This window comes from Aulonocara sp. 'chitande type north' Nkhata Bay, linkage group LG9 (assembly GCF_057382095.1).
Source record: "Aulonocara sp. 'chitande type north' Nkhata Bay isolate Kocher_YH1m ecotype deep benthic linkage group LG9, A_spYH_male_GT1.1, whole genome shotgun sequence".
NCBI lineage: Eukaryota > Metazoa > Chordata > Actinopteri > Cichliformes > Cichlidae > Aulonocara > Aulonocara sp. 'chitande type north' Nkhata Bay.
Window position 1 is genome coordinate 17,346,548 of NC_141352.1, and position 288,358 is coordinate 17,634,905.

Below are 288,358 nucleotides of genomic sequence, written 5' to 3' on the forward strand. Positions count from 1 at the left end.
AATCTTTTAATTCTCTATATAACCCCTTTGTAAACCCTGTTCACCGAAGTCTATTTACGAACATACGTAAAGATATTACACATAAAAAATACACAGAAACACTGGAAATCACTTTTTGGCAGACAATCACTTTTTGGCACAACACCGGTTCTCTAAAAAGAGAAATCCCATCACTACCCACTGAGTTTTCTTTCTTTCTTTTTTTTGACCAGTGTATATTTGCTCATAAATTGTGTTTTTTCCCTATCCTTTAACAAAATGACATAAGAGTGCAAACTAATTCTCACTATCTACTTTATGAAGGTGTGGCTTGGTCCAGGTTATTTTTAGAGTAAATTAAGCAGCTGATATGATAGAAAATATTTTAAGGGAAGGCTTTCTCCAGCCACTAAACTCAGCTTACATCTTGTACTCCGAACCTCTAGGCAGCGACAGAGAGCCCCAGCTGTTACTCTCCTGTGCGTAAAGATGGCTCGTTGGTCAGGCGCACCAGCTCTATCCGTGGACCCTCCCACTAGTGGAAGAGTGACACGCCATTCAATTGCTGCCTGGCCCGCTGCATGTAGGAAACAGGAGGGAGCTTTGAGCACAAGGATATCTTACTATCAGGCAGGAGGAGGGAGAAAACCCGGCTACAGTGAAGCAAAAGTTGGACGAATCGCGTCGACATGGGGATCCGAAAAAAGACTAACAAGAATCCGCCGGTGCTGAGCCATGAGTTTGTCATCCAGAACCATGCAGATATTGTTTCCTGTGTTGCTATGGTGTTTCTCCTCGGCTTGATGTTTGAGGTGAGTCCACATGTTGAATGGCTTATTTTAAACTGTGGATCACTCGAGGGATGCTCGGCAGGAAAAGTGAGGGGGATTATCGCTAGAATGAATGCCGAATACTCCCAATCGGTTCTCATGAGAACTGACATGGCTGTCTGATCTATTCACACTACTTCCTCTCGTAATCGAAACTTTTCCCCATCACGATGGCCTCGCGTTTGCGTTTCATTCCAGAGCGTTCTAACCTCACTCAACTGCTCTCGGGTAATGTTATTTACAGTGACTAAATATGAGGGGTTTTTTAAAGCGTCGTGGGAACTATTTCACTCACATCTGGCTGCTTTCCCACCTAAAATTCGACAAGCTATTTAAGAAAAAAAAAATCATCGACACTAAGGCCCGCGGATCGAGTATGCACGCAAAAAGAAAATCAAAAACAAAAGTATTTTTTTGCGATATGTTTTGCAGAAATTTCCCATCAAGCGGCAAGTTTGCATTGCAGCACTTTATCGAGCTCAGTGGTTACGGTGTTTGGCAACACTCTGGACTTGGGTTAGTTTGTATGTGTTACGTGGCAATCGCGCAGCGGTTCACACAGCGCTGTCATCACCGAAACCCGCTTTCTCCGTCACTCAAAGTTGTCACCGGAGCTGGGAGAGCGCTTCAGACGTGACCGGACACAGCGAGCTGACACACGGGATCGTGTCACACAGCACGGCAGTGTCTTAACGCGCTTCAATCTGCTCTGCTTTGAAGCAAATGTGCGTTAATGTCAAAGCGCGTTTCATCCAAGGCGGAAAAAAAGCACCACCGCTGCTGGTGTCCAGCCGGCCATAATTAAAACCGCTTCCTGTTTGTACTTTCCAAAGTAAAACTCCTGGGAACTACGTGCTGTTGGCAGCGTGGATGTTGAAAAGCGTGATATTTGCAGGAATTGTTAGATTTATCTGTGCTACTTTAGCTTTAGCTCTTTTTTTCTTTGCTTTGAGATATTTATTTGTTGCAAGCCGGGTTGTCTTGCTGTGAAGGACTAATATGCAACTTCCAACTGATATCTCATTAGCTGCCTGCCTTGATTAAGTTATCTTTACTTTCAGTGAGGGTAAGGAGTTTGTTGCTCTACATAATTCACATTTAGTGTCATGCATTATCTCGTGTTCTTAAATTTTCTGACTAAAAATATTGTATACAAAAAAATACATAAGCAAAATGAAAGTAAAACAATTGGAAGGCATAGAAATGTCAAGTATTTGTACCTGTTGTTTTGCTTTCTGTTATAGTTTTCCCTCTTTAGGCCAGGAAAACAAATATCTCCACTATAAATATAACTATAACTGCACAAAATTAGTGGGACACAAAGGAAAAACTCTGACTTCTTGTATTAGTAAAAGCCTTTTTACTCATATGGACACGAGTATCTGGCCACCTACACACTGCACCTGCAGGAGCTTTTATGACATCCCATTCTAAGTACATAGGTATTACATAATATGGAGTTGGTCCCCACCCCCCCTTCCTTTGCAGCTACGACAGTGTTCGCTCTTCTAGGAAGGATTTCCACAAGAGTTTGGAGTGTGTCTGTGGAAATTTTTGCCCTTTTATCCAGAAGAGCGTTGTGCTGAACGAGAGGCCCTCGCTCAAAGTCTTTCTTTCAAAGAGGTTTTTGTTTTTGTTTTTTTAGATCAAGGTGGCACAGTCAAGTTCTTCCTAACCAAACGCATCCACCCGTTTTCCTTGCTTTATACACGGGGACACAGTTGTCCTGGAACAGAAAAACTCCTCCCCAAACTGTTCCCACAAACCTGGAAAAACCTAGAATTGTCCAAAATGGCTCGGTAAGATTTAAGATTCACTGGGGCTAAAGGGCCCAGGGGCCCCCAAAACAACCCCACAGCATTCAGTGATTAAAAGATAAGGGCCAGAATCTTTTGTCTATATGGTGTATAGCTTAATAAAAAGACTTTTACTAATATAAACTCTAAGTGTTTTTTTCCACTGTGTCTATTGTGCAGAAAAGTTGTGTTTATAGTGATGATATGTTTGCTTTCCTGGACCGAATAGGGAAAAGCATAACAGAGAAAGCAAACAGGTAAAAATACTGAATATCGGTAAGTTTGTGTTAAACATAACAGCATTAACGCAGGTGTGTTATATTACCACTATATTCATACACATCCTAAATGTATTATTTCAATTTTTAATAAGCATTTTGACTTGTATTTTGTACAATTGCTGTCTGACTGAGATTGACACGACTGCCTTTTGTCTGCAGGTCACCTCTAAGTTTGCAGTCTTCTTCATAACTGTCCAGTACAACGTCACCATATCAACAAATGGTAGGTTAACCAATGGTGTGTGGGGAGAACAGATGTTTCAGTGCAGTACTTTCTTTTACTTGCTGCATTCCTCTCATTTGGATTCTAAAGTGGCACTTACGCAGCCCTGCACAAACCCATTTCAGGGTTCTTCCCCCCCCCTGCTTCCGAGCTAAATTTAGTCTGCCTGATTTATAAAGTTCTCTTGTGGCAAGGTTGCGCCGGGCGAATATGGGCTAAGGTGTAATATAGGCCTCACAATCCGAGTCCTGCTCCTTTCAAGGTTAACAGAATCTCTGCCAGCTGACTTCAGATACCGACACTGCAGGACCTGTTCGTGCTGTGTGTGGTGTGCAGGCTTCCAGCTCGGTGATTCAGCTCTTATCTGCTGCACCTGACGACTTGCCGTATTCTGTAACTTATTTACAGCTCGAATCTCATGAGCCACATAGCATCCAGCGTCCTAATCTCTCTGCAGTGAGTGTTCTGAAACGATTTCAATGATGGCTGCTGTATTTTTGGATCGATTTCTTTGCGAGTTTCTGTAAATGATGACCAAAACCACTCAGTCCATCTAGAATACTTGCTGGGAACTGTGTTCACGTATCGGCTAGATCTGTTTTTATGGACACTGAGCTCAAGGGTGCATGGAAATAAATGTAACTTTAGAAAACTAGAAGAGATTCAGCGTGTATATTAGTTCAAATACAGTCTCTTGCGTTTTCAAAGCGGTGTAATTCTGCACAGCCGGGGCTCACTAATCCAAACATCTCACTCCAGGAAAGCGCACCTGACATTTTGGATGTGAATCAATCACAGATGGGTGTTGATTTTTCACTCTGCGTGACTTTTGTGTGCTGCAGAAGCACCAGAGGAGACTGCCGTGAACCACTTCCACCACGGGATCAAGGACTTGGCAACTATCTTCTTCTACATGCTGGTGGCTATCATAATGCATGCCATTATCCAGGAGTATGTGCTGGATGTAAGTGGGATAAAGACACGGAGTTAAGGTCATCTCTGTTAGAAACTGTTCTGTATTGTTCACTGCTGGTCATCTTTGCAGAAAATCAACAGGAAGAAGCACTTCTCCAAAACCAAACACAGCAAGTTCAATGAGTCCGGCCAGCTCAGCGCCTTCTACCTCTTCTCCTTTGGTTGGGGCACAAGCATCCTGCTCTCTGTACGTACAATAGCCAGCTGCCTTTGGTTTTTGTTTGCTTATGCCTGGCCCCATAAAACATACTTAAAAGCTTGCTTGTTCTTAGGAAAACTTCCTGTCCAATCCAGTCAGCCTGTGGGAGGGTTATCCGCATACACTGATGCCGTAAGTTGTGATGCTGATTGTGGAAATTCATCAATCATTTGGGACGTTTCTAAGCTTTTTGTAATGTCTCGCTTTCTTTCAGATTCCAGATGAAATTCTACTACATCTGTCAGCTGGGCTACTGGCTGCATGCTCTACCGGAGCTGTATTTCCAAAAGACAAAGAAGGTAAGAGGACGTGCGGAGCCAGTCGCTTTGGGATGGGACGATGCGACGCAGTTTCCTGTTTGACTTCCACGGCCGAGCCGCATTGTTTCAAAGTCTCATCATCCTCTCGCTTAAATCACCATGTGCAGAGCCGCACTGCTGTAAATATTTTGACCATGTTTGGCCTCCCACCCTTTGTGTTTACTGTTTAGGAGGATATTCCACGCCAGCTTGTGTACATCTCCCTGTACCTGGTGCACATCGCTGGCGCCTACATTCTAAAGTAAGAAGCGCCCACTGTAGAAAGCCTTTAATTAAGTGTGTGAGTTGGTGTGGCTTGTGTTTGTACACTGCCCTTTAGGAGAAAGTTTGTGGTGTCCTTGTGGGGTTTTTTTCCTGTCATTTGTAATGAAAAACTCTCTAAAGATGTTTCTTTGTGTGTTACAGCCTGAACCGCCTGGGTCTGGTCCTCCTTGTGTGTCATTACTTTGTCGAGCTTCTGTTCCACATTTCCCGTCTGATCTACTTCAGCAATGAGAACAGGCAACTGGGGTGAGTTCACTATTAGGAGGTTTTAGATCGAAAGAGGGCAAAGTCTTAAAACTTGTCCTATTGTTTTGCAGTTTCACCATTTGGGCGGTCTTGTTTGTCCTCGGACGGCTGCTCACCCTGTCCCTATCTGTCCTCACCGTGGGCTTTGGCCTCTCCACAGCTGAGAACCAAGGTTTCGATTGGGCCGCAGGAAACTTTAACGTCCTTTTTGTTCGGTAAGTGTTTCTGAGAGTAGAAACTGAAATATCTGAACTTGCAAACGGAGCTGAAATTAATTTCTTTTGCTCTGACAACCTTTTTTAAAATGTGTATTTCGTGGAGATTGAAGCTAAATTTCTTGATATTTTTTTTTAAAAATTCATGTGCGGCAAATGCAAATTTGTAAGAAGCGCTCATAGACTGCTCACAGTGGAGACGTGAGGCCTTCTTTGTAGACCTTTAAGAGCATGTTGTATAGAGCTAAAATAAACCTACAGCAAGAACATTGTCATACAACAGGAAGTGCACTCCTGCGTCCATAAATGAGCATGACGCGCAACCACAATGCATCTTGTGCTAAGCAGATTAAACACTTCCTACTTTGTTTTTGTGTGCCGTTCCTACCAGTGTCTTGTGCGTAAGATAAAGTGCGATGCTTTTATCCCTCTCTCTACTAGGGTAACTGTCCTGGCTGCCATCTGCCTCACACAGGCCTTTATGATGTGGAAATTTATCAACTTTCAGCTGCGCCGGTGGAGAGAGCATGCCCAAGCTCAGACCTTGAAAAAGAAACAAGCTCCTTCCAAGAGCAAATCAAAGAAAGACAAAGGTGAGAGCACGAGCATGAATTAGCTCCCTATTTGCAAAAACATGGCTGGAGGTTCCTCTCCCAGGATTAATTAAGCTTACAACTTTCCATATTTAAAGCATAATATCTAGCTGTTTTTTTTGTGTGTGTAAATAATCCTTTCATGCCCTAGACTGGCTTGAATGTAACTCTACACCTTTCTTTCTTGGAGTATGTTCGGCTTTGTGGTGCATATGCAAATTAGTCCTCATCTCCAACTCCACCTACCCTTCTACCACTCACTTCCAGTGCCATCATCATAGGTGCTTGCATTCAGCTCAGCTTGGACTATGAAACTGTTCTGTAGTAAAATAGCGTGGGCAGTGTTTATGTACGATAAAAGGAATTGTAGTGGAAAACTGCCCTGAGTGCTCAGAGTAGAAAAGCACTATTTGAACACAGCTCTCATTCACACAGTGGGATCACCACAGTTGTTCTTTAAAATACACGATTAAATGTCTTTTATTTTTCAGTTTTTCAAATGACAAAACAGTACATAACTTAAAGGCTTGTCTGCTCTTTCACATTTTTGATCTCTCCTTTTTTTTTTTTTTTTTTTAGCCAACGGAGTAAATGGAGTTAACTCTCACCAAGCTGATTCACCAAGAGCCAGAAAAGAGAAATCCTCATAAAACATTCCTCTCAGCCCTTTCCATCGCCTCCCCACCTCAGAGAACTCTCCTCTCACTCTCTGTCCCCTCCTCACGTCCGGCCCAGCAGATCCTCCGGCTCCTTGATCTACGACACGCATCTTCAGCTCCCACACACGACTGACCTCCCAGCTGGACTTCAAGGACCAGAATGCAGCTTCGCGTCTCATCCAGCACACCGTCATTTCTGAATCTTTGCCCTGCTGTGCTATTGTGAATGAAAAGAAAACCAATTAAGAAAATAAACTATGAAAAAAAAAAAAAAAAAAAAAAAAGACCTTTATTTAAGAAGTGCCTATTGATACGGAGCGTTTTTTGTACAGAGTGTAATTTTAAAATTTCAGGAATGATCACTGCAGTGTTTTAATGTTTCTCCCATTTTATCTTTTCATGCTTTTTCTAAATACTGTGTATTTCAACTCGTCTCTTCTTTTTTTTTTTTTTTTCGTCTCCTTTTATTTATAACCGCTCGCTCTGCTCCTTTTCTTTGCCACCGACTCCTGCCCCTCTGTGGGGGGATTTTGCAGACACTATATGTGAATTTCCCTGTAATGTCTCTTGTTTTCCCCTAAGTGAGGGATGCGAAAAGGAAACAAAATCTTATCTTTGTCTTTCAGATTAAGACTGGGGTCACAAATCGACTCAAACTCAGTGTTTTCTCCATTTCGTTCTTCAGCGGACACCTATAGATGGAACGTAAGGTAGAATATGGAGAATTTTAAAGTCCCCTTATGAATAAGAATAAAGGTGAGTGTGCAAAAAGCATTCGAGGAAAACAGGAGACATCTTTGTGTAATAATGTAAGTAGATTCACGGTTCAATATTGTGCAAAACTGCCAGCAAAGTAACCTGATGTAGCATTAAGTGTCAGAGTTCAGAACAGCTTTGTACTGAGATCATAAACTGTTGCGTTTGTATCTATAGTTCTAAGAAATAAACACGCCTTGTGTTTTAGCTTTGGATGAGATGACTTTCTAAGAGAGACGGAAAAGACTTAATCAGGCGATATGTCGGTTTAGTGAGTTTGAATCGCTGTCTTGTATGATCCTGCCTCATTTGCTGTTTAAGTGGAATTGTTTCCCTGTGTTTGTATGGCCTGCTTGAAAAATGTTCACATGAATGACTTGTTGTAAAAGCATGGACCGAGAATGAAACATAACTATGTTTTGTTTAGCTTTTAACACCCCCCTCCCCTCCCTTTACCCTACTATTCACTGTGCCATATGAGCCTGGTTGATATGCCTTTTATTTACATGCCATAAGATAAATTTGCAAAGCTACAGAGAGCAATCAAATACGTTTTCAAGTAGTTTCCCAGTTAACACCGGCCTGTTCCAAAAGATTAACCCGTTGGGTATGCAGTGGTTGCCTTTAAGCTGCATGTGGATTTCTGAACCTGTCCTGAGGGGTTATCTTGATAAAGGAATAAAATGTATTGAAAACAAATTCTCGGAGTTGTGACTTGTGTATTATTATCCGTGTACACATTTTAGTTTTTATTTGAAGAAAGAGGCACACAGTTGAGATAACTTAGATGAAGCCTGGTATTTAACGTTTGAATGCAATCACTTCTTACATAGACGCAACACCTGCTGGGAACCTGGAGTGAAAAATCAAGAATAGTTCATTTCACTGATATTTAATGCGAAGGGGGCAGTGTTACGACAAATTATGCCTCAACACTGTATGAAGCTTTTATTTTAGACGCCGAAATTAAGATCTCTAATTGTTTCACTATACAAGTTAAAAGGGGGCTTTGTGTTTGTCGTGATTTTCTGTCACGTAGGTATGTGCAGTTGTGGTAAGAAGATGACATCCACTCACTATGGGTGTGAATTTCATGGTAATTTGGGGATTTTAATGATTTCTTTTAAATGTTTTTGGTTTGTTTTCCCAGGATTGGACAATTCAACGACATAAGTGGCTTCAAAAAACAAAACAAAAAAAACACACAAGAACTGGGTGCACAAGTTAAAATTTATTTTGGATTTTCTATAATCCGCAATGTCAAAAGTATATTTACATACAGCCCCACTAATTTTTGGTTAAGTGTCTTTTAGCAAGTTGGACCACAACCATATACTTTTAGTAGCCATCACAAGCTTCTGGCATAATTCTGGCTGGATATTTGACCGCTCTTCTTGGCACAATTGGTAGCATTTATTTCAATTGGTTGGTTTCCTGGTACAGACCAGACTTTGAAGCATAGCCCACAAACTTTCAATAGGGTTGAGGTCAGGGTTTGGGAAGGTCGTTGTAGAAGTACAATGTTAGCCTGCTTTATTCGTTCCAGAACAACTTTTGATGTGTGCTGTTGGATCATTGTCCTGTTGGAATACCCAGCTGTGTCCATTTTTCAAACATCTAGCTTTTGACTTGAGGTAAATTAGAAGAATTGGGAGGTAGTCCCCCTTCTTCATTATTCCATCCACTTTGTTCGATGTACCACTACCACTTGTACCAAACCAGACCCAGAGCACGATGTTATCACCACTGTGCCTGACAGTTGGTACAGTGTTCTTAGGGTTTGAAAGCGTCACCTTTACTACTCCAAATGTACCTCTTGTCATTCTGGCAAAATAACTCAATCTTTATCTTGTATGGCCATAAAACATTTGGTAGACTTGCAAATTTAAGTCAAGCTTGAAGGTGCTGATTTTGGAGCACAGGCTTCTTTCTTGGTCAGCTCCCTTTTAGCCCATTTTAATGTAAAACTTGATTCACCAATGGATAGCGGCACTGGTATTCTAGCAGTTTCCAGTTCATGGCAGATTTGACCCTTGGTGGTTCATGGTGGTGATTGTTCCTGAACATCATGAACAATTTCCTCTTATCTGAGGGTGATAATTTGGGTCTTCCTACAGACCATGACATTGGTATGTCCAAATAACTTGTATTTATGTACAGTTGTTTGAGCCAAAAATAAAGCTACAATTTTCGTTCTTGGATGTTCACTGAGGCAACTGGACGTTCCTATTGTTCGGAGTATTGATCAATCCAACAACTTCTGTCAAACAAATTAATTTTTGTGCTGGCAAAGAGAATTAACCTGTTATAGTCAATCACGATCACTAACGGGAAGTTAATAGGTCTTGGCCTCAAAGAAATCATTAAAAGCCCATAACTACTATAATGTTCATGCCCATCACGAGTGGATGTCAGCTTCTGACAACAACTAGTTATATGACAGAAAATTATGGACAACATGAGACCCCTCAAAACCTATATAATAAAAAAAGGTGTAAATTAATCTACAACTGAATACAAGACAGGAATGACTTATTTTACCACTCAAACAGCCAGTTTCAAGCTATACATCCAATGCTCTTCATACAGTTAAAACCACATGCCAGCCTTTTTGGTTTGTAGTTTCATACACAGGTAACGAAAAGCAATGTGTTTATCCCTACTGTAACTGATGCAGTCTTTGATGCCTAAAATCTGGGATATGGTCACTTTATGATTTATATATAGGAAATAGCTTTGCCTTCTTTTAATAGTTTTTCTCAAAAAAAAAAAAAAAATTTAAAATAAATAAATATATATATATATATATATATATATATATATATATATATTTTTTTTTTTTTTTTTTTTTGTTATATATATATATATATATATATATATATATATATATATATATATATATATATATATATATGTAGGCCACACACACGAAGCTATTTGCAGCTCAGGTATTTTGTTTGATCTAATTCAGATTCTCACCCTTTATATCCTGGCCAGTCAATTTTAGATTGATTTTTTTTTAATGCAAAATTGATTCCAAAGAGATTGTAAGTAAAATCTGTATAAAGCTACACAGATTCACACACACTTTTGGGACGTCTTCTAAATTACGCGGATAAACAGTAAATCTATTTCTATTGATTTCACTGCTCAGGGTTGGTCTCATTAAATATCTCTGTTAGTGAGCATGATGTGAACATGATTGTTGTATCTTCTCTGTTGGCGAGAGTGTGCATTCTTTCGAGGTGGAAGGATTCTCTGCGCCCAACATCTGGCTAGTAGATTAGAGGGGTTATATGTTATATTCATCTAGAAAGAAAAGATCAGGTACACCATCAGAAGAGCTGCTGGGAAAGTCTAGGTTACCTGGCAACCATTCATATCCTTTGTTGAAAGCATTGCAGCTGTTGTTATTAACACGGCATGCCATCTCTCGCTTCTCTTGGTTCTGAAATATTTATGTTACCAGTTTTTAAGTTGTATTTTTTTCTGTATAGTTTTTATTTATTTATATATATTTTTTATCTTCAAATAGCTGCTTCATAAATAAAGTGATTATTATTATTATTATTATTATTATTATTATTATTATTATTATTATTATTATTAACATAATCAAACGGGTGGTAAAGGCCTGATTGTTTTTAAATAAAATATAATATTTAATAAATTGTAATAAGAAAAATCTAGGAAAAATAGTAAGGGCACCATAGTTATACCATAGTAATTACAATGTCTTTTGTTTTGTTTTATATATACATCACATGCCATATCTCTGAAGATGTTTAGCCAAAGTTTCTTTTTTGACATTATTACAGAGTTACAGCAGCTTCACCAAGTACCACAAAGCAGTTGTTTCGTACTCCAAAAAAAAAAAAAAAAAAAAAAAAATCGACTTCAGTGTGCTTTCTGTGTAACATTCACATTCCGATGAAAGCGAGTGGAGCAGCCAGGGTTCAAACCACCAACCTTGCAGTCAGTACATGATCTGCTCTAACCTCCTGAGCCACAACTGCCCTCTATATGTTAACTTCATTGAACTTGATTTGCAACATAAGAATGAAAAGGTTTGCAAGTCACACAAGGTAAAAATTCTAAGGTTGTAATTTTCAATTTCCATGTATTTCAAATAGGGTTAAAGGTCTCCGAGGGATTTCCATTCTAAGCCTAATTTTTCAGCTTTGCACCACTGGGAGGTGATGTTGTACAACTTTTAAATGTAAAGAAAACGCCTGCTTGCTCATTTGATCCACAGATAGTTGACCAGACAGTAAATCAAGGTAGCCAGATAAGCTGGAAACGCCTTGTCACATTTCCTAGGTTTTTAAAGCCCCTTTAGTATTTTTAAAGGTCCCTTTCGTTAAATAGCCACCAAAGTGGAATAGTGTGGTGAATAATCATGGCCTTGCTGTACATTTCCCTCATGCATTTACTGTATCTGACGAGTGTAATAGCGATTTTTAAACTAGGGTTAACCAGGACAGACCGAAATTGCACTTTTAGGGCTGTGGTTGAAGGGAAGCCCAACACTGCTTTCACCAGGCGTTTTATTCAAGGCACAGTGCTTACACACATCATTTATAGGCACACATAAATCTTTATGACCTTACATGTACACACATCTTGACGAGCCATTTCACCACAGCTCTGGGGATATTTTCTAAATATATACATAAAAATGCACTTGTTTCCTGTGTGAACCTGGAGTTGGGGAGTTGCTCGATCCGCGCATAAAAGTACAACACATTTTTGAAATATTATTGACACTGACGTGGCACAGTGGCGCGTCAAAGTAACTGCTTGTCAGATAAAATGTTGCCAAATCCGACGCCGATCAATCAAACTGCAAGTGGCCGGGTCATCGTGACAGGTAAATCGCCGTAGGACTGCTCACGAGTCCCCCGGTCGTAACCGAGCTCATAGCGCTGTGGAGCCCCAGTGATGTGGTGTGGCGTGTGTGTGGGGGGAGGATAGGATCGCTACCAGCCAGATAAACACTCGGCATTGGTTTGCAGAGCAGGAGTAACATGGCGGCACAGTTAGCCAGCAGAAATGTTGTTTCACTATCGCGAAGGTCAGAGCTGCTTCGGATAAGCGGAATTTAACAGCGAGGACACGGCCAAAAGTGTTAAATCGTAAGTAGCCACACGCTTTTGTGCTCCTTGTCGAGACGCGGCTTGGTGTTTTTGTTTTTGTTTTCTATGTTTTTTTTGTGTGTGAAATCCGCTGAGCAGGAGCGAGAGGCTCTTCAAATCTCGGTTGTGTCTTGTCTGTCTGGCACAGGCTCTCGCTTCGGCGTTAGCTTAAATTAGCAAGCGCTAGCTGCTTGGCTAAGCTCGCCGCCTGTATCGGTGGTGTTTTCTGCAGCAAACTTAATTAGACGACACGGGCAAAAAGCGAGCCTTGAAGCGGGGAGTTACTGCAGCGTACGCGCTCCGCTTTTTATTCGGCGGTGGCCGCATGTGAAATGGGCAAAAAGTGAAAATGCGAAGTGCACAACACTTTCATGTGTCATTGTGTGTGTGTGTGTCTGTTTTTTTTTTTTTTGTGCTGAGTGAGCTAGAGACCGTGCCTACAACACCGGACGAAGTTCGCCAGGGTAAGCAGGAGCCCAGTTAGCATGCTAACGATGTAGCCGCACAGGCTGGAGTCCCTTTTTTTTATGTTTTCCTTCTTTTTTTAACGTTGTTGTCAGAAAACGTGAGTCAGGACAGTTCCCATCACCATGTGCTTGAGCGGGCTGTTGTTGTTTGTTGTTGTACTATCCAAGCCTCATTACTACTTGACACATTAGGTAAGTTGGCGATTCCCCCCCCTTTCTCTAGGGAGCATAGACTACTTTTTTGTTTTGTTGTTGCTGGTTTTCATTTCTTTTTTTTCTTTTTTTTCTGAACTAATGTTTCTCCTGTGTTTGACGGTACTACTCGTGGACTTGGTTACAGCAGTCAGAATCAGCGCTTTGTAACTGTAACTTTGTAGCAGTTTAAGTCAGTGTCAAAGTTGCCCATGGACACATGGTCACATGACACGAGCACAGATTGGAGGGTTTTTTTTTTTTTTGTAGTGTATTTTGGCCTTGCTTTAAAAGGGTAAAATTGCCATGGATTCACACATGCACCAGTCGCATGTTGGTGGAGGAAGGAACTTAATCTGGAATACAGTTTTAGGCATTAATGCAGTGTCTGTGTGTGTGTGTGTGTGTGTGTGTGTGTGTGTGTGTGTGTGTGTGTGTGTGTGGTGGGTCTGCTTGTGTGTTGCATTGTTGTGCCTGTGTTGAAGGAGTGCAGCACTCTCCTTTTTAAGGGCCCCTCTTGCATGACTGATTCTGGACTATACAGACAACACAGCTTGTGCCATTTCAATGTCTGTCAACTGTTCTCTCAGTAATGCTGCAGGAGCGCATCCCGTGGAACCAGTTGAGCAGTTTCTGTTGCATCCCTCTCCCCACCTGATGGTGCACAGGGCTTGTCACATCACCAATACGAGATTTAACATGACATGCTGTCCAGCTGCAGGTTTGACTGTGGCTTCACTGCTTATATGGAAATGGGATGAGATGGGAGTCTGTCAGATCTCACAGTAGTCATATGCAAATTCTGGAGAAGATGTAACAGACAGAAAAGTGTATGTGTGCTGCTGTGCATGTATGTCTGCATGCATCTTGTAATCATACATCTGAAGTATGACCAGAGGAATATGCAAAAAGTGTATTTCTTTAACTTATTGTGGGGTTTTTTTCAACCCCCCCATCCATGTATGCATGTGTTGTGTGTAAACCGCTTTGAAAGTATCCCTCTTTGCAAGCCTGAACAGCATTTAATCTCCAAGGCATAGAAGTTGTTGACTTTGTAGTTTGCACAGAAAGAAAATTGTTCAGGTATTTCAGTGTGTGGTGGATCGAGGCAGATTAAACTGTTCGTCCTTGTGAGAAAGTAAAGATGTCCTCCTGAGCTGACCCGATTTAAATTTTCAGGCTGTATTAGATAAGGGGTGTGGATCTCTTGTATGACGTGTATGTGACAGCCCACTACTGGTTAAAGGAATGCAGTCCTATTCAGAGGCAAACCTGCTTTCCAGCGCTGTTGTTAGATGCCTGTATGCTTTTTGTCTAGTTTAAAAGAGGAGACATACTAGACTACTGAAGAAAGGGGGGGGGGGGGAAGAGAAAAAAGGAAAATATTTTTGTATAGCTTTCACTGAACAGAGTGAAAGAATGACTGCTGGGATTCACACAAGCATGTAAGCAAGTATGTGGATGTTTATACAAGGATAACTGGGTGGAAGTTTTCTCACACTCACTTGGCACTATTTGTGCGATGGGCGTTTCCTAAAAGGAGAACTCAGCCTGAGCGCATTGTAAACTGCAGCTCCAGCAACAGGTGTGTGGCACAGACGTGCTGGTCACGTCACATGATTCAGAATCAAGCCTTTCTCCTGCATACTTGCTTTCTTTTTGTTGTCTCACTTGGTGACAGACTTTTTGTATATTGCCCTTAAGGTCCTTGTGGCGTCCTACTGCCTGTTAACCGTGTGTTCATAATTTCCTAAATCAAGCCAATATGTTGCTGTGAACTTGGAGATAAGCCCCTCCTAATATACGTGCTGACTTTTGTCCTATTGTGAGTTGCTTTGTGTCACACGAAGTGATACTGTATTAGCTTGACCTTTGTTCTGCTGCATTTGTGTTGCCAATTCTTGGCTTTTTATTTTTTATTATTCCATTATCACAGCTGGACTAATATCTAGCCCCAGTAATGGGTCTATTTTGGATTTCAGTGCAATTATAGAATTGCATGCAACTTGTGTGTTTAGTGATTTGTACAGACTTTCATTCAAAATGTCATCTTTGGCTGTGAATGAATATAACTGAATTTTAGGGAATTTAATATTTGTCAGGCAAAGCAGGGCATATGAAGACAACTTTGACAGTGGTAAAGGAATGATCGATTTATTTATTTAGATACAGGGTGTATCAAAAAGTATAAAACAATTTCAAAGTGCTTTAAATCAGTGGGTGTTCACGGGTTAGCCTTTGAAACACGTACTGTTGAGAAAGAGGGGATTTGTGAGTTTCACGTGGTTGCTGGTAGGTAGCAGTGGCTGCAGTGATGCCAGATGTGCTTGGAAAACATGTGAAAATTGAAAGTTTTGTATGTAAAACTGTATATTTAGCCATATTTTTTACAACTTACTGCAAGCTTATGTGTCTGTTACTTTGAAAAATATAGTCTTTTGAAACCAGATTATTATTTTTTTGATACACATTGTTTTTATTGACCGATAAGTTGGCAAGCTAAGTTTTCCATTAACCTGTAAAGAAAATCCTCCCACAGCACTATAAACAGTTTTGTTAGACCTGGTGGGGGGAAAAAACTGTAATGATGTCTGTGGTCATGTTGCAATTTATAAATGCTGTTAAGACAGTAAAATAATATATAACAATAATAATAATATGTGATTCTGTTAAGTTTGAGTCCTGTCACAGGGTCTGCCTGCCATAACTCTTATCACTGTGGTCACCTGTGGTCTCAGCTCGTTTTCAGTTTTATTTTATTTTATCTTACTTTATTTGTACAGTGTGAATAACTATACCACATGCGCAGGTGAATTCCTAAATCATAAGCTTCCTGTAATCTTTGTCCATTGGTATTTGAAAGGAGAGGTAGCACTCAGATGCTGGCAAAATTACTGCTTCGCATTTTAGGGGATGGAAGATTGTAATTCAGTATGATCAATTAAGCTAAACAATCGCATAAATTCTTAACTAAACTTTGAGAGGCATGCAGCAAAGAGAAATGTGTCAACATGACGCTCGGATAATGTTGCCATGGGTAGTTTCACAGCTGACATCTGGCACCCTGACATGTGTTCAGACAAATGTGTTTTTAACAAGAGAGGGGAAAGACAGCACTAGCATCAACAGGTTCTGATTGACGCTGCATTGGACACACAGAAACTAGTTATTGGTACATTAACGTTTATCTTAGCAAATCTGTATATTTTAGACTTGTAACCAAAGTTCTATTCAAATAACAGTTAGTTTTAGTAAAATAAACAGTGACTGACGACTCGTGTCTAGGATTCGAAACCCAGTTGCAGTCGATGACTTATTGAGTTATTAATATGATCTGTTGACAGTAATCACTTGTATATGTTTTGGTAAGATTGTTAAGAGGTAGTTGTAAGCTGCTTTCTAGTTCGAGTTTACAGTTTTTAATTGTAGTTGGTTTCTTTAGTCTTCTTGGAGAGTTAACTGATGGTCACTGGGGTTGTTGGTTGCCTAAAAAGGAATTTCAAAAGGAAAATTATGCAGAACTTGGATCTCCCTCCAGGGAAAGCCTTGCTGGAGAAATCAGCCTTGTCATATGGCAGACCTTCCCAAAGTGTGGGGCCCGCCCCTAGGGGGGCGCAGAGCCATTGCAGGGGGGCGCGGTATGAAGGGGGGGCTTGGACACTGCTAGCACGGGGTTCCCACACAAACGTAAAGCAGGAGATGAAGCATCGCTGAATATGTTTCCAAACCAACCTCATTCTAAGCCACAGACTAGAAAATATGGTGAAGCATATCTGCCCTTTGATTTCACCGGCACAAGTGCCGAGGTAGGTCTCCCCTGCATAATTGGCTTTCCCTTCGTCGGGAGTAGCGCTGGGCTCTTCAAATCACGGACAAACAGTATCCCACATTCTTGATTTTTAGTTCACAAACACTTCTCATAATGACTAACTACTCCTGACATTTTGGAGATGTTAGCTCTTTATACAGTAAAAGTACAGCGGGATACATATAATATCAGGCTGATCCTGCCACAATTTGTTCCCCCGGTTCAAATCCCGGACAAACAGTATCCCACAGCTGTTTATGTGTTTAAACCCATTTTGCACAGAGAGACATTTTTGGAAAAATGTATTGATAGCAATGTTGAATATTATTACACAGGAAAAAAACAACTACACGTAAAATAATCACACCATGATGCCTCTGCCTTTCTAAATGGAGGGACAGTAACTGTGTGTGTATGTAAGCGTGTAAAAACTGAAGATAGTCAGATTAACAGTATTTCGTCTCTATCTGCCATTCTGCAATTCATCTCATGTAAACAATAACGTGGCGCACAGCGTGACGTGAAAAAAGGCACATACCTTTGACGTTGCATGACGAACTCTGTAGTCCTCGTCCACACCTAAACGCAAAAAAGGAGTTTTAAAAAAAAAAATGCAGTTTTCGGTGATTCGAAACGCCGTTTACGTGTGGACGAAACAGCTGCCTTTTCAAAAATACCCGTGTAGGTGCGGACGTAGCGTAACAGAGTTAGTAGTTTATTTTATTACTACCTGTAATTTATTGCAGATTACTTGTATTTGCTTAATTGTTTACTAAATGTTTGAGGTGTGAAATAAACCGCAATGGAGCAAAATAGGGGTGTGTGTGGTTGGAGGATGTGTTTGTGCGTGTGCGAACATTATTCTTGTAAAACAAAGGGGGACCTAGCAAAAAAAGTTTGAGAACCACTGTCATATGGTACCTCTGTGACCCATGAGCAATCTGGTGAACAATGATAATGCTGGGTTAATTTTAACACACAAGTATTTAAACAATGACATCAGAAGCCTTTTTAACCATGTCACATTTTAGCGGTGAACAAAACTACTCCTCTTGTTACTACACACAGTTGCTAACATTGTTAAGCTGACTCATTTGAACCAGGCTGGAAGATGACATCCATGTGTCTGCTGCTTAGCACAGTCCGCTCTGACCATCACCACAGACCTCTGACTTACTTGAGAGCTTTAATGTTTTAAAGACAACAGCTAACACTCACAGTTGTGCAGCTTCATATTTATGAGAATGTTGAAATGTATCGCTGGTCTGTTTTCAAGTGTGCACATTTAATTCAGTGTTTTTCTTTGCTTTTAACAGAGTTTACAGTGACCACTGGGGAATTATTACCTTAAAGTGGCTCTTGTTTGTAGGTAGGTTAGATGTACCAGATTTACCTATGCTGTGTTATCTATCCATCACATGCTGTGAGTGTTTTCTTGACATGGTGCACCCCTCCCCTTGGTATCTATATGCCTTGTCTTGCTGGGCATCTCACCCTGCTGTCTCTGCGTTTGTGTTGTCATGGAAACAGCAATGTGACAGGTCCTGGGTGGGCGTGAGGGATGAGCTGTGGGGTAATGGCCAGGTTTTTACAGCAGAGGGAGAGAAGAGGGTGTAACGGCAGAGGAGAGGTATCTGAAGCAAGGCCGAGATGATTGGTGAAAAAGCTGTGAGGGCTTTGACGCCAAGAGGAGAAGTGTGTGGAGGGGGGGAGAATTTATCCCCTCTGTGCTTCAAGACTGTTTTCATTGTGTTATTAAATGAACTCAAATCAATCATCTCATCTATTTGCGATGTGGAGTGGAAAGAGAAACCACATTGGATATGGTTTCTCTTTTTAGTTAAACTGCTTGTGGGCTTTCTAGAAAGTTCTGAAGATGCTTTCTCATCATATATTGTCAGATAAGTTGATATACAGGATTGGAACTGATCTATTGGACAATTATGTTAATTTTTTTTAATGCATATGTCCTTGTACTATGTCACGCGTCAGTACAATTTGGCTAGAAGGCTAGCTACATAGCGTTGAAAGAGCTAACAACAAAGGGTCTCCAGTATGGAGGCATTAAAGTTTCACTTTGCCAACAAGTTCTCTTTGTTTGTGCTAATTTGTGTCAAAATTTTGATTTAACAGCAAACTATGGGCAAGTCCTTTGACAATGTCGCTACTGTCAGTTTCGCTCTCATTTTTTCAGTTTCTGTGTGTCCTTCCTTCCCGTGACGAATACTGGATATTAATTTCAGTTCACTTTTATTTATGTAGAGCTCATTCACAACAGATGTCAAGGTGCTTCATGAGGGAGTGAAGGAAATTCTACAGTTTGAAAATCAGACTTGTCTTATTAGCAAGTAATTGGCAACTGTAGGAAGGAAGAACTCCCCTGTTTGTTTTGTTTGTTTGTTTTTTAACTAGAGCTGGGCGATATGAGATTTTTTCATATCACGATATGTTTTTTTCATTTCAGGCGATAACGATATCTATCACGATATAAGCCAAATAACTATATTTGTAAGATTTAAATGTGCCGTTGCTCACAAGTAAAATGTGAAATAATCAGCAGCTTGTTTTTATTTAAATATTTATTTCCCATAATAAGTTCAACAGGGTAGATGTACTTAAGGAACATGAGACTTTTTCAGATAAATAAAGGCAAATATTGCAAACTACACAAAAGGCAGCCACTAAAGCGTTTAAGTTTCAAAATAGAACAAACAAAACAGACTAAATTGTCAATTCCACTTAGAAACAAAATATTAATTCTAAAAATAAATCTTAGTTTGTTTTACAGAAGAACAGACAAAACTGACTAACTTTTGTCAATATCAAATAAACTGAGAACTAAAAGGAAATTCTCAATCTCTCCTTGTTGTATAGCTTAGCTTTTCAAACACTTTTAACAGTTACTTTAGTCTGACAAAAGCCGAATGACGAATTAGCGCTTCCAGTCAGAGACTGAGGCTACGTCCACGGGTACACGGGTATTTTTGAAAACGGAGATTTTCCGTTTTCGTTTTAAAAAATAATCCCGTCCACACATAAAGGCAGAAATGAAGGAAAACGCTGCTATGAACATGCCAAAGCAGCAGGTGGCGCTAGATTCCTAACCGTGCCGAAATGTTGGCCAATCAGAAGTCTAGAAGCCTCGGTGGGAAAAAGTAAACAAAGCTGCGGCATAGAAGCAGAACCGAGTCGTATGTGTGGAGGGACAGTAACTGTGTGTATATGTAAGCATTTAAACACTGCAGAGAGTAGAATTAACAGTAACAGTATTGTAGAAATTCATTTCACCAAAACAATAACGTGGCGCACAGTGTGACGCATGCACCAGTTTATTGTATTTCCAGACTTGCTTTCGGCACAATTTACAGTGCACGCTACTCTGTTTTTTGTCAGACTTGAAATAGCCGAAATACCTTCACACTACGGAACTTCTATGGCTCTTCCATTCGACAATCTCTCCGGCATTGGAACCATCATCTGTTTTCTCTTCGGTCACGCTCGGTTGATTTTTCTAGTCGGCACACTCATTTCCTCCATTACCCGCTGGCTGCTTCCCAAACAAACACACGTGCGGCTTGGCACTTGTGCTGTACGTAACAAGTCACGCGGACGTGACGCTGCGGCTGTGATTGGTTCGGCTCTGCGCTACTTAATTTGGATTGGCTGACCTTTTTTTTTTTTTTTTTTTTTTTTTTTTTTTTTGAGGACAAGAGCGGCGAGGTCTATCGCGATAGCTTAATTTCTCTATCGAGTAAAAGTTATATCGCGATACGTTATCGTTCTATCGCCCAGCTCTATTTTTAACCAAGAAATCTTTAGGCCAGCTTCAATGATTAGATTGGGACTGTATTATTCCGTAAACAGAGCAAAGGTAGCTGTGCTGATATCAGGACTCTAGAAGTTTAATTCTGAGGTTAGAGTTATAACTTGTGCCTTAAGCGTGCTCAGTATTTGGCATTCAAGGACACCAGTCTGTGCTAAATAATGAGTATGTCAGTTTAATGTAATATTTCAGAACATTTAAGCTCAGTAAGTAAATGTTATTAATCTTGCATTTAATCATAATAAGGGCGGGCTATTTCTCTGTGGCATTTAGCTTATGAAACACCTGCACTGTTAAGGGTGTACTCCTGGCTTAAGATGGGCCTTTGATGTAATTGTGATACATCAACTTGCAGTCTGTGTAGCCTTATTTGGACATCAGTGCATTTTCCTTTTATGACCTTTAGTGAAACTATTTAAACAGATGAAATCTCATTTAGCAGATCTGTTTAAAAAAAAATACTACAAATGCTGGTGATTTTCCTCTTCTGGGGGTGCTTCTGTGCAGGAGAAACCCTGCGAGATGTTTGAGAATGTTTTGACATTAAGGTTTTAAAAACATCAACACACAAAGATTGACTCATGCCCTACTCCCATGGAGACTCCACCAGGCCTCTCGGGATGGTGATGCTCACAGACAATCCAATGATTTCAACATTCTGCGCTCCTCCACTTATGTAGGTCAGCCACAGCAAAGTGCATATTGATCTCTTAAGCTAAATGATATTGTGATATCTACTGCTTATTGAGAAGAAGGTGCCCTTCGCCTGTTTGGCTTTACCAGAGGAGACAGCAGAGGTCACATGTCTGTGTGGCTGTTCTTCTGCTGCTGTTTGCCCTTTTGTTTGTTAACCTGGTATGGCTCAGCTGTACAATACTGTAGATCTAACAATGCGTAAGGTGCTCATTATTATTTTAGAGGAGCTCCTTCCACAGTCATCGCTAGTGTAATGGAAAGATTACTTAAATAAAACTAAATGTCTAAATAAATAGACATTCATGGAGAGCTTTATGATAAAGGGAGCTTGGCGTTTTCTAATTTGATGCATGACAGGATGTAGTGAGTTGTAGATAAGGGTCTTTGAGTATGCTGTCTTAATTTGTGTGAGTGGGTGAATTGCCTTTTTCCTCTGCCACAATGTGTTTGTGGCTCTGGGTGCTAGCATGTGGTTGGCATCTTTCCCACTGCCCAGGATGGAATCCTTGGCACTGAAGGAGGGAGAGAAAACTTGGATTGAGCAAGCTGCCTGCTGGAGTTGGGTGGGTGGTCCAAAAATATGCAGTGTGAATTGGTCTTGAGAAAGCCATGCATTCACTCTTGTTCTAGGACAGAGGTAAACGCCGCACTTCCACCGCCATCACAGGCCGAGCTAGGGTGGCAGGGAATGATGTGCAGAGCAGCAGCATTTCTCACCCGCTTGTCATAAAGCCAGAGGAATGCGGGGATTGAGTTTCAGGCTTTTCACTTCTGTGCACATTGTGAGAGTCAAACTCTGACCAGTGCGGTTTCTCCTAACCCTCCCATCTCTCTCATCTCTCTGTCGACCTCTTTCTGCTGACTCAGCAGCGTTTCGTCAGTGACCTATAATGTGGTTTTGCGTGCTTTGTCTTTACTGCTTTCCGTGGGCATTGGAATCTCCTTAGCCAACCTGTGTTTTCAATCTGGACTAGAGTTTAGGTATAAAGCAGAAGTACTGTAACCAAATAACAACAGCACTTCAGCTGTTGGGCTTTTATATAATTGAGGAAATAATTAACAAGAATTTGCTGAACTAATCTGCTTCGATTATGATAAGTGTAAAGTAAAAATTGAAAGATTTATTTTTTGTTGTTGTTGAATGTAGAAGAGAGCTTGTGATGAGACCAAACAGCAGATGGGTTTGAGCATAGTCAAAAAATTTGTCTGACTGCTCAAATTATTTCAGCTCTCAATCTAAATCTACTACATGCGGAAGGAGAGAGTAGTAAAAATAAAGCAACACGTATGTTGAGTTTTTCCTCTGTGATGTTTCACTTATGAGTGTTTTTTTGTTTTTGTTTTGTTTTTTACACAAAACCATCTTTTTTTTCTAGATGTTAAGTTTAACAGGCTCACATCATGCAAATACTGACAGCGAGGCTGACAGCCTTAGAGATGTAAACTTAAGTCTTTGTTCAGAGTACTGAAAGTATGCATGCATACCACCATGCAAAAGTGTGGCTCTGACATTTGATTTTGGTAAACAGTGGAGTTTTACCACCTAAGATACAGACGAGAACAATTTTAGGCTAAAGAGATGCAACTTGCTTGTAGGATAAATGCCTGGTTTGGGTTAGCTGTTTGGTAACCTTAACCCATCCAATTCCTACGTCAAAAAACCAAGGTGCAGTTAAAGCCCACACACATCCTTAAAGGCCAGCTCTTATAGTGGCCTTAAGCTGGAACCTGGTTTTGTTTTTGCGAATTTTATAACATTTAAGTGCCTGTTTTTCACAAAAATCTCTAGTCCGGATTTAAGCAAAAAAAAAAAATAGTAATTGAAATTCACATGTGCAAGCATTCAAATGCTTAATAACTTAATAAAATGTTTTCTTTCCTGTCAGAACTGTCAGATATTTGTCGCTCGTGTTTGTATGTGAGTGTGCATGTGTTTGTTTGCATGTTAACGTGCTACCATTCATGCCTGAACTCTAGAGATTTGTGGTTTTGGCACCTGAAGATGTGGGCTGTCAAAACAAAACTCCCTCCCATCTCATCTGGCAGTGGAGTTCAAAACAAAGGCCCTCGCTGGAGAGGAGATTACACAGGAGAGGCTGAGCACTGATGCTACGCCGTGGAAGCCAACTGACAGTATCTTAATTTAACAACTCTTCTAGTGGGGAGAGCTTTCTTTGGTATTAAAAGCAGTGCTGACAGGAAATAATTTCGTATCCTCATAAACTGAATATTTAAATAATATATCACTAATGTTTGGAAAGTTGCCTGGCACTTCAACTTCTTTTTTTCTCATTCCATTTTTTTAAATCAAAAATGTACTTACTTTTTCTTTGGTTATTTAAGAAATTAACCAACAGAGACAAAAAAGACAAATGCCTCCAACAGTTTCACTCATGGCAGTCCATAAAGTCTTTCCTCAGAGATAAAAAGGCAATTATAGTAAACAAAATTCTAAAAGAAATAAAAATCAATTAAAGAAGAACTACATAACCCATGACAAACAGCTACTCTTGCTGTTCTCGGCTTGATTTAAACTATCCTAAACATTTGGAGTCTACAAAAATTTCCAAATGCTTTTATCTGTTAGTTTGTTATTCTTTCAGGTACAAGCTGGGCAACATTTATCTAGTGCACAATAGCCATGTGCACTAAAGGTATAAAACCATTATGCACTAGATAAATGCGCACTAATAAGGACTGAAAGGTATTGTTGGGTCTAGTTAAAATTCTTTTGAAGTCACAGAAAAAAACATTTTGGAATGAGGCCAAACGCAGTAAAACGCTACGTAGACATCGTCGACAAGACCTGCTGAAGTTCAAACTGGGCATCAGGATGGAGGAGGAGGGTGTTTTAAGTGACTTTGAACGTGGCATGGTTGTTGTTGCCAGATGGGCTGCGCTGAGTATTTCAGAAACTGCTGATCTACTGGTATTTTCCCCACACAACCATCTCTAGGGTTTACAACGAATGGTCTAAAAAGAGAAAAAATCCAGTGAGTGGCAGTTCTCTGGGTTAAAATGCTGCTTTGATGCCAGAGGTCAGTGGTGAATGGTCAGACTGCTTCAAGCTGATAGCAAGGCAGCAGTAACTCAACAACCACTGGTTACATGCAACCAAGATTTGCAGAAGAGCACCTCTGAACACACAAGTTGAACTGCAGGGGCAGAAAATCGCACCTACTAAAACTTCTAAGCTATTTTCATTTATAATCTTTTCAATTTAGATTTAATTTGTGCTTCAGTTCTTCAGAAAACATGACACCAGAGTTTAAGTGATCCAGATCTTCAGTCTTTTCAAGCCGTTTAGAGCCTAACATCCAATGTGTGCCCAATAAGGAATATGTAACCCCCCAGCAATCACAAGGCAAGTTTAAGGAACTTAAGCCCTGGCTTTTCTATTTGTCCATCTCTAAGCATCTCTATGTTTTGAAAAGTATGAATTACTGTTGTGTTAGATGATTGTGTGTGGGGGTTTTTTTTTCTTTCTTTTTTTTTTTTTGGCAAATTATGAAACCAGGAAGTGAAACTGTTGAGATCAAGAATCTTTTGTGTGGGTTTTTCCCCGCCACCTGGACACTAAGTTAGTGCATGACATTTACACAAGTTTGAGGATAACCATGCTTGCATTTGAAACCAGGACCTTCTTGCTGTGAGGCAGTGGTGCTACCAACTCAGCTACTACTGACTGCTTCCTGTTAGTAATTTCCACTGAGATAGTCAGTGTGTGCTTTGCCAAGTGTAGGTCAAATAGGTTAGGGTCTACTTGACCTGGCATATACAAGTGTTTCAGTGGGATACAGTGTAAATGGAAGGAATGGTGAGAGAGGAAGAGAAGGGTGCTTTGCGTAGGTCTTTAGTCTGTCTTGTCCAATTACATGTTCCACTATCAGAGCAGCAGCAGTTGTCTTAATCAGGTAATGCTGAGGTTTAAAGTCATCCCCCTAAACATGCTTCACAGATGATTACCGGGCTCATGCTTACAGTGTAGCGTGAAGCAGAAGACAGCATTTGGAACCGTTTCCCTATCCTTGCTACTGTCATAGAACTAAAAACTGAAGCACGTTTATTTAAGCCTTTTGCAGATTCATCAGTCTTTGTGTGTGTTTGCAGTGACTGTTAGCCTGTCACATTGTCTCAGTCTTTGGCTGAGAAAGTGACATAGTTGTGTCAGCTGATCTGCCCTCCCCTCCCCCCCCCCCCGCTAACATGGAGCCTTATCCTGATTCTGCTTCCACTGTACAGCTTCAGGCGCCATGGGAACTAATTCCTTACAAACTGTGACAACCAATAAAAGATGGCAGACCCACCCCCACGCACACACACACAGATATGCAGTCGATATATAGAGAAGTCACAAGACAAGTTCCAGATCATCCTAAAATTTGATACAATTGGCCACAGATTATTCTTTCTGTTCACACCCTTTCTCAACCTCGTGTTCCCGTGGCTCTTTTAGCTACACACACACATGTATCCATGTGCTTCCTCTTGTCACTGTGACTCACCTTTCACATCACACGTTATTAATGTCATTACGGTCGTTATACATTTGCGTTTACTCCCAGTGAGGTCACAGTTGAAGGTGCTAGCTGTTGCTATTTGAGCAACATATGTAAGTGCACCAAACACCGGGCTTCATCTGCACCAGTCTTTTGAATTATTAATGAGCGTATCTCTGTATATGCTGATCTCACTGATCACTGGATTAAAAATCACTGAATTTTTAGTCAAATAGTTTAGATAGCAGGCTCTTTCCTTCTCTCCCCTTTTGTGCTTGCTGCTTGTATTCTTTGTAGCAGTAAATGAAAATCTGTACAAGTTGTTCAGAATGATTATCGTCATCCTACGATGACACATTTATTTCCTGATAAGAATGGTATCCAATGGTGACAATGTCCCACTTCATAAGATATGAGGGGGGGACTCGGTGTTTAAATAAGTATGTGAATGCTCTTTGCGTTTGCGTTTGCGGTCACTAGATCTCAACCCAACACCTCAGGCTGATTCTGTTTAGCTAGCACTCGCCATCAGCATCATCATCATCATCACAACTATTCAAGATCGTAGGAAATCTCAGTTTGGCAAAATGCTGTACACCTTGCAGTTTCTCCTTTGCCTTTCTTTTTACCACAGCGTCTTGACCATATCTTGACATCACAATGGCTTAAAGGACTTAACGGCCAGGTATTTCCATGAGGATAGGCATCAACCTTTTTTGTTTATTTTTATTTTTATTTTTTAATTAAATTGATGGCCATTAGTGCCCTATTCAGAAGGCACATAGCTATAGCTCCATTGGTGCTTAACCCTTGTGTGACCTGGCTCTTATGGTCATGAACTATCTACCCTTTGTCCAATGAAAACCTGATTGGCTGGCTTTGTAGCATTGTTTAGCCCAGCCTCAATGACAAAGTCTTTGACTCAAAATGAACAGTAAGCAGTAAGGGATTGCAACTACTAAGTTTTGGCTTTAGATAACGGCATCAACCAGAGCAAAAATGTTACCAATCAAAATTGCTTTGGTGTGGGGTACCCAGTTTTGGCTTTAGAAATTTCTGCCCTCTGAGTATAATGGAACTTGATGGCACTTGCCTTGTGGTACTCAATGTGCCAAAAAAATACATTTGTCACTTAACAGCAATGTCTTTCCAGGAATCATGACCCGGTTCCTACAAACTAAGGCTATGAACTAAGGCTTGTCTGAGGTCTGATATATCTCTGAGTACAATAGTTTTCAAACTGTGCAATGTTCAATAGTCTGTCTTGCTGTTAAGGTTCAACAATACAATATTATCATGATACTGCTGAAAAAAAGCAACATGGACACTAAAACCTGTTATAAATGTTACCGTAAGACAGAGTCAGACTGCTGTCAGTCTGCGATTAAATGGGATCAAGTTGGCAATTACATGCAATCTGTTTCTGATAGTACAGAAACTGTGACAAGTTGTCGATAATCATATATCTGTTGCTGTGTGCATAGACAGCAGATTATTTACGGATGAGAAGTAAAAAAGAGCCGCCAGGTGCTAAAAAAATAAACCTTAGACTCAAACGTTAGAATAGGCTTTTCCCCGCAGCACGCCATGTAATAAATACTCAAAAAGAAAACGGCGGCCGTTACAACTTATGTCTAAAAATGTATAGTTTCATGCATCGGTTAAAACACTCGACTCCAGGTACACGATGCGCAGCTGGAAACACTTCCCGCAAGTCGAGCTGCCCGAGATTACAGAAAATGTTACATTTTTGTGATTTATATTGTTGTCGGGACGATAGAATTGTTATATCGGGATATGAGATTTTGTTCATATCGCACAGCCCTAAGTGGGCACCAAAAATCAAGGAACACACTAACAATAACAATATCTATTTATTTTATTCCTGTACTCTTCATTTTTCTGCCGTAATGATTTCCCAACCCCAGGACTAATAAAGGGAATTTTATCTCGTCTTATCTTATCTTGTCAATTAGCACCGCACTTATCTACATGGATAATGAGCACTACAAGCCAAATGTAAAGTACACCATAACTGGCTCCTTAGAAATGCTGATTAGGTCTTGAATAGCATATCTGAAGAGCCTGTGGCAGAGTATGCATCACAGCAGAGCAAACTAATGTCAGGATATAACACAGCGGTAACATGCTGCCTCTCTAGTAAGCCCCTCTTCCAGTGTGGTCGACTCCCAACTTCACTAACTAAAAATGTAGTGGGTGATTGTAGTCCCTGATTTAGTGAGATCCACATAGCAGCATCAGCTCTCCATCTGATGTGTCATATCAGAGAGTGGAGTGCAAGTCTCACGCACACATTTGATTCCACCTTATAGCTGTGTAAACCTGGAAGTAAACGCTATTGATAAAATAGTAGTTCATAGTTCCCTCATAGTTTGTAGCTTCTCTTTCATTCAGCTGGGATTTTTGCTGCGTATAATGAAACTGTCTTTTATCAGTTAACTGTTTAATTGGCTGAAGTCTGTTTAAGGGGAACCTGAACTTCTGACCTCATGATCTTTGACCTCTTTCTAAATGCCAACAGATGGTTGGACTGAGGCCATACAGAGCGCAGTGACAGGTTTTGAGGTTTGTGTGACCAGCACTGTTAGTGAGTCTGCAACTTTGTGACTTCTAGTACTGAGGTTTTGTGGCCTTTTTAGTAGCAAGCGTCTTTTGTGTGTCTGTGTCTTACTGGATAAATGTTAGTACATAACTCAGTTAATGTTGCGGCTTAAGCACAGTGGTAGCTTGGCTTGACAGTGTTGTGTGTGTGTGTGTGTGTGTTTGGTTTTTTGTTGTTGTTGTTTTTGCAATCACAACATGAAGGTTCCATGGATCTAAAGGGACGCCGCCTTTTTCTTAGGGGCAGCTCTGCTCAGTTTTAATTACATAATTTGTATGCTTGTGTCTTGCATATTTCTGCTATGACTCTTGATCCTAGTCTGCGATGACACCGGTAATGTCACCACCGGGTTCCCTGTGTCACAGGAACTATTGATATTGTTAGATGAGATTGGAGAGATGCTACCTGCCAGTTAAAGTGATGTAATGGGAAGGATGCTTCAGCATTACTCGTAACCCACCCTTTTCCCCCCTGTGGTGCATCATAGCAATAACTCCTCATGATCCAAACAACAGATCCGTGAGATCCATTTTATTTTTGATTATAGCTTCTGACATGTATTGATCCAGTTGAGCATGTACAGAATATTAATGTTAAAGCAACTCTATAGTGTTTTCGCGCTCAGCCCACAGATTAAGGGTTTTTTGTGAGTTCGCATGTGATCGCATTAGTGAAAATTCCTCCAGAGGATGAAAACTAAGAGCCACTAGAAAGAGGAAATGAAAGGTGGAGCTGATAAATACAGTAATACTGACATTTTTCTTTAAATGAAATTGACTGTAGCAGTTTTTCCAGACATGTGAGCTAATTCGTGCAGATTGACAGTAATTGTTAATTTATTTTTGTCTTTAAAGTATTTGGTAACCCTTCCCTGACTCCTCTTAGATGCCAGGTATTGAAGTGTGTCGTGTGCAGCAGTTGAGAATGCCAAATATCACCTTTCCACATGGCTTCTAGCCGTGCAGTTGTGTAGCGTTCACGAGAGGAATCAGTTTACTCTTATGTCAGCACATGACATCACATGAGTGAATTCCTTCGGCTGACTCACTTGGCACCTTCATGCAGAAGGACGACTGCGTGAGGCTACTGAAGCCTTTCATTTACTCCCCACCCCCCCACCCCCCAGTGTAGCCAAATAACTTGGCAGAGTCCTTTTTAAAGTTACCATTGCATTTTATAATTACCCAAGTGGGAATATCATTTAAAATTGAAACCTTTTTTTCTGGATCTAATTAATTGTATGCCATGATTAAAAAGGTGCTCACTGTCTTCCACGATGTAATAGGCTTCACAATCCCCAAGGATATTATAAGACTGCAGACGACTAACTTGCAGTTTCACACTAACTTAATGTAAACTGTTAATGCTACAGTTGCAAGAAAATAAGGCCAGGCTTTCTGCTTCGTGATATGTCTTCACTTTACAACATGCAGATGTTGCATTATTGACTTAGAACATGTTCTAATATACCACAGTTACAGATTTAATTTATTTTTGTCCTGAGTTGTGCTGATTCACACTGTGGACTGTGGACCCCAATTCTGCTGTTATTTCTTTCATCAGGGAGAAGTGGATGATGCATAAAGGTTTCCTAGCATTAACGTCTTGCAGCAATGGCCTGAGGGACTCTCTGGACTGAAGCCAAGGTGAGAAGCAAAGCCAAAGCCAATTCTTGTTTAACGCAACTCTGCTGTGCAACATGGCAAATAAGCACTCCTCTCCAAACACAGAGAGACCAGATGTACTGATGATGCAAGGCTCAAACCTTCTTTTTTTTTCTTCAATCCTTAATAAGTTATGGGGGGGGGAGTTTAGATTTGTCTTCAAGCTTGTCTGAAAACAATCTTGCATGTCTTCTTCAGCACCTTGTTCATGTGTTCTATTATCTCCAGCTTCTTAGATCAGTTTTGTAGTTTTAAGAGAGGAGCAGCTACACAGTGAAGATTTTCGTTACAGGTTAGAGCTCCCTTTGGAGGGATCAGTCTGCCTGATGCAGATATTACTGGGAGATCGAGGCCTTCTTAACCGTCTCTCCTGATCTACCACAGCTCTTGCCTGGCCCCTTTCTTTGTGTTTAACCCTTTAAGACCTAGCATAGAACCAAGTCCGCCAGAGCTTACTTTATATTTTTACATGCTGTAGTGCCATTTTTTGGGAGCATTTCAAGTTGCTATACATCAATACAACCATTATAGCCCAATTTTAATTATATGTATGCATTAAGTCCATAGTAACTACATAAATTGCAAAAAAGTGCAATAAACTATAAAAAAATTGAAAATCGTTTTTGTTTTTTTACATATACTTCTACTTGGAGAAATTTAATGGGTTTATCCCTCAAAACTTTAAATACAAAAAAGTTGCAAAAAATAGTTTACAACAACAGGAAATTTATTTTGAGTGTCTTCATAGTTTTATTTTTGAGATACACCAATTATTAAATACTGCAGAAAAAACAAACCTATGATGCAAATTTGCAAAAAAACAGCATGTGCATCAAAATAAACTATTTAAAGCAGTGCAATTTGAGTTCTAAGCATCCCAGAAACTATTCAGAAAAGCATAAAGTCAAACATAACTTTTAAAAACATCAGTATGGGCTTTTAAGGCCTACAAGTAAAAAAAACCACATTTTCCGTGAAAATGACGTCACTTCCAGTTTCGGGCAGGTCATGTCGGACATGCGATCGTTCGCGCTGACGTCTATTTCAATGTAGGAAGTTTTACGAACAGCTGATCGGATCGGCAAAGCGTGTTTCTGGAATATTATGTTTTTGTTCCTGCAAGCACTTTTTATGCAATTTTTGCAAAGCTATATGTGGAAGGAAACCGTGACCTAGGACAAGCTGATGGCATAAGATGTAAGTACAACTCCTCCGGTTTCATATGCAAAAAAAACTATTGCACTAGCTTACATGGTTCCGGTTCTATGTGGGATTTAAAAATAGTTCTGCAAAACGGAGCGTGCCCGCTCCGACCGGCTTTAAAGGCTTAACAGTGTCCAGATTCAGCTGTTCTTGCAAGTGAGAGACCTTTTCAACCATTTTGTGTGTGAGGGGAGAGAATGTTGATGTTGATGAGGTCCGCCCCGAGTTCCTGAAGGCTCTGGACGTTGTAGGGCTGTCCTGGTTGACACGCCTCTGCAATGTTGCGTGGAGATCAGGGGCAGTACCTGTGGACTGGCAGACCGGGGTGGTGGTCCCCATCTTTAAGAAGTGGGACCGGAGGGTGTGTTCCAACTACAGGGGGATCACACTCCTCAGCCTCCCTGGGAAAGTCTATGCCAGGGTGCTGGAAAGGAGAGTTCGTCCATTAGTCGAACCTCGGATACAGGAGGAACAATGCGGTTTTCGTCCTGGTCGCGGAACACTGGACCAGCTCTTTATCCTCTCCAGGATACTTGAGGGTGCATGGGAGTTTGCCCAACCAGTCTACATGTGTTTTGTGGACTTGGAGAAGGCATTCGCCTGTGTCCCTCGGGGTGTCCTGTGGGAGGTGTTGCGGGAATATGGAGTGTCTGGCCCATTGCTACGGGCCATTCGATCCCTATACAACCGTTGCAAGAGCTTGGTTCGCATTGCCGGCAATAAGTCGGACTCGTTCCCGGTGGGTGATGGGCTCCGCCAGGGCTGCCCTTTGTCTCCGGTTCTGTTCATAATTTTTATGGACAGAATTTCTAGGCGCAGCCAAGTGGCGGAGGGCTTTCGCTTTGGTGGCCTCAGAATCTCATCTCTGATTTTTGCAGATGATGTGGTTCTGTTGGCTTCATCGGGTGAGGGCCTCCAGCTCGCACTGGAACGGTTCGCAGCCGAGTGTGAAGCAGCGGGAATGAGGATCAGCACCTCCAAATCTGAGGCCATGATTCTCAGCCGGAAAAGGGTGGAGTGCCCACTCCGGGTCGGGGATGTGTTCCTGCCCCAAGTGGAGGAGTTCAAGTATCTCGGGGTCTTGTTCGCGAGTGATGGGAGAAGGGAGCCGGAGATCGACAGACGGATTGGGGCTGCAGCTGCAGTAATGCGGACACTGCACCGGTCCGTCGTGGTGAAGAGGGAGCTGAGTGTAAAAGCGAAGCTCTCAATTTACCGGTCTGTCTACGTCCCTACCCTCACCTATGGCCACGAGCTGTGGGTAGTGACCGAAAGAACGAGATCGCAGATACAAGCGGCAGAAATGAGCTTCCTCCGAAGGGTGGCTGGCCTCTCCCTTAGAGATGGGGTGAGAAGTTCGGCCATCCGGGAGGGGCTCAGAGTAGAGCAGCTGCTGCTCCACATCGAAAGGAGCCAGCTGAGGTGGTTCGGGCATCTGACAAGGATGCCCCCTGGGCGCCTCCTGGGTGAGGTGTTCCAGGCATGTCCCACCGGGAGGAGGCCCCGGGGCAGACCCAGGACACGCTGGAGAGATTATATCTCTCGGCTGGCCTGGGAACGCCCTGGTATTCCCCCGGATAAGCTGGAGGAGGTGGCTGGGGAGAGGGAGGTCTGGGCCTCTTTGCTTAGGCTGCTGCCCCCGCGACCCGGCCCCGGATAAAGCGGATGAAGATGGATGGATGGATGGATGGATGGGAAAGAATGTTTTACTCTTGGAACCAGTACTACTACTACTAAGTTTCTGTTATTTTAAAGGTTACATTTCAGTTGGGGCCTGGGATTATTGTATTGCTCACTGTTCTTACACCATTTTCTGAGGGGATTCATCATCATAATAGTTTGCATAAGATGGCATGGTTTTGGTTGCTGTTGCTAAAACTGGATTTTCTTCTTCATGTTCTGAGTTTTGTTGTATTTTTGATGCAGCCTGCACTTGTTTAACGTAGCTACACTCTAAGTGTGTCTGTGTGGCTTGAATGCGCTGCCACGTGCTGATCCACAGTGGCACAGTGAATATTTAAAAAAAAAAAAAAAAGATGGTATGCAGTTCTCAGCACCGCACAGTACAGTTGCAAAATAAAGTTTGAGCTGTTGGAGTGCTCTGTTTTGTTCTCATCTACATCCAAGTCATAGTTTTAGACACACAATCAGACTAAACTATTAACATGAAACTCTAACTTTAGTAACTCCTTTCCTGCAGATACTTATTGCACAATTATTAGGAGGAATTTTAGACTGTTCCTGTTCCTTTTATACTTGAGTATTTGAGTGTTTTGTTTTGGGGTTGTTGTTTTTTTTGTTTGTTTGTGTGTTTTTTTTTATTTTTATTGAATAGACCTTTCTGTCTTGCCAAAGCATCTTAGTTCAGTTAAGGTCAGTACTCTTCAATTCGGCCTTTCAAAAACCTGAATTTTATCCTTTTTAAACTTGTTCCACTCCTATGACAATGATGACTACATGACTTGTAGACATTCTTGGTGTCTTTTTTACTTCATGAATGCCAAAGTAATTAGAAATGCTTTTCTAACCTTTCTTAAATTTTATGCCACTTCCTCTGAGATCATTTGAAAATTCTGAGCGGTTGGTGGGAATTGTGCCTCAATCTTAAGACATGACATAAAAAATGGCTTAATCTAGAGGGAGGGGAACCTTCTGCAAGTCACACTTTCAGTAGCATCTCCTTGATTGGAACACCTGACTCTAGGGGGATTCATTAAAACAGAGATTTACGCACTTTCAGTACTTTCATCAGTGCATTTCTACAGTTGTGGTTTAGATGAAGATCAGGCTACATTTTATTGACCTTTGTAGAAACCGTGGTAATTCCTTTAGTACTGCCATATACAGCTGCAAGTAAATAATCAAGCAACTGATACTTCAAAGATCAGCTCATAGTTTCCCTACTTCCAGCTTCTTCCGTAATCGGATTTGTGCAGTGATATCTGAATCTCCTTTCTGGCATTGCTGTCAGCCACAGATGAATTGTTGACTGGATTGTTGTGGGGAGTCGCTTACTTATACCAGTTAATCAATTTCACCATCCCTCGATAGCTGACACTTCACTTCACCTATCTGACCAATCTTGTGTGTTTCTCGGACAGCCAGAAGCCAGCACTCTGTGCTTATTATACCGACAGACCTCTGCTTCGCATCCTGCGACATCCTGAAGTGACTGCCAGCGTTAAAAGATTGATGAGCGTGATCAGCTTTCAGTAAATGGGGACTGGGCTCTTGGTTGCACTCGGGCACTTTAGAGCCATTACCTTGCAGTGATTCTAGAGCGGACAAATGCTTGAGTGGGACTTGGTAGCAGGCAAATATCCTACCTCTCTGTTGATTTAATCAGCAGTGGTCTGTTTGTGTGTTTGTGTCTAATTTTTTGGACACATGTAATTTGAATAAAGAATTTACTTTGTTTACTGGCTAACCCTCATAACAATGGTTGTTTAAATGTCATGGTAAGCGTATAGGTGGGTAAGTGATTATGTTTTTGAGGAGAGAACTGAAAGTTAACCTTTGTTGCAGATTTGAACCACTCATTTGAACCACTAAACACAAGCCATTACACTCTGCAAACCTTCTCTTAAATGGGGAAAAAACAAAACAAAAGCCAAGACAAAACAAAACGTGCTGTGTTGCTGTCCCCTCTGTTCATTTACTGACTCTGAATTATTGTAATCACAGTTCACCATTGATTCCTCTACATCAGGGGTGCTCACACTTTTTCCGCATGTGAGCTACTTATAAAATGACCAAGTCAACATGATCTACCCACTACAAAAATCCAAAACATATACTTATTTATAAATATATTGAGGATTCTTTATATCTACAATGTATATACATGCATAACCGCAATATCCAATATTTCACAACACAATTAACAATGTAAATTTTTTGTCATTACCTGAGTTTACTCTGATGACTTGCACTGAATTGAATCAGCCAGGGATGCATAGTCCGGAGAGTAGCTGCTGACGGCCAGCCTCAAACACACTTCCAAATGTTCATCAGTCATGGTGGAACGGTACTTGGACTTAATGATGTTCATGTGGGAAAATGATGACTCACATAAATAAGTGGAGCCGAATAATGCAGTCAAAGAGGCAGCACATTTCCTCATGTTGGGGTACTTTACTTCTGTGAGTAAGTTCCAGAACTGTCCATGATCTCTGGACTTCAGCTCAATGTCGGCTTGTAGTGTCAAAATCTCATCTTCCACTGCAGAAGAGTTCAGGTGAAATAGTTTTGCAATTTTTGATGCGAGTGAATCGACATCAGCATCTTCCCGAAAAGGATAGCACATGAAGGTAGCGACTGGCTCGAGCAAAGAAAAGTCTTGAAAGCGTTTGTCAAACTCTGACAGACAATTGTCAATCTGCTCTGTGTAGCGTGCACTGTCAAGTTGCAAACAGGCCATCCCTTGCATCTCCAGCTCTGACGCCAGGTTTTGAAAGTTTATCAAATCATGGCGCTGCAGCTTTAAAGAGAGATGTTGCATCTTTCGTTTGAAAGCATTAACTGAGCTGATCATGTTGATCACTGTTTTGTCTTTTCCTTGCAGCTGTAGATTAAGGTCATTCAACATGTTTGTCAGATCGGTTAAAAATGCCAAGTCTAACAGCCACTGACCGTCATTAAGTTGCATGTATTCTGCTTGTCCAGCTACACGGAAAAACTCCTTAATCTCCGGACAGAGCTCTCGAAATCTTTGCAGGAATTTCCCTCGACTAAGCCACCTCACGTCAGTGTGTAGCAACAACTCAGAGTGGTCGCAGTCAGCCTTCTCCAGATGTGCACGAAATAACCGTCTTTGAAGAGATCTGGCGCGAATAGAACAGGCGATCTTTGTTGCAACATTCATGATCTCCTTCATGTTGAGCATTTTAGCTCATAACGCTTGTTGGTGGATTATGCAATGGTAATTTAGGAAGTCCGGGAAAGCATCGTCCTGCCTGCACTTGGCAATAAATCCATTCAAGCGGCCAACCATTGCGGGTGCTCCATCTGTGGTAATAGACACCAATTTGTACACTGGGAGCTGGGTTTTCTCGATAAAGTTTTTGAACGACTGAAATATGTCCTCTCCTCGCGTCTGTTCTTTCATGGGCAGGACTGTTAATAGCTCTTCTTTTGCAGTGATATCAGTAAACACCATACGAATGAAAATGCACACCTGGGCTGTGTCACTCACGTCCGTAGATTCGTCCAACTGCAGTGAGAAACACTGGCAATCTCCGATGTCCTTCCAAAGTTGCTGGGTTAAATCCTCCGCCATGGCTTCACAGCGCCGTGTAACTGTACTTCTTGACAGCTGGAGAGCTTTGATCGAAGATGTTATTTCTGCCTTATTTTTAAAGTCTCGGAACAATGAGTCAGCTGCTTCAACGAATGCCTCTTTTACCATCTCTCCATCTTGAAAAGACTTCTTGTTTTTAACGATGATGTGACTCACCCGGAACGATGCTTCGGTGGCGGCTTTCGCTTTTGAAGTTTGTTGTGTGAAAAATGACTGCTGTCCGGACAACTGGGATTTTAGTTCCTTCACCTTTTTCTTTCTTAGCTCGCTTTTCGGCGGGAATGTAGTGTCGTATTTTCCGTGAACAGTTCGAAAATGCCGCTCCACATTTCCCTTCTTTGGCATTGCGATGGCAGCCTGGCAGATGAGGCAAACGCACTTCGAAAATGACATCGTGAAAAAAAAGTCTTCCTCCCATTCCGTATGAAAGTGATACGTTTTTGTCTTCTTACTTGGTCCAGCTCCCTCACTCATTTTTAACCCTTTCTTAGGTTTAGAAAAAACCGAGAGCTAAAAACTCGCTGACTAGCTTGTCAGTTTTACTACACTTCGCGCCGCTGTTTGCACATGCGCAGCGACCTAAGCGTCAGAAAAAAATCCGATGTCATCTGACTGGCTTCCCTGTATCAATCAAGTGACGGGATGGATGATAGGCTGGCATCTATTTTTTTTAATGCCATGCGATCTACCAATACTACCTTTGCGATCGACTGGTCGATCGCGATCGACGTATTGAGCACCCCTGCTCTACATGGAATATATCTACAGGGAAATACCCATCACTCAAGCGCCATTGTCATATTGCTCCAAAACACTAAATCCATCACCACATACATCCCTCCATCTCTTTTTGCCTCTTTCTCAGCCCAAGCCTAATATCACATCTGGTTTAAGGTAATAGCAGCTGTCAGCAGTTCACTGCAGACCCCACCCCACTGGGTATTTTGCTGATATTTATATTGTTTTTAAGACAAACGCATTTGTCTTTAATACCATCTTACATGATCCCGTCATGTTTCTTTGTGTTTTGGCACTCTCTGCACATCTTTTCACCCATCGCAAATATCGAGAGCATAAAATGAGAAGCCACGAGTCCTCTGTGCCCCTCCCCTTTCACTATTTCCCCTTCAGTTTGTGGGAAATAAATGGACCATGTTGCAGCGCTCCAGAAGCAGTCTTTATTGGTGCACTCTTGCTCTCCGTTTCTCTCTCAGGGGGCCTGTTGAACCAAGGAGCCAACTGAGGAGAGATTACACACCAGCGAGACAATGTTCAGTGCCCCACAGAGGCTTTGCACTTTCTGGAAGGGCTCTCATTATTATAGTGCAGGAGACTTCAAACGATTCCCCAGTAGCTTTTGATGCAGTTTGATGCATAGTCATGCCCAGCTCTCTGAGCTCCAGAATCACTGGGTGTGTCTCTATAATCAAAGCCCTGCTAACCCACATGATTACAGGAATGGCACACTGGCACATACCCTCTCCTCTTGGCAATCAGACACAGTCCCCCCCCCCCCCCCCCCCCCCCCCCCCCCCCGCGTTGCATCCCTTTCCCCCATCATTATAGTATGACTAGAATGGGTGATTCAGTGTTTTTTAAAGGCCCCCTTTGGTGGCACACATTAAACCTGGTTCACCTTTTGTGGGTATATGAGCTGTATACTGTTAAGAGTATTACAAACCCATTTAAGGTAGCAGAAACCGTTGCATTGTTAACGGTTTGGAAATACAGCTAAAAACATCAGGGTAGGGCTGGGCGATATGGCCCAAAATTCATATCTGGATATTCTTTAGTTGGATGGCGATATACGATATATATCGCGATTATTATATATATTTTTTTAAAGCCATAAAGTAAGAGCAAAAAGAGTTCTTAGTCATGCTGTGTCCCAGATCTCACACGGGCACTTTTATTATCATAGAGCGTAGATGTACATAAAAAAATTACTCAAATAAATTATCAGCATTTATTAAACAATAATGCTCCATAAATAAAATAAAACAATGTTGGTTTTGTGCATAACAAAAAGCTCGCAATTGTGCAGTCAAAATGTAAACTAAAAGACGCTGAGCATAATAACAAAGACAGATTTTGCAGCTGCTCTGTTCCCAAGTTCTACTGAGTGACTGACACCCTGACAGCAGTTATGGCGTTAACGTCATTTTAACGAGATTAACGCTGACAGCACTAAAATCGTAATCTCCAAATGTTTTCTTTTTACCGACCAGCTCCTCTTTGATAGCTGCCGTGTCCATCTTGTCGTTGCCTGCAGGGGAAGCGATGGGGGAGGGGAAGTTGTGTTCAGTGAAGGAGAAAGGCGAGGCAGAGTAACATTATATAAACGATATTGTCACATAAAAATATATTGATATATTTATGTCTGTGAAGGTTCTCAGTCATCCAGGTCATCGTAGTCTAAGGAGCTTTGAAAGAAAAGCGTCTGGACTTCTTTGAGTTGCTTGAAGACGTTTCACCTCTCATCCGAGAAGCTTCTTCAGTTCTAAGGTCAAATGGTGGGGAGTCCCAGATTTAAACCCAGTGGGAGTATCCCCCCCCCCCAAATCTTTGGGGGGGAACTCCCAAGTGAAACGTCTTCAAGCAACTCAAATAAGTCCAGACGCTTTTCTTTCCAAGCTCCTTAGACATTGATATATTTAAAAACGCAATATATCGCCCAGCCCTACTTCAGGGTGTTGTAAATGTTTATAAAGTCCTATCTGAATTAAAATGCTCTTTCCCAGCCTCTCTGTGTGCATGAATGAAAGTTCAATTATTAAAATTGCTCAAAAGATTTCTCACATATTACCCCATAAAGGTGGAGATACTGCACATTAATCTATTCATCTTACTGTTTCCCAGCTGAGTCGCTGCAGAGCAAATTCCTCTGCTTCTGTGTATTCTTTAAGTGAAGTGTTTTGTATTGTGCCATTCTCTCCTCACAGATGCAGATAAATTCTGTTTTGTGCTGTGGATGTGCTCATTGCCATCTAATAGTGTATGTCATGTAAAGGTTGAAGCAGCTGAGTTTGATCAGAGGAAAGATGGTTGCCTCAAGCAGCAGAGGCAACCTTAGCAGCAGCCCCTCGTTGTCTCTTCAGTCCATCCTCGCCAGACTGGTTGGCTCCAGGTCCGTTGTGGAGAGTCTGCACTTAGGTGACACCTAAGATATAAGCAATGACACTCACCTATGAGCACCTCCCTCAAGTGCACAGAGTACTTTCAAAGTCAATTGATTTCTCCAGCTTTTTGCTTGCATTTGTTTTTTGGTTTATTTTTATTTACACTTTGGTGTTTTAATACGCTGGGAAGCATTACATATTTGCATTTCTGTCTAAGTTCTGACAAAATCAATAATTCTGATTAAAACTGATCGGATACTTTTATTGGAAAGTCATCAATGTTGTGTTGCTATGCTAGTGGGTGTGGCTGTTACAGAGGTTTAATTACCTGACCTTTAATTCAGCCTTGTGAATCAGCCACACAGATGCGCTAAAGATGTAAAACTGTAATGAAGTGTCAATTTGGGGCAGTGGGTAAGTGTTTACTGCACTTACATGAGCTGAGACCTAACAGCTTTCAAGTTGTGGAAAATCTGCATGGAAACGTGTGTTAGAGGACCTCAGTGACCACAGGATAATTTCCAAGTGCATTATTATGCAGGCATTATAGTTTCCACGGCCAGTGTGTGATGGCCGGCTTGTGTACGAGTGACGTTCTGTAATCAGATGGTACATGCAAGGCTGTCTGCAGGCGACCACATGCCAGAGGGTTTGTGAAAGACACTAGACCACAACACGTGCAGCAACTACTGCATGTGCCCTTGAGGAGAATTTCTCAAAGTGGATTTGAAAAGTATAGAACAGGAATGGCTGCATTTTCATGTTATATGGAATTGTACTTTCCCATTGATTTTTTTTTCCCCCTCCTCTCTCTCTCCTCCCAGCCCGCTGCAGCCAGCTGTAAAGTATGTAAAAGACATCCCCCTTTTAAACAAATTGATTCCAGATAGTCTCTTACAGTCTACAGGCTAATGTTTGTCATGGTTGCATGGTCTTCCTCATGATATAAAAAAACAAACAAACAAAACTGACTTGCTTACTACCATAGTTACTACTACACTCCCCATGATGCGGTATTGTTTGGCTTGTTTGAAAACTGATATAGTTAATCACAATGAGAAAAGTGAAAGACATTATACATGAAGTGGCAACCGTGGCGCTGGGGGTTGGGAAGCGCATCTGTAACCGGCAGGTCGCCGGTTCGATCCCTGGGCTCTCTGTCCTGGTCAAGACACTTTACCCTACCGCCTACTGGTGTTGGCCAGAGGGGCCGATGGCACAATATTGACATTTATTTTTTTACTATGTACTTTTTTTTTTTTTTTTTTTTTCTGTCAGTCTGCCCCAGGGCAGCTGTGGCTACAGCTTGCCTCCACCAGTCTGTGAATGTGAGAGTGAATGAATAATGGAATTGTGAAGCGCTTTGGGTGCCTTGAAAAGCGCTATATAAATCCAATCCATTATTATGAAGTGTATAATGAAAAATTGGTATAAAAGGTTGTGTTAATCCAGTTGACTGACATGTTAAAGAGGATTTCATGATCTAATTTTGATTATGATCCATGCCTTATAGTTGACAAATGTCAAGAGCAACAACAAAAAAAAAGCATAAAATGACATTGTATAGCAAAGCAATTTTTTTTTTTAATGAGATTTAGATTATGTCTTATTGTTATGAACCATTATGAAGTGCTATAGGTACATAAACTACAAATAGATGGTTTTAACCCATTGGTAGGAGGCCGCTAGGCAACATAATGACATCATAATTAGATGTGGGAATCACCAGAATGTTAATGTAACATGGAGTTGGTCTGCCATCAGTCTGCAACTGAATGGGGTCAAGTTGGCAATTACATGCAACTTGGAAATGTATCTGATAATATAATAATTAGCTGTGATAACCCATCAAAAACGCATATCTGTTGCTGTCTACATACATAGGAATTCACATTTAATTATTACATTTGTGCTCATCAGCCTTCCCGTTCTATAGGAATATGACCAGAATACAGCCAGCAACCAGTTGTCTACATTTATAAATCAGTATTATTTGCAAACCTGTGGCCATCTCTCTGAGTGCAGTGGCAGTCAGTCCAAGTCATGCCGCGACTCTTTGCAGAAAGATTGCACAGGTTGCCTGGTAGGAGTCAATCGTTGCAACGCGAATACACATTTAGTCAACACAGCTCGTAGTCATTGGCAAAATGTGGGGGGAAAAAAAATCAGTACACTGACCAGGCAGCCATGAATTTTTGTTTGGTGGATGCAAGGAAATTGCTGATGAATTTTTACTCATTAACTTGCTCTGAATTAGGAGGTGTCTTTTTTGGTTTTGTGGGGTTGATTTTAATGTCAAGCCCTCTTGTTGCTACTATTCCCTGACTATTTTCATTTATTTAATGAAATACCAATATTTGGTGTCTGTGTATTGTTACAGTATCGCTATGTAAAATTCCACAACACTATTTTGTTTTTTATTTGTTGATTCTCATACATGTGTGCTAATTTGATTGTGCAACTCCTAATTGCGTAGGAAGAGTTCATGGAGAGGCCCAAATTTTGTGTATGGGCACACTTCTCTTTTCAATTTCACTTTCTTACTCCAGTGGACATGTGGTATGACCAGCTGAGGTACTATCCGTCAGTTCTGTAGCTCTTTTGGCTTGTGAAGAATATTTGTTTAGAAGTGGCCCGGCTCTCTTTTATTGTGACTGTGCGAATCTTGGCAAAACCTGCTTGGTCTTACACAGATGTCACACTGTGTATGACTAACATAAGGTAGCTTGTAATGAGTGATGGACCATATGTCTCAACTTACAGCACTAATGAACTAAATGAGCTGACAGCTTGATGAACTGAACATTTGATAGATGCCTTCCAGAATATGCCAATCACTCCCCTACATAATGAGGTTACTCTCTTATGCGGTCATTAATCTGTGTTGAGTCTCATCAGCCCTGTTATTGCAGAGTTTAACATAGCCTGCATTAAAATATCATTTAGTCCAATTAAATTGTTTTGAATTGCACTTCTCCCCTCGTGCTACTACCTAGTCTGCTACAAGCAAAATGCAAGTATGGTGGTAAATTATTTATTTATGTATTTATTTATTTTTTTAATTGAATAAAGCATATGCATATGGGAAGTCGGTAAGGATCACGGCAGAGTCGTTAGGCATAGCCATCCCTGCATTTGGAACTATAACTGTGATGTTCTGTGTTACCTCTGAGATCTCTGTCATCATAATTGTGTACATCACTTCAGGTCTGGGGGATGGGGATAAGAATTTATCATGCCAGAGACACACTTGGGGAGCATGCCACTATTCTCTTCCTTCATACCTACTGTGTCCAAGAGCATTTAAGCTTTGAGGAGCTCTTCCCGAGGGGGTGATGTTGATAATTAAGTCAAATCTTAGCTCCCGTATAGTAAGTACGAACACCAGTGCCCAGCTGTTTATAGCTGCCCTGGGAACCAGCGCATTTTCCAGGATTAGAAATCCTTTCCTAGTTTGCCCATGTGAAGATCAGAGCCCTCCCCCAGCAACAAAAATGGCCTACCAGCCTGCTTGCCAGGGTGTCTGGCTGTCTGTATTGGTGTCATTGAGACGTGCCTTCTACATCCAGTCTCTCTTATTTGTCTCAACGTACAATGACCCATCATTACTGCCATGTCAAGGAGACGGAAGCAACCAATCATATCTGGCCTCGCGGGGCTGGTGGAGCCAATCAGGTCTAGAATTCCCATGGTAACTTGTGCCTGAAAGCCAGGGCACAGCCAATCGGAGCAGAGAGTGCCACTTAGCTATTAGGGTTTAATTGCCTGTTTCCGTTGTCATTAATAAAAGTTGTAACCTCTCTTTTTAGAGACTGTTATACATTCAGTGAACAGCACAGTGCCTCGGCATGAAAGCAGCCTAATGGCATTTGAAAGAGCGTAACACAAGGGCACATGCACAGTGACGTTTGTGTATCATGCTCTGTTCATTCACTGTACAGGCCAACAACAGTGCTCAAGTCGCTTGTCAACCGAATGTCTTTTACCCTTCAGATTCTCCTCTGTCTCTCTGGCCAATCATGACTGCTTCATCCATTTGTGCACAGACCCTACCATTAGCTTAAAGTAGGTCATTTCAGGCCAGGAGGGAGCCAGACTCAAGTTTGCATGGTCACTTTCTCTCCTTTTAGTTTAGCCTGCTTCTGACGAGCTTTTCCTTTCCACTCTGCTCTACATTGTGTTGTTTTCTGCTCTGTTCTTCCTTATGTAATGGCTGAGCAGTAAAGCGGCGTGTGTGTGTATGTCATAGCCGTTTCCATGGTTAGAGTGGCTGAGAGCGTAGAACAACACAGCATGCCCCAATCTTGGGCACTGTAGTGAGGAAAGACTTTTCCATTTTCTTTCTCCAGGTTTGCCTGTTTCTTAGTCTTAATTGCCTTTAACCTTCCCTCCTTTGCTCTGTCAAACTCCGAAAGCAGAAAAAGGTGTAGTTAATCATGTTGCATGAGCCAACGCAATGTTGTTTTTTTTTAATGCATTTTTTTTATAAAGAAGGATATCCTTTTATGTTGAAACCCAAGTCCATTAGGCACCATCAGATGTTCAGATCAGGTGGTAATTAATAAGACATTACTCTGATCAATAATTGATTGTCTTTCATTTAGTGGCAGCCTATGGTTGCTTTCAGGGTTGGAGTAAAAGCAGCATTCAAAACGTGTTGGCATGTAGGGTTTGAGACAAATTCAGCAAAGTCTCAGCTTCCTTGTCAGTTCTGATAACACAAAACGGTCACAACATGATTTCTTACTCACTGAAAATCTTACAGTCTGTTCCATAAGTTCAGAGAGAACAGACAAGATATGATTCCTGCATTTACATTTTAAGCGACTCTTACAAACCAATGTGAAGCATTCTCAGAGGCACTTAAACAAAGAACACATGTTGTCATTGTAAACCCACTCTGCTCTTAATGTGCGCCAGCTTTGCTTTGGTTTTGTGTAACAAATGGGTTTTTCTTGGTACATGGTTGAGCGTGCAGTCTGGTGCTGTGGGCAAGGTGCTGTGTTCTCATTTCAGTCTCTCTAGGGAGAGCTCCACCATCAGAGAGAAATGATTGAATTTCTTTCTCTGCTCCATTTTCACTCATTTCTCCTGGAGTGGATCTGCCTGTGCCCCCAGCACATTGTAGAGTGTGCGTGTGTTGTATGCAGATTCCGATGTTGGCATGTATACAGGCCAGCATGGGTGTTCTTCACATTATATAGCTGCCTATGCTTGTAGTGCTGAAGCATTTCTTTCAAATGTAAAACTCTTCTTTTGTGCCTCTTTGTGTTCATTTTCCAGACGCTGATATGCATTGAGGATGAGTGGAGTCGGCGAAAACTCATCTGACCCTGGCAGGGCAGAGTCACGGAAACGCAAAGAATGTTCTGCTGAACTTCTTGGACCCAGGTATTTGGTCCCTTTAGGAGTTATGTTTTTGACATTTCTGCGAGTTTTTGCTGTGTACAGTTAAATGTAATGTGGGGCAAAGTAGTTATCATGCACTAAAGGTCAGATCCAGTTTTAGTCGGTCCACACAAATGAGTAACGACTTTGCAAAGTTGTCCGGTTCACAATCTCCTGCACACATTTTTCTTTAACCTATTGTAACATAAATGGAGTAGACCTGATTTATTAGCAGGCTGATAATATCGACCTATATTAGCTATTTGCCAATCTATCGGTATCTGCATTTATAACTGTTAATGAAGGAAAAGACGAGAGAAACACCCTTCAGCTGACTGACGCTGAATAGTTTGTAGACCAGAGGGCACCCTTCAGTTTCCCAATCACAAACACAGCCACCTGCTGACTGAGCAGAGTCTGGCAAATCAGAACGTAAATAAATAACTATATAGATCCAATGTGGGGGAAATGTTTGTTTCATGTGTACGAAAGAGAAAAATATTGGCTGACATATTGAAATAAAGAGTTTTTAAGTCGGCAAGAATGTTAAAAATCCTATATTTAATCGGGCTCTAAGTGTAATATTGGTTTACCCTTGTGCCATGTTAGCAGCGTGAAAGCTCCTAGAAGGATGAATTGACACTAGTGTTGACTCTCCTCGATGCCTCAGTAGATATATTGCACTGTCAGTGTGCTGTCATTTGGCAGCTTTCAAAATGAGAGGCCTCTTCAGCCCTACTCAGGAAAAATGTGTGGACACTGGAACCCTGGTGTAGTTTTATAGATGGATGGACTTTGCTACCCTGGAGCTGTTTGATGCACTTCCACTCTCTTGAACCTTTAGCCATCAATCTGTATCGCCCGTGTTGTGTTACTGCTGTCCTCAGTGCAGTTTCTCACCCTTCTGTTTTTGTCTCTGCAGTCCCAAACGGAGCAACGAGAAGCGTAACCGCGAGCACGAGAACAAATACATCGAAGAGCTCGCCGAGCTGATCTTCGCCAACTTCAACGACATCGACAACTTCAATGTCAAACCTGACAAATGTGCAATCCTGAAGGAAACTGTGAAACAAATCAGGCAAATAAAGGAGCAAGGTACAAATGGCAGCCTCTAATATTTTTGAAACGTGATACTTTGTTGCAGAAACAATCAAGATCCCTACAGTGCAACAGCGAAAGGAATACGGAGTTATTTGAGCTGTTTATTTTATTTTTTTATTTCTTTATTCCCATGAAGTTCTGTAATTTTCCCCTTTCAGCTTTTTTTTTATGTCATAAAGCCCAGTTTTATACCATGGCTAACCTTAGTGAAAACACGTCAGTGGCTTTGACACAGCTGCAAATCAAATTCGTTGCTGTGTTCTTAGTTGTGCCTTTAAAGTTCGACACAGCTTCCACGGGTGGCTTTGTGTTGACAGAAACCTCAGATCTGATAGCATAAATATTATGATTTAGGATCTGTTTCATACACAGTAACTGGTGTTCTTATTAAAGAGCAGCACAATTGATTTAATGTTCCCTCCAACACTCCATCATACAATGTGGATGAGCCAGAGCAGTTTTTTTATTTCTTTTTTTTGTTGGCTGCCAGTCTTTCCCAGGAACGCTCTGAGCCAGAACATCAGGCAAATCGATCAGCATGTTTGGTTGTACTCGCTGCTGCCTCTTTGTGTGTGTGTGTGTGTGTGTGTGTGTGTGTGTGTGTGTGTGTGTGTGTGTGTGGGGAAGTAGGGGTCTTTAGTAAGTGGTAGAACACTTAAAGCTTTTAAAAAAACAGGGCTTCTTCTCTTGCTTCAATTTGAAGGAACGTGCTGATCTTAATGTTTTACCGTCGCACAGCCGAAAAAACAGCCGAGTGGCTGGTAGACAAAGAGTGGCCCACTCGAGGTGTGTATGAATCAGACCAGCTGATGATGTCATCATGTTTTGTGACTCACAGAGCCAACTGTTATGTAATGGTGATGCAAAAATCACAATCAAATTCTTGCTAGCGTCTGTTGCTCCCACCCCCTTTTTTTGATGTCTTATTCTGTGCTGCCTTCTTTTCTACCTCCAACACTTCCTCTCTGCATTATCATCTTTTTTCTTTCTTTTTTTTAACCCTTTGCTATAATGACATCCTCTGCCTGACTCTCAAGGCAAAACATTTTAGTACAGAAGGAACCCCTGAGGGAAGGACTAAATTTTCCTATTCTGCTTTGTCCTCCATACGTCAGCGGCCATGTAGATTAACCTTTTTGTGTGTGTGTGTGTGTGTGTGTGTGTGTGTGTGTGTGTGTGTGTGTGTGTAGTTAAAGCAGGAAGCTACTGCATCTCATCCTGCACAAGTGAAGCGGGGATGCTGTGAGCTTATGTTATGTCCTACTGTTATTTGCTTTTCATTGCACCTCATGTGTTTAATGTGATCTGAAACAGAGGTGTAGTTATTTTTTAGTAGTATATTTTTTTTTTTCTGTTGTCCACATTTAGTTTACTTTCTGCTTATAGCGACAATATTACATGTATTCAAATACACTTATGTGACTTAATATCTCTCTCTGATTGGTGACTTCCTGTAGAGATGTGCCATGTGGTGAAGATGGCCTTTGGAAAAAGGAATGAGAAAAAAAAAAAGCAATGAATTCATCCCTGTTTGTTCCTCTCACACTGTCTGCATACATTTTCCACCCTGATTTGGAAACTGGTTGCAATTTTCTGCGTGTCTTTTCTCTTTCCAGCTTGTTGCACCTTCACAGACAATATGTGGAGAAATATGCTTATAGAGCCTTTAGAATAATGGCATAGCCAAGAGTTTTACAGCTTTTTTTTTTTCTTTCTTTAACACTCCGTGTTGGCAGGAGCACCCAGTTAAGACTCATAAAAACTGTGGACGGGGGTCTGTGTAGCTGCTAAGCTGAGCCTAGTACATTATTTATTCCAATATTCAAAATATAAAAATAAACTGAGCAAATTGTTAAATATCTGAAAGAAGGAACAGTATATAGCAAATGTCTTGTTAGTTGTGTGTTAAGCAGCAATTGTTACCCAACTGGTCAGTCCCTCTCTGTGTCTGGCACAGTTCCACAGTTCTCCAGACAGAAAGGCAGGGAGGGCCACACTGACACTGAGTGATGGGTCTGCACCCAGGGCAGCTGTGCTGGTCTACAGGGCCCCGCTGGGCCCAGAGAGGCCCTGCTGATGCGCACATCATTAATGCTGAAAGAGATGAATTTGTGTCTGTGCGATGGTGCACAAACCCACAAAGCCAAGGGAACCCTGCATTTGCTTTCACCCTTCCAAAAAGAAAATACAAGGGACGGGATAATTTTGTTTGATTCTTACCACAATATTTATTCACCATATGGTCAGCCTGCTTCTTGGCATCGTGCGAAAGCAACATGCCCCCCCCAAAAAAAGAAGCCAGAAACGACAACAACAACAAAAAACCCAATGATATTCTGCCTCACATCATCATCTCTAAAAGTAGGGCAGCCTACGCTTTGAACATAAGGCTTCTCTGCATGGTTATTAACCCACTCAAACGGACACATGCATCGCATTATAGCACAGGTACAGGAGCTTACAGGATATTTATATTTATTTATGTTTGTTTTGTTGGTTTTTTAAGTGGATTTTGATTGGACATAAGATGAAAACAGTAGTAAATTATAAGCCATACGCATCTATGTGCTCAGTAATTCATACTCTCCATATCCATTAATAGAAAATCAACAGGAGTATTGACTGCTACAACTTGTTTTCCAATTTGGAACAACATTGCTTGGACACCATCAATGCTTAATTGTTTCCATATTGGCCTTTTTTGTTTGTTTGTTTGTCAGGGCTTTGGCATAACAGAGTAATCTAAACAGTGACTGCCCCCCACAAGGCAGCTGTGTGCTCTAACACACCTTTCGCACTGTGCTGCTGCTCTGTGCTTCGGTGTGAGCCATGGCCACATGGTTTCACAAAGGGGACCGATGTGTTTGCTTTGCAGCAGCATGGATACCTGTTAAAAGACTCGTCAGTGGGTGACCTCTTTTATAGTATGTGGGTTAGTTTCAGAGGAAAAGTAAAGTTGTTTGTTTCAGCCTTTTCTTTTTCCATGTTTGACAGTACAGTACGTTACAGTTTTCTTTTTTTTAGTAACTTCCTCATTGTGAAACAGTAAGGAGCCCTGACACAGTCTCTTAAATTTTTACTAACTTCGCTTTTAACAGAAAAAGCTGCAGCAGCAAACGAGGAGGAGGTGCAGAAGGCTGACGTCTCATCAACAGGCCAAAGTGTGATCGACAAAGACGCCTTGGGACCAATGATGCTGGAGGTGGGTGCACGGCCTTTTCCTCCTTACTCATAGCGCCATATGTGAAGAAAATATTATGAAATGCCAGACTCGTGCTGAAGTACCCCACACTCCACTCATTTGCTACCACTCACACAAGAGATGCTCTCCTCTTTAAATCATGATTGCTATATAAAGTGTCGCATCTACAGAGAACAGTTAAAAACGAGCCAACCGTGGTTGTGTGTGAGCGTTGCGGAGTTAACGCTGCCAGCATCTTGTATCCGCCCCTGATTGGCTATAAATCACAAGCGGGCCAATGGGGCCCCGTTGTACCACGAAGGACCACTGGAGTGCTTACATATAATAGGAAAGAAAGCAACAGCCTGGCGGATGAATCAGTCCATTGAGCCTGTCCTCTCACTCACTTCCTCCCTCCCTTTCTCTCTCCTGCTTGTTCAGTTCTCTTTCCTCTGTCTCTCCCTCCCCATCTTCTCTTCCTTCGCCTCTAGATCTGTCCTGTCATGGAATATTTATAGCTCTCCTGGTCCAGCGTCACTGAATCGACATACTAACTCGCAGCTAAATATAGACCAGTGCAGCCTGCAAGCTTTCCCATCTGTCAGCAGCCCCAAAACACAGCGATCGGCCATTCACACCCGCTCCGCTCTAGCCATGTCCCCGTCCGCCAGCCCAGGCTAATTACAGTGTGCTCTGCGGAGTATGGCTGTCGGCAGGAAATGCACCCACGCGCCCCATGACCCTCCTTCAAGGCCTTCTGCTGCCCACTCTCATGCCAACTCAAAGACGGACAAGGCTGTGAAGAAACATTAGTGTGCTGTTGTTTTAACCTTCTGGGAGCAGTCTTCTTCTGTCACATGATTTATTGTGGCATGTAGTTTGCATCCTTGCTAGCCCACGCGGTACAGAGGCTGTTGTGTGTTTCATGCATATTTTTGCCTCTACCAACAAAGTGTTAAGCATCACTGTCATACAGTACTAGAGGCATGTTTGAATTGCTTTAAGACAGAAATGTAGAAAATGGCTAATATTAAGCGAGAATTTATGAGAAGAGAGAACTCTGGTTGCAAAGCACTGCTCAGATTTAAATAATCCAGAGAAATTCCCAGATTCCTACCCTGCTGCAATTCATTACCTGCTGTGTAGCAATATTTAATCATATGTGAAAACAATAGGTTCTATGATATCACTCACAATGTATTTATTCAGGCTTTATTAATTTGTAGTTGCTGTAGAAATGTCTCTAGTGTTTATATTTAGTATTTAGGGAGGGTGTTGCAAATTAAGGTATTGGCTAAGAACATTATGTAAGAGTGTCTGGAGGAAGGCAGGCGTTGGCACTAGAGTGTTTGCTCTGTTTTTGTTTGCCCTACTTGTGCAGTTCATGGCCTTTCTTCATGCAGACTGGACTTACACAACCGTGTTTTTGGAACAGCTCTGCTTCATGCAGTGATAGATGAGATCTCCTTAATCTATTTTCAGATCGTGCTGTGTTAAGGCGTGCAAAGGAAAACTTTCTTCTCAACATGATCATGTGTTCCCGGGATATGGGTTTGCTACATCCAGACTTGTCTGTTCACTGTAGATTTGTTAGGAAGTGTAGTTTGAGACATATACACTATAGTTATAGATGAGCAAGGATGCCAAAAACCCAACACGATACAAAATAAACATTTACGTTATAAATCCTCTTGCTACCCATTGAACAATTCATGTGACCCCACACGCTGACAAGTGTGTGTGTAGTGTAGATAATGTTTATTTAAGCTGAGGTGAGACACCTTGAGAAGAGTCTCTTGCGTCTTATCTTGACATCAACTTTACAGCATTACAAGCAGCAGAATTCCCTTTTTAAGAGCTCCCGGTGATTTGATGGCCTAATTGACACCATCTTGTGTGTAATGGCTGACCTGGGGCTGTATTCTTTCAATTAAGTACTGCTCCTCCTTCACATCCGCCCGTCTCTGCAGGCACATGCTTTTATCCTGCTTTTTATCAGCCACAGCGATGGTGAGCGTCTGTGGGAGTGATCCATGTACCCGGCACATGGCGTACTAATCGTTCCTCTTCAGACACAACTAGTACATGTGTCGGCTGTCATGGGGATGTTAGCATCAGCAGTCGTTGGAGTTTTTAGATAAACTGTGCCTTCACTGAGTTGCCTGGCATTATCTGTGAGATCATAGAGGTAACAGTGCATTAGATGATGTTGCGGAAAATAACCAGACGTGGCGAGATTTCCTTTTTTGTTAGGGAGTTGTGGAAGTATTGCGTATTGTAGAATTTGCCATGATTTGTGCCAACATTTTTGTGCTGTATAAGCATTCTTGCTGGAGCACACTAATCACATCTCAGGCACAGTAGGCGCAAATAGAACATCCCTAATGATAATGAGCTAACGAGCTAATTGGTAATTAAGTTACAATAAGACAAACAAACAATAGAATTCAGTAGAATATACATCTTTCTCTGCATCTGTTTGTGGAGTTTATATGCTTAAAACTGGATATCCTGACCATTAACCAGTGAAAGAAAAATGACCCAGTCCATAGTGAACAAACTTCTGAACTGTCTTTTTTTTTAATCCTCCAGGCTCTGGATGGCTTCTTCTTTGTGGTGAACATGGAGGGTAACATTGTGTTCGTGTCAGAGAACGTGACCCAGTACCTGCGCTACAACCAGGAGGAGCTGATGAACACCAGTGTCTACAGCGTGCTGCATGTCGGGGATCATGCTGAGTTCATCAAGAACCTGCTGCCTAAATCCCTCGGTTGGTTCAGAGATTGTTTTTCCCCTTTTTTTTCTTCTTGCTGTCAGTTTCTGTCTCACTGTGTCTCTTTTAGTCCATGTCCCTCGCTTTTCCTGACTTTGCATGTATGTCCTTTGTGCTGTGCTTCCGCTGCCTCTTAACACCCTCGCCTCTCTCGTTCTCCTTATTCAAACAGGTATGTTGTAGGTGGCTGTTGTTGCAGTGATGTCAGATTAATTAAAACATTTAAACGGTCACGGTCAGAAAGCATTTGATTCAGCTGTTTAACAGAGACTTTTAGGATGCTGCAAAAACCTATAGGTTCTTCATTTGTCCCTTTTGCTGACGCTCAGCCCAAACATTTGCTCGCACTCTTCCTCCCTCCCTTTTCAGCTAATTAACTTCCTTTTTTTGGCTTCTCTCCCCTGTCAGCAGCATCGTGCGCCTCCTATATTTCCATTTCATGTCCTTCCTTCTCCTTCTCTTCACTTATTTGTGTCATTCTCTCTTTCTCTGCCACGAACGCTCACCAAGTTCCTATTTTCATGTTCTCACTTTCCCATTTTTTTAGCCCACACACGGAAAACATTGCGTTTATCCTCACCTTACTCCATTTATTCTGTCACGTAAGATAGAATTTACTTTCATAGCCGCGGCCATTTAACATCCTGCCTCTGCATGACTTCCGCACGAGAGGTGATTTTTGATCTGTGCCGTTGGAGCTCATCAGGAGCTCGAAGTTCTCCTCTCCTTCTCTCGTGGCGCTTCGGATTGAGGTCTGAGTACCCAGCCCATCTGGGTGGGAGAGCAGCGCAGAGCGAAGCACCCTGGAAACGATCAGTGGGCTGTGTCCCAGATACTGGGAGATTATCAATGCACTGAATGAGATCACAAACCAGATGGAGTGTGATGGGAGTTTGTTAGAGTGAACAGAGTGGCGTGTGTGACTATACGTTTCTTTCTTTGTGTGCACGTACGCGCACGGCCGCTTACACATGTGTGTGCCCTTTCTGGTGTGTTTGCTCGCGCCTGTGTAAGTGTTGGAGAGAAGAAGAAAGATTGGCAATGATGTTTTACAGGACATGCATATGGAGGCCTGGCTGTGATGCATAGCTGTGGATAGATGGCGCAGGGCTCAGGGTTCCAACTGCTCATTATGACTGATCTCTACCCAGCAACAACCCTCTCTTTTTTACACTTTTTCTGCCTTCATTCTCTCTGTCTTGCTCTCATTATGTCTTTCACTTGCAGCGTGGTAGCCTCTCTTGGCTCGCTCGTTGCAGCTCCCATTCTCCGCGTCCTGTTGTTCAGTTTTTGCTGCAGTACAATTTGCTTAAAAAAAAAAATCTCCTGTTCCCTTTCCTCCCCCTCGATTTAGTAAATGGTGTCCCGTGGTCCAGCGAGGGTCCAAGAAGGAACAGTCACACTTTCAACTGCCGAATGCTGGTCAATCCACACGGCGAGAGCCAGGAAGAGCCACACGAGCACGAGCCGCAGCAGCAGAAGTATGAGACCATGCAGTGTTTTGCCGTTTCGGAGCCCAAGTCCATCAAGGAGGAAGGAGACGGTATGCAAGGAGGGAAAAACGGAGACTAAAGCGGCACCCTATGAAACACACTTAAGCATTTCCTACTAGGCACAATTGCGTTGAATGTTATAGTTTGCTTTGATTAAGTCTAAACCATTTGCAGTAACCTTGTTAAATAGTTTTATAGTATGATTAGGTTCCAAGAGCAAGAAAATAATATAGCCTGAAGTACAAAGGTGTTTGAATCATCGGGGGAAGCATTTTAACATTCAGCAACCTGACCCTTTTAGAAATTGCACACACTTATTTCAGCACGTTAAAACACTTGACAGAGGACTGAAAGACCTCTTCAGAAAGTAATTCAATTAAAACTGACAGTTTGCTTTGGAGCGTTCAATTAAAAAGCAAACAAAAGCAAGGATTTGTCTACTCGTATAACATTAGACTGAATTCTGCCCTCTTCAGTGGAGAGCTGAGTCGAGGTGAGCGGGATCAGACTTTTTTTTTTTTTTTTTTTTTTTAAGTAGTGTAAAGATATACACACACCATCGACAAAACCTGGAGAAGGAAAGTAAGAAAGCTTGCTTGTCTTTAAGAAACGCTGGTTGCCACCCAATGTAAAATCATTTAAAGTAATAATCAGCTGCTAGTCATTCATAGGGCGTTGATTGTTGACCATTATCTGTCTTATAACTGGATTTGTATAGCCAAATGATGAAGAGCAGTGCTGCTGCCACTCAACTTACACCCATGAAAAGTTAAGTGACACAAGGGAGACGGGAGGTTGGGCAGCTGTCATTAAAGCTCATCTATAATTCATGTACATCCCTTCCAAACCTGGGCTTATGACTCCAAGGGAACCATGTGCTTTAACCATGTAATGCAACAGCAAAAGCAGTCATTCAGTACTTTTCACAACAGCTTGAACACAACAACAGAATACAAACAAACTCGACACATTTGGGAGCATTTGTGTGTAAAGAAAGAAGAGGAATTTGTGTTAGCTTCTTGTATAAACATCTGCTCTCCTTTCCAGGGAAGCGATTTTAAATTGTACGTTGTTTCTGCTCTGCTTTCGGAGTTCAGTCACTGAGAGGTCACAGGGCTATTCCAGTGGTATTCAAGGCTTTAGATGGGAGCATGAGATGCTGAAGAGTGTAAAATTCCATTACAAACGACCTTTAGCCAGAATATTTCAGGACTTGTGATTGTACAGCAGCCTAAATCCCTTTTGTTCAAAGGCTATATTGCCAATCTTTAACTCAGCGGCAAATTAAAACAATAAGCAAATGTTTTACTCCAAATCTAGTTAGAGCCTTTTCCCCTACTCTCTGGCTTGCTTTTTGTGCACCAGCTGTTTGCCAGCCATACTTTGGCAAGTAGGCCAAATAGGACTCGGGCCAGAGGTGTGCCAGTGTTTGTGTGTACTGAAGTGGCAAAGCAAGATGAGTGGTTACCAGTGCAGGAATCTGTCCAGCTATAGACAGAAACAGGGGGAATGGAGGCGATGGAAAGCAAGAAATTAATGTAGATTCACAGATTTGAGGGTCGGACCACCCAAGAGGCTTTTTAATAGGACTGTGTGCGAGTGTGCGTGTGTGTTAGTTCTGGCATGCATTCATTTACAAGAAACGTGTATGGGAGTGTGGGTATTACTGGCACCGAAAAGTTAGATGGCAGACTTTTTGGGGTCACCCCAGTCCTGGACTTGGCAGTGTCATATTTGCCATCAGTCAGTCAGCGCTTCACACACACACAGACTTTAATGTTGAGCCAGGAGAGGTGTCATCAGTGTTAGATGTTCCTGCAGGTGAGAGTAGCCAGAGATGGGCATTCAAGCTCTCTTACACACACGTGCACACACACACACACACACACACACACACGCGCCTTCAAAGGTCACACTTCATCATTTCCCTTGCCAGCGATAGCTGCTCCTCCTCATGAAAGGAGCGGAGCCCTGATCCCTATGCTCATTAATAACTGTATTAATTATGCTGCCTGGGAATAACATGCATTTCATTTTCTTTCCCTCCCTCTGTCTCTATCATTTACACCCCATCCCTCCCCTCTCTCCCATCCCTTCCCCCTTTCACCTCTTCTGTTTATCTCTCTGTTTTTGTTTTTTTTGTTATATACTCCATCTCCTATTTTCTTTCCTGTGCTATTCTGTTTTCTCTTTCTGAGTTTTTAATTATTTTTGCTTTATTTTTTTTATTTTTTATTTTTAGACTTTCAGTCGTGCCTGATTTGTGTAGCTCGCAGAGTGCCAACGAAGGAAAGACCCATGCTTCCCACGCACGAGAGCTTCACTACACGTCAGGACCTACAAGGTACACGAACATGTCAGCCGGCAGTGAACTACAAACCGCTGTTCACAGAAAACTTTGCTCTTGATTTTTTTTATTGCATCTTTGTTTTAGCATAGCATCTTTCCATATGTGGCTTTTCAAATAAAACTTGGCCCTGCATCAAAAGAATGGTGTAACGATTCTAGTAAGGCAAAGTTCCAGCAGTACCTTATTTGATGTCAACAGCTTGTAAATCACTTTGCACTACAGTTAGGGATTCAAAGAATATTATATCCTCTGTAAAGATCCTTAGGATTGAACAACTTAGTAGACCCAGCTTCCTACCACAGGTTGCTCTCTGGGAGGTAAAGTACCTGCCTGAACGCTGACACACAGACACAGACAGCTGTTTGTGTTTCACCTGGTCTTTGATGTACCCGTACCACTTGTGTGGCACAGACACACACACACTTAGTCACTCATGTATAGTAATTTACTGTGGTTTCCCACACAGACCTCAGTAGCCATGCATCTAGGCAGGGCTATTATTTATTTGCCTCTTTATTTGGACTGCACAATTTTAAATAATTGCCGTGATTTGTTTTATTCTAGATTGACAGCATTATTTTTCTCTCATATTTTGCTGAAAGTACTGCCTCTACATTCTTGTTATGCCTACAAGAGCTTCTTGGACATGGTGCGGAGCTGTGAATAGTTCTATTATGGATGCTAGTTTGACAAGTCTTTAGTCAGTCCCTATGGCTGTCATTCAAGCAGCAGTGTGCTTGTCACCCTTTCAAATGCATCATACTTTCATTTAAATTGTATTCCAGTGAGGGACAACTGTTACACTGCTGTGACTGTGTTTACACACGCAGCATGAGAGTACTTGTTGGGCTCTAAAGATAGTTGAGGCTGAGCTGCCCTGAACTCATTACCTGCTGTAATGAGTGTCTAAATGGTGGTCTTTTTAAATTTATACTGACAGCACTTATAATTGTATTTCCATGTCTAATCCTATATAGTCAGGACCTTCTATTCTGTTTACTAACACAGAAGCCATTTCTAACGTTGGGTAAGCTGTAATTAGAATGTAAACAAAGATTTATAATGTATTCTTTAAGTAATATTAAACCACTGAGATCCTGGCCGAGTCAACAGAAGAGACATTTATTTTTAATGTCGACATTAAATCTTTACATTTGTGTATGTCAACCGAAATGCTTTCCTTTATGACTAAGGTCTCTCTAATCCCGTACTGTGTGCTTAGGTAAGATAACATCCCTAGATACCAGTCTGCTACGAGCATCCATGAAGCCGGGCTGGGAAGATCTTGTGAGGCGCTGCATCCAAAGGTTCCACCTACAGAATGATGGAGAGATGTCTTTTGCAAAGAGACACCAGCAGGAAGGTAATTCCATTAACTATGAGGACAATCGTGTTTAATTTTTTGCTCTGGATATTAGAGTCATTGGGGATGGCTGCATTAGCATGAAACGGTTGTTTAAAGAGGGGCTGCAGCCACATTAAGGAAATGGTCAAATGAAAAGTGTTATTTTGCCATCAATGTGTGTACATGTGTGCCTAGTGCTCCGACACGGCCAGGCGTTCAGCCCCATCTATCGGTTCTCCCTCTCTGACGGAACCATCGTCTCAGCCCACACCAAGAGCAAACTGGTACGCTCGTCTGCCACCAACGAACCTCAGCTCTACATGTCCCTGCACATCCTACAGAGGTATGTCCTACCTGCTCCACGTGAGTCAAAAAGACTGACATAAACCCGAGGCATCAACTTGCTAGCATGTTTTGTCCTGCGAGTTCCCTGCAGCACTGCCTGTTGGCTTCATGGAAATTGTGAGGATGGCACGGTTTTCAAAATATGTGCTTCCAAGTGTTCTTGGTCAAAATCAGACAGCGATATGTTACACCCCCCCAAAGAGAAACAAAACCAGAAAAAAAACCAAAACAAACATATTTTCTCACTTCCTCCTCATGGTAAATTCATGTAGTTGTATTCATACTTTGTCTCATTGTTGGCAAACAGAAGAGTTTTATTACATGTCATATCCCATCCTTGGCATGCACATTGACATTTTTCTTGCAGTATAGTTTATACTGTATAGATTATTTACCCTTTACCCTATTGATTTTCTGCGCATCTCATTGTGCATGCATTCATATGATAGTAAAAAGCGTATTTGAAGAAATGCAGAAATGTTCCTTTTCAGTTTAAAGCAGCCAGTTTTCTAAGATTTCTAACTCCCATGTACAACTTTTGGTATTGTTTTTTTCTAATGTGTGTGTTTGTGTTTTAAAATCCAGGGAGCAGACAGTATGTGGAATGGGTCAGGACATGGGCCCTGGCAATCAGGCCACAGGGATGGCTCCCAAACCAATGAACTCTTCCACTCCCTCCATGACTCCTCCAACCCCAGGCAGCTTGCCAGGTTCAGGGCCTCAGGGCCAGGACACTACCATCAGCAGCAACAGCACGCCTTTCTCCCCCCCAGGTCCTGCTGGTCCCAGAGAACCAACGGCTATGGGGGGGCATATGCAGGTCTACCGCTTTGGCTGTCCTCAGCCACACAACCACAATGGGAGCATGCAACCACCACAGCAGGGCCCCAACTGGAGGATGAATAGCCCCTCTCGTGCCAGCCCAAGCCCAGCCGGAGGACCCCATCCACCTCCGCAGAACTCTATGCTATCACCCAGGCACCGAGGGAGTCCTGGGGGTGCAAGCAGCCCTCGTGTAGCAGGGGGTCTGCATTCACCCTCACCAGTGGGGATGTGCAGTGGAGGGCCTGGAGGTGCAGGAAGTAGCACGGCTAGCACCCATGCTAACAGCTATACTAGCAGCTCTCTGTCAGCTCTGCAGGCCCTTAGTGAGTGCCATGGTGTAGGACACGGGCATGGACCCCCTCATACACATACACTAGGGTCTCCAGACCGGAAAATGGGCTCCCCAGCTGGGGTCACACCAGGGTCAGCGGTAAACGCTCATCTGATGTCAAAACTTGGAGGATCCACCAGTGCTATTGGTGGTTCAGGAGACTCATTTGGACCTCATTCAGAGATGAGTCAGGGACACACCCAGGCCCAAACAGAGGGGAACTTAGTGGAGCCCAAGGAGGAGAGGGATGGACCCCTCGAGGGCCATGATGCTCACAGCCGTGGACATGACAACAAGGGCCACACCAAGTTACTGCAACTGCTCACCACCAAGCCAGAACCCCTGGAGACTCCTCTTTCCCCTGGTGCAGGAGTTGAGGGCAAGGACCAGGCTGGGACAGGGGTCCGGGGTGGCAACACTCACGCCACGTCCCTTAAAGAAAAACATAAAATCCTCCACCAACTGCTTCAGAACAGTACATCCCCCGTGGATCTTGCTAAGCTCACCGCAGAGGCTACAGGCAAAGAGATGGGCCAAGACCAACCCCAGGGTTCCGGTAGTGCTGCTTCTGCGGCAGACATTACTCCTAAGCAGGAGCCATTGAGCCCCAAGAAGAAGGACAATGCCCTGCTACGCTACCTACTGGATAAGGATGACACTGTAATGAAGGACAAGGTCCCTAAGCTAGAGCCTGGGGAAGTGAAAGTCGAAGGGGGCAAACACCCGCAGGTCAAGGCGGAGAAACAAGATGCAGGATACGACCGCGCTGAACAGGTCAGTTTAACGGAGTTAATCTTGTTTCCTGTCTTTTTCTTCTTTGAAATGAGTAAAGGACTAGAGTTACCCCAAAACTAACTGTAACCTCTTTAGCCTGTTGCAAAAAGCAAAAGTTTTCTGCCCTCTATTGCTCCACTTGCCTCTTCTCTCTGTTTTGCATGAATCTGGGTTAGGTAGCAGATGCCACGTCCATGCAGGATGTTGCAGCTAAATGTACAAACAGTCAGGGAATGCAGAAGGCAAACAATATTTGTTGCGCATATATACATTCCGAATGACCAGCATATACACTGAACTCATTGTGTATGCTCTTTATTAATGTATATAAACACATCAGGTCCTTTCACTGCCTGTGTGTTGGCAGCTGAGGGAATCTATCCGCCAGCTTCAAACAACTGTGACATTTGGAAGGAGCCCCTGTGGTTCTTCAGCCATTTGATCCTGGTTGCTTTTGGCCAGATTCCTCAGGTTTGGCACCGTGCTCAGGTCAAGACTGGCGCTGAAAGAGAGAAAGGAGAGAAAGGAGTCAAAGGAAGTGAGCGGGCAGAGTGTTGCTGGTGAAACTCAAAATTTCTTTGTAGCTGATGTTCTAGCAAGGCAGAGTGTTTAGAACAACCTGCTGATGCCCTAATGCAGGAAAGAAACCCGGCATCACAGACACTCACAAGCTTTCATACAGGAAACCTGCACATGACACGCTCTACTAAACACCTATGCAAGCCTGCAAGTGTCATTCTATCACATACTCTTCACTGCTAAACCGCAGAATTACAACAAATGACATATAATTACATAAATGCCCTTCCTTTTCTTTTCTGTCTCTGTATCATTAGCTTCCTCTTCTTCGACCAGTCACGTAGTCTGGGTTGCATGCATGCCATTTAAATGTCAGTAACACTGAACAGAGGTCACATTTTTTTGTCAAAGTGCATGTTCATTTTTTTTATAAAAAGGTAATCCGTGTGCAAACTGTGCTTACTGTGGATCAGGGTGCAGATAACCTGGTTTGATTGTCCAATTTGAAATGTCCGCCTACAAAAGAATAACCTGCGTCAGAGTGGGTTTTAAGGGAATTTATAAAAATCAATCTTTTTTTATTATTATTATTTATTTTTTAATATATTTTAGGCTTTGTTTGTTTTTTTTCTCCATTCACAGAGAGACAGCGGCACCGACTGTCACGCAGCTATGCACGCTCGCAGTGTATGTACAGTATGTGCTCGTGTGCTGGGGTACATAATGTGAAGAAGAGGGAAAGGTGATTGGTTGGATAATACAGTAAGAGCCGCTGTTAAACTGAACAAAGAACGGGAGAGGAGAGAGGTGTAGATACCCCCAGGAGAGGCCAGCCTCGGCAGGCAGAGTGAAAATGATGAGCCATATGCTCCTGCATGTCCTCTCTGCTACCATGGAGATAGAGGGGAGAGGGAGTGGTGTGTTTGCAGAACGTGCAAGAAACAATAAAGAGAATTAGAAATTGAGAGAAATCCAGGTTTTAATGTGTAATGCCAAAGGGTTTTATTTTGTGGAAGTGGCCAGTATACAAGGGAACACAGTTAGACTGTATTTTAAAAGGATTTCGTTTGCCCTACATTTAAAGTGCAGCTGAAATGAGGGAATTCTGGGTTTTTGCCTTTAGTACGTTAACACACTCACGACTTAATGTGGTGACACATTCCAGTTTAACAGATCTCATTAACTAGAACAAGAGCATTTTGTTAGACGTGCACTAAGCTGAGGCTTCATTAGAGCCTTTACATGTGTGTGAGTGGGCTTCTGTTCCTTACTGGTGACTTGCTGCTTGGCCATGTGTGAGAGCTGACTGTACTAGTTTGAGTCCACTCATCCTCCTCTCCACTAACCTCACCCACTATTTTCTCGCTGACGCTCCTTCCCTTCCTCTGCCTTTCTCGTCCTCATGATTGTTGAGGGCTGAATTATTGATGGCTGGAGCAGAGCTAAATGAGAAATCAGAGCAGAGCTCTGATGGAGTTATGAGTATGGCTGAAAACAGGGGTGGTTCAGACTTGTACCAAACTGCCGATCAGATCGACTATTAGCGATTGACGAGGCAGTTAACAGATATTTTCCCTGACAATGATAATCTTTGATATTAAATCCGTAAAAGTGACTCTGCTCTTTAATCCCTAATTTAAGGAAGTCAGTTTGTTATTCCTTCATCCGATCTTTAACTTCATTTTTCATGTGCTTGCTCATGACCAAAGCATCTGGCTTTGTCACATGTTCGCTGTGTCACATCTGCCAAATAAGATTAGAAGTTTAGGTGACAATGAGGTAATAGGCTGTATCTGACTCACTCTCTTACCTGCTTCACTATCTTTACATTTTCTGTTTTCTTAAGACTATCTCTGAAGCTAAAATTGACTTCTTATTGTACCATATATACACCAATAGACCACACCGTCAAAACCACCTACATTGTTGTGGTGCACCGTGTTCCCCGTTGAGACATGGTACTCACATTATGTCTGAGTGTGTGCTTTTAGGTTCAGTTTCAGGCACCAAGAAGTTTAAAGTCGATCTATTTCTTCAAGTTGTTAGGTTCTTCTTTCCAGCATGTTCCACAGATGCTCAGTGTGATTGAGATCTGTGAAATTTGGAGGCCAAGTGAAAACTTTGAACTCACCACTATCGTTCTTAAATCATTCTTGAGGAATTTTTATGATGCAAACATTATCCAGCCGAAAGAGGTCACTCCCATCATGGATTAAGGTGTTTCTGTGGTCTGTAATATTTAGCTAGGTGATATATTTTAAAATATATCACATCAATCCGTGAATCTAAAGTTTCTCAGTTGAATATTCCCAGAGTATTAACGTACCTTCACCAGCTTGCCTTCTGCCTTCTCTTCCCAGGGTTAAAAGCCCACAGGTGGTCAGACTAGGCCACATTCCCCAGTAGTGGTGCTTTCAGTAGTGGACATGGGGCAGCATGCAGGTTTCACCAGTTTTTACAGTAACTCTCAGACTAGTCTTCACTTCCTTTGGTGGCTTCTTTGAGCTATCACATTTTGGCTCTTCACAAAGTGAGTCCAAGTTTTTTTCCGTTGCCTATTTTTCCTGCGTCCACCAATGTAACTTCAAGAACTAGCTGATCAATCCACACCTAATTTTGGATCTAACTGGGGGGAAAAAAGAAAATTGGTTTAAATTCTGCTTCTAAAAAGCTAGAATTAAGCTAGTCTCAAAAAACTGATTTACTCAAAAAAGTAAATCAGAATGACTGAAATAACTTTTCTGCACCAAATGCAGAAGCAGAAAATCTTCACTTGTACTCCCAGTTAAATGTCAGATGTCTGTGCAAGTGTTGCAATTAATGTTGGAGCCATGTGTTGTCCTGACTTTTATTTTATTTAACACTTGTTTACATTTAGGTAACAAAAGAGCAGCATGACTCTGGGGTGACTTTTTCCTTTTTCCTTACTTGACAGTGCCACTTCTGCTTTTCTTGGCCTTTCTCACTTCCCTTTCCTATAAAATTTCATGCGCTATATCATGGCTTCTGGAGGGCTCCTGTGTCCTTTTGAAGTCCACATCACCATTAGGGCACTGGACGTTTAATGGAAGAGTTGGAGATTACTCGCATGTCACACTCGCAGTGAAAGCGTGCTTTGAAATTGTATGTTAACTAATGTTTCGAATACAACTATTGCAACAGATAACAGAGTTTTTAAGTAGTGCTTTTTGTAGTTGCCATTTGGATTTTTTTTTCTGCTGGACCTTTTAAAGACTCAGTAAAGAAGTTGTTAGGTCAAACATCACGATCTTACTACACTCCCTGAAAATTGCAGTGCTCCTTTCATACAGGAGCGCTGGAATAGTTTACTTGCAGTTTACTTTGATGCCTTTTATGATACAAGTGCTGTTTATAACTCACATGTGGCTTCAACTTACAACTAGCCATGTGTCCCACTACATATATATATTGTGTATTTGTCCTACAAAGGCTGCTGGAAATGTAAATCAGCTCTGCAGTGAAAAATGATCCTTTTTATGGTTTTAAAATCTTTGATTTCTTTCATTATTTTGTTTTAAATGAAATACAGTAAAATGGTGAGAGATGCAGAAAAGGAGGGCTCACATTGCATTACATGCACCGACATGCATTTGAAAGTGGAGTGTAACATGAATTGATAGAAATGGGACCCATTAAGGGTAAAAGCAACTGGAGAAGTGGAGAGAATAGAAAATGGGAGGAGAGAGAATTGAAGAGGAGGAGGAGGAGGAGAGCAAACTGAGAGTGTACAGAAGCATTACATCATTCCTGACCTCATTAGGGCTTTTCTCTCTCCCACCACCACCGCCACCCCTCACTCTGTTACTCTCTCTAGCTTTCCTACATATCCTGTCTGCTTCTAGCTGTGATCAGCTATGTGCGGCTGTCTATATTCGGCTGTACTGAGATACTATTTAAATAAAATCTTCCAAGATGTAAAATAAATAAATAAATAAGAAGTGCATTTGGGCATAACCGAGACGAGGCTGCAGTCCTTGAGCCGTCTAGATAATTTGTTCTATCAGGCATATTTGGCAGCCTTCTATCTGTAGCAGCAGTTACATGCCCAACAAATACATGTCATTGTCAAGTACAACATTGAAACAGTGCTGGTGTGCTGCTTTCCTGCTGTACAGTATGTCATGATCAGGGGATTCAGTGATTCTGTATGTGCTGCACTCTGGTGGACAGTTGCAGCTAGTGCAACTTATTTACTCAAAGTCCCTCAAGCCTCGCTAGAAAGTGCCCGGATCACTTTTGTGAAATTGTAGTTTCTTTTTGGTTGTTGCTTATTAATGCTTTGACAGTTGTTGTTTTTTTTTTTAAAGGGTGTGGGTTGCCGAGATGTTTTACTGAGCTGCATTATTCAAGAGTTCCTGTTATTGTGTCCTCCGCATCTGTGACAGAAAGATAAATACACGCCATGCCAGTGTTGTGAAACGGACACTAAGAAGTTTATTCTTTTGTGGTTCTTCCAGTTCTTTTGTTCAAGATCAGGTCCACAGCATGCCCTTGTGTTTGAGTGTGTGTGGAGAAATGAAACAGAAATTGTATAGAGAGTCCAGCTGTGTATGAATGCAGCTTCAGGCTGCAAAGAGTTGGCTCAGTACAGCTGTTTACAGTAAGGAGGCAGAGAGGAGTTCAAACAGTTGGCATTAGCCCGACTGCTGCTTATATCTGCTCTACTGTTTTATTTTGGCAGGACAAAGTTTAAGTAGCCACATGTTTTCTGTATTTGTTTTCTTAGTTCAGTGGGAGTAAAATTTTGGATTTAAAAGTAGAGAAGTTGTAATAAACCTCCTGAAAGAACCAATCAGCAAGCGCAAAGTAGAATGAGAATCTGGGAAGCTAAGTCAAAGTGAAGTCTGGCCTAGATTTGATGTAAAGTGCTCCATTTTTTTTTTTCTTCTAGTTATCCTGTTTTATAAACAAGGCCAATCCCACTGAAAGACACCTCGTGGAAGTTTGCTTTCGGTAGATGTGCTTAATAATAATTTAGATTTGTGCATTTACAGGTGAATGAGTGAAGGGTTTCTTAATGGGAGCCTTAACAGCAAATTTAATTCACTTTTTTCCCCCCACTTGTCTATCTGTCCTCTAGTCATCGGAGCTGGATGACATCCTGAATGACCTGCAGAACGCTCAGCCACAGCTCTTCTGTGAGCCGCGGCCTGTTTCGTTGCCCAGTCCCATGGACAAACAGAACATCATCAATGACATCCTGCAGATGTCCGAGAGCAGTCCTGTCATGGCTGCACAGCCGCAACACCGGGGCCTTGGGCCCGGCATGGGACCCACTAGTGAGTCCCTTTCTTTGTTTGAAAAACAGAAAAAAGTGCACTAACCACATTGTATATTCATAAAATACTCCAATGAGCATGCAGGAATAAGCTGCATTTATTCCTGTCTTCAGACTTTGGCGGTGTTCGACCAGGCCAGCCAGGAAGGGGTTTGTCTGTTAGAAGTGTGTCTCTGGACGTGAATATGTCCCCCCAGCAGCCATCATTACAGTACCCCATAAGGACCACAAGCCCATACACTGTTATGCAGCAACAGCAAGGCATGGTGGGGAACCATGGCATGATGGGTAACCAGGCTGCTATGGTCAATGCAGGTAGGTGTGATGGTTATGATTTGCAGAAGCTTGTATTTGTCTGAATGTGTGTGATACTGCCTTCACACCTCACTATATCCTAAAAAAATGAATTAAATCCATGTTTAAATGCTTGTTTATGTTCAGATTGCTGGATGAAAATATTCAGTCTGTAAGAGTGGCTTATCTTGTTACTGTGCAGGTATTTAGCTACCAGAAGCTTTGTTTTAGTTTTGTAGTCTAATGATAAATCACATTTGAGCAGGCTTTAGCTGCATGAAGGAAACCCTGAAACATTGGCCGTCTTGCTCGGAGGCTAAATCTTGAGATCATTGTTTCTCAGATTACATAGCGCTGAATGTGTTTCCTGAGTTTAGATTGACTGTCTGTAATGAATCTCTTTTCAGTTTTTGACAGGTTTTTGTGAAGTGTGATTTCCACCTTTCAATCTCACAACAGCCAAACAAGTAGAGACAGAAATGTATTTTTCTTCTCCTAGATAACTGTGGTAACACTTAGAGCTGCTCCTGAGTTCTGAGGAAGGACTTCGTTCCTCGTGTGTGTCGCTCACCCTTTAACGTATCATGCCATGGCACTGTGACTCACTTCCTGTGACAGGAAACAATCACCCACACTGGCACAAAGTTCTCTGACTGCTACTCCCACATATTAGTCTTTCCTCCTTATGTAGCATCATGGGGGCAGCGGGCATCTACTGAAATCTGTCCTGAGATTTTTCTCATTGGTTCTTATCTTCGTGTGTGTGTGTTCCCCCAGCACTGATGGCTCCAAGTGGTCCACGGCCAGGCATGCAGCAGCAGGAGGGCTGGGTAGGCCCAGCTTCTGCACCTCCTATAGGAGCGCCGGGCCCTGGCCATCAAAATGCCATACAGGGCAGGACGGGACCCAGTGGTACTCCCATGAGGCCCAACAGCCAACCAGGGCCCCGACAGATGATGCAGTCTCCAATTATGCCTAATAGTAAGAGCGCTGTGTACCAAAAAAATACATATTACAATGTTTTAAATGCAGAAAGAACCACACTGCTGGTTTTCAGACTGAGCAATGCAATAAAGCTATTTCCCAGCCCCTAAGAGAGTACCAGATTCTCCAGCATGTCAGTATAGAAACCCAGAACAAAATTACTTGTACTTTGTGGAAATTAGATCTGAGTTGTCAGGTGTGATCCATCTAAAACTCCTTAGCAGATATCTACTTGTCATACTTGTAAAAGCTGCCATCTAGTGGTTAACCACAGTGCAGCACATGGCGTTAACTCAGATCTGCTACCCTGCACGTTCCTTTATTTTAAAGAGTATTCACTCTTGATTCATCATGACCCATAAGTACTTCACTGTCTAATATTTAGCCAATCTTTTTTTTTTCTTCTCTATTTAGCCCAACCAGATATAGACATTGGAATGGTTGGTGACCATTTCTCACAACAACAGGCTCCACCCAACCAGACGGCCCCCTGGCCAGACAGCATGATGCCAATTGATCAGACAGCTTTTGTAAACCAGAGCAGGTAAGCTCATTACCAGCGTAGCTCAGTGGCATAATTTTACACAGTTAACATTTTTATTCTCATCAGACTTCTATATTTTTTAATAGTTTAACTGTTGGTCTAAATGTTTGCTGTGGCATATACAAGACAATGTTTTTAAAATATTTGTTTGTCTCCTCTTCGCTCAGGGCTCCACCCCAGGATGATCTGCTGTGCAATACAGGGCTCAGCTCAAGTGATGGCAGTGCAGTGGACGAGGGGGCTCTGATGTCTCAGCTGTACACCGCACTAAAAGACTTTGATGGCCTGGAGGAGCTCGATCGTGCTCTGGGGATCCCTGCTATGGTAGAACAGGTGGGATTTCCATCCTGCCAAACCTACATTATAACATTCTTGGTTTTTAAGTGATGTTTTATTATTTTTGTTTGTGGTGCTGCATTTTTTTTAATAATATATGGCTGCCTGTTTCAGAGCCAATCACTGGAGCCAGACCAGTTCCCCCAGGAACCCTCGGTGATGTTGGATCAGAAGCCCCCCATGTACACCCAGCAGTTCGGTCCCCCAGCATCACACATGGCACCGAGAGGCTACCCTGGTGGCCCCATGCAAGAGCCAGGTTTCCACCCGATGCCTGGCCAGATGGGTCCACGGCCAGGTTTCCAAATGATGCGAATGCCGGCCCGGCCAGGACTCAGGCCTACTGGAGTCGTCCCCAACCAGCCCAACACACTACGACTGCAACTCCAGCACCGGCTTCAGTCACAGCAGGTGCACATGAATCTAGACTGTCCTGACACTGCTGGAAGTACTCTTGCTCACTGATTCTTGACTCTACTATAACCTCTCTCTTTAGGATCGAGAACACACGGACAGGAATTGTGTTTTTATCCTTGAGGGTGACATTTTAGCAGCTTCGATGACAACATAGGAACTTTTAAATCTACCTGCCACGCATTAGGCTTCCAGTGGACTTTAGCCTAATTCTAATGTAAAACTATAGATTATGTTATTTTCAAATCCTGATTAACAGTGTCTTCATAAAAATTAGATTATTTAACCCTCCAGGGTCATGGATATAATTGGCCATTTTTTCCTACTTTTAATTTACTTTATACTTTTAAAATTAAGTATAAAGTTGAAATTATTTTTTTAAACTATGAAAACCACAAATATGTTTAATGCATCATATTCATAACTTGAAATGCAAATATAAATTGTTGTTTGCTAAATTTGTACACAGGCATGAAACCTTCGAGGTGTGTGACTCCTGTTGTCCACCTGCAGATAGCGTGTACATTTCAATCTGCCTTTGGTGGCTTTTTGGCCATTTCTGATATTCAGTAGTGGCTTCATTGACACACAACGAGCGGCCTCATTGTTTTGACACACACAAACAAAAACATGACTACACTACACACTAACTGTAGAATCCAAACATGCTAAATGTCTCGAAACTTGCTATTTATATCGCTCTCTTTTGCCATTACTTTCATTTTTTTCTCCTTTTCCTTAGCAACCAAATACCACATGTTGCCATAGAAGTGTGTGATTGGTTGATGTGATGTATTTTTCCACCAATAGGAAAGGTGTCTTGTTTTTGTTTTGTTTTGTGTTAGTGCTTTGAGGGCTTTCCTTGAAAATCCTGTTTGTTTGTTTGTTTGTTTGTTTGTTTTTGTTTTTTTAGACACACAGCATCTCCGTCAGCTACAGAGGGTTAAAAAGTGTATATTTCTCTCTGTAACAACCATTTTCCTCTGTTTTTTCTTCCAGCAGAATCGCCAACCAATGATGACTCAGATGAGCGGTGTGTCAAATGTGAACCTACCTCTTAGAACTAATGCTCCAAACCAGGTATATGCCCACTATCATTACATGAGCCGCCTGCACACACATGTTGTGACTGTAGGTAGGGTTCATCTCTTTAATAGCTTGCAGTAAATTAAAGGCTATGATGTCAGTGTTGTGTAGACTTGCTTTTTGTAGATGCTGTTAGTGGGGGTTTTTGTTTTGTTTTTTATATTCAAACCACCTCTCTTACTTGAAGGGAACCATCAATGCTCAGATGTTGGCACAACGTCAGCGGGAGCTGCTGAGTAATCACCTGAGACAGAGGCAGCAGCAGCAGCAGCAGGTGCAACAGGCCCAGCAGGTCCAGCAGCAAAGGAGCATGGCCATGAGGGCTCAGGGCCTCAACCTGCCTCCCAACATGGCCGCCGGAGGCATGAGTAACCCTCGGAATCCCCAGGCCAACCCCCAGCAGCTCCCCTACCCGCCCAGCTACGGTACCAGTACAGGCCTGGCTTCGTCACCTCCCCCTACCAGCTCCTTCCCCTCTCCTCTCTCCCCCAGCCTGCCCTCTCTTACCCCCAACCTCCACCTGCATGGCACTTCCTCCTCTTCCTCCACTCCCTCCTCCTCCTCACAGATGATGATGGGAAACACAAACATGATGGGCGGACAGTACGGGGCCGTACTCAGCCCCCAAATGCAGCACAGTGCCTTTCAGTTTCCCAACTCAGGTACTGCTCCACCACCCCAGCCAACCACACACCTCACCCTACTACCTGTGTTCGTGTTCGTATGTGTGTGTTGATGTGACCACCTGAGCTGCTTCATGTGCTTTTTGGTAGCTGCTATCATGCGATTTGTAACTTTATATACTGATGACTAGAATAATCAGCTTCCATTGCATCATGCAAATCATACTTAATATTCTCCCCTTTAAAACGGAATAACTTGTGAGTAGTTGTCTGTAAGTGTGGCCATATGTCTTTATTATTTTGTGCGCTGTCCAAAAAGGGTGACCTGGCTATTCACTCTTGCTCCACCAGGGGACACTAGAAGCACAATAAAGCATTATTTCATGCTCCACACTGATGCCAAACTCTAAATATTGTGATCAGTAAGGACATGAATCATCTCTGGTACCTGTCAGTCTAACAGCTTGACATGCAGCCTGGGTATGATCTATATAATTTGGTAATCTGGTTTGTTAGAGAACTTTTTATTTATGGCTTGTGGGTGCCTGCAGAGCAATAGTTTCATCTCTCTCTCCCCTTTCTCCCTCCTGACCTATCTCCCAATCCATTTTCTTTCTAGTTCTCTGCCTTCTATTTGTCACATGCATGACGGAAATATAAATTTTGGCTAATAATTCTGGAATGGGCTATTATCGCGTGAGGTGCTCGTCAAAGTATTTTGTCTTTATGTGGCATGTTTGTGTCATTTGCATGGAGTCGACTACACTTCCTTACTCATTGCATTGGTTTATTAACAAGTCTCCGTGGGTTGAGTCGGGCTGACCTCTTTTGATCCACAGGTATGAGCCAACAGGCAGATGGAACATTTGGAGGTCCCGGCACACCACAGAGCCCTCTGCTTTCACCCCGCATGGCCCACACACAGTCCCCAATGATGCAGCAGGGCCAGCAGAGTGCTGCTTTCCAGGGTTCCCCTGACATGAATGGATGGCCGCAGGGTAATATGGGAGTCAACAGGTAAGGATGGCTGATGCACCTCATTACAGCATCAGTTCATGTTGTCAACTCGAGTTCTATGAATATATGCGTAGCTATTTTTAGGAAGGGCTCGTGAGGAGATTCATGATTATCAACAACATTGTTGATATCCATAGAGAGTATTGACATCCATTATCCATAGAGTTGTTTGTACCACTTGTTAAAGATGAAAAACTTGCCAGATTTCTCTGGCTGACCGAGCAGGTCACACCCCAAAGTGAGTGTTGTCACGTACTTTTCTTTCTGCATTCATATTATTGATTTTGTGTTTACTTACACAACTTCTCTCTCCTCCGCAGTATGTTCTCGCAGCAGCAGGCATCGCCGCAGTTCAGCCAGCCGAATAACAGCAACATGTACAACGGCAATGGCATAAACCTCAACAACGCGTCACTGGCCTCCAACATGGCAACCAGCAGCATGGGCCAGATGGCCGGACAAATGAGTGTCACGTCCATGGCCTCGGGTCCCTCACCTGGCTTGCCCTCCATGGGGCAAGAACAGGTAAATACTTTCAGGCCAGTCCAGATACATTGGTCCTTTAAATGAGACAACATTAGGAAGCTTTTTTATTTTTTTTTCTAATTGTTAGAGCAAAAATGGTGAAACTTGAGTGGTTTAGGAAATACCCACTGGTGTTTCTCATCCTTTCACAGTCGGGCATCATCGGGCTTGGCCTGACCGAATTAGAGGTGTTCAGGGGCTCCTGTAATATCCTCAGGGTATCTCTTTACAGTCGTACTCTGTAGAAATCAGTTCCAGGTTAACTGAATGGACCCCACAAAGTTTTACACAGTAATCAGGGGACCAAGAAATACTAAAAGGCTTTTCTCTCCACTCCTGGCTTCTACTATCAGTGTTTGTCTTATCATACGACCCCGAGTGTTTGGGTACACTTACTGAACCAGCAGGCTAGTGAATAATTTAGTTGTTTACGTAACTCTTCTTGCTGTAGTTCTGCTGCATAACTTGAACTTAGAGGTCAGTGATGTAATTAGCAATGTGCACTTCCAAGCCGGAGCGTTGAGACTGTAGACGGCTAAAGACGGGTATGCCGATCAAAGACCAGCCTCTGTCAGCTGTGGACTCACGAGCTGGTTGGCTTAACATGGAGAGCTTGACTCCTTAAGGCCTCAGATCTGTCAAATCGCCACAGCCTTTACACACATTCAGGAGAGTGACCCTACGTCATTAGGAGAGGTGAAGTCATACTTGCATGTAGATAAGCTACTTCTCCCACTCACTAAATGTGAAAATGTTTTCACTTTGGCAGCACTTAGTTGCTGGTGTTTATCATTGTTTTAATGTTGTCCAAGTTAATCCTTCTTCCTTTGTCTCACTGGTATTGTTAGCTTGGTATATGGAAAGCACTGTTGTTGTCCGCGATGCTTTTAAGCCAATAAAGGGCCATGAATATTTAACCAAGGGGCTGCCATTCGATGTCTGCACTTGAGACTGTTGTAACACACCAGTATACGTGTCACTTGATTTATCTCCCTTGCAGGATTATAGAAAAATATTGGCACTTAGATTATTTCAATTATTTACTGTTTGCCCATTAGTGCAGGCATCTGTGATATATCGACTTGTTTTTGAGCCGACGATGCACTCCGCTCTGCAAACAAGTTTAGGTTCTGCAAGTTCAAGTTAACCAGTCAGATGTGCTGCTGTTGAATTGCGGATTCAGTAACTGCCTTTCTAGTTGGGACTTACAGTGTGCCGTTTCTCTGCAGAAATACTGTTGACCCCCATGGAGCTACTCACCTGGACCTCAGTGATCAACCTGGCTCAAGAAGCGCGTCGGCCCTTTAATTATTTAAAAAAGAAAAAGAGAGAGAGAAAGAAAGAAAACACGTAATCAACCGACTGCCCCTTGAACCAGCCAGGCCGTGCCCTGACCCCCGACCCCTCGCCCCTCCCCAGCTCAAGTTTGCCGTCTGTCCAGCTGGATCCCACTCAGACACTGGCTGGGGAAGGATCGCGGATATCTGTCCCAACAAGCCTAATCCTCCTGGAGGGAGAGCCTCGTGACGAGCCAGTCAATCTGCCTGTCCACCTGCATTCACCGTAGTGTGACTTACTGTAGGCCTCCTGGTGGGGTACACTGACTTAAGGGGGCGGCAGTGGGTGGATTTTGTTCAGATGAATGTATTCCTCTCAGTGGACAGCGGCCATTTACAATCTCATCTCGAAAGATCACATACACTGATTTCTTCTCTTCTCTACCCCCGGAGCCCCCTTTATTCTCCACCCCCTCCCCCAACCTCTGGATCGTTGGAGAAATTTCCACATAGTTCCGAATGGCAGCAAATACTCCCAAGTTATGTTCACACTTATGGATGGAGCTCAGACACTTAGCCGATTTTGCCTTTTTGCTGTTCTTTATTTTATTGTTTTTGTTATTATAATTATTATTATTGTTGTTGTTGTTGTTGTTTTTTTAGATTTTTCCTATTTGTTTGTTTCTGTTTGTATTTTTGTTGTTGTGAAAATTTAAGATGTAGAGTGAAAAATATGGTGTTTAGAAAAGAGAGTGAGAGAGAAACTGAACGTGGGGGGGAAGAAAACACTGCAGAAGACTGGTTTGAATGGTGAATTCTAAGATTAGATTAATTAAAGAGGTTTATATAGTGTATAAAATTAAGTTTTATTTTCTGTATAGATTCATTTTAATTATTGTAGATTATTCTTTATCTTAGTAGCAAGAAGAAGAATATTTCTAAAATTGTGAAAGAGGCACTTCTTTTTATAATTTTAACAGCAATGGTTGTATTCTTTCTGAGAAGATTCTTCTATTAACCTGAATGGTGGATTTTGCTTTGGTCATGTAGTTTCAGAAGATGTCAAAATCAAATATAGTTTGAAATTAATTACAGAGTTTGTACATAACAATAAGTAAAATCGTTTTCTTTCCTATTTATTTTATTCCCTGGGGCTTAACGTCTCTCAGCCTGGTCCCCAACTGCCTCCTGAAGCAGAGCAGTGTTTTGGGGGGAGGGGTTGTGTGTGTGTGTGTGTGTTTTTTGAGGAAGTGGAGGGAGAACCTTCACCTTCTTAAAGTTCTGGTACAGTGCAGACAGGGGTGCGGGCGGGAGGTAGGGAGGGTTGTAAATGGGTGTGCTGTGTATACAGTGTACAGATTATCGCTTGCTTCTCTGCCTTTAGCATAGAACACAACAAAAATAAATAAAAGAAGGAAAAAAATCAATTCAACACAGCCATACACTAAAAAAAAAAAAAAAAAAAAAAAGATAAAGTGTGCTTTCTATGTTGTCTGGAGTGGAAAAATGCTTCATACAAGCTGCTAGGTGCAAACTGTTCTGTGTGTTGTAAACAAGCAATAACAATTACTTGAGAATCTTTTGGTTTGGTTTTTTTTGGTTTGGTTTTTTTTTGTAATTTTTGTACAGTTTCCTGGGAAAAAAGGACACGTTTTTCCTCTGCGTTTGGATGCAGTATTAAACACAGTTTTTTTATTGCAGTTTGTACCAAGAAAGTCTACATCCACAGACACACACACATACACAGCACACACACACAGCGTTCCTATTAGATTATGCAGCATAGGCTGAGATCTGGAGAGGGAGTTAGTTTGTGGTCCCCATATTGACACATGCCCTCTCTGCCTCCAGCCGTTCTTCTATAGCAGAGGTCAGAGTTAAGACTGCACGCTTCACAAGAGCTGCTCTGACAGACACTTAGCCATATTTTATGACCTCAGGCAGTTAGTTCACCTATAAAGTGTTCAGTAATGACCTGCTTGTTCTTGTGCCCCACCAGACGGGGGGGTTGGTTTGGCCTTCACAAGATCTAAAGCGAGTCATCTTCTCTAACCTCAGAAGATTTTCCTCAAAAAAAAAAATAAACTTTTTATATTGACTATTTTAACCCAGGACAGACTTTGAGCAAGCCAAATAATCTTCACATTTCAATTGGATTTCTGAATTCTACTCATTTTCTTTTTATTTATTTATTTTTTCTAAGTAACCATTTGATGGTTACCATGGTTTGGCCCACAGGAAAAACAAGAAATTTATGATGATGTCACTCAACAGGGTCTGATGTAAATGTTACATCATAAAACAGGAAGAGAATCACTCTGAATGTATTGTCCATAAAGGCCTAAGGATGTGACTGGTGGTGCATTGAGGTGTGGACAACATGTGCGGTTACACCGTGCTCTTCTCGGTGTTTCTGACGTTATCCATCGTTGCTTCTTTTTCCTTGTTTTTTCCACTTTTAATTTCTGTATGAAATTTGAAGCTGTAGCAATTCAACTGTGGAACAAAGGAAGCCTGCATTAACGCTTTGGTTGTTCTGCAGGTGCTTTTTTTGTTGTTCTAGTTGTTGTCGTAGACCTACAGGAGATCCCACCTTTTTGATAGATGCTGTTTTGATTGTACAAGGGAAAAAAAAAAAAAAAGATGCGGCCGTGCAGAATCAGCCTTTTGAGCCATTTTTAAAAAAGGAATCACAGCCCTTTGCAAAATTTCCAAAGATTGTTAAGATTTTAAAAAGACTTAAAGCCATGTTGGTAGCAGTGCATTTTTTTTTCTTTTTAGCACTTATAATGAGGACAGGAGCAAATAAATGATTTTTGCCCCTCACAGATATCCAGGCTTTGGACCCATGAATCAAAAATATTTTTTTCCTCTGTAACTTATGGTTTTGAAGAACTTTAAATGCCCTTTTGTATTGTCTGCCAATTTCTTAGAGCTAAGATGCAACCTTGAAATGCTAAAAACCCTAGCATAATGCCTTAGATTTTGTCCGTTCTTGTACATTACACCGCTGTCTGTATAAATTTGTATAATGACTTGTGTACAATATTGAATGGGTGCATCATTGTTCAACTCTTCTCAGCTGCTGGGAACTTGGTCACGGTTCTCCTTTGCTCTCTGTTCCGTGTTGGGTCATCTCCTCGCCCTCCGCTCACTGTTTGTATGGACAAAGGTGATGATACATAGGGATACCGAAGCAATATGTAATATACTCTATGGACTTTCTGAAGAAAGCTTACTGTTGTGTTTTACCCCCCTCCTCCCGAGATATTTTTTCTGCATTGTTCACGAGTCACACTGTATACCCGCATCGATCATTGTACCCCTAGTGTGTGAGCGTTTTATGCAAAGTTAGATATACAAGAGAAGTTAAAACCACAGTTATGCAAGTTGTGAACTAATATGGCTTCGCTGATGCTATTTGCCTTGTAAATAAAGAATTCTGTTATTGCATTATTTAATCGAGCGACTCTTATTTCATTTCCCAGCGCACGAAGATTAGTGTTCAGGTTTTGTTTTTCTAACTGAAACATAAAAAAGTTATTAGCTGGCTACTTAGTGACATCTTTATTTAGTTTTTCATAAACATAACAAAGTTGAACAAATATATTTCAGTATATGATAAGCTATTGTAAATGTTATATAATTGGTAGACTTTTTTTTATTAATATAAAAGATCGCAAGTCATCGAATCGCCAAAAGTTTCGAATGAAATATTTCATTCGCCAGTAAAAACTGAGCTTTTTAAATGGTTTTATGAAGCTGTAGGCCTCTTATGTTTGTTTTTATTTTTCCAAAAAAACACAAGAAGCTCCGCTGATCTAGAGCACAAGAAAATTGCCTGTTTAAAATTAGCAATAAAAACCTTTTATAAAAAAGCAAACAACTTTACATTTGCACTTTACTGAAGTATTGATGGGGATTGGGTTAAGTTTTTTTTCTGTATACAATAAAGGTCGGAGCAGTGATCTAATAAATGCCTGGTCATTTCCCCGCTATTTTTTTTAATCTCTTCTTTATTTCTAGCGTCTAAGTGTGAAGCACGATAATCCACTCCACGCCTCGTGAGCAAATTGAAATCTTAGGCTCGTTCTCATAATCGGCCTCACTGTGGCAAAGAGAGCCGACTCCGAAGTGCAAAGAACACGGGGGTGGGTTGGCCCTGAGAAAATCTATTCCTATGGGGTGGGTGGCATTGAAATGCATGAGGTTGAGCTGACTCCTGGCCAATAGGAGTAAGGAGATAGCTGTATACAGCATAGGTGCCCTCAGATGACCACAGAGCAGCACATCCTCTCTTAAGTTTCGGCTGCTCCCGGCAGAATCTGAACGTTTGTCTGCAGTGTTTGATTTTACAGCACGGGAGGTTGATCAAACTCTGGCCTGTGGGCATGACGGACACATCGCCCGCGTGAAGCTCCTCTAATTGTTTTCAGAAGGTAAGCTTCTTTATTAAAGTTCACAAAATGTTTGTAGCGGTCCGCTTTAATTTCAGTCATCATTTCACATGATTCATATTTGTTTGTACCTTTAAAAAAGTAATTTTAAAGCCCCCCCCAGCGGGCATTACGCACTCCTATCGCGACCCTATTTCCCTTCATACAGCGGGCTGATTGTAAAAGTCATTAAAAGCTTCATTAATGTTGACCTCTGCTCTGGCCAGCGGTTCTTTAATTAGTGTCATGACCCTGATTTGTCTCTCTATTTACTGGCTGACTGGTAAACTGTTCCTAAAAAGCACACCATCATGCAGTGGGGTCATCTGAAAAGCCTCTGATGAACATTTGATGTGTGGCTTGTGTGTGACCCTTCAGCTGGAAATAATGCAAAATCGGCTGTCCGAGTTCACTGCGGATTGCTTTCCCCCTTTATGTGCGCAGTATTTTCATCTGTCGCCGACAGTTTCATTGCTTTTCATTTTAAAAGAAAAACACTGCGAACCTGTTGTAGATTTCAATTTCTTAGCCATAATCATCTGCAGTTTGTATCAGTTCCACATTTAACCAGAGGGTTGCCAAGCTTCTTAACACCTTTGGAAAAATCTTAAAATATTTGGAAGAAATGCTCATAACTGGAGAGCGAAGTAAAGTCTTACGTTCATTAAAATAATCAGTTCTGGTGGGTTCGGCCTCTTTTGATGTCCTGTTTCCTTTTTTAGATTTCTTACATTAAACTTTTATGACTACACCCCCTCCCCTCTACCCACGCTCCCACTTGCTTCTATCTCTCTTCCCCACAGAAGGCTACATCATCTTCTCCATTTGACCCTTTGCCTCACCTCCTGTGCTGTCATGTCGGTGTCCCTGTCCAGCATCCCTGTAATGCTGAAGGAGAAGAGCTATCCAGCCGGCATGCTGAAGGGCAGTCCTGCCCGCGGCTTCTACCCAGCTCCTCTCCCCGGCCCTCATCACTATGTGGACTTCTTCCCGCGTACGCACAACCTTCTCCACCCGCTCAAGTCCCTCGGTCGTCTGGTGTCGGACGCTCAGGCTTCCCTGCCGCTCAGCCTGCACGGCGGGGCCACTCCCTTTCTCGGCCAGGCCGGCCACAACGCCTCGGTCCTCCACGAACACATGTTGAGCGCCTCCAGCATCCCGTATCTGAGCCAGATGTTGCCCGGACACCCACTCTACTCCAAACCGGAGGAGCTGGCTGCTGTGGTGACCGAACACGCCGCCGGTCCGCTGTCTTCAGACTTCAGCAGCCCGTCCAGTGAACGGTCTTCTTCTGCTCCTACATCCGCCAACACACCGCCCAAGGAGAGCTTCCTTCGGCTCCGGAGCACGGACCATTCCACAGAGAAAAAGGGCGCATCGTACAACTTCAGTGAGGACGACTTGTTCACGGTGCTCTACGGATACTCCGGCAGCCAGGAGCGTAGCGTGGGTCACGCCATATCAGGAGTGGCCCTGCCGGAAAACTCAAGTGAGAATTCAGATTACGGACTATGGATTAAAATGACTGGCGTTTCATTTTGTTTGGTGTGCGATAATAAAAACTGCCCTTGATTTCACGCTATCCCCCAAACATAAATGTTTCCCTGTCACTACTATTATAGCCGAATATAACACATCGATCAGAATCTTTGTAATGCAGTTAAAGATGAAACACTACTCAAATACTCCCGCTCAAATAGTAACGATAAACCTTTTTTATCTCCCTATTTTGTTCACATTTGTTTGTTTTCTCTTTAGTTTCTGACTCACACATTTTCCCACTGGACAAAGAAACTCTTGAACTTCCAGAGGGTAAGAAGCCACCATTTTTATCTATTTATTTATTTGAATCACCTTTACGTGTGTCCTTGATTGCATGATAGAGTAATGAAATCTGAGACCGCTTTGGCTCTGTGCTGCAGGGTTAACCATTCTCCAGGCATCCTGGGGAAACGCTTCGAGCTGTGGTGTTTTTGCGGATAAACGCAGTATTCCTAAAGGCGCCCGTTTTGGACCTTTCCAAGGAAAACTAGTCAACACAAGCGAAATTAAAATATACGACGATAACACCTTGATGTGGGAGGTAGGGTGGTGAATTGTCTCCTCACAGTACTGGTCTTTATCTAGATTTTTTTTGTCGATACTTCTAATACTTCTAACACACCCTGCAGGTGTTTGAGAACGGCCGCCTCAGTCACTTTGTGGACGGAAGAGGGGGATCTGGTAACTGGATGTCTCTGGTGAAGTGCGCTCGCTTTCCCGAGGAGCAGAACCTGGTTGCCGTGCAGGTCCAGGGCCAGATATTTTACGAGGCCTGCAAGGAGATCACGCCAGGCCAGGAGCTTTTGGTGTGGTACGGAGACTGCTACATCCAGTTCCTCGGGATCCCCCTCACACTGAAAGACCCTAGAGAGGACAGCAACGCGGTGCCTCCCTCTGAAGGTCAGGATTTAATCTTCTTCAGTTTTTTAATCATCATACATATATTTAGTGTTTTTGTAAAAAAAAAAAAGTTTTTCCCCAGATTCAAGCGAAGGCTTCAAGTGTGACAGATGTGGGAAGGTTTTTGCGTACAAATACTACAGAGACAAACACCTGAAATACACCCGCTGCGTGGATCAGGGGGACAGGAAGTTTCCGTGTCACCTCTGCAACAGATCTTTCGAGAAGAGGGACAGATTACGGATCCACATCCTCCACGTCCACGAGAAACACAGACCTCACAAGGTACAACATCCCTGCATCCGTCTTGCTTTTGTGAGGGATTTCCACACAAACCTCCCTTTACATGGTTGTGGTCTGTGAAAAGTTTTAGATGGTGCTGAAAGAACAGCTCCTACACTGCGTCACAGGGACCTTCAGATTTTTATTGGACGTAAAAAAATAAAAAAAATAATAACATTTATATGAGACTTGCATTTTGTTTTGTTTCTGAAAAGCGAAAACAACTCCGAAATGTATTTAAACCCATTCACAAAATGAGGTTAGGTTCTTTTTAGCTTTATTTTGAGCTTAATGCATTCGAGTGACACTTTGTGTATGTGAATTTGCTGCAGTGCTCGGTTTGTGGGAAAAGCTTCTCCCAGTCCTCCAGTCTCAACAAACACATGCGCGTGCACTCGGGTGAACGTCCGTACAAGTGTGTCTACTGCAATAAGGTAAGAAGCTTTTTTTGTATTCTTTCTAAAGATGCGTTTGGCTTGACAAAGACGAGACCGTTTGACAATTGGCTCGATGCTGAAGAAAAATAGGAATAAATCCTGGAATTCGACTTAATTGCTGGTGCCAGAATAGTTTGAATACGCCATGGGTGTGCTGCCAAAAATAAATATATACAAAAAAAATAAAATGAAAATCTTAGAAACATAAATTGTTTTACCAGCAATAACGACACTGTCCTCTGAGAGGTTTTTCCCAACCTGCTTCTATTAGACCTGCAGGCTTTCTACTCGTTCCTCTTTAAACCATTTCGGGTTTCCTCCTGTTACGGTGCATTTGGCACGCGCCTCTCCTTATTGTTCCTCGCGGAGGGCACGCTCTGCATAGACACTTACATGCTAATTATCGCCAGATGTACACCCACCCCTTTGTCTGCCAAGATTATACTTTTATTTTATGGCCCTGGAATGAGCAGAAGTTTTTTTTGTTCTCGATATCCTTCCCTTTTTATGCGGACTGTGGACGTTTTGTTCAAGCTGTTCCCCTTTCTCCTTTATTTCGACTATTTTAGCAATGTGGCACGAGCCCAAAGGTTTTTGCCGCCTTTGAGCACTAGGCTGCCCCTAAAAATGCCACAAAAACAGGGGGAAAAAATCCTTTAACAAAAGTGTTCACGAAATGTTAAGGAGCATTAAAAAAAATCAAAAATCAAAACTTTTTCTGAAAAATATTTTTTGGCTCCTTGTAAAAAAAATAAACAACGTTTATCTTGCCTTTAACTTGACAACTGAAATTGCGCTTATTTACCCAGTGTTTTAAACTCCACTCTCCCAGGCCTTCACTGCCTCCAGCATTCTGCGCACACACATCCGACAGCACTCCGGTGAGAGGCCCTTCAAGTGCAAGCACTGCGGGAAGGCCTTCGCCTCCCACGCCGCCCACGACAGCCACGTCCGTCGGACGCACGCCAGAGACAAGCCGTATCCATGCGAGCTGTGCGGAGTGTCTTTCCAAGAAGAGCAGGAGCTTAAATACCACATGAAAAGCCACAAAAGTAAGCGCTCGATTTAAAATACCCGCATGGGAAGTGTTTTAGGCTAACAGCATGGCATCAGGTGTTTATTTTATGGGTTCAGACGTTTTTATGGGTGCTGTCTAAAGCTTCATTACAGTAGAGCAATTGAAGCAATCGAATATTAAGAGGAATAGAAGTTCAGTACTATTATTATTATTATTATTATTATTATTATTATTATTATTAATAATAATAATAATAATAATAATATTCCATAATAAAATTAACCTAAGACAGTTGAAATATTAATTAGCTTTGCTACAGACTGCTGTCATTGGCAATGCCCTTAAAAAAAAACTACTGCAAACTGCCAAACTAAAATGTTGCATACTTTTTTTTTAAACTACATATTTTCTGGTATTTTTCTTCCCCGCAGAAAGGCAAATCTTGGACAGCACCATTCTCCCGTCTTCTCCGGGGAGAGGATTGCAGGAGGAGTCCCTGTTTCCGCTGAAGGACCATCAGAAGAATAGCGGACAAAACTTTCCTTACAGCGGCTTAACAGTTTTAAATCCAGAATATCGGCCCTGGAACTAGACTCCACTTTCTTCTGTAAACATGACTGATCCTGTGATATATTCTAGATGATTTGAGACAGCACAAACACAGCGAAGAATCTTTACGCAGTGTTTGTGGTGAGACTGTGAAACATGAAGGTAAATTTGTTGTACAGGCCTATTTAAATAGGTAGATAATAACTGGATAATTTGAGCTGCTGGGCAACTGTGTCCGCGTCTGTTTATATATGAACATGTTGTGTATTGTCATATGGCTTAAAGCTTCTCTACTATTGTTGTGCGGGACAGTTTTGATGCATTGTAATGCCTATTATTGTTATTATTATTATTATTATTTCCTTGCGTCATCTACCGCTTCAAAAGCAAACCTATTTTATCGCTGTAGATTTGAGTCGATTTGTGTATAAATGTACCCCCCCCCCCCCTCCTAATTTATAATGTATGATAATGTTTTTTACTGTAATGTTAAGCTGCCAGAAAGCAACTACAAGAGTCGTCGTTTGTTCACTTTGAGCGTCCACTTTTTCATGGTTAACCTAAAAAACAAAAATCAGCGCATGCAACAAGAGTGTTTTTGCTCTTGTTTATTTCCGAATGTAGAAAATGTATTTCTAAAACGAATAAAATAAATTAACATTGCCCACACTGTGCACTCTGGCTTGTTAATAGTCTTAAAGGGTTTTTTTTGTTTTTGTTTTTTATGTTTTCATGATGAATAAAACCTTTAAACAGTTGTTATTTACCATTACAACCAAGAAGCAAGAGTTTTATTTTATGTAAATTAACATAACTGCATCTCAACATGCCTAATGCAATCTCCATTCCCAATTCCAGACATGCATCCATCCAGTCAGGCACATGTCACTCCATATGCATTTACAGTCTGCCGAGCTTTTTTTTTTTTAAGCCACGTGATGAATTGGATGCGTCATGCTCACAGTAAAAATGAACAAACCCCACAGGACCAAATGAATGACAATGAAATGAAGCAGTAAGGGTCATTTCTCCACACACAAAGGCAGTCGCCATGACTGACATCTGCCCTCATGCTGGCACAAACTGTCCCACATGTGTTCCCCTGAGATCGGATAGATAGAGAAAAGTGTGTGTGTGTGTGTGTGTGTGTGTGTGTGTGTGTGTGTGTGTGTGTCTTAGGGTTAATTTAAGGAAAGCCCCAATTGGTAGTGTGGTGGTGGCAACAGCATGAGGTCTGACAGATGACACAGTGTCCAGTCTTTGTCTCTGTGCTCTGTTATGTCACCTTTAACCTCTTGGCTGCCATCCTTCAAACTGTTTGGAGGAGTAATATCAATCACACTGCAAAGGTAGGTTCAAGTAGAACGTAGAAGAGGAAAACTATGAAGCAAGACACTGAAGAAAGTGAGCGAAAACACATCACGAAGCACAACATTTTACAAGTGCCAGTAAAACAAATTAGACATTCAAAGTTGCCATCAGCTCAGAGCAATTAAAGACTGAAAATTAGACTTCCTCCTGGGTTGTCTGCAGAGATAAGAGCAGTAAAGAGATTAGCAATCACTCCAGCCTCTCTGTTTATTTTCTATAATGGATGGACAGCAGTCGTCAGGGTCAGGGGTCACCTCCTTACTCAGTGTTTAACAGCCTCCCTCTCTCTTCAAATAGCCAAAATATGGATGCTTGAGCAAGTCTAGATCAACCTTCAATGGACTAGCCCCTCCCACGTATACAACCCCTCAAGCCACCATGAATGGGCCCACTGTGAAAAGACAAGATACTCCCCTTTGTGGTCTTCCAGGAGCAAAAGGGGTGGAGGAGAAGGACGGGACAAGAAACAAAGACAAAAAGAAAGACAGAAGGAGAAAAGCGAGAATGAGCTGCCAGAGCTGAAATACTGAGATTGTTAGCATGCTGTGCTAAAAGACTGGTTTTACTAGCGCCTCTGTGATTGGCTGATTTAGAACTCAGCGCTAAAGCATGGAAGAATTTTTATTTAGGTTGTTTATGTGGATTGATTTCACACTTAACCACCTGGCAAGCTAACAGGGCCCTCTAAAGGGCAATTCATCAGCTTCATCTCTGTATTAATGTGATATTAATGATTGGAGGAGTGGAGTTTTTATGGCAGTTAATTCCCTCTGAGGTTGAAGCAATAGAGCATAACATTCCACAAAGCAGTTTCAATACTTTGATACTCTGTAACACTCAAATGCGACCCGTAAGAGTGCAACATTCAGTGGTATGATTCAAATATTGAGCTAATCATGCATTTACACTCATGATTAGCTCTTCTCTTCTCTTCTCTTCTCTCATACAGAGCTGAGTAGTCAAATGCTCTGATGTATTAGCTTCTATCGATTGCCTAATAGCTGTCAGTGTGTATGTGTGTTTGTGTGTGCTGTAGTCTGATGTCGAGGCTAGCCGTTGCTCCAGACAGGCCTCAGATCTTCAGCTGAGTGGACTCTTAAAATACAACCACAGCAGCTCTGCGTCCATCTGTGCCTGAGCCTGCGTCAAACCACACAGCAACTCACTGATGAAAAAGATACATGAGAACTTTAAAACATGTTTCTTCTTGTTCTTTACAAATGGTCAAAGTTTAGTTTTGATTGCTACTGCCCCCTTCATCCAGCGTTTACCTGATTGTCTTTTGCATTTCAGTCAAAATATGCAATTTATGCACAAAATATACACAAAAGAAAAAGCTGACAAGGGTGACTTCCTGTACCACCTCTTGCCTGAACTCTCTTAGCCAATATACAGTTCAGTTTTATTTCTATAGAGCTAAATCACATGTCACAGGTTCAAGGGGCTTTATATTGTAAGGTAAAGACACTGCAATAATACAGAGAAAACCCCAACATTCTGACGACCCCCTCATGAGCAAGCACTTGGTGAGAGTGGGAAGGAAAAACTCCCTTTTAACAGAAAGAAACATCTACACCAGTCAGGGAGGGGCAGCCATCTGCCAGATTATTAATCAAGATAAATAATTGAATGTAACCTCTGACGACTAGTATTTCACGAGTGAGATGTGATCCATTGTTCATCATGGTTCTCACTTTAGACAGAGTTCTCCTCTTTGTCACCGTAGCAGCTCTGTGGTGTAGCGTTTTGACCATTTGATTAACTAACAAAAGATCCCTGGTTCAGTCCTGGGAGAAAGCTCAAACCCAGAGGGATTCGTGTCAGGGAGGGTGTCTGGTGTAAAAACTCAGCCAAACCAAGCATGTACAGCTTCCTGCTGTGGAGACCCCTGTGAATAAGGGAGCAGCTGAAAGTAGGTTCTTTATCACCATGTCCAGAGAGTCCGAAGAAGAATCAGAGGAAAGATTCTGGTCCTCTCTCAGTGATTTGTTTATTTCTCAATCATCTGTTGTTTCACTTGTACTTCGAATGACTGTAATGCATCTTTCATTTAATTTAATTTTAATTAATTTTATTAGTTTCATGTTGTTCAATTGCATGTAGGCACTGACTCTGCAGTTGTTTTTGATTTTTGCATGTGTTAATTCAGTCTTTTAAATCTACTTTGTTGCATTTTTAATCCCAGCTTTCTGACATTTAGTTCATCCTTTCAGAGAAGGTATTCTCTGTGTGACCCTTTCTTTCAAAGAAATATTAGACTTAAGTCATTTTAGTTTGAAAAGACCTACTGAGCTATGCCACCCCCTCCTGTTCCCTCAGCTGAGAGATGAAGCTGATCAGCTTGTGTCCTGCCATTCATGCCTCGGGTTGAAGATGTTTTCTTCGGCCAGTGATTTCCACTGGGACAGTGGACAGTAGAGGAGTAAGACATACAGAGAGGATCAGCATCCTGCATGCTGCTGGCTGGATGAAAGCAGATCAAACACTGTCTGCAAAGCCCCTCCATATTGCTCCTGAGAGTGTGTATCCTCTAGGTGGGATTGGTGTGTAGGGTGGGCAGATGGCCTTATCCTTCCCTGTGGGGGCTGGTGTGAGGTTCCACTGTGGTCCCATGGGGCAACATATTTGCTGACACACACTCTTACAAACACACACCTCACATAACCCCCAGCAACTCACAAAGCAACCTATGAGAATCTACTGTATACATTATATCTGAGTCTTCTGGTACCTATCTATCAATCCATCTATTTATATCCACCCATCCTGTTTGAACTATTTAACCCCTGATGGATTGCAGGGCTTCTCTTTCGAGTCAATTCATATGCAACTAAGCCGAAAGCAGTGATTCTTCTTGTAGGCTGACATGTGGCATTGTCATTCGGGATGTTAGAAAGTGTTATAGAGTTCTCCTCCCCATGCGTTGCGCTTTACAAAAGTTTTTCTCTGTGTGCTATCTGAGTGTCTTTAGCCGCAAGGCTTTTGTCCGTGCCCAACTGTTATTCCTGCGGGTGATGAAGTTGGTGGTAGGTTAGTGAGGAGAGGACTTAGTGTTACTGTACTGCCCTTGCTCCCTCCCTCTTTCTTTTGCTTCTGTTTCTACAGTACATCATCCCACCTTTTCTTGTGACGCCTCTGATGTGCATGCATTGAAATACTTCTTCAGAACCTTTTTAAGGTTATTTGATCCAATGAGAACTGGTGTAAATACTGTATATGTTTTTTTGTTTTTGTTTGTTTTTTCCGCTGACACACGCTGACCATGTAATTCCTTTGGAAGAGCTTCCTCATGTTGTTAGACCCCCAGTTGTGCATGAGTCTTTTCTGGGGTGAGTATTTTCTTCATTCTGGTGCATACATGCATTAAGGCACTTCAGGCATCCTTAATGTTTTGTTTTTTTGTGTGTTCCTGAGGGAAGGATTTACAACATATGGACACTGTACTCCTGAAACATGCGCATCCATGCACAGACAAGGTGACCTCTCTGCCTCTAAAGATGTTTGCCGTTAGTCCAGCTAATCCTGACTAAGCTGTCCACTTAGATAAACACTTGGAGGGTGTCGCTCCCGTATGGTATACAAAGAGTAAGTGCCAGAGTTCAGTTCACGTTCTCACTTTTACTGTCACATCTTGGGGAATGGATCCTTCCTTGGGGGAGGAAAGAGAGATAAAGATTTAGAGACAGTCTTACACATAGCTTATTGTACCAGTGTCACTTTTCTACAAATACTGAAGAGCACAGAAGATGTGAACATGGAGGAAGTGGGAGATTTCATTCCTCTTGGGGTGGATTAGCTAATAAGCACCCTTGTCTTTTCCTCATCTTCCTTGTTTCCTTCATCAGTTTTTCCCTGAGAATGCACAGTCACCAGCCACACAGGACAGCCAGTGATTGATTTTCCCACTGACTATCACGAGAGCATAGGAGTGAGCTGTGCAATCTACTATAACCAGTGAGTGTACACTGGACGGCCACAAAATTAAAACCACTGACAGGTGAATTGAATAAGATTGATCATCTCATTACAGTAATGTGCACTGTAACGTCATCCACACACAGCCCACTATAGTAATGGCACTCACTGATGGCAGCGGCCTCCCTTTGGAGGACAGTGCGCCGCACCAAACTGCAATAATTGCTCAGAACAGCTTGGGGAACACAGCAAAAGGGTGTAAAAATGAGTTTTTCCTTCCCACTGTCGCCAGGTGCATATTTGTGATAGGGTCATCTGAAGCTAGTACAGTCTCTGTAAATATCATGCTCTTCCCTTGCCTTTAAAAATGTTGTAATTCTAACTATGCTTCTATTGTTTGTGAAACAATTTACTGTGACCCCAGTCAGCTCCCGCTGGTCTGTGAGGTCAAAGGATAGAAGAAACTAAAAGGCCCCAGGGTGTGGATGTTTAGCAGCTACCTCAAGACTGACATGACTGTTTAAGCACCTGATGGTTCGCACTGGTGCCAAACATCGGCAAATCCGAGGCCAAACGGTCGTAAACCTGCTCATCCAGGAGACCAGAGGTAATGATTCAACAGAGCGCGAGCTGACAGTGATGGAGATGAAAGGACGAGGCGGTTGCTGAGTGCACTACCACAGCTAAAAGTACATGTGCTTCTGCTTTGCGGGTCACGCCGTGCATGCGTGTTCCTAAGTGTATTGTCTATCAAATGTTTGTGACTGTGCCCTGCCACAGGAAAATAAAGTGTCTTGGCCCTGGAGCCGCAGTCGTCCATCCCCACCCCCAATACTGAGTCATGATGGCTTTTTGACAGTAGAGCTTGGAAGGCAAATGCCCCCGTCCTGCTGAAACATTCATGTAGCCTTATGATCCTCTCCTCCAACTAATGTACCCTAACAGGCCTTTATGGCCTCACTCTAGCCTAGCGTCACCTTAGTGCTGCTTCCCGGCATCTAAGTCCTTAACACCCTGCTGGTCTTTTAAGCCCTTTCAGCAGTTTTACTGGAGAGGCCTTGCCTTAGGAAGTTTTCCTTAGCAGACAAAGGAAGGCTGCGTAGTCATTACTGCAAGAGACGCTCTAAATAAAGCTGCATATATGCACATGTGTGTCCTCCATGTCTTTGGGGATGGCTAAGGCAGGCTCTGTCATTTGCTTCCAGGTTCATGTTGTTTCCCTTCTTGTTTCTTTCATCCTTCACATGTGGTCATTGACAGTTTTTGCAACCTGACTCCTAAGCACTGCATTGATCTGTTAAGATTGTCACTTTTAAAAAAAGCCCCATTAGGGTTTAAGGTTTGACAGTTGATATCAGCATCCGTTAGTGCTGCGTAGTGACCCGGAGAGCAGACAGGAAGGCGTTGAAGAGCAGGAAGGGACCACTGTGTGTAGTTACATAGTTTGCTTTTTTTAAAAAAAAAAAACAAAAAAACAAGAAAAAAGTCAGAAGATAAAACTTAAGAAAAAGTCAAAGTGCTGTAAAGCTTTCTGCACTGAGCAAAATGACCTCAGTGTGTCATTGGACCGTGTCCTCTGTGTGTGTCCACCCTGTGTGGGTCCACAGGGAGATCTGGCCTGAGCAGTGTGTTTTACTATTCTCTCGGCCTCCCCACTGTGTTTACCTCTCCGTGGTAAAAATGCCATATGCTAAATGGGCTAGTGTTACGGCTCTGGTTTCCAGGCGGCCCATCGGCCCCACACACACTCCAACATCAGTCAGAATGGATATCTAAGCTATATCTAAGCCTATAAAGTAGAACATCATTGATCTGTTTATGCTTTTTTTTTTAACAATCTCCAACACATGAGATTCATCTCGGTCACAGACAATCTTCTGATGCTCATTGATTCATTTGGTAACACCAGACCAATTAATTAGCGGTAGCAATCATTGCCGTCCTTTGTTTTCAGTCCTCATTGAAGCATGATCTATTACCTCACAGTGTTTACAATTCAGGAAGTCAACTGAATAATTGTTGCTTGGTTTGTTTTATTTTTAATTAAGCATTCAGCAACACATATAGGCTCACGCCACACAACTTTACACCCCAGACTACATTATTGACAATGTTCTTATTGACTGAGATAATAGTCATAGAAAATGCCTCAGGATACGGTAAGGACCAGTCCATATCTCTCTTAATGTACATTCATCAGAAGAAAACTGCACACGTCTGCAAGAATTTTCTTCACTTCTGGAGTGAAGTGAAGAAATGGTGCATAGTGTCTACATACCAGATATAAAACTGTGTCCAAACATCTTTATTGTATCTGTTTTACTAAACAGTTTACTAAATTTAAATTATCCTAATTACAAGTTGTAAATCACTTCAACTGAGGGCTGAAAAGCACAACACAATACAAGCAGGCAAAAAGTGAGCTTTTACTTACGAGCTGCTACACAAAAATCTATGCTAAGCTGACATTAAATTAAAATTTTAAATAATGCCCAAAATTAAATCATTTCAATTCAGGCTCAAGGAAGATGGGCTACAAAAGGAGGCAGGATGCACATATGAACTGATAAATAAAGGGCAAAGAGGAAGTTTTTCCAGATGTCCAGAAATTCCAGAAATATTCAGTGTCACGAACAGAAAAGAAATGGACATAAATGTGTTATTTAAATTAAACAGATGACCAGTTTGAGGAAGACCATTTGAAATTTAAAAAGGCTGAATTTGAGTTTTAGCCTTTGTTACATTCCCTTAAAAGGTCCAGGGATGAGGGAAAGGGAAAAAAGGTGTCCGGGTTGAAAAAAAGGAGACATGGGGGCAAAATGGATAAATTAAAAGGTTTTATTAATGTTCCTATTACTAACTAAACTGAAAGAGACAGACAAGCCGCTTTCAACTTTTAAAGAAGGAAAACAAACCCAGGCATTGGCCAATAAACTGAAAAGTAAGTAAAAAAAAAAAAGGGTTAGTTACTAAAACACTCATTTCCACAGAGCAGGAGCAATCAACCACCATGCACACAGCTCACTAGCTGCAAAACCACCAAAGCTCTCTGGCATTAGGGCTCACCTTTCTCTGGCCCTAAGCACTCTTAATTGCGGATGGGAGTCAGCTGTACAAAAAAAGGTGGCACCAAAGGCAGGGGAGATGGCATAATCCTGAAAACACACATCACAGACTGGAAACAATGCCAGTGTGATACTAGGTGTCATCAGATAATTGAGTTATCACACACACTATGGGAATTGTGGCTTTACTAATCTGTGGTACCGACAAGAAAATAAGTATACAATAATTATCATGCATTGAGCAGTGCTAGGAAGAGAAAAGACAAGAGGAGGGAAGTAATGAAGTACAAGTATATTTTTTACTGTACTTAAATAGCGTTTTCAGGTATCTGTACTTTGGTATTTCTGACAACTTTTTACTCCCTACATTTAAACACAAATATCTGTACTTTGTACTCCTTACATTTACCAGGCTTATTACTTTAGGTTCTACTGTATAATTTATGGCTTTATAGGAGTTAAAGTGGACCAGAGCAAGTTGTGGTACTTTAGCATTAAGCTAGCGCTACAGACGAGGGGCTAGCATAAAGGGAGCAACGTTATTTCAAATGTAAAACAAACTGTTTGCGAGCAGTCTGTCGCACAGTGTGTTGGTAGCTGAAGGTCCACCTGCTGTATTTCACAGGGAGAGATAAGGGCGAGAACGGTTTTAGTCGGAGGTGGAGAAAGATGTAAGAAAGAGGGAAAGGGATGGAAGAAGAGGGGATATATTTAAAGGTAAGATCTGATCAGTGACACTTGATATACTGCAGATTTAAAGAATACATGTAATTTTACCATTTATAATCTATATATGATGTGTTTTCATAAATTATGTATTTTCATATTGTGAAACATCCAACCTTGTGTTATTCAAATGTTGCATGAAAGGACTTTTTGTGCAGGATAAACAGGTTGCCTTGGAGTACTGTGGTGAATTTACAGTAAAGCACTGTGTTGGACTGTTGCACAGTGGCTGTGGTGCTCGTGGTCAGATTTAGGTTGAATTCAGTTGTATAAATCCACAAGAGCAGCAGGTCAGCTGATCAAAGTCTGTACACAAACAAAATCTGTTGGAGCTCACGTTTGAATTTTTTTTAAAAGTTGTAGTGTTTTCCCTGCGCTGAGCAACTGCAACAGATCTTAGGGTTCCCCCATCTGCTGAAGCTCATGACTTTTTCTAGTGTATTTTTTTAACACATATATCTGTACTTTGTACTCCTTACATTTACCAGGCTTATTACTTTAGGTTCTACTGTATAATTTATGGCTTTATAGGAGTTAAAGTGGACCAGAGCAAGTTGTGGTACTTTAGCATTAAGCTAGCGCTACAGACGAGGGGCTAGCATAAAGGGAGCAACGTTATTTCAAATGTAAAACAAACTGTTTGCGAGCAGTCTGTCGCACAGTGTGTTGGTAGCTGAAGGTCCACCTGCTGTATTTCACACCCATACGGTAAAAAAATACATTTTTCCTGGCCAAAATATATTTCAAATATATGGTAAATATATTTTGTATTTGTGATGCTCCAAAAAAATATATTTTTGAAATTGAAAATATATTTCTTTCAAACCAAAATACATTTCAAAACATATTTTAGGGTGAAGAAAATACATTTCCAACCTTACAGTAGAATGTATATCAAAGTATCCTTTATTTAAAATATATTTAGTGCAATAATGATGATAATGATAACAATACTAAAAGTAACATGTTTTATGCACATCTGCAAAAAACAGTTGGATTCAAACAAAACAGAGTCAAAGGTCTATCACGAATTAGGTTGTTTATTCATTTGCTTACAGTATTTCACATTACACAATATCTCACTATAATGTAGCGTTCATTGACTTTGAAATTATCTGTCAGTGATACAGTAAACAAGATACAACAACTGCTATGTACACTTTAGTTTTTGACAATATATACAATTTAGTACTTAAAGGAACACACTCCACTGTTATGGAAATAGGCTCATTCTCCACCTCCCTCAGAGTTAAAAATGCAGCGTCTTCTTTCTAGAGCCGTACGTTAATAGGGCTCTGGAGCGTGATCTTACGGGATGGGGCGTAGCCAGGATTTTTGGTCAAGGCGCCATATTAGCAGGCCAAACAAATGCTTGCTGTGTGGTCGGTTGTAATGTTAGATTGCACTACCGACAAAGGAATAAGCTTGAAAACAGGCTCTCTTTTCATTGTTTCCTCACCTGGAAACATCATGAGGGAGCTTATGTGTTGGATGTTACCAAAAGAAGGCGTCTAGCCTGGATAGCAGCTGCGAGACGAGCTGATATTCAGTTCTCTACCAGCCACAGATATCTGTTGGTGTGCTCCAGTATTTTCATTCAGGTAAGTTCTAAATAAGTTCATATTATTATTTATAGCCTGTTAATTTTATTTTCAATAGCACAAACTTAGAACAAACATGCAGAACTACCTTCTATTTATAGAGTTGCTAATTATTTGGCATTATTGCAACAAACCAGCCTATGAAATGAATGAAACAAATCCTGACTGGGTTCCAACACTACACATGGGGCACTACGAAATCCCTGCTTCAAACTACATGCTACATACCACCATGCCAATCAGATTACTTCTTCCATGTGAGGGTAAAAAGGTGACCTTCCTGGATAAGATGGCAAAGGTTTGCTGCGTTTTGGTGAACATGTGCCCCAGTGTGGTAGTAAAACCAGGGAAAAATGCTCTTGTTAAATACTTTTAAGTCTTGTGCTGTTTATGTAGTGATAAGTTTTCAAAAGAGACAGTAAATTACAGAATGCTAGTAGTGGGTGATATTATACAAATGCTGTCATGATTTTATGTGAACATTTTGTCATTTGTAAACTATACATAACATTTTTTCTACATTGTAACTGATGTGATGTTCGACAAAGTGCTTTTAATTAAAAATAGGCAAACATTTCTTTGTTTCTTTATTCAACTTTTGAACAGTGGTACATATTCAGTAAATGCAAAGTATTTACATGGCCCCCTAAATTAAAACATTATGGGTTATTCAGAACAGAACTATGCTTGGAAAAATATTGTCCCATCAGTTGATCCAACTCCTCCACAGTAGCAGGTGGAACCTTTCTTTTTTGAGGATGGCTTCTTTTACCTGTCACAACGAATGGTCTGTTTATGTTTTGATCAAGAACCTTTTTTTTGGGCAGCTGAAGAGGAGAAGTCTATCTTATGGCCAACCTCTGGCTGTATCTTGGTCATATTACCCAGCAAAACCCAGTATGCAGGTTCATCTGTAACAGTCCTTGTGCCACAGATCCTCACTGTTGCTTCTACATTAAACAGAAGAGCAGTGACATGGCTGCAAGTCTCCACGACTCTAGCCATACAGCTGCAGTGGGCGGCTTCAACCTTCCCTGTGATGCTCACAATGACCTGTGGCTGCAATGCTGCAATTCAGTCTTTAAGAGTGCAGGACCTAAAACACACACAGACAAAGTTCATTTAAAGACAAGAACTTTAATAAGCCAAGTCCGACACAAATGTGTTTTATTGTGTGGATGCTTTAAGCATCCACACTATTGAGTTCCTGTTTCTCTTTATTCTTTATACTTTATTCTAGTTGCTTCCGTACACTTTTTGGCACTTAACTACTTCCACAATTTTCAGCCGATTTTCACCGTTCAAATTTTAAACTATTCTGCTTCTTCTGCTAATGTGCGCTATGACTTTTGGTATTTTTAACTATTATACTTTTTAAAATATTAAGCTTTTTTCCTTTAATTTGTCCCATTGAAATGAATGGGAAACTTCTGCAATTCTGCTAAAATTTGCTTGTTTTTGAAACTTAACTACTTCCTCATATTTTCACCTAGAACAATCATTTAAATTTTAAAATGTTCACGAATTATTGGGCTATTCAGGTATGATTCAGCTTTTTCAAATCTTCTACTGTTTTACTTTTATGCCTCTTAAAGTTTTGAGTTGCAAAATTGTGATTTTTCACAAAATACATGCGTTGTTATGGTTGCTATGCTCTTGGCTTCCAGTGTGTCACTGAAGGTTTTGCAGTCTTCTCTTCATGTCCGAACAACTGTTTGCTACTTGCTCAATTTTCACTCAACTTCCACAAATTATACATCAAAACGTAGGTATTTTTGCTGGCTTTCAGGAAATGTCACTATCATTGTTGTGGGATTTATAGAATTTTCGCAAATCTCCTCAGACCAACACAATGTCAGAAAACTCTCCATATAAAGTGAATGGAGAGCTTGTTCAAAATCACCGCTGGATTTCTGTAATGAGAGGCATATTCGAATCGTCATATCTCCTTAACGAAGCAAAGTTAAGACATGAGGCTTGTCCCCGAATATCTTCAGACACCCCTGACGCTCACAATTCAAGAATTTCTTTCTCACCTATTACCGTTCTGAAATGAGTTGGACTTGTTTGAGGGTAGGAAATTCGTCCTTCGCTCAGATTTCTTCAGATTTCAAACTGTGGAAATGAACCACTTTTTTCTCTCGTCATAACTTTTTGTTGGATTTCCACAGAGACCTGAAAATTTCCATGATTGTTCACCAAAGCCTGCTGTCTCTTACGGTGAAAGAATGATATCGATACTCCAAATAGATTTCAAGTCACAAAGCGTTGTTTGAGGGCAAGTCAAGGCAGTTTTTGCTTCGCTCTACTCAGTTATGGTGCATTAGAAGTCAAATATCTTTAATAATTCATATTTTAATGATAAATTGTAAACACTGGAAGATTCCCCCATCTCTTCTGAACAAAACGGTGTAAGAATGACCGCTCTAGCCCCTACGGTTTGGAAATTATGGTCATTTGTTTGAGGGGAGTCCTCACTATGAGAAATAGGCTGCAATAATCCTGTGCCTCTCTGTGCTGCGTGTGTAAAAAGAGGCACATGTTTTGGCGGGAAAAAGTACACAGGCTCTCTGATTGGTGGATTCAAATTCAGCAGCTCCCAGGCTGACCTAGAAACTTACTTCTCTCTCCCTGTGCATTTTTTTTGCTGATTTTTTCATTTAACAAGTATATTTGAGGGACCCTCAGCATGTTCAGCATTTTTTCAGCTGTCCATTTTGCTTTTCCAATTTTTCTGTTTAACTTATTACTATTGTGCTAAATAATACTATTTCTGCTATTTTATAAGATTTGTGCGTAATATAGTATTTCTGCTAAATTACAATATTTCTGCTTTTTATACTATTTGTGCTAAAACATAGTATTTCTACTAAATGTAGTATTTATGCTTAATCATACTATTTCTGCTTTTTATGGGATTTGTGCCTAATATAGTATTTCTGCTTTTTATAGGATTTTTGCTCAAACATAGTATTTCTACTAAATGTAGTGTTTATGCTTAATCATCCTATTTCTGCTTTTTATAGGATTTCTGCTTAATATAGTATTTCTGCTAAATTATAGTATTTCTGCTTTTTATAGTATTTGTGCTAAAACATAGTATTTCTACTAAATGTAGTATTTATGCTTAATCATAGTATTTCTATATATTTCTGCCAGGTCCCCAGGCAGCCAATTCTCTGTGAGGACTGAGAAATTCAAATTTTCAAATCAGGGCCTGCACGGCTTCCCAGCCAATCATATATGTGTCCTGAGGCATTCAAATTTGCATATTGGGGCCTTCATGGCTTCTAAGCCAGCCAATCATATCTGAGGGCTGAGGAATTCAAATCCACAAATCAGGGCCTGCACAGCTTCCCAGCCAGCCAATCATGTATGTGGGCTCCAGGTATTCAAATTTGCATATTGGGGAATTCGTGGCTTCTAAGACAACAAGTCATCCATGTCATATATCTCTAAAAATTCATATTTTAATGATAAATTGTCAACACTTGAAGATTCCCCCATCTCTTCTGAACAAAACGGTGTAAGAATGACCGCTCTAGCCCCTATGGTTAGGAAATTATGGTCATTTGTTTGAGGGGAATCCTCACTATGTGAAATAAACTGAAAGAAGCAGGTCTATGTCTCTGTGCTGCGTGTGTAAAAAGATGCACCTGTTTTGGCGGGAAAACGTAAACAGCCTCTCTGATTGGTGGATTCAAATTCAGCAGCTCCCAGGCTGACCTAGAAACTTAGTCCTCTCTCCCTGTGTGTGTGTGTGTGTGTGTGTGTGTGTGTGTGTGTGTGTGTGTGTGTGTGTGTGTGTGTGTGTGTGTGTGTGTGTGTTTAGTGGGAGAGAGAGGACCCTGCCCTTATTTGACAGCATGTCATTGTAGGATTTAAATTGAACATAGTTAGACTGGTTGACTGGATTAGAGCCTGTGTTTGTGTGTCCCTCTGTGCATTTGTGTTTCAATAAGTTATTACTATTCTGCTAAATCATAGTATTTCTGGTACTTTTCGGTACTTGTGCTAAATACAGTATTTCTGCTAAATCATACTATTTCTGCTTTTCATAGGATTTATGCCTAATATAGTATTTCTGCTAAATTATAGTATTTCTGCTTTTTATAGGATTTGTGCCTAACATAGTATTTCTGCTAAATTATAGTATTTCTGCTTTTTATAGGATTTGTGCCTAACATAGTATTTCTGCTAAATTATAGTATTTCTGCTTTTTATACTATTTGTTCTAAATTATAGTATTTCTGCTTTTTATAGGATTTGTGCTTAATATAGTATTTCTGCTAAATTATAGTTTTTCTTCTTTTTATAATATTTGTGCTAAAACATAGTATTTCTACTGAATGTAGTATTTATGCTTAATAATAGTATTTCTATATATTTCTGCCAGGTCCCCAGGCAGCCAATCCTCTGTGAGGACTGAGACATTCAAATTTTCAAATCAGGGCCTGCACAGTTTCCCAGCCAATCAAATAAGTGTCCTGAGGCATTCAAATTTGCATATTGGGGCCTTCGTGGCTTCTAAGCCAGCCAATCATATCTGAGGGCTGAGGAATTCAAATCCACAAATCAGGGCCTGCACGGCTTCCCAGCCAGCCAATCACATATGTGGTCTCAGGCATTCAAATTTGCATATTGGGGAATTCGTGGCTTCTAAGTCAACAAGTCATCCATGTCATATATCTCTAAAAATTCATATTTTAATATTAAATTGTCAACACTTGAAGATTCCCCCATCTCTTCTGAACAAAACGGTGTAAGAATGACCGTTCTAGCCCCTACGGTTAGGAAATTATGGTCATTTGTTTGAGGGGAGTCGTCACTATGAGAAATAGACTGCAAAAATCCTGTGTCTCTCTGTGCTGCTGCGTGTGTAAACAGATGCACCTGTTTTGGTGGGGAAAAGTGCACAGCCTCTCTGATTGGTGGATTCAAATTCACCAGCTCCCAGGCTGACCTAGAAACTTACTTCTCTCTCCCTGTGTGTGTGTGTGTGTGTGTGTGTGTGTGTGTGTGTGTGTGTGTGTGTGTGTGTGTGTGTGTGTGTGTGTGTGTGACAGAGAGAGAGAGAGAGAGAGAGAGAAAGAGAAAGGCTTTTAATGGGATGATCTCATTCTAAGATTTAAATTCAATATATTTAGACTGGTTGACTGAATTGGATCTTGTGTGTGGGTCTCTCTGTGCATGTGTGTTTCCTCATGTGTACATATTTGTGATTGTGTGGCTATAATAAATTTTTTTGCAGATTTTTGTCATTTAACAAGTATATTTGAGGGACCCTCAGCATGTTCAGCATTTTTTCAGCAGTCCATTTTGCTTTTCCAATTTTTTGTTTAACTTATTACTATTGTGCTAAATCATACTATTTCTGCTATTTTATAAGATTTGTGCTTATATACTATTTCTGCTTTTATAGGATTTGTGCTTAATATAGTATTTCTGCTAAATGTAGTATTTATGCTTAATCATACTATTTCTGCTTTTCATAGGATTTGTGCTTAATATAGTATTTCTGCTAAATTTAGTATTTCTGATTAATTATAGTTTTTCTACTAAATCATAGTACAGTATTTCTGCTTTTTATGGGATTTGTGCTAAAACAAAGTATTTCTACTAAATGTAGTATTTGTGCTTAATCATACCATTTCTGCTTTTTATAGGATTTGTGCTTAATATAGTATTTCTGCTAAATTATAGTATTTCTGCCTAATTATAATATTTGTGCTAAAACATAGTCTCAATTTAAAATTACAATATTCATAGTTCATCACAGTGTCTCTGGTAAATCACAATATTTCTGCTCTGTTGTACTATTTTTCTAAATCATAGTGTTTCTGTAATGTTTAAGTATTTTTGGCTAAATATATTCTTTCTGTTATCTTATACTATTTCTCCTAAATTCTTGTATTTTTGAGAAGTTATCATGTTTCTGGTAAGTTACAATATTTCTGCTAAATTCTGCTATGCTATTGTATTTCTGCCAAGTATTATGTTTCCTCTAAGATATTGCAGTTCTGCTAAGTTATTCCATTTTAGCAAACTTCTTTTGCTTCTGCAAAGTTTTTACAATTTCTGCAACTTTTCAGCTTTTTCAGCTACTTTTTGCATACAGCTTCAGCTTTAAGCATCCACACTGCATTTTCGCAGGAAATGCAAATTTTTCTAGTTTACTTTCAAATCCATTTATCATAAATGTAACAAATAAAGTGTTTTTATGTATCCATCTATAGAACGCTGCATGTTATATTCTAAATCTGCATGTTTCTTTTTAGAAACCTATCAGCAAAAAATGAATCTAAAGTATGTAATGCAAGGATGTAATCACTTTCAAGAGGGAGAAAACATAAAGTTCGACTTTAAGTGACAACTATGGACACCTAATATGACAAGCAGATTCTGCAGGTCATTAATCAATGTATAAAACTAAAACAGAATGTATTTTTAGTGACACAGGACACAAACAAGGAAGCAAGATGTGTAATTAGGATTATTTATAATAAATATGAATTAATTAGGGCAATTTCTTTAACCATAAAGAATAACTAAATCCTTCAGGACAATGTCACATCAATGCACTGAACTCACTATGTTATCCCTCTAACAGAGCCTCTACATGTTCTCACTGTAATTTCCCCCTCACGAATGAATTTTTGCTAGCACTAATTTGAATGCTGGGGGGAATCAAACGCATTTTACTCGCAGTACTCAAGCTGACTTACCTTTGCTTGAATGACGGCGTACTCACAACGTGGAGGCTTAAAAATAGCCAAATCTTGTACCCAGTCCTTGGTGAATTGGATGTGCGCCTCCAGAGATTTATAATTGCGAAATTGGTGCGCCGTGTATGCTCTGACTCCACAGACAAGGTATGAGAGTAGATCATGCTAAGTCAATAGCGGTTTGGTCTTCAGGGTTTCTACTTCACGGCTATATTTCATACGGGTCCACATTTCAACAATCAAGTACCGTCTCTTTGCATCTGGACAGAATCTGTCTCTATACCGTCATTTTCTTTTGAGCTACGTTTCAGAATGGTTCGTAGCAATCTTGTTTTGATTCGTGACCTGCCAAGATGGTGCTGCGCTCCCACAATGCATTGCGACATTACGTCAACTCCAAAGCCCTTTGCGTGCAGGAGTGTATGCGCATGCGCATTGCCACGGTGGTTTAAAAAATAAAGATATAATGAAAAGTAATTAATAAAAATTAAATATTTAAACATTCCCACAAATGTGCAATGAACGTGCAAAAACTCTCTTTAGTAGTTGTTGCTGTTTCTTTCTTTCTTTCTTTCTTCTTTTTTTTTTTTGAAAAATAACGACGTCTCTGAGGCGCGAAATCTGACAGCGAGAGGAACGGCCGGATACAGGAGACGGGAAGAAACAAGCCGATTATGTTCGCGTTAATTAAGTGGTTGGAAGATGTAAAATTCTCAATTCTGCCAACTGAACATATACGAGATTTTAATGAGGATGAATAATTAGCCGGCATGGAGGAAACGGACCTTTATTTCGTGGAGTGGCGACAAGAAGCCAAGGCGGGTGGCCAGTCTAAGAAGCCTCCATCATCAAGCTAGCAGGTGCCTTTTCCCATATAATATTACTTTATTCTCGTGTATTTGGAACGGAAGCGTAGAGCTGCCACCCAGGCAAAAGAGAAATATAAGTATATCACGTTATAACGTGAAAAGTTTATCGTTCTAACAATATACTATCATGTTTGAACAACATGTTTGAACAACATTGTACGAAAAATGTACATAATTATCACGTCCGTACAATATTGTGCGAACGTGACAATTATGTATATTATAATAACGTGATATTATATTATACAAACATGAAAAGCATAATGTTAGAACAATAAACATTTCACGTCATAACGTGATACAGCTCTATTTTTCTTTTGCCTGGGTGGCAGCTCCACGCTTCCATAATTTGGTAATCAAAATATGTAACTTAATTAATTATATTGTGACGTACTTTTGCCTTTTCTTATTATTCTGCCTTCTCAATAACTATCAAAGCCTATTCACATTTAATTTGGCTTTCACAGAAATCCTACCTCTCCTTCTGGCTACAGAGTACTTACCAAGGTTAGAAACAAAGAACAGTTATGCTTTATTAATGTTCGCTAATTACAATGTTCCACATTTCCTTGCTTTTTAAGTCATTTTTAGGCTTTTTAGAGTTTTTGTTTTTTATTTTTTTAGCAGTAATGTTTCTGCCTATTTATTTCAGCCCATGAAATCGAATGCAGATCTTCCTAATGTGAGATTTACATAAATGTAAGTAATTTTGTTTGTCATTGTCATTAATGTTGTTGCTGTTGTTGTTTTTGTGCAGTTTGCAATCATATAAACCTAGCAAGCATCAGTCAGCACAGTGACTAACCTAAACAGATTCTTGCTTTATTCACATATATTATATGTAATTATATATACCTGCACATTGTACCTAGGGTTGCAGCCACTTGGCCCCACCCCATTGTTGTGACAGCCCTGATTGTACTTATACACTGCATCTGAACAGGGAACAGTCTGCCACATTAATGTATTTTTAAGTGACTTGTTTGTAATACATGAATTTGTTTTTTACAGATGTCAAAGTCTCAACCTCATGCTGCCCTCCCCCATCCTCCTAAAGTAAGTATTTGTTGTTGTAGTTTTTTATGCGGTGTCTTTGTCACATGCTAATCATAATTATTGAAATAACTGTTTTCTAACAGATTTTCCAAAACACTAGTTATGTTTGTTGTCATTCAGACCAATACTACTGCTTAGACATTGTTTAGTGGTCATGCATGTTTGACAAGCTCGTTATGATACCAAAACAGTAGGCCTATCACAATAATCGATATATCGACTTAACACACAATACATGTACATGACCTCAATAATTGTTGATGATGTAATTTATCCGCCATTATATTTACAAAAATAAAATATAATGATAACATAACAATAACATTAAATAACATTGTTTTCTATTTGTTAGAAAATTTACTATTTATTCAAGTTTTTAAGGTATCTAATATTTTGATTCCTAATTTCAATGATCTAAATACTTTAAGAATTAGATGTTGGTTTGTCAATTGAAAGTGTGTAGATCTTGCATTATTATGGTGTTATATTATGATTATACATTCAAAGACATAAAATGGTCTTAAAATGACAATGACATAACTTGTCGCAATTGTTTATGGGGCAATATACCGACCAACAAAAAGTCGCTATCGTAACAGGCCTTCAAAACAGACGGTTTTATGATTGATAAATTCAAAAAATAAATACATTTAATTTCTCTGAGATTCTCTAATATTCAGTTACAGTTCACAACACAGTTACCCGTACATGCAGTATTATACTGTAAATATAAATCTCTGCATTTAGCATCCCACTAGAAGCGTCACAGTTACTGCCTCTTTTTTTTTTTTTTTTTTACAAATACCTGTACTATCACTAACACATTTACTGTTTTACTTTTAGCCTGTGGATACAAATGCAGATTTCCTTAATGTAAGTTGTGCATTTTAATTACATCATGTTATTTTTATTATTATTTATTTATTTATTTTATTTTACATTCAAATATTTCAAGCTTCTTGGTTAAAGAAGCTTGATTGCTAGTAGGTAAAGAATAGTTCACCTATAATTCATATTCCCAATTAATTTCTCACCTCTGATTGAATGCCTTTGTTTGTTTTCCTTTTGACTATAACAAAACATTTTTGCTGGATATATATGGTGAATTTATATGCATAGATACAGTCGTAGTGCTTGACACATGCAAACAGCAGTAGATGTAGTAAAAAGGAAATAATTACAATCATGATGTTGATTGCTGATGTCAGTATATATATTTTAGAGGAATGTTTTGTTTTTCACCCAAAATGAACTATATTGCTTCAGAAGAGATTTATTACCCTATATAAACAGTATCTATATATTGTTCTGTTTTTTGTTTGTTTTTGTTATTTTCAGGTTCAATGGTGCGTGTTCTTCTAATGGCCGCCTTCCCACTGGAGGTTTTGATCCACAGCAATTTAAAAGGTAATCAGCTTTGAAAGTCAGTTCAAATGGTTAGCTAATAGTACTTTAAAAAGCCTACTTCTCTGTCACCAGTTTCTTTACCAAAAAGCATAATATTGTAGTTCAAATGTTTAGATGAACAAAGATCAGATTTTTGGAAATTTAACTAGCCAGACACTCAAATGTTAATGCTTTTTATAGGAGGACACAGCAAAACAGACATCGGCGCAGAGCGAAGAACTGCCCTTGATAAAGAAACCATGACAGCCATATATAGTAAGTGAAGACTGTGTATCTAAAATTGCATACTGCACAAGTAACTCACTTTGCAACAATAAAAATTGCACAGATAGGTGATGAAGCATTGAAGTGGTTGGACTCAGACAAAGAAGGTCAACAGATTGAATGATGGAGAGTAAGGATAGATGACCAAAAGGGGTGTTAGTATTACTGTAATGTGAACTGGATAGACTTTCCATCGAGGGGGAAAAAAAAGGTAAAATTATGTGGAAAATATATCTGTATCTCTATAAACGGAAATATCTGTTTGCTAAATGAAGCTAGCTAATTTAAATCATGTTTTTATTTTAACTCTGATAAAAGTACTAGAACTGTGACTTTTGTTTGTTACAGTGGCGGTAAGGAAGAGGTTCCCCAATGTATCCAGAGGGGCTTTGGGGATTGCAGTCAATTCAAAGCTGGGGGAACTCAGACTGTTGGAAAAGAAAAAAAAAGTTACATTTTAAATATGTTTTATGTTCGTACACACCCACATATATATATCTATATATATATATATGTGTGTGTGTGTATTCCTCTGCTTGTTATTGATCAGTAAACATCTTTGAGTGATCACATTTTTATTGTGTTAATAGCAGTTCACATCAAATTCACAGTATCGTTACTTATAAGTGTTTGTTGCAGTTGCATTTTGTATAGTAAAATGTATGTATATATATGTGTGTGTGTGTGTGTGTGTGTGTGTGTGTGTGTGTGTGTGTGTGTGTGTGTATATATATATATATATATATATATATATATATATATATATATATATATATATATATATATATATAAAATTTTTATTTTTTAAAAATTTTACAATTTTTAAGAATGTTATGAAAATAAAGTTGTATAATGTATGTTCCTAGCTTGATTTATATGCTGTGTTTGTTTTAGATATCAAATAAAGATTTTCAGTTGTTACATGTGAATGTGTTTTCTTCGACTGAAATATATGAAGGGTAAAATATATTTTTGAAAGATTTTTAATTAATTTTCAATTATATTTTGAAATATATTTCAAAATATACAAAAATTGGCCAAAAAATATATGCGCTAAAATACATTTCAAAATATATTTATATATTTTGAAATGTATTTCAAAAAATATATTTTGAAATACATTTCAAAATATACAAAAATTGGCCAAAAAATATATGCGCTAAAATACATTTCAAAATATATAAATATATTTTGAAATGTATTTTAGCGCATATATTTTTTGGCCAATTTTTGTATATTTTGAAATATATTTCAAAATATATTTTTTTACCGTATGGGCAGGGAGAGATAAGGGCGAGAACGGTTTTAGTCGGAGGTGGAGAAAGATGTAAGAAAGAGGGAAAGGGATGGAAGAAGAGGGGATATATTTAAAGGTAAGATCTGATCAGTGACACTTGATATACTGCAGATTTAAAGAATACATGTAATTTTACCATTTATAATCTATATATGATGTGTTTTCATAAATTATGTATTTTCATATTGTGAAACATCCAACCTTGTGTTATTCAAATGTTGCATGAAAGGACTTTTTGTGCAGGATAAACAGGTTGCCTTGGAGTACTGTGGTGAATTTACAGTAAAGCACTGTGTTGGACTGTTGCACAGTGGCTGTGGTGCTCGTGGTCAGATTTAGGTTGAATTTAGGTTGAATTCAGTTGTATAAATCCACAAGAGCAGCAGGTCAGCTGATCAAAGTCTGTACACAAACAAAATCTGTTGGAGCTCACGTTTGAATTTTTTTAAAAAGTTGTAGTGTTTTCCCTGCGCTGAGCAACTGTTCCCCCATCTGCTGAAGCTCATGACTTTTTCTAGTGTATTTTTTTTAACACATATATGTGTACTTCTACTTAAGTCAAAAATGTCTGTAGTTTTTCCACCTCTAGAAAGACTTCATATTTACATATGAGGCTGATAGGAAGTTAAGCCACATCTCAAACTGAAAGGAGAGGAGCAGACAACTGCAACATACATAAACTCATGAAGTGATCTTAAGACGTTTTTAATGTACTCAAATAAAGGACTCAGCATGTTTCTGCAGAAGTTTTCTTTAACATTGATTTATTCTCTACTCTGAGACTACCAGACCCTCACTAAGCTACCTTTCAGACACTGTTAAAATGCCATTTCAGAGGACCAATAAAAAAACTAAAAGTTTCAAGACCTTTTAAATATATCTGCAAATTTTGTTTTATTTAAGAAATAACTATACAGACATTTTGTTCTTTCCAGAAAGTGTGAGGAGAGTTAATTTGTTTGGATTTTTTGGGATACACCGATGACAGGTCTGAGCAAAGATAAGCATGTGGCATTAGTAGCCCTCATTGCATGATTTTATATCCACTCTGGGTCCGTCTCTCAGGCTCCACCTCAGCTCTCGCCCAGCGAGCTCCAGGAGCAGATCAATGTGTCTGAAATGGAGCCGACCCGCAGTCGGCAATAATGGTGCTCGTATCATCTTAAAGGGCTCTTCCCAGAAGACCTTCCTCCTCACACTCTGATACATGCGTCAAACACAGTAGCCAGCAGAGGGGAGACAGAGGTCAGTCCAGTGTTTAGCTTAGCGAGGCCTGCTAACAGTCAGAAGCTTACATTACAAGGTCCTGTTCATTAAGGACCCCAACAAAACCAGCGGTAGTTCTCAGACTTGGTGGCGTATCGCAGGGAGGGTGGAGTGGGTGGCTATCATATGATCTGCATGTTCTCTGCAACAGGAAGCATCTGTTTTCTTGACATGAAAAATAAATCAAGCACCTTTCAGCCTTCTTGTCTCTCTCTCTCGCTGTGTGTGTGTGTGTGTGTTTTCTTTTTTTCTCACCGACCGCAAAACATCAATTATGGCACCTCCTACCATAAAAAGATCGATTCACGGGCACCAAAACATTCTGAATATGATTTTTTTTTTTTTTTTTTTGCAGACAGGGACAGGGATATGACCAGTGGATAACAACTGGAGATGTCACCTTCACCACTGAAAAGTAGTGACTGCTTATTGGAAGCCAAATTAGCTTCACTGATGAGCCACTCATCTCTAAAGGTCCTGGTGGACCTGAAAGGCCTCCTCAGGGGAGAAGGGTTTAGATGTGACCCTTCCTTCCTCTGCTTTCTACTGTGGGAAGGCCTCCTGAGGACAAGCAAGCAGAGGGACATGGTAATGCATGAGATGACAATTTTTATGGAATTTTTTTCTTTTTGTGGTGGTCCAAAACATATTGGTACCATATTTATGAGTCCACCTTTTCTCGCAAATAAGGTCACTTGTCTTTTAAAAAAAAAGAAAAGAAAACACTGAACTCAAGGCTTGAAAACAGCCTAGAAACCAATGGATGACGTAAAAGTACTAGATCTATCTTTTATATGAAGTCTATGGATCTTCAGATGGATTAACCACATTGTTGTGAATCAAGACAAAAAATAAAGTGTTGATTTAAAAAGATAGAGTAGAGCAGGTTTCATTTCAACCTTGCATTCAGGCTCCCTCCAGGTCAAGGTCTTCTTTAAGTTTATGCCTCATTTAAATGGTTTTATAGTGACTTATAATCAAGAGAAATGAATAATTCTGTACTTTTGAAGAAACTCAGAGGAAGAAAGCTCTGAAGCCTCCTCAACTAAGAGTAGTCCAGGAAATAAATCCACCTGTACTCTGTACTATCTCCCCAGAGCATCCAGATTGGTTACACATGCTAATCATGTGTGTTGATTTGATTTAATCTCAGCTGCCAGTGAAGAGGGTCAGTGGCACAAGAGTTTCCCTTCTGTCCTTGCGGTGTTCAGGCCCAGCGCCTTATTGATCAGAATGAGTAAGTTAATAAGCTTTAGACTCATTCATCAGCAGGGTAGAGACTGGAACTGTGCACGGCAGGCTTAATCAAGTCATCAGTGCCCGTCAAGCATGAACACAGTAATTAAAGGAAGAGGGAACATAGCGATGGGGAGAGAAGCAGAGCAGAGGTCTATAGGGCTTGCCTTGAAGAGAGATAGAGAGCTTAAGTGCTTCATTTATAAAGCACCGATTTATAAAGACAGTGGCTGAGCAATGACAGAGTTACAGTCATCACTGTTTGTTTTGCCAGAAATAGCTTTCACATTAATCCGACCTTAGTTAATCAACAGCTGAAATACAATCAACCAAGCGATCCAAACAGTAACCCGAGGACAGACAATTCATCCCGCCTTGAGCAGACCCTCCTAAGTGTAAAAACACGTGTGCATAAACAAGACAAAGGACAACACACCCCTCCTCTTCCTAAAGATACACACAGCCGAGGAAATCGCCAATAATCACCCATATCATCATCGTCCTCCTCCTCCTTGACATTTCACCGCTGCAACAGAAGCGCCACGTGAAAGAAAAAGGATGATCTCATTCGGTTTTCTTGCCGGATTGCTGAGGCCCGCCAGATTTACAGCAGCAGCTGTGAGTGATGATTTTTAAAAGCCGTCGCTGCTGTCTGGAGCAGGGGAAGAGAAAGGCTGGAAGAAACTCTAATGGGCTCCATGCACTGATTTAGAATCACAGCCCATCTGAATCTATGGATTCTCGCTGTTGCTACAGATGTGCGTGTCAGGTCATTCGAACAGGCCTCCTGCTGGTTATTTTAAAAGGGAGGTTATGAACTTTGTCACACAAATATCCTTCATTTGTTTTGCTTTGAAAGAAACATGCTTGACTTTGCTAATTTGGACGGCTGAACATTAGCTTCAACGTACAAGGAGACATACTGTTTACTGTGCATAAGATATTATTATATTTAAGTTATTTAAATTTCTAATTAAACTTTAAAGGGTTGGTTCTTCCATTCATATCATTTGTGCTTATAGGATCATGCTTATGAGTGTAACATGTGAGCAATGGGCTTCACTCAGGTGCTCCTATCCCCCTGTGCCCCATTATTTTTAAACCTGACCATTACACTGTCCCTTCAACTCCTGTGACAAACACACACATAATGAAGGCAGCTCCCAGACCGAGCATCCATTAACTGTGACTGTTGTTGTCCTGTAACATGTCTCTGCCTTGAGACGAGTCTCTGAGCTGAGAGGCGGTTTTGATGTGTGTGGTGAGGAAGCTGACAGGTATTCAGAGGTGGACAGGGAAGCACAGGTGCACGCACATGCACAAGTGGGATGCACATGCCCAGACACATAAACTTGTTTAATTTAATTAGCATCCCTTCTAAGTTTTGGCAGCTTTTTTTTAGTCTTTATTGCATTAGAACAGAGAAACCATGAGAAGACACACAGTAAATAGCCTGAGGACAGATTTAAGCCCAGGCCTCTGCATCCAGCCTTCCAGCACATGTGTCTCCATGATTTTTAAGATCTTTCAAATGCAACGAAATGACCAAAGCGAAGTGAAGTGACCTATGTGCTTGCTATTTCTGTTCTTTGCATTAATTGGTTTAACATCTCAATCCACACGTCTCAATCCCCTCCCCCCCGGTCTTTCTAATCACACAGTGCAATGGACAGGATGAATACTGATCCCCCTCTGGGACGAAAACCAACAACCACAATCACAATCTGCTTTACAACTGATAATTAGCACGGGGAAAACATCTCCCATTTGGGCTGAGAGTTTGAAAAACACATGCAAAAAAAAAAAGCAACACTGTGTGTCTAAATGATGATGATAATCCTACATGGAGCATACCTGGGGCGTATACAAATGTGCCTGCAAACCAGAGCACAGGCACACTCCCACAGCAACTCAATTACAGCGCGAGTCCTTCATAGATCTGTTAGTTTATCTGATAGCCAGATCACCTGATCGATAGAGAACAACCACTGAGGGTTTATTTAAGCCTGCCGATCATTAATGTGGGGCCTGCAGTGCAGAGACGGAGCAGGGATGGAAACCTGTTGGAAGAGCTCAGCAGCACAAACAAGGCCAGCACCAGATGTGTGTGTGTGTGAGGCTGTTGTCGGAGTTTCTGTAAGCAAGATCGAGAGTTGCGAGCTTGATTTCTCACTCTGGTTGATGGAGCGAGGGCCGGGAGCTCATCTCATCTTAAGCAGCAGTCGCCCTCGCTGTATTGATCCCCATATAATCATTGACGGAGCAATCTCTAAATGACTGGCATGGGATTCAATTAAAGGCTCAGCCCACTGATGATTTCTTTTTCTCATCCACCTTGCATGACACCACCTCCCTCAGTGCCTCAATAGAAACACCGTACCTCCTCAATTAATGGGTAACTAATAAATGAAATAAATGACCACTTGTTTCTCAGTGACAAAAGACCTGTGATGAGAGTGGCCGGCCTCTAAACACAGAGGCACGGGGCAGCACACTCCAGTGTTTGCATTAAGATGTCGTATAAAAGTTTGGCCCATTGTGGGCCATGCTTCCTGGCCCATGGCGGGGCTTACTGTCACAGGGCTAATTGTGCCTCTGCTTAGTCCCTTTGTGGCAAAGCACACTTCTCTTGTGTGTGGGGCGAAAGAAAGACAGCCTTTTGGAGCTTTTGGAGGGGTCTAGGGGGGTGGCGGTTCAGGGCATGAGGAGGAGGGTGAGCACCGGCAGTAATGAAGGAGCAGGCACGTATGGCCAACAATGAGATCCATGGGATTATGGTACAGACAAAGACAGTGTTGCGGCAATTACAGTGCAAACACCGCTGTATTGTGTTTATGTGTGTATGTGTGCGTGCATGTGGGTCCACAGAAGTGAGGGCATTGCTCTGTTAGCAGCTGTGTCTCAAGAACCTGATCGCTGTAAGAAGAAGAGGTGTGTGTGTGTGTGTGGCCTGCAGAATGATTAAAATCAGAGAGGAAATAAAGGGAAAGAAACCTGCAGCTTGTGTATTTTTGTTTGTTTAGGGTTTTTTGCACCAATAATGAATAAATATATAAAAAAATGGCAGTGATGTCATACATTTCAGTCTTCATCAGCAAATCTCTCAAAAAGACAGAAATTAACAGTGTGCAAATTTATTTCTCACGAGTGAAAAATACCTAAAATTCTTAGTAAATACGTAGTAAATAAAAAAAACTGACTTTTCTTCTTTTACTGGACGAGGACAATGAGAAAAGAAGACTCATCGTTTAAAGTGTTTGTTTTAGTATTCCCAAACTACATTTACAGTTATATTATTTTAAATAAGTGCGTATTGTATTGTTTTAAAATCAGCTAAAAGTCTACACAGCACAATGAGAAAAACAAAAGACCTGTTTGAATTTAAAAATATCCCTTTGAATGTGCACACAAAACTACTCATTTGTCCTTTTTTTGTGATGATCTCATCTCATTCACTCATTTCCTTAACTGCTTATCCAAAGCCTCAGAATCACAAACTCTAAACTACTAAACTGACCTATTTTTATTACACTATCAGTGCTAAGTGTCTTTTTGTAGATGCATGCACAAAGCAGTGCTTACTGTTTTCTCACACTGTAACACGAAGCACACTTGCAATCTAAGATGTGCATTGATCTTAGCTCACCAAATGCATCTTGGGAACTGTTACCAAAACTTGTCAAACTAAGGCCTTTTGGTCCAGCCTGTCATTTTCATTGAAATACTACCATTTCCTTCATTAATGAAGCTCAGGCTTATTATCAGGAGTGGCCCATTTACAGTATGGCTAGAAGGTAATTAGTGGGATGAGCTGGGCAGAAGGATCCTCTTCAAGGGTTAAGAAGCCACACACTCAAGTACCCCTGGCTTCTGAAGACCAGTGGAGCTGGTGTGCTTCTGGGTGGCTTGATAACAAAAGGAAAGAGCTTCCCTTTTAGAAGCACCCGCGTTAGCACCAACTCAGTTCAGAGGCTTTGGTTTATTTCAGTCACAAAGTCATATTCAAAATATTTTATTTTCTTCAGGAATCATGCTTCCTATTCAAAATGAAAACATGCAAGAGAAATAACCAGTTTAGCATTTGTCTTGCTAACTTGCTAGCAGGCAGGTAGAGCCCACACATACACACCTTCCTTTCCACTGACAGATAAGACAGAACCTCTGTTTGAGTGGCTGATGGTGATTACCTGTGCCTGAGGGCCTGAAACACTCACACATACTACAGATAGCAGCTTAATCCTCAATTATTCCATTCATATGGAGGTAATTGTCTCCCATGAATATGAAATGTTTGGCAGTCTCTCCTTTAACACTGTGAGAGCTCTGTTGATGCTCCTGGTGGAGAACAAAGCCCTCAAGGTATGTCCCATTTCCATATGGGGGAATTGAGGAAAGCTTGAAACATCCCACTGTTTACAGTAAACTCCTGGTCCCTTCAGAGGATCTGGAAAAGCTGGCACTCATACCAGCAGCTTACTCTTTAACCTTCACCCGCCAGCTGCTCTTCATTTAACTCCCCGAGCTGAGATCATTTCTCCGCATGCACTGCGCAGAGTTATTTTAAATTTTGATATACGATAATCGACTATAACATTTCATTTGAGTTCCTGATGCATTCAGATTTATGATTAGAGATTTCATTTATTATTTACCAGCACTTGCTGTTAATGTAGGCTGTTAATGCAACAGCTTGACCTATGTGTAGCGCAGTCGTGTCTTTATTTTATTTATGCTTATTGAACTGTATGATGCTTTGTTTATATATTCTACATAATGATTTCAAGTTTCTGTTTTTAACTCTTACACTGTTACAGCAATCTATAATCACATTAGATTAGTTCTAAGCTCTGAGATGTTTTCCAATGCCGCCCTCAGCAGGAGATGGTTCTCGGCCATCACTGCGTAATTAACTTTGCTAATCAAACCTGTATTCTATCAGTGTTAAAGATCCCTACAGGGAAAGGAGCTGTTGTGCTCTTTTCTTAACAAGGCACATATTTGTTAATGTCCTCCTGATTTATTGGGAAAGGGACATTCAGTGAGCCTTTGTCATGGAGAGACCTCTATACAAGAGCTCTCATTGGGTGAGCAGGACTACCAATCAGGCTTTTGGCGGTCAGAGTTTTTTGGAGGATGGGCTGGGGAAAGCGGGGTGAGGACTTTAGCATAAGCATGGGCTCAATCTGCTAGGACTGCTCTGCACAGTAAGGGGCCCTCCACAGGCTTGTACCAGGGGTCTTTATTTCAGGGTTCTTGCACTTTTTCCCCCCTTTTTAAAAAAACCCCACAGCAACTACATCAACCTTCTGTCCTGACCTGCTTGACTCATTCATATGTATCAGTTGCTCTCTGGGCTGCGAAGTTTCCAGATGCAAGCCTGCGTGAATAGGTGAACTAATTTGGGAAGTAGTCCTAAGACACAGACAGGGGATCCTGTCCACAACACAAGAATGTAGACTTAGAAAAGCAGCACAAAGAGAAGAGCTAATTTACAAGGATGCCGTTCTTGCAAGCAGAAGATGGTGAAACAGTACCACAGAGGGTTATAGTTCAAGCACAGAGTTCTCCTAAATCTTGTGCTGCTGTAAAGCCATTAGCTGATGAAGCCATGCAACAGTCAGCAGAAACTGAATTATATCTTTTCAAACAGTGATGCAAAAACAGCAAAAGACCTAAAAAAGATGCATTGTTATTATAAAGATTAAGTAGTATTTCTTATAAAGAAAGTATCACATTTGCTCAGTGGTCCAGGAATTCATAGTAACACCCCTGACTTCCAGTTACAGATGCACACACCTCCGTGTCTACCATTATTAGATTTTTCCCGTATGCCACTCGGTGGACATGATGCTCAAGGCTGCACATACAGGAAAAAGTGTGGATTTGAATAGTGGGGGATGGGCATGTACAGTATATATATATATGTGTGTGTATATATATGCATGCACAAACATGCCAGTGTGTGTGCCGTTCCCTGTAACAGGCAGACACTGTGAGCTAAGAAACAGACAGCGCTTCATTAGTGATTCCTGTAATGTCAATAAAGTTGGGATGGTTAACAGGAAGAGTGTGGGATGGGGCAGGGGGAGACCGACCCAAGGCCATGGGATGTGTTGGACCAGGCTGATGACGGTGGTGAGCCCATCACTCATCAGCTGACAGAGAGAGATCTCACTGTCACAGTAAATATGCAGGAAGCACTCTGAGTATTGTAAAGACTGTGTACAATCGACCAGTGGACAACGAAAAGCTTAAATCCCCCAAATCAAAGGCCTACTGAGTATTTGTTTTTAATGTGATGTTTGAGAGAACACATTTTCCCTTCTTAACATCCAGATGTTGGTAATTACTATACAATATTTTCTGAAACATTTCACACTTTAATTCAACCCTATCAGAGCAAAGTTCTTTTGGTAATTCTCAGCATCCCAGTTTAGCTGTCCATTGCACATATTATAATTATTATAAGAAAATGTGTAAATGTAATATTTCCAGGTTCAGTACGAACAATTAAACACATAATGAAGTCATACTGTATTTATTTAATTAGAAAAATAGTAGAAATATCCTAACTTTGAGGGCACATGAGACAACATATCTCTTTAAGGACTAAGGATCTCAGAGATTTTGGTCCATGTTGACACGGTAGTGTCACACAATATCACACAGTTGCTGTGGATTTGTTGACTGCACAGCCTTGATGTGACTTTCCCGTTTCATCACATCCCAAAGATGCTCTGTTGGATGTATATCTAGTGCCCGTAGAGGCCATGTTTAAGAAACCAGCCTGAGATCATTTGAACTTTGTGACATGGCATGCTATCCTGCTGGAAGTAGCAAATAGAATATGACTACACTGTGTTCACAAAGGGCTTTATGTTGTCAGCAGCAATGCTCCGGTAGACTGTGGTGTTTAAAGAATGATCAGTCGGTACTGAGGGGCCAAAGTGTGTCAAGAAAATATCCAACCCATACCATCTGGATGTTGCATCAGGAATTGAGAGTCATCAAATCAGGGAATGTTTTCCAGTCTTCAGTTGGAATGATTCGTGTGAACTGTGGCCTCAGGTTCCTGTTCTTGGCTGACAGGAGTAACACCTGATGTAGCTACTCTTCTGCTGCTGTAGCCCATCTGCCTCAAGGTTCGACGTGTTGTCTATTCCTGTGCAAACGTTGCTTGTAAAATGTTATTATTTGAATTACTGTAGACATCCAGTCAGCTTAAACATCCTCTGACCTCTGGTATCATCACACTTATTTTCACCTTAGTGGTGGTCGTCCAGAATAATCCCAGTAGATAAGACGGTCAGATACTCAACCTGGTACCTGCCTGACACCAACAATGTCTCTGTTAACAAGCAGTCCAACAGGTGTACCTAATGAAGTGAGTGTACAGTTAGGTTTTTGTTCATCTGTTAGTTTGTTTTTTAGGAAATTCGCTGTTTTCAGGATTGTTATTGTAAAACAACTTCCACCATTCCCATTAATAACTGAATATATGCATTTAATAAAACCAATGAAATATTTTAGAAAATGTAAAACGCATTCAACCCTGCAACAGGATTGCAGCCCCATTATATCAGGAGTTCTGATGAGCCTGGAAATCTTTGCACTATTGACATTATTGACTCTAGCAGCTATCAGTACACCACATGGCATCATTCAGTTGAGACATTCGTGGGACATTTGTGAAAAACTAAGATTGCCAGAGTCCATATATAGATACAAATAACAGAAAATCACTGAAAATGAATCAGAAGCATATCTGCTGTTCACGTGATTTAGATGCTACCAGAAAGATCAAACCACTAATTTATGGTGGGGGTGGGAAGTGTTTGTATTGCAAGGTTGTGTAACACATGTGGGTAAATGTTTCAATTTCTCTGGAAATCATTGTGTACTTTTAGAGAACTTTGAAAAATGAATGAATGAATGAAAAAGTGCTGTGCTTATTCAGCATAACCAAAACGTTCTGAAGATATTTCCATAACTTCAGACATAAAAATACTCAAACTGTGAGTAATGGCATTATGTAAATACCGAATCTGAAGAATGAGGCTACTATTTAAAGGGGGACTATGAAGCTTATTTACCACTTATGATTTCTATTCTTGGGCTCTTTTAGAGTAGCTTTGCATGAGTCAAGTTCAAAATAATCCTTATTTATCTTATACTTCAGGTAGAACATTAGGAAAAACATTAACCTCCCAAGACCCGAGCTCTTCCATGGCATACATTTTTAATTTCTCTTTGATATTTGGGCATAGTGGGACCCAGTGAATGTAAAAACAAAGAATTACCAGATTGATTTTTTTTAATCTGATTTTTGTTTATAAGAAAAATGAGAGCCACATATGAGGATATTCGTATAAAATGTTGATAGATCAGTGGCAGTATAATGTCCTCATAAGTGGACATCAGGCCCTTGTAGAGCAAAATGTAGTGTTTTGGTCTAAATAACCCAAAATGTGATGTCCGCATATGTAGACGCCAGGTCCTAGGAGATTAAAAATTAAATAATGCACTTAATGGGTGAGAAAGCCATTTTCTGTTTTTCAGGATACACAATGAATCTTAAGGGGCACCTGTGCAATTTATTCTTAAATATCCACATCTGATATGGCTGATTTTCAGTTGTTAGTCAGATGTAACCAACATGTAAAGATGTGTCTTAGAAGGTTCTTGAAAGAGCTGGATCTAACCTACCTTACCTCATCATTTCAGGTGTTACTACTAATAATAATCTGAGAGCCTGAGATGAGAAGGGTTAGTTTTTCAGACATGCAGCAGATATGGCTAAGCAATGCTCTGCTTGATTAATGCATATCTTCATATTTAGTATCAGAAAAAAATTATTAGATAAACTATGCATTTAGTCTACAACCAGGAAAATCAGTGCTGTATGTCTTCCCAGAAGCATCCTCTGGTTGAAGCTGCTAATCTTGAGGTCAAAGCACCATCTACTGGTCATCATTAAAAAGCCAAAAGCGCTGCTTTTAATAGCTACTCTGCATGCATCCATGCACTAGATGGTAGTGTTGTACTTGTCTCATCCAAGGGACCAGCGCTTAGTTTGTGCCCCTACTTCATATTACAAATACAAATAAAAACTAAAGGTTTTGATGTTTATTTGCTGTATATTCCAGTTAATCCTTCTGTTTTTAAAAAAATCCACAGTGCCGGTCTCCCTCTTCAGTGCCAGTTCAGCAGAGAATGATCAGTTTCTTCATAAAACATCCCTTCTGTGTATTGGCCAACAATATTGAAATTTCCAGTAGTTTGATTTCTGACCCCATATGAGTAATAAACTATTCTGCAGTCATTATAATAAGTGGCTGTAAATTCTTACTGGTGGGAATATCTGAAATGCAATGCAGTGATAATAGCTGGCAGCGCTTGTGGGAACCATTTAGACGTGAAGGAAAGCTTTGTAGTGGCTCCACTGTTAAAATGCAGTCTTGTTCAGGCCCTTGTGGTACAAATTTGCTTGTTTATGTGGGAAAATTTCTGTTTGTCCTTTTGCACAAAAAAGGCATGTTTTGTTCTTCTGCTGGCATTTAAGAGAGATTCTTCTAAAGCAGGACTGAACTCCATAAAAACTATCCCTGAGAAAACGTGTTCGTGTTAACCTTTAGAAAAGGCTGCTCCTGTCATCTGTGAAGTCTCCATTCACTCTCCTTGTTCTCACAAAGGTCATGGGCTAACCAAATGTCCCCAGGATAAGGCTAAAATGTTGCTATCCTCTCTGAAAACAGCATTTGGCATTTCTGCCGTACACCATGAATATACAGTATGCGGAGTAGACAGATACTTCTTGAACATCTACAATTCATTCCACATGATTGGAACTAAATGGAGATATTGTGTTGGAGGTCCTGACCTCATAACTTTGCCAGGTGAATGGTGGCTCTACTGAACCCACATAATAACCAAATATTATAGGACATAATTAGATAATCACACTTTTCTACAATGGATAGAAATGTAAAGGCGTTATAGGCAGTGGTCAGCATTGCAGCCTCACAAAAAGAAAGTCCAGAGTTTGAATCCACTGACCTCTCTGTGTGGAGGTCACAGGAAACTTTCAATGTCAGAACATCACAACAACATCAAATGTTAAGCCTGGACATCGTGTCTCTGTAAAAGTTGTGCTCCTCCATGGAGGAGCTGAAAGACATCTGAATTAGAGGAGGAAAGGACTGATGTAGCTTGTAGACCAGGAAATTAATTAATGACCACCAGCATAGCGATCCATCTTTCTGACAGGCCAGCCTCTAGTCTCTAAAAAAGGAAAGCCTTCAGCCCAGATGTTTTACATTTAATATCTACATTTACAAGTGAAAAATGAACAAATGTATTTTACAATCTCATTTTTTATGAGTGGAAGTGGTGTTGCAGTCCTCTTGAGAAATATCAATATATGTCATGAGACATTTACGTTGTCCTCCTCAAAAGGCAAGTTTCATGATTTACATTAATGAATCTCTATTGTGTATTGTTTGTATTTCTTAATAAAAGGTTAAAACATTTTGTCCAAGGATGAGGATGTTATGTTATTTGCGGTGTTTACTGCAGCGCATCCCTGGAGGCCGTTTCATCATTGACAAGGTGGTAGGAGCTGTGGTCTCAAAGAAATGAAATGACTACGCTTGATGTTGCTTTAAATTTATGGCTTCAGAGAGTGTGGCAAGCTCAGAGGCCATTGTCAATCCCAGTCAATCACTGCTATGTCAGCAAGGGTCCCAGCTGTCCACATGACGTAGTGCACTAAACCAGTGACCATATGGACTGACAAGCATGCTGGTACATGGAGTCACAGTGTCAGTGCAATTTAAGTTAAGAGAAAGAAAATTAAATTTCGGAGAATTTACTTGAGTAGCAGATGTAGTTTATGCCTGAAAGTACCTTCGTTACTGAAGTCAATTATTTCTACGATAAAGCAAAGAAATGGACGTAGGTTGGGCTTACGGAAAGAAACTACAAATCCCAGTATGGCTGGTGTGGGAAAAACAATTCACCCCCACAATCTGGGGCGTTCAAATTGCTGTAGCCGCGTTGGATTTTTACCGTCACAGTTGGAAAACTGTGAAAAAGATAATCAGCCTTACGATTAATGTTCGTGGTGAAAAACCGCAGGACGCAGGCCGAGAACTGCAATATCCCAGAGCTCAAAAACAAAGCACTAATTTCACTTATGGCCTTTAAAAACATGTAAATCTTCAATTAAGTATACACTTCGAACAAGAAAATGCTTATAGTCATATCAAACATGCAGTTCTAGCGCGTTTTCCATTTTACGAGTTTTTGTTATGAAAAATTAAAAACATTTAATAGTTTTTTCCTGCACTGTTTCAGGCTCTAAACTCTGCGTTATATGATTTCCGACCGTATTTGAAAGCATCCCCAGCGGTAGCAGCCCCTCCGCATCACACACAGATTCATTCACTGTGTGGCTGCTCCGTGTAGAACAACAGGCTACCTCCCTCAGTCCTGTGTGAGTATTCCAGCCTCTGAGCCCTTCGTTAAAGTTAGAATAAATATTAAATTGTCGTTTAGCCTCGAGGTCAGATTTCTTTTAAGCTTCAGCACAGTAATATTTCTCTTGCGGTTGAATCGGGGGTTTTATTTCTTTTCAAAGTCATGACTGAGACGTTTGTGGACAGCATGGTCTTTTGTTCTCTAGCTATATTTCTCGTTTTGACAAAGGAGAGCTGGGTTTTTATTTTGCCTAACCGCCTCGGCAGCTCGACACCAGTGTTTGCTAGTGTGGGTTATTTTTTTAAATTTTTGTTATGAAATATTCTCCAGTCCTGTGTAGCAGTTAAGCTTTACAAGGCGACTGGTATAATCCTGTGTAGACATAAAACTGACATAAGAGGAAAGGGCTGTATTTTGTATTTAGGCCTGTATGAATGTATCCACTTTGGAAGTAGCTATACTTAATTATGTTTTTCTTAACCCCCCTTTTTTGTATTGTTTTTTTCTAGGATGCTGCACAGCAAGGGAACAAAGGAAACAACAGAAGCTTTGAACCAATTTTGCCATCTAACAAAGAGCCATAAAATCAAAATCAACATGGGATCCTAGATAAGAAAATCATTGTGACAGCATCTTTTTGTTGTTGATTACATTCTAGGAAATGTGTTGTCAACAGATAACTCTGTTGATGACTTCAGGTTTTTAGTTCAAGAAGGTGATGTTTTTCCGTGTGCAGTCGAGCTACCGCTATCAGGATTGTTTTGTGTCTTGTAAGCATATTAGGAGTCTGATGTTTTGCTTTGAGGGAGGCTGCTTGTGACAGAGCGGTGCTGCTGTGAGTGGGGATGTGGAATAAAACATGCACATAACTAGAGGAGTTCAGTCTGCCTCAGTATCACTGACAGGGCAGTCCTTTCTCCAGCACACAGCCCTGCAGCAGCTCTACACTTTCCTCATGTGGCACTAGTTACTGACTGGCAGACTTGTCAGCGCAGCCAGGGGCCGACTGAAGCTGAAACTCCAGCTGCGCCATGGCTTCATTGGACAATGATGAAACTGGGAGTGATATGTCTGAGTCTCTGGAGATCTGTGAGCTCCAGGACCAATACATGGAGCCAGAGAACTGCTTCAAGTCCAAAAGTCTACCAATCCTGAATGAACCTTGTCAACAGGGTGGCAAGGCTGCCGAGCCTCGGCTGGTCGGCACAGCCCACACTTGTGTGGCCCTAGAGGACAGTTGTGGGCTTCATCGTAAAACCCCAGACTCCAGCCAGGAAGAATCCCCCTCCTCCAGAACAGACTTCTCCCCCTCTATGTCCAGCATGGTGGGGCTCAGCAGCTCCCTGCCTGTGGAGGGCCACAGGGCCACAGGCTCCGGTGGCAGAAAATTTGGATTCTCCATCACCCGCCTTATCCGCATCCCAGCTAGAAGGTATGTGCAGGTCATCCTGAGCGACTCGCGCTGCTTCTTGTTCTGCATGTGCTACTTGACCTTCATCCAGTCCCTGATGGTCTCGGGCTACCTGAGCAGCGTCATCACCACCATTGAGAAGCGCTACAGCCTGCGCAGCTCCGAGTCCGGCCTGCTGGTCAGCTGCTTCGACATCGGCAGCTTGCTGGTGGTCGTCTTCATCTCGTACTTCGGCGGTAGAGGTCAGAGGCCACGCTGGCTGGCTGTGGGGGGTGTTGTTATCGCTGTAGGCGCAGCGCTGTTTTCCCTTCCCCACTTCATCTCACCACCTTACCAGATCCAAGAGATGAACTCCTCAGCGGGCCACGAAGGCCTTTGTCAGAGCAGCAACAACAGCGGCCGTGAACTGCTGGACGTGGCATCGTGCCCTCGCGACCAGGAGGGCAATGAGCACAACCTGTATGTGGCACTGTTCATCTGTGCCCAGATACTCGTGGGCATGGGGTCAACGCCAATCTACACCCTGGGACCCACCTACCTGGACGACAATGTGAAGAAAGAAAATGCATCTCTGTATTTGGGTAAGTAGCAGCAGAACAGGAGGCACTGCATTCAGAAGAGGATAAATCTGTTCCGTCCTCTAATCCACTTCTGTTTTCCTTGCTTATGACTGACATTTGCAAAAAGTCAAGGAATTATGTTTCAACACTAAAGCACTTAGTTGGTTTTGCTCAGCCCAGACTGGCTGAATTTATATAAATAAATCTGTAAAGCTTACAGACCGCTTTCTACGACTTGAGCAACTTCACAGTTAAACCGAGCAGCTCTGGTGTGTGGCTGGAAGAATGCCGAGACGCTGGGTTACACAGTCAGTGGTTTGTAACACAATTAGCATCGCTTACCCGAGCCTATTTCATTCCATTTGTTAATGGATTGGATGTTGGGAACGTCCGAGGCGGAAAGGTTATGAATTTCTAATTCGAGAGATTTAAAAGACTGCTTTTTAATTTGTTGGGTCATGTGATTTTTACAATGCATGCGTTTATACCTCAAGATTTTATCCCCCACTCTCATGCTCTGTTCTTCTGATTTAAACCTCTACGCCATGTGACCTCTGCACCACGCTGAGGTAAATACAGAGACTGCAAAGTCAACCTTGGGCCAGAGGCACACAAGAGATGAATCTGTACCAAGAAGCAGAACTAGGTTGCTTATGATTAATAGACCACAACTGGCTCTGTGTGTGCGTGTTTTCTCCAAGTTTTGTGTGTGCATGAAGAAGCCAGAAAAGACAAGGTTGTGTTCGAGGTGTTAGCAGACTGTTTTCTCTGTTCTTATGTGTACTTCTTCACAGGTTTCCTTTTATTTATCTGTGTCGAGGCTTTACCCGTCTCTTAATGTGTTTGCTCAGATTAATTGGATTTATGTAGATGTATCGCATACTTTAAATAGCTCATGGAGTAGCTTATGACTGTAGTAATCCTATATGTGCACTGTAGCTGGGTTACCGCGACATGGGGCACCCTTCAGTCTTGGAGACGGCCACTAAGGCTACGTTCACACTGCAGGTCTTAATGCTCAAATCCGATTTTTTGATCAAATCCGATTTTTTTATTTTTTTTTGTCTGCTCGTTCGCACTACAAATAAAATGTGACAGCAAACGCGCTCTAGTGTGAACCCTCAAAGCGGCCCGCATGCGCAAAAGAAGACGTCACACACAACGCGCTCTGTTTAGTCCCAGACCAACCAGTATTGTTTGACTGATGGCCCTTAATATAAAGACTTGTTTCGGACTTTACGTTTCCCAATTTTGCTTTAAGTTATAAAGTTATTTTGTTATTTACATATGGCCTAATAATTATCTTTATTGCTGTTTTAGAGAGGAGCGGTGCTTCAAAGGATAGTTGCAGATTTCTGTCAGAATCTGCAGATTATACAGTACAAATAAAATGTTCACGTTTCTCCAACGTTGTCTTCCCAGCTGTTTCACTAACATCTACACGGGATGGCCGGGAAGTGTTCGCAATGTCTTATCAGGCGCTTCTCTGGCGCTGATAATTGGCGTCTGTCTTGTGTCAGTGACATAGAAGACGGATTTAATGCGACATGACCGTTCAAACAGCAGTCGCTTTCTAAAACATCAGATATGTATCGGATTCAGTACCACATATGAAAGTGACTCCGATCGGATTTGAAAATATCGGATTTGTGCCGTTCACACTGTCATACCATGATCGGATATGGGTCGCATAGGGTCAAAAAAGTCGTTTCATTTTTGATTTTTTACACTAAAACCATCAGATAAAAGATAAAAACAAGCATTCAGAGATACAGAGAATATATGGTTGTTTTGTATAACTGTTCAAAACTCTTGAACCACTGACTGTTTTACTTGATTTGTCCACTTTTTGTCATCGAAATCGTTGATTAGATGTTCACCGGTGTGCATGAGCATCTGTTTCAGTGACAGCTGACTACTAGTACTTTTGAAATTAGTGCCTATTTTACCACTGAAATGAATTCACATCATTAGCCACGCTGCTGATGCTGGCCCAGTTATTTCAGCATTGCGCAGCCTACAGAGCATCGGTCTGCTCTGCTGCCTGCACTGTTGCCCTCGAGACCCAGTATTGATCAGATCCCTTCATCACAGCGACTCATTGCAGCATAGCTATCGAACCATCCACAAAAACAAGGCCCAAACGGTCTCAGACACCAACTTGCTTCGCCTTCATCCTGCTAAGGTATTTCCGCAGCAGATGCATTAGGGCTCAATATGCTCCCTGAGTCGTCCTGCTCAAGACGTCCCTTTGTGCAGATTTCCATCAAAAGCAGCGCTTGCTCTGATGACCTTGATGGCTATTTTGAGAGAGCTCACAAAGGGATAATCTGTTCACTCCAGTAAAGCATTGTTTGGAAAACCAGACATGTTCTGACATGTCAGAGGGAGCAGATAATCGGGGGAAAAATGTACGTTATTTGTATTGTAGATCCCCAGAGAACCATGGTAACGCAGTTTCAGTAGTATCCACTTTGAGAACTCTTATCTTTCAGAGTCTAGACAGCGATGGCTTATCATGCTTTCTTGTGAGTTTGAGTGTAAACATAACCTGAACAGAGGAAGGAGAAGAGACCTTACAGCAGGACTGCAGGTTTTCACCCAGAAAATCATTTTGTAAAAATATAGGCTAACCCACATCTAGAAGAAGCCTCCCCTTTTCTCCTCCCTTCAAACCCATTAATGTAAACCCTATCTCAATTTGCTCTGCCTCAGAGGGGAGGAGTTGCTCTTTTGTAGGACAACATGCTTTACGTTGAAGGGTACTTCTGGTGTCCTTGGAGAGAGAAAAGGCATGCACATGTGTAAGAGAGATGTATATTTGATGCGTGTCTTTGTGTCTGCATGAGTACACAGAGCCCATCACTCCATTTCTCAACTCCGGCCCACATCTCTGGGGTAATATAATAGGGACCGTGTCTGAACTTTACCTTTTTTGCTCTACTTTCAGAGCAAATGGTGACATCAGTGTAGCATTTATGGTGTGTTTTGCCGCTCTCGTCTGTTTTCTAAAGACATGACTTGGACGGACACAGGGGCTACTACCTTTCCTCTTGTCTTTCCTCTTCTTTCGCTCAGACAGATTTACAGCATATCGTTCTTGGTGTTACTATGGTGAACGTTTGTCTGGGAAGTCACTTCATTTGTGTGATGGTGGCTCGTTGCAGTGGGTACTGTTGTGTGGCAGAATAATCATTTGCAATAGATGAATGAAAGAAAGATGTATTTGAAACACTTTTGTTCTTGTTATTTCTGTTCAGTTTACTCAGCTATTGTTGTGACTTGTTCTCTATAAGTAAAACTACCTCAAAGCACCTTATAGTTAAAAGTAAAGACCCTACAAACCCTTAACAATCAGATGATCCCTATGAGCAAGCACTGGGCGAAAGTGGGAAGGAAAAACTCCCTTATAACAAGAAGGGAGGGGAGGAAGGACCAATTGTGGTTAAAGGGGAAGGAGACAGGAGAAAATTGTTGTTTTTGTTTGTTTGTTTTTTTAAATGAATGTCTCCAAAGAGATCCATAGAACTAATCAGTAATCGTGTTTGTCTTTGAATATTTCCTCCACACCAGCCTTTGGGCTGTGGCTTAACCTGTGCTTATTAGATGGGGTCTTTTTCCCCTCTCCACTGATGACCGCAGTGATTTACATGCTAATGATGCAGAGAAGGTGTAATTGACATGGAATAACTTGAGATGCTGGGTTTGATTTTACTGCCTTCTGCATTCCACAGTAACTTTCAAATGGCGTGCTTGAGCTAAATTTATAATAAAATAAACAGAAAACACTGATATTAAAACCTTTTGTTTATGCTCTGTTGTTCTTTAATAACCTTTCAGTGTCTAGACGTTGCTGTCTCTGGCGCTTGTAGCTAGCTACCTGCTTTACATACAGGATAAGGTTAATTGATTCCTCCTAGCTGTCATCCTCACGGCCTCTGCATTAAGTACTGTAGTTTGCAGTGCAGAGGTCTCTCTGAAACTTCCATCCCAGTTTCCATTATTGGTGTTTTTGAGTTATTAATTTTTTATTAGGTACTCATGGAAACCATGCATCAAGCCTCTGGAGGATGAATAGGAAATGAAGGAGGCGATGCCCAGTTTATGAAGAGAGGCCTAAACAGCAGTGCTGTCTGCACGCTGACACACAGACACATGCTCACATGGACACAAGGGGTGTGTTTTCTGACAGATTTAGAAAGAACAGTTGCTCTCAGACTTTTCTCCTGCAGTGCGTGCATGTACTGCAGCTTAGAGAGGCAACAGAGGAATGGACTGTTAAGTTTACAGTTTAAACCTCACTGTGTTTATGTATTTATTTTTTTTGATGTAGGATTATCACTCGTGGACCTGGTACGTCCCTTTTTCTGCTCACTCAGTCAGTTTCATTAAATTGTGTGTCCTGGTCTGCTTAGCAGCAGCCAAAGCAAATGCAGGTTGTGCACATAGTCAGGCAAACAGTGAAGTCCCCAGAGACCCCGCCTTCTCCCCGCTCCTCTCTGCCCCTCTGGGCTGACGGGCTCAGGTTTCAGGATCAGTTTAGGGTAGACATTGATCTGTCAGAAGCTGGCACACATATAGAAAGAAGACTGGTCTCGTTTCATTGCCGTCCTCATGGAGGGTTTAAATTATGCCACACTGGCCATGCAGGGTTACTCAGGAGCAGGCGACCTTTCTGTGGGACTACTACTGTTACTATGACACGCCTGTGAACGACTGACCTCTGCGTGGCTGTGCTACTGATGACAGTGTGTGCATCAAGAAGAGAAGTGATGTAAAAAAAAAAAAAAAGGTTCATGTGAGCATAATAATTTGTCTCCAGTGGTGGAAGTTTTTAACCGCAGCAATTGTAGTGTGTTGTATTTATTGCTTAACCTCATTGACCAGTGGCTGTTTTTCAGTGTGGTGGCCGGTTGTTTTGATAGTGTGGGAAGGTTCCTGGGGAAATGCCAGCAGAGTTTTTTGTGATATGAAGAATGCTAGAAGTCCTTTTGTTTTCAGCTATGCGGGAAAGAAATGCTTGCTTTGTTCTTGCAGCCTCTTTGGTGCATGTTGTTCCACCACATCCTCACTGATCCCTGACTTCTTTTTGGAAATCAAATTAAAAATAAATTCTCAGAAGACCTTTTGGTGTAGTTAAACTCTCAGAGCACAGAAACACTGTCGAGGATTGGGAACACTGGTGGTAGAAAACAAGACCGTGTTATGGGTATAACATAATTAATAGACACCTCAATAGAGTGATTATCTGTATCGCATTTGCTATTTAACTTGTTTAGGACTGGATCTAACTTATACCTAATTATTAATCTGCAGTAGGCAGTAAGCTTTTCCTTTGTCACCACTTCTTTGTAGGGGCTAAATTGAAAGCTGACTTAAACAGGATTGCAACCTTGCTATTTAATGATAGTTTATTCTGGAATATTTAGTTGCTAAAAACATTTTCACCGTTACAAGTTACCTATCATCCCTCACCCCAACTTCTTTAGCTTTTTATATGGATAGCTTTGCTCCACTCAGCTGTCAGATCCTTCTGAAAGTGTTTTATTGCTTAAAAACTGCAAGTAGCCACTTCCTTTTCATCGCTGCTGGATGAAAACCCTCAAAATAATTTCTGTGTATTTTCTGCTGTTAAGCTAATCATAACCGTGATGAGAAACATGGCCTTCCGTTGCCTGTTTTGTCCGGTCCGGAAATGAATTGGCGTCAATAATTGCCAGATGTTTGCTACCAGGGGTGCAGTATATCCTGCGATGGCCATCAGAACAGAGAGTACTGCTGCTAGCACACGCCATGTTCTCGGAAAGACGCATTGTCTGATAGAGCTGCTTTGGGTTTCCACGTAAGTGGCTTTTCTCTTGGGATCGCAGGGTTACACCAGCCAGACACCGTACAACCACATCAAGTTAAATTGCATTTCCTCCTCTCCTTCTTGTGCATGCTACCTCCTCTGCGCAGTCCAATCTCCATGTTGATGCAGGCTTCAGGGTGTTTTAAGAGTGTTGCTTTGCTACAGAGACGAGGGAGAAAAAAAAATCTCACTCCATTCCAGTGTTGTGCTCTCTTAGCGGTAGACTGGCTATTGTTCTTCTTGACCCCTGTGCTGCTCAGATGGAGAGTGAGCGAGGGAGGGTGGCTGGAGGGAGAAGTGCTAATGGGATTTACATAAGTGCAAGAACATGTGGAGAACAAAAAAAGTTCTGTTTATGAAAATATTTCTGTTGCTGTTGTCCATACAGATGCCCAGCAGATCTTTTTTTTTTTTTTTTTTTTTTCTCTTCACAAGAAGTGATTTATTTTTATAATGGTTTATAAATGGACATAAATCCTGTGTTGAGCTTCCCAGAGCTGCTCTGTGGGATGAGATGGATGTCTTTAAACGCTCTCTGACCTAACCCCATTGGACGCACTGTGCACAATGACGCGCCTTTCGGGAAGCGCCAAAAAAATAAGGCATTATGACCAAAAACGTTGCCTGACAGCCGCACAGATGACAAGGGTGAATTTAGCTGTACGCTTTCACCTGTCTCTCGCAGCGATGCTGCCAGGCTCTGTTTAGCTTGTAAATGTAGCATTAATCTGGTCGTGCATTATGCAACACGGACTATTAGGCTACACATGCAACTGTGATACAGTTCACTGAAGAAGCAGTGTTTTGACAAGCGTCGTCCTCAGATGTTGGCAGCAGCTGAGTTTGCTCTTTGTGGCGAGGTTAGTGGGTTGGGAAGGTGTACAGGTACAACGGAGGATCCCTCTGCTTAGCACAGACACTTTATGCTACGAAAATGTTCATTTTTCACACTTTTGTTTCTGTTTACATGTGTGGGGGGGTGTACCTAGTTTTAAGGAGTTGGTAGGCTCCAGGTGTGACCCTGGAGAGAGCAGCTGTTGAGAGCTGGCAGGATGCTTGCCTGGGGGAGGGGGAGTACACATATATGAATGTGAGTGTGCACCTGCAGTTGGGGTGTGGGTTAGAATTGAGGGCTTTTGGGGGGGTGGCTGGTAGTGTGGATAAGTATTCGCAGAAGGCTTGTACACTTGTTTTTCCTACAAGCTTACACTTACAAAAAAAGAAAAAAAAAATGCAGGGCAGAAAAGTCTCATCCTCAACGTCAAGTATGGCTTCATACTCTCCTGCCACAGTGTGTAGGAGGCACTGCTGCAGAGCACAGTCCTTTTCTTACTTGCGTAACACCAAATTAATGAAATCTGAATAAAGCATGGCTGTGCTATGTAATCTTCACATCCTCTCGTCGTGCTCTCCTGTGTTGATTATATTCACCCTGTTAGGAGATCATTAGATCGCCTGTCATCCTTCAAGATACCCAGAAATCAAATTGTCTCAGGAGTTCTTACATGGCTGTGAATTGCAAAGCACACCTACAGGAATGAAAACAGCAGGATTTTCTTTTTCTTTTTTTTGTTTAAGAATTAGCTTAGTGTGTGTGATTAATTTCCAAGTCATAAAGGGGAAATTTTTAACTAGAAACGTCAGTTTGAGTATGAACACAACTTTTTCTTTTTTAAAAAAAATGAGCTCTTGAGTTGGAATGAACATTTTTGTGGTTTAAAAGAGTAGCAGAAGTAATAGTCCTAGTGGAGGATGTATTGAGGATGCCAAATAAATTCTGGGCATAGCTTTAGAGCCATGGAGCAGATTAGTGTGCCATGTCTGTCATTTACAGAAACTGAAAAGCTGCAGGTGCCAGCTTGTGGCACACTGAAAACCTAACTCGCTGCTGTAATGAATTCACAGCTTCACCGAGTGTAATGTGGTTCTACCCTCAGCCCCCAGATGCCTCATTCATGGCCACTCATCAGCTGAAAGATTATTTGCCACCCTCTCAAATGTTGGAACATTATGCACAGGCAAACACACAGCTTGTTGTGTTTCAGGCTGGATCTGGGACCCCTCCCCAGTATGTTCCTGTTGGCAGGGAAGAAATGAAAGGAAGGTACTGTAAAGGTCTCCTCAAATGTCCTTAAATGCTACAGCTCTGCTCAAAAGTTTCTCTATGTGATGATTCACAAAGTCACAGCACAGGCTTTAATTATACCATTAATCTCCTAAATCACATACATTTTTGTTGCAATTTTTTTACAAGGTGTTGATCTGAATGTTTCTTTACCTTTTTAGAGAAACCTCTTCACTTATTAACCATAAACATTTAGTCTTGGATAAACAAAAAGTTGTCTACTTTCTGTTCAAATCTTGTAAAGTTGAATGCACGAGAAGTCACAAAGAACGATGGATTAAGAGGAGAATCCAAAGATGATGATGGATTAGGCTGCTAAGTAAAAGGATTTGCTAAACGTGGCAGCACGCGAAAGACTTCTGAGAGTAAGTGAAGTAAAGTAAAGAAATAAAAAAAGGGAGGAGACGCAGTGGAATTAATCCGTTTCTCTTGAGCCCGTGTGCCTCTGAATGACATTTCATCACTAAGCCATTTAAAGAGAACCGTGTTGCTTTCATTGGCTTGTCACAAGGGCAGATTGTGAAGAAGAAAGATTTTCAGTTGTAACAGTGTTCACAAAAACACCCTTGCAGCTGCTGCAGCGTCACAGTTAAAGTAAATACGTCATGGCTTACTTATAAGTAATAATTAACTGCATATATGTAATTGTACACTGCTTAATGCAGGGTTTGCTTTTGTTTTTCATGTTTTACTGAAGGGAGGGTGGCAAAAAAAATACACGGTACACATTTCTCACCCATAAATAACAGCAATACAGTAAATGGAAAGTGGTTCTAAGAGAGGAAATCCTACTTAAGCAGATTTGTTTTCCCATGCGTTACTTAAACTTAAAATCTTACACAGGGCAGATTTGCATTCGAGGCCCACTCACACATTTTAATACATCACGGAAGAGCGGGCAGCTGAGCTGAGTCCTGATGTGCGTTGCTTGCTGGGTTTGTCATGTTCCCAGATGATTTTGAGATTTTTCTTTCTTTTTACCCTACCCATGCGTTCTTTTTCAGCTGTGCTCTCTCATCGCTTCATCCCCTTGAGTGGATTCTTTTATTTATTTATTTTTTTAGATTAGCAGCAGCAGATTTGAGGACTTTTGCTGCCAGTGCAGGACTAGAAGCCTTAGGCCAGCAATGGAATCAGCAGAAAATGGTCATTTGGTGTCAGACTGGGTCTGTGACGCAACTAATGCACGCTAGCGTGAAGCTGTGTGTGGGTGGATCGGCTCCCACTGGAGAGCAGTGGCATGCTGGAACCACTATTTCTTTTTGGACGTTGCTGACAGTCTGATTAAAACAGTTAATATCTTTTATTCCCATCTTTTAGGATGTTTTTCTTTATGCTAATTCAAATAAACAGATAAATGTGTATGCATACATGGCTGGTTGAAGTGTTGCCTCACTGGCTGACTACTGTACCTCAGGCTCTCTGCTGCAGCCGAGGAGCAGCTAAAAATAGAGAAAACCCCTTTCGTTCTTTTTTACCCCCTCTCGTTTTCTAAATATTTGATTTTGCCAAGTGAGCTTGGGGAACCCCTGCATGGAGCAGCTTTCATGAAAAATTCATTACATTTAGAATTTTTCCTGCACCCTACACAGCAAAGTGCTGTGGTATAACACGTAATAACAGAGAACACAGTTTCAAAGTGACGCAACTTGTGCCACTTGACTGCAGCATGCACAGAATATTTATGAATGGGCCTGCACTTGCCTTTATTGTGTCTTACACTGGAGGCATCAATAATATACCATATTACCAGCATTTTTCACAGCTGGATTAGGCAAAAACATTCATAGTTTGTTGTACAGAAACAGAACATAGAAGAGGATGGAGGAGACAGGCAGGCTTGAGATGCTGATCAAGTTCTTAGTGCTCCTTGTGACTTGTCATGTCTCTGCTTAAGGGGCTTCCACAGGAATGCCTGGAGATAAAGTGGTACAGACGTCTAACGGGTGGCCTGAATGTTGATTTCCTTCTGAACTGCTTTGATTGTGCAGTTCAGAAGGGTTCCCGGTAAAGACTTTGGTCTGGGTCTGTACCCGGCTGTGCTGCTGTACTGCTAGATCAAAGTTTTCCCCATTTAATCCATTAAGATCTTCACCGCTTTCGACACCTGAATGTAAATTCAAATGAAAACGCAGTTTAAAAAGGTGTAAATCTCATAAAGAAAATCGAAAAGTCTTGCTTGTTCAGCATGTTTTCATTCACTTTATCTAGAACATTTATAGAGTGCCAGCACTATTCCTACTATTCCTTAAATATAAAGATGGATATGTGTATTAATAGATCTGATTTGCATCATTAAACTAGTCCAGATTTAATGTTCTGTATAGCTATGCAATTAAATGAGGCTGTGCTTTGTTTGGGTGTCCCACGCAGATTTATGTTGTTATCTCAGATACGGTATCTGCCGGCTGCTCGACAGTGTTTGACTTTAATAAGTAGTCAGTCTGTTTTGGTTGCCGAAACTAGGAGCTAACACAGTGAATGTGCAAGTGTATTAAATGTAATCAGTTAGTAATAGTCGGCTCAGTTGTGCTTATGTTGCTTTCAGCTTTTTTTTTTTCCTTTCATGCCTTATTCTCATGCATTTCCACTGCCAGTACGCCATCGCATTTTCTCTATCTGTTCATGCATGTCTCTTGATTTCCATTTAATTCTTCTCCCTGAATGTTCTTATCTGACTGGAAGCAGTTGTACAAGTATGTATAGAGAACTTTCCCCCCATTATTCACTTGGGGCTAAACACATGCACGGTCTTGCAGAGGCAACTCATCCTTCAAGTCTGTGACGACGAATGTGTACTTCATTATAATTGGGACCACATCCATCCTGAAAAACATCATCAACACATAATAAATGGACTTAGAGATGTATGCCTTTTTGTGTATGTGTGTATCATATAAATAACTCATGCATATTAAAGCAGTCTGCCCCACTGGCCTCACTCTGTTCGTGTATGTGTGCCCTTTGGGTGAAACTGTAAGGTTAGGACTTGTAAGAAGACACTGCTATGTCAGCAAGTTGTCATGACAATGCCGCCATTCCCCTATTTCATTGTGTTTTTTCCTCCTCTTGTCTCTCGGGGTTGGAGAGGTCACATGACTGAACTGATCCCCATAATACAGGGATACATAGAGCGGCGTTTCCCTTCTGTGGCTCTTTTTCGAACAGCAGACGCCGCATAGATCATCTATCAAAAACCCCACAAAAAACAGCTACTACACTTTCCAAAGAGCTTTAGGAACTCCACAGAGCAGCAAATCAAAATTCTGTGCTGCCATATCGCATAAAGTAGATGTTATTAAATAAAGTAGAATAACTCATTCTGAGGCTCAGTTGTTATCCTAGGCTAGAGTGAATAGTTAACGTGTGATGTATAGTGCCACATAAATCAACGTGGCAAAGCTCAAGTAACGCTCACGAGACAACGTGATTGCATCTTTTTTAGAGAATCGGCAGCTCCCACGTAACGCGGTGAATACGAACCCAAGGTCGTTCGCTTGCTGCCTGCTGCCTGCTATCCATTCCCGGGCTTGTTTAGAGGCTGACTGAGCGGTGTAGGCTAATGGCCAGGTGGAGCGCTAGATAATTCATTGAAACGAAGCTTTGCAGCCAGAGAGCTGGAAAGAGAAGGATTACAGAGCGAGGCTCATACCTCTACAGCCTTTATTGCAGGACAGTCACTGGAGAGAAATAAATTCCCGAAAAACAAATGAGATTTTTACTTTGGCTGCACGTAAACGTCGCTGCATGGAGTTTGGTTTTGTATATGTGGCTGTGTGGAGCTGTGCGACCTTTTGACCTCACTGACGATGCAAGCCTTGTCCTTTTTATTTCGTCAATGTGCTTAAATCAAATCATTAATCTGCGCTAATTAGTTTGACCACCAGGGAGCTGCTTCATTAGCCGCAATGTGCTTTCTCATCAGGTCCTGTGGCTCTGCATCCTCTGCTGCTCTGGCTGAGTCTCATTGGTGAGGAGAACACGAGGTCAGGAGAGGTCGTGGGGGAGGGGGGTGGAAGGTCACTAGAAGCCATTGCATTTTTATGGATGAAAGTCCGTTCTTGTCATCTAGCTATTCAAGCAGCTTCGGGTGCCTTGGTGACTACCAAAGATGACGCCGTAAAAGCTGAAACGCAGTAAGACCGAGTGCAGTGAAAATCATCTCACCAATTCTTTCAATTCATTCTTCTTTTTCTCTTTGGCCTTCATTCATTCCTACGAGCTGTGAATGAGTCACTGCTGCTCGTGAATACAAAGGAACCGGCAGTGTGGAGGAGGCAGAGCGGAGACAACAGAGCAAAACTGGTCCCTGAAGGTTAGATGTAAGAGGGATGCTGCTGAGCAAGCTTTATCACTCAGTTACACAGCAGGATCAGTCACCGCAGACTGCACCCAAGCTTCTTCTTTTTTTTTTCTTTTGCGCTCCTTCTGTTTCTTGATGTTCGCTCTTTATTCTCACTCTCTGTCTCACATATTGTGACCATACATCACATTTGGTCAGATACTGAACTGGCAGCAGTAATCTTAGGCGCCTACCTTGCCCCAGCGTTTTAGAATTTGTAACTTTTTTACAGCAACACTGATTTTTGAAGCATTGTTTACTTTTCTGCAGAATCATCTTCTTTTATTTTGCGTTTTTCTTTTTGCATTGACATACATATGCTTAATACCTTCTTATTAAATTCCTTCGCAGCCTCTGCATGCACTACAAGTCTGGACGGACATGGGTGTAAACTCCTGCTTGACTGGTTGGTAGACAAATAAAACGGTTTCTTGCTTTACTGCCTTTCTCTTTCTGGATTATTGTTGAGTAAATCTCCTTTCTTCTCCTCTGCCTGACACTGCTGTGTCCATCCATCACAAACACTGGAGCTGAACTGCTAAATTGGTGTCAGTGAAGCCGTTTAAAACCCTAACCTCACTCTTACCCTTAATGCACCTTGCCTCCCTCCTTTCACACTTGCGGGTGAATGCACATTAGAGTTAATGTTTTTAAGATGCAGGGAGAGCTGACCTTGGATGCCGGTGAAGTCACTGAGTTGTAATTGAAACTGTGTGCTTCTTGTTGAGCTGTTTTTGGTGCTGGGGTGATTGTGTTTCCTGAGATTATGTGGCTCAGATGGATTCTGTTTGTGTATCTTAACATGTATGCGGTGTGACTACATTCTCAGTTTATATCTTTTGAGGCCTAGAAACCATGAAGGCTGAGCCGTTACCTCAGCCTACATGAAAGTCAAACTGAATAACCACGTGGATGATTTAGACTTTGTTTAACCTAAGAGTGATAAACCAGTAACTGCAATGCAGCGCTCCTAACGCGGTGCCTCTACACGTGTAGAAAGCCACATCAAGTCTTAATATGTTGTCCTTCAGGTGCCGCTGGTGAAGGTCCATTGTGTAATTCAGTGAAATGAGCCTGTGGGCGCCATGCGTTCCTCATTGGCATGCACCCCTGCAGTCCACTGACGTCTGCCACCGCAGCATGTGTTGTGTGTGTGTCTTTGATGGCGCGCTGCTGCTGTGCCAGCATATTTCTCAATCCGATGCCTGTGCCCCGGTCGCCCTTCAGGCCGGATGTGGCCCTCCAATCCCGTCATCCCAACCTGCTGATCTAAACTATCTCGGCTCTATGCCAAGTGGGCAGGATAGGGCAACGACTAAGGTACAGTTTATGACCCGCCCTTTGTCCTTCAGTCAGGCACAACGGCGTTAACGTGATAGATGGAGTAGCAGGACAGACACAATCCCCCACCAAAGGGGATAAAATATGGCCGTCCTAACCCGGACCCCCACGTATGACGAGGATTGAGTTTGGAGGGCAATCAAAGGACCATGCTTGGTGCTTAACTTTTGCATGACAACATGCTGGTTGGATGCACCTGGTGTATTTGTGACTCAAGCCAGAAGGTGTTTACACTGTGATGTGTTATATTTGGGACAATAGAAAGGTCTATGAGACATTGGAACTATAACTAGTTATTTAGCTATACCCTTATACCGAGAAAGATTGCTAATGGAAGCTACCTACAGATTACAGTTGTCTGTATAGTTTATTGACTAATGTAATGGGCAGTGAATAAAAAGATGATTTGTGGATTTTCTTTTCTTGGATATTTGAAATTTGGAAAATGGGTTAATTAATGCTTTGCAACCCAATCTTTGTTTGCTTCAAGTTTGTCAAGCTTACAGTACTTGATAGTGACATTTAGAGTCTGTCTGATAGGAAGTTTTTAAGACAGATACTGATATTTAGTGAAGAAGAAGATCAACCTGTAATATGGATCAGCAGATGAATCAGTGCGACTATGAGGGAGGATCGTGACGGGGGCAGATCATTTGAATCTGCAGCAATCTATAAAATGGCGTTTACCTACACATTCACCCTTGTCTTTAAACTCCACTACATTTCCCAGAATTCATGTGTGGTTTTTGTGAGACATTTTTAATTTCACAAAAGCCAAGGCACAATAAGACCTCTTATTGTCCCTGCCAACTGTAATGAACTGTTTATTGTCTCCAGGTGCTAATATCCTGTTGCACTGTGTAAATGCTTTGACTGCGGCAATGAATCGACTCTCCGGGCAGCAGGATATGAGAAACGGCAAAGTGAAATGAGTTAAAAAGATCAAACGTGATAAAGGGAGAAAAAGGCAGGAGAAGCTTTAGGTGTCTGGAGAGGAAATTCTTCAGTTCATGTAGATTTTATTGGAATAAGACTTAACAGATCTCCAGGCTCACCCACAACTTGGTTATACATTTTAATATATGTGTTTTTTTTTAGATGTGTATAGGTTGTTTGTTTTCATTACATTTTTAAAAAAATATATTTTTATATAGAAACTTTGAGCGCAGAGAATTGCTGTCTTACATCTTGCGCTTACAAAAGTGTGTTACTGTTAGTGAATGTCTGCTTTAGGTTGGCAAGAGGAGGCTGTTGAGCAATGTTTTCCTCTCTTCTTTTACTCAGTGCTTTTATTTAAGGGAGCCTTGATTTAATTAAGTTTTGATGAGGATTTGGGCTTTAGAAATACGCTTTTTTTTTTTTTTTTTTTTTTTTTGCTACTTTACTGGCCAAAATCCACAGAGGAAACGATGTCCAACAACACCCAAAGTGCTTGGATGAAAATATGTTGGCACGGCAGCTGAAACATTTGGTTAAACAGACTGGGATGAAATGGTGTTTGAGTTTCCATTCTGACAAAGGCGAGCTTACATGGTGGATAATGTGTGTGCGTGCGTGCGTGTTATGTAATCTGGCTGAGAAGACGCGTTCATTTGGTCTCAGAGATAGATTTGATATTTTGGGTGCTGGTGTGGACACACGGCGCACCTGCTGCCTCTCCTGCTAAACACAGGCTCTGTCACAAACAGCAAACACCAGCATGTGTGAACACACAGTTCAGAGACGCAAATCTGAGCATTTTGGTAGGTGTGTGTGTGTGTGTGTGTGTGTGTGTGTGTGTGTGGGAGACGAGCAACAGAAGCATATGGGTTGTAGCTATTTTGATCTCTAACTGCAAAGTCTACATGTGGGTATGAATTTTGTCATTCACGGCAACATTTTCAACCACACACACGCGCGCGCACACACACACACACAGTAATTATTAAGTGCTAGCAGCAGTGTTCCAGGTGTAATTATAGAAAGTTTTGCCCCCTCATTCTGACTGGTAAATGTCTGCTGGATGTCCACAGGAGGTTTTTCCACTTGTCCAACTAACTTTAATGAGTTTTCCTCTTCCTGAAACAAAGAGACGGTGCATGATTGGCTCTCTAACTGATGGTCTTAGACCTCGGTGAGTTAATGTTTCAACCACACAAGGTCTGCTGGTGTGTCAGAGCTACAGGTCATCGTGAGACCTTTGTTTTTGTTTTTGTTTTGTTTTTCCTCAGATGCTTTATGAGCTGTGAGAAATTACCTGAGGTGTAGGTGCGCAGTTTCCACTGATCTCAGTGCAGGTGTTTAAGATATAATGAATGTGATGTAACGAACAGCTCCTCCAGGTCTGATGCAGTCAGTTGCTGGGAACAGTCGGTCATTAAGCATTAATGTGGAAATTTGTAGGCTTTGCTGGCTGCAGGCTTCACACTCATCAAAACTTGCAAATACCTGATAATGTTTAATGAAAGCTGCAAAGTGTTTGTTTTGCAGACTTCTGACTGTTCTGTCTGTGCCTCTTCTAGCCATCATGTATGTGATGGGAGCCCTTGGACCCGCAGCTGGCTACCTGCTTGGAGGCGTCCTTATCGGTTTTTATGTTGACCCCAAGACTGTTGTCAACATAGACCAGAATGATCCTCGGTTTGTTGGAAACTGGTAAATATGAAGCTCGTTTCCTCGTGCCAGCTGTCCTGTGATATGATCATGTATTTTCTCAGATATCTTTATAAAACTTTCATTTTTCTTTTCCTTTCAGGTGGAGTGGTTTTCTCTTGTGTGCCATAGCTATGCTTCTGGTCATCTTCCCCATGTTTGCCTTCCCTAAAAAGCTGCCGCCACGCCACAAAAAGAAGAGGAAGAAGAAGAAGATTGGCTCACCGGGTGACGTGTCCAGTGATGATGACGTGATGAAGGAAAAGTCCAATAGCAAAAGCCAAAATGTTTCCTCCTCCATGGGCTTTGGAAAGGATATTAAAGGTGAGGAACAGATAACATTATTTTCACTAAGTATTCCTTATAGATGGATCTCTAGGTACCTTACACAAAGGACCCATGAGCTACTGATGTCCAAACAGCCTTTAATTCAATCAATGACTGGGATTAGTCATTTTATACTGTAGTGCAAGGTTCACTGAACTCTCCTTTAAAGATGTTATCGATTAGTGATGGAAGAGCGTGTCTACATAGATGCCTAATGAAGCAGCAAACCTTGGAAGTGTTAGTGGACTTTAGGTTCTATTAACTTTAGTAAATAAACAGTAAACATGTCTAAAGGTCACACACAGGACAGTATGGCTGCACAGTGAACTTAATTTTAATCATAGTCACAATTTTGGCTTCCTGCAATGAAATGAGCTCCATTTTAAAATACATGCTCTGCCAATTAAAACACAAAGCAAAAGCAAATTAAGCACTCCTTAAATTAGGACCGACCAGGTGCCTGCATGTGCTGATCGCAGCTGTTCCCTGCACTGTGCTGCTTGAAGCTTCCTACACTAGCCTGGTTGAGCTGGTTGAGTTAAAAGACAGATTTATAAGAAAATTCAAATGTTTGGCACAGGTACAAACACAAGTTGGCACAAATTTAAAAGGAATGTAGCAAAAGTGAAAGCGGTGCTCCTTTTTTGGTCATTAAAATCAGTGTTGATCATCATGATGATAATCATGATTATCATCGTCGTGCAGTCCATCAGTTCATTTTGCCACCAAAGATTACTCGCACTTAAGGATGAACTGGTTCGACTTCAGTGATCAATGTAATATCAAAGCAATGCATTTTTGTGGTCAAAGGTCAAGGTTGCTGTAGCTTCTTATGTGTTCCATTCTTGTGGTTGTTGATGTTTCATGTGCACCTGGATTATTTTCATTACATCTGACACAAACGTTTTCTTGTACTCAGGATGAACTGGGAGGGACTGGATTGTGGTTTTTGCACCACCCTAAAAAATGAAAAATGTGCTGTTAAAAATGTGATTTTTTTAAATTTTTTTTTTAAAGACCCGCCCAATGAATTCCTCCTTCACAACAAATCACATATCGGTCTAGACTCTAGACAGACGTGATTGCAAACTGCAACCGGACTGGTTTTTGGAGGCGTCCAGCTACAAAGTGGTGATTCTAGTTTATGTCATCTCTGAGCCAGATGCCCCAGGAATCTCCCGGCTTTCCCTGGAAGAGCCTCTAGCTGAGTCCTGCTCTAGTGTTTCCCAGTTACCTCTTGTGCAATTTTTGCTCTCAGTCAGACAGCTCTCTCACTCTCTCTTTCGCTCTCTCTTTTAAATGAGCTCTCAAGAGAGTTCAGTCACATTTCCACACACAGGACTAGACAGACTGAGCTGCAGAGGAGTGCACGTTCGCATATGTGAAAATCACAGCTGTAAATTTGAACACGCATTTAAGGTTTCTGCACGCTTATAAATGAATCCCCGTGTGTACGTCGGAGCATTCGGAACAGGATTTCGTCTCAGAGAGACGCACCCGTGCTGGAATGATGATGAATGCGTTATAGCTTCATCAGCCCACAGCTAGCTCTCCGGCTGTTTTATTTGTCTCAGCACAATGTTTTGGGCTGTTGTGCAAACTGTGGCCAATTTCGCAGACTCGGGAGGTTCAGTGTTTGGATCTGGAATGTATTACAATACTGTGCATGTCCTTCAATTGAGGTGTGCTTGTTTGTCCATAGCCCGAATTCAGCACTTTCTGCGAAAGATATGCTGCTGTGAAGTAGCTATCTTTTTTCTTTTTTTTTTGTTGTGCCCTTCACATCATAAGCAAACCCTGAAAAATGCTAACACTGATTTTTTTTACACATCACAGTGACAAACTCTTGATTATGGGAAATTCCAGGCCTTGGTCTACTGCTGCGTGAATGCAGTTCCCCATGGAAATGTTGTCATTATGGATAAAAAAACTGCTGACACATACTGTGTATTACAGCCATGTTTCAATATGTGATTTATTACCTTGGCATGCTGTGAAATACACACACAGGTATTTCAGCTGGCATTTATTCCTCTCACAGGATAAAACGGATTTCAAGACTCAGTTCTTAGCTCCAAACGTCAGCATCCGTCTGAAGAATAGAGTCATTTCATGTCAAAATATGCGTTTTGCATTTATACCCTCTCAAATCAGTTTTAAATACTGTAGCGCGCAACGACTCAAAGCTAAAATGATATAGGGGTCGGTGCATTGTATTACTAACTGCGGTAAATTGTCGTTCTATATCTTTAACCAACACGAAATGTGACACGCGACTATTAACGACGCTTAACGTGTCTGTGTTTCAACCTTGTTGGTTGGCTTGATCAAATAGATGACACAATTTGACGGTGTCGTCAAATAAATCCTAATAGAAAAGCAAATGTGGCAACTCTTGTGAGCCAGTGGTCTGTGTGATTGAGGGAGCAGCTGCTGTAGATGCCAGCAGGACTTCACCATCTGTCCCCCTGCAGACAGCGTTACAGCACGCCTCCCAGGAATGAAATAATTAGCGTCACTTTCCTTTTCCTACCATTTGATCTGGGATAATGCTGACAGATGCTGCTAATATTTCCCCGCCTACAACAAGATCAGTTGCATTAGTACTGAGACTGCTATTCTCATATCTAGGCACCGTGTCATCTAGTCACACTGGCCGGCTTCCTAATAACCTCCTTTAATAAAAGGCGATAATAATCAACATCACTTTCTTTCTGCCCTTTCTTTTGTTCCTGCTTTGCTTTGTGGTATTTGCTTTTGAGGCGTGTGAGTCAGAAGAAGCCCTCGTGAGAGCCGCATGGCTGTAAAACCTTTTGTGTTTAAAATCCCTGGACACACATACACACTAGCAGGGAGAGACTGGAGATGCCAGTTGCGCAGAGGGTAGGCGAGCCACCTCCAGCTAAAAGGTTTTCCAAGTCTCGCTTTTGTGCCCAAATGTGACTGATCAGACCACACACACACTCATACTGAGAGAAAAAGACTGTAGAGATGGAAGAAAGGCTGAGCGGCAAGAGCAAGATTTTCATGATTAAAATATAAGGCTGTCATTATGATCTAATGATTTTTTTCTCTCATTTGAATAAAGAAGCTGTACTGACATATTTGTGACCTGACTTCTTAAAGTTGGTTGGACGTTTTCTGACTCTTTGTGTTTCCTCTGAATAGTAAAAAAAAAGAAAAAAAGAAATTTTCCCAAATTTATTTTTCTTTCTATTCACTTTGTCTCTTGTTATAAGTGTTATAATCAAAGGAAACCCTACAGACTCTTAAAGGATGATTTGCTCCAGCTCAAGGTGACTTTGGAGCTGTAGATTCTGCAGCACGTTCCGGGCGTTCTACGGCACATCAAACATCCAAACTACATGGATAGTAGTTATAGAGAAGCAGTAGCTTGAATCTGAGGTCCCTGTGGATTGCAGAGATCCTCATTCTGTCAAACTGTTCCTGAAATTGTATACCTTAGCTGTGCTGAGATGGAGAAGTCCATATGCGCCAGTGACCTTGTACCTCTTACAAGCACATTCAAGGAAAGCTTATCTTACACAAGGTTTAGACACATAAAATATACAGAAGACCGAAATAATGTCCTGAATATGTCGTGAAAACAGGGAAACCAGGGAGCCATCCCTGGCAGAGACTGTATATTTCCATCTCCTCTGATCTGATATCTTTTTATAAGATATAAGCAGGGATTAAAATCTGAAACCCAATTTTAGGGGTCAAATCTGGAACAGAATTACTTAAAAAATCTTGCTTTTGTGAGGTTGTGGTCAGCTGACCTTTGCTGCTCTTTGTGTGTTTAGTCAGCTAAATTCAACAAGATACATATCGATGTTTCACAACTTATATCACAGATTTTTCCAACCCTTTAATACCATGAAAGTATTATAAAAGGTAGCAAGTGAATCTAATCAACATCATTTGAAATACAAATTAATGTCTGCTACCTTTGATGTAAGCTAATATTGACCACGAACACCACGTCTGCTCCGTAGCAGTCCAACATGAAGTCCTGACTGTAAACTTCACCACAACACTGTAAACTAACCAGTTTAGCCTGCATTAAACTGCTTAGTAGTGTCCTACAGTATTTTTATGCAAAGTTTGAATGAGACAAAATGAGTGTACTTCAATTCTTAACTTTCATTTTAAATGATCTCCAACTTAACCCACCCTAAACAAAAAATTGTTGTTGTTGATAATATTCGCTTCTCTTCTGTAGCTCTGACCGCAACTTTACATTTGCACCATGAACGGTTTACAGGAGTGAGAAGAAAACAGAATGTGTTCCGGGCATAGCAGTGAGTGGGATGTCTTTATTTTCTCATTTAATGAAAAGGATTTCTCTGTCATCATAAATTATGAACTCATTTGACGGTGTTATGCTGGCAGTATGGTAACCCGCCTATCAGATTTAATAGATCATTAATTAAAGGTGCTGGATTGTCGTTCCAGATCATTCCTGCACACATTAATGTCTGTATATAAGATATATGCAGAGATGCATTTTTGACATAACTGCATAATTGCATTGGGATAAAAAACATTTTTTAAAAACATTTCCTGGGACTATTAAAGGCTAGTAGCAGGGAGTTGATTAGTGATTCAAATGGAAGTCTCACATTTGTTTTGTCTTGACAGCAACCATCTGCCCTGCTTGTTTATGTATGAGTACCTGAATCCTTACTTGCTCCAAACATTTTTTTTTTTATTGTCACCAGATATTTATCTTTGAATCAATAAAAACATTTCGGTCCACTTTTCTTTGCTGCTATTTCTCAGCCAGTATGACCAATGTACTGGACTCCATAGGAAAGACAAGGAGCTCAGTTCTGCCCGGTAACAGTAATGCACATTTGCAGTTAGACCACATGACTACCGAGTGACAGAATTAAGGGGGGGTGTTTTCATCATGGGGACCAAATCATATGGACACTGCCCTCAAGCAGACATAAATGCCCTTGTCATGATAAACCAAGGATGACAGTATTCAGGCTGTAAATGCAGAGATTGGTTGGTTGGTTTTGTGCACGCAGCACAGAGGCACATGATCCGCATGTTTGCACTGTATGGCAAACATGCCGGTGGCTTCGTGAAACCCCTGAAGCTCAAAACGATATGTAGGCACAACTAAATAATGAAGGGAGATAATTAAGAGGGCAGCATGAATGGTTAAATTGTGCTCATTTATAAAAAGAAAGCGTTTTCCACAGAAATCGCGGAACATCTGCATGTTTGTTTACTGTCTTTTTCTTCTGCAGTCGTGCGTGAAACAAGAATAATTACCCGGACTAATGAGACGAGGCTGAGTGCATCTTTGTATTTAACAATATTTGAGTGAGTTTCATAGACGTTTAAGTGTTGTTTACTCTGACATTACCTAAGGCTGATACTACTTAGGGCTCGTTTTGGCTTTTTTCAATTACAACTCTTCTTGCAACGATTCTTCCGATTGTAGAGTGTGTGTGGGAGAGAGTGAGAGCCAAATTAAGAAATTGAGTGCGCGTTAATTACAGCGCGAAGGTAATGAGCTGCTCCGTCTTGTCTTGTGTCGCTCCTCAGACCTTCCCAAGGCAGCACTGAGGATCCTCAGCAACATGACCTTTCTGTTCGTCAGCCTGTCCTACACAGCAGAGTGTGCCATTGTCACCGCCTTCATCACCTTCATTCCCAAGTTTATTGAGTCACAGTTTGGTATCCCTGCCTCCAATGCTAGCATATACACAGGTGAGTGTGACTTTCTTTACTCGTAGGTGTGAATATGTTGCTACTAGCTGCCAGTGAAAAAGCTGTGGCAGATGGTTCACTTTATTAATGGTACTTATGTCGGTTTTGTTTTCTACAATCAGAAAATAGCCGTCGATTCAGTCTGTACTGACTTAAGCTCACATTTGTTCTCACCTCTCCACGTGCACACATCGCTATGACTCTTTGAGTCCTGCTGGATTTCATTCAGTGATAATCTTCCATTACATCTCATGACTGTAACACACAAGTCTCTGCAGGCGACATTCATCATAGCTTGGTCTCTCTGATATGCACAACCACACATACACACACAGGACCCTCCACCCTGCCTACGATTTGTGCACCACATACGTAGGGTTCACAAAGAACCGGTCTAATCCTTCAGTCGCGTCTAAGCCAGCGGTATTAATGCACAACTAATCTGGTATCAGGATTACTACGCTAAGGACTGATTAAAAACTTAATTATGTCTTTGAAGTCATGAAGGTGTGGGTATTTGTGTGTGTGTCTGTGTGTGTGTCCAAGAATACTGCTGGCTAACATATGGTCATTTTTAGACTCTCACATATACACACAATACCGTCGCCTCTTCTCGTCTGCCTGTTGCCAGGATACAAGGGGTAAGGGCAAACGGGTGGTGCAGTTGCCATGACTACTCAAATGATGCCAAGCTGCCAGGATGTGATGATGGTTAGAGGCGAGGAGGAGAGGTGCCTCCCGTTGATGGGAGCATAGTGCTTCCTCAAATAGTCAGCTGGACTGACCGAATACATTTCAGATATGATGCAAAGGAAGTGTTGGTTATAACTTAGTAGGTGTAGGTTTGGTATTTATATGCCAGATATCCAAATCTCTTTGCTAATAGCTCTTCTGGAATCACATTGTTTGTGCAAAAATACTCCTTTATGTCTCTTAAGCTGCAATATCTTTGGCATTTTTCATAGATTCGAGGAAAGAAATGGAAGCAAATTATATGTCTCTATAACAGGCTGCTACTAACAAACTGCCTAAAGGTACAATTTAAAATTGTTTTTTTGTTAAGTTTGCTTCAGTGATTCATAGGTCAGTGTTAAGTGGGTTAACAAACACAAAACTTTGAAAGACCTCCAGATAGCCTGGAGAACTATTGTGGCTGTAAAATACAAAATAATCTCATCTTTCAGGAACCTTTGAATGGTTTTTCTCTAGCACAAACAGTAATGGAGTTGTGCTTTTTTGAAGAGCACTTGTAAAATGTGCACGCTGCAAGGCTGATGTTTAAAAAAGAAGAAAAAATCAAAAAGATCACTTTTTTAAAAAAAAATCCAAGAAAGTCTGGCTGCTGGGAAGCAAGAAAGAAATGAGGGGTGACTCAAGACTTTTGCACAGTACTGTATATAAATAAACATGACTCGGCTTAGTGTAACTAAAGTGAGCTAGCACTGCATTTAATGAATAGCAATATAGTCTCACAGACATCAAATAGAAATAACTTGAAATTACATTAATTACCACCTTGTTGGATCAGCATCATGCCTGGTTACAGAGCTGCCACAGCTACATGTTCATTAGATGTTGCTGCAGAGATAGAGCTGTAACATCACACACGCCCCTCTCAGCTGTAGCCTCCCCCTCTTCTGCTGCTTTGCTTTCTGTTTTTTGACTATTTGTCACTTTAGTTTCCCTTTGTGTTCCTTATAGTTCTTCTTAGGTTCTTAAAGCACCTCTTGCATATAGTGACACACACGTAACCTCTCATGTTAATAACTGTTAATGCGGAAAGAATATGTGTAAAGAGCCTTTTTCCCCCCATGTGTACATGTTTAATGTCTCACAAAGTGCATGGTTTAAGCATAGAAACATGCACTTATAGGATAATTTTAAACACCTGTATTCTGCCTAGTTCTCCCTGAGCATGCTCAAGGATACTTTGTCTTTTGTCCTCTCTTCTGTTTTTTCCTCTTGAGCTCTGCTTTTAACACACACACACACACACACACACACACACACACACACACAAATACCATGGATACGGTGAGAAGCCACATGACATTTATGTGTACTCTTATCATTTCTCTGCTAATCCTCTGTCTTTGACGGCCCTCCGCCTCCGCTGACTGACCCGGTCTTGCTCATTACCCAGCTGTGAGCATGTGCGGCTGGGCTCGTGGGCTGCCATGTGCACCCACCCTGATCCTCGACCCCAGCATGAGGACACTTGCCACTCGGCCTGTTTTGCTAGAGGCCAGGGTTGCCTCTCTTCTCGCTGTCAGTCTGACTGGCTGTGGTGGACTGAGAGCACGTGCTGCAGCCTGAAATGACTCACAGCTAACCCACAGCGTGGCCTTGTCACATTGATGGAGCAAACCTAGTCTGGTCTCTTGCTTTCGATAAAGTAATTTATTCTTGATTAAACGGGCGGGGTGACCTTGAGCAACAATTTCTGACAAAACTCACAAACTCTGTCATATAAACGCATAACGAGCTCGCTTGGCATTCGTGTCGGTGTGCCTGATTAGAAAGCTGTGCCTCAGATGTGTACACCAATTCATCCAGTGTTATCATTTTTCCATGGCACGTTTTATCTGCTTGCAACACCTCTCCATCTCACCGATTACTTTCTCAGGTGTGATCATCGTACCCAGTGCCGGGGTGGGCATCGTGCTTGGGGGCTACATCATCAAGAAGTTGAAGCTCGGCGCAAGAGAGTCGGCCAAGCTGGCCATGATCTGCAGTGGGGTGTCTCTTCTGTGCTTTTCCACTCTCTTCATAGTGGGCTGCGAGAGCATTAATCTAGGAGGCATCAACATACCCTACACCACTGGGTAAGGACAGATAAACAGAAGTTATTGGAAAGGAATTGTAAACCTAACATTGCTTTTCATTCAAAATAATATCTAAACATCATTTAAGAGGTTTCATTAGTTGTAAAATAGACACACTAGACAGTTTTTTTCCCAGTCTGATCGAAGTCTTGATTTTTTGCTTTGCAAGCGTGACTCTAAAAACAAAATTAATCATTTAAAATGAGCCATTGCAAAGCCAGAATGCTCAGACTAGACTGTGTATAAGATGTATCTGAGAAAGGGTGTGGGCTGTCAGCGCTCCCATCTTCCTCATGTGTTGTGGTGTTGGGAGTGTGAATGATTAATTAGCAACACTGGCATCTGCTGAAGTGACTCGCTTTGCCACCTCTATTTCTGAAGCTGCTGCGGCTCGACAGCACATCAGCAGCCTGCTGCTGAGTTAACAAACAGTCATGTGACGTGTCAGCCCCGGGGGCAGAAATATGGAGTGGTCTGCTGGCACACTCAGCTATGAGCCCGCTCGCACAGACGGGCGGTACCATCCACACGGCGACCCTGGATGATGCAAAAGACCCTGCAAACTGATTACAAACATTGCAAATCTACTGTAATAATTTCCTCCTCTCCTCCTACTGTTTGCTGCTAGCATTCTCAGATGTTACGTGTGCAAGCATACAGGGATAAATAATACAAATGCAGTGAACATGACAAGTATTCACAGCACTTCACTTATTGCACATTTTGTTAGATTTACAGCTTTATTCCAAAATGTATTAGGTTCAAGTTTGGGCTCTGGCTGGAACACTCAAGGACATTTTCAGAGTGGTCCCAAAGCCTGAAGCACACTGAATGATGTCTCTCTACATTTGTATTCATCTTTCCCTAAACCCTGACTAGCCTCCCAGTTCCTGCTGCTGACAAAGCAGCATGATGCTGCCACCACCGTGCTTCACTGTAGGGATGGTATTGGGTGATATCATTTAACCTCCTAGGACCTGGCGTCCACATATGTGAACATCACATTTTGGGTTATTTAGACCAAAATACAAACTTTTGCTCTACAAGGGCCTGATATCCACTTACGAGGACATTGTAGTGCCATTGTTCTGTCGAAATTCAAAATGAATGTCCTCATATGTGGATCTCATTTTTCTCAGAAACAAAAATCAGGTAAAAATAAAAAATCAGGTAATTCTTTGTTTTTACACTCATCTGGTCCCAATCAGCCCAAATAGCAAAGAGAAATTAAGAGGTTAATAATAAGGTGATGAACAGAACCTGGTTTCCTCCAGTAGCAACAATCGGCATTCAGGCCAAAAGGTTCAATCTTTGTTTCACTAGACCAGAGGATTTAGTTTCTCGTGGTCTGAGAATCCTTCAGGTGCCTTTTGCAAAACCCAGAGTAGGTTTTCCACCCTGTTGACCCAGGATAATATTGAAAACCTGCAGGACACTGGCCCTTGAGGCCTGTAGTTTCCCATCCCTGTTCCAGAAGGTTCCCCTCTCACCACAGAACAACACAGGAGCTCTGTAAGAAAAATTAATGGAACAACTGAAGTGTTGTGAATACACCAAACATTTTATTAGCCAAGAAAACTTACATTAATTAGGCTCAACCGAAAAACCATCCAAGAGTGGACGCACTTGAGTTGACCTCATAATTCACAGCAAGCTAATGGCTCTGTCACACAAGTTTACTAAGAACAGATTGTATGTAATTGCCAACTTGACCCCATTCAATTACAGACTGATATCAGATTGACGCTGTCTTATGGCAACATTTATGACAGGGTTAGGGTTAGGTTAACTTCGAAGACATCACTTTCAGTTTAAAATAAAAAAGTAATATCGCAATATTTAGCATAATATTGTACCTTAAGTAAGTTATTGTGATAATATCGTATCGTATAATATCTGGTGATTTCCACCTCTAGTTTGTATCCATGTGTATCCCACTAAATACACTTAACAGTGCTTAACCTATGTGAAATGTGCTTTTCGCATAACTAAGTTAATTAAGGGGACTATTTACTACACTGCCAGTAAGCCCCTGTGCTTTAAAGTCCTGGAGCTGACTCATTGTAACTGTAGTTTTTGTCTGAGCCCATGTTTGTAGAGGGGTCAACAAGACTGTGTGAGCCAGCGGGCCTCCTCATTACGAGCAGCGGTGGTCTCTAGTCACAGGTAACACCCACACGGGAAATATTTAACCCAAGCTGCCCTTTGTGTCTGTACTCTTATGCTAGTCTAGACGCGGCTCTCCCCCTGCTGACAGACTGAGGACTATCTGACAAAAAAAGGACAAAGCCAGGAGGCATGTCGAGTTATGTAATGTTCTTAAATGTCTGCTAAAGTGTAATGTGATAATGTGTTGGGCTGGTTTTCTTAATTGAAAGCTACAGCATCTTCCCACAAGACCTTTGTTCCTGATAAACCTCCCGACATCACAGGTTTGGTTGTTGTCCTTTTTTTTTTTTTTTCCTGGTCATTGTCTGCCAGCGTCAAAGCCGATTAAACCACTCACTCTCGTCGCTCTGTGCTTGGGTTTTTCATGCAGCGTTGCCTGGGCACAGTGATGCAAAATTTGCAGGGTTCATTAAAGGCCGGGGTTTGGTCTAGAAAGGGACATGTGCAATCAGTGCTGCAAGACTGCAACTCCATGAGCCTTAAATGCCTTTTCTTAAAAAAAAAAAAATGTATGCACACACACACACAGAGTCTGGAATGTGACACTGTTATGTCAGGGCGAGCCCAAATGTGTCGTTCCAGTGACAGCTAATAAAGATGAGCCTGGACTTTCCGGTCCTGTGAAAAATGATGGTCCAGTGATTTAAGAGTTTTTTATTTTTTTCCCCTGTTTGGCAGATTTTACGTAATGAAAAAAATTACTGGCAACGAGAGTAACCTACCATTACACGGCATGTCAAAAATAATCAGAGAGAGAGGCCCCACCAGTGTTGGCTGTGTGTGCTTGCGAGCGTCACTCCTGACCGCTGTGTTGTTAGGGCCTGTCCCCATCTGTTCCGCAGGGCTCAGAGTGAAGCTTCCCAGAGAAAACCCAGGGCTCGCTTCACTGCTCCCGGCTTAGATGAAGCCAAAGTCCTGTCTGGCTTAGAGCGACTGTTCCCACACTGCCTAAAGAGCCAGTGGAGGTGTCACTTCCTCATCCCCCCTCGTTTCTGTCATTCTATCATCACACATTCCACACGGCTAGATCAAAGTTAATCAGAAGGCGGATTATATATAGAGACAACTGTAAAGATTGTCAGGAAGATCAGCAGCCTCCTCAATAATACTTTTTCTTTGTTGAATATACAGCTCCACACAGAAACTATTTCAGTTTTTTAATTGCTTTTTGATGCTTTTTCCCCCCTTTTTTCTCCACCCTTGAAACAAAACTTTATGGCATGCTGAGAGGGAGAGTGGGACAAGTTTAATTGTCTTTGCAGCAGGGAATGTGGTTTAAAATGCTGCATATAGGGCCATTAATTTGTTTTCAATTTTCCCGGAGCTAAGTGACGTGCTGATCCTCCCGCGGGCTCACGCTTGCAAAAAGAGATTGCACTCACGCTAACCTGGACAAATTAATGCTTAAGAAATTATTAAATTCTCCTGCAAATTGAATGGCCAATTCCCCTTGCCTCCAGCTCTTGCTAACACAGCGCTCGTGTGCATTGCTAAATTAAAAATGAGGGGTGGGGTATATATAAAAAAAAAAAGACTTTGGTGCATTTTAGCATTAACTGATATAGTTGGAAAAATTGAATCGGCTGGAAAATATGAGGTAGAAATAAGCGCCGAGTCAGGCCAGAGGGCAAAATAAACAAATAACATTACTGAATTAAATGGAAAAAAAATGGCTTTATGATGATTAAAAATTCACTTTTTAAAATACCGTGCTCTGCTATTGGTGCATCTTCCACCCACTGATTTTTATTTTATAAACATATATCTAACCTGAGGTCTCTTATTGGGATGGAACCAGCCAAAGCTGTGATTGGCCCCATAAAACCCCAACGTGCAAGCATTTGGTGACAGTGGCAAGGGAAAAAACCTCTGGAGGGGCAGCCATCTGCCGCAATCGGTTGACACGCATTCTCTCACATTCACACCTACAACCAGTTTAAAACTAAAGTTAGTCTAACATCCATCTCTTTGGACTGCGTGGAGGAAATGCAAACTCCACACTGACGATGAGGAGGTTCAAACCAGGGACTTTCTTGCTGTGAGGCGACAGTGTTTTTGTTCTTAGCGTCTGCGCTTTTCCTCTGCAGCCCGACTCTGACGATGACCCACAGGAACCTGACGGGCAGCTGCAACGTGAACTGCGGCTGCAGGATCCACGAGTACGCTCCAGTCTGCGGCTCTGACGGCATAACCTACTTCAACCCCTGTCTGGCTGGATGCAGCACCGTCGGCAACGACAGCACTGGGGTGAGTGCACAATAGAGGGGGCGATTGCGTACTTGCTGCACTCATAGTTGCTTTTGATTTTGTGTCACATAATTGCACAAGCGTCAAATAAATCGGAGAATTATGAGTGGAAAAAGAAATCCGAGGAGTTTGCCAGAGGATACACAAATCATAATGGATACACAAAGACCTGTTTTCTGTGCATTCTCTTCTTGTAGCCCTGCAAATAGAGGAAATTAGCGAACAACAATGTCCCAGAGGAAGTTATAACAACACAAGGAAAGAAAATGTTTGGATTCTTTGCCTAGATCACTGATTGCACCGTGCTGGTGGTGCCATCCAGTCTGTATGTGAATCTAAACGTCTGTTTTAAGGAGCTTTGTTCTGATTTAACTCAGTTTAATTGCAATTTCTCATTGTTGTTTTCTCCCACAGATCAGGAACTACACCGACTGTGGCTGCGTGCAGAGCAGGCAGGTCATCACCCCGTCCTCCGGCAGCCAGGTCAACCAGCTCCAGCTCGTCATTGTTAAAACGTACTTGAACGAGAACGGCTACGCAATGTCAGGGAAGTGTGATCGCACCTGCAACACACTCATCCCTTTCCTGATCTTCCTCTTCATTGTCACCCTCATCACTGCCTGTGCCCAGCCCTCCGCTATCATCGTCACACTCAGGTAAGGGAGGCTGTCCTGCCAGGTTTTGCCAGAGAACATCTAACAACCTTTGTTGAAGGGTTCTCAGTTTTTCATTCTAATGTGGTTTCCCTTTACCCAGGTCCGTCGATGAACAAGAGAGGCCTTTTGCTCTTGGGATGCAGTTTGTCTTACTCCGAACTCTTGGTATGTTTCTCATTATTTACACCACATAGAAAAACTGTCCTCGGTATGCTTTACCAACTTGTTAGTTTGGATGAATCTCTTATCATTGCTGCCCATTGAATCTACTTTGCCCATACAGGAATTTAGTGAAAAGTGAGTATTTGTTATTATTTTGTTCACTAAGATAGCAAACAGCTTTCTGAGCAGCTGAAGATGTGTCGTCAAGCATGTAGCCAAGCAAATCTGTCATCTGATGTTTTCACAGCTTCTCCATAGTCCACTTTTCTCCAGCTTTTATTGTCTTGTTCGTCCTCACTAACGCCACAGAGAGCAGGGATATGCCAACTTGTAACACACCTCTGTGAACTTTTGAGCAGACAGGTGTAGAAAAGTGCTCGGGCTGAGTAAACACTACCCTTGCGTGGAATCCAATCAGCCTGGCCTTGCTGTGTGAACATAAAGTTGTCACAAAGTTGCAAAATGTGTGCAAGGATGCACAGCGGAGCCCTGTGTGTGTATGATTATAGAGTTAACACAATCTAATAATGAGTTTCATTATATACACCTATACAATGTTACTGAAGTTAGCGGCGCTTCTGATCGGCATAAAGACAAACATTGCCACCAAGTGGTAGAGAAATGGTACTGCAGTGCAGTTACTGTTACTACTGTGCTGTATGTATTAGGATGTATTTGAATTCTGTGAAATTAAGTTTATTAGCAAGAAAGTTTAATTTGAGTTAAATTAATTCAGTTCAATTAAATATTGTTATGTCAGCCTCAGCCCACTGTATAGTTTATATTCAGTTGGCTGAAATTAAAGTAATTAACTACAGCTTCTCTCTCCCTCCAGCCTACATACCGACGCCCATTTACTTCGGTGCTGTGATCGACACCACCTGCATGCTATGGCAGCAGGACTGCGGCGTGCACGGCTCCTGCTGGGAGTACGATGTGACCTCGTTCCGCTTTGTCTACTTTGGCCTGGCTGCCAGCCTGAAATTCGTCGGCTTCGTCTTCATCTTCCTCACCTGGTACTCAATCAAGCACAAGGAGGCGCGAGCTGAGCGCTGGCGTCAGCACCTGCCTCCACTGGGTACCGTCAGCGAGCTCATATGCCACGCCGGAGGCCAGAAGAGCCACGCGCGCACCCGTTCCTGCCCCGTGTTCATCCCGCCTCGACCCGAGCCGCCAGCCGCCCTCCTGCTTAACCGCGGCCACAGCAGCCTCAGCTGCCCAGGCAACGCCCTCAAAGCAATAACTCCCCCCATCTTGCTGCCACATCACCACCGAGGCTCTGCCCATGTCTGAGAGTGCGCCGGTTTCATAGTGACACGTGCCTTCCTGTCTGTGCATTTGCACGACACGGCGTCTGCTCACCACACCAGTCAGACGCCAAGCGGGGGGTCCGCCGCTGCTGTAGGACAGACAGGCAGAGACACAAGTGCGCCCACCACACCTAAAGGGCTGCTCGTCCTTTACGATGACAGGAGAGCGAAAGATGTTCTTTCACTCAAGAGCATATCATCAGCTGCAGCCACACGGCATCCACACAGAAGGTCAGACCTCCAGGTTTGGACGCTATAAAGACATCTCATGGTGCTACTGTTAAAGGGCAGGGCATTATCATTATGTACAGTCAGATGAATCATCATCAACACAGCGTCTAAAGCACAACCTGTACTATGCAAGCTCCTGTGTACAGCTCCTCCCTTCTCAGTACTGTACAGCTCCCTCTGTATTCCACATCTGTACCTCCTCTGCTCCACCCATACCACCACACTGTTGTCCATTCTTTGATAATCCCATTTTCACTTGCAGGTTAAGCATACTCTTGTGCATTTGAACCTTTTGCACCTGTTCTCTCGTCTGGTGTTGTCCACATCTTCAGTGGGACTGCTTTCTAATCCTTTCACCTCCTTCATTTTTTTTTCTTAACAGTGCCTCTCAGGCTGCCTCGGCCAGTCCAGTATAAAAGGCTAGCTACCAGGGTAAACGCTAGCTACTAAAAAGCCAGTCATTTCTTCTTCAGCTGGGCGACAGCACTTATTGGTCGTCACAGATGATCGTCTGCAAGTTAACCATGTAGCTCAAAGCAGGCAAAGACCAGTTGGTACAGTGTAGAATGACTATAGGCAAGAAAACGATATTTCATAGCAAGTGGTGTTATTAAAATGTTATTTGTCAGGCGGCAAAAAGAAGAAAGGAAATAAGAACGGTACATTATCTCTTACCATGTGCTGAAGTTACTGAATGTCCCAAAGATGTGACAGTAGGATTTATTTTTAAAGTGGCAAAACCCCCGTTTACTTTAACCCCTTTTTAAAAGCGTCGTCTTCAGAGTAAAATGATTTGTATGGAATGAACCTGCAGATGAACACGTGTAATTTTGGCTTTGTATTGTAAAGGCGTCTCCATACTACTGATCATCAAATGTACATAGTAGTATTTTAGAATATAAAAGTAGCAGTGCAGCAAGCTTGACCCCTTATGTCACTTATTGGGCGTTTGGGGCCATCTAGTGGACACAGAATGATGGCGCGTGAAGGCCAGTGAATGTTGCTGTTTGTCAGACCTACTGTACTATGAAATTATGGGTTTCTAAGTTAATCACTGCTCTGGATTAATTGCTTCAGACCCCCAAAGGTTATAATCGAGAGAACAGATGACCTGCTGTCTTGGATATTTATTTATTTAAGTCAGATGTTTAAATTTTTTCTGGCAAAGTCTGCTGAGTTTCCCGTAACACTGGGCTTGTGTTGTTTAAGTAAATTATAACTTAACTTCCTCTAATCAGGAGCATTGAAGCCTTGTTGTGTTCTGATGTTAGAAATATATAAAAGTGCATTGAAAAACTCAAATGTGAGACTTTTTTTTTTTTAAACCACATTTTTAGAAGTATTTTTTTCTCCACGTGCAAGGGGATACATAAGTCTAATAAAAGTAACAGTATTTTATATTCTGATTGGTATGAGTTAACAGCCCTGCCACTTAAAGATTATCATAGGTAGATCAAAGATTAATTTTTAGTGTTACCGTGACTTCAAATGAAATATTCATAAGTCATCATTGTGTAAATATTAAAGCAAATGAATCATATTATAGAGCTCACGTGTAGTTAGAAGCATATTTATAAACCAATCCATGATGTTGTAGTTAAAAAGGTAAAAAAAAAAAATTCTTAAAGCTAGAAAAATGAAAAAAAAAGTGGTTGAACAGTATTATTCACACGGGAAGGTTCATTTTACATCACAAAGGGGAAAGGTTGGGATTATTGAACTGTTATCCATCAACTGAACATAATAAATTAAAATGTTGAAACTATGCTTCCCAGAATGTCCTCCTATATTATGATTCTCTGCTCTTCCTCCCCTGGGTCGTATTCATCACGCACTCTAAAGAGGACTAGCAACGTAGGATTACGAATCATCTGCTCACTTACTGTGATTGCTGCTCATGAAACTCTGTTCTGATCCTTAAAACCTGTGCAAAAATACCTTAGGAATATGTTCACTGCAAGGCAGAACAGTAACATTTCCAAAATATTACTTAGCCCAAGGCCTTCTGTGTTCTTAAAATTCGATTTTTATTTTTATTAAAGCATGAAAACATCTCTTTGAGGTGAAGCAAACTGCTCTCCTTGCAGGGAAGGCTAGAGAATCATCCGGCAATGCCGCACCAAGGCGGCGATTTCTGACTTTGCTGTACTGTACACACACTTGGATTTCAGTGTCCTGCTGTTCAAATGTCTGGATTGCTACTGGCACAGATGACTTTGTGTTGACTGCAAGATTTGCTTTCTTTCTTTTTTCTTTTCTTCAGTATTTACACTGAAAGTGAGTTTCCTGTACTCTCCAAGTTGAGCTTTTATTGCTTTGTGTTCCTCAGGAGCAAAAGTCTAATTACTGTTTGTGAACACTTGATTTACAAATGCCTTGAATACTTGATATTTGTCATTCAAATAAAATAAAAAAAATCAATAAATAAAGAAAATGAACTTGCTTGAATCATTACACACGGAGACTTGAGGGTGAAAGGTTTTATTTCTTAACAGCGTCGTGGCTTTCCCGAAACCAGAGTTGTTCCATAATTTCTACACACACAGCTAATGCTGCAAAGAAAAAGGAGCTTCGTGAAACCAGTTTCCAAGATAGATGTGAAACGTTGCCCTTGGAGAACCTTTTAGGCTTTTACTGACATGGACAAACCTGTAACAGCGTGTCATAATGTAACCACCTTGAAATGAACTGGCCATGTGCAGCACCATTCTCTGTCGTACGGTGACGTTTCTTTACAAAGTTACAGAACCACACGAGGAAGACGTTCTACCACGCGAGCGCTTTTCTTGTGATCAGTGAAGAAAATCTTTATTTAAAAAAACAAACAAACCCCAAAACAAACGTGAGCAGGTGTCGTGTTTCACGCGCCTCGTAGCTGACTGTTAAACTGTGCCGTGATTGTCTGAAAGCAAAACAAAGTTATGTTGATTCTGTAACCTTTTTTAAATTATTTCATAAAATCTGAGTTCACAGCAGACAGGCAGTGGAGGACCAGGGTCGTTATTTTTTTGGGTGGGGAGGGCTGTTTAAAAGTGCTTGTGGATTGTGATGAGAGTTTGTTGCGACTGGGCAGGACTAGGATAAACTGATGAATGGAGCGTAACTAACTCGATGCTAATCACCCATTTAGAGATGGTTTAACCACTCACACCATTTTTCATAAAAACATATTAAAAACATCAATGGTGTTGTTATCCATGTGGAATTCAGCATTTTTAATTCCAACACTTAAGTTTAGCTGCATTAAGGCTTTTTTTCTAAAATAAATATATATATATATATATATATATATATATATATATATATATATATATATATATATATATATATATAATTTTTTTTTTTTTTTTTTTGAGGAAAAAGAAACATAACACTGTTTACTAATAATTGTAGGCAACAGTAAAAAAATAAACAATAACTTTAATACTCATTATACAACTCTGACTGACTGAGGTGGCATTATTCTTTTTGCTTCGCTCTTGGCTAGCACTCCTTAGTCACCGTGTCTTTATGGTGACCGGAAGTTTATTGGCTGGCTGGCCAGAGCGTGAGTCTGCCTCAGAGGGTCTGACTGGAGGGTTGAGGCAGAGAGCCGCTGGCCTCGTAGTCCAAGGTGATGGGCAGAGCTGACTGAGGCAGCACCACCCTGACACTCTGTGTGCTAGTCTGTGTGGTGGGGATGGTGGTGGTGGGAGGGCTCCCTGTGGTGCCAGCTTGGACCTTAGGCCTCAGAGTCTGCGAGACAAAAGGGAGAAAGCCTTGGGCATGGAAAATATCATCCTCCTCTTCAGGGTCCAGGTTATGACTAAGACCCTGCGGGCTGATGGTCTTTCGGTGACCGGGGCCGAGTTCTAGCTGGGCTCGCAGGCTGTTGTGAGTACGCAAGAGATCATCGTGTCGCGTTTCGAGTTCTGTCAGCCCATTCCCGCTAAACGTTTCGCCTTCAATCTCCTCAAGCAGCTGCACCCACGTATCGCTGTGGAGGACATCCCTGCCTCTACTCAGACCTGGTGATGATATCACTGCTGATTTTGACATAACGGACGTCTCAGGTCCGCTTACAAGCCTCTCGGGAAGGTCGTTGACAGCAGGCTCCAGTTTCTGTTCCAATGTGGGCCTGGGTGTGGGTCGTGCCGATGGTATTTTGCTGGGGATGGGGGTGGTGAGGCGAGTCTCTGTGACTAAGCCCGGCCAGACGTCACTGGCAGAAGCCAGCTCTTCTCCACTGCCCACTTCAAGCCCTCCACCCCCGGCCCCGGAGCCCAGCTCTGGCAGGGTGGAGTCGTCAAGCTTATGGGTTTGGTTGTTAAAAACGTGTCGCAGTGCAAACATTTTATCTACATCCTTCTGGAAGTTGTCCCAATTCTCTGGGCTGGGGCTGTAGTCAGGCCTACATTCATACAGGCTTTCGTTTATGCTATACAAATCCTCCAGTCCCTGCCAGTTCACCTCCTCATCTGTCAAGTTGGGTAGCTTAACCTTGTTGTCCTTCCCATATTGGCTGTGTGCTGTCAAAGAAAGAGAGAGACTGTGAGGAGCAGAAAAATACGGGGAGCTCTTTTCAGGTTCACTCAGTCGGCATGCAGTCACGCTCAGCTCCCAACTCTCACCAAAGCAGCCAACGTATAGGAGTCTGAGGCCTCAAGCAACACACACACGCTTCAGAAGTAGCATTAGAAAAACACAGTATTCACCCTGAGCTCAAGCCATGAGTAGTGCAAACACATGCTGGCTTTTTGCTAATTCAGAATAAATAAAAAAAAGTCTGAGGAAAAACAAAAATATTCAATGATCCATTATAATATACTAACAAGTAATATGTAATGATATAGTTAATGAAGGGCCTGGGCTCAACTGAAATGCAAAGTCAGGCAACCTGGAATAAAAGAATGTAATGGCAGAGGAAACAAAAAGATGGTCAACAAACAAAAGATGAAACTCATGAAGCAAAGTAAGAGAAAGTGCTCGGTAATTCCCAGGAAAAATGAGAAAGGAATTCAAAATGCTACGAAGAAACAAAAGTAGCAGCAAAAGCCAAAATCAAGAGTTTGTCTCAGTTTGATAAGTGCAAGAAAAGAAGCGTCAGAGCCGCTTTTGGTTGACCGTCCTCGTGGAATCGGCTCTCTTCAGGACTATTTGCAGCTAGGAAAATGGAGATTGTCTGACATCGGGTTTTTAGGGACTCACAGGAAGGAGAGGCTTGTTCTCCTCTTTGACCATTTTCGATGCTGCTGCCGCCTGGTAAGCAGGTGCCAGAAACAGAGGTCAAAAGTGCAGAGGTCAGTGCCTGGACAGGGAGGTCACGGCAACTCAAGTGTCCATTCTACTGCTAGCTAATGGCCATGAGTAGATATGAAGAGCTATCCTGAATGTCGCGTTACACCGGGACAAAATGGAATGACTGTGGCTGGCATGGCATGAAATGTCGAGTGTTAAAGGAATAGTTTCAAGTTTTGGGCAACTTTATTTTTTGCTTAAGTAAGATGAGGAGATGGATACTCCTCTGTCTGTTTTTACCCTTTGCTTTTGTGAGGATCAAACAAACGAGACATATATTGAGTTGATGAGAGGAGATTCCTGGAAGTCTCTTTCTATTCTTCATGCCTGGCAGGTACACACCATTCAGGGCTGTATATAAGCTTATCTCCCAAAAATGTCAAACTATTCCTTTAATGTCAGGTAGTGATGCATTATGGGGATGATGCGGTATCATGCATTGTCATTTACATGCACTTGATGCTTGGCCTCAAGTAAAGAAATATCCATTATTAAGACTTGGGATTATTCTATTTAAACAGCCATGCTATCCTATAAAAAGATACTAAAATGATCAATATTTTAACATAAGAAACTGATAGAAATGTTTCATCTTGAGCATTGCTGTGAAAACATGTGGCAGAGAGCATCTTAGCTGCTGCAAATCGACAATCCACAGCGAGCAAATATAAAGACAGACTGTGTGCGCAGGATGAAACAAACAAACAAAATATCTGTTATGCTTTGTTAGCGCATTCCCAGCATGCAGCCACAGATGAAGCGTCAGCACTCCGTGTATGACGGATTAATGGGAATGAGGCAGTTGGGCCCATGCAGGTGTTAAAGGGAGGAGAAAAAAAAAAAAGCCACTGAAGAGAAACAAAAACTTGGAGAATACCTGTGTGGCTCAAAGCTTCCTCCATCTTTACCTCCTGATAAAAATAAAAGCAGTCGATTGTTAATGTTTTGATTCAAGGAGGTGTGGGAGGGAAACAAACAGATCATTCACACTGAAGACGTCTTCATGCACCGCTCCTATATGCTATGGAGAAACGCAATCATTGGATGATTAGGAGGAGGAGGAGGAATGAGGAGACAATGGAGGAAAAAGTCTGAAAGGTCTTATGACTGGGCTGGGTTTAGAGATGAGGAGATTCAGAGTTAAGTGGTCTGATCAGGCGCTCACTTTACAGGTTATCCCCTTCAAAAGCAAAAAGGATACGAGGTTATCCAGTCAGGTGATTGCTGAGGGTTAAGTCACACATCACAAATAGATTCTGCTGGACCCATTTCACCCCACAGTTAAAATTTTAATAATCTAATTTTCCAACTAAAACATCACTTGATTGAACCACAACAGTAATTTCATTGGTTCACAGAGCTGGCACCATAACTGAGAAAGGGCAGCCAGTGCAAGTAAGAGATTTTCGGTTGTTTTGTGACATGTGCTGGCACGGATTTGACAAGACCAGCATGCCAGCGCTGAAACACAATCAGGTTTCTCAGAGCAGCTTTGGCCGCTCCAGTGCTCCACTCTCCAGCTGGTAATTACAGACATGAAAGTTTTATCCTCGGGACATAAACAACGCAGCCAGTTCATGCCACACACAAACGCTGTATAGCTCAGACTTTACAGGCTTAGGTCATACTGACATTACTTATTAACCGCCTCCATCACTGGGATGTCTTCTTTTAATGATCCTTGGACCAATTGGCGGTGATAAAAATAAATAAATAAATATACTGTGGCTGCCTATAGCACCGATGCGTGACAGGCTCGAATAAAACGACAGCCTCAATTGCTGTGACGACAGAGTCCTCCAAATAATATCCCTAACACTCGGTGACTCACAAAGGGGAAGATTGGCCACGATGCACAACTGTAACCTGGCCCTGTATTTTTCTTTTTTTTTTTGATAAATTCAGAATATATTCCAGTAGAGTGGGAGATCCTGAGCTGAAAGACAAGTCACAGTGCACGTGTAGGTGTGTGGGTATGTGAGAAGAAAACACAGGAAACAAAGGGAATGCATATCTCAGTGATGATTACTTGACCTCCACCTGAAATTTGAGCAAACTGAGTGGATCGTCCCCAAACACATGCACCATGCAGATATGTACAAACACACACAAGACCGAGACTGAGACAGATTCAAACCACAGAAGACTGGAACACAAATATTATCACATCGTCCCTCGGATTGTGAGTTATATTAACGATACCACTTGTTACACGCTTCAGTCAGTCTGTTTCTTCTGTGTGTAGAATCTGTTTCTGTCTTTATTGGCATCACAACCACCACTAAACCCAGTTCTTCACTCAAACGGGGAACAAACAGACTGAAAGGAGATTCTTTTATTTTAATTACTCTTTTTTTTTTTTTTTTACCTGTATCCAAGCCTTTAGGGCGAGGGTTACACTGCTTGTATCCTTGACAACTCCTCATCTCCATGAGCTGGGCATGGAGTGTGTTCAGCACCTCTCGATCCACTGCATATACTGCGTTGGTAAGCTGCCAACACACACACACACACACACACAGACACTTGTTTTATTGTCATGATGTTATATCTTCTTGTTATATTCCCATGTAAATACCTGCAAAATTACTAACAGCACCTGTTCTTTAATAGATGAGTTTTATAACGCAGGAGCCAATGAAAATTGTTTAAGAGTGACAAAGCAGACAAACGCAGTGAGAGAGAGCACAGCTGACTGATTGTAGACAGATGTTCACCCACCTGGTAGGGGTCACTGTTGAGGTCAAAGTACTCCAGGAAGCCGGTGGAGAATTCGCAGAAGAGCGTGTTGTGGGTCTCGTTGATTGTTCGCAGGCACCAGTACGTGTTGTTGTTGGAGCTGGTGCACGCACAGAATGCCCCCACTACGAAATAAATGACACAGCTGCTGCCGTCAGTCCTAATCCTGACCATTATTTCAGGCGAAAACGTGAAACTCATTAAATGAATGGAAATTTTACGAATGTTTGACAACCAGATCTACATCATGTTAAACGCTGATCAAACAATCATTATCTCGCTGATGTTTGGAGACTGAAGCTAATAAACGCACGTGTCCAGAAGGGAGCCGTCTGCCAGTGGTCATTGTTATGCGTGAAGCAAGTGAGGCCTGGAAGGCTGCAGTCGTCGCCATTCCTCTGGCGCTTCTTCTCCTTCCTTTCCTTCTTTCTCCTGCGGATCTCGTTGTACAACTGGGCCTTCCCGTCTATGTCCCGCGCAGCCTCTCTGTCAGACAGAAACGTGAGAGAGGATTACAAAGGCGTGACGCAAACATGACATCAGCCCCTACCCTCCCTGGTGCAAGTAACCGCAGTAATTGGGGGGATACAAAGGGGACTTCCAGAAGGCCTCACTGATGCCAGGCTATGACAGCCTGTTTACTTTCATGTTTGAGGCCTTACTACAGTATTTCCAATTTTCTCTGGAATGACATTCTAGCCACTGTCCCCTCTTCCTCCAGCCCGAACACACGGCAGGCACTGCGAGAAACAGCTGCTTTACATAAGCATAATCGGTTCCCAGTGTTTCCTGGTGCAAGCCGATCACTGTGTTTGAGGGACTAACTGATTTCCCTCTCTGCTGGATCATTCTGTCTTTCCATGCAACTCAATCACTTCCAGTCTATTGAGGGACCATTTATAGATGGCATGCCTTCTTTAGAAACCTGTGTGTATTTTAGGATCGCATACATCATTAACACACCAAAGTAAACGTACATGATGGAGTGTTTCAACTGTGATCTACAAAGCAACCGAAAATGAAGATGAGCTTTAGTGATGGATTCGTGCAGGGACCACCATGCAGATGTACGGTTAAAGAGCATTACAGCACACACCATTTGCACATTTTCAATCAGTTGCAGATTTCATGGTCAGTGTTAACTGAAAGATAAAATGCTGAAACTAAACAGGGCAAACTCAGAATTAAAAGGGGAAGAGAAACTCACTTAAACGGATGGAGTTGATCATTCCTGCTCTTCAATCTCTCTGCCTTGTTTCTGTGTCCTTTGCTATAATAGCTGTTTTTTATGAACAGAAAAGGGACCGTGGAAGAAAAGTTGTTTTTTTGTTTTGTTTTTTGTTGTTGTTTATTTTTTAATCCATGTAATCCAGCAGGGTTTGGAATAAGGCCTAAAACAAGCTTTAAAATCAACTTTTCCAACAATACTGGAGATATAAATGCATTTTTTAAAGTGAAATTATAAGTGACTGACCTCTTCTTTCCACAGTCACAATCATCTGGCCGTGTCCTCTTCAGATGACCTCTTACTTCTCGCAGTTTTTTCATTTTTTCTTGAAGTGCTTCAATCTAGAAATACATAAGCAATACAACCAATGACCTTTGATAAAAACAAATATCCAGAAAACTGTCCAAGAGCCTCATATTGAACCTCATACACTCACCTCCTGGTCCACATAGCTCTTATGATCCTTCCACGCTCTGGGGGACTGGTAGATTTCTCTCTCGCAGTGGACGCTGTCGTTCACGAGGATGTAACACCTAAAAAAGATGCAAAAACACCCCCTGCTGTATTCTACTTTATTGACGCAGAGAAATGTAAGTGAGAGGGGAAATTTGATTGCTTACTTGTGGGTAACTTTCACAGAGTTCAGGTATCCGACTGCATTTGTATCATCTGCCAGCATTTCCTCTGAACCGTCGTCAGACCCCAACTCATATTCTGGTTCCTCTGGGTTGTAGTGACGCTTGGAGATGACACGAGGACGGACAGCTGACTGATCATCTGCCTGAAGGTCAATATCATATATTTGACCTTCAAACTCCACAGACAGAGACCTGGCAGGTCGAGTGTGGACGAAGCGTGGGCGATAACCTATTATAAAGAAAAAAGGATGCTATGTATTTCTTTTTACTCTCATTTCCACCTCATTTCAACATCGCAATGAAGTAAAAGCCAGCATCCTAATACACCAACTGATTTTTAGTAGGATATCCTATCTGGATCTTTAAGGCTTATTACATGTTCATACCATTGTTGTACTATTTCCAAGACACATCAGAGGGCATCAGACCATTTGATAACAAAGCCCCAACAGCCCACGCATGCACAAAGGCACGTCCAGAGCATACATTCCAGGACCTGTTGAACAATGTTTGCTTTTTCCATGCATGGGTCTCGCTAGAGCATAAAAAATCCATTGCCGGGAATAAAAACTTGAGGCTTTAAAGATTTCTCTTTCTAGTACTGAGAGACAGACATTAATGGGACTTTTTAAGAAAACAAAAGCTCTTGTTTTTGAAGTGAAATAATCTGACACACATGTATATGCATTTTGCCATGGTTTCAATTAAATCACTGTCCCTCTATATTACAAGAAGAAAGAGCAGGTTTGGGTATACTCACGGCGGCTTGTTGAGGAAGGAAACTGTCGGTGGGAGCGGCGTTCGGTCTTGGATCGTTTATACTGTGCGTCTCCACAGTCGCAGGCCCTCTCCCTTTTGTCGTAACTGTCACGGGGCTTTAGGCTGCGGGCTCTCTTCCTGGAGCCTTCTTTGGAACCACCTTTACACTTCTGTATCCTCCACTTCCCTGTGATCTCCTCAACGCAGTGCCATTTCTGCAGAAAGAATTACTTTTGGTAGCACAATAGGCTTGCAAAAAAAAAAATAAACCAAAGTTTCCTTGCAACAGCAATGAACACATCTTATTTTATTTCTTTTTGGGTATGGCTAATTAGTGCCTTAGATGTTAATGATATGACAGCACAATTTGAGATTTCATAACTAAACCTTTAAGAAAATGAGCACATGCTTCTAACAGACATATCAGAGCCTGTGGGAAAGAACGGCATCCAAAAGCAGCGAGAAAGATCAACCAAAACTAAAACATGAGGCGAATTGGGTCTGTCTGGTTTCTGGAAAACAAAGCGGAGAGCCATATCGTTTTCACATTGGGTATGTCCATACTATGTGCGTCACTAGGGTAATTGTGTAAATACATGTCCATACAATCGCAGACATCCCCCGTGCCATTTCCCAACATGAATTCACGCTGGGAAAAGAAAGTTTTGAAGCTAATTGCTGTGAGTAGTGCCGCTTGTTGGGTCTCGAGTAAACGAAAGAGACACATCAGTAAAGTTTGGTATAGATGATGAGGGCTGAGTGTGGGAACGAGGGTCCAAACAAAGGGCTATAAGTCAGATCGGGTTCCTTTTGGAAGAGCTTACAGACCAAACAGGGCTGTTATATCAGCATCAGACAAGACGTGAGAGCGAGAGAGAGAGATGTATTGTCACTAGAGGACGAGAACAATCTCCATATTTCTTTCTCCTTCTCCCTCGCCCTACTGCGAGTGCTTTAAAGGTATAAGAGTATCACTGCAGCAGCAGAAAAGCAGAATAATATAATATAGAATTTCAGGATTTCATCCTGAGACCGATCCATGTTGAGATTTTCCACTGTGCATATTAACAAAATAAGATAACTGTAATCAAATTTGTTAGCATGGATGAAAAGGAGAGAAAAAGCATTTGTTTGCTTTGAGCAAGAAACACTTTACTGGCCTCCAGGTTGCTTATATGAAGGTATAGTTAAACCATTAATAAGAAGCTACTTGCAATCAGTGTTGGTCAAGTTACTTGAAAAAAGTAATCAGTAACTAATTACTTCCCCCCAAAAGTAATCCTTTATTTTACTGATTACTTATTTTCAAAAGTAATTAATTACTTAGTTACTTAGTTACCTTTTAAAAACATGATTTACTACCTGAATAGGTGATAAAGCGATAGCTCTTTCAGCCCAATTCTACTTTTTCTGCGTAATCCATCATAGAAAATGTAATCAAATGGAAAAGTCTCTTTTTAAAACTTGTTTTAATCTTTTAACTTTATGCATCAAGCAAACATTAAATTATATGCATCATTCTCTGACTGGAAGAAATTTGTTTAACATTTAAACCTATTTTCTGCACATTCCAGCACATAAAATAAAATATTTTTTTGTGTTTACACTCAGTCTTTCAAATAAGTGCAAGTGAAACACAGCAGAAAATAAATAAAATCAAAGACTCAGCGGTCCTGTTGCTCTATTTTCACCTGTATAGTAGGCGGATGTTTTCCCTGGTGCAGGTGTGCCGCAGCGGTCAGTGGAAGAATCCGCGAGTTTGTCTGTGAATTTCCCTGGTAGTGCACTGGGTGCTTGCACGGAAGTTTAGGGGTTTTTTCACTGTAAAAAAAGTTTTCTTCCCACGCAGTGAACAGCGGACGCTAATGTTTTTGTCACTTTTTACGGAATCAAAGTTAAAGTAAGGTCAGTACTTCCACGCTTTAAACGCTGCACGCTCACACTCTCTCCTGCACTCGATATATTATCCGTTGTTGATCTGCACACAGCTGTTGCCACGAACGTCACGACACTCTCGCAAAAAAAAAATCACGGTTTTAGTAACGCAGTAACGCAGCGTGCTTACGGGAAAGTAACAGTAATCTAATTACCTTTTTTGCAATAGTAATCCCTTACTTTACTCGTTAAAAGATAAAATACGTTACTTGTAACGTATTACTGCCCATCTCTGCTTGCAATCACTTCAACACACTAGATGTACTTATGAGCACATATGATGAGCTTTCACTTGCATTATATGATGCAGTATACACCTCTGATGCCTATTGCTCCTGTTAATAACTCATTGTTATACACACTGTGAGGTGTTCGTTATGATGGATCTGGACTGCATTAGCCAAACCCTTATAAATCTCTGTGATTGAATACTACAGGACATTTGTAATAATTTGTCTTATTCTGGCCTGTCTGTTCCGGGGCCACAACCTCTACTATTTGGCTGTTGCTCTGCCAGAAAATTCATGGGCATAGATCAAAGGGATGTACCAATTAGCGCACCACAAAACGGTGTAAAGCGGTCCAATTATAAACCAGTTGTGGCTTTGTAGAACAGTTCAAAAGGCAGCTAAGAGGTCACTTCAAAATAATTGCATCGGCTTTCTTTAGTGGATATATCAGGGCACTCATGTGGTCAAAAGGTTGCAGAAAAAAGAAATGCGCTTGTGTGCAAATGGGTGTTTCTCCTTTACCTGTCCGGGCTGTTCACACGGTGTCTGGAATTCAGCCTGCTGGCAAGTCTCTCTGACCTTCTTGTACTTGGGGAGACTGTTGCTGTGTTGAGTACTCGCTGAGTCGTCCTTTTTTCTCAGGATCTTCCTACACGACAAAACAAGGAAAGCAAAACCATATCAAATGGTGAGTGACGTCAAATGGCGTCAAATTCAACTGCCCTGTCCCCTTTTCCTTTACAACCACCACCACAAACACTGGCTAAGTCTCTGCTACGGCCATGCCAACACCACTGTCCTTCCTCTTCCATTATACCTCGACTAGCCACAGCAGTCACAGACAGAATGAAGATGCCAGTGAGGCACAGAACAGCCTGTCCCCTTACACAGGAGGGCCACTGCAGTGTTAAATTTTTTGTTGCCGTCTTCTTTGGCTGGAACCAGCCAATGTTCACACGCTAGCTTGGCTGACGTATCTTGCCTTCAGCCAAGAGTGATTAAAGAGCAAACAGTTGTTAAAGACCCTCCCTGATTGCTGCATTACGTAGATGGAGTTTTAAACAACACAGTCAGTCCCAGCTGTCATTCAGCATTTCACAGGCTCAGATGTAGTACTGTAAGGTTATGTGAGGTTATTAAATCAGACAACATATCACATGACTGGTGCAGGAACTGCAGATAAAACTTCGACTACTGTATTTGTGTCAATAGAGTCAAGTTAATGGAGGCTAATCTTATCACTTAAAGAAAAGTGGACCTGTGGACGTCATTTAAAAAAAGTTTAGAGTTTAACTGAGAAACAGATTTAAAAGTCAGCAGGCTGCTGGCCGACATGAGCAGCAGTAAAGCTAACAAAAGCTTCTTTTATTCTCTTGATAACGTGTGAGAAATGATAGCGGTGATGTAGCAGTAACAGCAGCTGTAAAGAAGAATGTGACAATGTAATATACAATATTTTTCATTTTAATTTTTCTCCTTTTACACAGTTAGACTGTGCTGCCAGCACAATCTGCCTTCAGCCAGTGATTGTTCTCTTGCCTGTCGTTTTCATACGAGTGCCCTCATGGCTTTCTTTTCTTGTTTCTTCAACCTATGTTTTTTTTTTAACCCTCAGGCAACTGTATATCATAAAGTCGAGCTTGACGGGATTATTTCTCTCCTCGGTTGTCATGTTTCTGTCAGTGTACCTCTGGCGTTAGCACAGCGAAGCATGTTCATTGAACAAAAGTGGACTGACAGCTTGGAGGTATCATTTTCTGCGACATATATCTTGTGGCAGAGGAGGTTAAATAAAGAACTGACAGGGTTTGTGAAAGGACACACACTGGATGGAATCAGAAAACAGCCTTGGGGAAATAGTCAAGTGTTTTCTGCAGTGTGGCTCCTGCATTCCACACTGGGAAAGCTGGTGACATGTCCTGTGAGTGGATTGAGTGTGAGGCTTCCAGCTATTCCTCAGGTAACATCATCCTGAGCTTGGCTAGCCTTTGTTTATTTTGCGTATGTCTAGTCCTCCCATGTTACTGAAATGTATCTTCCTCCTGTCTCCATCGATGCAAGCTAAGTCAAGTTTAGGACTATGATCTAGGATTGTGTACTTAATATATGCAAGCCCCCCTCCCCTCCGAGGAGACAAAGACTCGATAGCTTTTCTTTTCTTTTTTTCCCCCCTAAATGACCTGGTTACATGTGTCAGCGCCCCTTGCGTGAACTGTCATAATTTTCCAGGAATTTTAGCTTCGCCAAACAACTTACAACACTTTCAATTGGTTACACACTGCCGTCCAAGCCGAATGTGGTCAGGAAATGTCTGTCAGATAACAAATAACCGGGAAAAGCAGATGCGTTGCTCGAAAAGGGAACACGCACCGAGCCCTGCACATTTCGGGTTCATTTAAATGTTTTCATCAGGTTTATGTGACACACAGTGACACGGATGTGTTTGTGGTGTGGAAAGGGAATAAAGACAAAACAAGGAAAGCAAAACCATATCAAATGGTGAGTGACGTCAAATGGCGTCAAATTCAACTGCCCTGTCCCCTTTTCCTTTACAACCACCACCACAAACACTGGCTAAGTCTCTGCTACGGCCATGCCAACACCACTGTCCTTCCTCTTCCATTATACCTCGACTAGCCACAGCAGTCACAGACAGAATGAAGATGCCAGTGAGGCACAGAACAGCCTGTCCCCTTACACAGGAGGGCCACTGCAGTGTTAAATTTTTTGTTGCCGTCTTCTTTGGCTGGAACCAGCCAATGTTCACACGCTAGCTTGGCTGACGTATCTTGCCTTCAGCCAAGAGTGATTAAAGAGCAAACAGTTGTTAAAGACCCTCCCTGATTGCTGCATTACGTAGATGGAGTTTTAAACAACACAGTCAGTCCCAGCTGTCATTCAGCATTTCACAGGCTCAGATGTAGTACTGTAAGGTCATGTGAGGTTATTAAATCAGACAACATATCACATGACTGGTGCAGGAACTGCAGATAAAACTTCGACTACTGTATTTGTGTCAATAGAGTCAAGTTAATGGAGGCTAATCTTATCACTTAAAGAAAAGTGGACCTGTGGACGTCATTTAAAAAAAGTTTAGAGTTTAACTGAGAAACAGATTTAAAAGTCAGCAGGCTGCTGGCCGACATGAGCAGCAGTAAAGCTAACAAAAGCTTCTTTTATTCTCTTGATAACGTGTGAGAAATGATAGCGGTGATGTAGCAGTAACAGCAGCTGTAAAGAAGAATGTGACAATGTAATATACAATATTTTTCATTTTAATTTTTCTCCTTTTACACAGTTAGACTGTGCTGCCAGCACAATCTGCCTTCAGCCAGTGATTGTTCTCTTGCCTGTCGTTTTCATACGAGTGCCCTCATGGCTTTCTTTTCTTGTTTCTTCAACCTATGTTTTTTTTTAACCCTCGGGCAACTGTATATCATAAAGTCGAGCTTGACGGGATTATTTCTCTCCTCGGTTGTCATGTTTCTGTCAGTGTACCTCTGGCGTTAGCACAGCGAAGCATGTTCATTGAACAAAAGTGGACTGACAGCTTGGAGGTATCATTTTCTGCGACATATATCTTGTGGCAGAGGAGGTTAAATAAAGAACTGACAGGGTTTGTGAAAGGACACACACTGGATGGAATCAGAAAACAGCCTTGGGGAAATAGTCAAGTGTTTTCTGCAGTGTGGCTCCTGCATTCCACACTGGGAAAGCTGGTGACATGTCCTGTGAGTGGATTGAGTGTGAGGCTTCCAGCTATTCCTCAGGTAACATCATCCGGAGCTTGGCTAGCCTTTGTTTATTTTGCGTATGTCTAGTCCTCCCATGTTACTGAAATGTATCTTCCTCCTGTCTCCATCGATGCAAGCTAAGTCAAGTTTAGGACTATGATCTAGGATTGTGTACTTAATATATGCAAGCCCCCCTCCCCTCCGAGGAGACAAAGACTCGATAGCTTTTCTTTTCTTTTTTTCCCCCCTAAATGACCTGGTTACATGTGTCAGCGCCCCTTGCGTGAACTGTCATAATTTTCCAGGAATTTTAGCTTCGCCAAACAACTTACAACACTTTCAATTGGTTACACACTGCCGTCCAAGCCGAATGTGGTCAGGAAATGTCTGTCAGATAACAAATAACCGGGAAAAGCAGATGCGTTGCTCGAAAAGGGAACACGCACCGAGCCCTGCACATTTCGGGTTCATTTAAATGTTTTCATCAGGTTTATGTGACACACAGTGACACGGATGTGTTTGTGGTGTGGAAAGGGAATAAAGAAAGCCGGTTTACCCTCGCTCCACAAGGAATGTGTCCCTCCAGACTTTGGGTTTCCGGTTTGGTTTGAATCTGGGAAAACAAAACAAGTTTATAAGCTTCATATGGCCTATGCACTCACTATCAGCAACAGCACGGTGGGAACAAAGCTAGTCAGAATTATGGAAGTTGATCACAGCAAGAACAGGACCTTGCGGGCGTAATGCTCTTTTAGTATTAAAGGGATTGTGCTAAGTTTTTCTGTAAAAACATTTTCGTGCAGATTTATTATAAATAGTGCAAGGCACAATAACCTTGCATTCCTTTTATACACGGTTAGTACAGTGGGTTTGCTGGAGACAAAAAATGATTCAGTTTGCAAACAAATTCTACAGGAAACCTCATAAAGAAGAAACTCAGTGTTTCCCAGCCAAAGTCCCACAGCCAAGGAAAATCTGCCAAATTGCCCCAAACCCACTCTGCCCAGCTGGAGCAAAAGCCATCATTTTGGCTATGGAAATTTGCATTTGCTCAATAGAAGTCAATAGAAAGAGTTGTTGCACATATGCACGCTGTGGAATTACATGTACATAGTATCCATTACAGCATGGCATAATGGATCCACACAAACCTGTTGCCAGTCCGTTCCTGTTCCAGCAATTTAAGGATGGGCTTTCCATCCATGTCTGGAGGGATCTCCAGTCCAGCAATGTGGAGAAATGTGGGAGCCAGGTCAATGTTTAGCACCAGATGAGGGTTTCTGGAACATTACAAGCGTGAAAGACATTAAGTTTCAAGTGATAAAACTGATGGATTGAAATATCAGAAGTTTACTCAAAGAAGACAACAAGAGTGCAGCAAAGACTTACTGAATGTTTTTATAGTAACAGAAAAAATGTGCGTAGTTACTTACACTGCCCCAGGCTCCACATTCGGTCCTCTCATGAAAAACGGTACACGGATATCAAAATCATAAGGCATTGACTTGCCCTTGACCAACCCGAACTGACCAATGTGGTATCCATGGTCTGCTGTATAAATGATGTAAGTGTTGTCCAGTTCGCCTGTTTCCTCCAACATGTCATAAATCTGTGTGAAAAAAAGCATCAGTAAAATGATCCATGGTAGATTACTCAATTATTTACAGTAACTACATATCCATTAATAATTACTCATACCTTCTGCACTGAATCATCCACAGACATAAGCGTCTGTAGCCTTTTCCGATGCAGGAAGTTGGTGAACTCCATGTGGATCGGTTTCATGGGGCCCGTGTACTGCATGATCCAATGTTTGTCCATATTGGGGGCATAGTTGTAGCTCGGGGTGCTGAAAGGGCAAAAGGAAAGGAGAAAGGAGACGGGTATGTTAAAAAAATGCATTATTTGGGTTTCATTGTGTTGCCGTTTAACTCGCGTAGAAGTCCGAAAAACATTTTGGACGTGTCCACATCAGAGCGCCTAACAGCCAAACATTTAAGATGCCAAAAACACCTGTCTGCTACTTTTCACAAACCTCTGCTCAGCAGCAGGTGTCACAGTTGTCCACTGTGCTTGACAAGCATCAATAGCCGCTCAGTTTGCTGGGGGAAAATGTCTTAATACTTTGCACCCAGCACCTTGACTGTTTTTCCACACCTCTCTCAGACCAGATCTCTCCTCCTCACACAGACACAAGTCTCCTCGCTTCACTACACTCCTGGCAAAGACGAGTCATTTGAGGGTTGGCACATGCTTAAGAAAATAATAGGTCCAAAAGTCGGGTTTGCAACAACTTCTGGTCTAAAAAAGCAAAGAAGTCATGCTCATTTGAAATTGGGGAATTACAAGACTGGACAAAGGCAAGACAGAGAGAAAAGTGCTTGCGTTTGTCAAGTTTGTGTTCAGCTGAAGGAAAGTGTTCCCCTGCTTGCAGTAAAGGGAAGCGGAACATCTGATGTTGTGCAAATCTTCTGCAGTTGAAAGCAAAATAGCACACAAATTATATACACTAAGTATATATAATGTACGTAGAAACCCACAGAATCTCAGTAGCAGTGAAGTTGTGTCCCTTCAGCTTTAAGTAATCCACTTTATAAATGAGCAGCTTCTACCCCTGAATAAACAGCCCAAGCCTCAAAATCTGCGTACTTAATGAAGACTTGCTTTGGGAGCTACTTTGTCCTCAGTGACTGAGCTGCCTTCTGTCCTCGTCTCCTCAGGACTGCTTTGTGAAAAGGGTGAACTCTTCACCCACTTAGCAGGCGGTCTAATAAGACCCACAAAGGGACCCGTTTCTGGGCAATGGGCCACCAAGGTATGGGGGCGCTGAGCACCAGGGAACCAGGAATGTAGATGTCAGTGGAAAGACGCCAGTCCGTAGCAGAGGTCACACCTGCATACTGTTGCATATAGTGCAGGTCTACCTTATTGTCTACATTATCCTTGGCTTACAGGAGCACTCCATGCACCCTAAAATGCCTCCTAACCTTAAAACGTTAGGAGGCACGCTTGAAGATGAGAGAGTTTCCATAAAGCAAGTTTTTAATCTATGGCCAGAATAGCATCTATCACTCCCTGCAGGGAAAGACATGCCATTGACAAACCGCACCAAATCTACGGTGTTTAAAATAGGTCGGGAACATACTTCGCATCTGAGAGAGAGAGTAAAAGCACCTGAGGAATGTTAATGACATTAACATCAAACCATCCCCAGCTACTGGTGCTGTCAAAAGCACAGACGCTTGTTTTGATTTATGAAGCGGCTCCTCCTTAACTGCCACGTGGTCTCTTTCCATCTCTGTGCATAACACACTAGCTGTAGATGGCATCTACTACAAAGTCATCTTTCCATAATCCAATTTAAAATGGAACAGTGTCAAGAATATTCCCATCTATAAAAAGAAATTTTTGAACATCGGAAAAAAAGTGTTCCCATAGCTGTTATGAAAGTTTATAGTCAAACAAACACCCAACCATGCCAACCACCTGGGCTCTCCTTAGTACCACTTAATCTACACAAACACACACACAATAACTGGGGCAACCCCTTTAGTCACTCGTGGGCCCCAGCTCCACCCCCTTCACCCGGAGACTCAAGCTAAAAATAAATTAATAATGTCACAAAGGGTGTTCCAGAGCGCACAATGCATTCCTCTGGTCCTAGGAGCTCCAGGGCGAAACTGCTGATTGATATGGATGGGGTCAGGAAGTCCTTTGCGAATTGCACAGGCGGGGAGGAAGGGGTAAGCAGAGCGAGCTGGAAAGAGAGAAGGAGATGACACTGGGAAACAAGGAGGGAGAGGTAAACAGAGTGATAGAAACAGAGATATACAGATAGAGAGACAGAGGGGTAGTATAAATAGATGACAAAGTTAAGTGTGACAGAAAGTGAGAGGCAGGAACACTAAAACCTCTGGGAAACATAAAGAAAAGGGAGTATTGAGTCTTCAAGTCCAAATCTAGTTCTCTAAAACACCATGCCTCCACACATTGAGCCGTGCAGTGAGGCAGTAGGGCTTGGTGCCAGTGAAACAACCCAAAGTACTGCAGCTTAACTCAATGAGAGCTGCTGGAGGCCAGTGTGGGTTTGGCATAGAGCACAGTGCTACGTTAAAAAACCATTCCCGATCTTCCCTATGGTATGTGCCTCAGCTACTCTTGGATGATAAATCATTTTGATTTCACGCTTGCCAAGTCCTCGCCCCCAGCGGCTTCAGAGCAACCTGTCATCTCGTGGGGATTGGGGTGCATACTTACTGTAATAATGTTAGGCAAACCAAATCGCAAAAACTCAATTTAGCTGTTAATGAGACAAAGGCTGAAATCAAAATCTGGGCCCTAAACACTCATTTTTCATTCTTCTCTAAGGCTACAATTCCTGTGTCAAAACCCTGATTAGTGTATATGTTTGAGCATGTATGATAATGTGAGCCTCAGTATTGCTTACATGTGCTGCGAAGCATTCGGGAAGAATTCGGCATACTGTGGCGCCGAGTCTTCTGGGCCGTGAGGAGCAGCGTGACTGACGACCATCATCACGGGACGGTGCGGGTACATCTTCTTGGACATGCGGAAGAAGCTGATGCTGTCGTTGGTGATTAGGTCAGTGAAATAGTCCTTTGAAAGAAGAGCAAAAATAAGGCCCGTTAAAAGGGCGAAAAGTCTAAAAGAAAAAACCTAGAAATAAATATGGAACTGAGGGAAAATATACACCAAAAAAAAAAGAACATAAATTACACAACACATGCTTTCATAACTCATTTGCAGTCCAATCACCGTGACATGTTGCTTGCCTTCGTCTAGTCACTTTCAAATAAATTGAGAGGGGCCATTGGGGATATGAAGTGGGGCCATTGAGTACACTACGGTACCAATCTGTCGAGTCAACAGCTGGCAGCTTGCCTGTGTGTGTGTGTAAATGAGTGTGCGTATGTGTATACAGTATGTGGGCAGTTGCCTCATCAGTGAATCTCTGCACTATTGAATGTGACACCACTTGATGGCGAGGGGCCAGGCCCTTTTAAATAGCATGTTGTGATAAATTTGCTTTCTGCTAACTTCATTTTATTTCGCTCACTTTCTGCTACATCTCCCTGCTTCCTTTTGTCTTTTTCACACAAAGTGACATCAAAATATCTTTTAAGAAACTGAGATATTGGCTTTGGGTAATATAAATGGTAAATGGACTGGTTATTATACAGCGCTTTTCTCCTCTACCTAAGCACTCAAAGCGCTTTATACAATTTGCCTCATTCACCCATTCACACCATTCATACAAGCACTTTTTCTATGCTTCTTCTATCTGACATTTACACACATTTATACTCTGATGGATGCATGGGAGAGCAACTTGAGGTTAGTATCTTGCCCAAGGATACTTGGCATACAGACCGGAGCAACCAGGGATCAAACCAGAAAGTAGACTCAAGTGCCAACAACAGTTCTCAAGATGCCAAATGCTGTGTTTCTCTAAATTAAACACCACAGGCAAAGAGAGAACAACTGGATGAATGTGAAGAGCTTAGACACAGGAAATGTGAAATTGTCACAACACTGTACAGCAGTCCCACCTTGAACTGAAATTACAGTAGCATTCGCCAAGTTTCCAAGAGAAGACCAACCATTGTACCTGTTGTTGCTGCCTGGCATACAACAAATGAAAGGGAGTGCCAGGCTGAGAATCAAAGGGTAACGGGTGATTTCCTTGAAATGTCAGAAGTGGGTTTGGCTGATTCATCTTGTCTCTAATAGGTTTTACAGCTAGACCAGCTTTAATGGCCTGGCGGCTGTACATGCCCGTGGAGGCCGATGATTATGTGCACATGGCAAAGCACCGCCGTGCACTTTATGTTGCCAGCTCCCAAATCTGAGCCACTGCTGCTGAGAGCTCTGGCAGGTCAGAAGGAAGTGACAGTGTCGTGGGGAATGCCTGGCCAGTGACTATAAAATAGTCAGGGAGGTGAAGAATATCACTTTTCCCTTTTGGAGCTGATTGGTAATAGTAAGTGGCACTCACCCAACGGCACCCCATTAGTACATGGTTTCATTTTCCCCAAATCGTTCATCTATTTAATTTGTAATCCTCATAAGTTTTTAAATGACCTACAGGACAGCCAATGCACCAGTGTTTTATAGGTTTACATTTACAACATTTATTGTTTTTTCAAAGTTACAAGATTGCACATCTGTCAAATTAGCAGTGAGACACTTTATAATATCACAGCTGTTAGAGTTGTTGCTCTACTGTCATGGGATTTGATATTGATGGATGATATTCTGAAACTAAATCTCACTCAAGAGTGTTTGACAAAACCCTTAACCTCAATTAACTCATCCTCCTACAGAAGAAAAATCAAACAGGACCTAACTGGATGAAATCACACAGGGTCTGTAGCTTAATCAGTGTCATGATGTGCAAGATGCACTCTGCACAGATACTCTGACCTTCTCACCCCATCCAAACCTAAAGAACTGCGGTTGTCCTGGTGGCAGCAGGTTGATGGGCTTTGGCAGTAAACAGAAAATATTGTGTCCATTTGGTTGTAAACCACAATCTGCTGACCAAGTCCGTGTCATGTAAACACACCGGCCCAAGCCTGTGGGTAATTTTACACCTTGGTCCAAGTTGGCAGAGAAGTAGCAATCCAAACATTTGTTTGCCCATCTCATAGGCCAGCCCGCCACATGGATTTCTTGTATATCCAGCACTGTGCAACCTAGGGAGATATTGGCACGGACTTGCGAAAACAAACTGACAGCTCTTACAAAAACATTTGGGGAAGATTGATGACCGATGCCATCTAGAGCTACAAAAAGACAGTGTAACCACAGTCATCCCCCAGCAGTAGCAAACAGTGGTGTTACAGCACAAAGTCATTCTGCAAAACTTGATAGTGAGACACAAAGAGGAAGAATAAGAGTGAGAGACAAAAACAAGTGCAGGTCAGTTTTTGTCACAAGTTGTCAAGTTGGCTTCTCATAAAGATGCACCAGTTTTATAGCGTCTAAATATTGAGGAAAGGTGCATCATAATAAAAGGATGCTGCAGAAAGAGGAGGCGTCAACTCAGCTCGTTCCCTTTAATCCTCAAGAGAGAATTCCTGCCATCCTGAATCACCACACAGCCATAAGCTGCTTCACTGTCTGTATTTATAAGCGAGTGGAACCTGCAATTTGTCATGTGAAGTCTTAATATTAAGTCATAACGGCAAAACAAATTAGGGACTGAGCTAATAGAGCCTTTTCGTATGAATTATGAGAACACATACCTTGGCATAATCAGCACCATGTTTCTCCTTGTAACCATTCCGACAGACAGTATAATTATAGAAGCGGGAATTTTTGATCAATCCAACCCATTCGCGCCACCCAGGTGGGATGTAGCTGCCATTGTACTCATTGAGGTACTTGCCGAAGAAAGCTGCAGAAGAAAAGATGAGAGAAAGAAGGGAGAGATGGGCCTCTTTTAATATGCAGTTTCTTTATATATGCAGTCTTTACAAGCACTGCTTCCTTAAGGCGATGCCTGTAAAAAAAAACAAAAAACAAACATAATTGTGTGACTGTGCGACTTTATCTGCGCTTATGTGATGTTTAACATTTTTGCTTGTCTCCTTTTCCCTGGATTCTCTGACAACATTCTCAGATAGGCTGGGCAGGAAGCCAGGCTGTCCCAGAGACGGCTAATTGCAGACTAACGCAACGACTCCAAAACCACAAGTCGAGCTGCAGCCCACAGGACCCCACTGAGCTGCCCAGTTCAACGCCTGCCCATCACTCAGGCAGACAGTGTCTGATGAGACACGACATCGACCTGGCACGCTCAACATGTTTGCATTTCTCACAGCAGACAGCCAGGCAGGCAGGCAGGTTTGTGGAGTCTAGCTTACTGTATAAATTTGCATTGACTAACATATGAATGGCGTTGCCAGGAGGAGATTAGAGCTAGTAGTGACTGACACTCTGTTAATCAGAACCGAGAACCTCATACAGGTGAACCATCGTCACTATCAAAACTGCCATTTTCCATAAATAAATAATAAGAGAACACCACAGGCATGAAATAAAGAGTCCTCAATTATATTTGTGTGAGTGTATATTCACAAACCTGTTCTATAGCCAGTTTCATTGAGGTAGACTGCAAAGGAGCGCGGCTCATGCTGAGCTTGCCAGGAAGGGGAGGAACAGTTCTCATTGTTGGTGTAGGTGTTGTGGTTGTGGACGTACTTGCCCGTCAGCATGGAAGAACGTGACGGGCAGCACATGGGTGTGGTGACAAAGGCATTGGTGAAAGAAGTGCCACCATCCTCCATGATCTTGCGGGTTTTATTCATTACCTGTAGAGAACCTGGAGGGCGAGGTAACGTGATCAGTGCTGTACAGTTACAGCGAAATCTTATTAAACACACGCAAATACTGTTTTTCACTCGTATTTACTTAATCTGTGATTCAGTGCTCTGAAAGGCAAATAATTACAATTCAGCACACGAGAGACCAGATGGCCATTCCGGTGTGGCTTATGGCCTCTACTTAATATTTAATGTGCCAAGAAAGACTACAGAAGTCCTGATGCAAATCACCACAAAGACAAAGAAACACATTAGAACAGAGAGGATTGAAGACTGGGAAAAACACTGAATTTTAGATAAACTGTGCACTTTTTCTTTTAAATAGGGAAAAAAATTGAAGCCAAATGAAAATTTCCAGGAAGACCAGGGGTTTCTGCCAGGCAGCCTTACCCAACTCAACATCCTGGTCGTCAGTCATGATGAGGATGATGTTGGGCCGGATGTTTCTGCGGTCTCTCTGAATGCGACCTCTGAGGCCCTGAGCCCTGGTGGTGGTGAAGGCCCAGCTGCCTGGAGCCCAATCCAGCGACAGGAGGGCCAACCAGGACAGCCAGTGAATCAGCATGGTGACTGAAACAACAGGCCAGAGGATGGGTAGATGGAGGAGATTAATGGAGAGAAGGGGAGGGAGAGAACCAGCCGGGCCGCTCACTCACACTTGTGCAGCTCTTGCAGCAGTGATGGACTGTGGGGAGACAAGAGGGGGAAATGTATGGAGACATTACAACAATAAGCATGGTGGGAGGTGAAACTTTAGGGTCAGTTTTGCAGTAGTGGAAGAGAAAACTGCATTGCACCTGCAGAAAGCCAGAATCCCTGTTGGAACATTTAAGCACATTTACTTCAGGTAACTTCTGTGCAGATGGTCACAAATCACACTCAAACAGAACAGTTTATCCATAAACAGGGAAGCCAAAACAGATTGGCTTTAGCCCTTAACGGTCCAGCAAGGAAAACTTATTCAGCAGTTCAAATATATGCTGTGTGCAGATGGAAACTCCATTAATACTGAACACAAAAATCCCTCACCCTCAACTCCCTGATCTGAAAGAAAAGAAAATACTCAACTCTGTCAAAGTTAAACAAAAACAAATAAACTGAAGATCTAGAAACACAGATCTCACCTCAGAGAATCCCGCGAGTCCCCTACTTTTACAGTTTTCTCTTTATCTCTCTCTCTATCGTTTCCTGGTTTTCCACTCTTCTACCGTGTCAGAGAACACACTCGTGCACGGAAAGTCTCCATCCCTACTGGACAGCTGCTGTTTAGCTAACTGTGATGAGATTAGGCCATTGGCTGCACACCCAGAACCACTTGCCTGCATGAGCCAATTGTGGCCCCCCTTTTACCTGCCACTCAAAAGTCACCCCCTGGTGAGTCAAGCATGACACAGGGCCAGTGGGGGGAGAAAAAAGGCACTGGAGGCGGGGAGAGGGTTCCACTACATTAACTGCAACGCCACTGTCGGGAATCACAGATGACCACTGAGTCATCACTTGGCAGCCTCTTGCTCACTATAACAGTCATCATAGCTGAATGCTCCGACTAAATTCCAGTGATCAGTAAAGTAAAATGTATACTAGTACAAACCTGAGCTCAGATTTTATTCCTGTACCAATGAAAAGCCAGTCTAAAGGAATTCAAAACATTATACCGGTAGTGTTGTGCTACAAATTAAAGTTAAAATGTAATAAGAATTCAAAGATGCCTTCAAATATATATAAAATATATGTGAAAGAATGGCTTCTGCCTGTGAGATGAACCGTGATGCAGTAATAATGAGAACCTCATCACCACCTGTGAAAAAGTGCCTTGCGGACAGCAGTCCCACTGAGTGGCACCACACTGCTCCCTATTCTGGGTTAATGGCCTGAAAACAAATGGCAGGTCCATGACACCTGAGCCCGGCCAAACCCCACTGGGTGGCTCCGCCCTTACCATCATTTCCACAAAAGGCCTGTCCGAATCAGCAGAGAGTAACAACCCTAATAAATGATTTGTATCTTGATGATTTTGATCTATCGCACAGTCCAGAATGAACTAACCTGCGTTGTTCGGATGGTAGTCGAGGACGGTAAAGATTCTGTTTGGTAATTTGCATCAGGAAATTAAAACACCTACTCTAGTCGTGTATCAGATAGATGCAAATCATCTCAAACACCCAACACCTCCCAATGTTGACCCTGCTCTACTACGCTGTTTATTTCAGCTGCTTCTCCAGTTTGATGTTAGATATGATAAGCAGAGCTTCAGACAGAGCTTTAAGAGTACTTTGGTGTACTGGGTTTCAGACAAGCTGTGTCTGGACTAGCCAGCCAGCCCAGTCATCGTGACAGCCCTGTGCAAACACTGGCGCCGTTTGGACAAACACCCCTCTGGTGCGAGGTGGCAGAGTGCACAGAACCTTGCAGTGAGCTACACACACAACACAAACTACTTTACAAACACATGGTGACACGCAGAAACTCATAGACGAGCCTTTATCCCACAAAAAACACACTCTTCTGCCGTGTGGATCCAAGTCCTCCTACACAAATTGGGAACGCTTCCCATATACAAGACACATAACCCATATCTAGACAAAGCTCAAGTCTCTGTTTCTATCAGAGCTGCGGAAGACCTGACATCAGCTGTAAGCCAGTCGGCCAGCGAGTGTAATGTTAGCACCCAGCGCAAATTCAATTTTACATGCCAACGATTCCAAGCAATGGCCTCTTCTTGCATCTTAGACAAAACAGACAAGAAGGTTCATTGTGGTGTCTGATGCAAACCTTGTGGTGCTGATCTACAGTGGAGTCAATAGCTATTCTGTCTGAAATGACTGAGACCGCAGGGCTAATAAAGCGCCACACAAAACCCCCCAATAGAATGAGGGCTGTTATTATGCAGGCCCCCTCACCTTTTTCTGGACTACCGCTCGTAGTCCATTTCACCTGATCCACTTTGCTCACTAGGCCATCTGAGGTTCACTTAGGAGCAAAAGGACTTCTACAGGTCTTGAGTCATTCGATCATCCTTCTCAAAGTGACCCATCATCAAAGAAAACCCAAGTATATGCTGGCATCATATCCTCAGTGCCCTGACTTCCTCATGCTAATGTGACATATGGAGCGTAAAGCCTCTAGAGGAAATGAGCAGCTGAGTGACAGGACATGTCAGAGTGTCGAGATAAGCAACTGCTGTTTATAAAGCAAAGATGGCAGGCTATATTGTGACCTTTAGTTCATGCAGAAAGTTTCCAATTCACTGAGCAAGAGTGAGAAAGAGGCAAAAAAGTGATTTTACTTGAATTAAAAATGTAATTTGCCCAAGGATGCTTAGGAGATATTCCTTCCATGCACCACATCGTGGTGCTTTTATCAGAATAAAACAAGTAGCCCTGCAGCAATTTCTGCCTCAGACAGGTCCACTCTACATGAAGATTTAATTTGGCTTGTTTTAAATATAGAATACATCCTGTGAGCACTCTAGAGCAGCACGGTATGCTTTATAGTTTAATATGCTCTATTTAAAATGTATAATAAAAACATCTGCTCCAGATTTGAAAGTGTGTCTAAGCTTTACAGACAGGATAGTTTAAACACCTATTTAACTACCGCTAGATGTCAGAATGAACTCCATTAGTTGTGTGTGTACAAACACACGTGTGTGTGTATTTTGTTTTGTACAAAAGCTTTACAAAGTGTTACACAGAGTTAATGGCTTCAGGCACATTCAGGGATCGGCATAAATTAGGCACTTTGTACACTTTAAATACACAAAACAATATGAATGACTTCTGATATGTGAAAGTTATTATTAGGCTTCCAAATCCATCTTCTGTTATCATCACTGATTCTTTTTTGCCTCCAGAGTTCAAATTCATGTTTCCAATTTCACGATCCCTCGCAGATCATTTTCATGTCATTTTCGCAAGCCTTTCATTTTGAATGACTCATTTATTTATGTCATGTAGCGTGATATCAGCAGAACAGGCAACTTCTATACATCTGTGGAGCGAACAAGAGGTCTTTATTACTGGACAGAGTCAGAGGACTAGGGAGCACATTGTTTCTCCTTCCTCATTGTTTTGAAGGATTAGCTCTAATGACCCTTTAAATGAGCCCTTACTGTACTCATCATGGTTAAGCTGGGGGGAGAAATATTGGGCATGGATGGGAGGAACGCAGCATGCCTAGGAGTTCAAAAGGACTGAAACAAAAAGGCCACTATGGAGTTTTCAGATGCACAGCTGCCAGATACATAAAAGATGTGCAATTTTCAGATTAATGGCAATCAACACTTTTAGCACACCTCAACACCGTACTAATCTTTGCTTTCATGAGGGTATTTTTTTCTCCTACTTGTAGAAAAACAGCTCTTTTACTTGCTTTCCTACAACACATGCAGCATTGCTCGGTAATTTGGTATGTCTATACAGACAGCTGTGCTTTGTGCATCGAGTAAAGCTGAACATAATAGAGTTGCTGCTTGTGTAGCCATGCAGGGCAGCAGTATTTGGCTGGTTGGCAGTTGTGCCCTCTTGTTAGGGCCTCAAACCACACACTGCTGCGTCCTGACCCTCCTCCGACCTGAGTGGTGTTATGGCTTTGATGGTGGCTTGTTTAACCTAACCTCAGCAACCTGAGGCTACCCACACACAGGGGTTAAGAGGTGAAAGTCTGAAGAGAGAGCGAGAGAAAAAAAAAAAGAAAACAGAGGTATGAAGGCAACAAAAGTCTTGTCTGGTTGTGATTGGCCCACATTTTCATTTCATCAATGGTCTGCATCTGGCTTAAGTCGTGTTCGTTCAGGAGCGGCAGTCTATACATTTATCAGCTGTGACTGAAAAGTAGCAGATTACCCAAGAGCGCACATGAAAGACTTCTTATGTAAAAAGGCAGGATGACAGCCGAGAGTTCGCGTATCTCTAACAGCCACATGTTTGTCCACGAGCGCATGCATGCTCACAGAGGAGGATCTTGCCCAAGTTAACACAGAGAGTTTGGAGGTGAGGGGGTTCACATTCCCAAAACAAGATGCAAGTCAAACACAAACCAGATGCCATGCTCCTCTAAAGTAAATCAGTCATTCATAAAAAGGCCTTGCTATTAAGGACAATGGCCATTTCAAAGCACCTCAAATCCCCCCTTATTCCTGTTCAGTCTCTCTCTTGCTCCCTCGCTATTTGCCTAGTCCATCTCTATGGCAGCCAAGTCACAGAGGAACAATGGAGGGGAATTATAGTCCAACAGCATAGTTTGAATTCTGTAGGCTGCTCTGCGACTGTAGGCTGCATGACTTGCAATAACAGTAAAAATCATTTAATACATAGTCATTCCTCGACCATAGGAGAACTGCTGAAAGAAAGAAATAAACATCGCAGAGTCGGGATATAAAACATGCTAAACTACAGGCTGGTCTGATTAACAGATAAAGACACAATGTTTTGCACTCCTTCTTTCAGAGAGGAAAAAATGAATAAGACGAGGACTTAGATTAATATGGAGGTTTGTCCAAATATTTCTGTAATCTGAGGGAATTCAGCTGGTCTGCTGCCATGAGGGCTGACGAGGGACTTTTATACTGAGGAGAGCCTGTGTCAGGGCCTGCTGTGCCCGGCAGGCCAAGGGCAGCGCTTGTACCCATCAAGGCCCACCCGTCAGCCACACTGAGCCGACTGAAGGGGAGTTCTGTCCCAGTACATTTACTTGGCTGTGGGTAGGCACTGGGAAAAGACTCAAACCTTGGTGTTTTCAGACTCTTAACTCCATTGATTTGTTTGACCAAAATGCCCAAGTTGGTGTAAGATTTATGCAAAAATTCCAATGAGAAAACCCAAGTGCAAAGTAGTGAAGAGAGATCACTGTTCCAGCACGTTTATGGCTACAAAACCCTTTACTGTGACTGGCACAATCAGAATCTTTGTTTTGTTCAATATTAAAAACGATAAAACTTCAGATGTTTAAGCTTCCCGTTCACTGGAATGTGGTTTGTTTGGGGTACAATGCAGGCCACTTTAATGAAGAAGAATGGCCTCAATTCAGTGAAACATGAACCTGGAGTTAGTGCATTCACAGCTATTAGTTAAACCCCACATGTTTCTCTCGGACCTGGGGAGAGACCCTTTGTAGTGCCATGGCTGTCATTCCACTCCATCAATATTATGGATGCATCTTAATGTATAATTAAATGAATCCGGGTCCAAAATACTTCAAAGTGGGAATGACTTGTGGGCCCACAAGCAGCCTATTGGAAACATGAGTGGGTTTTGAGTACATTAGGAGGTAAATGATTAAAAAACACAAAAGGTCACATTTTATTTATGTATGGGTGTGTTCCCAGTCTGACGGTGGTCTGTATTTAAACATTCATATCCTCGGCTATTTAGTTCTTTGAGTCTAAACCAAGAACTTTATGTAGGCATCCATGGCAATCACTCACACACGGCTATCATACTTTCAGTAACCGGACTGGAATTTAGAAAGTTCAAGAGGCCCGTTTCTGCCTCCATGATTTAAAATTAGTGGTAATATTTAAAATCAATATATTTTATATATAACGTTATGATGTGCTGGTGCTACGCCTATTGGTAACCTCTGCTGTACCATTGTCAAAGTATATAAAACAACTGTAGGTGGAGGACGGCTGGGCAGTTTTTTCTTTCTAATCTGGTGTTTTCCTCCATGTCAGTTTAACACAGTAATTAAAACAAAGTAGTGCCACAAGTTAGCGCCTCCTTTCTCTACTGTGTTGAGCTAAGCTTAAAGAGTTCCACACATGGCACATTGCTCTGTCGAAAGAGTCTCATTAAGACTTTTGTTAATGTTCGTGTGGAAAGTCCTATTATTGTATCTGACAAATTTAGGTTAGCAAGTTAAACCAGAGACCACACCAAGTAAGCTAGCCAGGTGTTATATAATAGCATGTTATTGCCTTCGGCTTTCTTCCCCGAGGGCCTGAAGGTCGTCCTTCATCACGTCCTTATTTTAGTTTGTTTGTCTCACTGGTTTTTGGAAGCAGAGAAGAAAGTGAACAGAAGGGAAACCACTCCACTGATTTATAGTGTGATATGAAAACATGGAATCACAATCAGAGGATCAGCAACCACAGTTATATGAGCCTAAAGCAAGCATTTTCTTTTTTAAACTATTCTAAGCCATGAATGGAAACCATTAGCAACAGACGACCTCAGCTGAATGAAATAAAAACGCATTTTTTATTCCTCCAGCCACGTTCTTGTCAAAATCCACACTCCCATCAGAAACACTCTATCAGAGTACAAGTGCTCCAGAGAGTGAGAGGGAGCAGAATGAATTGCTCACTCACGGGTGGCTTTCTTGTCTCTTTGACGTGTCAAATATACCCCAGATAAATTATTTCTTTTACCACAAAAGAGAGCTATGGCAAATTGCTTCAATGGGTTTCCACTGAGGTAATTGTCAAGAATAAAGAGACTGACTTCTTTTCCATGAAATCAGCAACATGATGGCAGAGAGAGAGAAACACAGAGAGAGCCAATGCACCAAGCCTGATGGATGATTTTTGTTCCCTTATGTGAAAAGTGTGACTTTATTTTTTTCTCTTGCACTCTGTGAATACTGAAAAAACAAAGGATTTCTAAGATGGTGAATTTGTTTAATAGGAACAAATGAGCTACTCTGTCAATGTCCACTAGTTAGTAATTGACAATAAAAACAATTTAATGAAATCTTTGTTTAGAATATGCTAATTCATCAGAGTTTATTACATCTAGCTTCTAGACAGGTGACTGTAAATGAGTTTAATCTTAGAAAAACTGTTGTATTATAAATCCCCCTACTTCTGTGAAAGAGTGAAAAAGGTGGCAGCAGTTGAGAAAGGAAACTTCTATTAAATGTAGTGCGGCTCCTGGCACATGAAACTAAACACCCCCAAAATGTGAAGCATGTGGAGGCATATTTTTTGGGAATCATAGACAAACATAGATCATGGGAACCAGCCTGTGTGACCGTCAATGTCATAAACAGACTTCTCGATGACTCAGACACACCAACATGATACCACTCATAAAAATGTATTGGACTCATTGCACCTGTGCCAGTTCAGCACTCCCCCCCTCTCACCCAATCATGCCTTTGGATATGTGTGTGTGTGAACGCCGGGTATTTGGATATCATGTACTCTGTGAGTGCGTGTCATTCACTCAAACAGAGAATGAATCACTCAGACTTGAACGCAGACAGACACGTAACCTGTAATTTGTACGCAGGGGAGATCTCCTTTCCATTGCCTCTGGCTTAGTGTGTGGCTTTCCAAAGCACGCAGCAACGTCATTTGTAATTGAATTAACTTTATCCTCTCTGGCAAAATTTCCATATTTAATTCCATTGTAAATAAAGAAATAATAAAACACGATTTCGATAAAAAGATAAATTAGCTCGCACAGCGTTGAACAGGAAGCTTACCCATCCGAATCCTTCCAGGCCTTTTACTTTTGAGCCAAAAGTAGAAGAATGCAGCCACTACATCATCCAAACATGTTCAAGAGACAGCAGACAGAATCAGCTGAAGTTGCCACGGGCAACTCGAGAAAACCAAGATGACAATAATGTGAGTCATGCCATCATAGAGCTTTTCATTATAAAGCAAGTTGCTGTTCAAACACTTTAAAGATGCAGCCATTCTGCATCCACACGGCCGAGTCGTGTTGATCAAATAAGGTCAAACAGGACTGGAGGCGACCAGCAGAACACGGCCAAGTCCTCGCATATAAGCGCTTGTGCGTGTACGTACACAGAGGCAGAGGAGGGGAGAGCGCTGGCAGAAGCTGAATGTGTTTGCTCGCTCCAGGGGAGAAGGAAAGAAAGGGAGCAGAAGAGCTGAAACAAACGCATGCTGGCTTCTATTAGTCGAGCTGTAGAGCGCAATGAAGGGGTGAGGAAACATATTCATTCCCTCTGCCTCCTCCCCACCCAACAACATCCCCCCCAACCCTCCCACCCCATTATATCCATTCTGGAAAGGCGGCGGATGAAAGGGGCAACCCCCCAGTGGCAGCACTTCTCCCTCCAAACTTTCGCCGACGCATTCTGACGGCTGCTTAATTGTACGTGATACAGGCAGGATCCTTTCTCTTTCAAATCTAAAACAGATTGCTTCTCCCTGGGGAGGAGGATTATTGGACAAGAGAAATGACAAAGCAGGGACTGTCCAGCCCTCTGGGAGGTGGAGGACAGAGGGGGTGAGCTCGTGCATAGTGTGCTTATGTGTGTAAATAGCTTTTCTGTGTTTGTCTTTTGTCCTGCAAGAAGATTATGTTTGTACCCATGTGTTTCAAAAGTGCACACATTATCCAACCTCCCTGCATCTTTTTCCACTTTAAAACTCTCTCTTTCGTCCCCTCTTTATCACACATTCACACCTCCCTTTCTCTGATCTTGGCCTCTCCTTTATCTTATCCCGCTTCCACTTCCCCCTCTGTGGCTCTCTTGACCTGGCTTTCTCTTTCTCACTCTAAAGTCCATGCTGCATCTACGTGCAGTGACATCTGAACAAACGCTGCTGTGAACATTACAGAAAAAGCATTAAAACCTTCTCTCTCTCAGTCTCCCTCTCTCACCAAGGATTTACCCATTAAAGTGCACTTTTAGCCACCATTAGCAAACCCGCATTTACCCCTGTTGTGTAAATTCTCAGGCCACAATTGCACGGGCTGTCTGGGGTCATTCCTGGCTTTTGTGTCGCTGAACCACCTACTGAACATTTTCTTCATAAAACACATCTTTCCTTTTTGACTAGTCATCAAGGCAGAGGCTCGAGACAAAGGGGATGAGAGCCATAGAAAACAGTAAAGTACTGAATGTGTGTCTGGATTGCTGCTCCTTTTACGGTGTCCTAAATACCACATCAAAGGTTGGAGGGATAAGGAATTCCCTCCAATAATGAGATGGATGTAATGTTTGCATGCCCTGACCTCTCTCATTCAAATAGCAAGCTGAACAAACATATGGGGTGCTATCATGAGCTCCCAAATACCGCCTAAAAGATTTCTTTTGAGATAGGTGCCTAAAATAAAAAAATTAAAAAAAAGACTTAATTTAACGTGCACTTTGCAAATGGATCAAAACTCCATAACAATGTTTGATCAGTAAGGTCAACAAAGGAACTGGGAAAGTGGCTGACTCATCTAAAGATAGCCTTTCTGGATCCCACATAAATAAAAGCATGCCAAATGCTCACTGTTCAAATGCTGGTCATTTGCAGTGATAGGACTGTGCAATCTACACAAGCGCTACTATGCAATCAGGCTAGTATGAGGAACACTATCATTAAGTTGAAGAGATAAACAAGTTCTGGAGGAGAGAGGGTGGTTTAGGAAATCTTTTCTTAACATGCTCACACACACACAAGAGAACACACACAAACTACAGTTATACAGCACTGCTCTCTGTACTTTCCAGGGAAAAAGGGGAAAAACTAAACTAGTGTCATTCCACTGGACTTCAAAGCAAAGATGTCTCAATCCAATTAAACTGATTAAGTGCTACTTGATTCAAAATAATTATTCAATACTAGAACCTGTGTCACCACAATCCCAACTAAACTCTTTTTTAAAATAAATGACAGAATTCAGACATCTGACTCCTGTCACATAGGATCAAGTTCACAAAGCAATGCAGCATGATGAATGAGTCAGAATAGTGGCACAAAAATAACGCCATAAAAGCTCATCTAACATGGTTCTGATTTGGAGGAAGAAGTAAGGATAGAAAAGCTAAAAATACTGAGCACTCACCTGAAAGCATCTCCCCACACGCACACACACAAATGGAGAAACTTGGATCAGTATGACATTACATGTGCCTCTTTTCTCCAAAGTGACTTCCCACAGGAGCGTTACCTAAAAGTTTAAAACTGTGTTTGCATCCCGTTTAAACAGAATCTTGTTCAGTCTATTAGACTAACACACATATATGCATATTTGAGCCATTTCCACTTCCTGCAGTAATCACTCTTCCATGAATGTGTTGGCCCTGTTCATGATGAGATGGCATGCGTGTCTGGGAAATCTCTGATCCACTGCTGGTATTTAAACAGACGCACGCACTTTTGGTAGCATTCGCTTACACCCAGTCTCTCGGCATGCTTATCAGAAGAACAAATTAGCTCACTGAATACTTTCACACACATAGAGAGACACACGCACATACATCCGCAAGCAGATCTGAATGATGGCAAAGCGACTACTGGAACAACGTTTGTCTTGGCAAGCGCCTACCCCCCAGAATGTAATTATTTGCAGCAGCTGCTCATGCGCTTGTTTGTACCACAGTTAAGCTAGAAACTGTTTAAAGGATCTATCTTCTTTTCTGCGCTGGCAATAAGGCACGGCGTTTTAAAGCAGTCCAAAGCTGCTTTGCTGTGTTCCAAGTAAGTTAATCAGAATATTGAGTCTAAGCGTTGCTTGCGGATCAGTCTTGTCAGTAGCGAAAGTTTCAAGTTAAAGTTCCCCATCATTCTCCAGCCTCGCATTCAGTAATACACATGGACACTGCCAAAGTGTTGAAATGTAAGTCAGCCAGTCTACTCAAAGAACTAGATTTGAATGGGACCACAGTAAAATTTTGCCATCTAGGTCAAAAGGATAAATTCCCTGGTTTTTGCGGACTTGTAGGTGAGCACAGTGATCCAGTACACATTAAAGTCAAACCGTTCACTTGGATGGACTTCAACAATGTACCACACACACAGCAGACAGGGGCAAAATGTACTCCACATTTGGATTTTTTCTTTATTAAGAAGCTTACTCAGTTTCACTCAGTGTCCCTAATAAAATTTAAGACTGCAAAAGCAACGACAGTCGGTCATGTCTCCAGCTGATTGATTCTAACAATCAGCTCATACAAACAACTCTACAGGTCTTAAAGCAGTACTAATCACTACCTGTTGGTGGTTGTGTTAAATACTTCGAGCAACAAGCAGGAAGTGTAGCTACGGCTGGTTTACAAAGGTAAACACAAATTCACACAGCAGCAGCTTTCACCCATACAACCTTCTCTCCTCTCAGCCCAGCTGCTGTTCACACAACTTTTCACAGCTGCACAGTCTCCATTTGCAAATGCCTCATACACACACACACACACACATAATGCCTGCAGCAAGGCATAAATACTATACATCATATTCCCACTTCACTGGCAAGTTTCGCTTCTCACTTGACTTGAGCTAAATAGCTAAAGTGAGGTGCACATTCCCAGCGTCTCTCCCTCTCTGCTGAGCTTTGACAGTTTGTCCGGAAAGAACTCTTCAGCAGCTCATCCATTTAGCGCATACTGACACGATCTGCCAGAGGTGCACTCTGAATGAGATTTATGAAAAAAACTTATCTGGCCTGAAGTGAAGGAACATTAAATGCCACGCTGATTTATGGAAATGTCGAAAAAAAAAAGTGTCTTCATTTGCTATTACAGAAAAGGAAAACAATTTAAACTCAGTACTGGATTTCTGTATGATAAAAAAAAAAGACACCATTAAAATAAGAACATGATAAAATACAACCTGTAATCTTTTATAGATTGCACCATACTGACAGTTACATACTTTTAAGTGAGAGAGCAGTTTAAAATGTAATGGAGCTACCTTTCACGCTCATATAATCGGTTTCGGAAAATGAAAAATGAACTGATGAACGCTCATGTTTTGGGGGAAAAAATGACATTAATGGAATGTGCTGCCTTCTAATCCCTTGAGACGGAGGAATTTGCGACCGAGGGAATTCCTGTCATTCACAGGGAAAACTATGAGATCCTGCACACACTGAGCTGCTGTACGGGCAGCACAGACAGGCTGCAGGAACAGCGCAGCTCACAAGTCCAGACTTACTGAGTTATACCTGACTCCTGAACTGTAATGTGAATCAGAAATTTACTGCTAAATGAACAACAACATGCACGCTCTGCAAAAGAACTGGAAACCTGACAAAAAAAGAAGTGAAAGAGTAAAAAAAGTTGTACAGTACCTGGAAGGCAGGAGAGAAAAGTGCTGGCTGACTGAGAGGCAAGGATACGATTCCTCTCAGTTTTATCCCCACGCTTCTTGACCAGATCTGCCTTTGCTCATGGAGGGGTTTGTATCTTCGTGCTGGGACTTGGTTTCAAGAGTAGGGGGGACCACACAGCTCCTGGAAGACAACCTCTCTCCTCTAATCCTCTCCCCAATGTGATGACACTCTCTAACCTCGACCATCTGTTGAAACACGTCCCAAAGCAGTCAGCACCACGCTGTGTCAAGAACCCCACTCCCCTGCCCAATCACAGACCGGCTGCTGGGTGGCTCCTCGCTGCCAGGAGGCAGGGACAAGGACACAGCACAGCGCAGAGGGAGACACACACACACGCACAGTCGGTCACACCACTGCCTCCACCCCACACTCACACAGACACTCTACGAGATGAGAGCAAGAAAACCCCCCAGTCATCGTAACCTGAGAGGCAGAGTAGGATGGGGAGAGTGAGTGGAGGAGGAAGGGGAGGGGAGCAAGCAAGAGAGAGCAAGGGAGGGGAGAGAGGGTGAGAGAGAGGGGCACATGCTTAAGAGCTAAAGTAGGGAAGATAGAGAGATACAATTTGTATCTTTCACATTATGTTGCTGGCAATGTCGCTTAAATAACAATCCCTCCGCCCAATTCCTCTCCCTGGATCTATAGCGCATGTGGTCTAAAGAAATAATACTTTTCAAAAAATGCAATAAAATTCTATATTGGCTCCGAGGTGGGAATGCTGTTGGCACTAAACTGTTACATCTGCAAGCGTAGAAGCGCAGGCAGCAGCCCTCACACCTTAGTGTGTTAACTCCTTACATCCCCCGGCCACATTCCAACCCTTCACCACCTATTGCCTTAAGTTAGGAAAGAGGGCAGAGGGGAATACACTAAAATGACAAAGCTAAGGGAAAGAGTAAGATAAGGAGAAAAGAGATAAGCGACGTCTAGATATTTTTGACTAGATGATGGCCAGCTGTTTAAGCAAACACCTTTGACGATCAGTCTTTCGATGGCAACACAATTACTACTCAGTTTCCTAAACAAATCAATCCAATTCTCAGTTTACTCAAAACACGAGGAGCGTTAGGTGAGAAAGGTTGTCATGTTCATCAGTTGGTTGAACTGCTGTCCTACTCATTGATCCATTAAAAAGGGATTATGAGACCCTAATGATATTCAGGGATAAATTCAAAGGCAAGCACTAATGAGGTGATGCCCGTTTGATATGCAACAGCATCATCATGTGTTAATCAGAGTGGGGAAACGGCAAAGAAAGGCTTGTGAGTGATTCATTTACATTACATAAGCACGAGCAGCATACACACAATGCCCTCTGTTTGAAGTTGTCAGACAGGTATTAATCAAAAGTTTGAGTGCCACTTTCCAACTTCCCTTGATAATGAGTCATTTGGTGGGGGAGGGTGTGTGTGTGTGGGGGGGGGGGGTTAATACCTAAAAGAAAGTTTCACCTTATTGTGTAACAGTCCCAAATCTGTATCAGCTTTATATTTTAATGTTATTTTACTGCACAAACCCACACAGAGTGACTTTTTTCAGTGGATGCTACTAGTTATCTCCCCTGCAGGTTTGCATTAAGCTAAACAAGCCCTAGACATGTAATGCTCTTCCCGGCACCGACTGATGTTTGAAACACGGGCAGTGGTGAGACAGAGCAAGAGCCTGAGGGGGGAACGAGCTCAAATTAGATTAACTAAATTTACAAAGACTGTCCCCAGCCCCTGCTGCACGGTTACACACATCCCAACCCACACCTACAACCCCAAGCCCCCATTCTCACGGCCGAGAGGTTTCAAAAGGGCCTTCAGGCAGGACAGGGGCGACCAAATCTCTTTACTGGATTAAAGATGGCTGCCCCACTAGGGGAGAGGGGCTGTTTTTATACAAGCTGAGCACATCTGTAAACATCTTAAAAGGTGTGTTTCTGTGAAGAAAACATCCAGAGTCTTATCCACGGCTATTCAAACTTTCAAAAAGGTAGAAAATGGTCAATGGTTTATGCAAACAAGCTAACCATTTTGCATGACCGCCATTAATCTCCATTTTCCATTTTCACTTCCGCTGATGGACACAAGGGCAACAAAAGCGAGGGCAGGGGGAGGTCTATAAAACGGCCTCATCTTATGAATGACTGAATGACCTGCAGGGGGGCAACATGGTCCTCTGGTAACCCCTATTCACTCTCCTTCTCCCTATCCTGACTGCACAAATAATTCACCAAGCACATCAGCGGGGACATCAGGCACATAAATTACCTTTAAGATGAGTTGTTTTCTCTTATTTTATACTTATCTTATTAGGTACCTCTTGTCTCTTGTGCAAGCTTTGCTCTCAAACTGAATCCAAGCCTCTTCTGACCTCAGGCTCACTTCCCCCCTTTTCCTCAGAGCTTTCCAGCCATCAGTTGGGTTTGCAGGTGCAGGCACAGCCCAGTGTGGGGGGGCTCCTCGGTTCACTAGCTCCATTTTCTATGGTTGAATGAGATATATAGGGGTGTCATAGCTGTGATTCTGCCTCTGTGCCAGTATAAAGTGCTACGCTCAAGCTGAGAGGTGGGGGGGATTGGGCAGACATGAGGTCATTTTGTCTTGTTTTATAAAGTATTTTCAAACCATTCTAACCTCCAACTGTACTACAGTAGTGTCATGCAAGATGACATGCACAGCTGGTCAATAAAGTGCAGAAGAATTAAAGAGAGCAGAGGGCAGAGGGGATATAAATACGTGATAGACAAAAGGCAAGAAGGTCTAAGGGAAAAAATAGAAAGTTAAAGTCATTGTGCAGTGAACGTTAAATACATACCCCACACATATGGAAGAATCTCACCTGATACCCACACTAGCAGTGCCATGGAAAAGGTCAAGAACCGGTACCAGACATGAGAGAGACATGGCAAAGCAATCTGAACTAAAACTGATGATGTCAGAAGGGAAATAACTTCTTATACATCATTTGGGGCAAACTTTAAAAATTTTTTTTATCAGATTTGACTGGTAATTTTAAATTCCAGAGGCCATTAAAATTCAAGTTAATTTAGATAATGCTTTAACATGATTGCTCACACAACGCTGGATTTAGACCTTTGCTGTAAACCGACTTAGTAACTTATGAGGTAACTGGAAACCCCTTTTACCCTAAGCGGTAAGCTTCCACGTAGCGTCACGTGCACCTCCTGAAAAGTGCAACTACATGTCAACACAGCCCGCAAATATTGTGATATTATTTCTTCTGCAGTTTAGAATTTATCACTTAGAGAATAACAATTACTGTCTCAATATAAAGATGAATAATAATAGTGTAAATATAAGGACTCACAAATGTCAGCAAATTCCTGGGGGGAGATTGCTGAAGCTACCAAAATGGTCGTGAGGGAATGTACGAATAAGTAAAAAAACCTGAGGGACAAATGTGTTTGCCTCTGGAAAGGAAAAAACTGACCACAAAAAAGAGCCGGGACCCAGGAGGCAAAAAAGCCCCCAAACATGAAACATCGGAACAAGGCCACACAGTATTTAACACGTAAACACATACAAGCACAAATGTAAGCAATGACATCGGCCCCTTACATTAGTCTCCACAAAACTCCCCGGGGAATTCTATACCAGAGGTAAGTGGCCAGCGGGGTTTATTAAGAAGGCTACCGAGCGGCAAGGCTTGCATTTGAAAGTATTTGTTGCTACTGAATTGGTCAGAGGAGCAGATAAACTAACAGTACTCCAGTGTTCATTTGTGCAATATTGTTGGGAGATGGGATGCTGTGTAAAATGAAAAAAGACAAGGACTTGCTTATTTTAGCAAGAAAATACCAAACTACATCATTCACGTAAATAAATCAGCATGGCTAATTATTAAGCTAAATTGACGTGGCTGCACTCAACAACAACATTTGCAGTATTTTCTGTTTCATTATGAGTCAAATAAATGTTACGATTTTTTAAGCAGCACAATTCCAACACCCTGCAAGAATAAGACAACACCTCCTGTTCAAAACGAAAACGATTTGTCTCATTTTTCTTCTGCTCAAATAAAGAAAGTGATTGAAAAAGAGCATCTGAGATGTTCTCACTTAATGCATAAAGTTTAAAATCAGTAAATACTATTTTTGTTTAGATTTTCTACAGCTTCCTAACAATTTCTTATATAAAAAAAAAAAAAGAGTTTCGATGTCACATGTAATAAAAATTCTACAAAGGCTCTGATAATTCTTGTTGGCTATAAAGCCATGGAAGTTAGCACAGGTCAATTTTTAACATCAGTCATACAGTACAGGGAGTGCAGAATTATTAGGCAAGTTGTATTTTTGAGGAATAATTTTATTATTGAACAACAACCATGTTCTCAATGAACCCAAAAAACTCATTAATATCAAAGCTGAATGTTTTTGGAAGCAGTTTTTAGTTTGTTTTTAGTTTTAGCTATTTTAGGGGGATATCTGTGTGTGCAGGTGACTATTACTGGGCATAATTATTAGGCAACTTAACAAAAAACAAATATATACCCATTTCAATTATTTATTTTTACCAGTGAAACCAATATAACATCTCCACATTCACAAATATACATTTCTGACATTCAAAAACAAAACAAAAACAAATCAGCGACCAATATAGCCACCTTTCTTTGCAAGGACACTCAAAAGCCTGCCATCCATGGATTCTGTCAGTGTTTTGATCTGTTCACCATCAACATTGCGTGCAGCAGCAACCACAGCCTCCCAGACACTGTTCAGAGAGGTGTACTGTTTTCCCTCCTTGTAAATCTCACATTTGATGATGGACCACAGGTTCTCAATGGGGTTCAGATCAGGTGAACAAGGAGGCCATGTCATTAGTTTTTCTTCTTTTATACCCTTTCTTGCCAGCCACGCTGTGGAGTACTTGGACGCGTGTGATGGAGCATTGTCCTGCATGAAAATCATGTTTTTCTTGAAGGATGCAGACTTCTTCCTGTACCACTGCTTGAAGAAGGTGTCTTCCAGAAACTGGCAGTAGGACTGGGAGTTGAGCTTGACTCCATCCTCAACCCGAAAAGGCCCCACAAGCTCATCTTTGATGATACCAGCCCAAACCAGTACTCCACCTCCACCTTGCTGGCGTCTGAGTCGGACTGGAGCTCTCTGCCCTTTACCAATCCAGCCACGGGCCCATCCATCTGGCCCATCAAGACTCACTCTCATTTCATCAGTCCATAAAACCTTAGAAAAACCAGTCTTGAGATATTTCTTGGCCCAGTCTTGACGTTTCAGCTTGTGTGTCTTGTTCAGTGGTGGTCGTCTTTCAGCCTTTCTTACCTTGGCCATGTCTCTGAGTATTGCACACCTTGTGCTTTTGGGCACTCCAGTGATGTTGCAGCTCTGAAATATGGCCAAACTGGTGGCAAGTGGCATCTTGGCAGCTGCACGCTTGACTTTTCTCAGTTCATGGGCAGTTATTTTGCGCCTTGGTTTTTCCACACGCTTCTTGCGACCCTGTTGACTGTCTTGAATGAAACGCTTGATTGTTCGATGATCACGCTTCAGAAGCTTTGCAATTTTGAGACTGCTGCATCCCTCTGCAAGATATCTCACTATTTTTGACTTTTCTGAGCCTGTCAAGTCCTTCTTTTGACCCATTTTGCCAAAGGAAAGGACGTTGCCTAATAATTATGCACACCTGATATAGGGTGTTGATGTCATTAGACCACACCCCTTATCATTACAGAGATGCACATCACCTAATATGCTTAATTGGTAGTAGGCTTTCGAGCCTATACAGCTTGGAGTAAGACAACATGCATGAAGAGGATGATGTGGACAAAATACTCATTTGCCTAATAATTCTGCACTCCCTGTATAGAGAAATTTGTTTGGATGCAAACGTTCTATTTCACTGCATGTAGCAGATAAAAAAAAGGCTGTTCCTGCAAACATCAAAGGTGACACCTATTCTTCCAAACCCATTGTAAATTAAGCTAACAAGCAGCGCTGCAGACAACAAGAATCCACACACTGACGCATTATGAACTCATTTACAGGAACCTGACTGAGTGTGATGGTGATGGGACTAAGAGGTCTTTTCATAATAGCACCCATTAACAGGTTTCAATCAAATGCCACATATGCCATCTCCTCTCTGGCAGATGTTTACATGACATAACATGTAATAGGTCACAATCAAACACACTGTTATGTTTGGATAATCTAATCTTCAGGTTAGAACATGACAGATTAGTTCAGAGTAGCTCATTCATTTTCATTCACGGAGACAAGTCGTTTCCAAAAACAACTCTTCTTATACTGTGCGGTCAGGCAATGATCAATTAGATTTCCATACAAATTTCCATCCATTTTCTTAGTATTGGTACTAATAAAAATGTAAAAAATACCTACTAACTACTGCATACGAGTTCTGAATTAACACCTCCCAAAGTATTTCTTTGTAATAAGGGAAATGACTTGGCTCTTACAAGCTACCCTCAATTAATCCCTAAATCATATTCTTATTCTTCTATTTAGTATGTAAAGTATTTTATGTACAGAGTTAAGAAAAACAATAAAATTCACTGACAGTGCAGAGGGAACAGCAGAAATTTCACAGACCACCCACAAAGCTTTTTTTTTTCTGTAAGTAGGATTAGGACCTTTCAAGGGCTTCTGAAAAGCAAGAAAACAGATAGCAAGACAAATCAATACTATCACAGTTCTGATCTGGTAAACCACAGGATGACGGAAATGTATTTGGGATGGCCTTAAGGTTCGGTAAGTGGCTGGGAACCAGTGCTGTAAACCATGAGATACAGAGAAGAGATACTGATCAATCTCCCTGGGTCAAAGTAAGATGAAAGCTAAGACAATGGTTATCATGTACTCACCAGGTTTCACAGGCAAAGCCCAAGGGACTTTTGACAATGAATTAATGTTAACTAACTATTAATGTCAACTAGTTAATTAACTTTTTTTTCTTTTGTGTTTTTAAGCAAGTGAAAAAAAGTAGCTCAGGCATGTAAAGTTTATAGAATTATAATGATTTCAATTACACAAGTTTAAAACTTCATGCAAAAATGAAATTATTGCATTTTTGCCACATTCTCAGTCCCATATTTTGTCCTGTCCTCTTGGAAATCCATCTAACATAATACATCTTTCATACAGTGCCATTTATTATGAAATAATCCAAGAGCATAACATGCTGTTGCAAAGCTCACCTTTGCAACTTTTTATCATCCTGGTGTAGATCATGCATCAGTCTGACATTGAAACTCACACACCAGCATTTTCATGTTTTGGTACTTTCCACAATGAGACGGTGGCATCCAGGTAGATTTGGAACTATGCAGATTTTTCCCTCTAATAAAACATCCAACTCTCGCTTCTTGTTCATGTTATAAGTTTGGCTTTGGCTCTTAATTCAAAGCTGGCTTTAAAACGTAAGTTATTTCACTAACTTGTATAACTAGGCTATTCAAATTATTAGTAAGTGTCCAAAACTTTAAAACAAGCTCATCTAATTTGCTGATATTAACAGAACGTAACCCAGACGATCACAGTTCACTGAAGAGAGGGCTTGCAGTTTTGCACAAGAACTAGATGTCTGTTCAAAGAGTATTTCTGCTCACTGAGCCCAACCTGAATTTGAACCCTTTTGCTGGAACTGTCAATGGGACATGGATATTTTTGACTCTCAGCAAAGAATGCTTTTGACCATAAAGAGATTAATCAGCGATAAAGGAAAAAATGTATTGGTAAAGCATATTGTTGACCTCTAGAGAGAGTTCCTCTGTAGCCACAAATAAACAGTTTCCACACCACTAAACAATAATGCATTCAACAAATAATCATTTCCCCTCATACCCCTGTGCTCCGCAGACTCCAAACAGTCTCTTGGGTCAGAAAAAAATTTGTTTGTTTACACTGATATTCCCTCTGTGTTAACTTCTAAAAACCGGGACTCATGAAAGACCCAGAGAAAGGAGTAACCGTTGTTATAATGCTCAGCTTCTTCGTGTCATTGAGGCGCTTTTGGAAGTCTCATCCTCACAGAGTGGTGCTCCATTTCCGGAAGCCTGACTTACTAATCCTCTCAGGCGAAAAGGTGAAAGGAAAGACCAAGGAGAAAGGGAGAAAGCGGTACGTGGGAAGGAAGGGCCATGTATGCTACAACATTCAAAATGCCTGGTTGAAAATAATCCCATAAAGCATGCCGCCAGCGGCCTGTTGAGAGGAAGAATTAGGATTTGCGTTAGCCAGATAGGCTGTTCAATTATCCCCTCAGAGGCCTTAACTGGCCCCAGGCCACAATAAGGACAGAATTTTCATTTGTCAGCAGAACGGGGCAAGAACGAGGCAGATCGGGTTAGAGCATACTGTAGTGCAACACAACAGCACTGCGAATGATATGATACGCTGAAACCATCAAACTAACTGCAATGAGCAAGAAAAAATGCCTGATGAAGAAGCAAACTGACAAGCCAGGAAACATCCACTGCAGCACTGCTGTCCACATGGCAAACTTGGTAAACATGCTATCTGAATCAGAATACAAACTATGTTTTCTGGGGGCCACTAAGATTTAAAACAAAAAAAAAACAAAAAAAAAAAAAAAACAAAGGGTTGTGGCTGTGGCTTTTAACAGGGTGTTTGTTGGGTTCCTGAGAAAGGGGAAGGCTCTGTGTGATTTGTGATTCGCACGCGGGTGGGAAGAGAAGCCTTTTAATCTGTGCCCCTGGACTCCGCTTCCCCTCACTAGGGGAAAATCAGTAAGATGAACGGCTCAACCACTGGGATGTTTATGACCCGCTGCAGGGCCACACAGCGTAAGAGATCATTTGTAAGAGAATAGGTACAACAGCGGGTGCCCTCCCCGTTACTAAGCTGCCATTTCTTTTATACTCCCTGGTCCTCTCCTCATATACCCTGTACCCATTTATTGTTCTACACCACCTTTCTCCTTTTAAGATTAACTTAAACATTTTTATATATCAGTTCAGAGCTCCATCCTTGGTTTATAAAGAATGTATACTTCACAACAAGAGCCAGCTTTCAGAAAAGAAGCCCCAAAGAAGCTAGGTCTCAAACAGGTGCAAATTCCAGTGATGCCTGCGTGCACTTGGACACTATTGTGCCTCTTTAAAACTGGGCCAAGCCACTCACTGAAGGTGATGGCCAGCAGAGATGTCTGACAGCTAGACCTGCTTTCTTGCAGGCAAAAGCATTTATTTTTACTGTGATGGTATGCATAAGTAAGGTAGACAAAGTGCAGCATGAACAATTAATATTTGTATTTATTATAACTTCTTATACTTATATTTTAAATTTAACGAAAAAGTAAATTGTGACACGGGCACAGGGTTTTCCATTTTATGCTCATCTTGCAGACTGTGGAGTCTGGAGGGGAAAAAAATGCACCAGACGGCCCTACCAAAGGAGAATTCAGAGGAGTCTGGAACTGTGTGGGTGGGTGAGCACTCATTTGAAGAAAACTCCCAATAATCCAATTAAGCACATAATTTCCTTTAGTACACAGGAACTGAATCGACTGTCAGAAAGCAGCCGAGTCAGAAAAAGTGAAAAGTTAAAAGGCTACGGATAGAGGAACGGGTAAGAAAAGACTTCTCTGTGTACTGTTCAGCTGCTGCACCGAACAAAACGCAAACAAAGCTTTAGAAAAAGAGGCTTTAGATCTCTGCAAACATGGTGGGGCCTCCCGTGCTCCACTTTGTAACTGTCCTGCTTGGCTGACGATCAGCTTCCTTGCCCGGGACTAGTTTTTATCCCTTGACCAAGAGCCAAGTTGTCTTTCACAGTATGTGTGAGTGCGAGTGCACGCGTGCTTGAATATGCATGAGAAGAGTGAAGGGGCTCCTTCACTGCGCAGCGTTCTATAGCTGGCCTCATATTCACATAGAGAGAGAACAATGACAAGATGAAGAATAATAAGAGAACGGAAATCTTCATTTGTCGGACAAAGAAACTTGGACCGCATATCGTCGTTAATTCTCTGATTCCCGTTACAGATCTCTGATTATGTGAATATTCTTGCAAAAATAACGTGGAAATGACTGAGTGAATGCACTTCATCAAAGAGAAACAGAAGCTATAAAGGAATTCTGAACATCTTTCTTGCAAGTGATCATCTTCCCTCTTGGGGCAAGGAATCTCACACTAGCCAGAAAAGGAGAAAATGGGCATAGCAGGTCTTTGAGCTACAATTTTAACCTCTTCAAATTGTTTTCTACATATCTGTTGGGTTAGATCATTTAAAACATACACAGATCAAAGTTTGCACAAATCGAAATCTAAAATCTCATCTGAAGTTTACATTTTACTTAAAAAAAAAAAAAAAGATCTCAAGTAAGTTTTTTAACTTTAAGTCAGCCTTTATATACGACGACTGCAGACTTTGTTTTGACAGTGACAGTTGTCCAGCCTTTGAATAAAGACAGGAAGGAAGGAGCAAATGAAAAATGAGAAAAGTACGAAGGAAGGTAAAAGAAAAGGGAAACCGGCTCAGTCTCTCTAAGACAAGCTTAAACTGTGAAAAGGGGTGCTCGGCTTTCTTTTTCAAGCTTTCATATCCTAAAAAGATCCCCACTTAATTCCCCGTTCTTCATTTCCTGTCCAGATGGCCAAGGTATCTAGAGTGCAAATGTAGCTGAATCACTGAAGACTTTCACGAGTGAGTTGGTGCAGGAATAATGTCGGTTAGAGGCATTTGCCTGGTTTCTTATACATCACTTAAACTATTTTTTCAAAAATAATAATAAAAAAAAATCCTGAACTCAATGAGGGTCCGCTTGAGCTCCCGAAAAACTGGAAAAATAACATCCTCCGTTATATGGTAATAGTGTTAGCCATACGGAAACCACACACATTAGAAAGAAAGGGGTTAACATGAAGGCTTTATGGGCCCCTTGCCAAATACTGTACTACACTTGAGCTCATGGTGAAATCAAAACATCTGCTTACAGCATTAAAACAGTCATAAATATTATAGCCTATAGCTTAGAAAAACATGCTTTAGGGATTAAAAAAATACAAACCTTGCAGCTGTGGAGAAGTTTTTAGCACTTGTCTGCACAGGTACGTTTAGAAAATGACAGGATATAAGATGGTTTAAAGCTAGCAATAAAGACAAGTATTCTAATTTAATACTTTGAATCTTTATTTTTTTTAAATGCAAGAAACAACTAACAAAATAACAAGATCTGTGAAAAAATGTTATTGGTCATCGTCATGCTTTTTAGTGTCGCCTAAAACAGATAGCTGTCAGGCCAAGCGGGGCTTAGCGAGAGGACAGCCTTAAACAACCGAGGTGTAGCCCAGGTAAAGTGGGATTGCGGGCTGCTAAAAAGATCAAGCCTTTTAAAGCCTTTTGCAAGCAGACATATTCCAGCCAAATGCTGCAAGCTAAGTGACAAATCAGGTTAAATCATTCTGTTTTGGGAAGCTGTCTAAATCCCATTACGGAGAAACAGTAACTCAGCTCAACCACAAATATGCAGAGTCAAAAAGTGTGACAGAAATTGCCTATAAAGTGCGCTCTCTGCACTTTCCACAACACATTGAGTTTGCCATATGAACCCCACGTTCTTGGCATCTTTGCTTATGCCATTACACAATAGTGTTCCATGTCAAACGGCAAGCTGGTCCTCTCAGGTCACCAGCCAAACAGAAATCACAACCTCAAGTTTAATATCCAAGTCAAAGAAAACTAGGCTTCTGGCCCCGCAAAAGTAGAAATCTAGATCAACAGGAAGTCAAATGGCTTTCACTTGAATGTCTTTTCTACCGCCGTTAGGACATCATAAATATATCCCAGAATATAAAACACCTAAAACTGGGCCCTTTTGCACTGCATCTGACTGACAAGACCGCTGTGGTCCAAATTATTCACAGGCACACACAGCAGGCAAATAGAGCACTTGGCTGAGATGTGTGTGTGGTGCCAGTGAGCTGTACACAAGCCAAACTTTTGGAGTCAATTGTCAAGGGCATGCAAGTCTTAGCCATGAAAGCCATCTGGAAAGGGGCAGAAATGCCACTATTTACAGCTATAAATAGAACAAATAAGACCCACAATCAGTGATAATCCCCAAACAATGCAGCGGCTTTGTGGTATTACTTAATGTTCCACATCAAGACTTGGACAATATGTTTTGTTTCACCTAACCGTCACATTGTTGCTTTCAGGCCAACTGACATCGAGTACATTTTATGTAGTCAGAGTGTTGGGTCGGCCACGTGACCTTTGACCTGAGTCGGGAGAGTCCGAGAGGAAGGCCACGACACTTTAGTTATGGATTCTCACTTAATCCCTTCATCTGAAAGAGTCCTCTTCAGCACAAATGAGGTGGAGACACATGCAGCAGGCGGATAAACTGCAGTCGCAATGTAGCTGATGAAGTCAACAAGGGCCCAGTTTATCATTTCATTTAAGTAGTTTCTTAAAATCTATATAAAGAATTTAATTTTGATCAGTGGTTTTAAATTTATACTCAATTGTATTAAAAAAGGGAACCAAATGTAATCTATTCTTCACCTCCATCTGGGTGCTGAAAAGCTAACTTGGCACCCCATCTACCTCCAAGATCTAGTTCTGCATAGACAAACACATGAAGCGCTGCACTTCGGAAGCCGATTCTTTTTACCAAATAGCGTTTCCCCAATGGCATTGTGTTTGCTCCTTCTTCCTTGACATGGGGGCAATTTATTAAAATGTATGAGACTTTATCCTACTGTGTTCAAACAGAGCCAAGATGGGCTTGCCTAAACCTCTCACACACTCTCACTTAGACTCACACACGGAGACACAAGGGAGAGTCAGCTTCTGTCTCTGTCTATAAGTAGGAGCTGCAAATATCCATGCTGGAAGTGTGTTTGAGATGAAATGGCACACGGCGAGCCAAAACTGGCCTTTAACAAGAACAAGAACAAAGAAACCAAGCCGCAAAGCTACAAAAACAGAACTGCCAAAACCAAAGGACTTTGTGTATTTAAGGTAACCATCGATTTTTATTTGCGAGCGCTTTATTCTCTCTCAGTTTTTGTTTAATTACAAAACCATCTCATATTTCTTCCACTTTCAAGCACTCAAACACAGTTCAAGACTTACTCTGTTCCCATTACTGGAGCACACAGTGAGGCTGCACGCAAAAACTTTAGGGAAAATGTGGTTATTTGCTAAAAAAAAAAAAAAGTTTACTCCCCAAGGGTGGCAAATATACTCAGAGTTGATGCAAAACATATTCAAGAATTAAAGCCCCACTTCCTCCTAATGTTGGAAAAGGGTAAGCAGCAACACAAAAGAGCCTCATCAATGGGTTAAAAAGATCAGACGTTTGCGCAAATGTGTTGCAAAGCCAATCAAAAGCAGGCTCCCCCCAATATCAGCATCAGCTCTGGGCTCAGTTTTAAACACATATCACTCATTATTGGCAAGTTTGTTCTGGCCATCCACTGGATAGGAGACGATTATCAGATATCACCCCTCAGTGCTGCTTCATCCTAACCCTAAGGCAACCCTTTCCTCAAACAATAAAGGTGCTATAAAGTTATCTGTTACATATCACAGACCTGTACGCTGTCCTGGGAAGAGAGTATTTACTGATAACAGTGCAATCTTTGTCATTTTTATAGCAGACATGTTATTGTTATAAAACACTTTTTTACTGAGAAATTTTAGACATCAGATATGAAGCTTTCTGAGAAACCCTAAACATATGTTTTCATATCAGCCTCCCTGGCTAGCTGGTGTTTTGTGGATAAAGGGAAGCTCAGGTTAAGCTCAGACTGCAGATAAATCAACCTCTACGCACACTGCTCTCTAACTCTTTTCTTGTTTTCCGGGAACTCCTAGTTTCCCTGAGCCCAGCAGAGCCGCAAGCTGTCGTTTTGAAACAAAACTAAATCTTCTCCACCACTGGTCTAGAAAAACAGCCTGGCGAAAGAACAACACTAAATAATGACAATCTATAGAGCAAACCACAAAAAAGGCCATATTTATTTTTAAAAACATGTGCAGTTGCACTGTACACAGCCCCCAGTCCCAGGATACATAGATGGAAGATTTCAGACAGACGGGAAACACCAAAGAAATCATTTTTCATTGATGGTTATATAAAGCATATGCAACCGCACAATGGTTTCTGTATGCATGGCTTGTGACTCTGCAGCCTTTTCATGGAGATACACACAGAGGACTCTATGCATTGATCTCTATAGGTAAAGGTGATATCATCCGCTATTGAGGACTGAGGTGCCAGCACATGCACAGAAACACTCTTCGGACAGCTGCATTGTTATGCAAAAGGACAATAAATGCCACTAGCTACCTACTTATTAATACAAATGCAAACCTCAACCTCACACCTCATATAGTTTAGAATCTTTTACTTCTATTTTACATGTTAAATTTTAGGAGAAAAAAACATTTTCTCGATCTGAAGTCGCATAGAAAAGTTGTTACAGACCCTACATCTGCAGTGCAGTTAGTGGTCAACTAGATAACCACTATGTTGTGAAAATTAGAGACATGCAGGTCAAACAAAAGGGGCACACTACTAAACACATAAAATACTCAGGATCATTTATCATAATTTTCATATATATAACATTATATTCTCTTTAAATGTATGATCTTGTTTAGTTTGTGTGTCTCTGCATGGCATCTGTGATCTTAGCGGGGGTCGAGGACCAATGTGGCATTGATTGTTTGCAACTCTAAGCCTTCCTGGTAAGCCATCTCCGTCGCCCATGATCCTTTCCAATGAAAAGCAGACTTGCCCAGGCTTCCATTGCAGTGTAACAGCTCTAAGTGATTTTGTTCTTAACCCCAGAGCTTGTTTTGAAACCTCCAGGGGGTATTGAAAAATTAATTGCGAGTGTTGCGGAAACTTTGCCCTCCTCCCTTCCACTGCCACGGTTAAGAGAACAGATAGTCCGTGATGGGGAAGTGCATCTCACTTAGCTAAATTGACCGTGTCTCATCCCTCAGTACCTACTGTTCCAGTGGAGTAAATGAGTTTCACCAGGTGCAACGTAGGATCTTTAGAGTCCCAAGAATTTTCCGAACTTGTCCACACCCCTGCATTCATCCTATTGAAGTGCAGCTTGGTTAGACACGCCTGAATGGCTTTGGTCAACACCTCACCATTACCAAACCTTGCTTGAGTTGTGCAGCAGTATTTCTGATGAGTCATTCAATATAGCTCTGGCACAAATCTTCACAACACACAATTTCACTATATAAGGTGTCACTTTTTTTTTTAAGAATTTGGATGGAGGGCAAATTGTCCAGATGGCCCTAACTCAGCAGTAGCCATATTACCTTTCAAAATGCCGTCTCAGTCCCGAGTTACCATTTACCTGCGGCAGCAGGGCACTTCCCTTTTGATTTCTGCACAGTTGCTCTGATCTGTCAAGCAGAAAAATAACCAGAGGCTACTTCAAAGGCCAGGTTTCCTCGCAGTGGCTGCGTCCTAAATGCTACTGGCTTCATGCAAGGAGCCAGAGCTAAAAGGCGTCTTTATATGAAAATTGGTTTCATTAAGATCACTGGAATCCTTTGAGGATCAGCGCCAAAAAAGAAAACACATGTTGACAAGCACAAACGTCTGCACCTTCTTATAAACATGAGCCCCCACTACTCTACACAATGCGTTTAGGGTAGTTTCCCCTCGTCAATTTACTAAGACGGTACACTACTCATAAAGCAAATGTTAAAAAAAAAGTTTGAGACAGTTTCTAAACAACAAGACCCTGTTCTCACACCGGTAAGACACATTTATAGTCTCCATGTTGCTGAAAGCATGCCCTGTACTCTAACATTTTATCTTAATAAGAGGTGTTTTATAGCTTCCAGAGGAAGGCTAAGAGGAAAAAGGATCTACTTATGTTTTTAAAAAGCTAAGGTACATATGTTGCACTTATGGAAAAAAAAACACTAATAATCCTGTTTGAATCACCAATACTCCTTGCAGAGTAACTCAAAGCCTCATATATAAAAAAAATGTCAGTACCAACCACATAAAAAGTCAAACTGGGTGAAAAAAAGTCTGACAATAAGATATTTACGTCAGACAGAAGGGTCAAATTCACTAACAGACAGGATAAAAAAGATCAAAGGCGCAGATTCTAAAGATTTAGACAGACTCAACGGTCCTTAATTTTTGGGGCTAATTTCAAGACACTTAAGCTGGAATGTGAAACTGAGTCAGCTGCTTATTCACACCCTTCAGGATGGCCTGAAAAGCTTTCCAGCTGTAGCTTGGCTGCAGAAATATGTCCAAATCCTGTCAAGTCAACTGATATCCAAGCATGGAAATTATTAGACATCATACACGAGGAGACGGGAGAACTCCAAGAGGGAGGCATTTTATCCAGGCTCAGGACCTGTTGTGCTTGTTCTCTTCCAAGGTTACAAAGGTGGGTAACCCAGTCCATCAAGCAGTTCCTTATCTGGCTGTTGATCAAACCCCTGGGAGTGTGCTGTAATTTCTTCACACTGACTTTGACACAGAGGGTTTTGGTGTGGTTTGGTCCTACCATTAAACGCAGTGCAAGGTCTATTCACCTATACATTATACAGGACTGAGATTTTAAAAAAAATGTCAGCAGTGAATGGAAAATGAGGTGTTTCTTAACACCACACGGGGTCTTGGGTGAATTGACTGCTATCAAATTCAAGCTCTTTTCCACGTTAGATGCTTTGTCATCAAAAGCACACAGGGAGGATTTCAGCTCTCAGCTGTAGGTCTTGTATATAATAAGTTACAGTTAGGCTACCACAGCTCACTGAGCTCCTTGCGGCTTTGCTTTCAGAAGAAGTGAAGACATTAAAGTCATCTGTTTCTGGATGCATTTTGGAGGATGGTTGAGTTATGAGTTTGGCTCGTGTTACCTGGCTGTGCTGGAGCTGACCTGAGCGGGACCTACAGATTAAGGAACCATCTGGGAGCTGCAACCTGAGCCCAGGAGAGGAGGAACAGGAGGGCCTGGCCAGGATGTTGTTTTTCCTTATTTACAATAATGCATGGTGCATACACACACATAGAAATTAGCCACAACGTCATGTTTAAGACCAATTTAACCCAAAATGCCTTTTAAAAGACCAAAGCCAACCAAAGTGATAGTTGGTATCCACAATTCCTTCAACTCCACACATACACCACAGAGCTGTGCGTGTAATGCAAACCTAATTAGCTCCAGTGATCGTCACAAAGACTCAATGATATAAGACAGACAGATTAAAGTCAAATGGTGGCTGAAATAATTTCATTTGACTCAATTTATTTAAAAAAGAAATCACTTACTATTCCTTTATTCTACTCTACTTTTATTACAGCTTCTGCTTAGTGGATTCAGCTTTATTTATTAGTTTTTCCATTTACACCTTAAAACCTAAACATCAAATATATTTCAAGAGAAACATTAAAGAAGCACCAAAAAGAAACAAAAGACAACTAAATACTACGAAACTACTTTTTCTACAACGTCAAAAAAACCGACAATGAAGCTGGCTGGCCAAAAGTCATTTCACGTGTTATATGTTCATGCCAAAATCCAGGATATACATTTTCATCATAAACAACGCGTTGTCTGTCTTTCATTACTTCACTTTTGCCTTAACACTGCAAAGAACAGTGGCTGGAGACCAAGGACAACCACGATTACTTCGAACATGTGCAGTGAAATTGTGATCTCATTGCTTTTGAAATAGTTGCTTCAGGGACCAAGTCTGCAACCAAGATCACAAAACGTAGTTGAATGATCATCGTACTTAACTACTTCAGCATATGCTAAATCATTAATAACAACTGAAACTTTTGGAACATCACAGGATATCTTCTTACTCTCCAAAAAAAGTAGATATCCCGAGAGTAAAAAAAACTTTTTCTTATTCTCAGAAAAAAAAAAAAACCCTCTACCAGTGAGGCAGCTCTTCATCAAAGCAAGAAACCATAATGTCTAAGCTTAGCAATTAGAATATTTGGGTCAGTGACATTGAAAGCTGCAGTAAGATTCAAGAACACAACCCCAGCTACTTTCCTTTCATGTATGAACCACTGATCCATCATGTGTACTGAAGCAGTGTTAGCAGAATGCCATAGTGTGTAAGCTTGCTGTGCTCATGTAAACAGATCATTAATGCTAAAATAATTTATCTGACTGTCCTCACAGGTGACTTCCTCACCACATGGAGTATCCCAATAGATGTAGAGTCAGAATCAGTAAAACCTGCTTATACATTTCTAGATTATACATTTCTTTCCAAAGCTCTGGAAAGGAAAGCAAAGAAGCTGCAATCTAAAACATTTTTATTCTAAGTTTTAGATTTATATACCAGAAGATGTTTTATCTGAAAAGTGACTCTATAGTGTGCTGGTTTTACACATTCACCTAACAAGCAAAAGATCCACAAAGCCCTTTGTGGTTGCGTCGGGAAGTGCATCAGCATAAAAACATAAAATACGTTTCAAACACCCAAAGCTGCCCATTGTGCCCCGCCCCCTTTAGAAGCAGCTGAAATGAGCTTTGTTTGATCCTATAAAGACAGAAACATCTTTCTTGCCCTTAAGACAACCCCTGAGGAAGTTGAATTAAAGCAAAAGTATACCATTGTCCAAAAGAGGATTTGTTTCTTAGCAATTCATTTCCTATTTGGAGAGGTACTCTACATACACCAAAAGGACCTACACCAAGGTAGATTTTTCAGTGAAGCAATTCAATTTTGATATTTCCCACCAGTATAATAAATCCTCTACCTCATTTATTCAAATTATATTTCAGAGGTCACCGCAAGTAGGAAAATCTTCAGCTTTGTAAAGAATCCTGGTTTCGCATTTAAGAGCATTTGCTGCAGTTCATAACAGTATGGCTAGATGTGAAATACAGTAGGCATGATGTTACATTTTCTGGCCCTTTGATCCTTAAAGACAGAGTACATCTGCTGATCATTTTGCTAATATATTATCCTCTATACAGTTATGGAAAATGAGAACCAAATGCTGTCTAACTGTATTTAGGGAGAGGCCAATTCATCTTTAAGGGACCAGGTCACATGTTATTAACTGCTGCCCCTTAACCTTCAATATGACTACACAATCTCAGGATCGGGTTAGGTGATGATGATCATGCTCTTCAGAAGTTCAGAAGCTCCTTTCTAAATGTTCCATGTGATTCTCAAAAGGCTCATTTAGGTCTTTGTGGTGGCAACACTAATCAGTGTGTTACACACAGGAACCTGCCAGAGCTCTAGAGAAAGGCCTGGTTTCAATCTGAGAAAACAATAATGGCTCCTAATGCCATCAGGACTCTTTCGCTGTCAGAAAACACACAGTGATAGGTCCATTTATGGCAATTATGCTCATTTTTAAATGAGCCTTTTAGGTCTCAGTTAAAAGGCCCATTCTCCACAACAAATGCCAAAGCAAGTAATGATTAAAGATCATATGTACAAAAATGACTTCTTTTTTTTTAGATGCCTTGATTTTCCTGCGTTCAGTCAACAGACTGACTTAAATTTCTTTTAGCTGATTAGGATAATCATCTAAGCCCCCTGAATAGGCCTAGACTAGTTAAGATTATGAGTGAAAGAACAGATGCTGCACTTAGAATTTTACTATTCATAAATTACAATGTTCAATCCAATCCAACCTTACTTTTATGCCTTAGTTTTTAAATTGCCTGTCCCACAACTTAAAGACATTTAGATTATAATTTTACAGTCAGAGGTAACAACTGAAATGACCACTCGTAATAATTAAAATGGGGTTTTAGTACTCCTTAATTTTGACTTGAATGAAATTTTTGGGTGCGAGGTGTCACACTTGGAACAAGTGGGACAACTTTAAGCTTTAAGAGGGAATCATGACGCTGGTCAATTTGCCATCAACCCCACAGGCCACTGCACTTTTAAAATATCATTCACACCATTACAATAGAATGGTGTGAATGATACAACACAATACAATACGATTAAGACTCCTAAAACCAGGTGACATTTTTCAGAGTGTATGCAAATTGTAGCCTCAGCTTCCTGTTCTTGGTGTGGTCTTCTGCTGCTGCATCCCATCTGATTCAAGGCTTGACATGTTGTGCATCCAGAGATGCTCTTCTGCATACCTCGGTTGTAATGAATGGTTATTTGAATTACTATCAACTCAAAGCAGTCTGGTTATTCTCTTCTGACATCAACAAGGCATCTTCAACCAGAAAACTGATGCTTGATGATTTTTTCTCTTTTCCAGGCGATTCTCTGTAAACCCTAGAGATTTCTGTGTGGGAAAATTCCCAGTAGATCAGCAGTTTCTGAACTTTGAAGAACAGGCCATCTACAACAACCACGCCACCTTTGAAGTCACTAAGTCACCCCCCCAATTCTGATGCTCAGTTTGAACTTTAGCAGGCCATCTTGCCTTAATGCAATAAGATGCTGCCATGTGATGTGCAGTTAGCTATTAGCTAATCAATTATATCCAATGAACTGGATTCTGGGTGTATACTGAAACTATACTATATTTGACCTGTAAGTCTTGCTTAATCTTTAGAATCATTTAAGAATTAACAGTAGTTCTACGACATTTTGAGGACATTACGTCATGCGCATAACCTCATAACCTAAAGCATAACCACACTGAAAACCAGTCTAAAAGTTCTTTTGAAAAATCACCGACATACTTACCAGCTCTACACCACTGCACGCTCTCACAATGAGGCTCACATCAAGAATCTGCCCACCCATTAGCTGTGCCTACAAGGCACACAACCCACCAGAAAAACAACCATGGACTCCATCTTCCCTGTAAAGCCCCAGTTCTGCTGACAGCTGTGATAAGCACAGGCCTCACAGCTGTTGCACTTAACAAGTTCACCCAAAACACGAAATCAGGATACCATCTGCTACTTATGTCTTTTCAACATCATTAATCAAACTCCCTATTGCCTCATTGATGGAGTAGAAGATATTGTTTCCATCACATCACTGGGAGCACAGAAGCACACACTGTTTTATATATGAAGCAGTTGATCTTTATGGGGTGAGGATTTTGCATTCTCATAAATGAAAGCATAAATCAGTAAGTCAAGAACTTTCAAAGTAATGGCATTTACACTCATTTGGCAGTACACACTTAAATTCATAAGGCACTGAATGAAGCGCAAACATTTCTAACATCAATCGTTAAACAAAACTTCAACTGACTATTTCGTCAATATAAAGACAGAGCGAGTTCTTAATATATGATAGTCTTTATTTTTCAGCAAGGCAAAAAAAATGATTTACTCCCCTACTTCCTGCTCTGTGGAGTTTGATTGTACCCACTAAAATCTATGGCAGATACACAATCACCACAGGGCCATTACAAAACACCACTAATGGATACCAAAATCGCAAGTAATGACTGTCAGTTGTTGACACACGCTGTGCCATCCCATAAACCTCAGACGCCCAACAGGGGGTTCTTTGCAGAATTTAATAACAAAGGAATGTTTTCTGTTGAAAGATAATTTACCCTCACTTTTGACACTTGTGACATCATAGCTAGTTTGGAGCATTTCAAACCTCACACCTGTCCAAATACACCATTTGTGACATTTTATGATATGGCCATATCGAAAACGCTAATGAGCAAAGACAGAAATTTGAAGAAAACTACCACCAGAATGTTCTAGTGAAAGAATTTGCATTATTCCAACTTTTACCGGAGGGTTGAATATGGACCACCAACATATAAGCGTGGGACATATTTTTCTCCCTTGTACAGAAGGCTGGATGTCACAAACAATAAATCAAAAAACAAAACCCAAAAAACAAACACACACACACGCAAAATCTTGGCCTCGACCGACTTCTTTGACAATATCCTCAAAAGCAAATGGCGTGTGACCACCCAGCAATTCTTCTACGGTAGGCCAGAAAGTGAATGCAACAGCAAAATCTTCTTCAGAGATTTTGTTTTGATGGGGGTTTTTTTTGGCACATCACAGTTCAATGTTTGAATTCACAGAGCTAGAAAAACTTTCTACTCTTTACAGTCCATTTCCAAGTCCAGACTTGCTGTCAGGGTTACCGCTAATATAGCAAACAAAGTATCTAACAGTGAACCTAAATTAAATGTAACAGTTACCTTTGTTCTCTAGACATTTCTGCATTAATGACAATATATCTGAAAACCTATGTACCAAAATTCTCTCACTTTCCAGTTATGTCCATGTTATGGCCTAATGGTGTGTTCATAAGAACTTTCCCAGTCAGGAACTACAAGTTTCCAAGACAACCTTGTTCTACAAGTTGCTGACCCCATAAGTTAGGAAGTGTCTATGTAATATTATTCAAGGACATGAAGAAAGGCAGTACTGTTAACAAAAACAGGGTCCTTATTTGCACATAACTGGAAGCTGGCAAAGGTCTACCATCTCCTCTGATTAATATCCGTGTTGTCCAGCCACTGAATCGATGGTCTTGTTTACCAGCTCACAAGCTCACAATGGATTTAGCTGAGAGGGATACCAGCTGGGATCCACATGACACATGGATTTCTTACTCATGTGTCATGTAATATGATATAGGGCTCTGAAAATGAATTTGCCAACTTTCTGATTTCTTGTTTTTCTCACATATTTGTCACATTTAGATTCAGATAATCAAACAATTTTTTAATATTACACAAAGACAACCAGAGTAAATAACAAAATATAGTCTTTAAATATGATTTTGCCCAGGACCATCACACTACCACCACCATGTTTAACTGTTGGTTTGATGTTCTTTTCCTGTGTTAGTTTTATGGCAGATGAAATGGGACTTAAACCTTTGAAAAGGTTCAACTCTTGGGTTTTTTTGGTCAGAAGTGGTTTTCTCCTTGGAACTCCCATGGGTTAGCCATTTTTGCTCAGACTCTTTCTTATTGTTGAATCAAGAACTCTGACCTTAACTGAGGCCAGTAGTTCTTCTGTTCTTTTGAGACCTCCTGGATGAGTCGTCGATGAGCTCTTGGAGGATTCTGGTAGGCTACCCATTCCTGCGAAGGGTCAGCAGTGTCCCATTTGCGTATATTGGCTCTCACTGTGGTTCACTGGAGTCTCAAAGTCTTAGAAATGGCTTTGTAACCATTTCCAGACTGACAGATGTCACTTACTTTGTTTCTGTTCTTGAGTTTCATAAAATTATGGCATATGGATATGTTGCTTTTGAGATCTTTTAGCCTATTTCACTTCGTCAGACAGGCTCTATTTAAGTGATTTCTTTGGTTCAAAGGGTCTGGCAGTAATCAGTCATGGGTGTGGACAGTGAAATTGAAGTCAGCTCTCCAAAGAATGTGGTTACTCACAGTTAATTCATGATTTAACAAGAGGGGTCATTTCCCCCCCTTTTACACATGGCCAGGTAGGTTTGGATAAGTGTTTTTAATAGATTAAATCATAATTTAAAAACGTAACACTAAAACTGGATCCAAAACATTTAAGTGTAACAAAAATTAACAAAAAATAAAAATCAGGAAGGGGTAAATATTTTTTCACAGCATTGTATCTTTCTGCAGGTGATACAACTTTGTTTCTGAACTTTAGAAAATATATATTTTTTATGTGATCTTTTCTGGTAGCCCTTGAATAAAAGTTAAAAATACATCTGACCTGTGAGATTTTTAATTTTGCCTTTCTTGGAACCATCTCAAAGCTTTTAGCTGCATCTAGCTGACACAGCCACTGAAGCAGACAGTTTACAGTCACAAAAGGACTTTATTAGAAGACAATATACTTGACTTGCAGCAACTTGAGGCCCTAAATATCGTTTCACAAGAGCTGCTGGACCACATCACAGCTACAGAGGGAGTGAACACAGGACTTAAATTTATCAGGTGGTCAGAAACATAACTCCTGTGGGATGCTTATGGCATTCGATGCTGGTGAAGCCACTTGTGTTATATGTTACCCAACTTTGCACTGTAAATTGAGTTGTCGCTGCTGTCCATATGAATCTGTTTTAGGGCCTTACTGTTCACTTGGGAGACAAAAAGGACTTCGCTGCAGATTTAACTTGAGAATTGAATTGTCAAGTTGAACTTTTTTAGCATTTCATATTTTATTTATTATTTAATTACAGTATAAACAACAACAAGGCAAAAAAAAAGAGCATGTATGGACTTTGACTTGACCGGGGGCTCAGAGGATGGCATGTACCATTAAATGAAACATCTGTGATGGGAGGTTCCTATTAGATAAACTCAATGACCTACTCTTCTATGTCCTCCCCATCCTCAGAAATAAGCAGCTATATGAACCTGCATTAGCACCTACACAACATATACATCTGTCATCATCTGTGCATTAGTCCTTATCTATTACCAGAAGACTTTGTTCAGAATTCCCAACTGAGAAACCAATCCAGCTAAACTCACTCAGAAGAACTTTGAGCAGACTTTTGACACTGCTAAAGTAATGCCCTTGAGATCCTTTGTGGCTGTCCTGCCTCAAGCTGATTTATGAGAGTGCCAACTTTTAACAGCAGTTTTGCTGTGCTATTGCAACTGAGCCTTTAAAAATCTGAGCCAGGCTTGACAATAAATGCAGGAATGAAATTTCAACACAGACACAAACATTACTATAAGGTGCAGGGAGTTCATTTCTATGCATTTGTCTATTTACAGTGTGAGATGCATGCAAGCTGATGCATAAATGTTATAATTAGACGAATTGCCAAACATTTCAGTACTAGCACATTCTTTTAAAGGTTTCAATATGCAGGCTTATTGGTATATTAGTATTATATATATTATATTAGTAGACTCATACAAAAGTCATCATTTTTGACCCACTAAAAAATTGGGATGGTCCATTAATCTGCAAAGACCCTACCCTCAGTTATTTATATTATTTTCATACTTTTTTGCTGTGGTGTTTTAAAACTGCAACATTTTGGCTGTGGGCGTATACCCAACAGGATGTTATAATTAGTAATACAGGACCCTGTTGCAGGGTTGCGCTAATGTGGGGGTGGCACGTTTATTTGCACTTTAATAATTTCATCATTATCAGAAAAAAAGATGTCTAATGTCACTGCTTTTCTCTTGCTAGGGCGGGTCCTTTGCTCGTCATTCACTCACTGAGCTGAGGCCCAGGTTTGAATCTATACCTTTAAAAACAGACATGAATCTACTGAGTATCCAGATAGGAAAAGAACCAGCTCTCTGGGACAAGGTTTGATCAGACAAATGTGACACCGGAGCGGAAAGGCTGATTATGTTTCCAAGATGGTTTGTGTTTTTTAAAAGGAAGGAAACCTTCCTCAAAGCGGGCAGAGCAGTGGAGCCGCCGAGGGAAAAGCACACGATACAAAAACTGTAGAATTAAAAATATAATTTATTATGTTTAAATAGTTAAAAATATAAAATGAATTAAAACAACCTTGGCCAAGGGAAGACACAATAAAAATCAATAACACACAACATTAAAAGTCCAGTGGAATCCACCACGGCCTAAAAGTCACAGAAAACTAAGAGGTCCAGCGTAGTATTAAAAGAGGGAAACCCAGCGGAGTCCTCGCCTTCCTCCCCGCATTCCACGTCCTGGTGCACTGAAGAAAGGGAGGGAGCGGCAGTCACTATTCCTTTGGCAGTTTACTTTATAAAAAGGATAAGTCAAAGACTTACCCGGGTGGGCAGAGCTCTCAACTCCGCCCGCCGCTTCCTCAAACTGCAATCGGCACCGCGGTCTCACTGCTTCTGTTCTCCCGCAGTGCACGAGCTGGCTCTTGTCGTTATTGCCACCAGACTGCCGCTACGCGTCCCTAGTCGCTGGTCATCTGCCTTTTTTTCCTCTGATCGTTTCCCCTTTCCAGTCGCTGGTAATCTCTCTTCCCAGTCGCTGGTCGTCTGCTCCATCTGATCATCTCTACTCTCTGATCGTCTCTCGCTCTCCCCTCTGATCGTCTGTGTCTTTCCTCTGTCTGTCTCGCATTCTCCGTGTTACATTTTTGTTGAACACCGGCTCCAAACCTCTTATGTGTCCTTGAGCACTCTGTAAATTACCTTTTCTTTTCTCTCAGGTGTGTCCAATTAGTAAAAACGGGGGAAAAGGCGGAGTCTCTCCAGGACAATTTGCCGGCAACTAAAAACATGCAAACTAAATAAAACACTGCACAAAATACATGCAATATAAAAAATAAATATATACACTTCACATAAAAATACAGCACAGCAAAACAACGTCCGTCTTCCCTGGATGACACAAACACCAATCCCTGGGAAGTAGGAGGATAGTAGCAGACAGATGGCAAACTAAAAAACTGTGTTAAGAACAACATCAATGAAAAACACCTGTCATTGCGTGTTTAAAACAAGACCACAACTGAAGAACAAAGTCCTGTGATGGGAGTACTTCTCAGATCTGTGGTGTAAACTGAAAACTACTCCACTACCATTAGCCATCTGAAAAGATCATTTTCCCTTGTTCCCACTCTCAGAATTTACTGCTTCTATGACAACGTGCTCTCTGTTTACTAAGCTTCTCAGAAACATCTGGTTGCACCGCCCATCAACTAAGGGCAGTGGATTTACTCCATTATGTATTCCTGCAACCAATCCATGATGGCAGATTCTTTTCTGTAATACAGACAATTATCAAAAGTGAAGTAAAAGAGAAGATAACATCCCCATCCCTGGGGGTTTCTAAAACACACTGTCTATAAAACATTATTTGCTAAATTAGTCCACTAATTGAAGATCATGTAGTCACTTGATACAAAGATACAAAAGTTAAATACAAAACTACCGAGCTTAATGGCTCAGCTTCTTTAAAGTGTAATAAGGACTGGACATTAATGCTTGTCCACTTGTCATGGACAATGGAATTTTTGTAGGACATGTAAACGAGAGATGAACTTTATGAAAAACAAATACACATCTTAACATCAATCAAATCATTCCACAGAACAGTAAATGTTCACAGTTTAAGCATTTTACCTTTGGAGATCAGATCAGGCAATCAGGCATTTATCAATCGCTCAAATCAGAACATTATGTTCTGGATCATTATAGTCAGTTCCTGTATTCATTTTGACCAAAAATACACCAAGAACCATGACAATCTGACAAACAGAAATGGAAATTAAACACACCTGTTGATATGTATACACATTAATATGGCAATTATCCCATGTATAATTCCTGACTAAGAGAGAACAGACGCTGGGCCTCATGCTTGGAAATGTTTATTTTTGTGGCCTTAGGGTACAAAAAGGTTAAAGGGCTGCCTGTCTTAAGACGTGCAGATTTAAGAGTGTGATGAAGTGAGATAAAAGAAAGCAATGAGAGCGATGGACAGACTGGAGAAGTAGGTGGGACTGTGGCACAATAGGAAACAGAAAAAGCCTCAATTTTCTTATGTAAAAGTAATTAAACAGCATTTGTATTTAGCTCAAGGATGGCAGTCTATCATTAATATCTGTTACACTGTAATGGATCACTGTTGCTGTGGGCCAATTACCCTTGAATAGAAGAAATAAAGACATCCAACTATGAACACTCAGAGGACGATATAACATGATTTTATGTGAATAAAATTACTAATGATTAATACCGTAAGCAGGTTTTGGGCATATAATGAGCTTTTATCTAGCTAACAGACTTGTGCTGTCAGTCTGTCAGTTGGGTGATCTTGACTTGATCAAGAGAAAACTATCTGTTAACGTTGAGACACTTAGCGAGCACATTGTCCAACACTAACTTTTAGCTATTGGATGGATTGCCATGAAGATGTTTCCTGTAGCCACCCAGGATGAGTCCTAAAACATTCCCTGTCCCAGTGACTTCCTTTTGTCCTAGCACCACTACTTCTGGATACTCACTCTCAACCATTTTTTAACTGACCAAAGCTTTCCTCCTTCCTTCTGTTAGCTTTCCGCTAATCCTTTCTGCCCTTTGCCATCCTTCCAGATGTTCACTGCTGTCACTGGTGCTTCGTAAATCCCACATCATGTCAAAAATGACTCAGTGTCCTCTGTTGCATCTCTTTTGCTAACCCCTCCATCCTCCCAGCCACCAAATCTGACTTCAACTATCCCACCCATAGGTATCCCTGTATGAGGACTTGCTGAGGCAGCATGTTTTCCTTAGGAAATGACTCATAAATTATGAGAGCTCCCAGGCTGGCTGTGAAAGAGCCAGACAAGCATACACAAAGGTCCCTGATTAGTAAAGCTGGGAGAAAGGCCAGACAAGTCAAAGCTGGAGGACCCATTTAGGAGCGTCCCTGACTTGAAAGAAGAAAGGAAAACATATTGATCACATTGCACCGGCTGGGTCATATTAAGAGCTATTTTAGAGGGATACCTGAGATACAAGAACGAGTCAAGCATCTCATAAGGACTGCTTAATATTTTCCTTTGTTGAAAGGAGATTTTAAAAAGATTTTTAGAAGGTCAGTTTACATACAAAAGTTTATTTACATTATGTCACATAAGAGTCCCAGTAGCCTTAGGCTTCCGAAAGCTAAGAGTTTCAGATGTCCTATGGTTGCACTTCATAAAAAGGATAATGTTGCAAGTAGTGGTGAAATGCATACTAGAATAATAAATCGTTTGATTAAGAGAAAATAAGTGAAAAACGGTTTCAGATGACAACAATAGATTTGATATTAGCAGCTTTCTAAATGAGAACACTCATTTACTCTGCCTTTTAAATATATGTGTACTGAAAAATGTCTTTTGGCTGTTAGATGCTACAAATATTAATCTTTAAAACAAAACTCCTCCAGGAACTTTATATTAATTAGTCAGCATTTTATAGAGCAAATAGTTAATGGAAAGCTAAGATGCAAAACCTTTGGCATGGTGGGGGATATATATTTACAAATTACTTTAAACTGAAATGGAAACATATCTGCAAATAACTGGACTCTTATTTGTATAGTGCCTTTTCTAATCTATTTGAGCAATCAAGCCACTTTCTTACTACATATTCAAAAAAGCACATTTTTATATAAAGAGGATTTAAACCTAACATTTACACACTAGCATTAGATGCAATTCAGCCATCAGCATTTTCCCCAAGGATAGTGGAACATGCATGCTAGAGGAGGAACCACTGATCAAACTACTGACCTTCTGATTAGTCGACAATCTACTTCATCTCTTGAGCCACAGATCAATCTATTCTAGTTAGTAATTGCAGGGTATTACCATCTTGTCTCTAAGGCACAATACAGAGAGATTAAGCCTTCCATTGTCTAACCTTCATAAAAGCCTTCAAACAAATCATTTCTAAACTGTTATTTTTATTTTTCATTTTACCCACAAGCAAATATCCCAGTTTTCAACTTGGAAAGCACCTTATTTTAAAGTGCTGGATTTTTTGTTTCATTTGACATTTAAGTGAAATTGCACAGGGGTATACTCGCCTTTGTCGTACACTGTATATTCAGAAGATGAATACCAGAAACCCTATATATAAAGTTGTAAAAACAAAGTCTGCAGATGAATTATAACAGCACTTGGGCTCTGGATTTTTTTCACTGTTATAAAATAGGCTTTCCATTGAGGAAAACCAGGATCATGTGCTGGTGCTTATCTACAGTTAGAGTTCATCCTCAGCCAAGTTTATTAACTTATGAAAGCATAAAATTCTGGGGAACAGCAAATTTATATGAAAGACTAACTGGATATTTTTGTTTGTAGAGTCTGTAAACAGGGGCGGATTTCAGAAAAGGAATGCTTTGTTCAGTCCTGAGCTATCCTTTGTACAGAATGACAGGATAAATCAAGTCACATGAATGCACACAAGTATACCTCTTTTGAACTTGGTGTACTTTGAGCACGCACCCAATATTTAATGAATTTCAGGTCGAGAACATTCCCCTCCTTCACATCTTTTCTGTCTGTATCTAAACGTTCTTTTTCACAGGACTCTATACAGAACTTTGCACTCTTAATGGTTCCATATGAATTACGAGGTAAGCAGCAACCAGATTAACCGATCATCAACAAGCATGACCACCTCTGTAAAAGCAGTTTTGGTACTTCTCTCTACAAAGAACAGGGCAGCATGTCTTAGGTTTGCAAAGTTGCATCTGTACAAACCACAAGAACAATATCCTCTGGACCAAAGGGAATATGTCTGGCTGTAATGTACGGCACCACATTTGGTGGAAACCAAGAACAGAATATCAACACAAACACTTCATACCAACTGTCAAATACGGTGGTGGAGGGGTGATGATTTGGGCTTGTTTGGCAGCCATAGGACTTAGTCACCTTGCAGTCACTGAGCTGAACATGAATTCCTAAATGTGAGGCCGCCGCTAAAGCGTGGCTAAAACTAGGTCGTGCAACAGAAAAATGATCCCACATCAGCAAATCTGCAACAAGAAAAGTGTTTCAGTGGCCAAGTCAAAGTCCAGACCTCAACTCAACTGACATGATGTGAAAGACTGATAAAGTCATGCAAACCTTAATTTATTGCTGCTTAAGGTGGCTCTACAAGCCACTGAATCATGAGGGTGTACTTAGTTTTTCACAGGACTTCATAGAGTCTTTCTTTTTCACGTCTATAAAGGTGAGATAATCAAGGTGCTGCCTATATTGCTGTTGTAAAAAAAAAAAAAAAAGGACCACAAATAGGTACTCCCATAATACATCTTATCGGCAGGTCATTATGACTAATCACACAATGAAGGATGTTAGCACTATAAACTAAACTTGTCTACATTAGCACAAATAGCAGTTTTGTGAAACTGTGGCTGCTGAGAATACTCAGGTATTTTCCACATTCTCACCTACAGCTTTTTACCACTTGAGCTAATTAAAACAGTTTATAGGTCTACAGACAAAGTATGTAGTTGTGAATGGATAAACATGATGAACACATAAAACACAGAAAGAACCTTTGCTATGCCTCAAACATATGAACAACAGCCATCTATAATCTCTAACTTAGCAGACAGTCTAGGTCAATAACATAGTATAAAAGACTCAACACCTAACAAAAACAACCCTTGAATGCTTACCAAATGCCCTGCAATTTTCCACTCACATTTCCACTACAAGAGACAAGGGATTTCAGTTGTGAGAGGAGTTTGGGTTTATGGGCACTCCCTGAGGATGCATAGGAGCATAACAGTTTACTTTAGCACATTCTCTGGGGGTTAACTTCAAAAATACTGTTCAGACAGACATAAATCCAATGAGTGCATTGTAAAGTACCAAAAAACAAATAACACATTTAACACAAGGTATGCAAGTGCCACACATGAGTGGGTCAATCAACCCAACAGGATGCCATCCATCTTTATGCCCAAGCTTTACAGAGAATAAAGGCATGCTCACTTAAACATTCCTGGTTGTTCAACGAGGTATTCAGGACTTCAAGTCAAGCATGTTTCTCACACTATTAAATTTTCCAAGAATGTCCTTCAGAGCAGACGGCAATAAAGAGAGATGCGGAAAAGTGTGGCCCTTAAGACAGAGCTATATTCAGTCTGATTTTCAGAGAAGCCAGGTGACGTCTAGCTTTTTGAGACTAATTCCCTTAAAGCTGGAAACAGCAGAGGATCTGTTAGCGCTGTGACAGGGATATGATTCTGTATAAAACATGGAGGAGAACAGGAAATTCCCGGAGAAAGTCTTGAGACGACCATTGTCTCACAGTCAGTGAACTGGAGAGCATCTGTGCCTCACCTACCCCTAACCTCTCCAAGCCAGGTCAAACTCAAAGACAACAGGCTGCCAAATTAGCATTTTATAGCTGTGGGTTGTAAAGGAGGTGCAGCAGAGAACAAGGTAGGAGGAGGAGAAGATGGTGGGAAAGAGGAAGCAAGGGCTTTGAAAAAATACAGTAATGACAGGAACTGTCATTCACACTGTTGTAAAGCTCACTGTAAATTAAATAAATGGATAATAAAGGAAAAACTGTTCACAGAGGAAGTAGAATCTGGTTAGTTAAGGGTCAAGGTCAGTAATTTTTAACAGCATATGAAAGCCATATCCTTAAGAAATAGGATGGGTTAAGTTGTCAATATGTATGGAGGAGGTCAGGAGAGAGTATGACCGTGATCCCAAACCCACTGCCAGTGCATTGCTATCATCATAGATTGGTCTCCCCAGAGCCCAGACCTCAACATCATTGACGTTGTGTGGGATCATCTCGACAGAAAACAACAAAAGGCAGCCAACGCCCAAAGAAGAGCTTTGAATATCCTTCAAGAAGCCTGGAGAACTCTTCCTGAAGACTACTTAAAGAAATTATACAATCTTGCCTAAGATAGTTTAGGCTGGTTTGAAGAATAGAGGTGGTCATGATAAATATTAACTTTCAAGCTTGTTAGAATTGGCTAAATTGTCCAAAATGTATGTTTGGAGATTATTTCACGAAGTAAAACAGTAAAAATAAGTCACTGATAAGAGTTGCAATAGACCTGAAAGTTATTTCCAAACAGCTTAGACCAGGAATCATCAAACACTAACACACTGAAAGTAAAGCACACCAACCTGGTATCTTACTGGAACTGATCAGACAGGACTGCATTACAAGAAGGCATTGCAGGCTCCAGTAACAGACAAATCAAAGCAAACCTCCTCACCCATACTACAGCATATACAGTGCACTCCTGCTGAGATAGTCTGACTGCCAAATATCTCGAGAGCTGTGGGAAAGAAAACTCAGTTGAGTTGAGAGAAGAAAGGTTTTCCACATCAAGATGTCTTTGAAATGTCCAACAAAGATAAGCAGAGCATGGTGATAAATTATGATGCGAGACAGTGGCTCACACGGAAGACCCCCCACCTGCACTCCATCCCCCCAAAAATCCCTTCCTTCTCCTATTAACTGAAGACAATACGAAAGGGAGCATCAAGTTTTTCCCTATTGAAACCAGCTGTACGAGCAGTAGTAATATCTCTAATCCTAAAATCTCAAATGAGTCCATATAAACCCGATCACAAATCTGTAAGGGGGCATATAACAACAGCGGCCATTTATAGTTCTATGGCACAAGACGTTTACAAAAAGAAAACACACCCAATCGTGCCGTGTGTTAGAGGTCTCTCAATCAGTGACAGCAGGTTTATTTTAACAGTGTAGATGAAACATGTGCACGATCTTTGTCAACACTAGTGAGAAAAGTGTTTTTTCAGCTGTTTGAAACTTGTCATTTTATTTTTTTTAAAAGTGGTCAAATAAAGGAGAATTCATTATGACTAAAATAGAAATAGGCTGGCTCTCAAAAACTGTAGTTTACTATACTATAGTATACTATATAAAATATCTAGAAATGAATTACAGGTTTTTGAGAAATACACCATTAAAAAGATACAATATATCTACTGAAACCAAGACCACCAGAAAAAGCAGTTAAACTGGGAGTTCACTTCTTTTTCCTTTGCAACCACCTGTGCATACATCTTAAAAGTTTTGCACTCATTAACACATACAGAGCTTAAAAATATCATTTTCAGTAGCACAACAGGGCGAAGTCAGTTGATCTGAGGTGGCGGTGTTTGTATAAATTTAGAAGGACAAGTCCCTGTTGATCCCACCACACCCACTGGTTTCCTCTGTGAAAGGTAAATAACAGCAGGACAGAGATCATTCTGACTGCAGCGCTCCTTGACCGCTAATGCAAACACACGCACAACCGTCAGCTCGGCAAGTTGTGCAGCTACCCACTCTCCCTCTCATCTGAGGACGTACTCATCACCTTCCCCCGCACAATCTGACTTCCTCCATTTTGCAAGCCCGATAAACAAACACACCAAATGCTAACATTGCATAACCCAAGCAGCGACCCTAGCCAAATGTCACCTCTATACACACACACACATGCACTTGGCACATCCTCCACACTGAGGGGGAAGAGATGTAACTGCTTCACAAGCTCTGATTTGAGCGTTCATAAATTTGCTCATCATTCAATATATGTGTCACTGCTTTTTTTCTCCCCCTCCCCTCCTTGCCCTCATTTCCATCTTTCCCCTTCACTTTTTTGGCCAACAGGTCCTTCCATCTGTTAGCCAGCTGGTGGAAGACGAGGATGGTGGGAGAGTGTGGGGTGGAGGGGGTTGCTCCACCCGTATTTTTGCTACTCTCCACGGTTTTAACTTTCTCACACTAACTAATGACTCTCCTGTTGGTCCCACTAGGGCTTGACCCAGCGCCGGGTATACCTCCCTGCAGGATGTTACATCCGGGGCACAGACAAACCTGCGCTGAATAGAGAGTGAAGTAACAAATCACTAACATAATACTTCCAGTTCAGAGGGTTCGCATAATAAATGCAGAGACCGAATATGTGGAAATTATAATCTTAGAGCACTGGGACTCCGCTTGTAGCACGGCGCATACACCTATATGCCTCAGATTAACACACTTTAAGTGGTTAATGCAAAAATACAGTGTGTAACATACTGTGAAGTTAAATCATCACTATAAAATATTCCTTTTTTTTTTTTTTTTTTTTTTACCATCAAAGTACCATCAGGGTGTACACCCCACCCCTGGCGTCGTTGCCCACCTCTCAAGGTTAAATACACGTAGACATTGAGGGCTAGCAGGAGGGACCATGCGCTTACCTGCTGCTCTCTGGCAGGTAGCTCCATGCCCTCCTGGGTTTTAAATGCACCTTAGAACACACATGCATCAACACTACAATGAGCGGGTGGAGGGAGGTTTGGAATCTTCTCTCACCCCCGTTCTCTGCGACCTGCTGGAGCGGGGGGGGCTAGGAGGAGGAGTTGGCTGTCTGACTGCGGTCTGGAGTGTGGGGCCTCCCTGCTGCTGCGGAGTCGGGGCGGTCTGCCTCCCCCCACCGCAGGGAAAAGGGTAACACCACCTGGGTCTGGGTGCAGTTCCCCCTAAAGGGGTAAGGGTACCTAGACCCGGTTTGTAGAGTACGCTTGGGGAGTGTGATCGTGTGTACAGCGTCTCTTTATGTCTGTCTCCACGTTGGTTGAGTGTGGAGTAAGTGCATATGAGAGCATGAGGGTGGGAATGGATGTTTGTATCTGTGTGTGCCTGTATTTCTGTGTCTATATGTCAGGTTGGGTGTCAGGCGCCACCTCTCTGGGGACATCTCAGGCCCTCCAAGGTTTGGAGGCCTATCTCCCCCTACCACCACTTCCCCTGCCGGTGGCGGACTCCCTCAGACATCGGTGCGTTGGTGGTTCTTTGTGTCCGGGGGTGGGCGTCCAGGTACACACCGGCTCACTCCTTGGCAGCCGCTTATCGGGGCCTGGAGCCTGGGGCTCGCTCGGGCCACTTCGGAGGCGGGGTGCCCCCGGCCTCTCGGCCTGGGGCTCGGTCACTCAGGCACGGCTGGCTGCCGGCGGAGCTCACGGGCGCGTCACTGCAACTCCCCCTGGCTTCTGCTCCGCGGCTGCTGAGTGAGCCCTTATCTGGGACTCTCCTCAGCTCTTTCTGGGACAGTGGGACATCATCAAGGACTCCAGTCACCCCAGCCATAAACTGTTCAGACTGCTTCCATCAGGAAGGAGGTTCTGCAGCATGCGGTCCCGTACCAGCAGACTGAGAGACAGCTTCTTCCATCAGGCCATCAGACTGCTGAACACGTCATAGACACCTCAGCTTCACTACTGGAACTTCAACATTATGCACTCCACACTGTATATAAATGCCACTTGTTTTGCACATATTCAACTCTGTATATTTTATATATTTTATTATTACTATTATTATTATTATTTTTTTTTTTTTTTTTTTACTATTTAATTTGTAAAAATGTGTATACACACACACACACACACACACACACACACACACACACACACACACGTAGGAAAATATTTAGTATACACATCCAGAAATGCATACACTATTATATATTGTACATATATTTATTAGTTTCAGGTTGGCCATTCTTGTATTTTGCTCGTTTGTGTTGTTGTGTTTGCACATCTCTGTTGCTTGTGGGGCTCGCACACAAGAATTTCACTCGCATGTGCTGTGCCAGTGTGCCTGCACATGTGATGTGACAATAAAAGTGATTTGATTTGATTTGATTTGGCGCGGCTGTCCCTCTGTTGGTCTTCCTTGGTCTCTTGTGTTCTGGGGGCCTCTGGATGTCTGGAGTTTTGATCTCCTCCATACCTGCTTCATGCCCTGGAGGACGGGGCTGTGGCCCCCCCACACCCTCTAGCAGATCATTACATGAAGGAACCTTTAAAAAAAAAAAAAAACAAGCGCGTCCATGCTCACAGGTGTACACACGGGTGCTCACACACACAAACTACACCCTTTTTGGCTCCTACCTCAAAGCACACTGTGTTCTGTTGATCTTATGTGCTGCACAATAATGTTTAATATTTAGTATTTACTGTCATATTCCCATATATCATTGTGATGTTGTTTATTCTATTACTCTTGTTCTCTTCTGCTTGTTTTCTTTTTTCTTTCTCAGCAGGTGATCCAGGTGATTGATATATGCTTTTTTTATTTCTTTTTTTTTTTCTGCTCATTCTGTTGGTTTTTGTTTTTTGCCCTTCTTCCCCATCCCTCTTCTCAGCTGTTTCTCTTTCCCTCTTTCTTTCTCCCCTTCTTTCCCCCAGTCAAGTCTGTCCCGTATTCAGTAAGTGAAAATAAAATAAACAATAAAAGGTGAATCAAATGGACCATTACGGCAAGGCTGGGATGGTCAATTTGGTAAAGTAAATCCGTTGGGCATCTTTCTTTGCCTTTAGACAACAATTCTGATGGCAAAAGAGCCAAACGGGACAGGCAAACAAAAAACAAAACAAAAAAAAACTATAAAATATTCCTAACTCACTGAAGAAGACATTTTCTTTTACTTGTGTTTGCGAAGAGAAAAGAAAATTACCATAACATGATAAATAAAGTGATTAAAAATATTTGAAATGGTTTATTGTTCTTTTTCTTAATCTGCTAATTTGTTAGCTTTTTAATAGTTCAAAAGACCAATAAAAGACACTGGCAGTGTAAAGATAAGAGTACGTATGCTTCTTATTCATTCTCTTAGTCTTGTTTCTGATTTGAAACACTTCCAATACAACCATCAGGTCTGATTAGCCTCTCCTACTGTAAAGCCTAAAGCAGGAAACAGTCTGGCTGAATAGAAGCTATTGACCTAAGCCTGCGTGTCAAAATGTTTCACTCGTCAATTTTCTTCCTCCTCGTCTTCACTCTGCTCTTACCCTCGGCCTCTCTGACAGACAGGTTCAGGGCAGGTCTGGGGTTGACAACATGTAACCTGACCCCGCATAGTGCTCTCACCCCCTCTCTAATGATCTTGGCCCCTTCCCATTCCTAATGTTGGTTTAACCTGATGTTAATATGCCCGCTCTGTGCTACTGAAACAAAGTTCTGTTCCACTATGCCTAATGAACGTCTAGCCTCGGTCACCTCCGCTGTCAAATAGAGTTTTAAGTAGCACCGTCTTAAACAAGAAAGACTACTTTCGTACATCTGTAGCCACATGTGTTATTGCAGCCATGGGGGAGATATTGAGTGAACTACAGTGATTATATCTCTGACAACTGGCTGATTTCTGGCTTATTTTTATAATCAGGAGAGGGAGAATTTTCGCTCAGGATTTGATTAGATCCTTGTTGTCTTTCTAGATCTATTCAAACATTTATTCTTGACTCTTAATCTAAACACTAAAGAAAGGACGCTCTGAAAAAAGCCTGTCTGTTCTTAGCTTTACTTGTTCAGCTGATCTATTTGTCACTTGATGGGCGCATATGTAGAAATCCAAAGAATTCAAATACTGAATTTAAATTCGTATTGATGTGTAACCCTAATTTTAGCTCAACGTTGGTTTCTTGTAACACTATCACAACAATGAGAGACACAGCTGGCAACTGTTTGGGGTCAGACAAACTTTACTCCCTAGCACCCTCTTGAAATGTGGCAACTGCTGTGAATGCAACAGCCTCTTATTAAATGTCTAATGGACACCTTTCAGTACCTGAGGAGTCCTTCAAAAGCTCTCAATAGATCCACAAGGAGTATAATAACCTCTGTCTAGCAATAAAACTCAAGATTGGCTGTAAGCTGCAATCAGTCTATTATGAACGGGTTTGATTTGAATAAGAAATGCTGGTGCAATTCAAGAAAAGAAAAAGAAAGACAGAGGCAATATGTTTTTGGTCTTTTCACAGTTCACTGCGAGCCAAATCCTTCAATCATGCCCCTCACCTACAGGGCTGCATATTAACCTACAATTTAGCTAACTGGCTTAATTGATAGGTGTATTCTCAGAAGGTGAAAAAGTAGGAACAGGTTTTTAATGTTATAATTTGTATCTCCAAAAGCCTTTGTTATCCAATGACAATGTATTTCTTTACCACACTCAACAGTGTCAATTACAGTAAAGTCAGGGTTTGCCTAAGGCAGGACCAAAGCACCTGTTAAAGGATTCATTGGTCTTACATCTTAATCATTTCAATGGGGCAATGTCATGTTGTGTCAAACTGGTTTCTGGATCACTTGTTTTGCTTTGCTTGCAAAGTTTGAATATTGAACTGAATGCAAGCACTTGTCAAGCGAACTGTATCGTGCAAAGAATGTTAAGAGGGCGGAAGATAAAAATGAAGGAAGAGGTGGTCATTAAGGTTTCAAGTCTCAGGCATTTGTGAACTTTGATGATACTTGGCTTGCTTTGTGAATCTGCACAATGTGTTTTGTGGGTAGTCTAGCTATTATTACCCCCCACCAGTTACCTCAAACTCCAGGCAAACCCATGATTAAGTGTTAACACAATGCATAGGTCAGTCCTGTCTAAACATCAGGAAGCAGCTGCTGTTATTTGGACTGAGGGTTACTTAATATTGTTTCGTTTTTTCATTTTAGCTCCACTGTTTGTGATAAATAAGTGGAAACCAGATTGCCAAACACAAATATTAACTTAAATATCAATCAAATAGTGATCCTTGCATGTATTCAAAGGCATTTAACTACAATTTTAACCATAAATGGAGAAATAAAACATAAACATGACAAAATCAGAACACAAACAACAACACAAAGAGACTCCTGATCATACTACAAGACCAACAACCCGACTTGTGTCAGTTGCTCGTTCTGTCCAAGTAGCGCATTACCAGAAGCAATTCCAGGCTGGGACTGCCTTTAAAACTTCACTGACCTTTCACCCCTGGTTGTGCTACACCTGTTAGCAAGTATCAGTTCCATGTGCGATCCATGCCACCCACCCCCACGCCAATTTTACCCTCATTATAGGATAAGATCCTGACTTTTGTGAACTCAATTACTTAGAAGAAAAGTTCATGGTGCACAGGAATTATTTGCAGACTGCTCCTTTAAATGTTAAATTCATTTTAACCAAGGGCAAATGAGGCAATGACTTGAACTGAAGCTATTTCCTCTTTCCATGAGGTTGCCCTTAGGTGTGTTTCTTGAATGCAATCCATTTTTTAAAAAAAAGTGCTGCTGTTCTGTGACTATCTCCACAGTATCACAGCTCCAGAAGTGCATGTAGAGCATGTAGAGAAACAATTCCAGATGATTTCTTAAGTCCAGGCTTTGAAGTTTTATGATACTGCCTCAGAGGGCAAATCCCAGACTCGCCCAAGTTGCATCAGACAACTATGGTGCAGACCACGATTTGCTATCACTCTACCACATGTTCTAGACACATAGTTGACCAAAAATGTGTTTTCTGACCCAAAGTCATTAGTGGAAGAACAACATGATGACAGCATGAATCATTCGCTTTATACTGACCTCATCCTAACAACCTCCCCCCGCTTTCACTGCCCGTCTCTTACGTCCTATTCAAACTATCTTTGGTGAAAGCCCTAAGTCTTCCCCTCATTCAATAAAATGCCTGTGCATTTCAGCTGGGGTTTCCATGTCTCTCCAAACACAGAGGGGCTAGGTCAGAAGAAAAGTCCACCAAAGAAAAATCCATTCTGTGTCCTCAGCCATTCGGCAGGTCAGGACATGAGCAAACAGCATGCTTTCACCACCCTGGCAACTCTTTTCACTTCACACTGGCAAACTCCTGGAGTCCACACACACACACGAATCAAAGTTCTTGACAGCAAACCCAACACCCTCTCATGAACTGAGAGATAAACGCTTTCGTAGTCACAACCAGAAAAAGACTTCCGGGCTCTTTGTGACACTGGTAGCAAAGCCGTCTGGGAAACTTGAAGGCTCTGACAGTTTCTAAACATTGCAGAGATCTATGGACCGCAGCATTTTGAGAAACAGATTGTTTAAAGAGCAAGCTTTAAACTATGGTGCAATGAGAATGTATTTGACATTAGCATATGGTAATCATTGACCAAACATAAGGATCTAGCTTATTTTTCAAAGGCTTTAAGATACTTTCATGAAGTGCATTCAATTCAATTAAATGAGTATGATCCACGCAAAGTTGCGTTGTTAAGAAGGAAAAGCACCTTTAGAAACACACAGAAGCTTGTGCCGATTAAAAATATTTAAATAAATGTGCCAGAAATTTCACAGAACAGGTGTAAAGTTTGTAAGTGGTCATTACACTTCACAACTGTTTTTTCCTTTTCTGTTTTTTCCCCAATTCAAAGGCTGCCTCCTGCTCAGTTCAAAGCATTATTCCTCTTTCAATTACATGTCACACAGACACAGAGCAAAGCGATGGGAAAATTCAGTTCTCAATTGGGGAGTTTGCTTGGACAGATTGGACAAATATTTCTTTTATGTGGTCGTATCCACGCCTCAGTTCTGCCCTGACAGCCACAGAAGAGGGAGTGAACAATTCAAACTGCACTACATTATGGGCTGGGTGGCTGCTCCATCCAAGACACATGGCTGTCTCAGCAGCTGCCTGTTTGTTTACACTTCACTGCTAGCCTTAGGTATCAATTAGGTTTATGGGGACAAGGAGGCTAATAGTACAACATGGACTGAATTCAGATTACTGACAACACTGAACGGAGAAGGCACGACGATGACAAAAGAATTTAACAATGTACTCTAATGAAAAACATGATGGCTAAGAATATGGTTTGATGTTATAAATTCAAGCCCAAATTTCATCTAGAAAGATTATTGTATTTGACATCAGTTAGGCCAGTTTTAAATGTCAAGTCAGTTTAGAAAAGAAAAAAAAAATCACTTCCCTGGAACAAATAACTCCCACTTTTCACTCCAAACCAAACTCCAGCCACAGGAAGACAACTTTGAATGTCTTTCTTCACCATATGGGCCCATCTAAAGAGTCTAAGGCTTTGTAATAGCACACCAACTGCAAGGACAAACAGCAGCCCAGACCACATGCTCCTGTAAATCAAGCCCAGCCTGCGGTCTTCGGTGTCAACATCTGACATCCAGCACTAAAGGATAGGTGATATCATCATAATCACTGCATAGTAATGCATCATAGGCTGTTCAGCAAAGCACAAAGCCTTGTCCTGAGGAAGGGAAAAAAACAACAAAAAAAACCCCCAAACATTGTAGATGTGTCAAACTTTTGAGAGCTCGCCAAGAAATGTCTTTGCAAATTCACACCACTGAATCGCAAGTACCAACGGTCCTTTATAATTTCCCTTGTTAAAATTCACATTTGTTTGGCACAAGTGATCCTTTTTGATAACCGATTAAATGATCTATTGTGTATAATAATTGTTTTTGATGTATTAGACCCTTGAAATTTGTTTAAAAGTTTGCAATTTCCTAAAGCTCAATTTAAAAGGAAAAAAGAACAACAGCCAACCACCCACAACATCTCTACATATAAAAACAGATTATGAATTGAGCCAGACTGAAGGTTAAGATGGAGTTTCCGACCCACTAGACTTATCAGCAGAAACACTTTTGGGGAGGAGGCTATCCAGCAACATCATCTGTGCCCTCTTGTGGATGGATGGCACAGTTCACAAACCTTGACTCCAAGCATCTACTAGCTAATCTGAGTCAAAAAGACCACAGCTCCTGGCAAGACACATTCATCAACAGCGATTCCAACCCCCTCTTATTTCTCTGCACGTCTTTTTTTTTTTTTCCTCCCTCAAAACTGTTGGCAAGACCCAGACCCCTCTCAGCATGAAATACATCAGAGTAACTGGTATCAGCCCCAAACCCCTTATTGTTTGGCCTTGACTTGAAAGACTATTAAACTTCAGTGCGCTATATCCATAAACTTAAGTCCAACTATGAGCTAAACTTGTCACTGACATCATGGAGGAACAGTAAAATTGCTTGGTTATCAGTGATTTCCTTTTATTCGTTCACCGGTCTTTCTTTAAAATGAGCCAAAGCCAAATATCAAAAGCAATCTTAAGGGGAATTATACAGGCAGCTTCTGCCCTACTGACATGAAGCAGGAGACAAAGGAGGACTCAGAGTGCTGATCCCGTAATGGGAACCATTAGAAAGGAGAACAGAGAACAGAATAGTCGGTACACAGGAGTCATCAACTGTGATTAAAAATCGTTTATGGCTCATGTTCAGTCTCAGGACTGAATAATTTGATAAATCTCTCTTTTAAGTTGTTAATGCCCACTTGAGAGGATCTAAAGAAGAGGATCATCATCAAGCAGTGGTTAAGTGATTTTTAAAGGTTGTAAATGATAAAGTGGGCAGACCTCTTGGTACTTAGGACTGGTGGATGTGCCTATTATACAGTCGTGTGTTTTTTTAAATGTACAATGGTAAGTGCAGAGTTGCTTTGGATTAAAAAAGAAGCAGATTTGTTCTTTCTCTTACCCAATAAATCCTTTTTATTCTCTTGTTCGTTCTTGTGCCGACACCAATGAGATCATTTACTATTACATCTGCTCTCAAGCCTACAGTATAGTACATATTGTATAGATCACACTTGTGGGTTACAGAATTTTACAACATTGTACTTTTTTTTTTTCACCTACAGTTTTAAATCTTTATGGTCTCTACTTAATCGGAGGCTAAACACTGTGTGGCTGCAAAACGAATCCAAAGTCAGTGTTTGAGGTAGCCTACCTGCTGCGTAATCTTTTAAGGCAAAATTTTCTTTCAAGTCACTTCTATCCCTGGGGTTTCAAATCACTTACTGAGGTTTCAGACCTGTTTAGTTTGAATAAATATTACATTTATAACCCCCAAGATTAAAAAAAGCCCCAAATCAAAACAAGATTTAAGCCTGCCTTTTGATGAAAAAATACATTGGGACAGCTGGTATGAACATCAAATCGTTCTTTGTTCAAAATCATGAAACTGAAACCCAGAAACTGGAAAGTGCTTTGTGCCGCCAGAGCAAAAACACTTATGAGTCAGACAGAATTTCACCGCGTGCTGGGGATTCATCTTCTTTGTATCTTGATACTAACAACATCCAAAGCAAATCATGACAAACTTCATCACAACAAATGTGACTGGTTCCTGTTCCAGTATGTCCATCGTGTTCCAATTCAGCAAAACCTAGCTAACGTATCATGACCCCTGAATAATTTCATTTTGCACTGCATTGCTGGGAAGTTGACATCAGACTCTTGGCAGGATAAGCCTTTGATGAGGGGAAACGGCGTCATCTTGATGATCGGGAATGCAAAGAACCAAACACTTCCAATGTTACTCACTTAGTGACAATTAATCTTTGCCATTTGTCCTGCTGTTACCTACAAGCCAGTGACCCTGAATTGCAGATGAATGAGTGTGAATGCACTGGATGCACAAGAAGGAAATAATTTAAAACAAAACAACAGCAAAAAAAAAAAAAAAAGGTAAATCATTCACTACTCGCTTGAAAGTAAAGGAATGAAGAAAGGGGAGCGAAGGCAGCAGGTGTAGTGCAGCTTTTTGGCATTATTACAGACATTTTCTGTCCTCCTGTGGTCAGGCGTTCACAAATTTACGAACAGAGCTAATCACGCAGCTAACCCTCATCTGACCAGCCGGCAGCATCATTTATTCCTGCTCCACCCTTTTCCTGCATGGGAAATCATTCCACAGAGAGCTGATAAAATTACCAAATCAAATGATTACCAGCTGTGACAGCACGGCCAATATTGTTTTTTTATCTTCTGAGTCAGTCAGCATGTCTATCCATGTCATCACAGCAAAAATCTGATCCCTGAGACCACAAAGGCAGTTTTAAGTACTTTAGAAAGTATCTGGACAGACAAAGTCTTTGTAGACAGTTGTGTCAACATTGCACTGTAACAATGCAACAGAGCTTGACAGATGTGCAGCTGAAGATGAAGGTGCAATGAGACTGGGTATATGAGCACTTAGTAGAGGCCGTCAGCGGTAAGGGACAAGGAGGTGTGCGCCTCCTTCCCATTTTATGATTCTGTCAAGCTGTCTTTTGCATTTGCAGCGTATTTTCAATGTGGAAACACAGCAGCAACAGAGGAAAATAGCAAATGTGTCAGGATGTGTCAGGGCTTCCAGTGTAACTACATCAGGGGTAAGTCCTCCGTCTTCATGCTTGGCCAACATTTACAGTTTGAATGCAGATATCGATGTATGCAAATGAATAGATGTGCGACTCCTCACATGAGGGATCCTAATCTAATGTACAAACATAATACCTGGAATTTTTTCTTGGCTCACAACAGGCTTTTCAGAACAGTATGAAAGCAAAGGCAATTAATGTGTTTTGACAGAATATTACCATGCATATTACTAATATTTATGAACATCCGATAAATAAAAAGTTCAGTATCATTTCAACCGATAACTTACTCCCTACAGTACATGGATCTTAAGTGTTACAAAAATCTTCAGAGAAGGAGCCAAGACAAAAAATATTCTGTGAGTAATACTTCCAACGCTGTAATTTCCAGAAATCAAAATAAATACTCCTGCACGGGAAATGGACCGTCAAATATTGTTTAAGAATACAACTTTCATACGGCAGTTTACAGTTGGTTTTTTTGAGTGTAGACATAAATCAGGCTGCAGATGTGTCCAAAGTGATTAAAAAAAAGGTCTCGAGTTTACAAAAACAGTCACTTCTCATTATACAAAAGGCCACATTATTTATGGACCTGACAGTTCATCCCAAAATCTCTCCTGCTGACATCCTAAATATTTATCTCCTCACATCAGCAAAGGAACACAGAAACATGACAATGGCTTGACTTCAAGACAAATACAATTAGCATCTCAGTCAAGATGATGGTTTTGATCGTATGGGATTGGCAGTGGAGTATCATATGGACATGGAAACATGAGTGCAAAGCATCTGGATTAAGATAACCAATCTCAGCTCTTTTCTCCTCAGACTTGTTCGCTGCTTCTTACAGAGTTCCATTTAAAAAGAAAAAGAAAATTGAAGTTTTAATTATAATAAACAGCCTGTCCGACCCCCAAACTCCGTTCTGTTTTTATTCCTTCAAGAGTCATTGTATCTGAAAAGAATTATAATTGCACAATTTTGTATGCCGTGACATTTTCTGAGATGGTTATTGCTCCGTGGAAACCTTTTATTGTAGCAAGTGGCGATGCACCAATCTGTCAGCCATCTGCAAACAGGATGACATTTACCAAAGGCAGTGGTAATATGCTAAAAAATACTGTGACAGAGACCTAAAGGACTTGAATAATGAAGAAAAAGGGAAATGCATACCAAAAAGTAAACAAACAACCAGAAAAATAAAATACTGACACTGGCCAAATAGTTATTTTAAACACCGACCCAAGCAGAAGGTTTGGATTAATGGGAGAAAATGCAAAAAAGCAAAAGTACCCTGCAGACAATTAGAACAAAGAACTATGAGAACGTGTAATAAATCACAGCTTGAGTAAAAAACACCATGTGCAAGCTCAATAAATTCACTGCAACTTTATATGTAAATGAAAACACAAAAGAGAAAGGAGCAGAAGGGATTGTTTGAGAGCATGATAGTGAAATGAAACCCAAGTATGATTTAACCGAGGCACTGAAGGTGATTTTCCTTAGCCTAAGGGAGCTTTGGTGGCTACCTACTGTCAACTACCACAACAGAAGGCGATATTCTATTTCAGTCCACCCCAAACATTTCCAGCACACTGTGCACCATCACACCATGATTTTAACCCTGTATTTGAAAGACTAATAACACTAAAGCTAGCACAAAGATTTCCTTGACCCAGAGACAGACGCTGAGTTTGGATGATTCATCTGATCCAGGTCTAAGCCTCACCCACCACAAAGCCTGGCAGTGTGTAACACACACACACACACACACACACACACACACACACACACACACACACACAGAGCTTTTGAAAAGATCTCCAAACATCTGGATACTGACCACATCACAGTCAGGGAGAAGAATCATAAATTTGTCTGCGAGAAAGAAAAGGAGAGATATAGACATGACAGCTCAGACTACTGTTCTCACATAGTGAGGTTTCACAATTCAGCCATAGCAGTCTACAGGGGTACTCTCAGGGCTCCAGAGCCTGTGATTCTTATGGAGATTTGACGGGAAAAGCCTCACGCTCAGCCAGAGATCACAACAGGATTTCTGTTTATCCATCCACTTTGTAATCCCTCACTAGTCCATCTGGATTTTCTTTTAAACAGCATTAAATACATGTTGTTCCAGTGGACCCGTGCACGCATTTACAAATCCTGATAGGGATCTTTTTTTTTTTCAGACACACTAAAGGAGATGAGTCACTTCCATGTCGTTAATCATTAAAATTAAGATCGCAATACCGGAAGAAAAAGAAAAAGCTCGTTAAACTAATGTCTCTGCTATCATTTGTAGCTGTTGAGCGTGGGTGCCAATAATCTGCCACGGCAGAGCAGCTGTAAACGTTAGGAAAACTGCCGAGCTAGAAACAACATCGCACTTGTTTAATACAGGCTGTATGTCCTTCAACGCACCAGGAGCCCGGCCAAACCTAACAGCCTCAACTATCCACACAACTATGATAGATATCTTCTGGTTTACATTGTTGGGCTAAGGATGGTCAACGGTTTCATTCTGCTGCCTGGGGTAATAGCTGAAAATTAAATACTGGGGTGATTTAAGATGTTCCGTACACACGTGGACATGCTGACAATCAAAGGACATGTGATTCCCCCGCAATAACAGATAGCCCACCGCCAAGCTGGAGGTATAAAACTTTTTTTATTTTTTTATAAATAGCATTTATAAAAGCAAACGAATTAACCGACCAAACCACATAATTCAGCTGGACTTACCTTCAAACTTCATTTTGAACGTCGCTTTGTCTCATTTCTGATGCTAATCACGTTTCAAACTTCTTTTTTTTTTTTTTTTTAGCTAATAACGTTTGAGGAACTGAGCTAAGTTAACTCAAATACACAATATTTATTCAAATGAAATGATAAAGAATGATATTTTGAAGTAACATCCTTGTTTTGAGCGTATTTCGAGACAGTTTGGAAAAACGAAGACGTGGTTTAGTGCAGCGGTCCCCAACCCCCGGGCCTCGGACCGGTACCGGTCCGTGAGTCGTTTAGTACCGGGCCGCGAGAGTTGAGGCTCAGGTGTGAAATGTATAGTTTTCAGGGTTTTTATCGGTTTTCAGCGTTATTTTGTTATCGTTTTTATCGTTAACTCGGTTTTCCTGGGTCTTTTCAGGTGTGTTATGAATAAATTCTCTTTTTTTCAGTACCGGTACTAGTTTTGTTGTATTTATCCGCGACACCTTAAAGGCCGGTCCGTGAAAATATTGTCGGGCATAAACCGGTCCGTGGCGCAAAAAAGGTTGGGGGACGCTGGTTTAGTGTCTGTCAACCATTTAATTAGATGCCAATGACCATTCCTTTGATTAGAAGCACGCGAAGAAAAATGCCGATGTGTATGATGTGGTTTTTTGTGTTGCTTATTGCTTGTTGTTCCTTGGAACCTGTACACATTCTAAACAGCTTTTAAATCAAAAATGATATAAACATTTAGATAATGTTACTCATACCTTTTAATCATTTGTTCTATTATATTCAGGGAGAAATGTGCCACATAATACTCAAGACAATGTACATTAAATAAAAAGATAAATAAAGCTTTGTTTATTGACTAATTTTAACCTAAATCTGTGTTATACTTAACAGTCATTGGGTACACCTGTTCATCCCCATGTTCAAGCAAATATCTAAGCAGCCATCATCTCTAGGGTTCTAGGGTGATCATATTTAGATTTCCAAAAAGAGGACACTTAGCCCAGTCATGAAGAATTTTAATAATACTGTCTGCTTAAAGAAAAGTTTTGTATATTTAAACGATGCCTTCTCTGTGCGGTTAATGAGTGGTAAAATTAAAAAATGTCATATAGGCTTTTACAAGTCAACAAGTGCAAAAAAAAGAGGATGTTTGGTCACCCTAGTTTACACAGAGAATGGTGTGAAAAGGAGAAAATACCCAGAAAGCAGCAGTTCTATGTGGGAAAATGCCTTTGTTGATGCCCAAAGCCAGAGGAGAACGGCCGGACTGCTTCGAGATGTTCTGCAGAAGAGCATCACTGAATGTACAGCATGTCGAACCTTGACGCAGCAGAAGACCACACCGGGTGTCACTCTTGTCAGCAAAGATCAGCATTGTTTGTATTGTAGTAAAAGTGCACCAATGTGCAAAACACTTCTGGCTGTGCGTGCAGAAACCAGAAGTCCTGTCAACAACATGTGAACTCATGTTCTGCTCTACAAACAATGATGGGTGCAGTCTTTTATTGCTTATTGTTTCTTTTACTGCAGCTAGGAAAGTTTATTGCTCTAAATTTTTAGAAAACAAAGCGAATTGGGCCTGCTTTAACGGGCCAAAACTCCTACCTCGGCTTCAAATGACAGCACTTCCATGCTGATGACAGACTCAAAGTAGTAAACAGTTAAAGAACAGCGGAGGCTGATTTTTATTAGTTCTGTGAGAACAGGCAGTTCACTTCAATGAACACAGAAAACAAAATCCAGATTGATGATTATGTTTTAAATTACAGTTACCATAAAAAGGACCCACATAAACCTCCCCGGGTGATTCTGCTGAGGAGTCCTCACAAAAAGGGTTTAATATGGAGCTTCTCCATAATTATAGCCTACCACGTGTAGCGGCAGTGTAGAATGAAGTACTAGCTACTTATGCAGATTTCGTCCTCTTCATGTGAAAGTTCAAAAAGTATATAATACGTTTATCTGTGGAAAACTCAAAAGCATTTAACGTAATTAGAACATTTCACAAACAGGAATTAAACACTGGTTTCCTTTCTCATAACACCAAAAGGCCTTACAGTTTAACCAACCTGCACACACACACTGTCCACAAAAAGTCATACCCAGTCTTTCTATACACATCGTTTTCCCCATGTCACACATTCTCATGATATTGGGACATTTCAAACAACAAATGACTCTATATGCCTTCAAAGCGTACCTCCCACCAACCATAGATTTATTTGTGCTGTACGTCAAGATAATTCCCAGTCTGTTCAGTTGTAAATTAGGACATGGGTCAGCCTGCTGACCATTGATGGTGGTCTGGATCTCACGGTAAGTACAGCGGTGGCTGTTGCTATGCCTGGGTGGCCCTTACAGTTGCTTTGGACCTGACGTATAAAGCCTGCACAATATGCACACTTTAAGAAGATGCTGAGGGTTTCATATTCCGCAGAGAAGTATTAACGATAAGCAATTTGATCTCTCTCTGATTGTGCGGCATAAAACTGACAATCACAATCATCTTTGCGGTAAGCATAATATCATATAGCTACAATCTGAAATATGATACTACGCAGCGCGAGGGTGTGGGTAATTTTATGTACAGAGACATTGGCAAACACAAAAAGCAGAGGAGAAAGGATCAGAGTGCTTATTTTGTGCGACATCTGTGGCAGTAATTGAAGTCCTCATCTCTCAGAGTGTCTTGCCTTTTTCCAGAACTCCTCATGCCTTGAAATTTGGCTGACACAAAACATGAAAGCCTGGAGGAGACACATGAACTCAAGAGAAAATATTGATAGTATAAACGGAGCTAACATGCCTGCGATCAGTGGAACAAGAACAGACAGCAGTCACATTCCCGAATGTTTTTCCAACATAGGGAAAATGGAATATGAAATACGAAAATTGAAATACACAAAGCGATACATTTCCCTTCTCTGTTAGGAAAATATTGTTTATGGTGTTATAAAGATTATATCAAGGCACCACTGTGAGTTAATTATGCCATGTCCTGAAATTTTTCCACAGATCTGCGAGAAACCACATCCTCTTTCCAAAGAGCACACAATGTGCTAGAATGCGCGGGGCATTAATTCACATGCCATGTTTTACAGGATGGGAGTTTTGAAGTGATTAGTCTTCTTACACATCCTTTTTACAGGAATCAGCCGTTGTGAAATGAGGCTGGAGATCTGAGTAGTTTGCAACCACATCCCGAGGGACAGACTCGAGAGCTGGCATTGCTCGGCGTACCTTACCGCAAAACTCAGTGGGGTTTGAGTGAAGGGATCAGACTGTCAGACTGAAGGCTGTGTCCGTGGTGCGCCTGTCTCTGGAGCTGACGTTGTCTGTGTTACTCTCAGACAGCCACAGTTTAACTAACAAGTGCCCAGGCAAACAGAAGAGGCAGTGCGGTAAAAGGTCACGTCTCTGTGCAGAACCTCCATGTACGTAAGAGACGCATAGTTAAACGCTGGGGAAAAGATGGGGGAAAGTGGATTAAACCAGGACTTCATTATTACACGTTAGGTTTAGAGTTAATCTCTATGCACCACTGGAGGTCCTTGCACAAGGAACAGGCTGCATCTGGCCCAACTTTTCAAAGGTTGTCATGCATGGCACACAAAAAGTACGCAAAGTACGGCTATGAATATAGTGGATGTTATCCTTCATTTCTGTGGACTCATATTTGGTGGAATTTTTAGGACCGTTTAAGTATCATAAGAGTTTAATGACTCACTACGAGGATGTGTGTACTCTCCTTTTTTCTTTTTTGTTTAAGGATTGATTTGGAAGGAGTAAAACTAAAATTCTTTCCTGGAGTTTATAAGAACTCGTTCAACCTGATGATGGGGACAATGAGGCGTGTTGTATTACAAAATTCTCCCAAGCGCCTCATCCGTTGAGGCCAAGTTGTTTTTGTTTCTTTTCATTTTGGCTTATTTCTGGGGAAATTTTTGAACAAAACTGCCTCGAGCTTTAGGGGGTAAAAACTCCTCTTTCAGTGCTTTTCCCCCCTCCCAGGTTGAAATTCAGAAAGCGCTAAATAAAAATAGCAGAACAAGGTGTGTTACACTGGGGTAGAAAATAGAACAAGTGCACCAAATCAATATAACAGCATTCCACGGATACCCTTCAGAACTTGCGTATCTTTAAAAAAACCCCACACAAAATCTTTCATCAGTGCATTTAATAAACACTATCCTAACATAGGTGTGCTGCCTTGACAGTGTGAATATGCCACAGGCCTAGAAAAAGTCTACCGACAACAAAATGCATCTGTTTGCTGGACTCCATGTAGAATTTCAGTAGCATGCTATAGAGCAAACAAAAATAAATGGCATATTTCATACTCTCAAGTCATATTTTCACATTTTTATCGTACAGTTACAGTACAATGTGTATGAAATATCTGTGAAAAAGTATACAATCTTTTTCTTTCCTATCTATGAATTATAAAAATAATTGTCTGTGTATTCACATATTCAAAATGTCCAGCGGTTTGCATAATAGTTTGATTGGATCAATGTCTCTGGTCTCCGTCACTATAGGCCTGTGAAAAATGAAAGACAAAAACATCAGTCTCCTAGAAACCAAAATCAGACACATTTAACCGCTAATAAGAATAATAACTGGGGCAATTACTTTGAAACAGCCGTTTAATATTTGAGCATGTCATGGACAAACATGAGGTGGAAAATTAGACTTAGTGTTGCCCAGTGGAGGTTCCAGTGACCATATTTCACAATATAGAAGAGTTGTGGGAGAGCGGTGAGCTTTGAGTTTGGTTGCTGTGGCAATGCTCTGGCCTCTCTGATAGCCAAGCAGCAGCAGCAGCCTGTTCTCAGATCTGCCTCCAGACTGGCACACTGACACTGGGAGCTGTGGGCACCTCCGGAGCCACAAGAAGGAGAACCGCAGACAACCTCAAACCAGACAGACTTTCTCCTTCTCCCAAATGTTGACGCTGTGACTTGACGCTGTCTGCTGCGTGTAAACTCACAACCCAAGTGACTTAATGGAATTGGGCAACAGCGTCTCCACACACAGGCAGCCTCCGCCAATCGCATTTGAGAGCCGCTGTGCCCTCCATTTAGCCTGTGACTGTAACTGAATGGACCGTAAATGAAGGTGGAGGCTACCAACTCGCCCATTGGTAGTTGTTTGGGAAACATAATGTGGCTCTAAACATGAGCTCACTGACAGACGCTGAGGCTCTCTCAGTTTGAAGCAGTTACTTACAGCAGCAGAACTCTTGACATAGTTTGCAGGCGGTGGCAAAATTATGCAACACATTAGAGACTGTCTCTTAAGGTTAAAACATCTACCTGTTCAGATTCTCACCTGAAAACACGGATCTCTTATTGGCGTCTCGTGAACCACCTGTGAAAGAAACGAATAAATGTCACGCAGGACGACGGCTCTTATTTGAAGTTACAGTAATGCAATACAATAAACATTTATAGGCATTTGTGGCTTTGACAAAAAAAAAGTATTAGCATGGTTCGTTTGAAATATCTTTTTATACAATGACTGACCCATAGTAGGTGTCACATTAAGCACTAGGCTGGCAGTGAGGTTGGCGTATTAGTGCTGAGCTCATTTAGCACCATTTACTGCACTACACTACACACACATGTAGACTCGGTTTCACAGGCTTGGGTTAAGTAAGTCTAGCCTTGGACTAAAAACCTTTTTCAGCAGAGATCCTCTCTGATTTTTATTCTTTTAGTCTAGGACTAACCACTCGGATAGAGTTTCTAAAGTAATCTCTATTCAAAATTACTATATTCTATATTATATTACTATAGTAATCTATATTCAAAATTATACACATGCAAGAAAATCAGAATTTTACTGGTATTGCACAAATTTATATATTGTCAAAGTGCAAGCTGCAACTAAGTTCATGGCCTGACACTACCCTATAACAAAACGTAAGAAAAATATCCATGCTTTTTTCCACCTGTCTAGCTTTATTTCGTTTTCCAATACTTCTCCTGGCTTCTCTGCAAATTTTATGACTTTTCAGTTTTTTTTATGATCATGCAAACTCTCGTAGTCTAAAACTTTAACTATAGCTTTACACTAAACCTGTCAAACTCTAGCCGACAGCTATTTTTGCTTAGTACAAAGAATGAAAATAAGAGGTAAAACCCTTGCTTACTAATATTTTTCATGTGTCAGATTTTGCACACAAACAGCCAAAATGACAGGACCCAATTTAGCTTTAGCCGTGTTAGCAGACAGAGACTTTAACCTGAATCAGAATCAGAAAGGGTTTTATTGCCAAATGTTGAGCGGGTTTACAACATTAGGAAATTGCTGCGGTGCTTCAGTGCAAACATACTGTTATAAATACTGTTATAAATTAAGCTTAAATGGACATGAAAATAAAAATGAGAATAAGAATTAAAAGTGCTAAGTAGATAGATATATACATGATATATACATGAGTGCAGGTGGTGATCAGTGCCAAACATGGAATGATGCAGTGAACACAGCGTAGGGAAGCCTTTCTGTGTGGAGTTTGCTTCAGTCTGTTAGCTCTGTTCTAAACTGGTGACTTGTCCAGGGTGCACCCTGCATGTAACAGCTGGGATTAGATTCTAGGCACTTTGTGATGCTGAACCCGATAGGCAGAAGAAAATGGATGGATTTTAACCCAAAGTAGCCAGCTGCAGTTTCAGATTTAAGAGCAGCAAGATAGAAAGCATAATGAGCTATACTAAGGAGATGCATGTTGTTTTATATATGTAAATGAAGATCACTGACTATGTCTCCATGTATGTAAACTATTTAGATCCAGTGACATGCACCCCATATTGAAAAACACATACAATGAGAGCACTTCAATTTGTTTTTATTTGAAAATGATTTGAAGCAATTCCTAAATAAGCAAACATTAGAAGTTTGCTTTGCCTCTTGCTTTGTTTATAGGCTGTGATTTTAAAAAATCTTTTTTTCCCCAATCGCATATTTAGCTGTCAGTGCAGCTGCTGTTTAACAGTATTATTTCATAGGTCAAAAAATTCCCAGGAAAAAAAAATTGGATAAAGAGCGCAAAAGTGCTCTCTGAAAACAATTTTAATGCCTTGCACTGACTAATACAATCGCTCACATGCACATACGCAAATGCACACAAACCAGATTTCAGTGAACAGTCCCAGTGGGTCCTCTCTCACGCCAGAAAGTGCTTTGTCACGTCTTGTGGCTCTTTTTCTCTGTCAGTCTCCCTCTCCCCTGTCTGAGCCACGTCTAATTCAATATGCGGTTCATATCCTTTCTCAGCATTGCCATTACTACTGCCAAGACTTAGAGCAGACCCCCAGGGGCTATTAGGAAAATCCATCCATTTATTGTGCAAGATACACATTTGGCAAAACAACGGCCCTCTAGAGGAACTTGTCAGAAGAGTTATATTTCCATGTGACAACCATTCGCCTGCTTGATCTTTTGTTTGACTGGAATTCTTGTTTCATAGCATCAATGAAAGCGGTCTTTTTAAGTCCCACATGCACTTAATTTTCACTTTGTGTAGCTGATGATTCTTTGTTTGCTGAGAAAACAGGGCTTAGTTATTTTCAGAGCGTTGTCTTTTATCATTTAACTCATTCAGAAATTGGAAGCGTCTTATTTTTGGCTAAGCAGTCACAGGACCTCAGCGTGCCAGTGTTGGTCTGCAGCGCTCTGTACATCCAGCACATTGGTCCACTTCAAGAAGCTTTGACAAATACAACAAAGGATAGCGTGAGATTTGGTTTGAGCACTTGATCAGGTTGTAATTGTGGAAACATGTTGGATGGCCCAAAAGGAAAAGATTTCATCGAATTTTGTCTGATTTTTAATGATCCAAGGAGAATTTATCATAATGCTTTAAATATACTGGGCATATTCATGTTTCCCCAGAGGATGAATCTCTCAGTTTGCATGGGATATTTCATGATTTACTCATTTATTTGTTCGTTTCATGCGCTGTTAGGAAATCTTCAGAGAGCATATTCATGCTCTCAGTGACATAAACCCTACTGATTTTGTCTTGACCGTGTCGCCTTATGTCAGTGCCTGTATTGGAATAAGTATCAGAATGTCTTACTGAGTGGCTTTATAGTATAGCCCAACTTAAAGGTCCCAAATCCATTTGCGGTTACTTCAGGAAGGGCATCAAATCAAAAATGCAGGGCTACCCGCTGTGGTGACCCCTTGGGAATAATTGCGCAGCCAAAAATAAAGTCTTCTACTGATAAGGCTGTTATAACATTTGAAGCATTTCAGTCCAGTCCATTTATATTTCTGATACAGCAGACCTGCAGGAATATGTAATGTTTACATGACTGATTTGTCATTTAATGCAGCTACAATAACTTAAAAGTCTCTCAGGACCTAAGACATTTATCCATATGTTAATCAGTCATAAGGCAGTATAAATCTGACAGTTTCTTAGCGGATCACAGTGAATTGAAAAGTACTTAGTTTCACTCCGGCGAGCATGTGATTATCAGACCATACCACCACATGCACTCATTTGATTTATGGACCAGAACTTTCAAGGAGGTCTGATTTAATTCTGTCATGTTCAAAGCCAGAGTAACACACTGCACCGCATCCAAGCCAGGCCATTACTTTGACTCGATTTATGACTTTTTAAGCAAAAAAAACAAAAAAACCCCTACACATCTATGTGTTGGATTTTGATAAAGATATATTTCCTACAGGTGCCAGGAAAGGAAATTGTACATGACAACATCCCACCCTTTCAGAACCTCTCCAGGATTTCACCCAGTGATGAAATATGGAAATTAGCATGAGTCAGCCGTTTTGCTCCGTTGCAGAATTTTACAAGGAATATGTTTCTATTGCCAGTTTAATCCAACAGTTAATCATTGTGGTAAAGTGACTGTGCAGTGATGAAATGAACGTCACGTCTCACAAAGAAAAAAGAAAAAAAAAAGTCAGTGGAAAGGTAAAAACATTAGAGGTCCAGATTTGTAAACGGTGCAAATGAAAGCTTCTAAAAAAACTCCCAGTAACTGAGATGCACTGTGGATGTTTGGTCTCGCCTGCATGAGGGGAAAAAAGAAAGAAGAAAGGTAGAGCAAGAAAAGTAACTCACTTTTATCCTGTTCTGGAGGGTCCAGGATGTCACTGTCTGTGTCACTAGGAATATGCCAAGGCTGTCTGATGGCCTGTAACTGCTGGTAAAACTCATCCTGAAATGGAAAAACAGATCATAATAGAAGAGAAATAATAGAGGATGGTAAAATATATACTCTGCAGATAGATGGACAGAACAAAAGAGAAATGGAAAAACAAGATTAGGAAAGACAATCTAGGCCAGCCTGTCCGTTTAGCAAATCTGAACTCTTAAACAAACTGAAAATGGAAACAAATCTTCAACCGGCTTATGGTTGTCATTGTATTAATGACTATGTATTCATAATTGTATTCAATACTGAACATTTGGAACCCTAACCCATCAAAAAGTGCAAAAGTCAAGAAATAAAAATGTACAAAACTAGTTGAATACCAAGAACTGTGTCAGTGCGTCCCAGGGCAGCTGTAGCTACAATGTAGCTTGCCATCACCAGTGTGTGAATGTGTGTGTGAATGGGTGAATGACTGAATGTAGTGTGAAGCGCTTTGGGGTCCTTAGGGACTAGTAAAGCGCTATACAAATACAGGCCATTTACCATTTACCATAATGAGCACACATATACGGTGAAATATATACTTTATATCCAAGAAGCCACTGCTTATGTCTTCATATTTTGCTTCTAAGGAGCCAGACTTTCTCTCCAGTTTTAAAGAGCCATAGTTGTCGAGCATTCCTGAAGGTCTTTCAAAGTTTTCTTTGGAAATTGGCTGCTTTTTCACTTCCTTCAGTCCAGTCCTTGTACCAAACCATTTTCAGAGGAATGTTTACTCTTGGTTGTTAAGTCACTGACCTATATTAATAGGTCATTGAAGCCCCCTCAAGGGATGAATCAGTGTTGTACCCCTTAGAAGTAACAAAAACAGGGGGGGGGGGAGACAGAAAAGACCTGACACAGGACCCAAAAACTGCTTCTGGCCCATCAGTTGATCCATCTACTGTTCACTAAAGTCTCCTCAGAAATGGTCTCAGTGGAAGAGCGGCTGTTAAGAACCATTCTTAAAGAGGGGAAACAATGGCTGGGGTACTCAAGTTACACAAGATCTGGACTGAAAATCAGTAGCAAGAGGTCTTGTGAGTTAAATTTCTCTAACTAGAAATATATGTTAAAAAAACAAAAACGATTTTCAATTTTTTTGTAGTTTATTGCACTTTTTTGCAATTTATGTAATTACTATGCACTTAATGCATACATATTATTAAAATTTGGGCTATAATGGTTGTATTTATGTATAGCAACTTGAAATGCTCCCAAAAATGGCACTACAGCATGTAAAAATATAATATAAGCTCTGGCGGACTTGGGTCTATGGTAGGTCTTAAAGGGTTCATGAATAAAATTTGGCATTTTTGGTTCAAATCATCATCTATATGTACGGAGGACTTTAGGAGAGAGGTACAACGGTGAACGTTTACATCCTATCTGTGAAACACATTGGAGGCTCTGCAGTGGTTGGTGACTGCGAGGGACCTTGGCAAAGTTGATCCAATTATGAAAGCAGACAATTTTAAACACACCAGCAATGCAGTAAAAGCATACCTAGATGAAAAAACAAACAAAAAAACAAACAGTGAAACCCTAGCAGTCCTGGATTGGCCTCCCCAGAGCCAGAATTTAACATTATTAAAGCAGTGTTGCATCATCAGGGGCGATCGTGGCTCAAGAGTTGGGAGTTCGCCTAGTAATCGGAAGGTTGCCGGTTCGAGCCCCGGCAACCTTCCGATCTGGTTGGACAGTCTCGGTCTCGACAGTCTCGGTCGTTGTGTCCTTGGGCAAGACACTTCACCCGTTGCCTACTGGTGGTGGTCAGAGGGCCTGGTGGCGCCAGTGTCCGGCAGCCTCGACTCTGTCAGTGCGCCCCAGGGTGGCTGTGGCTACAATGTAGCTTGCCATCACTAGTGTGTGAATGTGTGTGTGAATGGGTGGATGACTGGATGTGTAAAGCGCTTTGGGGTCCTTAGGGACTAGTAAAGCATACTACAGGATGGTAATGGTAAATACAGGCCATTTACCATCATTTTGACAAAAAAATAAAATAGAAAGATAGCAAACATCCAAAAAAGAGCTTTGAATGTCCTTCAAGAAGCCTAGAGAACTATTCCTGAATACCAATTAAAGAAAACACAAGAAAGCTAGCATTTATATCCGTTGTTTTCTCTTTTAAGAGGTTAAAGATTCTCTCACTCTGGAACCTGGCCTCACTTTAAGGCTTCAGTTCTTCTACCTGGGACCAGGTGGCCTTAATAAAAGCCGACTGGGTGCAGTAGTGTTTTGGATAATGTGACTAGGTGTCAACTGGCATAACTGTCAGATTACACAAAGGCATTGTAAAATTCCTGCCCCACCATTAATAAAACCTTCAAAAAAAGGCTCATATTTAACAGTCCTGCTGTTAAGTAGATCATGAAAGGAATATAAGAAAGAAATCCCAATGAAAGTTCCCCTTTTATGCCAGACTCATTTTTCCACAGTGAAGTGACATCCTACTGTACAGACCTCCACGACTTTCTGCTAAACCCCACACGAAGTGGTGTGTGCCCGCAAAGGATTTGCACGTGTAATATTTTGTGCTCCTGGTGATCTCGCTCATATTTCTTTCTGAGGAAAGGCTCTCAGCTTCAGTGCCCGGCTTTACTTTTTTGGCTTTCAGCACACAAGTTCACTCTCAAGATGCTAAAACCTTTTCAGACCATGACCCAATTTTTATGACAGTTTTATCCTTGCAATGTGAAATATAACATGTAGAACTACATGTCTCATTAAGTGCTTGCATGACTTGTAAAAAACAAAAGTTTCAGTGTGGGGTCTTACCTCAGACAGATAGGCCCGTAGGCTGGCACCAAGGGTATCTGTGCTGCTTAGCCCTGGAGGGGTGAGCAGCGGTCGGGTAAGTATTGGCTGACTTGTGGGTGTAACAGGGCGGCTCCGCGACCTCCTGAAGGTCACCTCTTTATAAGAGCCAGAGTTAAAGGTGGAGCGTGTCAGCAAACTATTTGGGGTTATGGGCCTGCTGGGTGTTCTGGGGGTTTGAGTCCTGCTCCCAGGGTTGCTAGGAGACTGAGTCCTACCCATGGTGAGGGTCGTGGTCTTGGGGCTAAGCAAGGGGAGGCCCACACCACAAGACTTCCCCGTAAGGCTACCAGCTGGAGACTGGGGCCTGGACACGAGGCTGGGGAGGGGAAGTGTGTCAGGTAGAGTTCTGTGGCGCACTGGGGTGTGGTATAGGCTGCTATGTGGATTATTGGAGCTTCGGGTGGTCATCTTTCCCACTTCTGCCAGCTTTGCCAGGTCCTTCTCAACCTCTGGAGAAAGAAAGGCAATAATCCAAGTCAGTATCCAAACGCTTAAGGAGTAAATTTCCTATTTAAATCCTATGGTATACACACACATTGAAATAAAATTGACTTTATTTAAAGCCACGAAAATGCCCATAATAATTTTTAAGATAACTCTCCCAAATAACTCTGGAAAAGGAACTTTTAACATACCAGCAGGCTTACTTTGAGTTTTATTCATCGACTGATTTGACTAATGATTCACAAACTTTACTGTGGGCGAGACTGCTTGGGTTAATCCCTTTTCTCGGCAATGATGACAATATTTATAGACCTTATAAACTGTGGTGAATCCAGCTTCCTCTGTCAGAAAATGTCCCAAGTTGATACAGTAAGTGCAGCATGGCTGTATTTCTTCCCTTCTTCCTGACAAAAACACATTAGGCTGCTGCTCTGGTAGTCTCGAAAACATTTTTGTTTATAAAAAAACGAGACGCTGCCAACTTCTGTGATCAACATCTGGGTCATTTTTTCCATGTTTTCTGCTTTCGTTCCAGATCTTGGCAATCGGGATTCAACAAACTGGGAGTTATCATTTAAGAGGCATGATTTAGAGGAATGACTCACTCGAGGTAGAGGGTACTTCTGGAAAACTGTATGTGTGACGTTAGATAAATAACAAGAGCAAGCAACAATTATTTCACAAACTCAAACTTCCATGTTTTTGAGCAAATTTCAGCTTTCCTGGGTTTTACAAACAACATTTGCAGAAAACATGAAACATGTGCTTCTATTCACTGACAAATATCCATTTAGTATGCAAACAGAAAATGCCTGTAATGCTATCCTAAATTTAGCTTTTGGACATTACTCCGGAAGATTCTGTTTGTTTAAAATCAGACAGTGCTGCACAAAATCCTTTGGGGATCAAATGCATATAATTATTTGACATGCCTGAGTGGATTGCTGTTTATGTGCTTAAGCAGCTCAGCGTGCATAGAAGTAAACATTCATTTGAGACACAATGCTGAACATATGCTGCTTGTTGTTGGTTTTATGTGTTCACTAACTTGTGTCCTGCGTGATGTTATGTGTGTGTGTCTGTGAACCGTTAAACTTTACAGACGTAATAATTTCTAAATTATAAGAGCAGCGGGTCCTCAGAGTTTTACTGCCTGAATGCCAACACACACTCGGAGGACACTTCATTAGGTACACATGTTCAGTTTCTTATACTGAAGCTGTCTCATCAGCCAATTGCATAGTAACAATTCAATGCATTGAGGCATGTAGAGATGGTAAAGACAAGCTGTTGGCATTCACACTGAGCATCAGCATTGGAAAGAAAGCTGATTTAAGTGGCTTTGAACCTGGTTTGGCTGTTGGTGCCAGATGTGCTGGTCTAAGTATTTCAGAAACTGAAACTCTCTCGAGTTTACATAGAGTGCCGTGAAAAAAAGAATATATTCAGTGAGCAGCAGTCTCAGTCTAATGTCAGAGGTCAAGAGAGAATGGCCAGACTATTAAAGCTCTTAGGAAGGCAACAGTAACTCAAATAACCCCACATTACAACCAACATATAAAATCTCTCTGAATACACATCAAATTTAGCCTTAAAGTAGTTGGGCTACAGCAGCAGAAGACCACCCATGTCAGCTAAGAGCATGAAACTGAGGCTATATTTCGCATGGACTAGAAATCTGACAAAAAAGATTCGAAAAAGTTTGCCTGGTCAGATGAATCTCAACACATTCTACACATTAGTAACAACTAATGGGCAGAAATTGGCAAATTTTATTAATGGGCCAAAACGTGAAAGCTGAAATGGATGAAGGAGGAAGTGAGACGGGGAGAGGAGAAGGTGGCAGCCTCAGAGGCTAATATTGAAAGACATCTGTGGAGTTGAGAGTAGCTTGGTCATGCTGAGGACGAAGCAATCAAATTACGGTAAACACTCAACCGTGCGTGCTGTTCAAGGCAGGTCTTGACATCAGCTTTTGGCAGTGGCAACACTGCTGTATGCACTGTAACCATGTGCTAACCTCCACAGCTGGATCTTGACCATAACACCAAAGGATAAATAAGTGAATACCTTTAGACTGCAGTGAAATAAATAATACAAACGTGCAAAGTAAAGTACAGGATATAATGATTTCCCGCTTTAAGTCCTTAATCACCCACACACTATGTCCACCCACACTGATGGCTGATATTATTTTAAAAAGCTGTAAACAGGATGTATTCCGTAGTTCCCATAAAGCTTATATTTTCATCTTGAGGTATTTACCAGTATAATGATAAACACCACATGTTTTTGCTCTAAATACCCCCCCACCACCACACACACCGACACACACAGAAATGGACATTCGACTCCAGCTACCTAACAGTAAAGAGTAGCCTATGAAAGGCAGTTTTAATTTTAAACTGACTTTGTTAAACACAGGAATACTTTAACATATCTCAGTGACACTGATATAAAGAGACATGCCATCAAAATTCATATACTATGAACCTTGAGTTTGAACCCAAACGCAAGTAACAACAACAGGGAAAAGAGGGTAGAAAATGAGACAGAGGGGGACAGAAAGAAAACAAGAAGAAATAGAAACAGATCTATTAAAGTCTTTGATCCAAAAGCAGTTGCATGTGGTGAGCGAGTACAAGGCCCTAGCACGCTATACGACCATTCAGAACTCATGAAATCTTTATTGGATCCTTCCACTGAAAATAAACAAGTGCGCTAAAGACATGTCATTTGTCAGCAGGCTTACAAGTATACAATATACTGTTTGCTTGACGAAATTAAAACGCTACCCTTTAGTCCTTGGATTGATAACGTACAAATAATGTGAAAGAAATGCACATTCCTCACACGGTGTGAATGGAAGTAAAATTAAAAGTTGGCAACGCGGTCTTGGAAAAATTCTTGGGATTATTTACTTTTACTCTGACGAGATATCCCTGGCTCTAAATGGGGGAAATTTTCTTTTACAAAAGCCTTTGTCACTGATGAATTGAGCAGTTTGCGATGTTTTGTACAACGGATGAGGAGGTTATAGGTATTATATAAACACAGCTTTCAGACTCGGGCCCCTCCCTGGCCTCAAACAAGCGAGAGTGAGGGAGCAAATGTGGTCAAGCAAGCTAAGGACTGAAAGGCAAAGCGGTGAATCAGGAAGATGAGGGATTGTTTCCTGATTGTTTCAGGGTGGTTTTGTTCAAATAAAAACAGTCACACCTCTGCACCAGCTCAAGAGAAAGGGCCAAACGCCGATGGAGTGCATGTTTCATGACTGGAGGGCAATGAAACCACTGTCGCCAAAAAAATGCCCCAAACACAGCAAGTTCAGAAGAAAATACAGACAGAGGAAAGGGTGTCTGCATATAAATACACATCTGCACACTTCAAGGTAATAACTGAGCGGGATTATCTTTGCACGAATCGACAAAATTATGTATACTTATACACTTGAAGTGTGCTAATACATTAACTACTTAGGTATTACAGACATTTTTATACATAGACCCTCATTTTCAGAGGCCCAAAAATAAATTTAGGCAAATAAATGATCTGAACTTGATTTCGTGTTGAGCTTACATTTTTGAACTAGTTATTCGCACAAACTCTCAATATGGGGCCCAAAGAGATGTTGATGCAAGTAAAGGAGGTCAGTATTAGGCTGATAAACCTTAAATATTAAAACTTTAGAAGTGGACATATCAGCAATCAGGCTCAGCAATACTAAAATACCAGGTAGACCACAGAAGATGAAACGGCTAAAGACATATAGCCAAGTCAAAAACACTCTTGAGGAAGTAGGTGTATCATTTAAATTTCAAGTCTATAAGCAAGAGATGCTTTCATTAATGTAAATACAGAGGGTTTACAGTATGGTGCAGACCACTGGTCACAATCAAGAACAGAAAAACATCGAAAAGAGCCTGGACAGTTTTAGGGGGAAAAAAATGCCTCCAAACTGAGATTAACTTGCACTACAATGATGGGAAGAGAAAAGTGTGGCAAAGGAGAGAAACAGCTCATGACCTGAAGCATACCACATCATCCGTCAAACATGGTGGAGCCAGTATTGTAGCATGGTCATGTATGGCTGCCAGCAGAACCAAGCCACTCGTGTTTATTGATGATGTGACTGCTGATAGAAGTAGCAGGATGAATTGTTAAGTGTATGGGGCTACGCTCTCTGCTGCGATTCAGCCAAATTCTGCAAAAGTCATTGAAGAGCGATTCACAGTGCAAATGGATAATGGCCTGAATCGTACTACAAAAGCAGCCCAAGAGTTTCTTAAGACAAGGAAATTGGATATTCTTCAACAGCCAAGTCACTGACCTGATCTCAACCCAACAGAGCATAGCTTTTCAGCTATTAAATACAAAACTGGGGGCAGAGGGACCCACAAGCAAGCAGCAACCATGACGCAACTGTAAACCGTAAAAATGATGCTAGTTTGTCCAATTGCCTTTGAACTTCTTAAAATGGGTGACTGTGTAATTTCTAAATGATTAATCCAATGCTTTTGTTAAATCTGTTGAATTAGAGTAAAACGGAAAGTCTGCAATTCAATCATATATTGATTGTTTGAATTAAAATACCCCATGGTGGTGTACAGACGCAACATTACAAACAAAAACTGTCCAAAACTGTCCAAAAACCTCTGTCTCTGCAATATTTCCAAAATGTACTCTTGCGCAACTGTGTGAAAAAAAAAAAAAAGAGTCCCAGATTTTAAGCCCTATGGGAATGTCCCCAAGAGGGTTATGGACCCCCAATCAATCCTCTACCTAATCACACGAGCCAAGGTGTGACAACGGGTGTGCGTCACAATCAGTCACTGTGAAACCTGGCCCCACCCTATGTGATTTACTGAGGTCAAATGGCCCAGGATGTGAGTGGGCGTTAAGGCTTCTGGGAAGGGATCTCAAAACTGGATTATAGATGGGAGACAGTTGGTGTTGTAAGCCGTCGTCCTCTGTTCAAAGATGGTTGTTCACAATCGACATCATTACTTCTTTTCTGTGCAATATGTGAACACAGGCATCTTCGAAATAGGGGGTCTATGACCCTCTTGGGGGACACCCCCATAGGGCTTAAAATCTTGGACTCTCCAAAAGTTGTCTTCAAGAAACTTAAAGAAGTCCAGACGCTTTTTTTTCCAAGCTACTTAGACTACGATGACCTGGCTGACTGAGAATCTCAGTGAGCACTAACTGGATACATACACTACTCAAATAAATTAAAGGAACACTTTTTAATAAGAGTATAGCATCAAGTCACTTAAACTTGTGGGATATTGATCTGGTCGGTCAAGTAGCAGAGGGGGTTAATAATCAGTTATGGCTTATTGGCCTCCCAGGAACATTTTTGGGCATGCATACAAGCATGTAGAGGCCATACAGGCTACTGACTACCGTTTTGAGTTGCTGAAATGAAATATTAGCAAAACAGACTTGCCTGCCACATCATATTTTCATTTTGTGTTTCTTTTGGTGTTTTTGAATCATTGAATTCAGCCCCTCTGCATGTTGATACTTTTCATTTCCATAAAATGATGTGGGATCCTTTCGTTCCTAACACATTACCCAGTGTACCCATATCAGTGTAGACATCCAGCATGATTTTTTTCCCCATTGAGATTTGATGTGCTTTCAATGTGTTCCTTTAACTTTTTGAGCAGTGTGCATAAGAAAATGTCACAAAATAAAAACACAAACTGGGGAAACAATAGTAGCTCAACAGTGAGGCTCTGGCTCATAATGTGGAAGAGATTTAACAGCTAATAAAGGCTTTAAAGACTTGGATTAGCTTGTTTAACAGCTTCTACAAAAGGCCTGCTGGGAATCATCAGGCTGACTAGTCAGTATAAAACTAGAAATCAATAACATCTGAAAATTTGGTACATTTTTAACACAAACTTTATCCTTTTTTTTCTTTTTTGGGGTGTATTTACTGTCATTTACAGATGATCTTAGAAGGTCATTCCAGCTGTGACCACTGCTGTTTGACAGAAACAAATTCACTCAGTGTGACCAGCATGTGTTTAATATATCTGGTATGCAAAGAAATCTTTACACACTGTGACGCTGTTAAACAGACTGGGAGGACATGCATATACAAACAAGTGTGTGACACATGACGGTAAATGGCAAGTCTCTCCCTGGCTTCTATTCCACACTTTCATCTGATTCATACTTGATCTTCATGACAACAAAAGCAGTCTCTGAGTCACCCAGACGTCACATATATCAAAGCTCAGCCTTGGACTACATTAAGAATAATCATTTCCAAATTGCCACACAAATTCCATTTCGTCAGACAAATAACACTCCAACAGAGTCAGCCTTCGATCGGCTCATATTGACTCAGTAGCGGGAGTGAGAGTTATTAACTGAACCTGTCAAAACTGAAGCTCAATGGGATTCCTGGCATGTGGAAAACATTTTAATTAGTCTTTCTATTTACTCTCCATAAAGCCCAGGAAGAGCAGAGAGAGATAAGAATATACATATCTCACTATACTAAGCGCACAAAATGCTATATAATTCATTCCCGTGTTATAGATTCATTTGTTCCTGTGATTTAAATAATTCAAAGCCAAAAGATACATCTTGTCCTCACGTTTTGGTTGTGTGCGTGAGTTATATAAGTGTCCCAAAAGAGCAGAACACCCTGTGCAAATAGATTATAATTTCCCTGATCAATAGCTTATAAGAAAAATGTTTAAACCAAAACAGAGACTAAGATGAAGATGAAAAAATATTCAGTAACTTCAGTCCACATCCACATGTCTGGATGGTTTTACTACAGGGCTTTTAAGTAGGGGATTTGGGGGTTTTAATTTTACTGGAAGTAATTTTTCTCATTAGGACGAATGCTCATATTCGCCACTCTTACGCCATCATTGTGGACATGGATGCGGATATAGACAGCTGCAAATATCATGGGTGGATGCTATTAACTAACTGTTAAGCAGTGAACTGTTCACATATGCATTATATACATTTGAAAGAGATTGATCCAAAGTCAAGGTAATTTCTTTCCAAGAGTTATTGTGCATTTCTTTAAAGACAAAGTAAACAGATGCAGCGGTAACGGACGCCTTCACATGCTATTCTCAGATTCAGATTTCTCTTTGGATTTGTGGTTCATACGCAGTCGATGCCCTTGGTCCACAGTCACAGTGTGGATTTCATTAAAAAACTAACAAACTGCAATGAGCTTCATGTTCAGACCACCCTTGTGGAAAGTGCTCTTATATAAAGTAGTGTATAATCAGCCAATTATTATTGTTCTTGGTGACACTACCTCATGTAAGAGTGACCATCCCCGTGCACTCATTTCATCACTGGCCACTGAGAGAAGGTGAATTGTTTCATGAAACTGCATATGGAAAAGGGTCGCTGCTTGAATTTTAACACTTTGCATATAAGTTACCGATCTTTGACGTTTGTATTTTACTATTAAAGCAAGAGAATGAATTAATCAAAACATGCTAAAACCTTTATACGATGTAATAAAATGGCTCATTTTTTCTTTTTCTGGCTAATCCAGGGCTCCATAAGTCTTAGTTTTTAATTAACCAGGAAATTCCTTCCACCAAAAGCTGTGTATTCTTTTACTGGATAGCCCCCCCACCCCTCAAGTGCTATCTAAATCCCCTTCAGTTATATAAGACTCTATAGCTTTGTATGCCTGCATGTGTGCATGCTGGCACAGTGTTTTTGCTTTCAAAGAAAGAAGGCTTTTTGATCTGCCTCAGTCTCACAATTCATCATTATAGCTAATATCACATACAGACGCACACACACATAAAGCATGCAAACATACACATACAACTGCCTACCAGCAAGCTGCTTGCCCATGTTCTCCAGCTCTTTAGAAAAGAGGGAGTCGCCCAGTAGCAGGCCCGTCTGCCCGACAGAGCTCCCACCTCTCACAGCCTTCAGATCAGCCTCCCAGACAGCCTGACGCTAGTTAGCAAGGAAAACAGAAAGAGAGAAAAAGTCACATTAGAAGAAAGACCCTTCAATTAACTCTTTATATAATTTTCAGCGTTTGCTGGAAATATCTGAGCCATATCTGCTGGGGGAAAAAAAAGAGCCAATTATTATTTTACGAGCTCAAGAAAAACACAAGAAACCACAGCAAGTGTAGATGAAAGCATACATCATGGAGTGCACTGTGTTAACTGAGTGCAGGGTGCTAGACAGTCAGTAGTGGTTCAGAGCATTTTTGTGTAACTATCAGTAAATCTATAGGAGCGTGTATGCACACCAGTCTGCTGGCAGCGAGCCTGGCAGCAGCAAATCTTGCGCTGCCAGTTACGGAGCAATAAATCAGCCACTTTGAATAGTTTCCAGAGTTTTTTTTTTAAATAGAGATGATCATATTCTAAAGCATATGAAATGAAAGAAATAAAAAGGCAGATTGGATCACTTATGTGTAGTTGCTGTGTTTGGCCTATTTTGCTCGTACCAATCATGGCCAAGTGTGTGATTTGGAAAGGGACCTGTTAGACAGTCTAAACTTTGCCAAGTTCTTTAATGGCAGCATGCTTAATCCTCCTATTTTTTTTCCTTTGATAGGACGCAAGTGGCCAGATGATCTGTTTCAGTGGACCGAGCGTACATGAGCTCCAAGCACAGGTGAACAATAAAACCTGTCAGCCGTAATTCCACCTCCTGTAAGTTTGGTTTACACTAGATAAGTTATGATACCTCTGATGCCAGCACTTACATCATTTGATGTGCTAAGCACTTAATGGGAGACAGAGCTGACTAGACAAAGTGCTGACACAGAGTGAGGTTTGGAGACATCTGGTGATATACATAGAGCGAGGCTTCCAGCAGTCTTTAAAGACAATCCTGGGATAATCCCTTCACAGCAAAACCCGAGCACACGGCTGCGCAATATCACTAAAACAGTGAAATAGTTCAAAATGAAAACATCTTGCTATAATTTTTAGGATTTTTATTTTGAAGTGCGAGGTACTTGATCCTATGCACGACAGACTATGAACATAAAACACAAGCCACAAAGTCCAACTTTAATAGAACAAATGTCAGAACACCTGTGACCACTGGAACCAAACCGATTCCACATGAAATCCTAGTTGAGGATAATTGCTTGAACAAGGTTATAAAAGAACACCTGTGAACACACACTTTCCTCCTGGGTTATATCTAATGCAACATAGCTGAGTGTGGTAAAAAATAAACAGTGTGAATGGGAGTGTAGGAAGAGCCGTGTTACCAGTAACGGAAGATGGAGTTGGTGACCTCACACAAACCTCCTATTTGGAAAAAAGACAAGCAAATGCTTTTGATTCGGCGAGAAGAATATCTGGGGGTGTCGGGCGCCGCGACGGACACTGGATAAAGTCAACCTCAAAAAAGCCATTACTCATAAAACTGCAAGATTTAACTTGGCCGAAGGATAAGAAAAGAAGCCTGATGAAGTGCAGAACACGCTTTGGTCAGTTACAACCAAAATAAATTTGTGTGGATCTGATGGTTTCCAGCATGTCTGGTGTGAACCTGGCCAATAACACCACAGAGGAGTGCATGAAACAAGGATGTGTGAGTGTAATGTTATGGGACTGCGTGAATGTCAAAGGTGCATGGACGGTCAGGGCAACTGAATACTAAATGGTGTTTTCATTCAGGGCAGCCACAAGAAGCTCGAGAGGAAAGGAATTTTACAACACGACGGTGTTCACAAACGCACAGGGGACAAGGATCTTTACGGGGAAAACTATGAGCTGGATAAGCGTGTCCTCTCACTAAAATCAAACAGATCCTTTGGAGATCTTCAGTGATAAAACCTCTGCAGCAAAGAGCGACTGAGAAGAACTGTGTGAATAATGAAGGAGTGAAAAACTGGCAACCATCAAACATAAAGGTGGGCAGACAAAATAGCCTTTTTAAAAATAAAAATAAAAAGAAGAAGAAGAAGAAAATTAAAAAAAATTCACTGATCAGATTTTTGGCATTGGGATTGTCCTTTTGGGTTAAGAGGTGTAGTTCTTAACACATTCGTCTTGCAAAAGAAAAATCCCCTGTCTGGAACACAAACTCAGGGGGTCGGCATACTCCTAATGCAGGTCCCATGCCCGGATAAATGGGAAGGGTGCATCATGAAGGTTATCTGTTGTAAAATCTGTGCAAAATCAGAAATATAAAAATATGCAGATCCATGGGCTGTGGCGACCTGCTAGGTAACAAGCAGCCAAAAATCCCAGTATATGCACAGGAAGGAATACACTCTATTATAAGAAGACTCTCTTAACATTTTAGTATTCTTGCACAAAGGGGAGGTTAACTCAGTTTGTTCTACAGTAACAAGTTAAGCTCCCCTCAAAGAGGACTGCAATGCTTAAAGAGTAGGTGTAGTGAAAAACAAGGGAAGCTGCTATCCTCTGATAAATGACAGAAGATCATTCCCAGGATCTATGGCATTGATCTTCATGCCTGTCAGATACATAAGGCCTTCTGTGGTCGTAGAACCACAACACCCAAGCCAATCTTTAATTACAGTCCTCATAAAGCAGCAAGGCGGGTTGAGTGCTACAAGTGAATCCCCTCCCCAGCTTTATTTCTTTCTCATTGGTGGTATCTCCCTAAATCCAACAGCATGACATCACACTGTCCTCCTCTTGCCTTTTATACTCAGCTCTGGCAAACAAGGCCACCAACAGATTCCCAATTTTAAGTGGACTTTACGTCGTTACATTTTAAAGCCCCGGTGCTTCGGATATCCAGAGTCCAAGTTGATTATATCAAAGATCAAATTTATCGTAGTGCCTTATTAAAGAGCTCGGTTTTATAAAAGCTTTTGATATACAATAGATCATCTATTATTAGCAACATCTACAACGCAACATCTGCATTGAGTTCTAAAGCTCTGCTGTAATCAGGACCATATATCCTGGAGACAGCAGACTGGAGGCCGAGGCTGATGGGACTCCACAGTCCCAAAGACCAGGAAAACCAAGCAAGCCTGTAAGAAATTCACCTCATCAGACAAGATCAATAAACAAACAGACAGTGCAATGAAAATATGACTGTTATTTCATTGGGTTTAGTGACGTCATACTAACAAAGTCACCTGGATGTAATCGTGTATCAATATGGCATATTTGAAAATCATGTACAAAACAAAAATGCTACACGGGAGATGTTGGGGCACAAAATGGACTTGATTACACAGTGAGACGATACAACAGAATGATGGAGAGTGGTTTCATTTAGCCATGGTTTAGAGCATCTATTGTTCTTATAACAAACAGTGCACGACGTGCGATATTTTAATCCTAGCGGCCGAAAAGACAGGAAGGAATGGCTTTTCATTTGCCAAATAAAAAGTGATTTTGCAATGACTTATAGTGTATTAATGTCAGTGGTGCAAAACTGGTATGATCTCCCTCCCACTATGATAAAACTAAAGAAAGCTTAAAGAGAAAAGGGGAAACCCTTCTGGTAAAACTTCTGGCTAACTAACAAACATGGGTCTTGTTTCTTACAAAATTGATTCCATGTTGAGAGCAAACAAGACAGAAAGAGAGAGGATAGACGTCTAGAGTCAAATATTTTATAGCCTGCATGTGTGGAGCTATACGTGTGTGGTCAGCAGTAATAATCACCGCAATCTGGGGTTTGGTCCAACATGGCCCCTCCACACAACAAGGACTGCCGGGGGTGTGTGCATGCAGTCACAGGGGTTTGAGCGTACTGTTGGCTTTGCGAGCACAATTGATGGACTCTTGTTGTGGTCAGGCCTGGGTTGCATAGGGACTAATATACACAAAACACACACAGGACCTTGCACCAAGACACTCTATTTGATCATCTCTCATTTCAGCTTATTATTTGAGGCTTTTAACTGCTTCACTTGAAGTATTGGGGCTCCTTTGAGTTATAAATGCTCTGGCTGATAGGATTTGCTATTACGAGTGTTTGGGGTGTTTAGTGTACGTCACTACCACAGTACCTTTAGTGGACTGCACTAAAGGTACTGCAGTTCTCCTTAAACACAAGTGGATCACTCCATATAAAATCTACTAAATTTGAAGTCAAATGTTTCCACCAAACCACCTTAGAATCAGCTTTTCTTTTCTTTTTTTTGGTGCAATAACTTTACTATGTTTAAGAAGTAAAACAAAAGTTTATCTTCATGATATAGCTTTGAGCTTTAATCATCAGGAGATATATCATAGTTCTTTCTGTGTCATAAAAAGCTGAAGCTGACTGATTTATTTGCAGGCTGATTTTGTCGGCTGCCATCTGCTACTTGATGACATATGAATGAATGAATATGAATGGCTCTGGTTAGCACTGTTGCTGCACAGCAAGAAATTCCTGAGTTCAATTCCACCATCAGGCCGAGGTCTTTCTGTGTGGAGTTTGCATGTTCTCCCCGTGTTTGCGTGGGTTCTTCCCACAGTCCAAAGACATGCAGTTAGTGGGGATAGGTTAATTGATCAATCTAAATTGCCCATAGGTGTGAAAGGTTGTCTCTTTCTTTGTGTTAGCCCTGTGACAGACTGGCGACCTGTCTAGGGTGTACCCTGCCTCTCGCCCTATGACAGCTGGGACAGGCTCCAGCGCCTCCCACGACCCTGAAAAGGATAAGCAGAAGCGAATGGATGGATGGATGAAGTATTAGCGTTTATGAAAGCTGATTAATGAGACGTAAAAATTAAAGAAGAGACAGGAGAAACAACCATGTTATGGGTGTTGGCATTACACAGTTTGGCCACCAGAGGGCACTTTGTTACCTGTTCGCAAGACACGCACGTGGAACGCCACAAAGACAACCGACTGATCCGAGAATAGTTGGGCAGAGGGTAAAGAAGTACATAAAGAACTACACATGAGATTTTTAGTAAAATGTATTTGTCTTGTATGTCTGAGAGAAAAAAAATATCAGCAGTCATAGAGGAATTCCAGATTTTTTAAATCGCCAAATATCGGTATTTATCTAAAAAAATCTATATCAGTCAAGCTGTAATAACAATTTTGTTACATAGTCATGTTTTAGCACTTGCAAAATGGCATGTCTGTGAAATAAAGAAACATCTTTAAAATTCCTGCCACACACAGGCCGGGATCACCGAGGGTGTCAGGTTTAGTCTAGTGATTAAAGGCCAAAAAGCTGTTACAAGCTCATAGCGCAATAAAGCAGCAACCTACAAAACAGCCCTCTTCTTTTCACCCTTTTCTTTGCTAACATGAAGTTTTGGATCAGTCACATCCTTTGCTACTTCAGCAGCAGCAGGAGATAACCACCGACTTTAGCCTTGTCTGTACCTCGTTTCCTTCATACTCGTTTTTAATTTTGAAAAAGCTTCCTTGGTTATAACTATCAACGATCGAGCTCCTGCCAGAAGCCAACAATGAGGAGCTTGGCCTGAGCTCTCTCTGCAGTGCGCTCGCACAAAAAACTGTGTGCCAGGTGGTGTAAAGTAGACCTGCTGCATGAAAGACACTCTGCGGACCCTTATTTGGTGTGAGATTAATCTGGGCATAGTGAGAGCTGACATACAGACTTAAAACGGGTATCACATGCCAAAAGAAACTCAGCATAAAGTGAAGCATGACATTTTTCTCTCTGTGAATTTTCATCTCGAGCCTCATGAACCCTTTATGTCATCGGGCCTCAGGGTTGAAGCTCTGGTAAGCCAGTGCATTAAATACTGACGAGTACCCAGCCAGTCCTGTGTTTTTTATAGAATCAGGTGTAGTGATGCGTCAGTGCTGTACAGCTGACAAGTCTTGTGTATTCTGGGGAATTATCTGAAGTGGAAAGAAACAAAAAGAGGGTCATATATTCTGTCATATCTTTACATGGATTAATCAGCTAAGCTTAACACTAAGAAAATGAATTTATTACAGGTTTTCTAAATAACTCACTTTGCTTTTGCAGCCCCATCTAAGTTGCATGGCTGTGGGAGAATATGGGATGTGAGAGTTAGCACTCACACTTTTAATGAATTCCTGTTGTTTTGGCTTATAGCAGAATCACCTAATGGATTTTATGGACTTGCATACAGAGCTCAGAGGCTCACTCATCCAACCACAGTCAAAAGCAGACAGGATATTGACAATAACACAGTTAGGCTTTTACTCAAGTGCTCCAAAGACCGACTTTATGACACACTGCCTGTTCTTAAATCAGAGAAAAACAACGAGTGTCAATAGAAGTGCAAATGAGATGAGTCTTTACAAGAGTCTGCGGGAAAAAATATATTTTTACTGCACTGTACTTCAAAATTTAGCTGAAGCCTTAGAATCAGTGTGCCATAACACAAAAGATTAGTTTTTGTATGTGTGACATCTTGGAGTTCATTTCCCAAAACTTTAAAAAAGAAAATGTTAAAGATGTGAAAGTGCTTCAACGTGTTAGCCTGCAACAGACTCTCCAGGATGTACACTGCTTCTTGTCCTATGATGTTGGGCGAGGTTTCAGCATCTCCCATGACTCTACACTGGGAAAATGGAGGAAAAATAGATAGATGGATCTATTACAAGAAATTCCCTAACAGAAATCTCTCCATCATTGTAAGCGAAAATCATTTTAGTGCACAGGCAAATAAAGAAAAACAAAAAATCCTGTAAATCCAAAACAAAGCTTTTGGCAGATTACACCAGCACTTGCCTTGTGTGGCTACGCTGTGCGATTTGCTCAGATGACAACCATACATGCGTGTCTGTGGAGGTGTGGGGAGCAGACTGTTGCCAAATATAAAAAGCCATACAGCCAAGATTCCTTCGGAAACAGAAATAAACCCTCATAACGGTTCTGCTTCGCATCTCTCACACACACAGCACTGCATCACACTAATTATCTTATTTCCAGCATACAAGTGAGCAGTTTCCCTTGGCATATTTTACGATGGTAACACCCATACCACTCAGAGCAAATCTGATTAACACATATCACTTAAGAGTTACAAAGGAAAGTGGGAGAATTTTGGGGGGAATTTACACCTGGCTATTGCTTTAGGAAAGAATTTGTCTTTATGGGGCAATTATCACCTAAAGGGAGCTGGCAGAGGTAGGAGACTAATAATGATAACCGTTAAGAGTGTTTACTTTCCAACATCTCCAGGGCATTTACTGCCCAAACCAGGGCTTGTCTACAATACAGGGCTCTACTTTATTTATGGACAGTTGTAAATGCTAATAATAAAATATGACTTCAAACTTTTAAAAGTCGCAAAAAAAAAGTAAAGAAAAATGCAATGACCACTGCGACAAGAGAGGAAGCACCAAGACACTTTTCTACCAGCGTAATGAAATCTTATGTCTTTACTCTGTGCGAAGACATAAGATTTCATTACACTTTCATTCATTACTTTATTCGAGTTATTTGTACTCCTACCCCCACCTCCCGCCGAATAAACCATAAAAGAAAAAAAAAAAAAATTCCACACTGCTTAGTCATTTTACTCCACAAGCCCCTGGACGACTAGCTGAACTTACAAGCTATTACAAATTGCATTTGCCTTTCGAAGAGGGCCAAATATAAGCAATTAAGCACAAAACAAGCACGGTTACTTGCAGCACTATAGGTTACAGGAGATATTTGCACTTGCAGAGTCCATATGGGACCTATTAGCGCACTGTTCTCTAAGTTGCCAGACAAGGCTTAACCTGTGAAGATTGCGGTGTAGCGGCAGGATGGAGTGTCTAATCCCTTGTTGCGCACAGCTACAAACTAGTGCTTAAATGTGGATGTGAAGGTCATTGGAAAGGAGAAATAAAAGGCACAGGCTAAATTGATCGACTTAACTCTTCCAGATTTATTAAAACTCTGTTACTCTGTGTTGGTTGCGGTCAAGCCTCAGCTTTTCGGTTCTAAATCCTTCTGTGCGTTGTGTCAAAGAAAACACTTGTAAAATGCTGGGAATTAGTGTGACTGGCATGTTAAGGTCCAAATGTCTACAGTTTCAGGATGGAGGCTATTGTATTTGGCTAAATCCGTCAGAGCTCCGACTACTTTAGTCCTTCAGTTTCTAAAGGTCTGCTCCCAGTTAGTCTGGAGCCTCTCTGCATCTGCTCCACACACGGAGCACTGCATTGGCTCCTTTCGTTCTTAAAAAAAAGCAGTAAAAAGCCTTGTCTAACACTTAGATTGGGCAATTATATTTTTAAAAAAAAAGGTATTGGCTTTTCGGAGAGGTAATTATACAAAGGTACCGGCGTCTTAGCTGAATGCTTTATTAACAGCATGTGCCTTTGACTGAGTCTGGTGTGCGCCACGTAAGGCCACTATAGATTTCTTCCCTGAAGCGTCTGAGGTTTATCACGCCACTTTGCTATTCAACAAACCTTTGTGTACCTACTGTAACCCAGAAATATTTAGATCCATTATCAAACCCATCTAAATCTCCTGCGGCTGTTACGTCGCTCGATATTCTTTTCGTGTATTCCTTTCAAACTGCACACAAGAGCTGTGAAAGGCAAGCAAAGTGATGCAGGGAGAGTTTTAATTGGGGCTGTTTAGCGCTATCAGCTGTTGTGTAAGCTGAAATCCCCACATGAAGATGGATCACTTTTACTCGGGCCTTGTTCTGTTAACGAGGGGCTCGAGGTGGTTTTGAGACAATAGCAGTCGAGGAGGAGAGAGCGACGAGGTAATTGATGGTTGTAAAGCGATCTTAATTGTTTGGTGATGGATGTAGGGAGGACACTTACAGAGCCTGACATCTGAGATAAGGTGTCGCATTCCTGGAGTCGTCCCGCCACTGTGTCCAACCCGGGCAAAGGAGCTGCTCCAGACGATACGCACAAACGAGGGAAAAAGGAAGGATAAAGCAGAATGAAACGGCATAAAGATTTTATATATTAAGTATGAACTGCAACTTACAAGATATATCAGGTACAGCTTGTTCAGATATGTGTGGCCTATGCTCCTCTTCTGATCTGCTGTCTGATAGTGTGTCTCCCTGCAACCTGGAAAACAACACACAACATAAACTTGCACTGCAGCGCATGTTTGGACATTGAAAGTCAGATAACAAAAAAACAAGCCAGCCTCAATCAGTCTGAGGTGATGATACAATGAGGAAATGTTTAGCGAAACGTTCGGCGAAATCTGGATCGGCACGGAGGTCGGTTTCAGGCCTCAAACTTTTTTGTTTTTGCTGAAATTAAATATGAATAATAATGAAGAAACGACAGTAATGCACGAATAGACGATGTGTACACAGGCAGCAGCACCTCCACTATCCCTATGCTTATAAAAACATAAAACTGAAGATGAAGAAGAAAAAATAAAAACCCGCACGCAGCTACTATTTTTCCCTGACATCATTCAGTTACTGTTTTTTATCAGAATGTGTTCCAAGCCCCTATTGCTTTTTTTTTAAGATAACACCGTGGACTGAAAGGGAAGTGGGTCTGACAGATTTGGCTGTCTTAAGGTAGCAAAAGATTTGGGCTGCCCAGAGATAGTGAAGTAAACTGCAAATGAAAGACAAACAGCCTTTTCTCGTTTCACCTTTCAGCAAGAAGAGAAAAATGCTATTTAAATGCATTTATGCTCTTCTAAATTGCTCTATACACTCACTATAGCTGTAACTGTAAATCACATCATATGTCAAATTTGTGCACGCACCACGTTGGCATCAAATTCTTTATACCTCATGCTGTTTCCATGTCATGAGAGCAACCATTAGCAGAAGAGAAAGGAAAGCAATCCCTATGCCTTTATGGCACAGCTGCATTCCCAGCTGCAGGGCCTCCTTGTTTCTACCTCTACATCGAGACTAAAGGCACAGCGCAACTTCTTAAAGTGGATTCTATTTCTTTCCTTCTTTAGACATCCCTCTCCTTTTCTCCCCCCCTCTTTAATGGTCTTTATAAGACTATTAAAAGTACCCAAGATGACTATCAAAAGGCCTTCCCATTCTCTGAACAAAAGCTACTCATAGCCGCAAGTCTTGACTACAATTCGCCTAGTGCATTCCTGATATGAAAGCAATTAATTTAATGAGAACGACAAGTCCAAAAGAAGTTTGTGGAAATCTATCCATTTCCTTAAAACCGCACTGCCAGCTACTTCAGAGCAGGCCTAAGATCTGGGATGCGTTTGCACACAGGAGATTTTGTGGCGGGAGTACATGCTCTTTAAATGAACTGATCAGGCCAATAAGGGAGGTGGATGAAATGTTGGTGTGACCACAGTTATAGCCCAAAAGGCAGAAACGTGGCCACAACACACAGGCCACACAGCATTTTGCACTTCAACCAACCAGCAGAGAGCCACTGGAAGCTGCATGTTTTCAGACCTGCCACTGCTGGTTAAGAGGCACACTGGCTGACTGGAGCATTTGGTGGTGTGGCCAGTGTCTGGACAGAAGGGACGGAAAAGGACGTTGGCAAGGGAAGGTGTCTTAGAAGTCAGGGATCGGTTTCAATACGGGGTCAGTGAGTTCAAAGAGAAAAGCGATCCTGCAATGCAAAGTTGACATTTTGTTCTTATTATGGTGCCCAAATGGGAACGGAGTTATCGCCTTCACACTGTGGGTGTGAAATTAGGTGTCACTATTTCCTGGTTTGGGGTAGTGCATGGTAGAGCCAAGTGGTTCGGTCTCATTTGCGCAGACTGATAGACCTCACTGACCTGTAAAAAAAACACAAGGGAAGCTGGATTCGAATGTGTCTGACTGAGGGATGACGGGTATGTGAGGAATGCTTATCCAGCTTGGGCCAGTGTTCACAGTTCCCTGCTGAGCCAAGCAAGCCTCTGGTATCTTTGTGTGAGTTATAAAATATTGCAAAGATTCCCCTCAGTCATGTCAATATTAAAATGAACTAACATGAGCAGTACTGCAAGGTCACATCTCTCACATCTCTACAAGTCTCACTGATGCTGAAGGACAGATGCACGTGTTAGTTTTCTGAAGAACAATTTTAAAGCTTCAGCGAATCTCATCAAGGTAAAAGTAGACAGTTTGAAACCTGTGTCCAGGCTGCCTTATGTGTGCATCCATGAATACCTGAGTCTGTGCACGTATGAACTTCTGCACAACCCTAATTTGAGAAATCTGTCTTCTCAAAACAGCACAAAGGGCAAGCCATGCGTGCAGCACTTTTCCAGCTTACTGATCTGTTTATGGCCCTTAGACTACCCAAAAATGACTTTGAAAGACCACAGCTCCTTTGCCAATAAAACTTGGGAAAGATTCGGTGGTCAGGTTAAAGAGGACAAAACAAGAATTTGGCCTCAGCCGAAAGGATAAAGGAAGACAGAGAAAGGGAACAGATGTTTGACATTTCAGTAACAAAAAAAACCTTCACAAGAGCCAAAAATGACTCCAGATACAGATGCTGCTTTGCTTTGCCACTAATTCCACCATGGGACAAAAGGTATAAACAACTCGCTTAAAACCATCAAGTCGATAAACTGCCAACAAAAATCCAGCGATAGCCTTCATCCTCCTGCACAAACCTTTGACAACAACCCGCAGCCTGCGTGTGGAACGAAATTGATAAGCTGCATGAATGAAAGAAGAGTTTGAAACAAACAAATTCCAGACCCCAACCAGTGGAGGCTGTGCAGGCAGATTTGTGCCTGGCGTCTCATCAAGAAGATACCGTTTATCTTTGACTGGCATCAAGGAAGAGTTTTGCCCACACCTGCCTACGGTATCACACCCAAAACTCAGAAATCTGAGCACCAGACTGACGATGTGAATCTGAGGGAAACAGGAAATGTGTCTGAGGAGAAAAACTGTGATAACAAGAGAGAGGGTGATAATGGAGACAATTATCCTCGCTAGAGCTGATTTGTGAAAACAAGCAACACTGGAATGGACTTCAGATATGATATTATTCTCTGCTACCTCTGATACAAATGCAGAGACAGGAAATGGAGGGTAAGAAAAGGATAAGAAAGAAGTGTTGGATGTTTGAAAGAAAAAAATGGATGCAGCAGGCGCTACGGTATAGTTTTGACAAATGAACTGTAGAGGAAAATTTACAGAAATTGTTTAGCATTTCAGTTGGGAGATGAATTTGTTTCAGTTCTTGCTGAGACTTTGATGAGGAGATTATCTAGTGAAAAAAACAGTAAGTGTGGCTTTGCGTGGGGTTAAGAGCTGAGCAATTTCCTGGATTTGGGCAATAATTTAACATAATCCTGGAAAAACAGCTATTTGTCACCTATTTACTGCCTCCAGTCTTTAAGCTAAGATAAGCAGTTATCGCAACAGCATTAATCTATTTACCTAACTACTAGAAAGAACAAGTCTTCTCAACTGGTTATACTTTCTTAAGGAAAGCTGTTTTATATTATTACAAAACTCAAAAAATGTTGTAAACAACACTAGAGACAGACGAGGAGTGGAGAGAGAGTGGATCCAAAGGCAGACTCTGGAGACGGACAGGAACTAAAAGCGAGCCTTTATTTACGGCTCTATGAAAGGCAAACAAAAAGCAAAAGGGAGACAAAGAGTAAACCAACAAAAACCTAAACTGGGAAAACAACTAAATACTAAGTGCATGGCACATGAAGACCTGAAACCTGAGACATGAAAAACCTGAGACTTGTAAACATGGGGGAAGATGAGCAGGGGGGCTGAACAAACAATTCAACAACAGGCAGAGGAAGACAGAGGACTAAATACACAGTGGAAAACAGGAAGGAAAACACAGCCTGAACTAATCAGACGCAAAGACACGCAAAACTGAACACGCTGAACCCTGGACAAGGGACTATCAAAATAAAACATGAAACATGAAACATACACTAAGACACGGACTAGACAGTGGAACCAGGGAAGACAGACATGGGAACATGACCGACTGGGGAGACAGAAAGAGAGCACACAAAACAGACACAGGAGAAACATAAAGACAAGGATGTTTAGGTGTGAGACACAGTAACAAAACCCTAAAAACTAGAATGTATAAATATAACCAAAGCAGAAAATAACTAAGAGAACTAGAAATACAAATGGAAAAGCAAGGAAACTGAACCATGAATAACACTAAATCAAAGAATATTAATTAACCAGCAACACAAACACAGACCCAGGACCATGTCGTACCAATACCAATGCCGCACCTTATGTACGGGAGAGCAGTGTGTCATGATTTATGAGATGAAGTTTTTTTTCCATAGTTCATGTTTGAGGTATATTTCTTTCATCCAAGGCAATTATTTTACACATTCAGCAGGCTATGTACTGAACTTAGAGGATAGAAACAAAGTATCAATCCTATCATTTATCATTAGTCATAAATAATCTATCATTGTAAAATTCATCAGCCTATTCTTTTTCTAAGAAAAGGTTAATCCATGAAAAAAATTTCCAAAAACACGTGACTTCATGCAGAGGTGTATACTACTCCTTTCACCAACCCCTACAGTCTGGCTTTTTTGGTTCTATTAAATGAAGTTGCAAGCTGAAAAAAATGAAATGTCTGTTTTTCAAATTAACTATTCTGATGTATTATAATGATTGTGTTGTTCTTTTGCTCAGTTGTGCCCTTGAGCCTCACTTTTTCTTTCAGTTCTAATGAGAACCAGTTTGATTTGGTCTTGTAATAGAGTAGTACACATCGTAGCTTAAAATCTTTACTTGTCTGACAGCTCCCACAGGGAACACCGTTCATCCCTGCTACCAGAAAAAAAAGTTTTATGGAGCGGCATTTTGAGACTGTAATGGAATCTACAAACGATCCAGACACTTGACTAGCTCCATGCTGACATGCGAAACAAATGCAAACGGAGAACGATGAAGACGATTAAATGCTTTTAAAAACATATTCATGTTATTAACCACTGCATGTGTGAAGATGTTTGTGAAAGGTTTGTTGAGAAGACAGAGTACATACAGACATATATACACACATATTAGTACTAATGTTTTATAGAGGTAAAAACACGGACGTTTCAAACTTTGGGGCAGAACTGTGCGTATATTCTCCGTCCACTGTGCCAGAAAAGAGAAGGTAGAAACATTTACCTGGCACACCTAGAGCAGATGTTGAGTGTAACTTTGGCCTGTGGTTCAGGCTGATAGGAGCTGCGTCCTTGGCTGAACTTACTGCCGGATAGAACCAGCCCTGTCACACCCTCCATCCGCAGGTCATCCAGGTCCTCTGGGAGCAGAGAGGGAGTAACACAGAGAGACAGCAACAGGGAAAGGAAAGCAAAGAAAATGGAGTGAAAACAAGAGACAGAAAGGACAGTTATTAATCATACTTTGGTATCTCCCTCCACTAACGATCCCCTGTGATGACAGTCTGCTAAGAGCCAAACGAGCAAGCAAGCACATCACAGTAAATAGACACTCGGCTTAGCCCTGCTGCTGTGCTGCTTCACACACACTCCATAGGCATGGATCCACAAAAAAGTGCAGAATCATAAAGTTCACATGAATAACACTTTGTTATGAGGAATGATTTTAACAAGGTGATGACAGGACCGCATTATTCCTGCACAGAAACAAGAAAGTTAACAAGCTGAACTGGACAAAGAACAATATGGAGAAAAAACGAGTGGTAAGATGGAAGGAAAGGGTGATGGAGAGGTGGAAAACTGGGTTTTGTCTGATCTCTTACTGTGTCCTGAAGAGCAAACAGTTGCAGAGCACACACACACATAGACTTTCTCCCCTCTGTCTCTAAAGAAGTATATAAGACACAGAGCGCACTACAAATGTCTTTAATAGACAGAGGACAAACACCACAGAGGAATAAATCACACCAGTAACATGATTTATGAAAAAAAACAGTGGTGATGTTGAATAGTTACAGACTTTAAACTGTCCATTAATACAATTCTAGTATCAAAGGGGAGAGTCTGAATCAGCCAGTCCATTTTGGTTTTGAGTGCATCCCCAAGAGATAAAACATACTGCAGTATTTTCCGTGTCACGGTCCTTTCCGTGAGAACGAATAGCGTGCGGGTGTTTTGGCGTCTTCCTCTCTGAAATGTGCTGTTCAAGTTTTTTAAATGTTTAAATCAACATTTTGAACGGTCACCATAACAATATTTCTCCCATTTTTCTCAGCCCAGATGAATATCTGAGCTTTGCCAATTGGGGTGAGGGGGCGGAGGTCACCTTCAGGCCAGACAGTGTACTCGAGCTTCTCGCTGCCATTGTTTCTGCTCGTATACACGTAGCACAGTACGTGCCTGACTGTCTGCGTATCTGTGTGTCTAGTTACTTGAAACCAACAGTGATACTTTTCATTTTGCGATTACATTACCTGGCCCCTGGTTGAGGGGGGGGGGGGGAGAAATAATGGGCCTCACACCTTGAAAGAGGAGAATGCATGACTAATCACCTGGATTAGATTGGATGACACTTGCTCATGAGAACTCTCTCGCTCCATCCATCAGCGCGGCACAAAGCCAGAAAATCTCATCTGTCTCTTCTCCCCTTTGTGTGAAATCATTGCACTCTGATATTAGCCAACAATGCATGTATTAGCGTGCCACAGCACTACATTGTTACAGCCTCAGTGGCCATAGTTAGTCCTGTTAAGAGCTGGTTAAAACAAAGCATTTCTTTAGCACACAAAAATACATATTTATATCCACAGAAACGCTACTGAAATCACACAGATCAACTGCCTCCACCTCAACCTATCCCTCTGCATCTCCTCCTTCATTACATCCATGAGTTTCCTTTGAGATTTTCCTCTTCTCCTGTCTGGCAGCTCCACATTTAGCATCCTTTGTCCACTTCGTCCACTATCCCTCCTCTGCACATGCCAGCTTTGACTGTCTAACTGTATAACCAGTAGCCTTTATGAGCTCTCTTCTCTTTTATTGGTTTGTTTATTCCCACTTGTTTGCCGTCATAAAAAGTAAATGTTTTCATGGTTTCAGAAATATGTAAAATACACAACCACATTCTCTTAAGAAGCAGAACTTATGTGTTGGTCGTGGCACAGAATGTGTTGAAAATATGTCCCAGCATCAAAGAAACAAAGCAATTTTAAAGTTACCTTGTCAGTAAAACCCTTGTCTAAAATTATGTTAAAATCTTTTGCAAAGTTTTTTGGTTTTCTTCTACATTTGATAATATGTTGCTCAATTCCACACTGCCAGAGAAAAAGGGCTGTTTTAGTGTTTAGTGAAGGACAGATAGGATACACTCCAGCGATACCCTTAAGCAGCGCAATATTAAATGTCCCATTCATCATGGAATGCATTGGAGGGGTGGGGACAAAGGGAGCCACCAGCAATTTGAGCAATTTTCTGGTCGTGGGAACTGCTCCGTTTTGGGTCTTCACTCTTTTCCTATTTTCTCTTCATCCATTCACACTTCCATCCGTTCTTTCGGCAACTGACTAACATGGCATGACGGATTTTCTTTGGGTCACAGCCTGTGGTACAAATCATTAGCTGACACTTGGAAATATTCACTTGTGAGACTGCAGCTTTCATGAAACACTAAAAGAATAACAGGGACCAGTTCTGACCCTGAAAAATGAACATGACCTCGGTATGCACAGCTGCTTGTCACTTCAACTCCCATTTTGTCTTTTCAACTTGTTTCCTTCTGGTCAAAATAACATGACACAGTAAGGAAGCGAGACCTCTGCCTGAAGAAAGAGGACTCCAATCTCAGGCACTTAGTGGTTACCGAGATAAACGAAATTTTTGTCTGCATCTTACACACAAAAAAAACTGATTAAACTGCGGCTAAATGAAATGCAAGAGAAGCTCAAACATTCTGAAATGAGTCACCAAACCTGAACTTGACCTGCCAAAAGCACAGGAAACTAGCATATGCAGACAATATCAAGAACTGCAAATGGAAAGTAAAGAGTTTTTTTAAAAATTGAGTTTATGAGCATGTGCGTGCATGAAAGTGAAGCAGCAAAAATTGCTGACCTACTACAAAACTGAATCAGCGTGAAGACCTGCCGCTAGCTGCCCCGACTGTAGCTGTTCTATGGGTGCGCATTTTGGTGTCCTTATTAGCTCTCAGAAATAAACTGCATAAATGACAAAGATGGCTTTTAGAAAACAAACAGTTCTTTCGTGAGTTAAAGTTTTGTCTTGCCAGGAACAGGCTTTGAAGGAGGGTGTTTCCCTTCATCTGTGCAACAGCAGTCTGAACTGCATCCATGTCGGCCCTCACGCTGAATCCAACTTTCCGTGGAGAGAAGTGACAGATTTCTGTGTTGACACCATCCTATCTCTGAGGAAGGCCTGTGCATGGAGCGCTAAAATGATGAATTTGTATCCCGTGGGATAAGGTTTGGGTGTTAACATTATATATGAGTCCTTTTATAAGCTGGGCTTGAGGTCTGAATATGACAGCAGAAACTGTTTATTAGTCAGGAAAATTTGATTTTTGTCATCCCGCACGCAAACTCATAGAGTATGACACCAATTAATATTTAATTTGCAAAAGGACTTTTTGTGTTGGGACAAAAAAAAAAATAGCATATGTCTGGAAACAATATATATGAAAACATTTAAAGTTGTATTTAACGGTAACAGCTGTTCTACACACAAATAAAAAAAAAAGTGTTACATATACCACCTATACTGTTAACACAGAAATTCAAGTGACACTGAATGAATTATCATCAAGCCAACAAAAGTGCCAAAAACTGCAGTTCCTCTAATGGCCACATGAGGCTGTAACATTTTTACAGCCAGAATAGAAAATTTACTTTATCGTCTACAAATGATTTAATTGTTTACAACACTCATACAATGGGTGACTTTTTTAAAGACGCATCCATCCATCTATCTTCTAAAGCAATTATGCAAAGAAGCTGGATCCTTTCCCAGCTGTCTTAGGATGAGAGGAGGGGTACACTCTGGACAGGCTGCCAGTCTATTGTATTCGCTCTCACACTCACATCTACTGCACGACCAATATAGAATCATTTAAACTAACACCATACATGTCTTAGGACTCTGGGAGGAAGCTGGAGTATGTGGTAGAAGCCCTAACAGGCACACAAAGAACATGCAAACTCCAAGCAGAAAAGCACCAGTAACCCTTTGCTACCCATATGGAAAAGAAATAGTAAAAACTTATATGTGATTACTCATGAAAGTGGCCACTTTCATGAGTAAATCATATAAGGCTTACATGATTTACTCATGAAAGTGGCCACTTTCTCATTACTTTCATACATTGTTTTAGTAAGTATCCAAAACATACAAGTTTCATTACATAATTTTTCAAGGGATCTTATATCTGTTTTCACTCTTGTATGCTTTTCATACAAGTTTCACACAAGACAGATACAAACTTTATAAGATTTATATATATCTTTTCCATATGGGTAGGCTTCACCTCCGCTAATTAGAGTAACTGAACAGAGGACTCGCAGCTGTGTTTGTTTTGTTGGCACCTTCTGGAGCATTTTTAATGCAATTATCTGAAAAATAATATGCTTGCTGTGCATTACAGCATGCCCAACATGTTGGAATTATAGTACTTCATTAGACTGTTAATTAGCGCTAATTATCCTGTTTCCATGTCTGTGCACCACACCCCTTCAGTCTATGGATGCAGCTTGCTAACCTAGCTTGCTAGCGTTAGCTGATAACTTAGCATTTTAAACCAAAATAAGGTCAACAAGTTTTGTTTTAAATGACAAAATAACAATTGAATTTTTAAAATAACAATGTAATGCGTTACTGTACTAAATTCAGAAAGTACATTACAAGTATTTCATTACTTGCATTACATTAGATTAAGGTTCTTTTTTCTTCCTGTAGACTTTCATTACTGATTTCAGTTTTTGTGCTGGGAGGAGGAAAATGGTGGAGTGATCTATAGCTTTTGAGGAATGGAGACATTCCACCACAGACAGATATTACTTTTATTTTTATTTATTTTTTACTTTTATTTTTATTGCACAGAAGGACAAGATCATGATGGTGAAACAACTGCATTATACTGCTAACAAAACTGTCTGTCTGCACAGACAGCAGTCTAACAAGAAGCTAGCCAAGGATTTGCTTTGTGCTGTCAGTTTTGTGTTCATACATAAAAACTAAAACATCCCATCTGTGTCTTCATTACAATTAGGGATTTCTATTAGTGTGTGGACCTGTAAGTTTATATTGCTAACTGGTAATTATGTGACAATGTGTTTCAGTTCAACGTAACAATTAGTGTAACAAATTACTCAACTGGTGACATCATAGTGGTTGTGTCCATCTTTGACATACAGTCTATGATTATTACACATCACACAAGCTATACTTCTTTAACTTTTCTTAAGTTAATACCCAACTTCAAGCTGAAGATCAAAAGAATAGTACATTATGTGTGTGTAAATGTTATTTTCTTGTGTTGTGTAAAAGACATGGGTACTCCCCACGTTCACAGCAGAGCCCAGCATGTATCCCGCACAATAACACTATGATAAGTTTACAATGTGCCTCCTGTGAGACTAGTTTACCCAAAGACCAGGACAGCCTCATGGGCCTCAGTCTAGACACAACAAACGTCTGTCCACACTCGCCTGTTTGTCAGCCCTGTCACATTTTCACTCCCCAGGCACCAGGGCAGCCATGCGTGCTCTCCCCCCTCGTCTGACGATGACACGGCAGATAAATAAAATGGATCTACACTGGGGTGGAGTATGGTGGGAGAGGAACGGAAACTATTCAAGCGATGCAATCCCAACAAAAGGCCCAAGCGCTCAGGAATTCCGTGCCGCAATCACTCACTTGCGCTACAGTAGGGAAGGAAAGGACACGAGCAAAGCACGCAGATAAAGAGAACTTGTCTATCTCTAAGTTTCCATGTAATTTCATGTTGTTTGGATAGCGACGGACTGGCTGTCTCTTTCCTACTCTTCCTAGGCTAAAAAAAGAGCTGAAGTCATAATTAGCACACTAGCTTCACAAATAACATAATATACACCTTCTCAGATGATGCGCTGACAGATGTAATGGGTGGAATCAGCTCAACCTCACACATGGAGGGAAGGCACACACACGCTCCATCTCCCACATAGAATCCATGGCGTTTCATCAAGTGCTGTGAATTATTGGGTCTCATCGATGTGAAATAATTGAATTTTCCATTCTTTCATGAGCAGTGGTGACAGGTAACCACAAAACACTGGGCTCTAATTAATAGTCTATGTGACACATGCCTCGCTCCTTACGGTGCGCAGTTGAAAAGCTGCGCTTACTCACAGACGGGGACGCACATGTGTGAGCAACATACTCAAACTTACAGATAAAAAAGGCGCACGGCAACACATACTGTGACACTTGCAGACCCCACACTTTTGCTGGCCTCACACACACACACACACACACACACACACACACACACACACACACACACACACACACACACAGCCAGCATTTGTGTTTCATTAAACCTCAAGCACCATGCCTCCACTCAGTGGTTAGTCGTCACACGGACACCTTTGATGTGATTCGCGACAAAGACACATTTGTTTGGCTTTGTAATAAAAACAATATTCCATCTTACATTTTATAATTATGTCTCAGCTTTCAATAGCACCCTCTCCCCCACGACCCCCTCCTCTCCTGGCCTAAAAATACGCCTGTTAGGCTCCAAGCCTTCGCAGCTCAGAGCGCAGCAGTAAAAACCCTGATCAGAATCAGATGGGGGACACACATGAGCGGGGTAACATCACAGCTCAGTGAGGCCTGTGGAAAGTCTCATCACAGACCTGGTGCAAACCTCCTTTTAACTCGCTTTCTAACCGCAAATATCGCCGAGATTAGGACGTCAGCGTAGACACGGCCAAGCTTGATGTATTGATGGATTACGATCCCAGTCATTATACTGGGATAAAGACTCTTTATTGGTGTTTTATTACACATATTTCAAAATTAACAGGACTTGATCGTCAAGAAAGCATTTCACATGTACTACATAATAAAAATACATGGAAACATCTGTCTGCCAAGAGCAAGGTTGCCATCTACAGCTCAAAACAATGACGTTAATCACTCAGAGAGAAGTGTGCCTAGGCAAGAAGCAAATAGGAGAAATTACTGAGAAACAGCTATTAAAATATCAAAGATGAGTGATGGAATAATGTGGTAGGTAGCACCATACAAGCAATACATTCATTTGAGCTGAAAGCTCCTTTTGGAGATCACTGCTTGTTTTTGATAACTCCATAGATACAGCAACATAGTTTTAAATAACTTCACCAAGAAATGCACAGACACAGTTGTATTCAGTCATTAAAATATTAACACTCTAATAATTACTGCACAGTGTCATCAAGTCTATAACTCTATCAGGTAAACTTCTTCTCAGCACGAGCCAGAAAACGCTGGCGTGTTTAGCCGGTTGCCTCTACTAACACAATGGATCTATTCACACAACTGCTTTATCTGCCAGTCTAGATAACAACGCTTTCTACAGATTACATACTTGCGCACCTATCTATCATCTTTTGGCCCCGTCTAGCAACAGTAGTCACAATACAGCTTCACTGTATCAGTTCAGCTCGTTTCCATTCGAATAATCTGCTCATCTAAGGCGCTTATGCACACAGGAGGTACGTACGCTGGCTGTTATTAGGCTATGCTCTGCGTAATGACTACCTCTAGATTTATAGCATAATCGCAACAGTCTACTTGCCTATTGGTAATTGCTTCCAGTAATACCACCATAATACCGCAGCAATTTGCCCCTCGATTAACGTATCCATCGGCACTGTGGAGACTTTTACAGGCATCAAATTGGGCGCAGTTACGCTTTTAATGGGGACATTCTTTTCGCCATCAGGCCAGCAAAACCTTCAGAGGTGAGCACAGTCCTTTCAAGCGTCCAAGCGAAAGATTTACTGTTTCAGCAGCTTATGCTACTGACATATATGATCTCATTTACCTCCTCCTCTCGAAGCACCGCGATGATACAGCTTTGTTTTTGTTGGTTTACATCGTGTCCAGGGCAACTGTTGTGTCTTTAGTTGTTTGGGCAAAGATGAGGGAAGCAATGGTATCATGAACCGGCTGTACCTCCTCTTTCTCTGTTTCCTCTTTGTTCTCTTACTTTTTATGTCTCCTGTTTATTTACAGTCTCTCTTGTTGTCCTTCAGTTTGTGAGTTTTATGCACGACACCTTCGTCCCGGACTATTCGCCAGTGATTGTGTATGACTGTTTTTATAAGTTCATCCCCATCTTGTATATCTGTTCCAGTTCACAAGTCGTTTTCTACAAGAGAATTCAGCCTCAGCTCGCTCTCCGTCTGCCATCAGTCCTCTGTCTGCCCACCTGACAACTCAGTTTTCCCCTCAGGGCTGCACGCTCCATCTTCAAAGATCCATCCACTCCAATTACCTGACTATTCACAACAAGCTACTTTTAATCATTGCTAACTTCAGTGTGTGCGTCTTGCCTCTTGGGGTCCTGAAATTTTCAATCAACATAACAAATGGCGGTGATTAAAGTGTGTCTGCATGTGGTGTGCGTTGCAGGAGGTCTTTCCTGATGGTATCAGGAAACTGGAAATCTTAACTGACCTCAGTCAACACAGCAGTCCTTCTAGTACAGCAACTTGTATTAACATAGGTAGGATGATATTAACGGTGATCTTTAAAAATCATAGAAAGTAACTAAAAGTAGTGTACTTATACAAAGAAAATACTTTTTTTTAATGCACACCAATGTTAATTTTGCATACATACAATGTACAATGTACAAATTTAGACTACCAGAATAAAATAAATAAAATAAAAACTGGTTTGTTTTTTCCAGGATAAAACATACAAAAAAACTGTTGCTCTGGCCATGCTAGCATTCATTCACTGGCCATTTTATTATGTACCCCTGTTCACCTTCTTTTTGACACAAAAATGTAATCAATATATACTCAATACATTTAGGCATGTAGACAGGGTCAAGGCAACCTGCTGAAGTTTAAACTGAAGATCAGAATGAGGGCTAAAGGTGATTTAAGTGACTCAGAATGCTGCTTCAAGTCACTTATTAAACAAATGTACGCAGAAGAGCATCTCTTAAAGGACAAAACGTCAAACGTTGAAGCAGATGGGCTACAGAGGCCCACACCGGGTGCAACTCCTACGACTCACAAGGCTCACCAAAATTGGAGAATAGAAGAGTGGAAAGATGTCGTCTAGCTTAGTGAGAGTTCTGCTGCAAAATTCAGAATTTGGTGTAAACAACATGAAAGCATGGATCCATCCCGCCGGTCGATGGTTCAAGCTAGTGGTGGTGGTGTAATGATGCTGGGGATATTGTAGCACACATTTCACTCATTAGTGACTGTGCATCAGTTAAACACCACAGACTAACTGCTTATTTCAGCAGGATAAGACACCATGTCACAAAGTTCAAATCATGTCAAAGTGCTTCAAAGAAACAGGACAACGAGTTCACTGTACTCAAATCGCCTCCATGGTCACCAGATCCTGTCAGATCCAGTCACCTCTGGGATGTAGTGGAATGGGAAAGTCACATCCTGTATGTGTAGCCAACAAATCGGCAACAACTGTATGCTATCATGTCAATATGAACCAAAATATTTCCAGCACCTTGTTGAATCTGTGCATGTTTCAACTAACTGCTATCAGCCCTTAAATTTCAGGAAGAAAGTCGAGATAATGAAAAACATTGCTCACTTTTCCACACCTATTTTATTTTCTACAAAACACTGAGCTATTGTACTGCAGGCAGCACTTCATGAAAGGAAGCTGTAACACCAACAAAAGAGCCACACACAGCTATTGTATCTCATCCACCAGTCTGCGCTTAAGTCTATGTGTATCAAAGATCAGACAGAGCTTTATCATGCGCTCATCTTGTCAACGTCAAATCTTCAGTGTCGCTGTAACTCGGCGAGCGCAGGTAAAGCTACTCTTCTCCTCTCCCGTTTCAGGATTCACGCCAGAGCGGGTTCACATACTGAAAGGGTCTGCTGGCTCGTGAAGGGGTGGTCTGATGATATGTCATATATTAGTATTTTTTTTACACTGGAGGCTCAGTTACCCTTTGCAACAATGGAAGTGTGTATGTGTGTGAAATGCATTCTGGCCCAAACAGCCTTACAGTCTTTTTTTTTTTTTTTTCATCATTGTTTTTATTGCAGATTTTCCTTTAACACGACAGTGTCTCGACAGTAGACACAGAACAACAAAACAGTACAAACACAAAACGTACACAACAGCTCTTAAATAAGGCATAATACAAGATACAAAATACAAAAAATATAACATACAAGAGGTGGTGAGTCAGTCTTACAGGGCCCGGGTGGTGATCACGTGTGTAGTAGTCCTTTGAATAAGATAGCGGAAAGGTCCGGTCCAATATAGTCTAAAAAGGGGTGCCACATCCCATAGAACTGACCCACACTGTGGTGTATAACGTGTGTGAGGTATTCCAGAGGAATCAGTTCAAAAACTATTTTGCGCCAGCCACAGACAGTGGGAGTCCTATCGTTGATCCATTGTAAGAGGATATTTTTCCTGGCTGCAAATGTTAGAGTGTTATACAATCTTTTGTTGGCCGCCGCTTTTAGGCGGTCACTTGGAAGACCTAGAATCAGGGACAAAGGGTCCATCTCTATATCAACGTGGAAGATTTTCCCCAGTTCACCTGTAATGTCAGCCCAGTATTCTTGAAGCTTGTAACAGGACCAAAAACAGTGAGTTAAAGTCCCTACATCAGTTTTGCACTTAAGACACACAGGGGAAAGAGAGCGGCTGAAGAGGTGTCTGCGGTGAGGGGATACGTGTAATCTGTGTAAAATCTTAAATTGGATTGCTCTTGTCCGAGTACAAATTGAAATCCTTTTTGCGAGAGACCAAACGGTATCCCACTTATCTTCATCTATGGTTACCGACAGTTCCCTCTCCCACACACCTCTAATCCCCTGCGCATCAGTGGTAGTCAAAGCATTAAGCACATGGTAAAATGAACTCAGAGACACCGTCAGCTGTTGCCCAAACAAAACCCTCTCAACATCAGATACTTCAGGGTGCTCAGCAAGGGTTGTATTGTGAGTGATATAGTGTCGTATTTGCAAAAAACGAAAGAAATCCTGTCTAGGCAAGCCGTAACTGTTGGTAAGTTGTTCAAACGACATGAGTTCACCACCCGAGAAAAGGTCACCAAGAGACTTAATATTCTTATCAGACCATCGTTGAAAGCCGGGGTCCAAAGAACCCGGAGGGAAAGCAGGGTTATTCATTATAGGGGTAAAGGTTGATGTTATTCTCGATCTTCCCTCAAGACGGCCCTTACAGTCTTTTAAGTATAAAGTATTTTAGACTTTATGTTGCTGCAGAGTTAAATACACAATACGTCCTATTGAAAATGTTTTTTTCCCTTTTTTTTCTACAATAAAGTTTGTTTTTCATCGCCTGAGTTCATGTAAATCAAACATATTCTCTGCACATATTAATAAAAATGGAATTTGAGAATTCAATCAGCTTGCCCCCTGAAATGGAATACTTCCACCAGGGATGACAACAACAGTAACCTTACAGCGGGGAACTGGCTAACGCGTCTCATTAACTTACCATAAAATAACACTGCAAGGCCAAAAAACAGGGTGTTTCTCCCCACACACTGAACTCAGCTTGTTTCTTGCTTGGGTTCACTATATTGCTGCGGTTCCACTGCCTAGCAAAAGCTAGAATTTTGACATTTTCCATGGTTACACAATAACATGTGAGTCATATTCATTTTAAATATGGTTTGGACTGTGGTGAATATTAAGCGCAGAACTAATGAAAACAACTGGGAAAACACAGTGTCATCCCTGAGAACTACCAGAGAATCAACAAGACTGCAACCTCTAAGCTGATTTTATTTTCTCCTTTTGGAACAATGTGAACAAAACAAATCAAACTCGAGTCACGCGTATTTGGTTTTTTATAATTGTATTACATCGGGAAAACCTTGGCTAGCAGTACTGTAAGCCATTCCAAGGCGATCCTATTATTTTCTCATAAGCTCCTTATCCAGGTACTAGAGGAAAAAAAGAAAAAAGAAAAGAAAAACATCCAGTTTGCAAAAACCTCTTTCCTACTATAAAAATGCAGAGAAGTTGCAACTGCAACTAACTGTTGTAACCTCTAAGTCCATTTTTATCACACTCTTGCAGAAGTTGTACTTGTTCCACAGTAGGACAAAGCAGTGCTCCTTTCCTGCCTCCCAGTGGAAAATCTGCAGTATGTTTTACATTTACATTGTTCCCCGAACCTCCCTCTCTTCATTCCCCAGAAACTTTGGCACACACTAAACACGATCGCTCCCAGCAACATCACAAGTGTTTATTTCTCATCTATACATTTGCTTTCATTTGTATGCAGAAACTGCAAGTTACCAGGCGAGATAACAATGGCCGATCTGCCTGACAACATGGTGAGGCTCCGATGTGCATGTGGACCTAACATAGGATGTATTAGCGTCACATGGTAAATAAAGGTAATGTGCAAAAAAGGTTTAAAAAGTTATTAAAGTCTATAGACAATTTTCTGTCAGGTTACCTAAATTCAAATCATTTGCACTCATCAATGCACTCATCTGGGACAATGCTCTTAATAAACTTTAGACACAGCAACTGTAATTCAAGCATTTAGCCACTAGAGGTCAGACTGACCTAATGCTTAAACACATAGCACCCAACAATTTCTATTCCTGAAGCAGTTGCATTGCTGCATGTGAGAGGCCTTTAACACTGCGCACCAGTCAACAGCTTATTGTTTGGTGAAGCAGAATCAAGAGAAATGAGAAGATAATGTTGCATGTTTATAAAAATGAACAAAAACAAAGGTATTTTATGTAATAACCCATTACTGTACAAGGTTAAGTTACAGCAGCTTTTGCTGTGTCATCAAATTTGAGAGAGCACTTAATTCCAGCGATTCAACTTATCTGACAGCAAGCACCTCTCAGCTGTGAAGTCCTTGAACATGTTTCCAAATCCCTATCGGCTTGTGGAGCAGCTCTGAACAGATGACCACATGTTTTACCCTTGTGGACAGCAGCAGGGAAAAAAGATGAATATCTCCTTTAGGGATCAATATACTATCACAAGCTCACCAGCCCTGCCAAGGATCATCAGTCATCCTGGCATGCGTTTGGTCATAGCTACAGAGTTTTTGCCAAGACCTTCTTTCTAGTTGAGGCCCAAAAAATCCTCACGAGGGTCCTTCGTTTCACAAAGTCCACCAAGGCACCACATGATACGTGTTAGCATCACCTTTAATCAACTTTACAGTAGTGAGGCAGTCAACTCAGAGGCGGCGGTCTCTGGAGAGCTACGTGACCAGGCCTCGACAGAGGATCAGAAATGCATTCGTTTCTTTGAATTACTGCCATAGACCAAAGTGTCAAGCCACAGAGCCTGTGAGGGGTCATCACAGACCATCAGCATCCTGCTTTCTGGTTATATTTATTACTACTCTCCTGGGTCATGTCTGTTGAACCCTGCCTTCTAAAAATGGTGTTCCCAAACCAAACTGCATTCATAATTACTTTGCAAGAAGACCCATTTTCTCTAGCACAAGACTGTCATACACCAGACGAAGGATCAGCTACCATGTGAGGGCGTTTTTCTTTCAGATTTTCTTTTCACTTTCCACTGTGCTCCTGATGTAGCTCACGAGGAAGAATGGGTTGTCTGCAACTCGGGAGGTCGGTGGTCTGATTCCAAACTCCTGTAGAGTATGATTAAGCAAGATACTGAACCCTGAGTTGCCCCTAATGTATCTATTAGACCAGGGGTGGCCAACTCCAGGCCTCGAGAGCCGGTGTCCTGTACGTTTTAGATGTGTCCTTGATCCATCAGAGCTGATTTAAATGGCTGAATTACCTCCTCAACATTTCTTGAAGTTCTCCAGAGGCTGGTAATGAACTAATCATTTGATTCAGGTCTGTTGAGCCAGGGTGTTATCTAAAACCTGCAGGACACCTGCTCTCGAGGCCTGGAGTTGGCCACCCCTGTATTAGACTGTAAATTTGTGGATGTTAGGTTAAAAACACGTACGCATAGAATAAAGAAAACATATATATGTGAATGGGTAAATGACCACTGTGGCAGAAATTACCTTGAATGCTCAAATAGGGCAAAAAAGTGTTATATCAGAACCAGTCCGTCACATTTGGGCACAAAATTAAGGTGCTTAATTCAAAATTAAGCAGCTTAATTTTGTGCTTTTGTTACGCACCTTTGAAGCTTCTACCTGAGCATGCAGAGTCCTGCCTCATTTAATATAGGAGCTATTGCCTGAAAACACTCAGAAAGACACAAAAGGAACAAGTATGCCTAAAACATATACAGTTTCCATCTAATTTTGTTACATAATTATACTGTAATATCTATGAGAAATTTACTTGGTTGGTATCGTTCAGTTTATATCAAGCATATTTTTCTTGATTAATTACTGGACCAGACAAATATTTTTATTTTTCTGTTGCATTTTAGTAAAACAAATATTATGTCATGTCATGTTATGAGGGCAAAGAAAGTGTTTTTGAGTGAAGGAAAGATACCATATATGACAAGTATTTTGATTCTAAATATCTAATAATCATTAAAAGCAAACGGTATTAAAACTATACTGACAACGTTGTTCAGCTGATTGGAAATTTTTTGCAACACAAAAGAAAAGAAAAACTTTGTGTTTAAATAATATTTTCTAAAGATTTCTTTTATATATTAGCAGACTCACAAAAGCCAATTCAAGCCCAGGACCCTCCTGCAGTGAGGCGACAGCGTCACGGTTGCCGTGACGAAACATTACATTAAAAGAGCAATTAATTTGATAAAATGCCCAGCTTTGAAACCGAACACCTAAAATGTCGCAGCTTCAGTCTGTGTAACCGCGCGGGAATCGCTGACACGCAGTGAAAAAGAAATGAGACCCTCTGAATGACCCTGGTGAACGGATCCTGCTAACAAGCAGAAGTGTCTCACTGCTGTGACAGGAGCGTGGAGAGCACAGACTTGCGTAGATGTGTGTGTCACCACAGAGCAACAGCTCTAAGGAGACCGAAGAGAGACTGAAGCACTATTACTAGAAACCATGTTTGTCACAAGGAAATAAAAAGACTGCACTGCAGGTTGCCGTTCCTCAAAGAAGTACTGCTTGACAATCATTTGTTAGCTATGAAAATTTTTTGTAGTATTAGCTGTAACACAGAACTGTTGCGATTCAGATTTGAATGACATAAACGGTGTATGTGATGCTTTAAATCTACAAGTGTGACCATAAGGTACTTTACTCAAGAGAATCACCACGCAGATAAACATTACTACAACACACAGACAAACTGCGAGGAACAAGTGACAGACGGTAGCAGAGGGAATGCTTCACCACAAAAAATATTCAGACAACACATTCAGTTTAGAAAGAGGCATTACATCCTGCATCTGCACGTACAGAATGACAAGCTCTCAGAGCCTCCACTGAATTAAACTTTACATCAGGTGTTCTTTCCACTGACACTCATCCATCTCAAGTCATGGTGGCAGAACTGGCGTGGAGGAACGTAAACACACACATGCACTCCTGACACAGGCGAAGTAAATCAAATGAGCCACTTTGCGATTCTACGCTTGTCAGAGAGAACAACAAGACTCGCTAGCTGAAAACATCTGGCATTCCAGTGCAAACAGGAAGAGCAGATTCCTTTAACAGCTACTAAAGTGCTCTTTAGTGCAAATCAAACCAAATTCCACTGCATACACAACGCATGCCTCTGCAGGTGTGCGTATATACAATGCTTTCCATCAGTTCAAGTCAACCCTGTTACATGTTGAAGAAAATGTACATTTTTACATCTTTAGTTAACTTTAGGGCAACAGAATCTCTGCAACCATAAGAGAAAAGAGAAATTATCCAGTGAACAGCAGTTCTCTGGGTCTTGTTGATGCACGATGTAAGAGGGGAATAGCAAGACTGCTTTGAGCTGACTGGAAGGCAAGAGTAACTCAAATAACCATAACTTGGTTTACAACCAAGGCATGTGAAAGAGCATCTCTGAACGCACAACACATGAAACCATGAACCAGACAGGCTACAACAAAGCCGAGACCACACTAGGTGCCACTTCGGTCAAAATGAGGTTACAGTCCACACAAACTCGCTAACCTGGAAATAGAAGATTAGAAAACCATTGCCTGGTTGATGAGAGTCAATTTCTGCTGCAACATTTAGATGGTAGGGTCAGAATCTGCTGTAAAGGATGATGAAAGCATGGATCCATCCTGCCTTAGATGAACTTCAGGCTGCTGCTTGTGGTTTAATGATATGGAGGATATTTTCTTGGCACAATTTGGGCTCCTTAGTACCAGCTGAGCATCGCTTAAATGCCAAAGCCCACCTGAGTATTGTTACAGACCATGTCCAACTCTTTTTTTAATGGCTCAACTTAGATTCTCATTGAATTCAGTGTACTCAAAAGGCCTCCACAGTCACCAGATCTCAGTCCAATGGAGCACTTTTGGGATGTGGTGGAACGGGTCAATCACATTATGGATGTTCAGGCATTTATTATTTTTAATTCACCAAACACAAATTCCAAGTAACACACACGCCTTGATATTGTGCATCCAAACTGTGTGTGCTTAGGAAGGGCAGATGTAGTGCATGCTCTTTGCATGAGTAGGTAGGTGGCTTGTGGGAAATTTGTGTACAGGGCTCATGGCCATGATAATCCATCCATGTTTGCCATTAACCACTTTCCCACTTTTAGCAACATTTTTTCCCCACAACTCATAGAAAATGTGTCAGAACACAGTGAATTTGACTGTATGCAGGTGGCCAAAGAAAGCAGCTGCAGTAATAGTAGTGCTGTAAAAGAACCAATTTCCCTTTTTTCCCACCTAAAAAAAAGCAGGAGGCACAACATCAACTGAACATGCCATAAGCCTTCAAAGTAAAGTATTTTTTTAGTTGTGCTACGAGGTGTTTCTTCCAGTTGTGCAAAAATACACAATATGCATAT

General features: G+C 41.3%; 7 protein-coding genes and 2 long non-coding RNA genes across 21 annotated transcripts in view; 6 read left to right on the forward strand and 3 right to left on the reverse strand.

The window, feature by feature from the left end:
- The first annotated feature begins 452 nt into the window (after window positions 1-452).
- tram1 (translocation associated membrane protein 1) lies at window positions 453-8,035 on the forward strand. Its single transcript, XM_086306155.1, has 11 exons — window positions 453-791; window positions 3,046-3,109; window positions 3,952-4,073; window positions 4,155-4,271; window positions 4,357-4,415; window positions 4,498-4,582; window positions 4,774-4,844; window positions 5,009-5,113; window positions 5,185-5,328; window positions 5,770-5,921; window positions 6,501-8,035. Exons 1-11 carry the CDS (start codon window positions 669-671, stop codon window positions 6,569-6,571), a joined length of 1,113 nt encoding a protein of 370 aa, XP_086162281.1. The 5' UTR covers window positions 453-668; the 3' UTR covers window positions 6,572-8,035.
- A 4,151-nt stretch (window positions 8,036-12,186) lies between these two features.
- Window positions 12,187-76,141, forward strand: ncoa2 (nuclear receptor coactivator 2). 6 transcript variants are annotated; one of them, XM_086306157.1, is made up of 22 exons: window positions 12,187-12,206; window positions 30,143-30,225; window positions 45,148-45,255; window positions 46,175-46,347; window positions 49,452-49,555; window positions 52,127-52,304; window positions 53,662-53,850; window positions 56,043-56,144; window positions 57,373-57,513; window positions 57,691-57,838; window positions 58,426-59,770; window positions 65,391-65,589; window positions 65,703-65,903; window positions 66,660-66,863; window positions 67,281-67,410; window positions 67,578-67,743; window positions 67,861-68,157; window positions 69,160-69,240; window positions 69,434-69,908; window positions 70,709-70,886; window positions 71,207-71,411; window positions 72,641-76,141. In XM_086306157.1, the coding sequence occupies exons 3-22, from the start codon at window positions 45,167-45,169 to the stop codon at window positions 72,650-72,652; spliced, it is 4,617 nt and encodes a 1,538-aa protein (XP_086162283.1). In that variant the 5' UTR covers window positions 12,187-12,206; window positions 30,143-30,225; window positions 45,148-45,166; the 3' UTR covers window positions 72,653-76,141. The 6 variants fall into 6 exon arrangements, with proteins under 6 accessions (XP_086162283.1, XP_086162282.1, XP_086162286.1 ...); XM_086306156.1 differs by lacking the exon at window positions 12,187-12,206 and adding an exon at window positions 12,223-12,471; XM_086306160.1 differs by lacking the exon at window positions 12,187-12,206 and adding an exon at window positions 12,223-12,471 and having other exon boundaries at window positions 69,163-69,240.
- LOC147321936 (zinc finger BED domain-containing protein 5-like) lies at window positions 36,338-37,090 on the reverse strand. Its single transcript, XM_086305028.1, has one exon. It carries the CDS (start codon window positions 37,088-37,090, stop codon window positions 36,338-36,340), a length of 753 nt encoding a protein of 250 aa, XP_086161154.1.
- A 1,838-nt stretch (window positions 76,142-77,979) lies between the features above and the next one.
- On the forward strand, window positions 77,980-82,252 carry prdm14 (PR domain containing 14). Its single transcript, XM_086305138.1, has 8 exons — window positions 77,980-78,613; window positions 78,883-78,936; window positions 79,047-79,207; window positions 79,296-79,566; window positions 79,649-79,851; window positions 80,181-80,282; window positions 81,118-81,337; window positions 81,735-82,252. Exons 1-8 carry the CDS (start codon window positions 77,980-77,982, stop codon window positions 81,893-81,895), a joined length of 1,806 nt encoding a protein of 601 aa, XP_086161264.1. The 3' UTR covers window positions 81,896-82,252.
- Window positions 82,253-99,444: 17,192 nt separating this feature from the next.
- Window positions 99,445-103,570, forward strand: LOC147321938 (uncharacterized). Of its 2 annotated transcripts, XR_015131035.1 has the most exons (6): window positions 99,445-100,115; window positions 100,592-101,180; window positions 102,024-102,053; window positions 102,519-102,587; window positions 102,768-102,842; window positions 103,200-103,570. It is a non-coding gene; the product is annotated as an uncharacterized LOC147321938 (long non-coding RNA). The 2 variants fall into 2 exon arrangements; XR_015131034.1 differs by having other exon boundaries at window positions 99,447-101,180.
- Window positions 103,571-104,112: 542 nt separating this feature from the next.
- slco5a1 (solute carrier organic anion transporter family member 5A1) lies at window positions 104,113-154,800 on the forward strand. The gene is made up of 12 exons (XM_086306163.1): window positions 104,113-104,224; window positions 105,770-106,002; window positions 118,006-118,144; window positions 118,638-120,120; window positions 136,260-136,392; window positions 136,493-136,713; window positions 142,282-142,446; window positions 145,073-145,271; window positions 149,528-149,687; window positions 150,102-150,343; window positions 150,444-150,508; window positions 151,341-154,800. The coding sequence occupies exons 4-12, from the start codon at window positions 119,160-119,162 to the stop codon at window positions 151,796-151,798; spliced, it is 2,604 nt and encodes an 867-aa protein (XP_086162289.1). The 5' UTR covers window positions 104,113-104,224; window positions 105,770-106,002; window positions 118,006-118,144; window positions 118,638-119,159; the 3' UTR covers window positions 151,799-154,800.
- Window positions 154,801-155,381: 581 nt separating this feature from the next.
- sulf1 (sulfatase 1) lies at window positions 155,382-190,352 on the reverse strand. Of its 3 annotated transcripts, none has more exons than XM_086306164.1 (19): window positions 189,915-190,352; window positions 177,325-177,619; window positions 176,694-176,933; window positions 175,855-176,006; window positions 173,034-173,203; window positions 170,285-170,435; window positions 170,020-170,195; window positions 169,738-169,866; window positions 169,143-169,199; window positions 165,375-165,501; window positions 162,689-162,902; window positions 161,911-162,157; window positions 161,727-161,823; window positions 161,537-161,631; window positions 161,270-161,341; window positions 160,376-160,548; window positions 160,045-160,187; window positions 159,692-159,815; window positions 155,382-156,554 (listed from the first exon to the last, which is right to left on the reverse strand). In XM_086306164.1, exons 2-19 carry the CDS (start codon window positions 177,497-177,499, stop codon window positions 155,605-155,607), a joined length of 3,492 nt encoding a protein of 1,163 aa, XP_086162290.1. In that variant the 5' UTR covers window positions 177,500-177,619; window positions 189,915-190,352; the 3' UTR covers window positions 155,382-155,604. The 3 variants fall into 3 exon arrangements, with proteins under 3 accessions (XP_086162290.1, XP_086162291.1, XP_086162292.1); XM_086306165.1 differs by lacking the exon at window positions 189,915-190,352 and adding an exon at window positions 187,692-188,077; XM_086306166.1 differs by lacking the exon at window positions 161,270-161,341.
- A 50,028-nt stretch (window positions 190,353-240,380) lies between these two features.
- Window positions 240,381-288,358, reverse strand: part of lg9h8orf34 (linkage group 9 C8orf34 homolog) — a 70,802-nt gene continuing 22,824 nt past the window's right edge. For 2 of the 5 annotated variants that reach the window (XM_086306172.1, XM_086306171.1), the window contains 8 exons: window positions 271,412-271,547; window positions 266,305-266,390; window positions 266,133-266,206; window positions 257,279-257,405; window positions 248,952-249,442; window positions 246,101-246,197; window positions 242,332-242,370; window positions 240,381-241,540 (listed from right to left, as the gene is read on the reverse strand). In XM_086306172.1, coding sequence (XP_086162298.1) covers window positions 241,533-241,540; window positions 242,332-242,370; window positions 246,101-246,197; window positions 248,952-249,442; window positions 257,279-257,405; window positions 266,133-266,206; window positions 266,305-266,390; window positions 271,412-271,547 — 1,058 coding nt within the window. In that variant the 3' untranslated portion in view covers window positions 240,381-241,532. Of the gene's footprint in view, window positions 241,541-242,331; window positions 242,371-243,470; window positions 246,198-248,951; window positions 249,443-257,278; window positions 257,406-266,132; window positions 266,210-266,304; window positions 266,391-271,411; window positions 271,548-288,358 lie in introns of those variants that run through there. The other 3 variants (XM_086306169.1, XM_086306170.1, XM_086306168.1) reach the window with 2 other exon arrangements.
- On the forward strand, window positions 249,163-258,083 carry LOC147321942 (uncharacterized). Its single transcript, XR_015131036.1, has 3 exons — window positions 249,163-249,468; window positions 249,973-250,047; window positions 258,021-258,083. It is a non-coding gene; the product is annotated as an uncharacterized LOC147321942 (long non-coding RNA).

Coding starts and splice junctions, on each gene's coding strand:
- tram1 (XM_086306155.1), top strand. CDS start 669: ATGGGGATCCGAAAAAAGACTAACAAGAATCCGCCGGTGCTGAGCCAT. Junction 3,110..3,951: donor CGTCACCATATCAACAAATG/GTAGGTTAACCA, acceptor TGTGTGCTGCAG/AAGCACCAGAGGAGACTGCC. Junction 5,114..5,184: donor AATGAGAACAGGCAACTGGG/GTGAGTTCACTA, acceptor ATTGTTTTGCAG/TTTCACCATTTGGGCGGTCT.
- LOC147321936 (XM_086305028.1), bottom strand. CDS start 37,090: ATGCCAAAGAAGGGAAATGTGGAGCGGCATTTTCGAACTGTTCACGGA.
- sulf1 (XM_086306164.1), bottom strand. CDS start 177,499: ATGCTGATTCACTGGCTGTCCTGGTTGGCCCTCCTGTCGCTGGATTGG. Junction 161,342..161,536: donor TGTGACTGTGGAAAGAAGAG/GTCAGTCACTTA, acceptor CATAAAAAACAG/CTATTATAGCAAAGGACACA. Junction 159,816..160,044: donor TCAACAGTGACCCCTACCAG/GTGGGTGAACAT, acceptor GTGTGTTGGCAG/CTTACCAACGCAGTATATGC.
- prdm14 (XM_086305138.1), top strand. CDS start 77,980: ATGTCGGTGTCCCTGTCCAGCATCCCTGTAATGCTGAAGGAGAAGAGC. Junction 78,937..79,046: donor AACTCTTGAACTTCCAGAGG/GTAAGAAGCCAC, acceptor TCTGTGCTGCAG/GGTTAACCATTCTCCAGGCA. Junction 81,338..81,734: donor CCACATGAAAAGCCACAAAA/GTAAGCGCTCGA, acceptor TCTTCCCCGCAG/AAAGGCAAATCTTGGACAGC.
- slco5a1 (XM_086306163.1), top strand. CDS start 119,160: ATGGCTTCATTGGACAATGATGAAACTGGGAGTGATATGTCTGAGTCT. Junction 142,447..145,072: donor CAATGCTAGCATATACACAG/GTGAGTGTGACT, acceptor TTACTTTCTCAG/GTGTGATCATCGTACCCAGT. Junction 150,509..151,340: donor TGTCTTACTCCGAACTCTTG/GTATGTTTCTCA, acceptor CTCTCCCTCCAG/CCTACATACCGACGCCCATT.
- ncoa2 (XM_086306157.1), top strand. CDS start 45,167: ATGAGTGGAGTCGGCGAAAACTCATCTGACCCTGGCAGGGCAGAGTCA. Junction 65,590..65,702: donor GCCCGGCATGGGACCCACTA/GTGAGTCCCTTT, acceptor TCCTGTCTTCAG/ACTTTGGCGGTGTTCGACCA. Junction 70,887..71,206: donor GGTAATATGGGAGTCAACAG/GTAAGGATGGCT, acceptor TCTCCTCCGCAG/TATGTTCTCGCAGCAGCAGG.